At 39.4% G+C, this 283,189-nt stretch overlaps 15 protein-coding genes across 23 annotated transcripts; 8 read left to right on the top strand and 7 right to left on the bottom strand.

Annotated features, from left to right (window-relative positions):
* Positions 1-54,136: 54,136 nt before the first annotated feature.
* LOC146310670 (uncharacterized) lies at positions 54,137-57,472 on the bottom strand. Its single transcript, XM_084743237.1, has 6 exons — positions 57,207-57,472; positions 56,838-56,945; positions 55,290-55,550; positions 55,026-55,189; positions 54,810-54,937; positions 54,137-54,437 (listed from the first exon to the last, which is right to left on the bottom strand). Exons 1-6 carry the CDS (start codon positions 57,322-57,324, stop codon positions 54,281-54,283), a joined length of 936 nt encoding a protein of 311 aa, XP_084599363.1. The 5' UTR covers positions 57,325-57,472; the 3' UTR covers positions 54,137-54,280.
* Positions 57,473-61,016: 3,544 nt separating this feature from the next.
* LOC146310669 (CD209 antigen-like protein D) lies at positions 61,017-63,017 on the bottom strand. Its single transcript, XM_084742648.1, has 6 exons — positions 62,834-63,017; positions 62,550-62,639; positions 61,839-62,117; positions 61,595-61,758; positions 61,344-61,480; positions 61,017-61,259 (listed from the first exon to the last, which is right to left on the bottom strand). Exons 1-6 carry the CDS (start codon positions 62,952-62,954, stop codon positions 61,112-61,114), a joined length of 939 nt encoding a protein of 312 aa, XP_084598774.1. The 5' UTR covers positions 62,955-63,017; the 3' UTR covers positions 61,017-61,111.
* Positions 63,018-64,834: 1,817 nt separating this feature from the next.
* LOC146310668 (uncharacterized) lies at positions 64,835-67,464 on the bottom strand. The gene is made up of 6 exons (XM_084742965.1): positions 67,389-67,464; positions 66,851-66,946; positions 65,850-66,116; positions 65,599-65,765; positions 65,343-65,479; positions 64,835-65,251 (listed from the first exon to the last, which is right to left on the bottom strand). Exons 1-6 carry the CDS (start codon positions 67,462-67,464, stop codon positions 65,098-65,100), a joined length of 897 nt encoding a protein of 298 aa, XP_084599091.1. The 3' UTR covers positions 64,835-65,097.
* A 2,851-nt stretch (positions 67,465-70,315) lies between these two features.
* Positions 70,316-76,021, bottom strand: LOC146310667 (C-type lectin domain family 4 member K-like). Its single transcript, XM_084741970.1, has 6 exons — positions 75,835-76,021; positions 75,617-75,736; positions 74,275-74,538; positions 74,021-74,184; positions 71,805-71,947; positions 70,316-70,767 (listed from the first exon to the last, which is right to left on the bottom strand). Exons 1-6 carry the CDS (start codon positions 75,896-75,898, stop codon positions 70,614-70,616), a joined length of 909 nt encoding a protein of 302 aa, XP_084598096.1. The 5' UTR covers positions 75,899-76,021; the 3' UTR covers positions 70,316-70,613.
* A 761-nt stretch (positions 76,022-76,782) lies between these two features.
* Positions 76,783-87,514, top strand: nek9 (NIMA related kinase 9). Of its 2 annotated transcripts, XM_084741968.1 has the most exons (23): positions 76,808-77,748; positions 78,692-78,869; positions 78,965-79,020; positions 79,105-79,175; positions 79,286-79,391; positions 79,653-79,784; positions 79,898-80,008; positions 80,157-80,221; positions 80,350-80,400; positions 80,946-81,138; positions 81,229-81,373; positions 81,466-81,666; positions 82,421-82,467; positions 82,601-82,762; positions 83,337-83,445; positions 83,537-83,698; positions 83,855-84,022; positions 84,100-84,159; positions 84,285-84,472; positions 85,058-85,216; positions 85,376-85,480; positions 85,571-85,624; positions 85,921-87,514. In XM_084741968.1, the coding sequence occupies exons 1-23, from the start codon at positions 77,560-77,562 to the stop codon at positions 86,098-86,100; spliced, it is 2,892 nt and encodes a 963-aa protein (XP_084598094.1). In that variant the 5' UTR covers positions 76,808-77,559; the 3' UTR covers positions 86,101-87,514. The 2 variants fall into 2 exon arrangements, 1 of the variants encoding a protein (XP_084598094.1); XR_014772269.1 differs by lacking the exon at positions 85,921-87,514 and having other exon boundaries at positions 76,783-77,748; positions 85,058-85,199; positions 85,571-85,605.
* Positions 84,479-90,309, bottom strand: LOC146310665 (uncharacterized). Its single transcript, XM_084741969.1, has 3 exons — positions 88,896-90,309; positions 88,100-88,194; positions 84,479-84,653 (listed from the first exon to the last, which is right to left on the bottom strand). Exons 1-3 carry the CDS (start codon positions 90,225-90,227, stop codon positions 84,503-84,505), a joined length of 1,578 nt encoding a protein of 525 aa, XP_084598095.1. The 5' UTR covers positions 90,228-90,309; the 3' UTR covers positions 84,479-84,502.
* Positions 90,310-91,079: 770 nt separating this feature from the next.
* On the top strand, positions 91,080-93,342 carry acyp1 (acylphosphatase 1, erythrocyte (common) type). The gene is made up of 3 exons (XM_084742409.1): positions 91,080-91,233; positions 91,433-91,520; positions 92,397-93,342. The coding sequence occupies exons 2-3, from the start codon at positions 91,440-91,442 to the stop codon at positions 92,610-92,612; spliced, it is 297 nt and encodes a 98-aa protein (XP_084598535.1). The 5' UTR covers positions 91,080-91,233; positions 91,433-91,439; the 3' UTR covers positions 92,613-93,342.
* A 713-nt stretch (positions 93,343-94,055) lies between these two features.
* mlh3 (mutL homolog 3 (E. coli)) lies at positions 94,056-101,493 on the top strand. Of its 2 annotated transcripts, XM_084742825.1 has the most exons (12): positions 94,056-96,991; positions 97,097-97,198; positions 98,332-98,411; positions 98,588-98,692; positions 98,792-98,876; positions 99,316-99,384; positions 99,510-99,618; positions 99,861-100,020; positions 100,740-100,763; positions 100,870-100,948; positions 101,072-101,223; positions 101,327-101,493. In XM_084742825.1, exons 1-12 carry the CDS (start codon positions 94,414-94,416, stop codon positions 101,396-101,398), a joined length of 3,615 nt encoding a protein of 1,204 aa, XP_084598951.1. In that variant the 5' UTR covers positions 94,056-94,413; the 3' UTR covers positions 101,399-101,493. The 2 variants fall into 2 exon arrangements, with proteins under 2 accessions (XP_084598951.1, XP_084598952.1); XM_084742826.1 differs by lacking the exon at positions 97,097-97,198.
* Positions 101,494-105,168: 3,675 nt separating this feature from the next.
* fosaa (Fos proto-oncogene, AP-1 transcription factor subunit a) lies at positions 105,169-108,791 on the top strand. Of its 2 annotated transcripts, none has more exons than XM_084742992.1 (4): positions 105,169-106,133; positions 106,738-106,965; positions 107,261-107,368; positions 107,469-108,791. In XM_084742992.1, the coding sequence occupies exons 1-4, from the start codon at positions 106,020-106,022 to the stop codon at positions 108,135-108,137; spliced, it is 1,119 nt and encodes a 372-aa protein (XP_084599118.1). In that variant the 5' UTR covers positions 105,169-106,019; the 3' UTR covers positions 108,138-108,791. The 2 variants fall into 2 exon arrangements, with proteins under 2 accessions (XP_084599118.1, XP_084599119.1); XM_084742993.1 differs by lacking the exon at positions 105,169-106,133 and adding an exon at positions 106,425-106,526.
* Positions 108,792-109,730: 939 nt separating this feature from the next.
* LOC146310661 (jun dimerization protein 2-like) lies at positions 109,731-116,511 on the top strand. The gene is made up of 4 exons (XM_084743149.1): positions 109,731-109,933; positions 113,357-113,574; positions 115,515-115,619; positions 115,757-116,511. Exons 1-4 carry the CDS (start codon positions 109,846-109,848, stop codon positions 115,940-115,942), a joined length of 597 nt encoding a protein of 198 aa, XP_084599275.1. The 5' UTR covers positions 109,731-109,845; the 3' UTR covers positions 115,943-116,511.
* A 2,496-nt stretch (positions 116,512-119,007) lies between these two features.
* flvcr2a (FLVCR choline and putative heme transporter 2a) lies at positions 119,008-151,340 on the top strand. 4 transcript variants are annotated; one of them, XM_084742114.1, is made up of 12 exons: positions 122,889-122,980; positions 127,590-128,271; positions 133,575-133,716; positions 136,007-136,147; positions 138,717-138,784; positions 139,140-139,243; positions 142,669-142,779; positions 144,472-144,577; positions 144,667-144,778; positions 145,869-145,933; positions 147,184-147,303; positions 148,349-151,340. In XM_084742114.1, exons 2-11 carry the CDS (start codon positions 127,645-127,647, stop codon positions 147,256-147,258), a joined length of 1,551 nt encoding a protein of 516 aa, XP_084598240.1. In that variant the 5' UTR covers positions 122,889-122,980; positions 127,590-127,644; the 3' UTR covers positions 147,259-147,303; positions 148,349-151,340. The 4 variants fall into 4 exon arrangements, with proteins under 4 accessions (XP_084598243.1, XP_084598240.1, XP_084598242.1 ...); XM_084742117.1 differs by lacking the exons at positions 122,889-122,980; positions 127,590-128,271 and adding an exon at positions 119,008-119,599; XM_084742116.1 differs by lacking the exon at positions 147,184-147,303.
* erg28 (ergosterol biosynthesis 28 homolog) lies at positions 150,999-153,906 on the bottom strand. 2 transcript variants are annotated; one of them, XM_084742118.1, is made up of 5 exons: positions 153,758-153,906; positions 153,366-153,505; positions 152,307-152,397; positions 151,792-151,910; positions 150,999-151,696 (listed from the first exon to the last, which is right to left on the bottom strand). In XM_084742118.1, exons 2-5 carry the CDS (start codon positions 153,496-153,498, stop codon positions 151,608-151,610), a joined length of 432 nt encoding a protein of 143 aa, XP_084598244.1. In that variant the 5' UTR covers positions 153,499-153,505; positions 153,758-153,906; the 3' UTR covers positions 150,999-151,607. The 2 variants fall into 2 exon arrangements, with proteins under 2 accessions (XP_084598244.1, XP_084598246.1); XM_084742120.1 differs by having other exon boundaries at positions 153,366-153,526; positions 153,758-153,892.
* A 1,384-nt stretch (positions 153,907-155,290) lies between these two features.
* ttll5 (tubulin tyrosine ligase-like family, member 5) lies at positions 155,291-221,682 on the top strand. The gene is made up of 31 exons (XM_084742893.1): positions 155,291-155,441; positions 159,161-159,267; positions 159,374-159,456; positions 161,327-161,433; positions 161,725-161,855; positions 161,987-162,069; positions 164,859-164,928; positions 165,640-165,724; positions 168,419-168,520; positions 168,618-168,709; positions 168,906-169,013; positions 176,636-176,717; positions 177,037-177,098; positions 182,302-182,396; positions 183,006-183,047; positions 184,311-184,406; positions 184,988-185,079; positions 185,640-185,702; positions 186,338-186,486; positions 186,738-186,984; positions 189,591-189,708; positions 191,427-191,573; positions 191,673-191,764; positions 191,896-192,029; positions 192,297-192,881; positions 193,923-194,110; positions 196,258-196,397; positions 204,389-204,593; positions 208,236-208,444; positions 216,000-216,082; positions 220,472-221,682. The coding sequence occupies exons 1-31, from the start codon at positions 155,383-155,385 to the stop codon at positions 220,522-220,524; spliced, it is 3,909 nt and encodes a 1,302-aa protein (XP_084599019.1). The 5' UTR covers positions 155,291-155,382; the 3' UTR covers positions 220,525-221,682.
* A 1,854-nt stretch (positions 221,683-223,536) lies between these two features.
* tgfb3 (transforming growth factor, beta 3) lies at positions 223,537-242,219 on the bottom strand. The gene is made up of 7 exons (XM_084742243.1): positions 241,452-242,219; positions 233,557-233,720; positions 230,549-230,678; positions 230,292-230,399; positions 227,013-227,169; positions 225,595-225,748; positions 223,537-224,581 (listed from the first exon to the last, which is right to left on the bottom strand). Exons 1-7 carry the CDS (start codon positions 241,795-241,797, stop codon positions 224,423-224,425), a joined length of 1,218 nt encoding a protein of 405 aa, XP_084598369.1. The 5' UTR covers positions 241,798-242,219; the 3' UTR covers positions 223,537-224,422.
* Positions 242,220-244,332: 2,113 nt separating this feature from the next.
* On the top strand, positions 244,333-262,252 carry ift43 (intraflagellar transport 43 homolog (Chlamydomonas)). 2 transcript variants are annotated; one of them, XM_084743159.1, is made up of 9 exons: positions 244,333-244,529; positions 245,710-245,775; positions 249,972-250,042; positions 253,145-253,180; positions 253,963-254,009; positions 259,462-259,534; positions 261,192-261,267; positions 261,405-261,467; positions 261,716-262,252. In XM_084743159.1, exons 1-9 carry the CDS (start codon positions 244,485-244,487, stop codon positions 261,824-261,826), a joined length of 588 nt encoding a protein of 195 aa, XP_084599285.1. In that variant the 5' UTR covers positions 244,333-244,484; the 3' UTR covers positions 261,827-262,252. The 2 variants fall into 2 exon arrangements, with proteins under 2 accessions (XP_084599285.1, XP_084599284.1); XM_084743158.1 differs by having other exon boundaries at positions 244,377-244,529; positions 245,710-245,811.
* Positions 262,253-283,189: the final 20,937 nt, after the last annotated feature.

Below are 283,189 nucleotides of genomic sequence, written 5' to 3'. Positions count from 1 at the left end.
GAAATCGGTAGAGAGACTGCAGGAGAAGAGAGAGAGAGAAATGCTCTTTGAGTTTGACAGAAAACATGCACAAGAGGGCAGACGTCAGGCAAGAACAGAACTCCAATTAGCTCAGCTTGAAAATTATGAAAAGACCTCTCAAACAAAGACTGATCAATCAGAAGGATTCATGAATCTCCAAACCCCCAAACAGATTCCTCATTGCTATATAACACCTATAAACCAGGAGAAGACCAATCAGTTTGTGAAAGATAGCCAGAGATTCATCAAACATGCTTCTCAAAAAGACAGAATAACTGCACAGGAGGGCAGATGTCAGGCAGCTGAAAAGTGTGCAAACCAAGAGCGGCTAAAAGGAAAGGAAGATGAGCCTTCTTCCAATGAATATCGGGGGAAAGAGAGAACGTTCCAGCAGGAACGCCAAAAATTCCCACCAACTTCCAAAAAAGTTAAAGAGAGCTTCACTGCAAATAAAGCAACAAGAGGGGAATTGAATGCCACTTCCAGTGTGAATGGAAATAGTGAACAGCTGCAGGGTTGCAATAAACTGAAGCTCAACAATAGACAGACCAGGATGGTGGGACAGACCTGCCTCCCCACTGTAAGCATCATTTTCAAACCCCAGCAGGTCACTGCAGAGCCATCACTTACTCGACTCCCGCCTATCTCCAAAAGAGATAATGTCAACTCCACTGTAAAGAATGCAACCAGACAAGAGTTAAGTGTGAGCGGGACAAGTAAACAGCTGCATGCCCGCCCGCCCAAAGCCACCGCCCGCCCACCCAAACCCACCGCCCCTAAACCCCAGCAGTAGACTGCAAAGCTATCACATGTCTGCCTCCCACCTATTTGAAATGCAATCCAGCAGAGGCTCAAAAACATCCAGCCTAGACCAGCTTGACCTACTTTCTCTGACATTCCCCATCCCTTTGTCTGCATTTTTCATGACATCATTTTTTCCTCAGCATGATGAAGGCATGACCTGCACTTCACTGAATCTCAGTGGTTAGTTCTCCTTGCCACTGTTGGTTGGGTTGGTTAGGACAGCACTGTGCTATTTAGCTCAGGTCAGGTTATGCCTTCACCATCCTGTCGAAGAAAATTAAAAAAGCTTTAAGGACGCCATGTAGGCTCAGTGGTTAGCACTGATGCCTCACAGACGGGTTCCTGGTTCAGACCAGACCTTTCTGTGTGGAGAGCTCATGTTCTCCTCATGTGCGTGTGGGTTTTCTCCGTGATGCTACGGTTTCCTCCCACCCATATATCAACAGCAAAATAACTTGACTCATTCTGCATTAATAATGATTGGTTGTGTTTGTTATGTACATGAGGATTGAGATTGGGTTGGGTTAATACTACCTCAGTTTCACTCCTCATGCCAAATCCTAACCACCCCAACCATCATGGGCAACGAGTACTGCGAGTAGAGTCTGCCTGTTGTCCTCATGTGTGCAGGGGTTTAATCCTGATTGCTCAACTTGACAATGATATGTCTGTGATGACATTTTGCCTCTCCTTCAATAAGCTTCATCAGTTCATGCGTGTCAGACTAGTCTGCGTGTGAACTGATGAAGCCCCAAGCATGGCAAAATCATGACCCGCCCAGGTCAGGTTATGCCTCCACCATCCTTTCGAGCAAGAATTCAGAAAAGCTTTAAGGACGCCATGTAGGCTCAGTGGTTAGCACTGATGCCTCACAGACGGGTTCCTGGTTCAGACCAGACCTTTCTGTGTGGAGAGCTCATGTTCTCCTCATGTGCGTGTGGGTTTTCTCCGTGACGCTACGGTTTCCTCCCACCCATATATCAACAGCAAAATAATTTGAATCATTCTGCATTAATAATGATTGGTTGTGTTTGTTAGGCACATGATTGGGTTGAGATTGGGTCAGTGTACCCAAGTCTCACTCCTCATGCCAAATCCTAACCACCCCAACCATCATGGGCAACGAGTACTGCGAGTAGAGTCTGCATGTTGTCCTCATGTGTGCGGGGTTTTAATCCCGATTGCTCGACATTCCACCCAAAGACATATCTACACAGAATGATCATGTTAGGATGACCATTAGCGGCTGGCGTTTGCAGTAAAGATGACAGAGGAGGTCAAGGATACCAAGCATCTGGTGTTTATTTACAAATTTAACAGCATCACTAACAGCATTACAGCAGCCCAAGTGAGGTCTGACCAGCAACACAGATAGATGGGAACTGGCGCCTTAAATACTGCGTCCATGGTAGACCTAGTTGGAAGATACCATCAACAGGTGCTATCCAAATTCCTTTGCTGTTCAAATGCACCTAAACCATATATAAACAATGTCAAAACCCAAAATATATACAAAATCCCATTGAATGCTGTTTACCCCATTAATAAACACCCAAGCATAATTAATATTAATAAATATTTACAAATACAATACATTTCCAAACCCCCCTCCCCTTATCTCCCTCCTTGGTTCCCTCCCGGAACGTTTAATGTGCCCCTTGTAGCCGGGGGGACTCTTTTGGCCGTGCACCCTGGAGCGGACACAAGGAATACAGGTAGAGCAATAAATATGCTACCAAATGTGCAAAATATGCAACGTGCAAATTAAACTATTCTGTGCCAATTCCGCTAATATAGTGCAAATATCGCTGACAAAGTGCCAAGTGCCATTATAATTATGCATAGTTTAATTGTTTGTTAGAAAGTGCATTTAATTCTGACCCACATTGTGCAATATTCCCAAGACCAAAGTCATCTGTCCACAGTAATGAAGTGCCCTTCGTTACAGATCATAATGACTTTATAATTCATTAAAGCAAATAAACGCACAGATTATTCCCTCATAAATTATTACCATCATTTTCTCACATTGCCATTGACAGTTTTTTATATCGTCTCTTTTTGGTCCAATTTTTGGTCCAAAATGTTATAGTTATGGCAAAAAATGTTCATGTTTTAACTGTAACTATTGTAGGCTCCTGAGTGGAGCATAAGGTTAGAAACTAAACCAAACTTAAGAAAACTAAACAAAAAATAAAGAATTAAAAAAAATAATAATAAAACCAAGAAAAAAAAACTTAAAAAAAAAAAAAATCCTAAGTAACTCTGCCAAAGTGTCTCTTTTGGGTCACTTTGCCGGTCCCAAGCCCGGATTAAGGAGGAGGGTTGGATTTTGAGCTAGCAGTTTGATTAAATTTGCTATTCTAACATTTAACAATTCAGGACAAAATTGATTTATGTAATGTAGGTCTAGACAATTACATGCAAATTGCCAATTATGCGAATTAGGCATCATTTAGCGACTTTTAGGACAGCCAACAGCTACTTTACTTACTGAGGAGTTGGCAACACTGAATATTCTGCTGTGGACAGGGTCAGCAGCAACATATATTTTAGATGCCTAAAAAAATCTGTATACTTTAAGTATACGCCATGTCTAGAACATTTTCACCAGTTTATGTTGTTGCTGGATGCAGAAATTCTCATCCATGCTTTTATATCTTGCCGTTTAGACTAGTGGAATTCGCTTTTTACCGGTCTTCCCATAAAGTCATTAAAGAAACTACAGCTAGTGCAAAATGCTGCGGCCAGAGTTTTAACCAAAAACGAAAAAAAAATGATCATATTACTCCACTTCTTAAAACACTTCACTGGCTACCCATTGCTTTTAGAATTAATTAAAAGTAAAATAAAGTTCTTTTACTTGTTTATAAAGTTTTGAATGACCTTGCTCCTCCATACATTCGGGATCTTCTTTCATTTTATGTTCCAGCCAGATCACCGAGGTCCTCCACTGCTTTTCTTTTAAATGTTCCTCATGAGTTCCACAAACATACTGGTGAGAGTGCCTTCTGTTTTTATGCCCGCAAACTGTGGAATTCTTTGCCTTTGGAGATTAGATTGGCAAGCTCTCTTGGAATTTTTAAGAGGAAAGTAAAGACCTATTTTATTTTATTTTTTATATTATTCTTTATCTCGGTGTTCCTTTTACTTGATTCTAATAACTTTAATTTTATTGTTGTATTGTTGTAATTTATTTCTTGCATTTTTTATTAGTCTTGATTTATTTGGATTTTTTTCATTCTTTGCTTGTTTTTATTTGTATCCTGTCTGTTGTTTTAATTTTACTGTATGTTTGTATGAAAGGTGCTATATGAATAAAGCTGAGTTGACCCCAAACACATTCAGACCACCGTCACATAGGGACCAAGCCATTATCAATCACTCAGATTCCAGAAACTTGAGTGACAGAACCTTGACCTTTTCAAAAAAAAAAAGCAATACTCAAACCGATTAATTGCTCCTAAAAACAGTAGCCATCAATTCAACAGTTAACAGCCTATCCAGTATTCATTGCAGCTCTAAGAAAAAAAATAAATAAATAAACAAACAAACAAACTCAAAACAGTTTGCTCCTCCTATTTTAACGGAGGGTAATCGATACTAAATGGAGTTTAAAATGCAATATAAACATTAACATCTATAAACCAGGAGGAGGCCCCATACAACTTATTTGTTGTTTTTTATCCTTATTATTATCTTTTTTTTCTTTTTATTTATTTATTTAGTTCTTCTAATTATGATTTTTTTTAGGATTTGTATACTTGTTCTATTTATTTACCTATCTTCCTTTTGTGGGTGGGTTATGTACCCTCTGAATGTTATCATGGGTGGGGTGGTGGGAGAATTTCTGCTTATGATGATGTGTGTATGTAATGTGCGTGTGTGTATTGTACAGCATTGAAGACGTGATTTTTGTGAAGAATTTACACATACCTGAGAGTATTTGCTGTGCTGTGAATTCCAAATGAAAAACTGATGACTTAAAATATAAGTAGTAGTGTAAAACTTATGTTATATAAATATATATGGTAATAATAACAAAAATAAATAATCGTATAATATATATATTGAATAAGTTTTGTTGATAAAGTTTTGTTGATAAAGTTTAAAATAAGTTTAAAAAAAAATAGGTTTTGAATAGTTCAAGGGCTGTGGAGCCTTTCTTTTAAGCTCATTTTAAACTTTATTAACAAATCAATTTCAATAAAAAATTATTCTGATCTGGCTTATTTAATTGATTTTACTGTGTCATTAAATCCTACTTCATTCTGTCTGCACATGCTCACAACAAAGTGTGCCATTTTTTTTGAATGATTTCAGTTAGAAGCCCCTTGAATGCTGTATGTCCATCCAACCCGTAAATGTATATATTAATAGTTTTGTTGATAAAGTTTAAAGAAGTTTGAAAAAAAAATGCCTGTTCTACTTTGATGATGTCATCAAACACTTTCATACTGAGTATTAAGACCATACAAGTCACGACAGCTTAATCAAAACACAGTTGACAAGTTAACATAGCAGGTAAGAAAACACCATCACATCAGATATACCGGAGCGTGTTAGGGCACTCAACACAAAAATGGAGCATAGACGATTACATATTGAGAATAATTTACAAATTAAAGAAAAGACAAATTATGAAAAGATCTCACAAACAGAGACTGATCAATCAGAAGGATTCATGAATCTCCAAACCCCCAAACAGATTCCTCATTGCTATATAACACCTATAAACCAGGAGAAAACCAATCAGTTTGTGAAAGATAGCCAGAGATTCATCAAACATGCTTCTCTAAAAGAGGCTGATGAAATTGAACGGCGGAGGAAAGAAAGACGGGAGAGGGCTGCAAGTGATTGGGGGCACTATGAATACAATCTCTCCATGGCAGCTGAAAAGCATGCACGCCAAGAGCAGCTAAAAATGGAGGAAGTTGATGAAAGACGTAGGTTTGCCAAAGAGACTTGGGAGATAGAGAACAAGTTGCAGCAGTATGCTCAACAAGAATCCCAAGGAAACCCTATTGCGAAAGTCACTTCAGAGGAGTTAAAAAAGTTAGTCATGGGTGTGATTCCGTCAGAAATAACAGAGCGTGTTAGGGACATCAAGACAAAAATGGACCGTAGACGAATAGAAATTGAGAATAGTGTGCAAGCTAAAGAAAAGAAACGGCTGAAATCAGTAGAGAGACTGCAGGAGAAGAGAGAGAGAGAAATGCTCTTTGAGTTTGACAGAAAACATGCACAAGAGGGCAGACGTCAGGCAAGAACAGAACTCCAATTAGCTCAGCTTGAAAATTATGAAAAGACCTCTCAAACAAAGACTGATCAATCAGAAGGATTCATGAATCTCCAAACCCCCAAACAGATTCCTCATTGCCATATAACACCTATAAACCAGGAGAAAACCAATCAGTTTGTGAAAGATAGCCAGAGATTCATCAAACATGCTTCTCTAAAAGAGGCTGATGAAATTGAACGGCGGAGGAAAGAAAGACGGGAGAGGGCTGCAAGTGATTGGGGGCACTATGAATACAATCTCTCCATGGCAGCTGAAAAGCATGCACGCCAAGAGCAGCTAAAAATGGAGGAAGTTGATGAAAGACGTAGGTTTGCCAAAGAGACTTTGGAGATAGAGAACAAGTTGCAGCAGTATGCTCAACAAGAATCCCAAGGAAACCCTATTGCGAAAGTCACTTCAGAGGAGTTAAAAAAGTTAGTCATGGGTGTGATTCCATCAGAAATAACAGAGCGTGTTAGGAAATTAAAGACAAAAATGGACCGTAGACGAATAGAAATTGAGAATAGTGTGCAAGCTAAAGAAAACAAACGGCTGAAATCGGTAGAGAGACTGCAGGAGAAGAGAGAGAGAGAAATGCTCTTTGAGTTTGACAGAAAACATGCACAAGAGGGCAGACGTCAGGCAAGAACAGAACTCCAATTAGCTCAGCTTGAAAATTATGAAAAGACCTCTCAAACAAAGACTGATCAATCAGAAGGATTCATGAATCTCCAAACCCCCAAACAGATTCCTCATTGCTATATAACACCTATAAACCAGGAGAAGACCAATCAGTTTGTGAAAGATAGCCAGAGATTCATCAAACATGCTTCTCAAAAAGACAGAATAACTGCACAGGAGGGCAGATGTCAGGCAGCTGAAAAGTGTGCAAACCAAGAGCGGCTAAAAGGAAAGGAAGATGAGCCTTCTTCCAATGAATATCGGGGGAAAGAGAGAACGTTCCAGCAGGAACGCCAAAAATTCCCACCAACTTCCAAAAAAGTTAAAGAGAGCTTCACTGCAAATAAAGCAACAAGAGGGGAATTGAATGCCACTTCCAGTGTGAATGGAAATAGTGAACAGCTGCAGGGTTGCAATAAACTGAAGCTCAACAATAGACAGACCAGGATGGTGGGACAGACCTGCCTCCCCACTGTAAGCATCATTTTCAAACCCCAGCAGGTCACTGCAGAGCCATCACTTACTCGACTCCCGCCTATCTCCAAAAGAGATAATGTCAACTCCACTGTAAAGAATGCAACCAGACAAGAGTTAAGTGTGAGCGGGACAAGTAAACAGCTGCATGCCCGCCCGCCCAAAGCCACCGCCCGCCCACCCAAACCCACCGCCCCTAAACCCCAGCAGTAGACTGCAAAGCTATCACATGTCTGCCTCCCACCTATTTGAAATGCAATCCAGCAGAGGCTCAAAAACATCCAGCCTAGACCAGCTTGACCTACTTTCTCTGACATTCCCCATCCCTTTGTCTGCATTTTTCATGACATCATTTTTTCCTCAGCATGATGAAGGCATGACCTGCACTTCACTGAATCTCAGTGGTTAGTTCTCCTTGCCACTGTTGGTTGGGTTGGTTAGGACAGCACTGTGCTATTTAGCTCAGGTCAGGTTATGCCTTCACCATCCTGTCGAAGAAAATTAAAAAAGCTTTAAGGACGCCATGTAGGCTCAGTGGTTAGCACTGATGCCTCACAGACGGGTTCCTGGTTCAGACCAGACCTTTCTGTGTGGAGAGCTCATGTTCTCCTCATGTGCGTGTGGGTTTTCTCCGTGATGCTACGGTTTCCTCCCACCCATATATCAACAGCAAAATAACTTGACTCATTCTGCATTAATAATGATTGGTTGTGTTTGTTATGTACATGAGGATTGAGATTGGGTTGGGTTAATACTACCTCAGTTTCACTCCTCATGCCAAATCCTAACCACCCCAACCATCATGGGCAACGAGTACTGCGAGTAGAGTCTGCCTGTTGTCCTCATGTGTGCAGGGGTTTAATCCTGATTGCTCAACTTGACAATGATATGTCTGTGATGACATTTTGCCTCTCCTTCAATAAGCTTCATCAGTTCATGCGTGTCAGACTAGTCTGCGTGTGAACTGATGAAGCCCCAAGCATGGCAAAATCATGACCCGCCCAGGTCAGGTTATGCCTCCACCATCCTTTCGAGCAAGAATTCAGAAAAGCTTTAAGGACGCCATGTAGGCTCAGTGGTTAGCACTGATGCCTCACAGACGGGTTCCTGGTTCAGACCAGACCTTTCTGTGTGGAGAGCTCATGTTCTCCTCATGTGCGTGTGGGTTTTCTCCGTGACGCTACGGTTTCCTCCCACCCATATATCAACAGCAAAATAATTTGAATCATTCTGCATTAATAATGATTGGTTGTGTTTGTTAGGCACATGATTGGGTTGAGATTGGGTCAGTGTACCCAAGTCTCACTCCTCATGCCAAATCCTAACCACCCCAACCATCATGGGCAACGAGTACTGCGAGTAGAGTCTGCATGTTGTCCTCATGTGTGCGGGGTTTTAATCCCGATTGCTCGACATTCCACCCAAAGACATATCTACACAGAATGATCATGTTAGGATGACCATTAGCGGCTGGCGTTTGCAGTAAAGATGACAGAGGAGGTCAAGGATACCAAGCATCTGGTGTTTATTTACAAATTTAACAGCATCACTAACAGCATTACAGCAGCCCAAGTGAGGTCTGACCAGCAACACAGATAGATGGGAACTGGCGCCTTAAATACTGCGTCCATGGTAGACCTAGTTGGAAGATACCATCAACAGGTGCTATCCAAATTCCTTTGCTGTTCAAATGCACCTAAACCATATATAAACAATGTCAAAACCCAAAATATATACAAAATCCCATTGAATGCTGTTTACCCCATTAATAAACACCCAAGCATAATTAATATTAATAAATATTTACAAATACAATACATTTCCAAACCCCCCTCCCCTTATCTCCCTCCTTGGTTCCCTCCCGGAACGTTTAATGTGCCCCTTGTAGCCGGGGGGACTCTTTTGGCCGTGCACCCTGGAGCGGACACAAGGAATACAGGTAGAGCAATAAATATGCTACCAAATGTGCAAAATATGCAACGTGCAAATTAAACTATTCTGTGCCAATTCCGCTAATATAGTGCAAATATCGCTGACAAAGTGCCAAGTGCCATTATAATTATGCATAGTTTAATTGTTTGTTAGAAAGTGCATTTAATTCTGACCCACATTGTGCAATATTCCCAAGACCAAAGTCATCTGTCCACAGTAATGAAGTGCCCTTCGTTACAGATCATAATGACTTTATAATTCATTAAAGCAAATAAACGCACAGATTATTCCCTCATAAATTATTACCATCATTTTCTCACATTGCCATTGACAGTTTTTTATATCGTCTCTTTTTGGTCCAATTTTTGGTCCAAAATGTTATAGTTATGGCAAAAAATGTTCATGTTTTAACTGTAACTATTGTAGGCTCCTGAGTGGAGCATAAGGTTAGAAACTAAACCAAACTTAAGAAAACTAAACAAAAAATAAAGAATTAAAAAAAATAATAATAAAACCAAGAAAAAAAAACTTAAAAAAAAAAAAAATCCTAAGTAACTCTGCCAAAGTGTCTCTTTTGGGTCACTTTGCCGGTCCCAAGCCCGGATTAAGGAGGAGGGTTGGATTTTGAGCTAGCAGTTTGATTAAATTTGCTATTCTAACATTTAACAATTCAGGACAAAATTGATTTATGTAATGTAGGTCTAGACAATTACATGCAAATTGCCAATTATGCGAATTAGGCATCATTTAGCGACTTTTAGGACAGCCAACAGCTACTTTACTTACTGAGGAGTTGGCAACACTGAATATTCTGCTGTGGACAGGGTCAGCAGCAACATATATTTTAGATGCCTAAAAAAATCTGTATACTTTAAGTATACGCCATGTCTAGAACATTTTCACCAGTTTATGTTGTTGCTGGATGCAGAAATTCTCATCCATGCTTTTATATCTTGCCGTTTAGACTAGTGGAATTCGCTTTTTACCGGTCTTCCCATAAAGTCATTAAAGAAACTACAGCTAGTGCAAAATGCTGCGGCCAGAGTTTTAACCAAAAACGAAAAAAAAATGATCATATTACTCCACTTCTTAAAACACTTCACTGGCTACCCATTGCTTTTAGAATTAATTAAAAGTAAAATAAAGTTCTTTTACTTGTTTATAAAGTTTTGAATGACCTTGCTCCTCCATACATTCGGGATCTTCTTTCATTTTATGTTCCAGCCAGATCACCGAGGTCCTCCACTGCTTTTCTTTTAAATGTTCCTCATGAGTTCCACAAACATACTGGTGAGAGTGCCTTCTGTTTTTATGCCCGCAAACTGTGGAATTCTTTGCCTTTGGAGATTAGATTGGCAAGCTCTCTTGGAATTTTTAAGAGGAAAGTAAAGACCTATTTTATTTTATTTTTTATATTATTCTTTATCTCGGTGTTCCTTTTACTTGATTCTAATAACTTTAATTTTATTGTTGTATTGTTGTAATTTATTTCTTGCATTTTTTATTAGTCTTGATTTATTTGGATTTTTTTCATTCTTTGCTTGTTTTTATTTGTATCCTGTCTGTTGTTTTAATTTTACTGTATGTTTGTATGAAAGGTGCTATATGAATAAAGCTGAGTTGACCCCAAACACATTCAGACCACCGTCACATAGGGACCAAGCCATTATCAATCACTCAGATTCCAGAAACTTGAGTGACAGAACCTTGACCTTTTCAAAAAAAAAAAGCAATACTCAAACCGATTAATTGCTCCTAAAAACAGTAGCCATCAATTCAACAGTTAACAGCCTATCCAGTATTCATTGCAGCTCTAAGAAAAAAAATAAATAAATAAACAAACAAACAAACTCAAAACAGTTTGCTCCTCCTATTTTAACGGAGGGTAATCGATACTAAATGGAGTTTAAAATGCAATATAAACATTAACATCTATAAACCAGGAGGAGGCCCCATACAACTTATTTGTTGTTTTTTATCCTTATTATTATCTTTTTTTTCTTTTTATTTATTTATTTAGTTCTTCTAATTATGATTTTTTTTAGGATTTGTATACTTGTTCTATTTATTTACCTATCTTCCTTTTGTGGGTGGGTTATGTACCCTCTGAATGTTATCATGGGTGGGGTGGTGGGAGAATTTCTGCTTATGATGATGTGTGTATGTAATGTGCGTGTGTGTATTGTACAGCATTGAAGACGTGATTTTTGTGAAGAATTTACACATACCTGAGAGTATTTGCTGTGCTGTGAATTCCAAATGAAAAACTGATGACTTAAAATATAAGTAGTAGTGTAAAACTTATGTTATATAAATATATATGGTAATAATAACAAAAATAAATAATCGTATAATTTATATATTGAATAAGTTTTGTTGATAAAGTTTTGTTGATAAAGTTTAAAATAAGTTTAAAAAAAAATAGGTTTTGAATAGTTCAAGGGCTGTGGAGCCTTTCTTTTAAGCTCATTTTAAACTTTATTAACAAATCAATTTCAATAAAAAATTATTCTGATCTGGCTTATTTAATTGATTTTACTGTGTCATTAAATCCTACTTCATTCTGTCTGCACATGCTCACAACAAAGTGTGCCATTTTTTTTGAATGATTTCAGTTAGAAGCCCCTTGAATGCTGTATGTCCATCCAACCCGTAAATGTATATATTAATAGTTTTGTTGATAAAGTTTAAAGAAGTTTGAAAAAAAAATGCCTGTTCTACTTTGATGATGTCATCAAACACTTTCATACTGAGTATTAAGACCATACAAGTCACGACAGCTTAATCAAAACACAGTTGACAAGTTAACATAGCAGGTAAGAAAACACCATCACATCAGATATACCGGAGCGTGTTAGGGCACTCAGCACAAAAATGGAGCATAGACGATTACATATTGAGAATAATTTACAAATTAAAGAAAAGACAAATTATGAAAAGATCTCACAAACAGAGACTGATCAATCAGAAGGATTCATGAATCTCCAAACCCCCAAACAGATTCCTCATTGCTATATAACACCTATAAACCAGGAGAAAACCAATCAGTTTGTGAAAGATAGCCAGAGATTCATCAAACATGCTTCTCTAAAAGAGGCTGATGAAATTGAACGGCGGAGGAAAGAAAGACGGGAGAGGGCTGCAAGTGATTGGGGGCACTATGAATACAATCTCTCCATGGCAGCTGAAAAGCATGCACGCCAAGAGCAGCTAAAAATGGAGGAAGTTGATGAAAGACGTAGGTTTGCCAAAGAGACTTGGGAGATAGAGAACAAGTTGCAGCAGTATGCTCAACAAGAATCCCAAGGAAACCCTATTGCGAAAGTCACTTCAGAGGAGTTAAAAAAGTTAGTCATGGGTGTGATTCCGTCAGAAATAACAGAGCGTGTTAGGGACATCAAGACAAAAATGGACCGTAGACGAATAGAAATTGAGAATAGTGTGCAAGCTAAAGAAAAGAAACGGCTGAAATCAGTAGAGAGACTGCAGGAGAAGAGAGAGAGAGAAATGCTCTTTGAGTTTGACAGAAAACATGCACAAGAGGGCAGACGTCAGGCAAGAACAGAACTCCAATTAGCTCAGCTTGAAAATTATGAAAAGACCTCTCAAACAAAGACTGATCAATCAGAAGGATTCATGAATCTCCAAACCCCCAAACAGATTCCTCATTGCCATATAACACCTATAAACCAGGAGAAAACCAATCAGTTTGTGAAAGATAGCCAGAGATTCATCAAACATGCTTCTCTAAAAGAGGCTGATGAAATTGAACGGCGGAGGAAAGAAAGACGGGAGAGGGCTGCAAGTGATTGGGGGCACTATGAATACAATCTCTCCATGGCAGCTGAAAAGCATGCACGCCAAGAGCAGCTAAAAATGGAGGAAGTTGATGAAAGACGTAGGTTTGCCAAAGAGACTTTGGAGATAGAGAACAAGTTGCAGCAGTATGCTCAACAAGAATCCCAAGGAAACCCTATTGCGAAAGTCACTTCAGAGGAGTTAAAAAAGTTAGTCATGGGTGTGATTCCATCAGAAATAACAGAGCGTGTTAGGAAATTAAAGACAAAAATGGACCGTAGACGAATAGAAATTGAGAATAGTGTGCAAGCTAAAGAAAACAAACGGCTGAAATCGGTAGAGAGACTGCAGGAGAAGAGAGAGAGAGAAATGCTCTTTGAGTTTGACAGAAAACATGCACAAGAGGGCAGACGTCAGGCAAGAACAGAACTCCAATTAGCTCAGCTTGAAAATTATGAAAAGACCTCTCAAACAAAGACTGATCAATCAGAAGGATTCATGAATCTCCAAACCCCCAAACAGATTCCTCATTGCTATATAACACCTATAAACCAGGAGAAGACCAATCAGTTTGTGAAAGATAGCCAGAGATTCATCAAACATGCTTCTCAAAAAGACAGAATAACTGCACAGGAGGGCAGATGTCAGGCAGCTGAAAAGTGTGCAAACCAAGAGCGGCTAAAAGGAAAGGAAGATGAGCCTTCTTCCAATGAATATCGGGGGAAAGAGAGAACGTTCCAGCAGGAACGCCAAAAATTCCCACCAACTTCCAAAAAAGTTAAAGAGAGCTTCACTGCAAATAAAGCAACAAGAGGGGAATTGAATGCCACTTCCAGTGTGAATGGAAATAGTGAACAGCTGCAGGGTTGCAATAAACTGAAGCTCAACAATAGACAGACCAGGATGGTGGGACAGACCTGCCTCCCCACTGTAAGCATCATTTTCAAACCCCAGCAGGTCACTGCAGAGCCATCACTTACTCGACTCCCGCCTATCTCCAAAAGAGATAATGTCAACTCCACTGTAAAGAATGCAACCAGACAAGAGTTAAGTGTGAGCGGGACAAGTAAACAGCTGCATGCCCGCCCGCCCAAAGCCACCGCCCGCCCACCCAAACCCACCGCCCCTAAACCCCAGCAGTAGACTGCAAAGCTATCACATGTCTGCCTCCCACCTATTTGAAATGCAATCCAGCAGAGGCTCAAAAACATCCAGCCTAGACCAGCTTGACCTACTTTCTCTGACATTCCCCATCCCTTTGTCTGCATTTTTCATGACATCATTTTTTCCTCAGCATGATGAAGGCATGACCTGCACTTCACTGAATCTCAGTGGTTAGTTCTCCTTGCCACTGTTGGTTGGGTTGGTTAGGACAGCACTGTGCTATTTAGCTCAGGTCAGGTTATGCCTTCACCATCCTGTCGAAGAAAATTAAAAAAGCTTTAAGGACGCCATGTAGGCTCAGTGGTTAGCACTGATGCCTCACAGACGGGTTCCTGGTTCAGACCAGACCTTTCTGTGTGGAGAGCTCATGTTCTCCTCATGTGCGTGTGGGTTTTCTCCGTGATGCTACGGTTTCCTCCCACCCATATATCAACAGCAAAATAACTTGACTCATTCTGCATTAATAATGATTGGTTGTGTTTGTTATGTACATGAGGATTGAGATTGGGTTGGGTTAATACTACCTCAGTTTCACTCCTCATGCCAAATCCTAACCACCCCAACCATCATGGGCAACGAGTACTGCGAGTAGAGTCTGCCTGTTGTCCTCATGTGTGCAGGGGTTTAATCCTGATTGCTCAACTTGACAATGATATGTCTGTGATGACATTTTGCCTCTCCTTCAATAAGCTTCATCAGTTCATGCGTGTCAGACTAGTCTGCGTGTGAACTGATGAAGCCCCAAGCATGGCAAAATCATGACCCGCCCAGGTCAGGTTATGCCTCCACCATCCTTTCGAGCAAGAATTCAGAAAAGCTTTAAGGACGCCATGTAGGCTCAGTGGTTAGCACTGATGCCTCACAGACGGGTTCCTGGTTCAGACCAGACCTTTCTGTGTGGAGAGCTCATGTTCTCCTCATGTGCGTGTGGGTTTTCTCCGTGACGCTACGGTTTCCTCCCACCCATATATCAACAGCAAAATAATTTGAATCATTCTGCATTAATAATGATTGGTTGTGTTTGTTAGGCACATGATTGGGTTGAGATTGGGTCAGTGTACCCAAGTCTCACTCCTCATGCCAAATCCTAACCACCCCAACCATCATGGGCAACGAGTACTGCGAGTAGAGTCTGCATGTTGTCCTCATGTGTGCGGGGTTTTAATCCCGATTGCTCGACATTCCACCCAAAGACATATCTACACAGAATGATCATGTTAGGATGACCATTAGCGGCTGGCGTTTGCAGTAAAGATGACAGAGGAGGTCAAGGATACCAAGCATCTGGTGTTTATTTACAAATTTAACAGCATCACTAACAGCATTACAGCAGCCCAAGTGAGGTCTGACCAGCAACACAGATAGATGGGAACTGGCGCCTTAAATACTGCGTCCATGGTAGACCTAGTTGGAAGATACCATCAACAGGTGCTATCCAAATTCCTTTGCTGTTCAAATGCACCTAAACCATATATAAACAATGTCAAAACCCAAAATATATACAAAATCCCATTGAATGCTGTTTACCCCATTAATAAACACCCAAGCATAATTAATATTAATAAATATTTACAAATACAATACATTTCCAAACCCCCCTCCCCTTATCTCCCTCCTTGGTTCCCTCCCGGAACGTTTAATGTGCCCCTTGTAGCCGGGGGGACTCTTTTGGCCGTGCACCCTGGAGCGGACACAAGGAATACAGGTAGAGCAATAAATATGCTACCAAATGTGCAAAATATGCAACGTGCAAATTAAACTATTCTGTGCCAATTCCGCTAATATAGTGCAAATATCGCTGACAAAGTGCCAAGTGCCATTATAATTATGCATAGTTTAATTGTTTGTTAGAAAGTGCATTTAATTCTGACCCACATTGTGCAATATTCCCAAGACCAAAGTCATCTGTCCACAGTAATGAAGTGCCCTTCGTTACAGATCATAATGACTTTATAATTCATTAAAGCAAATAAACGCACAGATTATTCCCTCATAAATTATTACCATCATTTTCTCACATTGCCATTGACAGTTTTTTATATCGTCTCTTTTTGGTCCAATTTTTGGTCCAAAATGTTATAGTTATGGCAAAAAATGTTCATGTTTTAACTGTAACTATTGTAGGCTCCTGAGTGGAGCATAAGGTTAGAAACTAAACCAAACTTAAGAAAACTAAACAAAAAATAAAGAATTAAAAAAAATAATAATAAAACCAAGAAAAAAAAACTTAAAAAAAAAAAAAATCCTAAGTAACTCTGCCAAAGTGTCTCTTTTGGGTCACTTTGCCGGTCCCAAGCCCGGATTAAGGAGGAGGGTTGGATTTTGAGCTAGCAGTTTGATTAAATTTGCTATTCTAACATTTAACAATTCAGGACAAAATTGATTTATGTAATGTAGGTCTAGACAATTACATGCAAATTGCCAATTATGCGAATTAGGCATCATTTAGCGACTTTTAGGACAGCCAACAGCTACTTTACTTACTGAGGAGTTGGCAACACTGAATATTCTGCTGTGGACAGGGTCAGCAGCAACATATATTTTAGATGCCTAAAAAAATCTGTATACTTTAAGTATACGCCATGTCTAGAACATTTTCACCAGTTTATGTTGTTGCTGGATGCAGAAATTCTCATCCATGCTTTTATATCTTGCCGTTTAGACTAGTGGAATTCGCTTTTTACCGGTCTTCCCAAAAAGTCATTAAAGAAACTACAGCTAGTGCAAAATGCTGCGGCCAGAGTTTTAACCAAAAACGAAAAAAAAATGATCATATTACTCCACTTCTTAAAACACTTCACTGGCTACCCATTGCTTTTAGAATTAATTAAAAGTAAAATAAAGTTCTTTTACTTGTTTATAAAGTTTTGAATGACCTTGCTCCTCCATACATTCGGGATCTTCTTTCATTTTATGTTCCAGCCAGATCACCGAGGTCCTCCACTGCTTTTCTTTTAAATGTTCCTCATGAGTTCCACAAACATACTGGTGAGAGTGCCTTCTGTTTTTATGCCCGCAAACTGTGGAATTCTTTGCCTTTGGAGATTAGATTGGCAAGCTCTCTTGGAATTTTTAAGAGGAAAGTAAAGACCTATTTTATTTTATTTTTTATATTATTCTTTATCTCGGTGTTCCTTTTACTTGATTCTAATAACTTTAATTTTATTGTTGTATTGTTGTAATTTATTTCTTGCATTTTTTATTAGTCTTGATTTATTTGGATTTTTTTCATTCTTTGCTTGTTTTTATTTGTATCCTGTCTGTTGTTTTAATTTTACTGTATGTTTGTATGAAAGGTGCTATATGAATAAAGCTGAGTTGACCCCAAACACATTCAGACCACCGTCACATAGGGACCAAGCCATTATCAATCACTCAGATTCCAGAAACTTGAGTGACAGAACCTTGACCTTTTCAAAAAAAAAAAGCAATACTCAAACCGATTAATTGCTCCTAAAAACAGTAGCCATCAATTCAACAGTTAACAGCCTATCCAGTATTCATTGCAGCTCTAAGAAAAAAAATAAATAAATAAACAAACAAACAAACTCAAAACAGTTTGCTCCTCCTATTTTAACGGAGGGTAATCGATACTAAATGGAGTTTAAAATGCAATATAAACATTAACATCTATAAACCAGGAGGAGGCCCCATACAACTTATTTGTTGTTTTTTATCCTTATTATTATCTTTTTTTTCTTTTTATTTATTTATTTAGTTCTTCTAATTATGATTTTTTTTAGGATTTGTATACTTGTTCTATTTATTTACCTATCTTCCTTTTGTGGGTGGGTTATGTACCCTCTGAATGTTATCATGGGTGGGGTGGTGGGAGAATTTCTGCTTATGATGATGTGTGTATGTAATGTGCGTGTGTGTATTGTACAGCATTGAAGACGTGATTTTTGTGAAGAATTTACACATACCTGAGAGTATTTGCTGTGCTGTGAATTCCAAATGAAAAACTGATGACTTAAAATATAAGTAGTAGTGTAAAACTTATGTTATATAAATATATATGGTAATAATAACAAAAATAAATAATCGTATAATATATATATTTAATAAGTTTTGTTGATAAAGTTTTGTTGATAAAGTTTAAAATAAGTTTAAAAAAAAATAGGTTTTGAATAGTTCAAGGGCTGTGGAGCCTTTCTTTTAAGCTCATTTTAAACTTTATTAACAAATCAATTTCAATAAAAAATTATTCTGATCTGGCTTATTTAATTGATTTTACTGTGTCATTAAATCCTACTTCATTCTGTCTGCACATGCTCACAACAAAGTGTGCCATTTTTTTTGAATGATTTCAGTTAGAAGCCCCTTGAATGCTGTATGTCCATCCAACCCGTAAATGTATATATTAATAGTTTTGTTGATAAAGTTTAAAGAAGTTTGAAAAAAAAATGCCTGTTCTACTTTGATGATGTCATCAAACACTTTCATACTGAGTATTAAGACCATACAAGTCACGACAGCTTAATCAAAACACAGTTGACAAGTTAACATAGCAGGTAAGAAAACACCATCACATCAGATATACCGGAGCGTGTTAGGGCACTCAACACAAAAATGGAGCATAGACGATTACATATTGAGAATAATTTACAAATTAAAGAAAAGACAAATTATGAAAAGATCTCACAAACAGAGACTGATCAATCAGAAGGATTCATGAATCTCCAAACCCCCAAACAGATTCCTCATTGCCATATAACACCTATAAACCAGGAGAAAACCAATCAGTTTGTGAAAGATAGCCAGAGATTCATCAAACATGCTTCTCTAAAAGAGGCTGATGAAATTGAACGGCGGAGGAAAGAAAGACGGGAGAGGGCTGCAAGTGATTGGGGGCACTATGAATACAATCTCTCCATGGCAGCTGAAAAGCATGCACGCCAAGAGCAGCTAAAAATGGAGGAAGTTGATGAAAGACGTAGGTTTGCCAAAGAGACTTGGGAGATAGAGAACAAGTTGCAGCAGTATGCTCAACAAGAATCCCAAGGAAACCCTATTGCGAAAGTCACTTCAGAGGAGTTAAAAAAGTTAGTCATGGGTGTGATTCCGTCAGAAATAACAGAGCGTGTTAGGGACATCAAGACAAAAATGGACCGTAGACGAATAGAAATTGAGAATAGTGTGCAAGCTAAAGAAAAGAAACGGCTGAAATCAGTAGAGAGACTGCAGGAGAAGAGAGAGAGAGAAATGCTCTTTGAGTTTGACAGAAAACATGCACAAGAGGGCAGACGTCAGGCAAGAACAGAACTCCAATTAGCTCAGCTTGAAAATTATGAAAAGACCTCTCAAACAAAGACTGATCAATCAGGATTCATGAATCTCCAAACCCCCAAACAGATTCCTCATTGCCATATAACACCTATAAACCAGGAGAAAACCAATCAGTTTGTGAAAGATAGCCAGAGATTCATCAAACATGCTTCTCTAAAAGAGGCTGATGAAATTGAACGGCGGAGGAAAGAAAGACGGGAGAGGGCTGCAAGTGATTGGGGGCACTATGAATACAATCTCTCCATGGCAGCTGAAAAGCATGCACGCCAAGAGCAGCTAAAAATGGAGGAAGTTGATGAAAGACGTAGGTTTGCCAAAGAGACTTTGGAGATAGAGAACAAGTTGCAGCAGTATGCTCAACAAGAATCCCAAGGAAACCCTATTGCGAAAGTCACTTCAGAGGAGTTAAAAAAGTTAGTCATGGGTGTGATTCCATCAGAAATAACAGAGCGTGTTAGGAAATTAAAGACAAAAATGGACCGTAGACGAATAGAAATTGAGAATAGTGTGCAAGCTAAAGAAAAGAAACGGCTGAAATCAGTAGAGAGACTGCAGGAGAAGAGAGAGAGAGAAATGCTCTTTGAGTTTGACAGAAAACATGCACAAGAGGGCAGACGTCAGGCAAGAACAGAACTCCAATTAGCTCAGCTTGAAAATTATGAAAAGACCTCTCAAACAAAGACTGATCAATCAGAAGGATTCATGAATCTCCAAACCCCCAAACAGATTCCTCATTGCTATATAACACCTATAAACCAGGAGAAGACCAATCAGTTTGTGAAAGATAGCCAGAGATTCATCAAACATGCTTCTCAAAAAGACAGAATAACTGCACAGGAGGGCAGATGTCAGGCAGCTGAAAAGTGTGCAAACCAAGAGCGGCTAAAAGGAAAGGAAGATGAGCCTTCTTCCAATGAATATCGGGGGAAAGAGAGAACGTTCCAGCAGGAACGCCAAAAATTCCCACCAACTTCCAAAAAAGTTAAAGAGAGCTTCACTGCAAATAAAGCAACAAGAGGGGAATTGAATGCCACTTCCAGTGTGAATGGAAATAGTGAACAGCTGCAGGGTTGCAATAAACTGAAGCTCAACAATAGACAGACCAGGATGGTGGGACAGACCTGCCTCCCCACTGTAAGCATCATTTTCAAACCCCAGCAGGTCACTGCAGAGCCATCACTTACTCGACTCCCGCCTATCTCCAAAAGAGATAATGTCAACTCCACTGTAAAGAATGCAACCAGACAAGAGTTAAGTGTGAGCGGGACAAGTAAACAGCTGCATGCCCGCCCGCCCAAAGCCACCGCCCGCCCACCCAAACCCACCGCCCCTAAACCCCAGCAGTAGACTGCAAAGCTATCACATGTCTGCCTCCCACCTATTTGAAATGCAATCCAGCAGAGGCTCAAAAACATCCAGCCTAGACCAGCTTGACCTACTTTCTCTGACATTCCCCATCCCTTTGTCTGCATTTTTCATGACATCATTTTTTCCTCAGCATGATGAAGGCATGACCTGCACTTCACTGAATCTCAGTGGTTAGTTCTCCTTGCCACTGTTGGTTGGGTTGGTTAGGACAGCACTGTGCTATTTAGCTCAGGTCAGGTTATGCCTTCACCATCCTGTCGAAGAAAATTAAAAAAGCTTTAAGGACGCCATGTAGGCTCAGTGGTTAGCACTGATGCCTCACAGACGGGTTCCTGGTTCAGACCAGACCTTTCTGTGTGGAGAGCTCATGTTCTCCTCATGTGCGTGTGGGTTTTCTCCGTGATGCTACGGTTTCCTCCCACCCATATATCAACAGCAAAATAACTTGACTCATTCTGCATTAATAATGATTGGTTGTGTTTGTTATGTACATGAGGATTGAGATTGGGTTGGGTTAATACTACCTCAGTTTCACTCCTCATGCCAAATCCTAACCACCCCAACCATCATGGGCAACGAGTACTGCGAGTAGAGTCTGCCTGTTGTCCTCATGTGTGCAGGGGTTTAATCCTGATTGCTCAACTTGACAATGATATGTCTGTGATGACATTTTGCCTCTCCTTCAATAAGCTTCATCAGTTCATGCGTGTCAGACTAGTCTGCGTGTGAACTGATGAAGCCCCAAGCATGGCAAAATCATGACCCGCCCAGGTCAGGTTATGCCTCCACCATCCTTTCGAGCAAGAATTCAGAAAAGCTTTAAGGACGCCATGTAGGCTCAGTGGTTAGCACTGATGCCTCACAGACGGGTTCCTGGTTCAGACCAGACCTTTCTGTGTGGAGAGCTCATGTTCTCCTCATGTGCGTGTGGGTTTTCTCCGTGACGCTACGGTTTCCTCCCACCCATATATCAACAGCAAAATAATTTGAATCATTCTGCATTAATAATGATTGGTTGTGTTTGTTAGGCACATGATTGGGTTGAGATTGGGTCAGTGTACCCAAGTCTCACTCCTCATGCCAAATCCTAACCACCCCAACCATCATGGGCAACGAGTACTGCGAGTAGAGTCTGCATGTTGTCCTCATGTGTGCGGGGTTTTAATCCCGATTGCTCGACATTCCACCCAAAGACATATCTACACAGAATGATCATGTTAGGATGACCATTAGCGGCTGGCGTTTGCAGTAAAGATGACAGAGGAGGTCAAGGATACCAAGCATCTGGTGTTTATTTACAAATTTAACAGCATCACTAACAGCATTACAGCAGCCCAAGTGAGGTCTGACCAGCAACACAGATAGATGGGAACTGGCGCCTTAAATACTGCGTCCATGGTAGACCTAGTTGGAAGATACCATCAACAGGTGCTATCCAAATTCCTTTGCTGTTCAAATGCACCTAAACCATATATAAACAATGTCAAAACCCAAAATATATACAAAATCCCATTGAATGCTGTTTACCCCATTAATAAACACCCAAGCATAATTAATATTAATAAATATTTACAAATACAATACATTTCCAAACCCCCCTCCCCTTATCTCCCTCCTTGGTTCCCTCCCGGAACGTTTAATGTGCCCCTTGTAGCCGGGGGGACTCTTTTGGCCGTGCACCCTGGAGCGGACACAAGGAATACAGGTAGAGCAATAAATATGCTACCAAATGTGCAAAATATGCAACGTGCAAATTAAACTATTCTGTGCCAATTCCGCTAATATAGTGCAAATATCGCTGACAAAGTGCCAAGTGCCATTATAATTATGCATAGTTTAATTGTTTGTTAGAAAGTGCATTTAATTCTGACCCACATTGTGCAATATTCCCAAGACCAAAGTCATCTGTCCACAGTAATGAAGTGCCCTTCGTTACAGATCATAATGACTTTATAATTCATTAAAGCAAATAAACGCACAGATTATTCCCTCATAAATTATTACCATCATTTTCTCACATTGCCATTGACAGTTTTTTATATCGTCTCTTTTTGGTCCAATTTTTGGTCCAAAATGTTATAGTTATGGCAAAAAATGTTCATGTTTTAACTGTAACTATTGTAGGCTCCTGAGTGGAGCATAAGGTTAGAAACTAAACCAAACTTAAGAAAACTAAACAAAAAATAAAGAATTAAAAAAAATAATAATAAAACCAAGAAAAAAAAACTTAAAAAAAAAAAAAATCCTAAGTAACTCTGCCAAAGTGTCTCTTTTGGGTCACTTTGCCGGTCCCAAGCCCGGATTAAGGAGGAGGGTTGGATTTTGAGCTAGCAGTTTGATTAAATTTGCTATTCTAACATTTAACAATTCAGGACAAAATTGATTTATGTAATGTAGGTCTAGACAATTACATGCAAATTGCCAATTATGCGAATTAGGCATCATTTAGCGACTTTTAGGACAGCCAACAGCTACTTTACTTACTGAGGAGTTGGCAACACTGAATATTCTGCTGTGGACAGGGTCAGCAGCAACATATATTTTAGATGCCTAAAAAAATCTGTATACTTTAAGTATACGCCATGTCTAGAACATTTTCACCAGTTTATGTTGTTGCTGGATGCAGAAATTCTCATCCATGCTTTTATATCTTGCCGTTTAGACTAGTGGAATTCGCTTTTTACCGGTCTTCCCATAAAGTCATTAAAGAAACTACAGCTAGTGCAAAATGCTGCGGCCAGAGTTTTAACCAAAAACGAAAAAAAAATGATCATATTACTCCACTTCTTAAAACACTTCACTGGCTACCCATTGCTTTTAGAATTAATTAAAAGTAAAATAAAGTTCTTTTACTTGTTTATAAAGTTTTGAATGACCTTGCTCCTCCATACATTCGGGATCTTCTTTCATTTTATGTTCCAGCCAGATCACCGAGGTCCTCCACTGCTTTTCTTTTAAATGTTCCTCATGAGTTCCACAAACATACTGGTGAGAGTGCCTTCTGTTTTTATGCCCGCAAACTGTGGAATTCTTTGCCTTTGGAGATTAGATTGGCAAGCTCTCTTGGAATTTTTAAGAGGAAAGTAAAGACCTATTTTATTTTATTTTTTATATTATTCTTTATCTCGGTGTTCCTTTTACTTGATTCTAATAACTTTAATTTTATTGTTGTATTGTTGTAATTTATTTCTTGCATTTTTTATTAGTCTTGATTTATTTGGATTTTTTTCATTCTTTGCTTGTTTTTATTTGTATCCTGTCTGTTGTTTTAATTTTACTGTATGTTTGTATGAAAGGTGCTATATGAATAAAGCTGAGTTGACCCCAAACACATTCAGACCACCGTCACATAGGGACCAAGCCATTATCAATCACTCAGATTCCAGAAACTTGAGTGACAGAACCTTGACCTTTTCAAAAAAAAAAAGCAATACTCAAACCGATTAATTGCTCCTAAAAACAGTAGCCATCAATTCAACAGTTAACAGCCTATCCAGTATTCATTGCAGCTCTAAGAAAAAAAATAAATAAATAAACAAACAAACAAACTCAAAACAGTTTGCTCCTCCTATTTTAACGGAGGGTAATCGATACTAAATGGAGTTTAAAATGCAATATAAACATTAACATCTATAAACCAGGAGGAGGCCCCATACAACTTATTTGTTGTTTTTTATCCTTATTATTATCTTTTTTTTCTTTTTATTTATTTATTTAGTTCTTCTAATTATGATTTTTTTTAGGATTTGTATACTTGTTCTATTTATTTACCTATCTTCCTTTTGTGGGTGGGTTATGTACCCTCTGAATGTTATCATGGGTGGGGTGGTGGGAGAATTTCTGCTTATGATGATGTGTGTATGTAATGTGCGTGTGTGTATTGTACAGCATTGAAGACGTGATTTTTGTGAAGAATTTACACATACCTGAGAGTATTTGCTGTGCTGTGAATTCCAAATGAAAAACTGATGACTTAAAATATAAGTAGTAGTGTAAAACTTATGTTATATAAATATATATGGTAATAATAACAAAAATAAATAATCGTATAATTTATATATTGAATAAGTTTTGTTGATAAAGTTTTGTTGATAAAGTTTAAAATAAGTTTAAAAAAAAATAGGTTTTGAATAGTTCAAGGGCTGTGGAGCCTTTCTTTTAAGCTCATTTTAAACTTTATTAACAAATCAATTTCAATAAAAAATTATTCTGATCTGGCTTATTTAATTGATTTTACTGTGTCATTAAATCCTACTTCATTCTGTCTGCACATGCTCACAACAAAGTGTGCCATTTTTTTTGAATGATTTCAGTTAGAAGCCCCTTGAATGCTGTATGTCCATCCAACCCGTAAATGTATATATTAATAGTTTTGTTGATAAAGTTTAAAGAAGTTTGAAAAAAAAATGCCTGTTCTACTTTGATGATGTCATCAAACACTTTCATACTGAGTATTAAGACCATACAAGTCACGACAGCTTAATCAAAACACAGTTGACAAGTTAACATAGCAGGTAAGAAAACACCATCACATCAGATATACCGGAGCGTGTTAGGGCACTCAGCACAAAAATGGAGCATAGACGATTACATATTGAGAATAATTTACAAATTAAAGAAAAGACAAATTATGAAAAGATCTCACAAACAGAGACTGATCAATCAGAAGGATTCATGAATCTCCAAACCCCCAAACAGATTCCTCATTGCTATATAACACCTATAAACCAGGAGAAAACCAATCAGTTTGTGAAAGATAGCCAGAGATTCATCAAACATGCTTCTCTAAAAGAGGCTGATGAAATTGAACGGCGGAGGAAAGAAAGACGGGAGAGGGCTGCAAGTGATTGGGGGCACTATGAATACAATCTCTCCATGGCAGCTGAAAAGCATGCACGCCAAGAGCAGCTAAAAATGGAGGAAGTTGATGAAAGACGTAGGTTTGCCAAAGAGACTTGGGAGATAGAGAACAAGTTGCAGCAGTATGCTCAACAAGAATCCCAAGGAAACCCTATTGCGAAAGTCACTTCAGAGGAGTTAAAAAAGTTAGTCATGGGTGTGATTCCGTCAGAAATAACAGAGCGTGTTAGGGACATCAAGACAAAAATGGACCGTAGACGAATAGAAATTGAGAATAGTGTGCAAGCTAAAGAAAAGAAACGGCTGAAATCAGTAGAGAGACTGCAGGAGAAGAGAGAGAGAGAAATGCTCTTTGAGTTTGACAGAAAACATGCACAAGAGGGCAGACGTCAGGCAAGAACAGAACTCCAATTAGCTCAGCTTGAAAATTATGAAAAGACCTCTCAAACAAAGACTGATCAATCAGAAGGATTCATGAATCTCCAAACCCCCAAACAGATTCCTCATTGCCATATAACACCTATAAACCAGGAGAAAACCAATCAGTTTGTGAAAGATAGCCAGAGATTCATCAAACATGCTTCTCTAAAAGAGGCTGATGAAATTGAACGGCGGAGGAAAGAAAGACGGGAGAGGGCTGCAAGTGATTGGGGGCACTATGAATACAATCTCTCCATGGCAGCTGAAAAGCATGCACGCCAAGAGCAGCTAAAAATGGAGGAAGTTGATGAAAGACGTAGGTTTGCCAAAGAGACTTTGGAGATAGAGAACAAGTTGCAGCAGTATGCTCAACAAGAATCCCAAGGAAACCCTATTGCGAAAGTCACTTCAGAGGAGTTAAAAAAGTTAGTCATGGGTGTGATTCCATCAGAAATAACAGAGCGTGTTAGGAAATTAAAGACAAAAATGGACCGTAGACGAATAGAAATTGAGAATAGTGTGCAAGCTAAAGAAAACAAACGGCTGAAATCGGTAGAGAGACTGCAGGAGAAGAGAGAGAGAGAAATGCTCTTTGAGTTTGACAGAAAACATGCACAAGAGGGCAGACGTCAGGCAAGAACAGAACTCCAATTAGCTCAGCTTGAAAATTATGAAAAGACCTCTCAAACAAAGACTGATCAATCAGAAGGATTCATGAATCTCCAAACCCCCAAACAGATTCCTCATTGCTATATAACACCTATAAACCAGGAGAAGACCAATCAGTTTGTGAAAGATAGCCAGAGATTCATCAAACATGCTTCTCAAAAAGACAGAATAACTGCACAGGAGGGCAGATGTCAGGCAGCTGAAAAGTGTGCAAACCAAGAGCGGCTAAAAGGAAAGGAAGATGAGCCTTCTTCCAATGAATATCGGGGGAAAGAGAGAACGTTCCAGCAGGAACGCCAAAAATTCCCACCAACTTCCAAAAAAGTTAAAGAGAGCTTCACTGCAAATAAAGCAACAAGAGGGGAATTGAATGCCACTTCCAGTGTGAATGGAAATAGTGAACAGCTGCAGGGTTGCAATAAACTGAAGCTCAACAATAGACAGACCAGGATGGTGGGACAGACCTGCCTCCCCACTGTAAGCATCATTTTCAAACCCCAGCAGGTCACTGCAGAGCCATCACTTACTCGACTCCCGCCTATCTCCAAAAGAGATAATGTCAACTCCACTGTAAAGAATGCAACCAGACAAGAGTTAAGTGTGAGCGGGACAAGTAAACAGCTGCATGCCCGCCCGCCCAAAGCCACCGCCCGCCCACCCAAACCCACCGCCCCTAAACCCCAGCAGTAGACTGCAAAGCTATCACATGTCTGCCTCCCACCTATTTGAAATGCAATCCAGCAGAGGCTCAAAAACATCCAGCCTAGACCAGCTTGACCTACTTTCTCTGACATTCCCCATCCCTTTGTCTGCATTTTTCATGACATCATTTTTTCCTCAGCATGATGAAGGCATGACCTGCACTTCACTGAATCTCAGTGGTTAGTTCTCCTTGCCACTGTTGGTTGGGTTGGTTAGGACAGCACTGTGCTATTTAGCTCAGGTCAGGTTATGCCTTCACCATCCTGTCGAAGAAAATTAAAAAAGCTTTAAGGACGCCATGTAGGCTCAGTGGTTAGCACTGATGCCTCACAGACGGGTTCCTGGTTCAGACCAGACCTTTCTGTGTGGAGAGCTCATGTTCTCCTCATGTGCGTGTGGGTTTTCTCCGTGATGCTACGGTTTCCTCCCACCCATATATCAACAGCAAAATAACTTGACTCATTCTGCATTAATAATGATTGGTTGTGTTTGTTATGTACATGAGGATTGAGATTGGGTTGGGTTAATACTACCTCAGTTTCACTCCTCATGCCAAATCCTAACCACCCCAACCATCATGGGCAACGAGTACTGCGAGTAGAGTCTGCCTGTTGTCCTCATGTGTGCAGGGGTTTAATCCTGATTGCTCAACTTGACAATGATATGTCTGTGATGACATTTTGCCTCTCCTTCAATAAGCTTCATCAGTTCATGCGTGTCAGACTAGTCTGCGTGTGAACTGATGAAGCCCCAAGCATGGCAAAATCATGACCCGCCCAGGTCAGGTTATGCCTCCACCATCCTTTCGAGCAAGAATTCAGAAAAGCTTTAAGGACGCCATGTAGGCTCAGTGGTTAGCACTGATGCCTCACAGACGGGTTCCTGGTTCAGACCAGACCTTTCTGTGTGGAGAGCTCATGTTCTCCTCATGTGCGTGTGGGTTTTCTCCGTGACGCTACGGTTTCCTCCCACCCATATATCAACAGCAAAATAATTTGAATCATTCTGCATTAATAATGATTGGTTGTGTTTGTTAGGCACATGATTGGGTTGAGATTGGGTCAGTGTACCCAAGTCTCACTCCTCATGCCAAATCCTAACCACCCCAACCATCATGGGCAACGAGTACTGCGAGTAGAGTCTGCATGTTGTCCTCATGTGTGCGGGGTTTTAATCCCGATTGCTCGACATTCCACCCAAAGACATATCTACACAGAATGATCATGTTAGGATGACCATTAGCGGCTGGCGTTTGCAGTAAAGATGACAGAGGAGGTCAAGGATACCAAGCATCTGGTGTTTATTTACAAATTTAACAGCATCACTAACAGCATTACAGCAGCCCAAGTGAGGTCTGACCAGCAACACAGATAGATGGGAACTGGCGCCTTAAATACTGCGTCCATGGTAGACCTAGTTGGAAGATACCATCAACAGGTGCTATCCAAATTCCTTTGCTGTTCAAATGCACCTAAACCATATATAAACAATGTCAAAACCCAAAATATATACAAAATCCCATTGAATGCTGTTTACCCCATTAATAAACACCCAAGCATAATTAATATTAATAAATATTTACAAATACAATACATTTCCAAACCCCCCTCCCCTTATCTCCCTCCTTGGTTCCCTCCCGGAACGTTTAATGTGCCCCTTGTAGCCGGGGGGACTCTTTTGGCCGTGCACCCTGGAGCGGACACAAGGAATACAGGTAGAGCAATAAATATGCTACCAAATGTGCAAAATATGCAACGTGCAAATTAAACTATTCTGTGCCAATTCCGCTAATATAGTGCAAATATCGCTGACAAAGTGCCAAGTGCCATTATAATTATGCATAGTTTAATTGTTTGTTAGAAAGTGCATTTAATTCTGACCCACATTGTGCAATATTCCCAAGACCAAAGTCATCTGTCCACAGTAATGAAGTGCCCTTCGTTACAGATCATAATGACTTTATAATTCATTAAAGCAAATAAACGCACAGATTATTCCCTCATAAATTATTACCATCATTTTCTCACATTGCCATTGACAGTTTTTTATATCGTCTCTTTTTGGTCCAATTTTTGGTCCAAAATGTTATAGTTATGGCAAAAAATGTTCATGTTTTAACTGTAACTATTGTAGGCTCCTGAGTGGAGCATAAGGTTAGAAACTAAACCAAACTTAAGAAAACTAAACAAAAAATAAAGAATTAAAAAAAATAATAATAAAACCAAGAAAAAAAAACTTAAAAAAAAAAAAAATCCTAAGTAACTCTGCCAAAGTGTCTCTTTTGGGTCACTTTGCCGGTCCCAAGCCCGGATTAAGGAGGAGGGTTGGATTTTGAGCTAGCAGTTTGATTAAATTTGCTATTCTAACATTTAACAATTCAGGACAAAATTGATTTATGTAATGTAGGTCTAGACAATTACATGCAAATTGCCAATTATGCGAATTAGGCATCATTTAGCGACTTTTAGGACAGCCAACAGCTACTTTACTTACTGAGGAGTTGGCAACACTGAATATTCTGCTGTGGACAGGGTCAGCAGCAACATATATTTTAGATGCCTAAAAAAATCTGTATACTTTAAGTATACGCCATGTCTAGAACATTTTCACCAGTTTATGTTGTTGCTGGATGCAGAAATTCTCATCCATGCTTTTATATCTTGCCGTTTAGACTAGTGGAATTCGCTTTTTACCGGTCTTCCCAAAAAGTCATTAAAGAAACTACAGCTAGTGCAAAATGCTGCGGCCAGAGTTTTAACCAAAAACGAAAAAAAAATGATCATATTACTCCACTTCTTAAAACACTTCACTGGCTACCCATTGCTTTTAGAATTAATTAAAAGTAAAATAAAGTTCTTTTACTTGTTTATAAAGTTTTGAATGACCTTGCTCCTCCATACATTCGGGATCTTCTTTCATTTTATGTTCCAGCCAGATCACCGAGGTCCTCCACTGCTTTTCTTTTAAATGTTCCTCATGAGTTCCACAAACATACTGGTGAGAGTGCCTTCTGTTTTTATGCCCGCAAACTGTGGAATTCTTTGCCTTTGGAGATTAGATTGGCAAGCTCTCTTGGAATTTTTAAGAGGAAAGTAAAGACCTATTTTATTTTATTTTTTATATTATTCTTTATCTCGGTGTTCCTTTTACTTGATTCTAATAACTTTAATTTTATTGTTGTATTGTTGTAATTTATTTCTTGCATTTTTTATTAGTCTTGATTTATTTGGATTTTTTTCATTCTTTGCTTGTTTTTATTTGTATCCTGTCTGTTGTTTTAATTTTACTGTATGTTTGTATGAAAGGTGCTATATGAATAAAGCTGAGTTGACCCCAAACACATTCAGACCACCGTCACATAGGGACCAAGCCATTATCAATCACTCAGATTCCAGAAACTTGAGTGACAGAACCTTGACCTTTTCAAAAAAAAAAAGCAATACTCAAACCGATTAATTGCTCCTAAAAACAGTAGCCATCAATTCAACAGTTAACAGCCTATCCAGTATTCATTGCAGCTCTAAGAAAAAAAATAAATAAATAAACAAACAAACAAACTCAAAACAGTTTGCTCCTCCTATTTTAACGGAGGGTAATCGATACTAAATGGAGTTTAAAATGCAATATAAACATTAACATCTATAAACCAGGAGGAGGCCCCATACAACTTATTTGTTGTTTTTTATCCTTATTATTATCTTTTTTTTCTTTTTATTTATTTATTTAGTTCTTCTAATTATGATTTTTTTTAGGATTTGTATACTTGTTCTATTTATTTACCTATCTTCCTTTTGTGGGTGGGTTATGTACCCTCTGAATGTTATCATGGGTGGGGTGGTGGGAGAATTTCTGCTTATGATGATGTGTGTATGTAATGTGCGTGTGTGTATTGTACAGCATTGAAGACGTGATTTTTGTGAAGAATTTACACATACCTGAGAGTATTTGCTGTGCTGTGAATTCCAAATGAAAAACTGATGACTTAAAATATAAGTAGTAGTGTAAAACTTATGTTATATAAATATATATGGTAATAATAACAAAAATAAATAATCGTATAATATATATATTTAATAAGTTTTGTTGATAAAGTTTTGTTGATAAAGTTTAAAATAAGTTTAAAAAAAAATAGGTTTTGAATAGTTCAAGGGCTGTGGAGCCTTTCTTTTAAGCTCATTTTAAACTTTATTAACAAATCAATTTCAATAAAAAATTATTCTGATCTGGCTTATTTAATTGATTTTACTGTGTCATTAAATCCTACTTCATTCTGTCTGCACATGCTCACAACAAAGTGTGCCATTTTTTTTGAATGATTTCAGTTAGAAGCCCCTTGAATGCTGTATGTCCATCCAACCCGTAAATGTATATATTAATAGTTTTGTTGATAAAGTTTAAAGAAGTTTGAAAAAAAAATGCCTGTTCTACTTTGATGATGTCATCAAACACTTTCATACTGAGTATTAAGACCATACAAGTCACGACAGCTTAATCAAAACACAGTTGACAAGTTAACATAGCAGGTAAGAAAACACCATCACATCAGATATACCGGAGCGTGTTAGGGCACTCAACACAAAAATGGAGCATAGACGATTACATATTGAGAATAATTTACAAATTAAAGAAAAGACAAATTATGAAAAGATCTCACAAACAGAGACTGATCAATCAGAAGGATTCATGAATCTCCAAACCCCCAAACAGATTCCTCATTGCCATATAACACCTATAAACCAGGAGAAAACCAATCAGTTTGTGAAAGATAGCCAGAGATTCATCAAACATGCTTCTCTAAAAGAGGCTGATGAAATTGAACGGCGGAGGAAAGAAAGACGGGAGAGGGCTGCAAGTGATTGGGGGCACTATGAATACAATCTCTCCATGGCAGCTGAAAAGCATGCACGCCAAGAGCAGCTAAAAATGGAGGAAGTTGATGAAAGACGTAGGTTTGCCAAAGAGACTTGGGAGATAGAGAACAAGTTGCAGCAGTATGCTCAACAAGAATCCCAAGGAAACCCTATTGCGAAAGTCACTTCAGAGGAGTTAAAAAAGTTAGTCATGGGTGTGATTCCGTCAGAAATAACAGAGCGTGTTAGGGACATCAAGACAAAAATGGACCGTAGACGAATAGAAATTGAGAATAGTGTGCAAGCTAAAGAAAAGAAACGGCTGAAATCAGTAGAGAGACTGCAGGAGAAGAGAGAGAGAGAAATGCTCTTTGAGTTTGACAGAAAACATGCACAAGAGGGCAGACGTCAGGCAAGAACAGAACTCCAATTAGCTCAGCTTGAAAATTATGAAAAGACCTCTCAAACAAAGACTGATCAATCAGGATTCATGAATCTCCAAACCCCCAAACAGATTCCTCATTGCCATATAACACCTATAAACCAGGAGAAAACCAATCAGTTTGTGAAAGATAGCCAGAGATTCATCAAACATGCTTCTCTAAAAGAGGCTGATGAAATTGAACGGCGGAGGAAAGAAAGACGGGAGAGGGCTGCAAGTGATTGGGGGCACTATGAATACAATCTCTCCATGGCAGCTGAAAAGCATGCACGCCAAGAGCAGCTAAAAATGGAGGAAGTTGATGAAAGACGTAGGTTTGCCAAAGAGACTTTGGAGATAGAGAACAAGTTGCAGCAGTATGCTCAACAAGAATCCCAAGGAAACCCTATTGCGAAAGTCACTTCAGAGGAGTTAAAAAAGTTAGTCATGGGTGTGATTCCATCAGAAATAACAGAGCGTGTTAGGAAATTAAAGACAAAAATGGACCGTAGACGAATAGAAATTGAGAATAGTGTGCAAGCTAAAGAAAAGAAACGGCTGAAATCAGTAGAGAGACTGCAGGAGAAGAGAGAGAGAGAAATGCTCTTTGAGTTTGACAGAAAACATGCACAAGAGGGCAGACGTCAGGCAAGAACAGAACTCCAATTAGCTCAGCTTGAAAATTATGAAAAGACCTCTCAAACAAAGACTGATCAATCAGAAGGATTCATGAATCTCCAAACCCCCAAACAGATTCCTCATTGCTATATAACACCTATAAACCAGGAGAAGACCAATCAGTTTGTGAAAGATAGCCAGAGATTCATCAAACATGCTTCTCAAAAAGACAGAATAACTGCACAGGAGGGCAGATGTCAGGCAGCTGAAAAGTGTGCAAACCAAGAGCGGCTAAAAGGAAAGGAAGATGAGCCTTCTTCCAATGAATATCGGGGGAAAGAGAGAACGTTCCAGCAGGAACGCCAAAAATTCCCACCAACTTCCAAAAAAGTTAAAGAGAGCTTCACTGCAAATAAAGCAACAAGAGGGGAATTGAATGCCACTTCCAGTGTGAATGGAAATAGTGAACAGCTGCAGGGTTGCAATAAACTGAAGCTCAACAATAGACAGACCAGGATGGTGGGACAGACCTGCCTCCCCACTGTAAGCATCATTTTCAAACCCCAGCAGGTCACTGCAGAGCCATCACTTACTCGACTCCCGCCTATCTCCAAAAGAGATAATGTCAACTCCACTGTAAAGAATGCAACCAGACAAGAGTTAAGTGTGAGCGGGACAAGTAAACAGCTGCATGCCCGCCCGCCCAAAGCCACCGCCCGCCCACCCAAACCCACCGCCCCTAAACCCCAGCAGTAGACTGCAAAGCTATCACATGTCTGCCTCCCACCTATTTGAAATGCAATCCAGCAGAGGCTCAAAAACATCCAGCCTAGACCAGCTTGACCTACTTTCTCTGACATTCCCCATCCCTTTGTCTGCATTTTTCATGACATCATTTTTTCCTCAGCATGATGAAGGCATGACCTGCACTTCACTGAATCTCAGTGGTTAGTTCTCCTTGCCACTGTTGGTTGGGTTGGTTAGGACAGCACTGTGCTATTTAGCTCAGGTCAGGTTATGCCTTCACCATCCTGTCGAAGAAAATTAAAAAAGCTTTAAGGACGCCATGTAGGCTCAGTGGTTAGCACTGATGCCTCACAGACGGGTTCCTGGTTCAGACCAGACCTTTCTGTGTGGAGAGCTCATGTTCTCCTCATGTGCGTGTGGGTTTTCTCCGTGATGCTACGGTTTCCTCCCACCCATATATCAACAGCAAAATAACTTGACTCATTCTGCATTAATAATGATTGGTTGTGTTTGTTATGTACATGAGGATTGAGATTGGGTTGGGTTAATACTACCTCAGTTTCACTCCTCATGCCAAATCCTAACCACCCCAACCATCATGGGCAACGAGTACTGCGAGTAGAGTCTGCCTGTTGTCCTCATGTGTGCAGGGGTTTAATCCTGATTGCTCAACTTGACAATGATATGTCTGTGATGACATTTTGCCTCTCCTTCAATAAGCTTCATCAGTTCATGCGTGTCAGACTAGTCTGCGTGTGAACTGATGAAGCCCCAAGCATGGCAAAATCATGACCCGCCCAGGTCAGGTTATGCCTCCACCATCCTTTCGAGCAAGAATTCAGAAAAGCTTTAAGGACGCCATGTAGGCTCAGTGGTTAGCACTGATGCCTCACAGACGGGTTCCTGGTTCAGACCAGACCTTTCTGTGTGGAGAGCTCATGTTCTCCTCATGTGCGTGTGGGTTTTCTCCGTGACGCTACGGTTTCCTCCCACCCATATATCAACAGCAAAATAATTTGAATCATTCTGCATTAATAATGATTGGTTGTGTTTGTTAGGCACATGATTGGGTTGAGATTGGGTCAGTGTACCCAAGTCTCACTCCTCATGCCAAATCCTAACCACCCCAACCATCATGGGCAACGAGTACTGCGAGTAGAGTCTGCATGTTGTCCTCATGTGTGCGGGGTTTTAATCCCGATTGCTCGACATTCCACCCAAAGACATATCTACACAGAATGATCATGTTAGGATGACCATTAGCGGCTGGCGTTTGCAGTAAAGATGACAGAGGAGGTCAAGGATACCAAGCATCTGGTGTTTATTTACAAATTTAACAGCATCACTGTAAGCGCCATTTATCATTTAGTGAGTTTATTAACTGTTAAATTGTATTATTTGTTGAGTACAATGACATACTATTTAGATTTAAAGTCAGGCAATAATGCTGAATATTTTGTAGGACTTATTCCTGTTTGTTTGACTTCTGAGTTTTATTTTGCTAGTCTCTGCAGTTTCCGTTGATTTGTGTTGAATTGATAGGAAGTAGAATTTTATTGTGAAAGGTCTGTTCTGTAAATAAATGAGGATGGCGGAGCCACACGGTTGTTTTACCGTTGGCGTTGGCGTTGCCACCGACCCGACTCAACGCGTAAAGCAGTCTCCTGTCGTCAGTGTCATCCAGAAGTGTGGTTACATTTAGAAATAAGTAGACATAAAAGTGAAGAAATGTTTAGACCGAAGATAGCCACTACATTAAGTAAAACAACCTGCTCACGAACAAGACGACTGCATCGCCATGATGTCTCGAGCGCCGAACAATACAGAACAACAAGAGAACTCCAGATACGGGCATAAAGCTAACGTATGCAAAAGAAATAAAGACGAAGGTATTTGAAGACAGTATAGAGACTGATATGCTACAGAACTGTGACAGAAAAATGAAGAAGTGTGCGCCGCTCATCTTTTTGTGAGACAACAAGAAATGTTTTGGTCTGTAGAAGATGACACTTATTATGAAAGCCAGCTGCGCTTTGTGTCATAGACCATTTTTCATGAACACTTGTTGAATTAAGACGCCGTGCATATATCCAATATGGCGGACGACGGTGAGCACGTAAGGCCAAGAGCACAGAGCTGCAGCAGCAGGTCCGGCCACAAGAGGGCAACGAAGTACACCGAAAGAGGACTGGAAGAGCAACTGAGCAGGCATATCAATACCAGACGATCCAAGCTGTCACAGTTAACAGCAAAAACGAATAAAGTGAGTGGACTAATGAAAGACAATGAAAGTCCAGACATTGTTGATGAACATTTAAAAGAATGCTTCAAACTCTTGAAGGAGTTCACTCATGCAAACTATGATGTACTTATGCTGTTACCTGATGATGAAAAGGATGCAGATCAGACATTTTGGTTCAAACCAAAAAAGGAACAGTTCAACAGTTTCATGAGTGAAGCTCAAAGATGGGTATCTACAACAAAGCAACAAAATGAAGAAGTGAGTCCAGATGATAGTATATCTGTAACTGGTACTTCAGCAGAAAATAAATCTGGTCTCTCTGTTGCACGAAGCACAGCTAGTAGCCACTCATCAAGATCATCAAAATCATCCAGATCATCTAGAGCATCATCCATCTCATCTATACGGCAGAAGGAACAAGCAGAACGTGCTGCCTTACTTGCACGTGCAGCATCCCTGAAACAAAAACAGGCATTAGAGCTTGAGGAATGCAAGTTAAAGGCAAAGAAGGATCAGCTTGAGATTGAGACAGCTATTGCTGAATCTACAGCCAAAATAAAAGTGCTGGAAAATTGTGAGTATGAGAACAAACAAAATGTAGCTGGTCATCCTGAGGCAAGCTTTGAGGACAATCAGCAGCCAAGCAGACAGGAGCCAGTAGTAAAACATGAACACACTGGACAGCCACAAGTGACTGTAAATAAAGTGAAACATGAACATGACATACAGCAAAATGATGTCATTAATAATCCCATAGAACTGTGTGAAGTGATGCTGAAACAAAATTACATCACTGAGATGTTAGTCAAACAACAGAGACTATCACATTTACCCCAGAGAGATATACCTGTTTTCACTGGTGATCCCCTTGAGTTTAAGTCCTTCATGAGGGCATTTGACCATACTATTCATGGTAAAGCTGATAGTGACAGTGACAGGTTATACTACCTTGAACAGTTTACCAGAGGTGAGCCCAGAGACTTAGTCAGAAGTTGTCAGCACATGAATCCTCAACAAGGCTACAGTGAAGCAAGAAAATTGCTGACTTATCACTTTGGTGATGAACTGAAAATCTCAACCGCCTATATGAACAGAGCATTCAACTGGCCGCAAGTTAAACCAGATGATGCTAAGGCTCTTCATAGTTATTCCCTGTTTCTAACTGGCTGTAACAATGCAATGCAAGACCTCAATCAGCTCCAAGAAATGGAAAATCCCACTAATCTCAGAATCATTGTCTCCAAGTTACCATACAAGATGAGAGAGATGTGGAGAGTCTCTGCCTTTGACATTCAAGAAACAAGGGGAAGGAGAGCAAGATTTTCAGATCTGGTCAGATTCATAAACAGACAAGCTAAAATAGCTGTAGATCCTTTGTTTGGGAACATTAAGGATGCTGAAGATAAGGGAAAACCTTATGCAAATGCAAGAACTACAAGAGCATTCAGGCCAAAGGGGAGTACATTTGCCACAAGTGTAGCACCAGCTACAAATGAACAGTCACCTGATAACTGTAAAAACTCCTCTCGTCACACCATTAATGCCTTTCAGAAGCCATGTATATACTGTGAAAAACAACATCCACTGGCAGAATGTCACAAAATTAGAAACCAGCCTTACAAAGATAAACTAGAGTTTCTTAAAGAAAAGGGACTGTGTTTTTCATGTTTGACACAAGGACACTTGAGTAAAGACTGTAAGAAAAGAGCTTCATGTGAATACTGCTCTAAAAGACATCCAAGCATGCTTCATTTCGCAAAGGAAGTAGATAATGAAGCAGTTGAGAAAGTTCAGAGAAACGCCACAGAAAGCAATACAACTTGTGAAACAACACACATCTCAGGTGGAACTTGTGGAGCCACCGGGGCCGGAAAAGACAGTCGTGTCTTAGCAATTGTGCCTGTGTGTGTCAAGTCAAAAAAAGGCAGCAAGATTATAGAGACTTATGCATTCATGGATAATGGAAGCCAAGCCACATTCTGCACTGAGAAGCTGATGAGACAGCTTGGCATTGAGGGTAAGAAAACCCAAATACTGCTCCGTACAATGGGCCAAGAAAAACTAGAGCCAAGCTACCGTCTTTCAGGATTAGAGGTGTGTGGTTTGAAAGAGAACATCTACATTGACTTACCTGAGATTTACACTCATAGAGACATTCCAGTGTCCAAAGAGAACATTCCGGTGCAAGATGATTTGAAAAGGTGGCCACATCTTCATGGAATCCAGCTGCCAGAAATAAGTGCAGACATCGGACTGTTAATAGGCTGTAATGTTTACAAGGCTATGGAACCATGGGAAGTCATCCACAGTGAGGATGGTGGTCCATATGCAGTTCAAACAGTTCTTGGTTGGGTCATCAACGGTCCCCTCAGGAGTGACAGTTGCACCTCTCCATCTGAAAGTGAACCAAGTGTCTCTGTAAATCGCATCTCTATCGCTGATGTAGAGAACCTGCTTGTGCAACAGTTTAACCATGATTTTCCAGAGAAAGCCAGCGAGGAGAAACATGAAATGTCACGAGAAGACATCCAGTTTATGGAATCTGTCAATGAAACAGCAAAAAGGGTTGATGGACACTATAGTATAGGCCTTCCCTTGAGAAACAAGGCTGTTAAAATGCCTAACAACAGAAGTGTAGTTGTTCAGAGAGCAGAACACCTAAAAAAGAAACTTGTCAAAAACAAAGACTTTCACAGAGAGTATCAAAGCTTCATGTCTGACCTGTTGAGTAAAGGCTATGCTGTTGAAGTACCAAAAGAAAAGACTGTGTCTGAGAATGAGAGAGTTTGGTACATACCTCATCACGGGGTATATCACCCCCAAAAAGGGAAACTTCGTGTAGTTTTTGACTGTGCAGCATCATATCAGGGCAAGTCACTGAATGGAGAACTTTTGCAGGGCCCAGATTTAACAAACACACTAATAGGGGTGTTAACAAGATTCAGACATGACCACATTGCCTTAATGTCAGACATAGAGGCTATGTATCATCAAGTGAAAGTGCCACCAGGAGACAGTGACCTTCTGCGATTCCTCTGGTGGCCAGATGGAAACTTAAACGAACCACTGCAAGAATACAAGATGGTTGTGCACTTGTTTGGGGCTACGTCTTCCCCCAGCTGTGCCAACTTTGCATTGAAGAAGACAGCTGAGGATGCTAAAGACAAAATGGCACCTGCTGCAGTTAAAGCAGTAATGGACAATTTTTACGTAGATGATTGCCTTTTATCAGTGCCAGATGAAACCAAAGCAGTTGCTATGATCAGGAACTTAACAGCACTCTGTGAGAGTGGAGGATTCCACCTAACAAAGTGGATGAGCAATAGCAGAACCGTCCTAGCCTCCGTTCCTGAATCAGAAAGAGCAAGGGAGGTTAAGGATTTGGACTTCAGTCACGATGCATTACCTGATGAGAGAGTCCTTGGAGTAAACTGGTGTACTGAGTCAGATGTATTTAAGATCAGGATAAGTGCAAAAAACACACCCCAGACAAGACGTGGCATTCTCTCATTTGTAAGTGCCATATATGACCCCTTAGGGTTTTTGTCACCTGTTATCCTTCCAGCAAAAATGATCCTGCAGGAGCTGTGTGGCAGGAAAGTCTCGTGGGACGAGCACATCCCACCTGAACTGGCTCAAAGATCACAAAAGTGGATTTCTGAACTCACAAAGCTTCATGGTTTCACAGTGGACAGATGTCTGAAACCAGTTGGATTTGGAAAAATCACAGCTGCACAAATGCATCATTTTGCAGATGCAAGTGAGAAAGGTTATGGAGTTGTCACCTACCTACGCATAACAAATGAAAGGAGATCAACTCACTGTTCATTCATCATCGGCAAGTCCAGAGTGTCGCCGTTGAAACAGACAACAATTCCGAGACTGGAATTAACAGCAGCTACAGTTGCTGTAAAAATAGACCGCCTCATGAGAAAGGAGCTGCACATGCCACTGGAAGAATCCATGTTTTGGACTGACAGTACCACAGTGTTAAGGTATGTTGCCAGTGAAAATGTTAGATTCAAAACATTTGTAGCAAACAGAGTGTCACTCATCAGAGACAACACCAAGCCCAGTCAGTGGATGTATGTTAACTCTGAGTTAAACCCAGCTGATCATGCATCAAGAGGCATGAGTGCAGATGCATTCACAGAATGTCAAAACTGGATTGGTGGGCCAGATTTTTTGACAAGAGACCAGAAACACTGGCCAGTTTCACCTGACTTGAAAGGAATACAGAAAGACGATGCTGAAATTAAAGGAGTGAATGCTACAAATGTGCATGAGAACCCACTTAACAAGCTCATTTGTCATCATTCAGAGTGGCACAGTTTAAAAAAGTCTGTTTCCTGGATGATCAAATTCAAACAACTGCTTCACAAGCTGAGCACACATCGTAAATATCTCATATCACAAGCAAATGAGAGTTTGAGTCATGAAAAGAAAATTGAAATGGTTGAAAGCCAAATGCAGAAGTTCAGATCAACTATTAAGGGATCCTTGCTCACTGCTGAAGATGTTGCAAGTGGAGAAATTGAGATTATCAAACTATGTCAAAGTCAAAGCTTCAGTGATGAACTTATGACTCTTCAGAAAGGTGACAAGCTTAAAAGGAGCAGTCACATTGTTAAGCTTGATCCTGTCATGCAGGATGGTATTTTAAGAGTAGGAGGAAGATTGCATCAGTCTGCATTACCAGCAGATGCTAAGCATCCTGTGATCCTTCCTAAAAATCACCATGTTTCAACTTTGATCCTCAGACATACTCATCAAGAAACAGGACATAGTGGAAGGAATTATACATTGTCCAGACTGAGAGAGAGATTCTGGATTCCACAAGCAGACTCTGCTCTTAGGAAGATACTGTCAAAGTGTGTGACATGCAGAAAGATCTCAGCAAAGCCTGGTGAACAGAGAATGGCAAATTTGCCACAAGATCGCCTGATACATGACAAACCCCCATTCACTAGTGTGGGAATAGACTATTTTGGGCCCTTTGAGGTCAAATGTGGGCGGAGTACAGTAAAGAGGTATGGCATATTGTTCACATGTCTTACCATAAGAGCAATACACATTGAAGTTGCCCATTCACTTGAGACTGACTCCTGCATTAATGCATTTAGGAGATTCGTTGCAAGAAGAGGCCAAGTGTCAGTCATGAGATCAGATAATGGCACAAATCTTGTTGGAGCAGAGAGGGAAATGCGTGAAGCAATCAAAGGCTGGAATCAGTCAAAAATCTCAGAGATGCTCATGCAGAAAGGTATCACCTGGATATTCAACCCACCAGCGGGTTCACACTTCGGAGGCATCTGGGAGAGACAGATTCGTTCTGTGAGGAAAATTCTTAACCAGATCCTGAAACAGCAGCCTCTTAATGATGAGCGCCTCCACACGCTGTTTTGTGAAGTTGAGGCCATTATTAATGGCAGGCCAATAACAAGAGTGTCAAACGATCCAAACGATATAGAAGCTCTCACACCAAACCACCTACTTCTCCTTAAAAGACAACCAGTACTGCCACCTGGAGTGTTTCAAAGGGAGGATTTGTATGTTAAGAGAAGGTGGAAACAGGTGCAATACTTGTCTGACATCTTCTGGAAGCGTTGGACCAAAGAGTATTTGCCGCTTCTGCAAGAAAGACAGAAGTGGTCAGTAACCAGGAGAAATCTGAAAGCAGGAGATGTCGTCCTCATAGTTGATGACAGTGCACCAAGAAATTCCTGGTTAATGGGAAAGGTTGAAAGGACAGTTTCTGATTCAAAGGGACTTGTCAGACGTGTATTTGTGAAAACTAAAACTAGTGTTTTGGAAAGGCCAATAGATAAGCTATGTCTGTTGCTTGAAATGGATGAGTAAATGAAATGTTTATGTGCCATGTGTATATTTGTGCTTAAAGCATGAGATTTACATTGCATATCAAACTTGTGTAAATATTGAGTTAAACTAAATGTTGATTTAAAAGCACTTTTCAAGTTAAGACATTAACGTAAGATTTATGTAGAAAAATGAGATACAAGAAGTCAGTCATATGTTCTGAGTTTGAGTTTAAATGACGCTTTAATATGTTAAGATGTAATTGTTATGCCTCAGCAGTAACAATTAGGGGCCGGAATGTAAGCGCCATTTATCATTTAGTGAGTTTATTAACTGTTAAATTGTATTATTTGTTGAGTACAATGACATACTATTTAGATTTAAAGTCAGGCAATAATGCTGAATATTTTGTAGGACTTATTCCTGTTTGTTTGACTTCTGAGTTTTATTTTGCTAGTCTCTGCAGTTTCCGTTGATTTGTGTTGAATTGATAGGAAGTAGAATTTTATTGTGAAAGGTCTGTTCTGTAAATAAATGAGGATGGCGGAGCCACACGGTTGTTTTACCGTTGGCGTTGGCGTTGCCACCGACCCGACTCAACGCGTAAAGCAGTCTCCTGTCGTCAGTGTCATCCAGAAGTGTGGTTACATTTAGAAATAAGTAGACATAAAAGTGAAGAAATGTTTAGACCGAAGATAGCCACTACAATCACTAACAGCATTACAGCAGCCCAAGTGAGGTCTGACCAGCAACACAGATAGATGGGAACTGGCGCCTTAAATACTGCGTCCATGGTAGACCTAGTTGGAAGATACCATCAACAGGTGCTATCCAAATTCCTTTGCTGTTCAAATGCACCTAAACCATATATAAACAATGTCAAAACCCAAAATATATACAAAATCCCATTGAATGCTGTTTACCCCATTAATAAACACCCAAGCATAATTAATATTAATAAATATTTACAAATACAATACATTTCCAAACCCCCCTCCCCTTATCTCCCTCCTTGGTTCCCTCCCGGAACGTTTAATGTGCCCCTTGTAGCCGGGGGGACTCTTTTGGCCGTGCACCCTGGAGCGGACACAAGGAATACAGGTAGAGCAATAAATATGCTACCAAATGTGCAAAATATGCAACGTGCAAATTAAACTATTCTGTGCCAATTCCGCTAATATAGTGCAAATATCGCTGACAAAGTGCCAAGTGCCATTATAATTATGCATAGTTTAATTGTTTGTTAGAAAGTGCATTTAATTCTGACCCACATTGTGCAATATTCCCAAGACCAAAGTCATCTGTCCACAGTAATGAAGTGCCCTTCGTTACAGATCATAATGACTTTATAATTCATTAAAGCAAATAAACGCACAGATTATTCCCTCATAAATTATTACCATCATTTTCTCACATTGCCATTGACAGTTTTTTATATCGTCTCTTTTTGGTCCAATTTTTGGTCCAAAATGTTATAGTTATGGCAAAAAATGTTCATGTTTTAACTGTAACTATTGTAGGCTCCTGAGTGGAGCATAAGGTTAGAAACTAAACCAAACTTAAGAAAACTAAACAAAAAATAAAGAATTAAAAAAAATAATAATAAAACCAAGAAAAAAAAACTTAAAAAAAAAAAAAATCCTAAGTAACTCTGCCAAAGTGTCTCTTTTGGGTCACTTTGCCGGTCCCAAGCCCGGATTAAGGAGGAGGGTTGGATTTTGAGCTAGCAGTTTGATTAAATTTGCTATTCTAACATTTAACAATTCAGGACAAAATTGATTTATGTAATGTAGGTCTAGACAATTACATGCAAATTGCCAATTATGCGAATTAGGCATCATTTAGCGACTTTTAGGACAGCCAACAGCTACTTTACTTACTGAGGAGTTGGCAACACTGAATATTCTGCTGTGGACAGGGTCAGCAGCAACATATATTTTAGATGCCTAAAAAAATCTGTATACTTTAAGTATACGCCATGTCTAGAACATTTTCACCAGTTTATGTTGTTGCTGGATGCAGAAATTCTCATCCATGCTTTTATATCTTGCCGTTTAGACTAGTGGAATTCGCTTTTTACCGGTCTTCCCAAAAAGTCATTAAAGAAACTACAGCTAGTGCAAAATGCTGCGGCCAGAGTTTTAACCAAAAACGAAAAAAAAATGATCATATTACTCCACTTCTTAAAACACTTCACTGGCTACCCATTGCTTTTAGAATTAATTAAAAGTAAAATAAAGTTCTTTTACTTGTTTATAAAGTTTTGAATGACCTTGCTCCTCCATACATTCGGGATCTTCTTTCATTTTATGTTCCAGCCAGATCACCGAGGTCCTCCACTGCTTTTCTTTTAAATGTTCCTCATGAGTTCCACAAACATACTGGTGAGAGTGCCTTCTGTTTTTATGCCCGCAAACTGTGGAATTCTTTGCCTTTGGAGATTAGATTGGCAAGCTCTCTTGGAATTTTTAAGAGGAAAGTAAAGACCTATTTTATTTTATTTTTTATATTATTCTTTATCTCGGTGTTCCTTTTACTTGATTCTAATAACTTTAATTTTATTGTTGTATTGTTGTAATTTATTTCTTGCATTTTTTATTAGTCTTGATTTATTTGGATTTTTTTCATTCTTTGCTTGTTTTTATTTGTATCCTGTCTGTTGTTTTAATTTTACTGTATGTTTGTATGAAAGGTGCTATATGAATAAAGCTGAGTTGACCCCAAACACATTCAGACCACCGTCACATAGGGACCAAGCCATTATCAATCACTCAGATTCCAGAAACTTGAGTGACAGAACCTTGACCTTTTCAAAAAAAAAAAGCAATACTCAAACCGATTAATTGCTCCTAAAAACAGTAGCCATCAATTCAACAGTTAACAGCCTATCCAGTATTCATTGCAGCTCTAAGAAAAAAAATAAATAAATAAACAAACAAACAAACTCAAAACAGTTTGCTCCTCCTATTTTAACGGAGGGTAATCGATACTAAATGGAGTTTAAAATGCAATATAAACATTAACATCTATAAACCAGGAGGAGGCCCCATACAACTTATTTGTTGTTTTTTATCCTTATTATTATCTTTTTTTTCTTTTTATTTATTTATTTAGTTCTTCTAATTATGATTTTTTTTAGGATTTGTATACTTGTTCTATTTATTTACCTATCTTCCTTTTGTGGGTGGGTTATGTACCCTCTGAATGTTATCATGGGTGGGGTGGTGGGAGAATTTCTGCTTATGATGATGTGTGTATGTAATGTGCGTGTGTGTATTGTACAGCATTGAAGACGTGATTTTTGTGAAGAATTTACACATACCTGAGAGTATTTGCTGTGCTGTGAATTCCAAATGAAAAACTGATGACTTAAAATATAAGTAGTAGTGTAAAACTTATGTTATATAAATATATATGGTAATAATAACAAAAATAAATAATCGTATAATATATATATTGAATAAGTTTTGTTGATAAAGTTTTGTTGATAAAGTTTAAAATAAGTTTAAAAAAAAATAGGTTTTGAATAGTTCAAGGGCTGTGGAGCCTTTCTTTTAAGCTCATTTTAAACTTTATTAACAAATCAATTTCAATAAAAAATTATTCTGATCTGGCTTATTTAATTGATTTTACTGTGTCATTAAATCCTACTTCATTCTGTCTGCACATGCTCACAACAAAGTGTGCCATTTTTTTTGAATGATTTCAGTTAGAAGCCCCTTGAATGCTGTATGTCCATCCAACCCGTAAATGTATATATTAATAGTTTTGTTGATAAAGTTTAAAGAAGTTTGAAAAAAAAATGCCTGTTCTACTTTGATGATGTCATCAAACACTTTCATACTGAGTATTAAGACCATACAAGTCACGACAGCTTAATCAAAACACAGTTGACAAGTTAACATAGCAGGTAAGAAAACACCATCACATCAGATATACCGGAGCGTGTTAGGGCACTCAACACAAAAATGGAGCATAGACGATTACATATTGAGAATAATTTACAAATTAAAGAAAAGACAAATTATGAAAAGATCTCACAAACAGAGACTGATCAATCAGAAGGATTCATGAATCTCCAAACCCCCAAACAGATTCCTCATTGCCATATAACACCTATAAACCAGGAGAAAACCAATCAGTTTGTGAAAGATAGCCAGAGATTCATCAAACATGCTTCTCTAAAAGAGGCTGATGAAATTGAACGCCGGAGGAAAGAAAGACGGGAGAGGGCTGCAAGTGATTGGGGGCACTATGAATACAATCTCTCCATGGCAGCTGAAAAGCATGCACGCCAAGAGCAGCTAAAAATGGAGGAAGTTGATGAAAGACGTAGGTTTGCCAAAGAGACTTGGGAGATAGAGAACAAGTTGCAGCAGTATGCTCAACAAGAATCCCAAGGAAACCCTATTGCGAAAGTCACTTCAGAGGAGTTAAAAAAGTTAGTCATGGGTGTGATTCCGTCAGAAATAACAGAGCGTGTTAGGGACATCAAGACAAAAATGGACCGTAGACGAATAGAAATTGAGAATAGTGTGCAAGCTAAAGAAAAGAAACGGCTGAAATCAGTAGAGAGACTGCAGGAGAAGAGAGAGAGAGAAATGCTCTTTGAGTTTGACAGAAAACATGCACAAGAGGGCAGACGTCAGGCAAGAACAGAACTCCAATTAGCTCAGCTTGAAAATTATGAAAAGACCTCTCAAACAAAGACTGATCAATCAGAAGGATTCATGAATCTCCAAACCCCCAAACAGATTCCTCATTGCCATATAACACCTATAAACCAGGAGAAAACCAATCAGTTTGTGAAAGATAGCCAGAGATTCATCAAACATGCTTCTCTAAAAGAGGCTGATGAAATTGAACGGCGGAGGAAAGAAAGACGGGAGAGGGCTGCAAGTGATTGGGGGCACTATGAATACAATCTCTCCATGGCAGCTGAAAAGCATGCACGCCAAGAGCAGCTAAAAATGGAGGAAGTTGATGAAAGACGTAGGTTTGCCAAAGAGACTTTGGAGATAGAGAACAAGTTGCAGCAGTATGCTCAACAAGAATCCCAAGGAAACCCTATTGCGAAAGTCACTTCAGAGGAGTTAAAAAAGTTAGTCATGGGTGTGATTCCATCAGAAATAACAGAGCGTGTTAGGAAATTAAAGACAAAAATGGACCGTAGACGAATAGAAATTGAGAATAGTGTGCAAGCTAAAGAAAAGAAACGGCTGAAATCAGTAGAGAGACTGCAGGAGAAGAGAGAGAGAGAAATGCTCTTTGAGTTTGACAGAAAACATGCACAAGAGGGCAGACGTCAGGCAAGAACAGAACTCCAATTAGCTCAGCTTGAAAATTATGAAAAGACCTCTCAAACAAAGACTGATCAATCAGAAGGATTCATGAATCTCCAAACCCCCAAACAGATTCCTCATTGCTATATAACACCTATAAACCAGGAGAAGACCAATCAGTTTGTGAAAGATAGCCAGAGATTCATCAAACATGCTTCTCAAAAAGACAGAATAACTGCACAGGAGGGCAGATGTCAGGCAGCTGAAAAGTGTGCAAACCAAGAGCGGCTAAAAGGAAAGGAAGATGAGCCTTCTTCCAATGAATATCGGGGGAAAGAGAGAACGTTCCAGCAGGAACGCCAAAAATTCCCACCAACTTCCAAAAAAGTTAAAGAGAGCTTCACTGCAAATAAAGCAACAAGAGGGGAATTGAATGCCACTTCCAGTGTGAATGGAAATAGTGAACAGCTGCAGGGTTGCAATAAACTGAAGCTCAACAATAGACAGACCAGGATGGTGGGACAGACCTGCCTCCCCACTGTAAGCATCATTTTCAAACCCCAGCAGGTCACTGCAGAGCCATCACTTACTCGACTCCCGCCTATCTCCAAAAGAGATAATGTCAACTCCACTGTAAAGAATGCAACCAGACAAGAGTTAAGTGTGAGCGGGACAAGTAAACAGCTGCATGCCCGCCCGCCCAAAGCCACCGCCCGCCCACCCAAACCCACCGCCCCTAAACCCCAGCAGTAGACTGCAAAGCTATCACATGTCTGCCTCCCACCTATTTGAAATGCAATCCAGCAGAGGCTCAAAAACATCCAGCCTAGACCAGCTTGACCTACTTTCTCTGACATTCCCCATCCCTTTGTCTGCATTTTTCATGACATCATTTTTTCCTCAGCATGATGAAGGCATGACCTGCACTTCACTGAATCTCAGTGGTTAGTTCTCCTTGCCACTGTTGGTTGGGTTGGTTAGGACAGCACTGTGCTATTTAGCTCAGGTCAGGTTATGCCTTCACCATCCTGTCGAAGAAAATTAAAAAAGCTTTAAGGACGCCATGTAGGCTCAGTGGTTAGCACTGATGCCTCACAGACGGGTTCCTGGTTCAGACCAGACCTTTCTGTGTGGAGAGCTCATGTTCTCCTCATGTGCGTGTGGGTTTTCTCCGTGATGCTACGGTTTCCTCCCACCCATATATCAACAGCAAAATAACTTGACTCATTCTGCATTAATAATGATTGGTTGTGTTTGTTATGTACATGAGGATTGAGATTGGGTTGGGTTAATACTACCTCAGTTTCACTCCTCATGCCAAATCCTAACCACCCCAACCATCATGGGCAACGAGTACTGCGAGTAGAGTCTGCCTGTTGTCCTCATGTGTGCAGGGGTTTAATCCTGATTGCTCAACTTGACAATGATATGTCTGTGATGACATTTTGCCTCTCCTTCAATAAGCTTCATCAGTTCATGCGTGTCAGACTAGTCTGCGTGTGAACTGATGAAGCCCCAAGCATGGCAAAATCATGACCCGCCCAGGTCAGGTTATGCCTCCACCATCCTTTCGAGCAAGAATTCAGAAAAGCTTTAAGGACGCCATGTAGGCTCAGTGGTTAGCACTGATGCCTCACAGACGGGTTCCTGGTTCAGACCAGACCTTTCTGTGTGGAGAGCTCATGTTCTCCTCATGTGCGTGTGGGTTTTCTCCGTGACGCTACGGTTTCCTCCCACCCATATATCAACAGCAAAATAATTTGAATCATTCTGCATTAATAATGATTGGTTGTGTTTGTTAGGCACATGATTGGGTTGAGATTGGGTCAGTGTACCCAAGTCTCACTCCTCATGCCAAATCCTAACCACCCCAACCATCATGGGCAACGAGTACTGCGAGTAGAGTCTGCATGTTGTCCTCATGTGTGCGGGGTTTTAATCCCGATTGCTCGACATTCCACCCAAAGACATATCTACACAGAATGATCATGTTAGGATGACCATTAGCGGCTGGCGTTTGCAGTAAAGATGACAGAGGAGGTCAAGGATACCAAGCATCTGGTGTTTATTTACAAATTTAACAGCATCACTAACAGCATTACAGCAGCCCAAGTGAGGTCTGACCAGCAACACAGATAGATGGGAACTGGCGCCTTAAATACTGCGTCCATGGTAGACCTAGTTGGAAGATACCATCAACAGGTGCTATCCAAATTCCTTTGCTGTTCAAATGCACCTAAACCATATATAAACAATGTCAAAACCCAAAATATATACAAAATCCCATTGAATGCTGTTTACCCCATTAATAAACACCCAAGCATAATTAATATTAATAAATATTTACAAATACAATACATTTCCAAACCCCCCTCCCCTTATCTCCCTCCTTGGTTCCCTCCCGGAACGTTTAATGTGCCCCTTGTAGCCGGGGGGACTCTTTTGGCCGTGCACCCTGGAGCGGACACAAGGAATACAGGTAGAGCAATAAATATGCTACCAAATGTGCAAAATATGCAACGTGCAAATTAAACTATTCTGTGCCAATTCCGCTAATATAGTGCAAATATCGCTGACAAAGTGCCAAGTGCCATTATAATTATGCATAGTTTAATTGTTTGTTAGAAAGTGCATTTAATTCTGACCCACATTGTGCAATATTCCCAAGACCAAAGTCATCTGTCCACAGTAATGAAGTGCCCTTCGTTACAGATCATAATGACTTTATAATTCATTAAAGCAAATAAACGCACAGATTATTCCCTCATAAATTATTACCATCATTTTCTCACATTGCCATTGACAGTTTTTTATATCGTCTCTTTTTGGTCCAATTTTTGGTCCAAAATGTTATAGTTATGGCAAAAAATGTTCATGTTTTAACTGTAACTATTGTAGGCTCCTGAGTGGAGCATAAGGTTAGAAACTAAACCAAACTTAAGAAAACTAAACAAAAAATAAAGAATTTAAAAAAAAAAAAAATAAAACCAAGAAAAAAAAACTTAAAAAAAAAAATCCTAAGTAACTCTGCCAAAGTGTCTCTTTTGGGTCACTTTGCCGGTCCCAAGCCCGGATTAAGGAGGAGGGTTGGATTTTGAGCTAGCAGTTTGATTAAATTTGCTATTCTAACATTTAACAATTCAGGACAAAATTGATTTATGTAATGTAGGTCTAGACAATTACATGCAAATTGCCAATTATGCGAATTAGGAATCATTTAGCGACTTTTAGGACAGCCAACAGCTACTTTACTTACTGAGGAGTTGGCAACACTGAATATTCTGCTGTGGACAGGGTCAGCAGCAACATATATTTTAGATGCCTAAAAAAATCTGTATCCTTTAAGTGTACTCCATGTCTAGAACATTTTCACGAGTTTATGTTGTTGCTGGATGCAGAAATTCTCATCCATGCTTTTATATCTTGCCGTTTAGACTAGTGCAATTCGCTTTTTACCGGTCTTCCCAAAAAGTCATTAAAGAAACTACAGCTAGTGCAAAATGCTGCGGCCAGAGTTTTAACCAAAAACAAAGAAAAATGATCATATTACTCCACTTCTTAAAACACTTCACTGGCTACCCATTTCTGATCATGCTCTTCATACCCTGAAGCTTAATCTGCTTACCACAAAACGTGTCTATAGACCTTGACGACTCAACCCACTGTTCCTTTCAGATAAGAAAAATTCAGATTTTAGTTCATCACAGATTGCTTTATTTCTAGAAAAAAAAACCCAAACATCATCAGTATGGGAAGCACCCTGGACATAACAGATAGTGTGCTCCCTCTGTCTTCCCACTCCAAAGAAGGCCAGCGACCAAGTTACCAAGTTCAAGAACAGGTGCAGTTTTTATTTTACTTCAGGGGGAAAAACAGGCCAAAATAACAAACATAACAATCTTAAGAAAACCCTGAACTTGCCTAACGAAAGTAATAGAAAATAAATGACAAAATACTACCCTGATCTTATCTATCTATCAACTTAGTATAAACAGGAGAAAACAAGGTTCAAAATAAGCACCATGTTCTATGTTTCACGGGCTGGGCTTACCATCCAGTCCTGGAAACGGTTCTTGCTGAAATTGTCTCTAAATCTTGGGTATCTCTGCTTATGGCTCTGACAATTCTTCCGAAGTCTCGCCTCGTCGACTCAAAAAAACAAACAAACAAAAAAAAAAATCCTGACCTATGAATAAGGTCAAGATAAAATTTCATTAATGCTGATTTTATGAACATTCCTAGTCATAAAATAAAGCTAATTAATTCAACTCAGTGCGCTAATTCATTGTCTATTGTACAACATATATAGTTCACTTTAGTTTCGAAATCACAACTTCACTCATAAGCAACCAAAAGAATTGGTTGCATAGCAAAAAAAAAAATTAAACAAATTAGCAAGTATTTAAGTGCATACCTTCGAGAGTCTGACAACTACCACTGCTCTTTTCTCAGGTTTTGCACTGGATCAGACTTGTTTACAGGAAAGAGCATCACTGTCACCTTCACACAACTTCAGGGCTTTCAGAGAAGACCTGGTGCTCATACATGTGGCTGTTACTTGGAGTTGCTAGTCAGTTATGACAGCTACCCCGATTTTTGACATGAAATGAATAAAGTCTTAGAGAGCAACGTGTGGGTAATGGATATTGTCTAAGATAAAAAGATTTCAGCCAACAGGAGCTGGACTCCCACCAGATGTTCATTTGTAGCCTTTGTAGGTTTTCCAGATCTTTGACTTGAATGATGCACAGTGACCTTCTTTAACCTTACTGATTGTCACATCTTTAACAAGTTGTCCAACAAAACAAAGATGGCAAAAACAGCAGAAAATGGTGATCATTGTTTTAAGTTCAGGAACATGTTCTTAAAATACTGTGAATAAGGCATTAATTCAACCCCAAATTTAAAAATAGATATTTCCCCCTGGCCTGTAGTGCTGTTGATCCCCCTTTAGATAGTTTTGGTGTCAGGTGCAGAGTTTAGGAGATATAGGAAATATCGTATTCCATTATATTGGAGAGAAGGCAGACATCTTTGTGGCCGACATCTCCAAAATTCTGCAACTTGCACTAAAGCTATCTAGATGGATAAATAGCACTACCTGGGATAGAGGAGAGGAGGGAGCGGAGATCGAGGTGCAGTGGAGGCCTCCTCTCATCGCTGAGGAAGCCTGGTTTCCTGGTTCTTAGCGGCCGTGAGCACACGGCGGGGGCCGACTGACGTTGAATCTTGCCCTGGGAGCGAACTCTGATGAACACGGCACTTGTTCGGCCAACTCACGATTTGGAAGAGTGCATGCCCGCTGCAGGAGAAACGCTGGTTCACGAATATGGGATAAGAAGCTCAGCCTCGTCTGGAGGCCATCAGAAGAGAGGGAGGAAGTCGGGCTGCAGCCCTCGAGGGAATCGAGGTTGTAGTAGGACTCACTTGAGGCGCACCAGGGAGCAAATGGTGAGTAAAACATGAGCCAGTCGCACGACTGACTGAATGACAACTGATGGAGCAAAGACAGAGGCGATTTAAAGTTTTGGCAGCAGCAAATTGACTGGCTATCGCGACCATGGCAAAATCTGATTGGATAGTAAAGACGGAGGTGAACGCCCACAAACAGCTGATTAGAGGGAATAGGAGGAGAGAGCTGGAGTAAAGGAAAGTTATGAATGAAGGCAGTGTAATAGAGGGTCTTCCTGATTGAACTTATGCTGAGCTTCATTAGTGTTCTGTATTTGTGTGGCCTCTTTAACGTAATTTCTACATCACTCTCAGAATGCAACGTTATTAACAGTATATTACAGTATTCTATGGAAAACGGCAAACCACCCATAAATATTACCCAGAATGCATTGTTTTCTACAGTATAGTACCGTTTTAATAGAAAACAGTATGTTACTGTCAGAATTTGGCTGTTTTCTTACAGCATTTTGTTACAGTGTATTTACGATAACAGGTTGAAGAATGAAATACGGCTTTGCTGGTATGAGCAAACAAAGTCTACCTAACCTTTTTCAGTGTAACTCTCTGCCTGTGTGATGTTTTTGTCTTCTTCATGTCTCACCATGCTTCCCTGCACCTTACCTTCCAACCCATGGGATGTTTTGTCAAAAATTCAATGATCAACTAAGATGTTAATTGTAATTAAATGGTAATTGTATTCAAAATACAATGAATCTAAAAAAAAATACACTTCTGTTAAAATTATAATTTCTATTAATCAACCTTGGAGAAAAATATTCTGAAACTGTCTGAAAAGTTAGAATGAGAATTAACTGTGCAATTAATGTGTACCTTGGATGTTATACAATTTACATACATACAAAGTTCTGGGAAAAAGACACTTTTACTTTAAGATGTTTACCACTCTGACCGAGAGAAGTCGCTGCCTACCCAGGCAGAGATTTCAGCTCACGTTATTGTATGTAATGTTATCATGTTAGCAATATTCACCTCAAATCTAGCAGGAATTTTCCTGTTATTTGCAGACAGTACTGACTCTTAGGTACGAGCCTTAGGTTTGCTGGTTACACTTTAAGGTACCATTTCTAAGCAGAATGCATTGAATAGATGGTTCAGAACACACAATGTAATTGTAAGCAGTTTATTAATGCATTTGTCCACATCTATAACTCCTTCTGCGGACATCCATAATTGGAGGCTCATGTATAAACAGATGATGAATGTAGCGTATTGCTGACAATGTGTGTCTTCAAGTTATGTTTTAATATTGTACTGTTTGTTCTGTACTGTAAATTAAAGTGTATAAACACTGTAAACACAAACATGTTATTACAGCTGTGTGTGTTTCATAATGAGAATGGAGTGGAGAAAAGTAAGTAAGCAGTGTTAACTCATAGAGATTGGTGGTTTTTCACAAATCCATTTGATGGCGGTTTCACATATAACATCTCTCCAAGCCATGAAGAAGTTTTCTTTGCGATACAACGCGGCACAGTCCTCTTGGCCATTGTTGAGATTATTTGGTTCTTTGTCATCCCAGTACCTGGAAGCAAATGATGATGAGTTTACACTGACACACAACTTTCTCTCAGTTCACTTTTTTCCCTCAATAAAATGATTTATTTCAATGGATAAGACATGTAAATAAGTCTGCCACAAAAAAAAAAAAATCTGTGATGAAAATCATCTGTCAGAGGCCCCGTAGTTGTATTGTCGGTTTCACAGATTTGGCTTATTTCATTACATTTTATTTGTAAATATTAATTATTTGATCTGATCATGCAGGAATAAAAAAAAAAAAGGAAATTGAAATCTTGGACACCGTCAGTGCATGAAGTCTGACTGTATGTACTGCAGTGAGCAGCGGGGGCCGACAGTTTCCAACTGCATAACATGTAACATAATTAAGTCTTACCCCTCAACCAGAATTGTTCCATTCGTCCATCTCCAAGTCCCTTCTTCATTGGAATCTTTCAGTCCAATCCAGAAGCCCATGTTGGAGTCTTGCTTTAGATTATTTATCAAGTAATTTACAGTTGAGTTCTGAAAAAAAATAAGAAAATTAGACAGAATTAAAAAACACAAACATGGCTTGTTGAAAATAAATATTTATTTAATGTCGATTATCTACCTCTTTGTCTTTGCTGTCTATGACTGCAAGGTCGCCTCCATACAGCTGGCAGTATTGTCTGGCATTTTTCCATGTTTTATACCCATTAATGTCGGAGAAAGGGAAGTAGTAACACACTGAGTTCATCAGAATCCATCCTGGTGGACAGTGTCTGCAGCCCTCCTCTGTTGCCAAAGACCAACACAAACATATACAACTATAAAAACATGTTATTATTCTTTTTAACATTTTTATGATATGCAATAATAGTAAATCAGGTCTCACTAATCAGTGGGAAGTTCTGTCTCAGTGCTGTAACGTCCTTGGTTATTTTAACCAGCTGCTTTTCATAGTCGGTGCTTCTCCTCATCTGGTGTTCAAACTCCCAGTTGGTTTGTGTCTGACGACTCTTCTCGTTCTCCAGCTCCTTCTTGTGAACGTTCATGGTTTCGACTGCGGTCTTGTAACTCTTCTGGAGTTTGGTCAGCTCATCGCTAACGCTTTCTTTATCATCAAGTGAGAGGTGGGCACCTTTGAGTTTGTTGTCTGTAGGTGTTGAGGACAAACAGTGTTACTGTGGCAAAGTATTTATTCCTTTGATACCTTTTCCCTCTTATTTCCTCTCCTTCCCACCCAGAATACTTTCACACAAAACATACATACTTAGCCTACAGTAGGGATGTAACAACACCAAAAACTCATGGTGCAATAACAGCACAATAAAAAGTCAACAATATGATATTTATCATAGTATTTAAAAAAACAAAAAAAACAATGATGAGCCAATGATAAAATAAAAAATATGACGAATAGTGTATTTTTTTGTTCCTGTAAAATTATTATTTTTTCTTTTAACTTAAAGCTTCTATGATGAATTTTCTCATTGTGTTGATTTTGCTGGACAAAGTGTTTCCACAACCATAATAACAAAATATGACATCAAAAAAAACAATTATCTAAGTAAAAATATCCTCTTGCTTATTTTTAACTGGCTAACATGCAAGTCACTGTACATTTGTCTGGGAAAATATAAACACAGGCTCATTTCATCTGATTTCAAGGGCAATCCAATCCAGTGGCAGCCATTAAGAATAACTATGTAGAAATAACAAATCAAATAAATAAATAAATAAAATAAAAATAAAATAAATAAATAAATAATATTAATAATAATAAAATAAAATAATCAACCATTTTAATACCACGGTAAAAATTGTACATTGAGACATTTTATTTAGCACGAGATTGTGATATCTGATACATTGTTACATCCCAAACATACACACAAGTGACACACATTTATATTTAATCCCTCCCCCGTCCTAATCTAAATGGTAAACTCCCAAATACAAAACCACAAAATTTGCAGTCTATCCCAGAACTACCACAAACTTAATCCACTGAAAATTAATCCACTAATAAGGCAAAAATGGCACATATTCTATGGTTTCTGGATCTCAAATGGGAGAATTTGCTGCTTACATTTTAGATTATTGCATACATTTTACTTACTTCTTATTTCTATTTTTCTTATAATTTGTCTACGAGTCTATACTGTATATTTTTACTCTATAATGGGAGGAACCGTAACAATTTCACCCCTGGGATTAATAAAGCGTTTTGAAATTCTTGTTTGATCAATAAAATGTTAGAAAAAAATGTGAAAAATGTTGATCAGTGTTTCCCAAAGCCACCTTTAAGAAGCTGGAATCAGAGAATTTAGACCATTTTGTCTCAGTAAATTACATAGCCTGATAAACTGATAATTAAAATAGTTGGAGATTAATTTAGTTGATCATTGCAGGTGTGGTATACACAGAAACACAGACTTACAGTGGAGCCCCAGGCTAATATCAACGATTAGTAGAACAGCAGCGAGTAGCACCAGGCTCATCGCAGCTGGTCTGCAGTGTCTCCAAGGTGTCGTAATGTATGTGAACACTAGACAGAGAGATAAATTTAACAATACACTTTTAAGAACAGATGTCATTGTTGATTTTTATCACCAGTAACTGAGTTTGCATGTTTTATTATATAGGCTTCATTCATGATGAAAAAAGTCCTTCACTCTGCACTAACTTGCAGCAGGCGCTTGTTTTTATATTTCAACAGAAGCAGAAAAAGAAGTCAAACAGAATCAGAAACCTGTTTAGGTACAACTGTAAGTGCATTATATAAATGATAACTTAAATCTTACTATACCTCGTTTCATGCCATGGGCAGAGTGAGTGTGAGGACGATTCTCCAGGTTGTTCGAGTCCTCTTCACAAATCAGCAACCTGCCATCCGAATCATAACCTGACATTTCTCTCCTCTCCATTCTGACTGTCAATCATGTAAGAGTGCTGAAATATACCAATTATATATATGTATGTACGTTTATGAGAAATGCTTTGTCAGAGGATTGCCCTGTGTCGAAACCTAAAAGTTACAGTTGCTGAGCTCATCTACAATAAATTCATGATAATCCAGTTCCAGTTAACTGTTTTCTTGTGAGAAAGGAGAAATGAAACTTTTTAATGGATGTTTGTTCCTCAACTGGTTCCACATGCGCAGGATGTCATTTTACTTCCCCTTGTGAAAATAATGCCAGACAAGTAGGGTGAAGGCCAGATTCAGAATAAGTGACAGTCCAGTGAATCACATTTTCACTGTGTCAGTTTGTGTGCAGTAAGATGATTAATAATTTTGTTTGCTGATATTATGATATATGCTTGACTTGAGCACAAGATCAACTGACTTGCTTTCATAAATTATCCTGTGGCCCTGTGTCAAATTCCAGTTTCAAGACCTTTGTTATTTCAGCTGATACTGTGTTTACATGATGCATTTTCATCTTTACTGCTGAAAAACGTATCACCTATGACAGAAATAAACTTAAAGGCATTGGGAAAAGAAGTATTTTTTGTTTTTTTTGTTTTTTTTTATCAAAGAGCAGCAGACCTTGAGATGATCAACAAACGCACAGGGCACCTTTCAACCACTCGGTCAGTCCAAGCACTGCCGCAGGCTGAATGACGAGAATGGTGAGCAAAATGAAATGGACAAAATGAGACTAAACAAGAAATCAGAAACTGCCTTGGTCACGCTCACATCTTCACAGAGAGCTGCTCTATCAAGCACTGGACGGGCGGACCGTATTCTGAGTCGACAGAGTGCAAGACTCTGTCAGGACGAAAGGAGGCAGACTGATGATAAGTGCTAAGGAGCAGTCAACCACATTATCATTACCAACCTCGCGTGCTTCTGCTGTTTACAGCCCCCCCAATACAAATACATTACTGTAAATCTTTCATTTATCTGTACTTTAATTGAGTATTTATTTTTCTGAGAACTTTTCACTTTTACTCTTCACTTTTTTTTAAATATCTGCACTTTCTACTCCTTACATTTTCAAAACAGGCGTGTTACTTTAGTTTTAATGCATTTGAAGGGAATTACTGATTATTTTTTATTTGTATTATTATACGCCAACTTCTCAACAGGCCAAGTTCAGCATAAATGACAAGACAAATGACTCATAAGGTCTAAAAGGATGTAACGAGATGTAAAAACAACGTAAAAGATGTAACAAGATGAAAAAAGGTGACAAGACAAAAACTATGTTCAAGGCTGGGACAAGACAAGGCACAGAAACAGCTGCTAGAAATGTCTTTCAAAGGGTGACTTTTTATTTTTGTACAGAGTACATTTCAGAGCCTGTACTTTTTCACTTTTACTTGAGAAAAGAAGTTTCTACTTCAATAAAGACTGTGCATACTTTTGCCACCTCTGATGTACAGTATATATCTATATACTACATAGCAGTTTATATTGTTTTATTGTACTTTAATTTTATTCTGCTTTATGTTATTCTATTCTAATAATTATCTGTATATGTTCTGAGTGTGTAGCATGAAGGGAGCACAACTTTTCATTGTGCAACTCTGTGTTGTATAATGACTGGAGCTACAGTACACAATTTTGTGGTTTAAATGGGATAATATTTGATAAACATTCTATAACAATGTTTTCAAGGTTTTAGTTCTGAGAGGAAACACTTTTTTTTAACTGCCAACCTGCCAACTGTTCAGATTTATATACTGATTTATGGTAAATGTTGTACTCTCAAGTGCCACCACGATTTCTGCATTTCTGTGGTGGCAGAGTCGAGCTGAACATATTTACACTCAAAGTGAAAGCAGGGACGTTTGAGCGAATAACAGTAGATCATCTGTCTAAATGTGGAACTGATTCAGTCTCGAAACACTGGTTTGAAATTGGTTATACCCACAGCATTTAGGGAAAAAAACATTAACCTAAGATCTCTGCCTGACCTCCACATTCTGGATGTGAAAGTGTTGTGCAGGGCTGTTACAAAGAATTACTTACAAACCTAAGATTTAAACCATCAAACACTTGATGCTTTGCCTTGTAAACGCCAATCACCATCACCATGAGAGTTTAATAATAATGGATATATGAAGACAGGAAAAAATAATTTAATGGAGCAGAGGACTGTGTTCTTTTACTTCCTTTAAAGTCTCAAAACAAAAAAAGTATATATTTTGTAGATTATAACTTTTATTTATATAATTCTCTGAACTAATTCGCACTGTAATTAATAGGTGTCATCACTAATATTGTTGAATAGTAATATTTTTGTGCAGCACTGGTCAAATGTAATAGCATTTGTAATGCACTTGTTACATTTTCCCAAAGAGCCAAGTACAGCAGTCACTGACGTTTGTGAAGTGAATGTGAGCTTATGGTTTGGAAAGTGCTTACAAATTGAATAATCTCATGTGATCTGTGTTCAGTACGGAGGAAACGAAACTACAAGTACAGATACGTGTGTAAAAAAACCAAAAATAAATTCTAATAAAAGTAAGTACTGATTCAACTTACTCAAGTAAAAGTGGACAGGCTCTGAAGTGTACTCAGAGTATAAAAACAAAAAGAAGACCTGTGAAAGATATTTCTACCAGCTAATTCTGTGCAAAGTCTTACATGTCATTTTCATCTTATTACATCTTTACAAGTCTTACAACATTTTTTTCTTGTTACATCTTTTATGTCATTTTGTCTTGTTATGTTGTTTTCGTCTTGTTAACATCTTTCACGTTATTTTTTGTCATGTTATGTTATTTCTCTTTTTATGTCTTTTACGTAATTCTTGTCTTGTTATGTTGTATTCATCTTGTTAACACCTTTCTTGCAGTCTTCATCATGTTACATCATTTACGTCTTATACATCTTTTTTGTTTTATACATCTTTTACTTCTTTTTTGTCTTGTTATGTTTTCTCTAATCATTTCCGTCTGGCTTAATTTTTTCCTCTTGTTGTGTTTTCATGTAGTTTTCATGTTATGTCATTTTTTTCATCTTGTTACTTCTTTTATGTTGCTTTCATCTTGTTACATCATTTTCATCTTGTGATGTCTGTCATGTCCATCGTATGTACTGATGACTACACTAAGGAATCATCTTTTCTGTGTGATGTTGTCCCATCCATTTAGGTTGAAATTGGTCTTGATGTTGAGAAGGCGCCCCACAATGATGCAAAATAAAAAATAACCTGTAATTCCCTTGAAATGGGTTAAAACTTAAGTAATGAGCCTGTTTTGAAAATGTAGGGAGTAGAAAGTACAGATATTTGTGTTACAATGTAGGGAGTAAAAATAAAAAGTTGTCAGAAAAATAAATACTCAAATAAAGAGCAGATATTTGAAAAATCTTCTTAATTACCGTAACAAAGTATTTGCCCTTCATTACTTCCCACCTCTAGTTTTGTGTTTGTACGTGCATGTCCGATTAATATTACCTCCAACAGAGTAACAGTCAGCAGTTGCATAGATGTCTGTTGTTATATCACATAAATATAAAGTGTTAATGTTTATACTACAATATTGATAACTGTTAATAATAAAATATTGAGCTGTATTTTGTTCTGCAAAACTATGAGGACTTGGTGATGACTTTCGGAGCACAGGTACAATCACTGAAGGTGAAAAATGCCAAACAAACATAAGGTCAATCTAAAAGGTGTTTTATTCATTTTTTTAAGTTACAAGTTACAAGTTACAAACATATGACTGTGTTTTCTGCTTGAGAAGCACTTCCTGGTTCTAGCTTGACTTCGTTTCACATATCCAGTGTCTCTTAGTGCGTTGACAATTGGAATCCAAACGGGTCTTCCAGGGATTAGTGGAACTATAACTTGCAGTCGCACAGTCTTCTCCTGGGCCTCTGCTTGGTTCGTCATCCATCCAGTACCTTTGGAAAATCAAATCATTCAAGTAGTCAATAACAATCTGTGTTAATACTACAGCATTAAGAGTATATCAGTGCAGCTCTCACCTTTCTTCCACCTCTGTGACATTATTAATCCAGACCCATGTCCCCTTCGACACTTTGTCAGTGAGACCAATCCAGAATGCATTGCTGATGACACTGTCATCAACTTTCATGTCTTCAAGCTTGTGACTCACAAATGTCTGCGTAAGCAAGAAATTTCCATTTTAAAGGGTTTGATCTCAACATTCAAATGAAATTGATTTATTGCATTATTATTATTCTTGACAGTGTCTTCTTGTTTGTTTTCAACCCACCTGCTCCTGCTGGTTATCGATCACAACCAGGTCGGCTCCACGTCCAATACAGTCTGCTCTGCTGTCTGGCCAGTTCTTTTTGTTAGTAGAGGACTCGATATAAGAAAAGTAATAGCAGGATGAGTTGAAAGGAGTCCAATTTGGGAGGCAACCGCCACAATTTCCTTTTAGGAGAAACAAAAGATTTGATATTATTTTTGTTTGTTTTGTTTTTTAAATGAAAACTGTTAAAACTCTGTCTCACCCAAAGCAGTTATATTGGACTTCAGATTTGTCTTCTCTGTTTGCAGCACCTGAACCCGTCTCTGATAGTTGTCATTGATGGTCTTCTGTAGCTCAATTTTCACCTTTAGTAGTGTATGGTTTTTGAGCGCCATCGCCAACTCATTCTTGGCCTCCTCTGTGGCTTCGGTCAAATCGCTGTAGTAGCTAGGGAGATAGTTCAGCTCATCGATGAGCTGTGTTGCAGCTGAGTGAGAAACCTGGCAGGAACCTGGAGATGTGTGCTCTCTGACTTTGACACCTGAAACCACATTGTCAGAGAGAACAGAGCAAGAGCCGCATCAACTGGATGTTCATAGTTCTGTACTTGTAAAAGAAAAGAAAAGCAAAAGTGTAAAAATTGTGCAAGGAAAGGCAAATAAATGTAGGACTGCAGTCATGTGGTGACACTGTTATACAAAGTTGTGTGTCATCTGCATATATATATATTCCATAATCAGTCCAAGGGGGAGCATGTAGATATGATAGATCTGATAGCTGTCATTGTAACATTATTTGTCATTATTATCGAGTACAGTTATTTTAAATATCATGTCCTATTTTATGCTCTGGAGCAATCTGGCACAAGAATTTATATCTTGTCCTGTACGATCCATACTTTAAGGATCAATTCAGCTTTATCATATAATAAATTCTACAAATGAGCGAACCTCTTATAAACAGTCATACTCACAGTTAATCCCAAGAACAACAGCAACGATCAGCAAAACCACGTTCAACAGAACCAGACAGAGTAAAACCAGTCTGTTAGGTCCATCTCCACCTGTTAATAATGCAAAGATCACATAAAAGTCAAGAGTATATATTAGGTGATAGTATATATTATGTAACTATAGTAATTATGAATTTAAAGCTACAATAATTAAAGCATTTTTTGTAAGGCTTGGCTGAGTAACCTGAAGTATTAAAAGTGAAATAAAGAAATGCCAGACACTGTGGAAGATTTAAAAGTTGTACCTATTCCAAAATTTTGATGGCGAGAGCGAAAACGTCCATCCATGTTGAAGGCAACATGAGACAACTTTGAAGTAAATGATATTTTCGGCACATCATCTTTCCTTCTTTGTGGATTCTCCATTGCGGCACTGCTGCAGCTCTGCCCACTGATGTGTGTGCCTCCTGCTTTTATATCCCTGAGGAGGATGAGTGTGTCTGAATGGGTGATGGCAGTTGGTGATGTTCAGTGCACTGCACGTTTTCGTAAGAGAATCAAGTGTCGTCTGGAGAATACAGGGGAACTATAGGTTGCAACATTGGAGGGCTCTGTGTGTGTTTGAGCTGGAATCATGAGTCACAATAAATGTGTATGGTTCATTACTCTGTGAGGAGGCTGCAACCACACTGGGAGCTCTGGATGGGGACTGGTTCCCAGCAGGAGAGCTTGTCTGAATTTGCTCATGTTGTTCTTGCTGTTTGTTCTTATTTTTGCAGTTATAATAACCCAGCAGACCGCTTTGTGAGTGCTTTTCTGCTGCCCACACACAGATTGGAAGTGTGTATGTTTTATTTTGTGGTTTCGGTCCATTGTGTATGTGTGTGTTTGGGTGTGCATGCGTGTGTGTATGTGCATGTATCATACGTCTTCAGAACTATGGGTGTGTATGCTGGTTTCAGCCTTATCCTGTATTTTTATATTTGAGATATGGCACTGAAACATGAAAAAAATATGGTGTTATTCAAAGAGATGTGCATAATACTGACATAACCATGCCATGACACCTGTCATGACCATCACGGGGTCTTTATGAAGGTTTATGACTGTTGTGTCATTTGGACAATTATGTCATGTCATGCAAAGTTGACATTGTTTGAGATGTCTTTGTTATGACAACTTGACATTAACACATCACATGCAGACATCGTAACCTGTCAGTGTCTTCATCATGTCAACCTGATGTGATCAAACTCAAACAAAAATGTTTATCTTCATGTTTTAACATTGCATTATGCTGTCATATGTGGTTGGTCATTGGCCACTGGCTGTCATGAGACCCTAATAAGTGTGTCATGAATGTTTTCCTTGACCTCAGGCAGTGGTCTTTTGGACTTGTCACAAAGATGTCATTTAGTTTTATTATGCAGTCAAACACTCTTGTAATGGTTGTTGTGAATACTGTGAATGTTGTGAATAATTCCCTTGACTTCAGGTTAAAGTAGGAACATTTGGACTTTAAGTCCAATATGTTCATTTGGACATAAAGATGCATATCCTGTCAAATATAATCTTATCATAGTATGTCTTCACTGGAAAATGAGAGTGTATTATCCGACCAACAATGGGCAAACAATACTTTTGTACATACAATATTCAATACACTGTTTATTAACATTTATGAAGAATTTTATGTTTCTCAACATCACTTTTGTTTATATCCCACAACTGTGTTCTCAATGTTCAGATACGTCAAATGAGGTCATAGAACTACATTCTACATTCTACATCTACAAATCTAGAAATCTAGTTCTCTCTCAGATCACTTGATGTACAATATGCTGAATGTTATTATGGAATTATTATTGTTATTGCCTACCACAGCTGTAAGGTAACAGTGCATTTCCTGCTAGCTCGTTGCTACTACATTAAGGAAAACACAAGTTATGTTGGAAAGGTCAGAGCATGAGGAAAGAAGTTGGTGAACGTGACGAAATGTAACACATAAAATTTGAATATTTCCTTGTCCCTGAACTTGATTTCTGTTGTGTCTTAGTTTGACATGTTAGTATGGTCATATTCGGTACTAGTAGTACACATGAAGTTTATCTGAGGCTGATGGGAATCCAAGGTATTCTACTTTGGATGATTGCCAATAATATTGTATTGAACTGCACTTTATTCTGCAAAAATCTTCATATAAAGACTATGCTGATAGTGAGGGTTTACAGTTAGAATAACTGAAAGAATACTCAGAAATCCAAGACCAATTCTTACAGTGTTTTATTATTTTTTAAGTCCCTGTAAAGGAAAAGGAGAGTTTTTCTTCTACTGACACTGAGACAAAGGAGCGGACATGGCCCCCATGTTTCAAAGCATTTTTTCTCATGCTCATGTTTCAAGATTTTTTCACGAGACCTTATTTTATATAGATAGCAGTTTTTTAACCCTTCAAATTTAGCTGGGTGGTATAACACATGTTCCTGTGATGTAACAAACTCAGAACACACATTTACTGTTGCTTTACAAGATCTTTGAGAGTTTTCTGCTTCAACAGTACTTCCTGACTCTAGCTGGATTTCATTTCACATATCCAATATCTCTGTCTATGGATACAGCTGGAATCATAACGGGTTTTCCAGGGATTATTGAAGCTATAAACTGTAGCCCCACAGTCTTCTCCCAGGTGTCCAGCATTGTTTGGTTCTCCATCCATCCAGTACCTTTGTAAAATTAAATCATTCAAAACAGTTATCAATAACAATCCATGTCATTATTACTACTACACTGAGAGTAGAATAGTGCAGCTCTCACCTTTGTTCCACCTCGGTGACATTATTAATCCAGACCCATATCCCCTCTATCTTTGTGTCAGTGAGCCCGAGCCAGAATGCGTTCTGCCAGATGTCACCGCCACTTGTCATGTTCACAATGGAATTACTCACAAATGTCTGTGTAAGCAAGAAATTGACATTTTTGAAGGATTTAATTAGAAAGTTCAAATGTGTAATTATTTATTTCATTAGTACTGACATATTCTTAACAGTATTTCCATTTGCTTTCAGCCCACCTGCTCCTCCTGGTTATCAATCACAACCAGGTCGGCTCCACGTCTATTACAGTCCTCTCTGCTGTCTGGCCAGTTCTTTTTGTCAAAAGAGGACTCGATGTAAGAAAAGAAATAGCAGGATGAGTTGAAAAGAATCCATCTGGGGAGGCATCTGCCACAAGTTCCCGCTAGAGAAACAAAAGATTCCTTGTCACTTTTGGTGTTTTTAAGTCATCAAATTCAATGCAAACTCTAATACAAGTCTGTCTCACCCAAAGCTGTTATATTGGACTTCAGATTTGTCTTCTCTGTTTGCAGCATCCCAGCCTGTCTCTGATAGTTGTCATTGATGGTCTTCTGTAACTCAATTTTCCTCTTTAGATGTGCATGATTTTTGAGCGCCATCGCCAACTCGTTCTTGGCCTCCTCTGTGGCTTCGATCAAATCGCTGTAGTTGCTACGGAGATAGTTCAGCTCATCGATGAGCTGTGTTACAGCCGGGTCGGGAACCTGCAGGGAACGCTCTCTGATTTTGGCACCTGAAGAGATGAAGACATATTGTCACAATTAGAGCAAGAACGGTGTCAAAACTGTGAATAGTAATGGGTATGTTATTAAAATACATGTTTTTCTTATAGTCTCCAGGATTCAGCAGGCAGTCTTTGGGATTGTTGCAGCCTAAAACCCCTGATTTCACTGCAGCAGCTTTTCTAAAAAATTGCAGTGCATGTTGTGATGTTTTTAGGGTTTTTGTTTGTTTGTTTTTTGCGGGAGCAAGTGAAAATTGCAAATGAAAGTTGCAATTTCTTTGTCTAATTCATTCAAATCAAAGGTAACACATATAAAACTGCTCACTATTTCATTTTAGTGTAAATGTAGAATCAGTAGGATTTATCCAAGCTGTGCATAAATGCACCAGAAAGATAGCTGATTGTTGAGTCTTATTTCCAGGATGCCAAATACAGAGGTTTTGGGTTTTATTTGGGTTTTATTTATTTTATTTTTTATATTATATGTTGGGTGAAATATGATTGAAATATGATTTCTCCATGGATTTCCATTGCAAAACTGCACAAGAATTGCTCGCTAAAAAGAGATACAATTCATAAATCATTAAAACATGCTTCATTATCTTCTTCTACAGTGAATGTACCCTACAACATTTTCTAAGATCTTGCAGAGTTTGTACTTGAGAAAAGTGTCCATTCAGCCATTTGTTAGGTGAAATTACACAAAAGAGGGAAATGAAAGTTTGGTCAATAGTCATACTCACAGTTATTCCCAATTACAACAGCAGTAATCAACAAAATAATGTTAAACAGTCCCAAACACAGTAAGACCAGCCGGTTGTTTGCAAAAGTGGATCCACCTGCAATTATAGGCAATAAAAATATTCGACAATCAACAATTTCAGCAACCACAGAAAATATTGTTTCCCTATGTTTTCCAGTTTACCCTGTAATGTTATCTGGTCGTGTCAATAAAATGGAGATTAGATTAGTTGTTTGTAGTCATTACTTAAAAAAATGTTGTTACTCATTATAATCCACAGAAAATCAGAGTTTTCTGACTAATCTGAACTTTCAGACATACCACTACTAACACAGTGATTTTTACATCAGAACAAGCTACAGATATATGACTTTAAAAGCTGCAATCACCGAGGCTTGGTTTTACACGTAGCTCCACATTCACTACCATTTTAATAATGATAAAAATGAATCACAGGGTCAGAAAAAGATCATGAGGAGAGAAAACTAGATGAAAAAGTAAAAAATGTGTCACGCTGCAGAAAATTTCAAACACTATACCTTGTCCAAATATTTCAAAACATGCACGGAAAGGTCCACTTTTGTCGTGATTTGCTCTTCTCAGTGGATTCTCCATGACTGCAGTGTCGAAGATACAAACTAGTGAAGTGTTTGCCTCCTCTTTTAAGACCAGAAAAGGCAATGTGAAAGTGGGTGCTTCTTCTTAGTGGGCAATTGTCTTCCCAGTCTTTTGAGTGTTTCTGATGTAATAACGCTCAAACTAAACATGAAAATATTGATTTGCAACAGTATTGTTGGACAAAAACACCACCAGTTATTATTCACCACTCTTACTTCAAACATCACCTCATGCTTCGTCGAGGGCATGAAGTGTTGCTTTGAGTGAACAACAGTTTTTAATCTTGCCAGTAATCAGTTGGCTTGCTGATTAGGCAACTCTAGGAGATTAGCGTAATTTTTCATTTCTGTAAAACACTGGCTGACGTTTGGGGTCTTCCTAATAATTCTTGCTTATGTTCATGTTACCCAATTCTTTCTGTGTCCAGGAAGCGTCGTGGTGCTGGCACTGCAAGGCTTGGTGTTGATTAAGGTCTGTTTTTGCTGATGCCCATACATTAAGACTTACACAATGTTTTGCCTAACAAAAAAACTGCCAAGAGGTGATGTGAGTTCTTTTAAACAGTATCGTTACTGATGAAACAACACTTGCTTTGTGCTTCATCATTGGCAATTGCCTTAGGCCCTAAGCTAACAAGGGCTGATTAATTATGTCTCTCCAAAAAGTCATATGGTAAAATAGCACCAGAAAGCTTAATTTGTGAGTGTCTCAGGGCCTCCCCATTAACTTGGACTAGCATGATCTTACTGTACATCTGCGTAAGACAGTAGCCAAATTGTGTAAACAGATGGCGCTGCATGGTGTACAGACTATCGAAAAATGAAGTGAAGCTGCTCCAGTGGTGCTAATAAAGGAGGGAGGATGCAAAAAGACAATATCCACCCCACCAATAGCATCTTCACCTTATTGTTGTCTGCCAAGAGATGCATAGGTATGCGCTGCTGCACGGCCAGATTTCAGAAAAGTTTCTTTTCTGAGGCAAATCAGAGGTCAATTCAACCTCTTCATACTACCATGAATTCTATTTAATTTTATGACAATTTTTTTCAAAGATTGAGAAGGGGGGAGAACTAGGAATGTGGAGGGCCCTATCACTGTTTTTTTTTTCAAAGGACAGCTTGGTCTTTATGTTACTGTAACCTGAGAGGATATCCCTCAGGAATCCTCTTAAATGCTCATTTATTACTTATTGGTACTTTCAGGTGACTTGTAGTAGATTTGTTTGAAATGTACCATGTGTCCTGTGTTTATGCTGGACCTTCCAGATACAGGTGCATGGACCTAAAATCACTCACACAATGCCTTAATATTCATAGACATAGTCACCACTAACTTTACGGTATGATTTCTAAATATATCTGGCTGCACCAGTGGCGATTTTGGGCAGGATGTTCTTACAACATTCGTGTCAGGTCAAATTTTATTTAGTTTGCCAAATTTCACAAATTACAGTTTTGGGGCTTTACAATCTGTATAGTGTGTGACATCCTGTGTCCTTTAGCCTATATCGATTCATGTAAAAAGAAACTCCCCTAAACAAACCCTTTTAACAGGCATAAAATGGAAGAAACCTGATGTTGTTATTTATAAGTTATTATACAGTGGTTTAACTAGTCTGCTCCACTTGATATCAGATTGGGCTGTATGTGAACCATGAACTAAAATGATCTTAACACCCCTGTCTTGGGTGTTTCTAGCAAACAGCCATTACAAAGCCATTACTAGTATGTTCATATAAGGAAGGCCTATAGATTTAATAAGTTAATTTAATGAACTTTACACGCTAGACAAATGGAACATTTAACAAAGCCTGATGCACAATGTGTAGTTTGGCACTCACACGGGGAAAATATTCAAACAAATAGGTTGTGTCCTGTACATCTTGAAGTATGAGTTGTGGAAGATTCTGAATGGGCATGCAGGGATCACAAATAACATTTAATGTGCCACAGTGTAGATGGTATAGCTAACCTATTTGCACCCCCTGCTGTCAAAAAAAATAAATGTTACTTTGAAAGAGGGATTCTTAATTTGTTGTTCAAGTTCTCTTCTTCAGTGAACAGTTTCACCATCATAACATCATTGGGATTCGTGTAACGCTGCACTGAAGTAGAGCAGTCACAAAAGTGTTATTCATTCACTCAACCTTTATTAACACTCAGAAAGAACACATTCAGGAATCAAATGCTCACATGGCACATACAATGACAATGCTAACGTGCTGATGCTTAACAGCTATAATGTTTACAATGTTCACCATCTTAGTTTAGCATGCAATTAGCACAAAATGCAATGTTCAACAGAGGGTGATGGGAATGTCATTAGTTTGCAGTTACTGGACAAATGGATTTTTTGACTTGACGATGGTGTCAACCTCTGACATACGTTCAGCGGCATGGCTAAAAATAAATCAACTTTAAAACTGTTATAACTAAGCGGTAACAAAAGATGGTATGTAAGAATAAAAACATTAATTTAATTAATTGCTGGTAAAACACACACAACTAATGTATGATTAATAATGCCCTTAAAGGCATTATAAATCTATAAAAATACATGTTTTCCCCTGGCCTATTTTGCTATTTATCCACCTAGATTTTTTTGGTGTGAGCTGCAGAGTTTTGGAGTCATTGTGATGTCTGCCTTCCCTCCAATATAATGGGACTAAATGGCACTCTGCTTGTGGTACAGAAATCACCCAAAAAGTACATTTGAGAAATTCAAAAACATTGTCTGTTCCTCAAAACGAGGGCCTAGTTGCTCAAGATAATCCACACACCTTATTACAGGCAGTTTCATGCAGGAACATGGTCTGTGGATCATTTTGAAGAACTGGGTCATGATTTCTGCTGAGTTTTTCAGTTCCATTATATTGGAGAAAAGGCAGACATCTCTGTGGCCAGTTTCTCCAAAACTAGACAATTCACACTAAACAGTATAGATGGATAAATGACACTATGGACCAGTGGAAAAATATGTGTTTGTGATTTTGGGATGAATTGTCCCTGTAATGAGGTCTCTAAAAAATCCAGGAATACCAGAGTGTTGAGCTGCAGAATATGTTTGGTAATAAATCTTGAGGTGGAGATTTCTTTGTTGAGGAGACTAAAAGTCAGGCTGGATATGGACCACCGGACTCTCCGCAACTAGTTGGGTTCCATTTCACATAACCATTCCTTTTTGTCAAGGCAGTTTGCGTCAAACCACGTTTCCTGAGGGTTTTTCATGTTGATAATCGCTGCACAGTCCTCACCCTGTTGTCCTTTTCTGTAGTTGTTGGGCTCCCCTGGTATCCAGTACCTATAGCAAGTACCAAGATATAATATCTTTATCTTTAGATGTATCTGTTTGTTTTTGTTTTTTCAGATGAAAGGATGTGAATCTGTCAACAGACTGAGAGTGTAGGCAAGTGTCACTGACATGTCACCATTTAAGAATTTGATTTGTCCACTTTAAGACAGCAGAACTAACAAAAAATATCAAACATTTCCAGCTTCTTAAATGTGAAGATTTGCTGTTTTTCTTTGTCATTTATGATGGTAAATGAAGAGTAATTGGGTTTTGGATTGTTGGTTGGACAAAGTAAGCAATTTGATAATGTAACTTTGGGCTCTGGGGAATTATGATGAGCTTTTTTCACAGTTTGGCATATTTTAGACTAAACTATCAATTGATTAATCTTTAAAGTAATTAATAATTAATTAAGTAATAATTAATAAAAGATTAATAATAATGATAGTAATAATTAGATCCACCTAATTTTACAATTATTCAGACAAAAGTTTGCAAGGTTCATGTTTATTCTTGGTTATTAAGTTTACATCAATTGGCCTAGTAGTTGCAGGATTACGCTTATTTGCATTTCTGCTGAGAGCTAATGAGAAGATCAGTACCACACTCATTGCCAGCTAAATATGAAGCTACAGTCAGCAGGTAAATACTCTGGCTTAGCTTAGCATAAATCCTGTTAGCGGGAGAATAGCTCGGCTGGCTCTGTGCAAATATTTAAAATATTTAGCCTGCCAGCACTTCTTAAAACCACTAATTAACACCTAACATGTAGTTTTTGGTACACAAAATAAGGGTTTAAAAAAACAAAACAAAAAACTTTACCAAGAAGTCACTTATTGTGACTATCTAGCCATGACAGAGCCAGGCCTTCCAGTCTTAATGCTAAGCTAGGCTAATCATCTGCTGGCTCCAGTTACCAGACATGAGACGGGAGAGTGATATCAATGTTCTCACCCGGTTCTCAACAACAAAGTGAATAACCACATTTCCCAAAGTGTCAAATGATTCTTTTAATGAAGCAACGCTGTATGTTTTAATGCTCTTACCCTCCGTGCTGCGTCACATTGTTTAACCACACCCAGTTGCCCTCTGAGTGAATATCTGAAAGACCTATCCAGATTCCTCCGGGCCTGCTCCACCATGGTCGAATGCTTGGATCCAGTTTTGGCAGGAACTCAAAAAGATTTAGCTATAACAGAGGTTAAACAACATCATAATTTGTTACTTGTTGCCATTTTTTTAGTGGTACCAGCTTAGCAAGCAACTGATGAGATGCTGAGGGAAGTATGTCACCTCTTCAGGCAAGTTGTGACTTTAAAAAAAAAAAAGAGAGAGAGAGAGAAAGAAACATTATCCAACCTAATCTTATCTTTGGATCTGTCCTTTAGCAGATCATTTCACATGTCAGGAAAAGCAAGCAAAGTGATATTGTGCATTCTGGAACACAGCCATGTTATGTCATGTTATTACACCTGTGCTTTACATCTGTTGTGAATAAGACCTTTACTCTCGGTCAATGAGACCTGAAATCAGTTGTGTTTACTTAGAATGGGCAGCTCGATGTGCAACAAATATAAAATGTAAGGGCAATTGTACCAATTTTTTCATGCAACATCACAATTCTATCATATTTCTGTAAAAGATTGCAACTCAACCAAAACATTTAATTCATGCAAGTTATTGTGTCAGTAAATTGGCCAGTGTCACCAAATTTTACAATGGTTTTGTCATCTCTATACAAGAATGTCAGTTTTGTCTGATGTCAGAATTCAACAGGAGGTAAAGGTTCACTGGGAAAAATCAATTCTGTACAATAGTACACAGACTGTAAACAGAAAAGTAATCTTTTACCTTTCATCTGAAGTCACATTCAGTGAACAGGAAATTTGCCAAAAAGCGACTTCCTTGTCAACCCTCACCACCCCACACCCCCCTCCCCCTATATATACATATATATACATATATTTCATATGGAATATACATGTATGTCTAGCAGATTCTGATAATTGAATGGTTAGAAGTTGTGACGAGTTGGGATTGTAAGGACTTGGCTTGGGGATCGGAAGACAGCTGGTTCAAGTCCAGCTTGGACCAAAATTTATGGAATGGACTGGTAGCTGCAGAGGTGCCAGATCACCTCCTGGCCACTGTCGAGGTGCCCGTGAGCAAGGCACTGAACCCCCAACTGTTCACGTCACCTGTTTCTGGGCAGCATCCATCACTCTATCACCTCTCCCACACAATTTCATGTGCATGTGTATACAAGTCTCTGTGTGTGTAAAATAATCAACAGTGGAGTGAAGAAAAAATAAAGTTCTCCCTTTGGGGAGTAATAAAGGATGCAGAACAAAATTTTGTTCCTGCGTACTCTGTATGTGGAAAATGACAAATAAACAGCTTGAAATTTTTGTGCAACTTGTAGACAATTGTATTTACTCTTTTATACACGTGCCAAAACACATTTGTTTGAATTAATGAGAAATGGCTTACTGGAAAGGTACTGCTGCTTTAAATGTAATGGGACCTTAATTAGAATCATTGGTAACACCTGTGTTTACCCTTCTGATTCATATCAATATAGCTGCCCTGAAAAGATCTATTGCCATCACGTTTCTACTGCAACGGCAACTGTTGACTGTGTTGCAGGCATTGCATTTTTTTTTTACTTCTACCACTGCTACAACTACTATTGTTATTTTGTCATGTCATCCATTTAGACTGCAATCAGTCTTGATATTGGGAAGGCAGCGTGCAATGATGCAAAATAAAATAATCAGTAATTCCCCTCAAATGCATTAAAAATAAAGTAATAAGCCCCTTTTGAAAATGTAAGGAGTCGACAATGCAAATATTTGTTTTAAAATGTAGGGTGTACAAGTGAAAAATAAACACTCAAATGAAGAACAGATACCTTAAAAATCTACTAAAGTACAGTAACAAAGTATTTGTACTTCCCACCTCTGCAGGTCATATTAATATGAAATAGTAGGGTAAACACAGGTGTTACTGATAAAGGTCCTGTTCTATTTAGAGTAGCAGAGCCTTTCCAGTCGCCCAACGTGAAGCAACATCCTGACTCTGTTTGACCTGAATGGAATAGAACTCTAATTAGTATCATTGGTAACACCTGTGTTGACTCTGATATTTCATATCAAATGTGAAAAAGGTCTGATGTCAATGCTTTGCTGATGATTAAAACGTCAAGAATAACTCTACCCAGTCATTTGTCTCTTGTTTTCCACCTACAGCATACTGGACTCACCTGCTCCTCCAAGGTATTTATCACAGTCAGATTGGCCCCACGGCTGATACAGTCCGCCCTGCTGTCTTGCCAGTTCTTGGGAAAATCAGATCCTGATATAGAATGATAGTAGCACGTTGTGTTGAATAAATGCCATCCAGGCAGACATCGTCCACAACTTTCTCCTGTTAAAGAAGAAAATCAGGTTAAGTCACGACAAGAACAAAATGTTTGATTCCAAAATACATGAATAAATTAATGGAACAGCCTCTCACTGATATCAGTTGAACTGGACTTCAGTGTTGCTCTCTTCACTACTAGTGTCTCAAACTGCCTCTGAAGGTCGTCACTGAGGGTCGAGTTCTGCTCTAACTGCAGTTTCAGTTGCTCGTGGTTCCCAAGCTCTATCTTTAATGCTTGTTGGGCCTCTTTTTCAGCTTGGATCGCATTGGTCTGCATTAACTGAAGTTCCTTCACCTCTGCGAAGAGTGCTTGGGTTGTCATTTGGTGGTGAGCGGGTACTTCACTAACATTACCACCTGTGGTTAGCAGAAATCAGAGGGTCACATTTTTATTCATCATTGAGGTGGTACGCAGAAAATGAGTTACTCTTTTTATTAAGCTATGCATTTACCAATTCTCTACTTTTTACAACTCCTCTTCTTCCCCTCAATGCCACAGTAACATTACCTTCACCTACGAACTTAGTGATTTGTTTTTATCTCGAAGTTAGTTACATCATTTTTTTTTGTTAGCTTTATACATATTGTTAATATTTTTGTTTCTTTTGTATGTTTTTGAGCATTATTTGTAATGTGAGCTAGCTAGCATCATCATTTCCATTCAAACTTAACAGAAAAAAATTAAAAATCACCCAAAACATCTTGGTTTATCTTTCCACTGTTTCAACAACTACCAACTATAGTTTGGTTGAAATTAATGTTTAATTCATAGAGTTAGATGAGAAAATATTCTGGCACTGCATGCTGTTTCACCCTGCTGTTTTTCTGATTTCCAGCCTCCTTCTCGTTCCTCTCCCGGTGGTATTTTCACACCCAGCACAGTGAATTAAGGGTTTATTTCAACCAAACAAGAGCTGCTGATTGTTGTAGCAGTAGAAAGACAAGCAAATATGTTTTAGTGAGTTTTATTTTTGTTTCAGTGAGTTTTATTTTTGTTTCAGTCGAATTTGAATGAAGCTCACGATGCTGGCTAGCTAATGCTGCTAATGGTTATCTAAGATACTGAGGTAATTATAAATGAAAATGCTGAAAAACACTGACAAACAGTAAATACTATTAATAATATGTACCAAGCTAACTTTGAAAAGTGAAGTAACTAACCTTTAGATGGAAAATCACTCAGTTTGTAGAAAAAGGTAATGTTACTACAGAGCTGACAGGAAGCAAACAGATGTGCAACACTATATGTCACACTATATTGAACATGTAGAGAATTATAGCAATGGGTAAAGAAATTGTTAATATAGTTAATTATCTAAGCTTAGTTAATATGTCCATAGCTTAGTTAATGAATTGTTTAATACAGTGTTCTAAAAATGGACTCTAAATAAGTGAAGTAGAGATACAGCACCTTCCTTAGATCAGTTGTACTCACAGTAAATCCCAACAGCAATAGCAGTTAACATTAGAATAATGTTTAGCAGTCCTAAACACACGATAACCAACGGATACAGTGGAAGACTTCTGGACCCAACTCTGACTGTGTACACAGATCCTGAACAAACAGGCACTGATGTGAGCTCAAGGTGAACAACAAATAATAATGCAGTATTTTAATCCATTAAGAGGGCAGTTTAAATAACACAACCCTACCTTTGCTTCCTGTGTTATGGTGTAATGATTTTCCAGCATTGCTGCTGTCTTCATTTGAAATCATGTCTGGATATTCCTCTGGTCTTCAGATTTTTACTTAGAAATCCCCCAGCATGTCACTTTTATCTGTGTGAGGCGGCTGCTCTGTCAATATTACAAAACTGCATGTGCATGCCCCTTTACCCTCTCTCACTCATTGAAAATGTCTCCTGAGAATCTTCTTCTTCTTCTTCTTCTTTTTTTTTTTTTAATCTCTGTTATTGAAATTACGCTTAAATTAATGAGCAGGACAGCTTTATGACATGTTCAGACTGAGATGATTTTTGTATCAATGTTGGATCAGCCAAAAACAGACATTCCTGACTGGTTATCTTATCCAGTAACGTCTTTCAGTTGATTTTTGAGAAAATGTATGCATATCAATATCTAAATGTGAAACTTTCTCAGAATAATGGCTAAGTATCTCAAAAAAATTATATGGTATAATGACCTAGTTAGTAATTTTGTCATTATTTTAATTTGTTATTTTGAGATAGCTTACTAAATCATCACTACCAGGAGTTTAGTCAATGTAATGACCTACATGATCTATTTTTTTGCCATCACATTGGCCGAATTGGTCTTCCATATACACTGCACGACATTAGTCTTGAAACTTTGGTATGAAATCAAAATTTTGAACTGAAACTTTAAAATATGCGTGTTCACCTCTGTGTATATGATACTTAAATTTAATCTACTGCTTGTGTAACGTCCTTTAGTTTGATTTCGTGACGGCAAAGTAGAAACAAAAAATGCATGAAATTTAAAAGATCTTAAAATCTCCTAACCAAAGAGATATACGTTTAATTTGACAGTTTCCGGGTTTGAGCCCAAAGAAAGGGTTGTGTCTAGAAAGGAACCCCAGATCCACGGAAGCTCTCGCGAGAGTGATCATTTCAAGGCAAACCACGACCTTTTTCTAACTTCTAACGAAGTTTCTGTCTCTGAACGTACCCAGATTTTAAGCACATTGTTGTTACATTTAAAACATGACTAATTTGTGCAAAAATGCACAGTGAAGAGACTACTCGTACAAATCTCGCGAGATTTTTGTGGATCAAGAGTTCCCTTCTAGACATGACACGAGGAAAGGATGGACTAGTTTTCGGTTTGTTGTTGTTCTTTTAGTCAAGTGTCGGACGAGACCGATAAGTTTCAGACATTCGTATTTTTTTGTTACGCAGACTTGCTTATCCTCTTTCAGTGTGGTAACATTTCCATGACAATTAACGATTTTACTGCGCCATATATGCGGTACACTTTCCTGACTGGCTAACTTAACCGTTAGCCAAGTCAAGCTAAATAGGCTGAACCGCTACCGGAAAGGCACTGCGATACCTTTCATCGTAAAACACACCTCATCACTCATGAGGAAAAGGCTTTTATTCTGAAACTTCCAAAAGTTGGCTGAACTTCTTAATTTTTGTTGTGTCATGCTTGACACTGGCGCGACTACTATAGTTGCACGTATTTTGCTACGTTGTATTTTTCTTACATTGTGTATTTGGAGTGACTTTGTGGCACTTAGTAGTACTGTTGCTTTGACAGGCTCGCTTGGTTGCTGACACGGGTAACATGTTAGACGTGTGCGCGGTTTTGTAGGAGTCTTTCAGAAAGAGTTGTGGTAAGGCCTGTTCGGGTTATTTCCATCACTGCCTCTGGCTAACAAGTCCCTAAACAGAAATGTCACTGGAGGACTATGAAAGACATTTCGACTCGCTAAATTCAGAATTGGGCGGCGGGTCTGTGGTGAGTGAGCGATCAGCGTCGACGAGCACGTTTAATGGCGAAGAGGAGAAGTTGCATTACATTCCTATCCGGATCCTCGGGAGGGGGGCGTTTGGTGAAGCTACTCTGTACAGAAGAACAGAGGTAAGTCTGTGGTTAAAAGGCACAGATCACACATTACACAGTGCAACAATCGGTTTCCTTCGTGAAGACTGTTGTTGAAAGTGTACATTAAAGTAGAGCTGTTTACCATCACTGTCAAAACAAGAGGAACAAGAAGCAACATGTCCTCTGCAACTTTAAAAGGTGCTCACAACTTTTCCTCTGCCATGCATGGGGTTTTGCATTCAAAAAGGACAGCCACTGGTTACCCTGAAACAAACTGACTTATATATACATGTATCAAAAATGTCTTGTCCATACCGCTACGTCTTGTTTTGATATATTATTATGATGAACTGCACAGGATGTGCCTGGCTAACTGAATTGCTCATTGTTCCTCTGTTTCCATACCCCTGTGAGAAATTCTTGAGTGAAAACAAGATAAATCACTTCCCCATGCCCTTGCTTCCTTATCATTTATTACAAGTAGGGGCACGTATTGCAGTATATTGGTTTGTAGACCCTTTCATGCAACTCATCCTTCCAAAAAGTAATTTTCTTGCCATTCTTAATTTAAAGGATAGTCGAGGTAATTTCACCAACAACAAAGAAATAGCCTCACAGTTACAGAGAGCATTACGAGTCTACAACATATGAACTATATGGCTTAAAACCCTTACCTCCTTATCATCCCTTTTCTTAAAGCAGTATGCATTTTGTAAAATCGACAGTAACTATTTTATACTCTTAAAGAAGGATATATCATAACAGATCATCATTACCATGACACGGGAGAATCCAGTAAATTATCAAAGTTTTAAAACAAACAATTGGTGAAGAGACCAGGCAACCTCTTCTTAGACTGAAGGGGAAAAAGGTGGGAAAACATAACAACAATGGATCTATTAATTTCTTAACTGCATAAAGTGTGGTTCAAGTTTTGACACAAGTTTTCTTTAATGAGATGTCCCTCTGGGTTCCCTAGGACAACTCCTTGGTGGTATGGAAGGAGGTGGACCTGAACTCGCTCTCCGAAAAGGAGCGCAGAGATGTCATGAACGAGATAAGCATCCTCTCCATTCTAGAGCACAACAACATCATAGCTTACTTCAATCACTTCATGGATAAAAACTCCCTTTTCATTGAGTTGGAGTACTGCAATGGTAAGAAATGCCAGTCTCCACTCTGCAGTTGTGACTGAGATGTGATTGAATGCTGTTCATGCGTGACAGAATGCTAAACAGCCTTCTCATCACAGGAGGAAATCTCTATGATAAAATCAACCAACAGAAGGGGAAACTATTCAGTGAGGAGGTATGAGTGCAACATAGCAGGTCATTTATTTTTTCCAAATGGACTGTTTTCTATTACATCTTCACCTTTAACATGTTTATTTAGGTGGTCATATGGTACCTGTACCAAATTGCCTCAGCAGTGTCCCACATTCACAAGGCTGGGATCTTACACAGGTAAGATGTTCAGCCTGTTTTCATGCCCTTATCGAAGGCATCTTATTATTTTGTTTCTAATGTTATAAGTTTTTTTTTTAAGTAATTGAGCTGTTCTTTCTTTCTCGCAGAGACATCAAAACTCTTAATATTTTCCTGACCAAGACTGACCTCATTAAGCTGGGCGACTATGGTCTTGCAAAGAAGCTAGACTCTGAGTTTTCGATGGCAGAGACTGTAAGTTGCAATTACCTTCCTCTTAGCATCTTTAACCAGACAGGATATAACTGAATGTAATGCAGATCTTGCAGAGATTTAATATCAATGAGGTGTATAATATGAATAACATATCCAGATGCAGATCCCATTGTAATACCAGGTGTTTACAGGGAATGAGGTACAGAAATTGTTTGCTGTCACCTGGGAAGCTCAGCACCTGCTTGAGATACATGTTTGAGTAATCTCCTTTTTGCACCTTTTCTTTCTCTGTAAATCCAGTGTGTGGGAACTCCATATTACATGTCACCAGAGTTGTGCCAGGGAGCAAAGTACAACTTCAAATCAGACATCTGGGCCATGGGTTGTGTACTGTATGAAGTCTTAACTCTTACAAGAACCTTTGATGCAACGGTAGGCTCGCTAATTTGCTGGAAATAGTTGCAACTCTTTGCATTAATCAGAAATTTTGATCTGTTTTTTCCCCTACCAGAATTAATTCATTTTACTTTGTTTGTGCCCATCAGAACCCTCTGAACCTCTGTGTGAAAATAGTCCAGGGCAACTGGACGATGGAAGTGAACTCGGATGTGTATTCATCAGCACTGATCAAACTGGTGTATGAATGCCTCGATCAAGTGAGTGAAGAGTATCACAGAACAGTGTTGTTTCAGATTGTTATGAAACAAATGGAGTGATGCCTGTGATAACACTGTGTGCTAAACAAAACCTTGCTATCTGTGAGGGATTTCACTGTAAAGTTCGTGTGATCTTTTTGTGTCACAGGATCCTGCAAACAGGCCCGCAGCTGATCAGATTCTGGACCAGCCGTTCATCTCCTGCTATAGACAGTAAGTTAACTGAAAGAAAAATGAGTGAATTCTTTGTTTCCTTAATAAGAACATATTTTAGATTCTGTTGGATGCAATGATGATAAAATACCCATGACCAACTCCCTGACAACTTCATTCTCTGCTAGGGAACTTGAAGAGCGAGTTGCCCTGCTGAATTCGGCAATGAAAAAACCAAAGTAAGTTAGCACTTCTCTTCATTTTAAAATCCTTTCTGTGGTTTCTTGAAGGGATAATTTGTATTATTTGAAGAGTGGTTGTATGATGGACTTATCCATAGTCAGTGGATTATCTACAGTAGATGCTGGTTGGCACGCCCCCAGTTTGGAGAGGCCACATAAAAAAGCCCCCATGAAACAGTTTACGTGTATGCTATATTTAGAATATTTTCACCACTTTACTGTACTGTCAAACAAAGAGATTGAAGTAGTGATGGAACTCTGTGAGGTAAAATGACTGTTTTTGACTTTTGAATCTGGTTACTTTAGAGAGAGAGAGCAATATGTGGCTTTTCTAATGCCAGTTTCCCCATCAGAAAAGGCTGTCTGACAGCACTTGAAATGATATTGATTTGATATTGTTTTGTTGCTGGCCGTGTCCACAGCAATACATTGCTTAGCGTCTGTGCTGGTACCTCATACAACCCCACTTCATATATTTGGAACTATCCCTTTAAATTGATTCTGTAGTATATAACTGACTTGTTGCTGTGGTTGCACCATAGGCTTAGTACAGTGACTGACACCCCAGTCGCTGTGGTGACCACACGCTCAAGGGAGGTGTACTTCTGGGGTGGAGGGAAATTCACCCCGCAGAAAATGGACACGTTTAAAGGAGGCAGCAGTGCACAACATGTGTGTGCAGGCGAGAGTCACTTTGCAGTGGTGACCGTGGAAAAGGAGCTGTATACATGGGCTGTGAGTATAGATCCATCTCTGCAGGAGGGATACATCACATCAAGTTGTTCCTCTGCTTTTCTATGAAAGACTTCTCAACTTTCTCTCCAGAATGTCCAAGGCGGAGCCAAGATGGTGGGCCAGCTGGGGCACGGAGACCAGGCCTCATACCGACAGCCAAAGAAGGTGGAGAAGCTGCAGGGGAAGGCCATCCGACAGGTGGCGTGTGGGGCCGACTTCACTGCCTGTGTCACCGGTGAGTGAGGAAAAGTTCAGGGAACTCGAGGGGAAAAAGGTTATCTGTAATCACACTTCTTGAACCCTCTGCTGCTGCTGCTGCTTTTGCAGATGAGGACCAGATGTACATGTTTGGGTCGGACTACTATGGCTGCATTGGAGTGGAGGGTGAGCTCGGCATGGAGATTCTGGAGCCAGTGCTTTTGGAGTTTTTTGAGGAACGGCCTGTCCATCAGGTTTCATGTGGAGACAATCACGTCGTGGTCCTGACTCAGAGCGGGGAAATCTATTCCTGGGGCTGCGGAGAATATGGTACATAGGTTTCTGTATTCACTGTTGTTTTGGGCTGATGTCAACAAAGGGATGGTTCAGATTATTATATGATGGGTACTTATTAATAGTTATTGTATTACCTACAGTTGATGCTGGTTGGAACACCCCCAGTTTGGGGATGCAGCAGTGGAGTTGCTGGTCTACCGTTTCTTCGATCTGTCAGATTGTTTGTGTTATTTATGTGACTTGGGTGAATCCGAGCTGTCCTTTTAAAACACCACAAAAATCACAAATCACACAATAACACACACACCCAAAAACGAAAACAAAACAAAACAAACAGTGGTAGACCAGCAACTACTGGGTTCTGTGCAGTATAGATCGGTGTGGAGATCGGTTGGTTTGGAGAGAGTGGTATTAGATCTATTTAACTGTGGTCTCCTGTCAGAAAAGACTTACTTAATTTTTAATGTGGACCTATTTTTTAGGTGGCTAAAATGTGTATTGCTGCTGACCCTCTCCACAGCAATACATTTCTCAGCTTCTGTGCTGGTATTCCTCTCTGCTTGTCCAAACTGAGGATGCTTGGCCTGGCATCGACTGTAGCTAATACACCGACTTTCGATTATTACCTAATATAACCCCACTTAAAATAATCAGAACTGTCCCCTTAAGCCTCTGCCAGGTTGTTTTTGCTGTTAGAATTGTAGCCACCAGGTGGAGACAGTGGCCCTTTTCATGTACAGTCACACAAAGTGTTCTCAGTCTGAACTGCTCTGTTTTCCTGCTTTAGGGCGGCTCGGCCTGGAATGTGAAGATGACTTCTCTTCTCCGATGCAAGTAAGATTTTGTTTCCTCTTCTGGCATCTTCTTGACTGTCTGTCAAGTGTTGTAAGCAATGTGATATATATGTAAAGTTTTAGTCATTTGTAGCTATTTATTTCAAAAGTACTCTGTTTTCTGGTTTTCACAGGTGGAGATCCCTAAAGGTGCCACCATCTCCTCAGTGTCATGTGGCAGTGATGGAACCTTCTTTTTGACAGAAGCTGGAAAAGTCCTCGCCTGTGGAAACAATGAATTCAACAAGCTTGGTTTGAACCAGGGGATCTCTGGCCTTAAAAACCACCCTGGGGAGGTACGGGGTTGTACTTAAAGGAAAAGTTCACCCCGTAATAAAAAATACAGATTTTTCCGCTAGCCTGTATTGCTGTTTATCCATCTACATAGTTTTCGTGTGAGTTGCCAGGTTTTGGAGATATCGACCATAGAAATGTTTACTTTTTCTCCAATATAATGGAAGTAAATGGCACTCAGCTTGTGGTGCATAAAGCACCAAAAAATATTATAGATAAATTCAAAACCAACCAAACCAGAAATCATGATCTGGTTACTCAAGATAATCCACAGACCTTGCTGTGATCAGCTTCATGTCAGAACTACTTTATTTTTGCAGTAGAATCTTTTGGAACTAGTTCCTTTCTACTAGAAAGAAAGAAAAATCCTACATTAATACTGTCCATACTGGACAGAAGACAGGAACCTCTATGGCCAATATCTCTAAAACTGAGCGATTCACACCAAACTATATGGATAAACAGCGAGTAAGAGGAGAAATATGTATTTTTGATTTTGGGTCAATTGTAATTTTGATTTTGACTTTGGGTGATGCAGCTATGCTTACACTTTTTTTCTTCTGTACAACTCACTAGTGTTATCAGGGAATCCCATATATCACCACGCTGACCTTAGCAAAGCAGCTGTCGCGGTTCAAGATCCATGCCATAGCTCCAGGGAAAACCCACACAGCTGCCATTGATGGTACTGCAAAAACAGGCCAACATTTCTCTTAAGTGAAAAAATTGTCACCATTTCAAAGAAGCATTATTTCACTTGATTTCTGTCTTTGCAGAACGTGGTCGTCTGATCACCTTTGGCTGCAACAAGTATGGACAGCAGGGTGTGAAGGACTTTAAAAAACACCAGGGTGTTCAAGTCCTTGTTGGACCCTTTGGAGGGAAAACAGTGACCAAAGTGTCTTGTGGAGACGGCTTCACCATTGCAGCCACTGAGGGTGAGAACGTGAACAGTCCTGTGGTGCATCTATGGCAGTAATGTGTATATTCTTCTGATTTTATGTCAACAGTTGTGTCAGTTTGATTTCTTCCCAGGAGCCACTGCTACAAATTCTTGGTCCCAAAGTTATATCATCTGTTTTTGTTTCTCGCAGACAATCAAATCTTTGCGTGGGGAAACGCAGGAAATGGGCGACTTGGGATGCCTGCTGATAAGGGATTTGGTTCAGAGGTTTGTCCCGCCATGCCAAGGCCCATCTTTGGTTCTCTCCACCATGTACCGGATCTCTCTTGCCGTGGTTGGCACACCATTATCATAATGGGTTAGTAATCAGAAGGAGACACTTGGACAGAGCACTTGTAGAAGCAGCCAACTGTCTAATACCTTTTTCCTTTGCAGAGAAAGTGCTGAACTCCAAGACTATTCGCTCTAACAGCAGTGGACTATCAGTTGGCAGTGGTAAATACTTTCCTTCAGTCAGTAATTTGTTTATTGATTTTATTTTATTTGCTTGAGGAAGAAGTTATATTTACATCTACAATTGTACATCGTTTGTGTGTGTCACAATATATGTGTTTCTGTAGGACTGGGTCAGGAGGCTTCTACATCCTCTGTGGAGCTGGACATAGAACCTGGTTCAGAGACAGAGTGTCGTGACAGGGGTCTTGGGGGGACGATGGAGGACAATACAGACGGATGCTTCATGGAGACCCCAATGATGTCAGCAGCAAATCAGACTGGGGACAGCTCCTGTCCTCTCTGGCTTAGAAAGGTTTGTTTCCATGAAAGCACCAAGGAAACTTTACTTTGACTCAGACATCCTGTTGTCATTCATCAGATCTTGCCTCTTCCTAAGTTGTTTAGCATCCTCCAGTCTTCTTTCTTGCATCACCATTTCTCTGCCTCTCACTGGTTCTCTCCTCTGGTGCTCAGACATCCTGCCTTGGGTTGCACTAAAAAAAGAGTTTAAAAAAAAGTTAGTAAAATTTTGGATTGTTTGTTAACTTGTTAGAATTTTAACAAAACTTACTAACTATATTGTTGTCTATCTAACTAAAAAATGAACAGAAAGTTACATTTTTTGCCAGATAGCTACAAAGCCAAGTTAGCCTACTTTTGATGATGTAAGCTTAAAGTTAATATAGGATCACAATTTAAAAGTTTTGGTGTAACAGAATTCAATTTAATCCAGGCAAACTGTAAACTGAGGTTTAGAGAAAGGATTAAATTTCATCTTTATTTTAAGACATTCTAAAAGTTTGGTGCAACATAATTTAAAGTTAAATCATGATTTAAATAGGTTTAAAATTTACTCTTTGTCACAGTGTTCTAATTCGGCAAGGTTCTCATTCAACAGGAGCTTGAGGATGCAGAGTACATCCCGATGCCAGAAGACTCTGATCTACCCACCCCTGACCAGCTCTCTTCTTTCTCTGAGAGCGTCACTCTACCTTATGAGGAGCTGAAAGAGTTAAAGGCAGCAGCAGCAGCAGTCAGCAGTAAGAAAGGCCTATCGGTAATGCCAAAATAGATGTCCTTTGCACTAATGTACATATGAATTATATACTTATGAAAAAATAAATAAGTAAATAAAATTGCACAATACTACTCTTCATGCTGCCTAATACTGCATTTTTAAACACACCCTCTTAAGTCCCCTCTCATTTTTCCACAGACTAAACGAATGAGTTGTGGTAAAGTTAATGGACTGGAGGAGACGGACGTCTGCAGAAAAGGAGAAACGGGCACATGCTGCAAAGCAAGTAGTGAGGTCACACAGGTATCTGATCTGCACACTCAACAACACAGATTGTGATCTAATCAGGACATCCAATTGCAGCAATTTTTAACAGAAGGCCTTATTTTGCAGTTGCGAGAGACGGTCGCTCGTCAGGAGATGAGGATCCAGATGCTCGAGAAACAGGTGAGACATATTTCCCAAAAGCCACCTGCCTGCCCTGGTGCTGATTTTGATCCTATTGCTCATATTACACAAACTTCTTACGGTTATTGCATTCACTATGTGGCTCAGCAGTACAGTTTTCCAGTTATTTTGGCTGTTATTGTTATGCATTGAATATGATATGAAATATCCTTAAAACATATGACTTAGTCCGGTGTTGTCGGTTTACTTTATGATAGAAAAGGTTCCTTCAACAAAAAAGTTGGAAACTACTGTCCTAGTGCATGACTAACAACACGTACTCCTGCTGTCTCCAGGTCAGTGAGCAGCAGAAGGAGAATGAAAGGCTCTGGGCAGCAATCAATCGTTCAATGCTACGGGAAGCAGGATGTGACAATAACGGAAACCATCACTCCGATCGTATGCCCGGGGACGGAGGAGGAAGAGGAGGTGGATTCACAAAACATGGAGGCAGATCTGCAGGGGCCAGTGTGTGAGATTTAACCGTCCTGATTGTGGGAGGCGTGTCAAAACTCTTATGCACCTTTTGAATTTAACAAGCTGGTCAGATGGTGAATGGAGGCTCGTGCCCATTCACAATTGTTACATTACAATTTACACGTTTGACAGGGCGTTGCATGATGACGTTTTATTACATATGTAATACTGTACAACACCTTGCACACTCATATGCACATTTGTGTACACCTGGGTGCAGATATCTAGCTAGTTTCTCCACAGACTGAAATGTTGGCTGGATTCAACATGAAGCATTGGACCTGCGAGAGACAATCGTCATAGCAATCAGAGTGTTACTCTGAAATGTGAACATTAGTCCATGTCCATGTTTTTGGTGGGATTGTTGACTTAAACGATGTCAGCATTAAGGCTTCAGTCCTTAGTGCCTCAGATATTAGTATTTATCAAAGATAAGACCATTATGTTGTGCAGATTGATCGTGACTCATGTTAGCGCCATCTTTCAATGTGAAACCATAACTTTCTTATGTGTCACTTTATTATTTTCATTTCATTTGATATTCTTAAAAAGTGCCAAATACAAAAGCCTCTCAAAGCCTCTTATCTGTATTTATCAGACATATTAGCTATTACAAACATATTCTAATTATCATGCAAATATATATATTTAAAGTTTGCATGTTTTATTGTCATATAAAAACATTTGTGTGAAACATAAAACTACTGATTCATTTTTTAAACAACTACTTTTGGTTACTTTTTCTTTTTACCTTCTTTGACTCTTGAATTCTTGTTGGTGCAGCACATGTTGGTCTCTCTTCTTTGTGACATATATGAACACTTGAACAGTTTTCTTTGAACATGGAAAACGTGGTCTTTAAAGCATTTATAATCTAGCTGACCTTGCAGCTATACTGTTATTGTTTTCTTATTGCATTTTTTTTAACCGTTTTAACTGTCTTTGGTACTTAATGAAATGTTGTTTTACCGTATTTTGCATCATTCGTGAAAGCAAATATGTAAATGCTTTTTGATTGTTGTTTGATCTCCGTTGGTTTTGTTTGAGTGTGTTATTACATATATATGTATATATACATACAGTATGTGTGTAAAACAGCTTACAGTCTGTTGATCCGTGGTCAGTGAACTGTCACGTGTCAGCAGTTCAACACTGGCAGCATTTTCACACAGTCAAATGTTAAATACAGTGCCTTAACAAGCTATTGAAACCAAATTTAGTGCAAATATAATAATGCTGTGCTTTAGGCAATTTTTTTATACGGTGTGTTCACAGCATTTAAAAATGTGTTTTGTCAAAGTTTAACCAAATATTGTGGTGTTGTAACAGTTGGATAAACACTCCCTTTCTCCCAGTCACACTGCTGCTTCATGTTATGTGTAAAAACATAAATAAAACTAACAGCTATCTTTTGTTACGTGTGCATAGTCAATATTTCTCAATGTGAGCTACACTATAGTGTTACTCTTTCTATTAATTCATATTAACGCGTGCTGTACTTGTAAACAGTCAAAACTATAGTCGGCAGTTCTGTTTATGAATTTCCAGTCAGTGTGTAAGATTTAGGGGGACCTATTGGCAGAATATGCCAGAAATGTAATACAAGTGTATTTTCCCTGCTGTGGGCACAGATCCTCTTCTACAGAGGCCACCATGTTTCAGTTTCAGTAGCCCAGAACAGACAAACCAAACACTGGCTCTAGGGCAGGCCTCTTGTGTTTTTTTGCAAGTTTCATGGTCCTTGTAGGTTCTCCTACAAGCTTGGAAGGGGAGGGTGAGATTGGCTGCAATCTACATGCTCACCACTAGATGCCACTAAATCCCACACACCGGTCCATTAATAGGGAGTATATGTGAACAATGTGGATAAGAAATCTGCAACAAAATTCTAATAAGGGGTTCAAATCAAACAATACGGAGACTTCAATGACAATAACCAGATGAGGACACCTGAGGATCTCAGGACTGAAGTCTCTGGGTCAGTTTGGGTCTGCTCACCTGGACCGTTCTGAGGTTCCAGCTGGGAGTTGACCCTCATGCAGATTTCTTGTGTTTGCCTTGTGGTTCTGTTGTAGCTTCTTTTTCTCTACAAGCTGAATAAAGAGATATCAAATACCAATTAAAAGCAGTAACTACTCATAAAATAATCAATTTAGTATTAAATCCCCATTATGTTGGAAAATGATGAACAAAATTAGAAAAAAAAAAAAAAACTTTTAATCCTCAGTATGGGTTAAGCCCAAAAACCAAAATCCTGCTCTTCCCCATAATGCAACCAAGAGCATTTTTTCATTAGACCTATGTCTTTCAAATCTTATATCCCTAGTGTGTAATAAAACACAGGATCCAAGGTTGTAAAAGGAGGCATCCTTTTTGGCTACCCACACTCATATATACAAAAATTATGTACAGTAGATTGGTTGAATAAATAAGTCATAGAAAACAATAAAACAAACTATTTTGCAAGATGGAGTGCTGAGGATGAATGACACAGTCTCAGGCTGATGGATGAAGCTGTTCTGTGGTCTGGTGGTACAGAGCAGACACTTCTGTATCTCTTGCCAGAAGGCAGCAGGATGTAACATGGGTTCTATTAAATATTTGTAGGCTCCAAACTGAAAATAACTCTGATGACATCATTACCCATCACTACAAAGTCATCAAGGTATTAGACTTTGTCAAGTACCTGCGGAGGTTTTTTAAACAAAGAAAGTTATATGGGAGTCACTCTAGTTGGTAAGGGGAAAACTGGCAGGGTGGCCCATTAAAATAGGCAGAAATGTTACTGTCATACCTCTGGGGTCTTGGTTCTGGTGTGGGTTTTGAAGTACTCCTCTATGACAGATCCCTTGGTCCTATTAAGGTAGGAGTTGAAGACTTGACGATGTGATTGTTTCACTTTTTTACAGATTTGGACATGCTTCTCCAGTCTTTCACTTGCAAACTTTCTTTTGCAGATCCTGCAAGGAAGAAGCTGAGGGCCGGTGTTTGTGTTGTCTCTAAGCTCCCCCTGCTCTGGTATATTGGACTGAGAAGGACTAGAAACTGGTGGAAGCAGTGGTTCCCCTGACAGTTTTCTTGCGGCATCTCTGTGGTTTTTTGTTGCAAATCTATGAGATGTTTTCTGTTGACTCATTTGAAGAACGTGTCGTTCATCATCTGAGATGTACATCTCCTTACATGTCTTTTCTCTATATGTCTTGTCTCTTGTCCAACCTTTATCAACCATAGAGATTGTATTTTGTTCTCTGTCTTTTGCGTTCTCTGTTCCATCCACCCTATTATCTCTTTCATCCAATCCTTTTCCTCTGGTATGCTTTTTGACATTTTCCCACCTTGATTTATTCAGCTCTCCACTCACTTCTTGCCTGTGAACTTTGATCTCATGAGTTCCGTTACCACCTTTTCTTTGCAACTGCTGAATCTGCGTAACTTCTCTTTCCCTTCTTCCCCATCTGGCTCTTTCTTCTTCATGTGTTTTCCTCATCCTGTCGTCATTCATCAGATCTTGCCTCTTCCTAAGTTGTTTAGCATCCTCCTGTCTTCTTTCTTGCATCATCATTTCTCTGCCTCTCACTGGTTCTCTCCTCTGGTGCTCAGACATCCTGCCTTTTGTCAGAACATTTCCCCCATGGTGCCTCTGCTCCTCATTCTTTTTTTCATTACCTGTGGCAGTGTCAATATGATCTCTCTGGACTTTTTCTCTTATTTTTTCCTCAACCTTCCACAGCTTCTCCTGCAGCATGAGCTTTTTTGCATGAATTGCTTTGTCCATCTGTAGTTCTCCTTTGGGCAATCCCTGGGGGTCTTTCCTTGGATGTTGGGGTGCAGTGGTCTGTTTAATGCCATTTGAAGGATGTTCTGAAGGGCCTCTTGATTGTTTTGTAATAGAGATTTTTTCAAAATCATATAGATCAACTGAGTCTTGTGTCCTAGGGTTGAGAGGCCTTCTGTGGGCAACAGGTTTGTTTGGAAATGGCTGGTCCACTCCATCTGGTCTCCTACCAGGTACAACACCATGTTGTGCTTGACTCTCATGTCTTTTTCCTGTGATGTTGGACTGTCCTTGAGGACCGTGTCTTCTTTTTGTGTATGTATTCATTACTGCATCAGTTATCTTGGACATTATATTATTGTTCTGCAGATATTTGCAAAAGATGCCTGAGTTTTCCACATCAGCCACTGAGGGTTTTCTTTCCTGTATAATTTATAAGCAAAAATAATTAGAAACATATGGTTAAAAGATAAAATGTTGGGGGAAACAAAGTTAACATCTGCAGTGCATGACAGCTTTCCCTGAGTAGTCTCAAGTTAAACCACAACTTCCATGCAATTAGTTTCTAGACTAAGAGTAAAAGAAAATTCAAATCAATACATAATTCGATAAGATAAAAACTATGATTTTCTGTCAAGTCTACAGGTTTTTCACTCTATAAATGCCACAAATAACAAGAGGGAGGAGCTAAAAAACCTTTTCAATATAATAAAAAAAATACTGATATGACATTTCTTGTTTTTCTTGGGTATCATTTGATAGTCAAACGATAGAGGTCAATGTCAGAAAAAATGCAGCGAGCTTCCATCTACTCAGTATTCCATCTGCAGTTCCCCCAAAACCTCGTTTAAAATTTGAATGACTTACTTGCTTTTTTGTCGTCTGAATGAAATGTAACGATAACTTGCTTTATTTACACATACAGCGACATAACTGCTGCGAATCCGTCTCCCAATGTTTACATCGGTTGCTTCGATACCGAGCGTCTCAAGTTTTTCTCTGATTGGTCCATTGAACATCACTTACTGAAGCTAAGGGTCGTGTTCTGAAGGGAATCCTAGGTTTTTAAACTCTCGCGAGATTCGTAAGCGTTGCTTGATCATTTTGCACATTGTACAATATAATTATGTTTAATAATCTGAATACGCCGTGGTTACGTTCAAATGTAGGTTTAATGACATAAAACACTTGGGTAGGCTTAGGTATGGATCGTGGATTTGGTTTAAATGACCATTCTCGCGAGATCTTTCGCGGGTCCGGGGTTCCCTTCTAAACATTACTGAAACGAAGTACCATACTTTGAATCGAGATCCTTCGACGCTGTATGGTCGTCCCGCGGCTGTCTGACGATATTCAGGTGATTTACATTACAGTTAGCGAACCATTACGTATTAAGGCAGTATAAACATGAAGCTAACTATCCAGTTTTCAAATCGTTAGAGCATGAATTGGGTTAGCATAGCTTGTAGTAGCTGAAACGTAGCCGTTGTGATGCATGATGGGTCCCAAAAATACACAACACAGCACAGATGGACTGTTTTATTTCTTCTTTCTAGGTCAACTATGTCCACGGAAGACCTAATTTCAGTGGATTATGAAATTTTTGGCAGAGTACAAGGTGTATTTTTTCGGAAATACACTCAAGTGAGTTGGGTAGTAATATAACTTTTGCCAAATGTTAAACGGTGGGGCCCTCAAGGTTCACTCAACCGCAGCTCACAGTATATTAAAGTAGATGGCGTTTATTCAGTTAATATTATCGATGATGATGATGAAAACTGATGAAAGCAGAGATATGTAATTAGAAGCTCATCAGAAGCTTGTAAAGTGACCTTGATTCAAGATTCCTTTTGTATAGCTTAACAGAAATTAGGTTTCATTTATTTGATATGGAAAATTGCAAGCAGCCTTTCACCCATGCAAAATACTTAGAGAACTAATTCTAATCAGTGTTCAAAGCCCATCTAACTCATCTAAATTATAAAACTAATATCCCTTCCCTTCTTGGTATCCATCACATTCATTTATTTCTGTTAATTATTTACTTTTTTGTGAATTTCTTTGTATAGGTTTAAGAACAGAGTCGAGGCACATGTGTTTCATTGCATTTGAATCAGGGCTGCAAACTTAATCAAAATAATACTGAATATGACAAAGTCAATATTCAAATTGCAGAAGCTGCAATTTTGTGATAAAGGAAAAATGTCTGACAAAACAACATTGTAATGAAGTACTGAAGTGCTGCATAGATGCCCTGGCCTTGCCTAGAAATATTTTTCTCTGTGTGTTATTGTGATTTTAATTATTTCTATAGTGAAAATGAAAATTGTGATGCAAATTAACCATTCCCACAAATTGTGAACCATCATCACAATTGCAATATCTGTCAATTTTGCAATAAGAGTTTTTGAAACAGGATTCCCGCCCTGATTTTAATGTACACGGTCCTTTTAAGTGTATATGACAATAAACATGAACTTGAACCTGCTATCTGTTAATTCTCAGTGTTTCGTTTTCCAGGCAGAAGGGAAGAAGCTTGGCCTGGTTGGATGGGTCCAAAACACCAGCGCAGGAACTGTTCAGGGGCAGCTCCAAGGCCCAGGCAGCAAGGTGAAAGAAATGCAAGAATGGCTGAAATCAACCGGGAGCCCCAAGTCACACATAATCAAGGCAGAGTTCAGGAATGAGAAAACAGTCGATAACCTAGAACACTCCTCTTTTAACATAGTAAAATAAAACAACCTATAAATTGTGCCTGTATTATTATTAACTTTGAAGCAGATCTTTTATTTATTTAGTCTTTTTTTATTGGTTGTATTGCAACTCAGACAGTAAATCCAAAAGATGTGTCTATGTCAGGTCTCCTTGGAATAATATTAATAAATGAAAAAAAAATCCTTTCAGGCTTCACATTGTTTGAATTTTATTGCACTGACAACAATAAGGTAATATTTGATGAACTTGGGGGTCTGGGGATCAAGACCAGAATATTTAGAGGAACATTATTAAGTGTTTTTCAGAGATGACCATGTTATGTAACTGAGACTGTTAACAGACTTCAAGTCTGTTTGAATGGGACATTTGCAAACAAATCAGACTCCAACAAACATTCTGCTGAGCAATGGTATGACCTTGAAATCTGCCACAGCCGTCTTTATCGGCGAAGACTGACTGAAGGAGTATGAGGGGAGCCTGATGAATGAGTGAACACACGTCAGAATGCTGCTGCCCTCCTTTGGCAAGGACTGAACTCTGCAAGCGGTTGTGGAGAAATACTGACAAAATAGCCAAAGACTCAGTTGGTATTCATTTTATTACTCAGAGAAATACTTGTGAAGAATGTCACAGATGATGTGGCAGACGTGAAAAACTAAACTTGTCACAAGGTTGGAGGAGGGAGAAGGAAAAGGGGGGATAGTCACCAGCCCAGGACTGGCATTCAGAAATAAAATATGTACACTTTTAATGGCTATTTTTTATTGCAAAAAATGTGATGTAAATGGGTATAATAATGGGTATAAAAGTAGTTCATTTTACTTAAGTAAAAGTACAGATGTTTTAGCATCAAAATATTCTTAAAACATAAAATGTAAAAGTTATCATGCAGAGTAGTCAATTTAAGAATAATGTACATCACATTGTTAGATTATAGTCATTGATAGATTATTGTACCCTTATCACTACATTTGTATCATTTTAATGTTGAAGCTGGTAAAGGTGGGGCTAATTTAAATTACTTTACATTAATGCATAATATATCACATTTTATTTGTTGATAATATTTTGTATAACAGAATATGCAAAGGACCTAGTAACAAAATTTCAATAATAAAAAGCAAATAAATACGGTAGTGTAAAAAATACAATGTTTCCCAGCAGAATTTTTCAAGTGAAGTACAAGTAGAAAACCTGTGTGTAAGTACAGTACTTGTGTAAAATGTACTTCGTTACTTTCCACCACTGGTGGATTTTTTTCTAAGCTCTGAATTAGTGTTAGGTGAGAGTTAACTTGCATTTAATTAATTTAACAAATCATAACTTGAAAATACGACGATAATACAATGATTTATGTTTTAAGTAGATGCCTGGATAAATAACACACTCCGTACAGTAGGCGGCGGTATGCACATCAACAGCTGGTTGCGCTATGACATCGACCAGAAGAAGAAGAAGACGACCGGAGACAACGTAGGTCCTTCACACCAGACGATGGCACTGTCGGCTGTTAGCTGTTAAGATAATCTCTTCTTGTTTCACGTTGGGTGTAAACAGAAGTTACAGTTAATTTTAGCGTGTAGTCCGGTGGTTAATTGTCCAGTTTTACGAGCTGAGTTAACCTGGCTTTTTTAAAAATGCCGCGGTCAAAAAGTCAACATCAGAACTTATGGGACTAGCTAGCGCTAAGCTAATGTTGCTAACGTTGCTGGACTTTAGTTAATAACGGCTCAATTGCTCTCTTCATAATGCAGCCAAGTCAGGTAAGAGACTGAAATGGGGTGGACATACTAAGAGGACTGAATTTAAAACAACCCCCACCATGATCAAGTGTTTGCCAGAAGAGGTTCAGGGGAAACTTCGCTCCGGTGTCGCCATTCCCTCCCTTCAGCAGTGCGTGGAGGAGCTAATCCTAAACAGCATCGATGCCGAAGCGACCTGTGTGGGAGTCAGGATGGACATAGAAGCGTTCAAAGTTCAAGTAATCGACAACGGCACTGGGATGAATGCTGAGGACATGGAGTGCGTGGGAAACAGATACTACACAAGCAAGTGCAGCTCTGTTAAAGACCTGGACAACCTCAGGTGGTATGGTTTCAGAGGAGAAGCCTTGGCAAGTGTAGTTTCTTTAGCCACACTTGTTGAAATCTCATCTCGTACCAGATCATCAGTGAAAACTCATTCCAAAATCTTCAAGGATGGCAAAGGGATGGATGTATTTGAAGCAGAGACTTCACGACCTTCAGCAGGGACAACTGTAATCATTTGTAACTTTTTCCACAACATGCCAGTCCGGAGGAAGAGGATGGATACTGTCCTGGAGGGTGAGAGGATCAGATACAGAATAGAGGCTATTTCTCTGATGCATCCTTCAGTGTCTTTCACCCTGAAGAATGACTGCACAGGAGCCATGATGGTGCAGCTTCCTAAAGCTAGAAACACCTATCACAGGTTTGTTCAGATACACAGCCTCAGTCGAGCACAGAAGCTTAGAGAAATCAGCCACACACATGGACTGTTTGAAGTGACTGGTTACATTGGCAGAGAAGGCCACTACAACAACAGCTTACAGTTTCTGTACATAAATGATCGACTGCTCCTGAAAACACGCATACACAAGCTGCTGAACTTTCTCCTACGCAGGGTGAGCTCTTTCAATCAGAAACACGACAGTCCAGAGGGGCAGCTTGCCATCAGGAGTCCAAAGCACAAACGAAGCCAAGATCTGCATGGAGTGTACATCATAAATATCAAATGCTCTTACTCAGAGTACGACATATGTCTCGAGCCAGCCAAAACTCTAATAGAGTTCAAAGATTGGGATGGAATTTTGCTCTGTGTAGAGGAGGCAGTGAAAGCGTTCATGAGCAGGGAGAAGTTGGTGGCTGTGATTTCTCAAGATGACTTGGATCATGTATCCTCTAAATTCTTTAGCACTCACAGTGCAGACCAAGAGGGGGGCAACAATGACAGTGAAGGCCAAGGAACTAACAGTGGTACCGCGCTAGAATGCAGTATTGGAATGAAACTGGCATCTGAACCTGTTCATCGGAAGCGCAACGATAACTGTGAGGGCAGCATTTGCCAGGAGTCTGCTTTGATAGAGTGTAAAGAGGAGATTGAACCATCAGGAAAGAAAGCAATAACTTCAGATGAGTTGGAAAAGATAAAAAGTGAAGGAATCATAAATGAAGAATGTAGAGATGAGCAGCTGGAGCCAATGTTTGATAATAATATGATGGAAAAAGAGAAGCCAACATTAAGTGAAGCTGATGTTGTTTCTCAAATTTTATGTTTGTCAAGTTCAGTCAGACAACTAGAGAGTGATAAACTGGAACTTTCAAAAGAGAAGATGAGATTAAGTAATAATATCTCAACCAGTAACGCTCAACAAATTCAGCCTGATTTAAATAGTAATGAGCAAATACTACCTGACTGCCAGGGTACACGAGAACATGGACAGACTTTAGTAAGTAACAGAAAGATCAGTCTGTCTGATCCATACATTCATGAAAGTCTGCAGCCTCAGGACCCATCCCAAATCAACAAGTCAGTATTACAGCAGAAAATTTTAGCACAAAAATGTGAGGAGAGATCCTTTGGGTCAAAGCGCAAAATCTCTCTGGATGCAGGCCATGACAGAGCTTGTCAGAAACTATGCAAAGACTTTGCTCCTATCTTTCCGTTAAAGATTCCCAGAATTGTAACAGGTCAAAAGCTGTCTTTAAGTAAGGCGTCTGGATCTCTTGAGAAGTTTAGAAGAGAATATGGTAAATCTGATGAACTGAAATTATCCTCTCAAGAGATGCATCAAGAGAATTCTGCTAGTGTCCCTCAGACAGACAGATTTGTTTTGAATACCCAGAATTTGTTGGTTTGCCAGAAAGATCATCCAGATTGTGATGTTAGAGAAAAAGATGAGACACAGGGCAGACTCCAAAGCCCACCAGCCCTCTCACTTTTTACCCAGTTAAAACCAGTCTCAGCACAGAATAGAAGCAAAACATCTTTGGCAGCTAAACTCTGCCATTTGAAACAGCACAGGACAGACAATTCAAAAGTATTACCACAGCTGTCCAGGACTGTCTCACAGGGCAGTACTTGTCTCAGTAGAGGCAGTAATGTCATCCAAGACGGCAATAACAATGGGAATGACTGTGACACTGCACTGAATCCTGAGCCAGTCCCAGGTTGCAGTAGAAATCCTCAGCTGGCTGAGAGGGAAGAGGCTTCAGCATCAGGGAACTGGTTTCATCACTACGACACATCTGTAGGAAAGACGGTGTATGTCAACAAAATGACTGGGCTCAGCCGATATGAGGAACCACCTACTGAAGACACACAAGTGCGCTGTACGTCTGATGTCACCAATATGGCAGTTAGTGTCATCTCTGAAATGGGTGAGTTATTTTGAGCCCTTCTGTGCTCATCAACAGTTTATGTTGGCATGATAGTAACCAAGGATACCTTCACTGTCCCTGTTGTTCCTCTTCCTTAAACTGTAGGGATGGAATACAGATGTTACCCATTTCAGGTGAATCTAGTGTTGCCTTTCCTACCCAAATCCAGGACAGACAGAGTGATTAGCTCAGGGCTTGAAGAAGGAGGTACCTCACAGACAGATCAGACTGTAGACATCAGTGCAGGGACACTCAACTTGCTTTGCCTGAGTGGGACTTTTGCAAAATAACAGGAGGTTATTAACAGCTAATAAACAAGCCGCAATAATATTTATCATATAAACATTAAAAAGCCCGTCTTTGAAATTCTTTATTGTTAAATTTACTCACTTACTAACTAAATTAACTTGGTACAAGGATTGACACTAGACCTATATGACAGATAAATCAGGTATTTTACTGCATTTAATAGCTGCAACTGAAATTTAGTTGTAAATGCATTGGTTACATTTAATAATTTATATGCATTTAACATACATTAAACATAGCTGGGACCTCTCCCATCATGCAGTCAGATCCTGGAATAATTTCTAAACATGAGCTATAAACATGAACTGCTCATAACAGGGACAGAATTAGGCTAATATGCAACAGCCAAAGGACCTTATTGTACATTTACTAATTGGTATAAATTGGGATGCATGTTATGGATTTTTTCAGCTGATACCAATAATTACCTGCTTCATGTGGCCAACGCCAATAATAATTTCACATTTTTGTATTTTAAAAAGAAGTTAATATAGCCTGCAGTTTATGCATGCCTGAGGTTTTGAAAGGCTAAGATTAAATGATCAAAGACGGGTGACTTAATATTCAGTGGCCTAACTGACATCATTATAACAACAAAAACAAAGACCAGTTTTGGCTCCTCAAATATTTGTGTAGTTTTTCTAGTCCATCAAAAACTTAACAAATATATTCTAGCTTTTAGAGTATATTTGTGAAGAGCATAGACATTTTGTCTAAGGATTAGGCAAAATAACGTATGATAATAAATTGTTAATAATAACAATGCCATAATCTGTCAAATCTGATATTAATATAGCCAATATTATCGGCCTTGATATTTATCGTGCTTGGGTATAAACAAACAAAAAAAATCCAAATATGAATCAGTTTATTTTCATTGTGAATTAGAAATTGGTCGGCGGGCTTCCGGGAACCCTATCATGCCACAAGTTGAGTATCACTGCTATAAACTGTAGGGTGCTTAGCACACAAAATATACACAATAAATCCTGGCTTGTTTGTGTTCATGTAAGATCTTGTCTGTCTTTCAGATGACAATGGGAAGACCTCCAACTCACTTACCTCATTGTACTCAAAATGGAATAACCCTGTGTTTGTCCGACCTCCTATGGTAAACACTTGTTTGTTAACTTTGTCTTTGTCTTGTAACATTGCAAATATTTACGTGTTTACTACTTGCTTTTTTCTGTTCTATAGTTTAAGGTCTTAATACAAATACAACTTTAAATTTCAGTTGGATTCTTATGCTGTTTTAATGATGTATTATGAACTCTTGTGTGCCGACAGGTAGGTGTGGACATATCACGAGGGCAAGCTGATGGACTGGTTGTTAAGATTCACAACATCCTGTTTCCATACCGTTTTTCTAAAGCCATGATTCACTCAATGAAGGTAAATTTCTTTTTTGGTTTTGTTTGAATGTTCCTGCAAAACGTAACTCTATAATGCTTCAACCATTTATTTTATTATCACTTCTTAATTATCGTATAGGTTATTCATCAAGTGGATAAGAAGTTCCTTGCGTGCCTTATCAATACAAGAGATGAAGAGCCTGCATCACTTACTGAAACTGAAGGTATAGTAGAGCTGCAATGATTAGTCAACTAATGGATTAATTGTCAGCTTTTAAAATGATACCCAACTGTTTTTTTTTTTTGTTTGTTTGTTTTTCTTAATCTTTTTTTTTTTTTAAGAAAAAATGTTCAAAATCTCTGATTTCAGCTTCTCAATTGTGCGTATTTTCTGGATGCTTTTCTAGTCTGTGACAGTAAACTGAACATCTTTGTGTTCTTGTGGATTAAACAAGACATTTTAGGACCTGGCCTTGGCTTTGGGAAACAGCGGTTTTCACAGTTTTCACATATTTTATGGACTAAACAACCACTTCAGAAAATTGTTGACAGATTAATTGATAATGAAAATACTGGTTAGTTGTAGCCCTAATTGACAGGGATGTCACCATTTTGTCACTTGTTGTTTTATCGGCATCTCATGATTTTATATTGAAATCCTAGGAAACCTTCTGGTGCTGGTGGATCAGCATGCTGCACACGAGAGAGTTCGACTTGAAAATCTAGTTGCAGGTAAAAAAAAAACAAAAACACACACAATGCATTGTATTACTATTGCGAATTAAATGTAAAATTAATAGTACTGTTGTTGGGACATTCATGTGATACTGCACTGATAACTGTATGTCCTATCATAGATTCCTATGAGGATGACCCAGATGTACCAGGGAAGAGACGTCTATGCTCGTCAAACATTGTGCCGCCGCTTCAGATCAGTATAACAGAAGAAGAGCTACGGCTGCTCAGGTGTGTTTTTCCATATGAGCATGGTTTACAAAACATGAATGGTCCTTGTGGTAAAGATAGAAATGATTTTTTAGGAGAGAAAAAATGCATATATAGTAAATTGTTTGGCGATGTCTGATGCTGATATGTCAGTGAAGGTGTTATGAAGGATATACTAGTGTTTTTTACTTTTGTGTGATGACATTACATTATTACATTGGCATTATTGTTGAACAGTGTTTTCTGACCCTTCCTCTTTCCAGGTCTTGCCAGTCACATTTGCGGAGTTTGGGTTTGGAAGTGAAGTTCTCACAGGCAGAGGAGCCACAAGTCTTTGTAGGAAAAGTACCACTGTGCTTTGTGGAAAAGGAGAATAATGAGCTCAGGCGGGGAAGACCATCTGTTATCAAGCCTGTTGTTGAGGTAAGACCTCTTAAACCTCCATATGAGGACCATGTGTTGTATTTGTTTAATTGATCTATTTATGTATACACTATGTACACAAAGACTAAAAGAATTAATGATATTATCGCATTATCTGTTGAAAAACTGAAACAAGAGAATAATCTTAATACTGTTATTCAAATTCATCTTTGACTTTGTTTATTGTCTCTTTTGTGTCCTTTTGGCAAATCAAATACTCTCAGAATACGAGTTTAGGGAGGTAGAGAGAACATCTATAAACATAACTGTACAAAAGTGCACAAAAAGTGGCATTATACTTAATGGATAGTAAAAAGGCAACCCGATAAATTGATAAACAAAAGCTCCAGAAGGTCTAACAATGCTATCATATGTGTATTATTAACATGATATCAATATTTCATTATTAAACATCTCAGTTATCATCAGTATTGGTATGTCGCCATATTGGTATAACACTCCAAGTATACACCTGTTTTTTAATTTATTGTGGACATAACAGTTTTGTCTGCTCTCTAACTTTATTTGTTCAGCCTTGTTGTCCTTGTTCTTAGCTGTTATGTCTATTCTGTTCCTTTGTAAGTACACTGAGAGCAATGGAAAAACTGCTGTCAAATTCCTTGTATATGTAGACATACTTCACCAGTAAAGACGATTTTGCTGACAGTTTTATCCCCTCATGTCTAAAATTTTGCCTTTTCTCTGTAATCACACATTAGGAGTATCTCCGAGAGCAGATTGAGGTAAGCTCCAAACTGTCTTTCTAACCTCTAAACAGTTTTGTTGGGAGAAAGTATCTTATTACATAATAAAGGGTTAACATGTAGTGTTTCTTATTTTTTGTCTTAGTTACTCCGCTCAACTGGTACAGTGAGAGGAACTCTACCTCTCACTGTGCTGAAGGTGTTAGCCTCCCTGGCATGCCATGGTAAGGTTAAATTACTTCTGTCCATCCTTTAGTCCTTTAGTCTTTTTTCAGTACTTCAATAAATTACAGTTTCATACTGAAAACTTAATACAAATCACATGCACACATGTATGCAATAAACAGGTGCCGTCAAATTCAATGACAGCCTGAGTAGAGACGAATGCCACAGCTTGGTGGCGTGCTTGTCCTCCTGCCAGCTGCCCTTCCAGTGTGCCCATGGCCGTCCATCCATTGCTCCCCTCGTAGACATCCTCCATTTGGACAAAGACCAGGAGGTACCAGACTGGAGTAGCACATCTGACTTTGCATTAAACATTGAATTCAAGACATTTTACAGTGCAGCATTCTGATGGTGACTAAGCATTCTTGTCTTTTCAGGAATTACAGAAACCCAACCTCCGAAAGCTGAGAAGAATGTATAAAGCGTGGGAACTATATGGAAATAGATAAGAGGGCGTGTATTTATTTTTGTGTACTTCTTAACTTTATGTATCTTCATGTAACTTATAAGAATTCCCTTATTAAATGGCTCAAATTGCCTCAAAGCCCTGTGGCTGAAACATTTTGTTTTATACTAATACAATAGTACATTTATAGGAAGACACATCTCAGAGACATGTAGTTTTGTAAGAAAGAGAAAAAGTGAAGAAAGAAGAGGAAATAATAAAACAAACAAAAATGTTTGAAATACAATGCATCAAAAAAAAAAAAAGCAAAAGGCACATTGTAGCGAGTATGTAAATGCTCCCAAACATGCAGTCCACTGGATGATTCTTTGTCTTGAAGAATTGTCTCAAATAGAAAACGTTCATCATGGCCAGTGCACTCAGAAGATGATGCTGAAGACCAGCATTTGTATTGGTAGAAACTGTTTAAGATGGGGAATAGCAGGTAAATGTATCTTTTACACTTTGGTCAACTTGATAGTTTCAGACACACTGCTGCCTTGATTGGTTAGTTTGTTAGTGTTGCTGTGTAACTAAAGTGAATCTGGACTAACTCCCAAGTCACAGAATAACACAAACAAACTAACAGATTGAGCTTGGAATCAACCAGCAGCTCCCATGTTCTGCGAAGTAAAATGTTTTTGCCAAAGGAGTCATGTTGCTTTGGAGAGAGTGATATTTGGCTTATATAACAGTGATTTCTTAACTGAAAAGACTGCCTGACAGATGATAGTACTCCTGCTGCTTCTCCGAACTAGGCACATGCCAACTGCCATCTACTGTGGGTAATACACTGACTATGACTAAGTACCTCATACAAACCTACTTCAAAAAAATCCAAACTGTCCCTTTAAAGGCAAAACATCTGCTATGACATCATACATAGGGATGTGGCCAAAAGAGAAAAATGCTGGAAAATTTAAATGGCATAGCTGCAATTTTCTCTAAGTGGTGATTTACATACACACTGAAGATATTGCTCTAATCATTTACTATTTGTGTATCCCATCCCTTGCCCCCATCTCTTCAAGTAGTCAAAATCATCTGCAATGGACTTGGAGAGGTGCTCAACATGTCTCAGTTTCAACTCAAGGGGGGTCAGTTTGTCTGCTTTTTTAATCTGACAAAGGGGTTTAAAGAGTAATATTTATCAAACATGCTTAGATGCTGTGATCTCTGCATCACCCTTCTTACTGCTGTCACAAAGTTCATCATGCGTGTACTCGCTAGTTGGGGATCTGCAGTAGATGCAAACTTCAGACTGGTCCTTATTTTCTTTTTTTTCCTATTGTGGTTATCTCCTTGGTGTACAACATATGGCCAAAAGAATCTGAGGAAAAGTTAACAGAGGGGTGTGGAGCTATTTTTGCCTGATATCAGACTGAATTGTCAACTCCATTTCCATATTCCAGAGAAATCAACTCAGTGGAGTGGGTGGTTTGATCAGGAACCAGGCAAGAACTTTCTCTCATTTATCAACTCATTGTATTCAAAGTGGGGCACTGGGCCCATTAAGTCCTTTGGAGTAAAGCAGGTGGATGATAAATCAATATTATACTAATATCTTGATTTGAGACCAGGCAAGATGTGGGGCGGCATATTGCATTAGACTGTTCTATCAGAATGAAGGAATTAAAAAAAAAATAAAACAACTGTTTTTGTATTTAATTTCTGACAGTTACCCACACCCCCAATTCTCAAATTACGAAAAGAGAGATACTTCATGCTTTATTGCCCCACTCTATCAAATGCCCCCTGCAAAATTAAAGCTTGATTTCACCCTTTTTCCCCAGTAAACAAATCGGACCATTTACATAAATGTGGTGGTAGAATGTAATTAATTGTATTTACTCACGTACTGCACTTAAGTACAAATTTGAGGTATTTACACTTGAGTATTTCTATTTTGTGTAACTTCATACTTTGACTCCACTGAATCTCAGATACTTTTTACTCCACCCCATTTATTTTGGCAGCTTTAGTTACTAGTTACTTTTCAGATTACAATTTATCATACCCTTCCTGTCCAGTGAAAAGCCCGTATCTCCAAACATGTTGATTTCTAATGTTTGTAATAAACTTCTTAAGGTGTAGAAAAAAAAAACTCTTTAAAAAGCCTCACAGACTTCCTGGAAAGTACATTGTCACAAAGCTGGAAACAGGGCAGTTTTTGTGAGCTCTTGAAAAGTTTACTTTTTAGAGATGCGTGTTTCTCACAGGACACAGACACCACAAACATATGATGATCTTATAGAACTCAATTTCATCTTGGGCCACATCAGCATTATGGCTGTGAATATAAAACTGTAAAAATATATCTACTTGTTAACAATTTGCAAAATTGCTTATGTATAAGATTATCATTGTTTTTAGTAATAAAGCATAAGAAAGCATAAGTCTAGGGAAAAAATAGCCAGGCAGACTTAAAAGTTTACAACAATGATTATTTAAAAAGTTACAAAAGGTGGCATATCGGCTTGACTCGATTAAGCACAAACGTATTCATTTTCCCAACTTTCATTAAATTGTCTTCCCACTTTCCTTTTCTTGGACATAGTGTATATTGATATCTAGCAGCTACATGCCTTCATTGTTCAAAACTGCAGATAACCAAATTAGGATATAGGTATAATGTCATGTTAAGTTTATGGACATTGTACTTTCATAATACAGCAATACAATTATATTCTTTGGAAGCTCTTAAACACATAAAATGAGGTGTCAGGCTAGATTCAGCTCTCAGGCCGTTAGTTTGACATGTGTTATAGAATATAATGCATAGCTGTAGATTAAAGTATCCAACAGTATATAAAGTAGTTAAAATTAGTTCAACCTTAAACATCTATAGCAGCAATATGCAACATACACGTTAATTTAGCAACAATATTAATCAAATGACACCAGATATAATAGTACAACACTGACAAGGAACATTAACCTGCACAATTAGTACTTTTACTTTTGATATTTTAAAGTTTTATGATAATACTTGCATACTTTTATTTAAGTAGGGTTTTGAATACAGGACTTTTACTTGTAGTGGATTATTTTTAGAGTGATATTAGTAGGGGAGACCAGGCTTAATTGTAACACACTCAGTTCCTTCAATCAGAAACAAGCTTTAGTGATGATCTGCACATGCTCAGCAGGATTCTCTGTCTGCCTATTGAATGGCACATGCGGCATTTGGCAGTTATAACGCTGCTATTGCCCCCAAGCCACATGGCCCAATGTAAGCACCTTGTTTATCTCTGTTGACATATTTCATTTGAATGTAAAATTACTTTGAACTCAAATTAAGTAATTATTACTACAATAGTTGGCCAGTCTTCTCCAAAAATATAAACTGACATTTGTATTGAATGTCTACAATGCCTCACATCTAAAAGAATTTAAACCTTAGACAAAAAAAAACTTAAGCAACACTGTCAGATACTACAGTAATAAGTAGTTTTTTTTTTTGTTTTTTTTTTTTACATGATGTAGAATTAAATAGCAGACATAAAGTCTTAATGACAGGTATCAGCAAGGAAACGACAAAGTCTAGACATGCAACCCACCAGTCCCTTGTTGTGATGGGAGTGAAGAGGGATGATGCTGCTCCTGACAAGTGCAGCCCCCGCCCTCCTCCCCTTCGTTCGCCTCATCTCCACCCTCCAGTTCCGGGTCGAGTCACGTGACTTCTCCGCCCCCCCACATGTGCGGCCTCTCCTCCTCACCCCCACCAACACCACCACCACCACCTCCTCCCCAAGTAAACAATTCAGCATCATTTCATTATGTCTGCTAACAGCTCTCGATTCTTATCTGTGGAAAAGGCAGTCCCAGAGTGCTGCGCTTACCCAGAGGTCTGTCACACGGTTAAATTAGAAAATATAAAGCATGTCTCATTGGATATAAAAGACGAGATTATATTAATTTTTTAGTGAGTGGAGTAAAATTGTAAGCTGTAGTCGACATATTTTTGAAATTATCGTGCAAAATGCGTTGGTCGACACTGCAATAAATTGTCTTTTGCGTTATTATTAAACAAAAACACAGGGTATTTTCGGCTATTTATATATTCTTAATGGCCTGAGTGCCTTTTTACCCTTGATTAAATGAATGCACCAGAACATCAAGTTTCCATCGCTCATGAAATGGTTACATATGTGTATTTATAAATAGGCTCACGTTTTTCACCCCACATCGCCTTCATATGAAGCCGATATTTGTGAATGGAAGTGAAAATTGCTCTTTGGTTCTCTCGCGTGTTTGTGTAGGCTTTGTTTTGACCCACTATAACAAAAAAAATGCATAGATGTTATTAACGGAGGAAATATACAAGCTGAGAAATGTCAAAATAATGCTGTTTTTCCCCGAAATGTAGGCCTTTGTGGCCGTCAGTCTGTCCCCCCTCCCCCCTTTGGCGGATGGTACAGTCTTAGTTCATTCATAAAATTCTAGCGGAGCATAAAAGGAGGGGCTTGCATTCTAGTCGTCCAGTTACCAGGTATATACCTGGAGAAAAGACCCGAGCCGCTCTGCCCGGCGGAAGGCCAAGGAGTCACATTTGTCATTGATCAGGACTCTTGTTTTGTTTTTTTTCTTCTTCGTGATATTTTATAACAACCTGACGGCCTGACATGGATCCAGTCTCTCCCACCTGCCGGACTGAGTCTCCTGTCGGGACACTCTGCCAGAAGACGCCAGAAGAGGAGGCGAGCTCTCCAGTTTCCTCCTCAGAGAGCAATGCAAAGGTATGAACGGCTTTGTTGATGATCTTATATTTAGCATGCAGCCCTGCAGGCACTCAAGCAGATTAAACACCTCTTTTTTATTAGACTGAGAGTACTGATGCCTTTTTATCTTCACGGTGGGGGGAGGGGGAGGTTATTGATAAGATTTTAATTAACTGGCTGCGCTTAATTTGTTTTAATCATAATTTTCGCTGCATTTGATGAATATTCAGACCAAAGATTAAATCAGATGGAAATGAGAGAAAATAGCAGTGTTGTTCGCCTTGTTATGATTCCGACGTCCTGGGACCAAATGCGAGCGTGTCGATGCAGCGGTTCATTGAGAAAAATAAATCCATTCAGGAGACTCCACAGCATCTCTGCGTCAGTGTTGACGTCAGAAACAATGATAAAGTCAAATATTGATCCAGAGAAGGCTATTTCTGGTCGGGTATATTTCAAGAAAACCTATCACATGCATGCTATCCTCTGTTTGACACTCAAAAAATATGATTTGTAGGTTTAATTGATGCTTGTCATCACAGTGACCTGACACTACTAATGTATTTATTTTAAAAACATATCTCATTGAAGTCCTCATTGTCGATTATTTCCATTTTTTCAGGAGCTCTGCGAAGACATGAGCGTTCAAGACACTCCGTTTGTTCCAACAGTCACTGCAATTTCCTCTACCCCAGATTTCCAGTGGATGGTCCAGCCTACGATTATTACATCTGTCTCCCCGTCTCTGGGTAGCAAGCAAGCCAATGAACCACAAAGCTCTCACCAGGCAACACCCAAAGAGGGCGGGAATAAGGGAAAAAATGCTGTCAGAAAGGGGAAAACAGAGCAGGTAGGCTTGCTCAAGTAAATTAAATTTACATATGCCAGTCTGAATTCCTTGTGTGCAACAGTGCTATTGTGCATGCTCCTCTGGTGCTGTGTGCTGGCAGTGTGCCTTCCTTAGGCAGTCAATTTATATTCAGGTCACAGCAAGTCTGCAACAATGGTCTATTTTTAGACGCATTGCAGCGAAACATGCTTTTGCCATTCTTCAGAGGGTGAATTGGCAACGGATGTAGCGGATTAGGGGATGAAATGGCTGGATTCGTCAAGGCAATAACTGAATTATTTCTTTTGCGTCCCAGCTGTCTCCAGAGGAGGAAGAGAAGAAGAGGATAAGGAGGGAGAGGAATAAAATGGCCGCAGCAAAGTGTCGCAACAGACGGAGGGAACTCACGGACACACTGCAAGCTGTAAGTAAACAGTGATGCATTTACTCAGCTGTCATTTGCACCCACTGTTTGTGTGTGTGTGTTCCAATGTGGATGATTCTGGATGTCGATCTATCTGAAGGAGACAGACAAGCTGGAGGAGGAGAAAGCAGCCCTGGAGACGGAGATAGCCAACCTCCTCAAAGAGAAAGAACGGCTTGAATTCATCCTTGCCACACATAAACCAGTGTGCCAGCTGTCAGAAGAGCTGGAGTCTATTTTCCAGGGGCCCACGGGGTCCCCAGAGCTGCCGCCCAGTCCAGACGAGGACAGGCTTCCAGAGGATGGCACCCAGGAAGCTCCCTCGCTCCAGGACATGGACATCCCCAGTGATCCGTCCACAGCCATCTCTGGGAACTCCAATATCTTGCTCTGTGCCAGCGCTGAAATCAACATCTGCGATCTCGAGCCCTCTCTGGACATTAAGGATGGGCTACTGGAGAATATGCTACCCAGCTTGGAGGAGAAAACCCCCATGGAGACGGCTCGATCAGTGCCAGACATAGATCTGAGCAGTTCTCTTGGGGTCTCGGACTGGGAGACCCTGTACAAGTCCGTCTCCAGCGACCTGGAGCCTCTCAGCACTCCCGTGGTGACCTCCACCCCCACCTGCAGCAGCTACCTGTCTGTGTTCACATTTTCGTGTCCCGAGCTGGACTCTCTCACAGAGGGACTAGACGGCCATAAAGGTGGAGGGGGCAAAGCCGAATCAGTTGACATCCTCAATTCTCCAACTCTCCTCGCCTTATAATGTACAGATGGAAGTGATCTGTCTGATCTCTCTGGTCTTTTCTGTCCTGCAGGTTCCTGACTTTGAAATGATACCAACAACATATGCCACAGTATGCTGTAACACTTCAAGGAACACATTCATGAAATGTCTTGTGTGTGACTAAACAAACATATAAACCTTCTCCAGATACATAGCCAACAGAGTGATGTAGCTAAAAGCATGGCTTTTACTTTAACAGGAGGGTATGAACTGAAGTACAGTTTTGATTTTAAAAACGCATGCTGAGAAATTCCAAATACTTTTCAAAAGCTTCTATATATCTGATCTGTTACTAGATCTAAGATGTAATGTGGAATTTAATGTTACAGTATGGTTTTGTGTTTTGTTGTTAATAGTGTTATTGATTGCTGTAAATGTTGTATTTACATATTCATCCATGTTAAGTACCTGCATACCTCAATGTCATCGACTGTGGTTTGACCTCATTGAAAGTTTTCCATGAAAACATCCAGTGCTATATTACAGTACTATATATCTTATCAAGATGTAACTTATGATTTATTTTTTTACCTTTCAGATTTTGACTTATTTGTTAAATTTAAAAATAAGTGAAATGAGCATTGATTGCTTATCTATGCTGCTGAATAATTACAATAAATTCATTCAGAGTGGTGTTCTGGCTGTTGTTTGCAATCTGTTTATCTACTGAAATGTATTTCTTACAGAAGTGTTTTGCTTTCACTTCAGAGAATGAATTTTGCCCCATTGTTTTGAATTAGCTTTGTTTTTACATGAAAAAAAGTAATTAATTCAAAAAAGCAGCAGATTTTTTGTGAAAAATGTTCTTGTTAATTCAGAAAAAACAGTGCCATCTTTTTTTTCTTGAATTAATGTGAAGCCCTTTATTAATATCTTAATCAGTATGAAAACATTTCATTTTTGGCTTGGATGTTACTTTCGCTGTGTCTGAAATTACGTACTCTGCACTTCATACACAGAAAATGTATGTCAACATACCTTTGTATAAGTAAAAAGGAGTATGTATCTTTTTTGGATGTGCTGAGCTAAGTGAAACCTTTCTTAGATTTAAATTGAAGTGCCAGTGCTGACTTGATTGCAGTCTAACTTTGTCCATTATGTTATTGTTGTTGTTGTCGTCACTACTGCATTGCATTGTGGGATATTTATGGCAGCATATTTATGGGTCACTGCTTGTATACAGAAATAGTATGCATCTTGCATACAATAGGTTTCATACTAAGTTTCTGGACATACTAAAAAAATTACATACTTTTTTGCCTACTATTTAGCATGTTCATACGGAATTTTAGACACACTGTTTATATATTATTTCCATAAATTTAAATGATAAGGTTATAAATCTAGAAAGTAAGGCAAACTGTTTTCTTTTTATTTTCATGGAATTCCTTCATTCCTTTTTTTTTCATAAGCACAAATTCAAATATTTGAGACTTTTTTGTTGGGGGGTTCACTGTAAATGGCGGTGGTTGTGGTTGTGTTGTATTTCCAGTGCAGGCCTCCATCTGAGCCACAGTGTCGTTGCAGTATGCAGCCACAGTGTTTCTTTATGGGAGGAGCGGTGCGACTTCCCCACTTCTGCCCCCACTATGTACTTTTTTATATCCCTGCTTACGTTTGGCTGGCATAGCCTAAGTTCCGCATTCCCAAATCCTCCCAGATTGGGATCACGTTTAAAGTCGGGCTGATGCAACGATTTCCACTTTTTAAAATCTACTCTCGACCCTCGGCTGACCAGAAGAAAGGACATTTGTTGCACCTGGGATCAAAGTCAGGTCGGTACACAAAACTTCATAAGTCGAGGACTGGATCATTTTTTACATACTAAACAGCTTTATTGGCGCGCCACGCATAGGTCATAACGAGCATAGTTTGTGAGCAGGCAGTTAGCAGGACAGTGATGTTTTAGCTTTTATTCAATGCAGACTCTGAGTTTTCTTGTTTTTATGGTGTTCAAAGTAGAGCTGACATCTTATGGAGCATGCTGCAGAAAGATCATTTTCTTTGTTTGCATGCTCCTCTTACATGGAAGCACCTCGGCGTGCACAATTCAGAACAAAATGTTCTTCTTTAGTGCTGTCTATCCTTCACATTGTGCATGGATTCCTAAAACGCAGGTTTATCAAAAGCGAAACCCGTTGCGAGCGAAAAGCCGTAACATTTTATCACTGCAGCTCTCTGATGGCAAGACAAAGTTACGTAAGATAAATGCCGCACTGAAGAAAAACTTCCGCTTTCAAGTTGACCAATGGCTTCAGTATGCATGCTGCAACATAGTGTAGTTCTTTTAAGAGCACGACACACATACTCCTCAACTGTATATGCATCATAAACTAAACTGGAGTTTTGTCATGTAAAAGTCATGATATAACCCAGTGTAATCAGTGGAAAATAATTGTTTTCTTGTTTTTTGTTTTTTTGGATGTTCAGTTGTATAGAAAGTTACCATTATAAGAGGGTGTTTAACAACTGTTTTAATCACACCTACACTGTGGACCATAATACATTTAAGTGGATACATATTGTATGCTTGTATTAAGGTAGGTTTTTCTTGTGCTTTGCTTAGTGTTTTTGTGAAAATTTCCAGCCAGATTTCTAATGCTGTAATAACAGATTACTTCAGTTTTACCAGTTTGGTCAATGGTGGAATGTAAACTATGTCAACTTACTCATGTAGGGGAGACCGGGGGCAATTGTAACAGAAGGCCTTTTACCACACTAAATTCCTCTGATCAAAATCAGGCTGGAGTGTTGGCATGTACTCTGCACATGCACTGGAGGCGTCTCTCACTATAAGGAGCAGGGTCATTTCACCTCGACAGAAACTTTCAACAAAAACTGAAAGTTACTTTTTGAATGTCCTGTAGTTTTCCTCTGCTGTCTAGTTTAGATGGCTGTGAATTTATATTTGCATTTTTTGTAAGTCTATTTTGTCTGTTTCTTATTGGATACAAATTAACAGGAACAAACTATTATAATACAGGTGTTGCTCGCTGGCATACAAGATTTAATCATGGCTGCAAGATCAGGGGCAATTGTAACAATTGTACACTTGCCCCCAAGCCTGGTTCAATGTACGCACTTTATTTATCTGTAATGACAAACTTTTCTGTTTTTAAATGAGCATATTGAACTAAATTTAAATGTAATATTACTTTACCTTAATTCAAACAATTAAAATCCTCTAAAGTAGTTGTCTAATCTTCTGCAAAAACAGACTAATGCTTTGAAAGCATATGATGCCTGACATCTAAAAGAATTTAAACCATATACTAAAAAATAACATTAGATATTACAGCAGGAATGTGATTACTTTTAGTTGTGCTTTCATATGTGATGCAGTGGGTTAAAATGACTTTTTTTTCAGTGTTGCAATTGCCCCCATCAGGTCTTAGTCTTATCCTCATTAGTGAAAATATATAAATTGTATTATTAATTAGTGCACATACACGTTTCTTATATCAAAAGGTGAGTAGTGTATTTCAAATAGTCTGTGAGTTATAAATGAAAATGTAAAAACATGTTATATTTGCCCCTGGTCTCCACTACTGTACAGTTTTGAGGTACTTGAATATATCTATTCTGGGGGTACTTTATACTTGTACTCCACTACATTTCAGAGGGATATATTGTACTTTTTACCCCACTATATTCATCTTAGTAGTAAAAAAAATATGATGCGGTACTAACTACCACTCTACTTAGTAGTATAGGAAGTGTCTGAAATTGGTTCCACCTTGACGCACTACAACACTAAAGTGTTGTTACGTGTGTTGTCAGTGATGAAAATAGAATATGATAATCTGTGATTATATAACAATTTGAAAGGTGCCATTCTTCATTACGAGTAGTTTTGACACTTTAGTTACATATTGCTGACTTACTTCTGTAATTTTACATAAATAAATATTTGAATTTAGGACTTTCACTGTGGCATTTATACTGTAACTGTTATTAAAAGGATCTGAGTACTTCTGCCACAACTGCAGTTTTTAAGAAGAATTTTTCACATGGCTATCATGTGGTAAATCCTACCCTGCAGAGTTCCACTTTTTCTGACCTGTAGTTTGGGGAAGTGTAAAAATTGAAAGTTACCCTCGTGTTCTTTTCTCATGTCACCTTTAACTTCATGTTCTCTACATAGCTAGTTATTGTTTGCATAATTAGCATACGTAAACTCTTCCCTTCAAATTCTCGTAGAGCAGTCTTCTCACATGATAAGAAGCATGGTGGCTTTTTCCTACCGTGACATTTACATCAGATTATTGCCCGTTTATTCCTGGAGTGTGGGCTAAAGGCCTCTGAGTAGTTGACCTCAGATAGTATAGTTTTTGGCTGCATCATGTGGCTTGGAAATTTGCTGAGTTGTTGTAGTAATTTCCTGTGTCTTTGGCTGGCTTCGCTCACACACCTCTCTCATTATCTTCGATATATTTAAATGTTCATGTTCAGCATCTTTTCAAATTAGGCCATTTGCTGGTGCTAGACAAAACATACTGTAATGAAAATCTGCATTAGAAGTAAATAATGTCATCTTTATCTTCATATTTTTCATTTGGCTAAACAAAAGAAAACAAGTTAAATTTGGGGTCAAACTTGACCACATTATGCAGAATCTTTGGCAGCCACGTTCTACTCCCCTGACAGTAAGTGGACATAAGGAGGAAACCACAGTTAACGGATATTTCTTGGCAATGGCTGCACTCAGCTTTCCTTGAAATAAAGGAGGAATTTGTCTGAGTCTGCTTTGTGCACTCTTGTACATCTTTCTTTTGGCCTCTGGGGATTAAATGTGGTAAATTTATGCCAAGATCTTTGCAAATGGTAGTGTACTCATTCCAGCAAAAGAAGCAAAATAATAAAATACCCTAATGAGAGCAGCCTCAGCATCCGGCTCCTACAACAGACCAGCAATTCATCATAGTTTGGCTAGTCTGGCTGCTAGAGAGGAACAGTGCACCTCAGGCAAACGCCTTCTTGAAGCCCTGTAACAGACTGTAGGTCAAATGAAGCACTCACATACAGTATATGTTTGCTTTCTAATCTGTTAATGTAAATGACTTTTCTACCCTCATACCATTAAGTAAGGCCCGGCATGTGCTATAACAGGCAGAGCAGACAGAGTTTTATGTGTTTTTCATTGATCCGGTTTAGTTGTAGTCTGAGCATGTCTGCCGTTTTCTCCCTCTGCCTCCTAGCTGTGGTCACGACCGAGTCTGACACGATGCCAGGACAAATCCCAGATCCCTCTGTGACAGCAGGCTCCCTGCCCAGTCTGGGCCCACTGGCTGGGATCTCTGCCACCACGCTGACTGACAAGCTCAAATTTGGTGACTTCCAGGAGTTCGGCACAATGCTGTCACCTCTGCACTTCCTGGACAGCCTGGGGAAGAGGCCCCTGGTGATCAAAACAGAGGTAAAACACTGAATTTTACACTGACCATGTAACTGTAAGAAGTACATTTTTGAGTTTTTACATGCCTTTTTCTAAACTGCTGAATGGGAAATTACTCATAGTGAAAAGTACATATGCAACGATCCAAATACTGTATTTCAAATTTATCACATGGATTCAAGTGTAACTACTGTAAAATGTGCTTCATATACTGTAAACAGATTTGCTTGAAACAAAAGCACCTTTGCAATTACAGCTTTGTGTCATATCTTAATCAACAGGTCCACCTAGTGGACATAGCGGAACAAATTACTGTTGTTGAATACAGTATGCTGCTGAGTCTTTCCACTATAAATGTCAAGGGAAAAACATGATCAGTGTGACAAGTATTACTCATTGAGACAAATCTTCAGCTCTCTTGAGCTACTGGTCGTAGTGATACTAGCAGCACTACAAATGATCGTTTGGTTTGGACTTCAATGAGTGAGTCATCACAAAGAAAGGATAAATGTTAGACAGGAAATGACTAATGGACTGGAATAGTGCTACCGTAGTACAGGACTTCATATAAAGTTATGTATGGGATAATGTACAGAGAGCAGGTCATTATGGCAAAATAAACCCCGACAAGGTGATACAGGGCCTGAATATAAAGCGGGGTCTCAATTGACCCTCGGGATTTAATTCGCAATAATGACTGGCTCACTGTACATTTTCACATTATTATCATTACACGGCTACTTACTTAAATCAATAATCTGACCCAAAATATAATTTAAAAATGATTTTATTGATTTAAAATGGATTTTATTGCTCCCCCAGGATTTATGATAAGAAATGTGTCCATAGCAACAGGCTGTTATTCATAACAACCCCCTGTTTTTCAGAAAAACAGACCTTAGAAGGTTGTAATTGATTCAGAATCAAATATTTAACAAAACCATGTAATCGTATTATTTATATGACCTTCTCTGCTACACTAGAATTATGTAAGAGATGTGTGTCTTATCCACTATCACTATCAACAAGCAAAAAGCTCAACAAAATGCTTGTATCTATGTTGAGAATGGGAATGCTGGGAATAAAATGTAAAATAAGTAACGTTTCATTTTACAAATTGATTTTACCATCAGAGATAGCTGTCCTCATGGTATAAAAATTGATGTGTGTTTCTGAAAAGTGTAAATTGTAAAATGATAATATGAAAAAATGCCTTTATTGACAGGACATGGTCATGTTTGACCTTAAAACAAACAAACTGACACATTTTGGCATCAAGCCTTTGTCAGGGAGTCAAAACTCTTTGGTTTCTTGATGCTGAAACATGTCAAGGTTTGTCTTAAGGCCCAACATGACCATGTTGTGACAACAAAAGAATTTTAATTGTGGCCTTTTTTGGTGATTTGTGCTCCTATCCAAACATCTTTTGTACAGGCTCCGTTATGTCTTACTAAAGTTAAACACTGCATCACTTGTGGAATAAAACGTTTTCAGACCATTAGAGAACACACACAGATGTTTTTATTGCATTAGTAGTTGTATATCATGTGGACAGCCACGACTCTGTACTTGCAGTTTAACTTTAAAAAACGTCTCAGGTTTAATTGAGAGGATTTCACGTTTGCTTCATTAAATTCACAGCTAACCATTAAAAAATACATCAAGCAAGCAGTCAGATGCAAACAGACAAAGAAATGCAAGTAGCCAGACAAGAATAAACTTAATGAGTCACTAAGAGTTAGACTGAAAGAGACAGATTAACATGCATGCAAAGTTTGTCGAAAAATAAAAGAACACTGCTTGTTATTTATTTAGCTCAGCATTAATTTTATGCATAATGATAATGAGGCAGTACATGACAGCAGTATGGCCAAAGCATGCTGCCAATATGGTCAGATGACAGTGTCCAACAAACTCCATCACAACTTAACCTCAAGCCTTTTTCTTCGGCTGTTGTTTAGAGAGATGAAGAGGAAGAGAGGAGGAAACGAAGGCGAGAGAAAAACAAAGTGGCTGCAGCTCGATGTCGAAACAAAAAGAAAGAGAGGACAGATTATCTACAAAAGGTGAGACACACCTTCGTCATCACTTTGTCTTCAGTTCAAACTCTCACATTTATCTTATTTATTGTAAAAACATCATCAGTGCTTCGTGTTAGTCCCCTCCGCTTTAAAACGTCCTTTTCCCTCCATCCTCTTGACAGGAATCAGAGAGACTAGAGATGTTAAACTCTGACCTTAAAGCCCAGATCGAGGAGCTGAAGCTCGAACGACAGCAGCTGATCCTCATGCTCAACCGCCATCGCCCCACATGTATCGTCAGGACAGATAGCGTCAAAACTCCGGAGAGCGAGGTGAACCCCCTGCTGCAGCAGCTGGAGGCCAAGTGAAGGTGTGGCGTCTTTCTGCAGTTTACAGTTGAGAAGAAGCAGCATCCAACCAGCAGCACTTAGCTTTGGGCCTTGGTCATGGAGGAGAACCAGCCGCTGAGTCCTCTGACCTTATGTCACAGAGCGTTACAACACAATGGACTCAATAAGATTGGACAGTTAAATCAAACTTTTCTGTGTTCCTGTCTCTTGTTTTTTTGGTTATTTTGGTCACCAGAGCTCCAGCCACCATACGTACGAGGATAAACAAAGCTTTTGGTAAATTACCTTACATCCCATTCATTCACTTTGTTTTTTTTAAAATTGAATTTGTACTGTATGTGTTCATAGCTTTAACCATCAGCTGACATGACCGTGCTTTAACACTGGTTAATGTCAGCTCAGTAATTTCAGTAATTTGGTGATCAAATGAATACGTTTATGTAAAAAGTCCAAACTAAACCAAGCTGCATTTCAACTAAACGGCTGTCTACACTGTATAAAAAAGGGGAGAAAAAGTGATAAAGCTCACAATTTCAAGGCAGCTGGCTTCACTATTTTTTTTTTTTAGTTTTGAATCAAACTCCTAGGTTTTGTCTATTGTTAAGATAACTTACTATTATTGTTAGAAAACGTGGAGTCTTTGAGTTTTAGAAACAAAAAAATATAGTTTTAAAATTGTTGAATAAGCGAATAGAAATTAAATGATTAATGGTTAAAAATTTAATATTTTCAGAGGCAACCATTTCATTTTCAAGCACCCAAATAATTAAGTGTAAATAAGTTGGGTTCACAGCTCACTCTGAATTTTTAAATACAGATTATTTGTGTCTCTGAAACTCAAAGTAATAAAAGATTGTAGGTTGGGATACGTTTGTTTATTTCAAAGCCCTTGGAGTTTGAGTCTAATTCAAAACTGAACTGTTTAGTGAAGACAGTTGCCTTAAGCTTATGTTTTTTTCTAAACTTTTTACATAACTTTTTTTTTACAGTGTATGTCTGTATTTCACCAAGTTTCGGCAGCATTTCAATAACTGTTTCCATGTGAGACAGGGGTTAGATGTGACCAGGCTACAAATAGACATCTTGTTTTAATGAGGGGTTGCGACACTCCTTGGCCCAAAATTACATGGACTGTCTTGCCTTTGGTAAAATGCATTCTGGGAATCATAGGAACTTTAACTGAACTACAACTATAAGATTGTAGTTTAAATGTGCCACATTAATAGAAACATTGGTAAAGTGTAAAAAATAACTCCTGGATTGCTTAGCTATCACACACTGATGATATGTGGTGGTAGGAAGAACCCACACACAGTCAAAAGCCTTTCTACTACATAATAACCTTCATGTTTGTTTTTTTCATACATTTGGTGGCAGAGCAATTGATTATTTTTAAAATTTTTCTTTATTCCTATGTTTTGGCGCAGGCGTCATGTATGCACATATATATATGAACTGTTTACATTGTACTTTATTTTCTGTTACCATATTGTTACTACCAATTATGTTTTTTATACTTTTGTATATGATGTTATATAAGCATATAAGCTATCACAAAATCCCATTTTGTATTTCCATAAGAAATAAATGTTTAGTTTCTTTTTCTCTGGAATTTCTTTGAGTCCTACAGAATTGAAAACATGTAGTCATGAACATTTGAAGTAAAAGACTCTTAAGACTTTTTCTGTGGACACAAAAGGTTTATTTCTCACAAATTTTACTCACAAATTTGTTAAAATGCATATTAGTGAGCCCTTGGGTGGATTATTTTGGCAAAGGAGAAGTGCTTACCAACAGATTTTTAAATAAATTTGTGAATCAAAGTTGATAGAAATAAACCTTTTGTGTGCACAGAGGAAGTCTTAGATTTTTTTACTTTAACTTATGAAAAATGGAAGCAAAAACGAAAGTGTTGTGTTAATATTTTTGGTTTTCATTTTGTTTTGGGTACAACTTTCATGAACTAAATGTGTGGTAAATGTTGCCATCTGGTGGTCAGTAGCAGCACAATCTGATTAACACTGAACACCCACATTTTGTTATTATTTTCCAGACATTTGTTATATTTTTATGCAGAAACCTTTACACGATTCAAAACTTGACTATTATTCATAATGGCGTGTTTACTTTCTCAAGGTTTGGTTAATTTTTATGTTTTCTGGGATCACAAAAGGGATCCTGCAGAGAGAAAGCTTTGTTTCAGCAGAGGGTGATTCCACACAAATTATAACAGTGGAAAATCTAGTAAAACTGATTGTATGTCTCTTTAAAGTAAAATATTTTTCAAGTTTAACTCCCTCACTTCATGTGTGCATTGTCTTAAAACTCTCCACCTGCCTTTTCTTTTGTATTCTTTTTTTTTTTTTAATTTCCAATAGTGCTAAGTAGGCACATTTTTGTTGAGTTCAGACTTGAAATTTAATCCACATTTAATCTAACATGAAAACATATAAGTATATAAGAATAGAAGTTCACAGCATGCACTCACTAATAGCAAGCACAAAGGCACTCGTTGTTAGGGGGAAGGATTTAACTTGCAGATTAGCAAGACATGACTGAGGCAAGAGAAAGTAAAAGTAGAAAGGTAGCAGCAAATTTATAGTAAATTAGAATAATATCGTTGAAAAGAATACTGTTGTGGCATACTGATAATCTGAAATGCTGCAGTGGGAGATGAAGTTAAACAGGCAGTAAGAAGGACCTCAGGTGTGTCTTTTCTTTGAGCGTGTCTGTGGGCTGTGGTCTGGCTCTGCTGACTGACTGGAGGTGTATCCCGCTTCACGGTCACTGTCATGTCTTGTCTCTGCAGCGGGGTGGAGTAAAAGTCGGACCAGCTCGTACCCGGTGTCTGTAATAAAGGGGATTTCTCACACAGCTCAAGTATTCAATGAACTTAAGTGGAGCAGGTCAGTCACTGACTGGTCTGAAGAGCTTTGGTGAAGGCAAAGAAAACCAACGTTCCTGAGCTGAATGATCCCTTGAAGTGATATTTATTAAGGTTTTAGACATTTTTGTCAGATTATATAGACATTTTGAGTAGGTTGGTGCAAATACTGTGGTGGAAGACTTCTCTGTCCCAGCTGACTGAGAATGGGAGAGGATCAGCGGACCTCAGAGGACGGGAGCGCACAGGATGTGAGGGATAAAGGTCCACATTTGGAAGCAGCAGGTCCAGATGCTCCGAACCAAATTGAGTGCGGCAACATCCCAAACGGTGCCAGCAGCCCCGCAGCCGCCACGCGTCTATACAAGAAGCGCTGGGCGATCGTGTTCCTGTTCAGCTCGTACTCCCTGAGCAACGCGTACCAATGGATCCAGTACGGCATCATCAGCAACATCATGATGAAGTTTTACAACGTGGACGCCTTCGCTGTGGACTGGCTGTCCATGGTCTACATGCTCACCTACATCCCCTTCATCTTCCCGGTCACCTGGCTGCTGGATAAGAAAGGGCTGCGGGTCACCGCGTTGCTCGCCAACGCGCTCAACTGCGCCGGGACGTGGATCAAGGTGGCCAGCGTCAAACCAGAGCTGTTCCTGGTGACCATGCTCGGACAGTTTGCCAGTTCCCTTTCCCAGGTGTTCATCCTCGGGATGCCCTCCCGCCTCGCGTCCGTGTGGTTCGGCGCGGATGAGGTTTCCACCGCCTGCTCCATTGGAGTTTTTGGGAATCAGGTAAATTGATCTCTCATGTCCTCACTGTCACAGACCTCTGTGTTCTGTTTAATGTGGTTTTGACCCGAAAACCTAAGAAATATTATTTAATTGGCTGTTTAATTACATTAGACGTAAACCCGTGGCTGGATTAAGGGGGGCTCAGGCAGATATTGATCATTAACTGGATTTCAATGTTGATTTCTAGTTGAAAACTGGTCGATATTTGGTCTGACCTTCTCAGATCCGTTTTCACCCACTTGTCAACTGTCTAAAGTGATGTTACACCGTCCTGTTACAAAACAAAACTTAATCATTTTCATAATTTGATCAATTGTAGGTTGAAAAAGAGATAACGTGTACTTAGTACTTAGGTGTGTTAGTTACAGGACTGGTCAGCAACTTTTCCAATCAAAATAGCCATTTTTGGCCAAAAAGTAACAATAAATCTATCTGGAGCTGTATTTCGTTTTCTTTTTTCCTTGTGGACTTTTCATTTTTGGATGTGACATCCATAGCTAGTCAAGAGAGACTCAATACTAACAGCTGGCAAAATTTAGGGGAAAAGGTGCTGAGTTGTAAGCATAGGCTATAATGTATATTTTAGATAATAAAATATTTTAAAAAATTGTTTAATTCAGTGTATAGGCCACACATTTTTACAGTTTGAGAATGAGGATGAAAAATCACTTAAGGTCTATAACAATGATAACTGAAAATTAAAATGTTACTTAAAAGAACAGTTGTTTTATTTCTATGTAATTTTTTGTCAAACCCAGAGGGAGCTCCTGGAGTGGGGCAAAAGAGCTGCAAGTGGCTCCGGAGCCAAAGGTTGTGGACCCCTGGGTTACAGCTTTGACTCTCCCCTGGTTATGTGCATTGGGATGTAGTATAACAACTGACAAAGATGTACAGTGAGGGGGAAGTAGTGGTGGGTGAAATCATATCTGTTTCTTTCTGTTCTTGCCGTGTCCCCTTTGTTGAAATTGTACATTATTGCTATAAACTCACATAAAATCAAAAACCAAAAAGAAATGATATGCAGTGAGCCTGGGGATTTTGTGGGTCCCTGAGGGTCTGTAGGATGTGGTCAGTTGCCTGATTAGCCCTGAAGGCAATCCTGACAATCGTTCGCTTCTCATGTGGACGACAAACTATTAGTGAAATTCCTTAGTTTGCATGGTTACCCAAGGGTTACATGTAAAAGAACTCTGGAGGTCACTGGACCCTTACTTCAGGAAAAAGTATTTCAGTTTAGCCAACTAAGCAGTGACAGAAAACATCCCGATAAAGATCCTGGACATAAGTGTGAGTGGTGGTCTACCCAATGCGAGCCCTTTTCATCTCTAATATTCAACTATAGCCATCATATTTACTTTGACATGCAGCAAATCCACCTGTGTGTCTTTGGCTGTGTCACCTTTCATCAAGTTACTGAATACATGTGCTTGTTTGCAATCATGTGCAGTAAGCACACAGGATGTTAGAAAAGATATCCTGCTAAAAATCACCTGCAGTTTGTGTAAATTTCTTGTGAACAGATACTTTGACTTCTTCCTCGTTTAGCCTGAGGAGACAGACAACACCTGTGTGTGCGTTTGTGTGTGTGCTGACGTGTTGAAGCTTATCTGCATATTCATGGTGCTGGTTTGCCTTGAAAAATCTTATCAGGTTTCATGTTTTGTTAATTTGTTGGCCTGTTTGGAGTGGGTGTGTTGAAGCATGGTGTTTTCTTCATGCTTGGTCTATGAGCAAACAGTCTTCAGTGTTGAAAGAAGTACTCAGATCTTTTACTCAAATGAAAATAGCCTCGCTAAACTTTTAAAAACAATCCATTGCAAGTACAAGTCCTGATTTTAAAGTAAAAACACATTAGTATAAACAGCAAAATGTACGTAAAGTATCACAAATAAATGCTCTGCAGAAAAATGGTCCTTGCTATTGATATACTGTATATTGCATTACTGCATTCATGCACTGGAATAGTTATGCACCAGTGTTAATAGCATTTTATTGTTGTAGTTGATCCACGTTGAACTTCTTTTATATATTGGTTAGGTAATTTAGTCCAGTGGTTCCCATCCTAAGGGTGGGACCCCACCAAACAGTCACAAGATAAATCTGAGGGGCAGATGATTACAAAAGAGGGAAAAACAAAGTTATGCACACATTTTTTTTTACTTTTCTCTGATTAGATTAGATGGGATTTATTTGGTGGAGCTGCTAATGACATTTGAAATATAAAGGGCCCCAAATGGACACTGATTTTCTGGGGAGTCACAGGCCAAAATGGTGAGAACCACGTTTTTTTTCTTCAACAAAGTATTACATTTTATGCACTCATATGTTTTTGTGTACACTTTAATTTGAAAAGTATCTAGTAAATATAGTTAGCTTACAGATAAGATAAATGAAGTAAAAAAAGTAGGGAAGACCAGGGCATCTTGTCACACTTTTTGCTTTTGCTTCAGTTTCTCTGTCTGTATATCACAATCACTCATTTAGCATAATTACAGAATTAATATTTAATTAAACACTGAATTCATCCGCACAAATGTGTAATCCTTAGTTTGTGCATTTGTGCAAAGTTGTCCCTCCACAGAAAGCTAGTGGGATTATTCCACTGGATTTGAAATTAATGCAGAAAATACACTCTTTAGCAAACAAAAGTTTATGACACTTAAACGGGGTATTTACTTCATGTAATCATGAAAATCTCTTAAGCTTGTGTTCACAGCTGACGGACCTTATTTCAGGCATCTCATCAAAAACCACTGATTTCAAGACAAGGGGACCAGTTAGGACTCATTCTCGCAGCACCCTATACTGCATGTGAAGAGCAAAATGACTTCAGAAGAATGAGCTGCACATGCAACCGTTTTTTTTTTTTTTTTAGATAGCACCCTCTGGAGTGGGAGGTATAACCAGTGTGACAATATGCCCTACTCTCCCCTACAATATGTATCACTGAAGTGAAGTGGAAGTAAAATCTAGGATAAATTGAAATACAACATCAAGCCTAAAGTATTTCAAAACAGCATTTAAGTACAGTATTTTTAGTACGTGTACTCATCTACTTTACACCGCTGATTCTGTCAAACTTTGTAGTTTTCAAGTCTAACTTTTTCCAGTGACATTTTCTATGTTGTCCTGTGACAGCCACTATGCCATACAGACTAATTACACGTGTATTTCTAATAACTTTTCATAAACTACCCTGAAATTATTTATCGTTCATGTCGTCAAAGTAATCCCTGCTCCTAAAAGTTATTTGTTTTGAGGGTGGAAACCACACTAAATGGGAGGAGACGTGCACAATTTCGCCATCTTCTGCTTGTAGCCTACAGTGTATTGAGTGAATGTAGTGTAGTAGGCTAGTAGGCTATCAATGCTGCCGTCCAGGTATGTTCAACTGACAGCTTTTTCACATTTTTTGTATGTTTTTGTGCGAGTATTTCTTCCCAGAACTGCTTTGAGTCTGCAGGGAGTTCGTGTATTCGTATCTCATACCTTCATGTATGGTCACGTTGAGGAAGCGTAATGTGGTCGTGAGCCACTTTATCGCTTTCATTATACCGAAAGTGTTTAAGATAAGGAGTAATACGAGTCTGAAATTAATTTACGGTCGGTTTATCTGCGGTGGTTAAGCGTTTTATTGCGCCGCATTTATGGAAATAAGACGAATACGCTGCCAACAAAGCAATCTCTGTTTGCAAACACAGTGCCTTTCAGTGGAGTATTCGTGGTCTGATTTCGTATTTATTCACCAGGGTGTTTTCCTTAAAATGCAGCCTGAGAACAGACAACGCGAGGTGCGTTTGGGGTCGCAGTTTCAGTATGATGAGAGAGGTTTTGTTTCTCCTTTTCTTCCCTTCACGCCTTCTTCCATTCATGGATCTGCTCCGTGTTCACAGAGCAGACGGACAGACAGAGGTGTAGGTGGAGGCTGCAGACAGCAGAGGCGCTACTGTGCTGCCAGCGGAAATTTCCAGTCTTTAAAGTCTGATAAAGAAGACAGACACAACAGAGGACACCGTGGAATTTAAAGGCAGGTTTAGCTCCTATTTAGTTCATCGTGAGTGATGGAAAAGAGCCGCAGTGGTGCTCTGAGACATTTGTTTTTAAAATATGAAAACTAATATAGTGTTATTTTTCCAGTTATTTTATATAATTTAAATAGAGCCTCATATAACATTCCCTATGACACTGGCTCAAGTATTTTTATATTTATATTTTGGATCGCCATTATCAATTAATCTTCTAATAGTTTTCTTTGTTAATTGATTACTTATTTTGTGTATCAGATGTAATCAAATAGCAAAAAATGTCTATCACAAATTTCTAGAGCCCAAAGTCACATCATTAAATGTTTGTTTTTGTCCCTGACAAGTCTAAAGTTAGAAATTTTGTGCATTTTCCACACATTAATAAATTATCAGTTAATCACAAATAATTATTGATACAAAAAGCACGCCTTTTTCTCAGTTTAAATTTTATTTAAACAATTCTGTAGGCACAGTAGTCATTCATGAAGCACAAAGAATTTAAATGAACAGAATAATAAAACAAGGCTCTGGATCAAACAGCTGCTCTTTACTGTTTGTTCTCATTCAACAAAGGGCTCTGCCAAACAAAGCAACACCAAAAGTTATGCAGTTACTGCCATTTGTAGACCAACAAGGCAGTACAAACCAAATTGTGAGAAAAACCTTTGAGCTCTGGAGGAATGGTACACAAAACATACATTGTCTGTTAAATTCTTAACTGATTAATCAATCATTGATTAATCGTTAACATCCCTAGCAAATAGCAAATTGCCCATCACATTCTCAGAGGTGATGTCATAAAATGTCTTTTTTTTTGTCAGACCAACAATACAAAACTATCCTAGCAGACTAATACCAAACAAACCAGTCAGTTTTTGACATTTATGATTAAAATATGTTTGAAATTATTCATCAGTTATGAATCTCAGCGGCAGAACAGAGTTAGAGTCAGACCTCATCACTCCCTGCAGATATGTTTACATAGAGCTACACAGCTCCACTGTTGAATACATCTCTGAGTAAAAAGAGTGACAACATGCCCCAGATTCCATAATGATTGATTACAAAAACTTACCATTTCATATTAGAACTACCACACAATTATATTTCAGCCTCAAACCCTGCACTTCAGCACTTGTTGGCTATTCAGTACGTCATGTTACATGAATCACTTCTCTTTCAAGGCGGGGATGCTTATAACAGTTGAGGCCTACGTACGTCATTCGGTTCAGACATGAATAGCAAAGTGTATCACACATCAGCACATGTGAGTCTAAACTGACAAAAAAATTTGGAAGGAAAAGAGGCCAAATAATTGAATTACTCAGCACCAACCACCTCTGCGCACCCACTGAACTCTTCTAGTCTGATACACCCATCATAGTCACTTCCTAAGTAAATGCTTCATGTGTCTTCATGTGTTGTTGAAAAGAGTTTAAATATGGGAAAATAACTGGATCTTTGAGTGAGTCAACTGAATAATGTGTGTGTACTGATACGGATTCTCACTTGGCAGTAAGCAAAGCAGAGCAGCTTTGAAGCTCGGGCAAACACTTGAATGTATAATTAATCCTTTATCAGCTGATGATTAAGTAGGTATTGGTTATGTCTGATTATATCAATATTATTTTATATGTCAGTGAATATAATAATACTCAACTTAAGTCTAGTTTGGACACATCCTCTCATTCTGTGTTTTTTTATTATTATTTTTTTTTCCTACATTGTATGTTAATACTGGGGACATCAAATTATGTGGAATTATGTCATAAGCAAAAAATGTGAAAACAAGGAAAAGCATGTTTAATATTTTAGATTCTTAACAAGCAAAAAGACATACACGCTGTCCTCTGCAATTGCAATTTAATTTTATCAAATCCTCGATTGCAAGTGCAGAAGACAGTATGTGAGTCTTTTTGCTTTTTTTGCTTTTTATTGTCAACCCATAGTCTTCTCCTCCTCACCTGGCAGTGAGTGTGCAAAGGTAAAGCTTTACACATTGTTAGTCTAATCTGAACCATTCCTCATAAAAGATAAAGAAAAAAACAGTGAATGAGAAGTGTGTCCTAACTTTTGAGTGGTAGTGTATACGGATCTCAGGCAGAAAAGCCAGTGATAGGGATATTAATTTCATTGTTGTGACTGATGATGGCTGCAGGTCTGGCAGAGCATCACCTGGTAAATGTACAAAGTGTCCTGCAATGGTGATGACTGTTATTTTTACTTATTTGTATAATCACTTGCTTTTTTCCCCTGAAATTGGAGGACTGTGTATAAAAACGCTACAGTTACTACTCTGATCGTCTAATATGCAAATTAAACCTGAAAGTCAGCCTCGCCGTTTCATTTAAAACCCAGTGTTTCTGAGTGCACAAGCACTGTGCATTGATTAGAAATCCAACAGAGCAAAGTGCTAATACTTTCTGACTGCACTCTACCAATTTTTTTAAATCAGCCAGCTTCAGGTCTGCCAGTATATTAGCGCCCAAGACAGATGATGTAATACAAAGTGATTGGGCATTAGCAAATCCAATTTATGAACCACAAACACTTTAATAACCGATGTTCCAACAGTGGGATACTGTCGTCTTGTGTTTGAGCACAGAGGTGTACTTCCTCCTCACAGTCACAGCATGAGTTCATGTTAGAGCCATTTTTTGTGTTGATTGCAAATTGCAAAATGCAAATCCATGAATGAGCATCACCCCCATGAAATGACTCATTTCACCATCAGAATTTGATCCGTTTCGACCCAGTAACATTTGGAAAGTCTAGAAGAGCTGCACAGTTAAATTATTTTGTCCTATTAGCTTGTTAGCTGAGGGCTAAACTGGAAGGTGGGGTCTGTAAATGACCGACTTAGCAAATTGAATGACTTGATAACCTGACACTTTTTAGTGCGTGACTAGTGCAAATTCTGGTTAGTAAAAAGAGCTAAACCTCCCATGTCTACTCTCTAGAGCCAGAGTTTGGTTTGTCTGTGGATGAGGACCTGGACCCTCTGTAGACAGAAACACCTCATTCTAAGGCAACAAAAACACACGGATTGTAATTTTCAAACTAATAAAAGCATTCTTGTGACTATTATGTTTCATTTTTGTCAGACTTTACCAATAAAATCATACACACTAGAACATTTAGGTGAGAATAAATCAGTCATAAGGAGGCAACAGAATTTGCAGCTGCAGTGTTGTGATTTCAGGTTCAGGTCAGTTTATTTGTAGATTTGGTCTGATTTGGAGTGTTTGTGTTAGTCAAGACACTGAGCCCTGTTAAGGTGGAAGTTCAACAACAAGCAATGAGAGCACACAATCGGTGAACTTGTTTTATAGTGTAGCACAAGAGGTATTCCCCAAAGTAATCTGCTGTTTAAAAAGGGCCTACTTTGCTGCAAATATAGGTCTGTATTTACACTTATTTAACTTATTTAGCATTTGTCATGTCTTTTCAGTTTAAGAGTTTGTCCGTATTCTGATGAAGCAGCTGTTTTTGTTTAGCATCATCCTCAGTGGACTTTAGCTCCCAATGTACTTGTATAACTTGAGCAATAAAATCCAGTTCTCTCTTCGACCGTCCTACCTTAATTCTCACTCAGTGCCTCCCATGAAATGCTAGTTGATGCTATGAGATAAGCTGGAAGGAGGAGTTTGAAATGTGAAGTAAAAGAAACCTCTCACATGACTAAAGAGGTGTTAACCACCAGAGTCAGCCAGGTATGTAACTGCTGGCTGTGATCCGAGCTTCCCAACATAGCTCATTACATTCAAACTGCACCCCAGATCCACCTCTGCTGAATCAGAAGGAGTAATAAGCAGTAATCTTCACTTTAGGCACAGCAGGCGAGCTCATTTGTGATCAGCATGTAGGAAATACCTGCTGGGTGGGAGGGGCGAGTCAGGTAAACTGCCACAGTGTTAAGAGGATGTACTGTACACACAAGGAGAAATATTTGCTCTTCCCTCCAGCTGTTGAGTGCTGCAGAAGCCTGACGGAAAAGGGAAGTGTTTCAGTGGGAGCAACATGGGTTCTCAGGATGAACTCTCTCACGAGTGGATCGACACCCCTGGCAATAACAGAAACAATGACTGGTCTCCAGCAAGGAAAGAGAGAACCAGTTTTGGAGAATACCAAAACCACTTGCCTCTGGGAGACAGCAGCGACACTGACACGTCAGTGCGAGACACGGCACAGCTCTTTCCACTGATGGAGACCAGGCTGTACAAGCGACGATGGGCCATGCTGTTCATCTTCTTCATCTACTCCATGAGCAACGCCTTCATGTGGCTGCAGTATAGCATCATCAGCAACATCTTCATGCGCTTCTACGGCATCAGCAGCCTGCTCATTGACTGGCTCTCCATGATCTACTTCCTCACCTACATACCCCTCATCGGGCCCGTCACGTGGCTGCTCGACAACCGGGGCATGAGGGACGTGGTGGTGGTGGGCTCGGCATTCAACTGCATTGGGGCTTGGATCAAGACGAGCACGGCCGACCCCGACATGTTTGCCATGACCTTCTTCGGCCAGTTCGTGTGCTCGGTGGCCACTGTATATATCCTGGGCATCCCATCCAGACTTGCCTCCGTGTGGTTTGGGCAGCAGGAGGTGTCCACCGCCTGTTCCATTGGCGTTCTGGGAAACCAGGTGTGTCTCTGTTTACCTGTCGGCCTCAAAATATTTCAACAGTGTGTGTAGGGTGATATATACTTCTCAAACAGGTGTTGAGAGAACTGTATGGGTCTGTTTATTTGGTGAAAGAGAGCTCTATCGTCTTTAACATTCTTTTAGGGTAATATCTTGAATGAATATTGTGTTATGTCATGTCAGCATGTGCCGTCTTGAATGTGTGAGTCTGTCTGGTCCTGTGAATTCTCTTTCCAACTTTCTTCTTGAGTCAGCAGGTTTAACAAAGTGAATCACTGTGTCTGCTGGTGGAGAAAAGTTACAGCCGGTGTGCGCTTCAGCTTCGAACGAGCAAAAAGGATCTTAGAGAAGCCGCGGTGCACGTTCGCTTGCAGAACCAAACTTGTGCTTGCGTGCTTACATAGTTAGATTCACTTCTGTTAAAATGACCCTAAAGTGTACCACATGCCTACGGTAAAGCATGTGCCATTTGAGAAGTTGAGAAATAATGTGGATTTTTTTTTTGTCAGCTGTGAAAGTATTAGTGCAGAGATTACTTTTAGGTTATTTTCCATTTTTCCCTTTGTGTTTCAGTAGGGTTAGGGGTTTATTAATTTTTTGTGGGATAGCCTAGTTGCTTTCTCACATACTCAGAACCTAGAGTTACAAGATATATATTATTCAGTTATAAACGGAATTATAATAAACTAAATTTGAGCAGAAATCAGAAAGAAAATTGTTATAAAAATGTGAGATTTGTGATCAGTCAAATCAAGCTCATAGATTACAAAAAGTCTACTACTTGTGATTAATTTCCTTCTCACACTCATAATGGACAGAAGCAACAGGTGTGTGATAAACAGTTCCGCAAACTGGGGGGATGTTGGAGGCAGGGGAAGCAGATATCTCACTAAACAGAAGGGAGCTGTGGTTTCTCATGTGATTGTTCAAGGTGATTTCCTCTGTGTGTGTGTGTGTGTGTGTGTGTGTGTGTGTGTGTGTGTGGTTTGTTCCTCTTAGCTATGAGAGATTGCAGAGGATTGTGCGTGATTTTCATTGCTTGAACCGTCTGCGTCTGAGCAAGATCACAGACTTTGGGTAAATTAACTGTTCAGTGAGATTATATTGAGAGCGCTGTGTCCATGGCAAGCTAGTGAGGGCTGCTTGGGAGGCTGTGACGTTTGTCCTTCACTCTCACACTGAAAGTACAAGAAAATGTGTTAAACATGCTTAGTCATCTGAAGCTTGAGATGAATACAATGGTTTAGGGTTGTACCAAATACTTGGAAGCGTCAAAGTTTCATTTATAAAGTTAACATTCAAATTCTAAATCAACATTTGAAAGCTGCACAGCTTTTTTTATGCCTCGGTTCCAGCGACAGCCACCGCCGGAGGTGTTATATTTTCATGTTGCCCATCTGACTGTCCATCTATCTATCCTGTTCTAGTCAACATGATATCTCAAGAATGTCTTGAGGGAATTTCTTAAACATCCATTTGAACCCAAGAATGAACAGATTACATTTTGGTAGTCAAAGGTCAAGGTCGCTGTAACCTCAGAAAATACATTCTGCACCATAATTTAAGAATTCATACACTAATATTGACAAAATTTCACGCAAATATCAAATAGGATAAATGATGAGGTGATGACATTTTATGTCCAAAAGGTTTCAATCAGTCCTTTGTGAAAAATAGTATGTAATTGAAGTCTGAATCACACATCAATAGAGTGAGGACTTCCATTTTGTCAAAAAATACACTTAATACCTTTTAAAATAATTCCCTCAAAATCTTCATAATGTACATTATATGAGTCTGGACAGATATGGATATGAACTGCAACTTGAGTGGTTTTCGGAGGCATACAGCCACCTGAATTAGGTTACAGTGGTGGCTGGATAGCAGTGTTTACAATCATAGACAGTAGGATAAGTGGACAGAACCACCGTGACATACTGTAATTTGGGTGATGCTTGGTTTTGGCTCATCCGTTTAGTAGGAAGTAAATGGTGGCCTTTCTTCTTTCTTCTTTTCCTACCCCTAAACAAGTGTCTTTTGTCCCTAAACCTACACCTACCCCAACAACAGCGTTATTACATTATAAAACATTATCGGTTTTGTGAAGTGAAGAAACAACTTGTTCAAATCTTGCAAGACTTTTGCAAATCAAGAGTTCCCTTCTAGACACAACCTGGTTGCAATCCTTCTCACATTACAGCTAAGCAGTGCACAAAATAATGAATTTTGATCCATATTCGATCAACACTGTCTAGTTTGACAGTTTGATCAGAGTTTTGTGAGCCCTGTGTGTTGCACTGGATGGACACATTGAGAACGACCTGCCAATCCAGTTTGTAGCCCCTTGCTAAAGCAAACCCTTCTTTATGTTCTATTTTACTCCAATTGGGACATTAATTTATAGAATGAACATCATGCTTTATAGAAGAAGACTTCAGACTAGTGATTGAGATTATAAACTCATTAGGAAAGTGTTTACTGACGTAATAAATCAATCAACTGCTGACTACTCTGTCAAAGGAAGTTTCATGCAAAAACCTCAACAGAAACTTTGAAGGTAAAAAATAGACATTCGGTGCAGCCCTACCATGGATCATGTCTCCATCAAGACCAAAACACTTTTGTTATAGAAATAATAAATTGAGTAGTTTTGCAGTAGAGAGACATAATGATAAACGGTAAAATTTTACATCAGTTCCAAAGGGGATAATCTAGCCTCATAATTCAGTTTAGCTCCCAATTACTCTGTCTGTCCAAGCTGATTAAACAGTCAGTGGATACTGCACAGTTCTTATATACAACATATTTAAAGTTGTGTATAAAAACCTTGTGATTGTACATAATGTTTTACACTGTATATAAACATATACCATCAAAAGATGCCCGACCCCTCTGATGCTCTTCGACCTCTGTAGCCAAACTGTTTTTCCTTCAATTGAAGTTTGTCCTCTCTCATCTGCATTATACCAAACATCACATGCCGGTCATTGTCACCAGTGTTCTTGTTTTGTGCTTAAGTCCCGCTCCCTGCCGCTGAAGACAAAAGGACACATTGTTGTTGATGTTGACTTTCTCACCACGACTTAATTCTTTTGGCTCGGGTTCCTAAACCTGATACTTCCAAGTTTTCAGGCTGAAGTAGTTTACATTTCCCTTTGGACATTTAGAAATAGTTCACATGAACAAGAACTAGGTAGGATTTCCATAAAGGCCTGTGATGCTTTGAAGACCAAACAGATAAACAGTTTCTGTGCCAAAAGTAGCTTCATACGAGGATATCCTTGATTTGTACCAACTGAGAATAAGCTTGTTTTGCATTTTTGACAACTTCTCATGAGTTGCTCTACTTTTCCAAAAATGCACAAAAACAGAGACACAGAGTCTTTTCTTTGCCTTTGAAATAACAGTGATTAAATAGAAATGACTCTCCAGTTACTGTGTTGTAGGGATCTTTTATAGGCTCCTGCGAATATCTCTTAAAGTCGTCTCTAGCCAAACACCACAAGGTAAGTTAATGATTGCACACGTAGCTCATGTTAGATACAGGATATAAAATCAATATAGCAACATTTGTAGTGTGTCTGTATGCTGCAGAGGGTAACAGGTGCAGATCTATAAATCCTGCTGGCTGTAACATTGCCAGAGACGACTGAAGGGGTCTGATGTATTTTTGTGCTTGCACGCCTCAGACACTGTTCACAGGTTTGTTCCTCCTTCAGGAACATGTGGCGTCACTTTTTGCCCTTTTCCTTCTCTCACCTTTCCCCTAGAGCGGAGGGACCTCGGCTGGTGTCCCCTCTGGATTTCTCTTGAGGCTGTAGGAAGCTGAGGAAGTGGGCACTACTCATGTGGTATTCAAATTTGGAAAGTTTAGTACCCCCTCATGTGTCCCAGATGCACTAGGTCCTGGGGGTGGGGGGTAGGGAGGGTTGTTAGAATCTAAAAATAGACAGACGTTGTATCCTCATGTCAAGCACATGTCCAACAAAATATGACCCTATCCCTTACCCGTAGCTATAGTTTGACATTTTTGTGAAATATGCTTGTTCACTCTCTGTCGGAGAGTTTGATGAATACCACTCTTATACTGTCCATCATATAAAGTTACAGCCAGCAGCTGGTTAGCTTAGTTTAGGATAAAGACTGGAAAAAGGCGGGGAGAGCTAACCTGTCTTGGTCCAACAATCATATAATCTGCCTACCAGCGTTGGGTAGCACTAACAAGGACTGATTTTTAAACCTGATTAAATCTTAGTTTAACTGGTGTGTCAGGCTAATTTTAGTTCATGGGCCACATATTCCCCAATTCAGTCTCAGGTGGCACCTCCAGATTATTCAGTTTTCATTGTAAAGAGGTGCAAGTATCTTCTGAAAATGTTCGCAGTCAATGAACCATCCATTTAAAAAAGAGATGATGAACAGCCAGATGTTTTAAGGAAACTAAATTCAGTTTCAACAATGTCTCAGTTCTTTCACAGTCAGTCAGTCTACTGTCAAATCATGTGCATTACAATATACAGATCATGATGGAACACATTGGAACTGAATAACAATTAATAATAATAATAATAATAATAATAATAATAATAATAATAATAATCTTTGGTTCAATTAACCTTTGTTTGTGCATCCCAGTTTAAAGGTAGCAAATGGTGGTTGCCTGGCGACTGCTTGTTGCAAAGAAACGGTGCGGGACGTAAACCTCCATAAAACAGCAAACTGGTGTTTTTACATTTTATTTTTGTATGGATCAAACAAGCAATATACAGCTTTAGCTTCTGAAGTGCAGTTTTTGAAGTGCAGCTGTTTCCCCTGTTTTACAGTCTTTATGCCAAGCTTAGCTACGATAACTGGCTGTAGCTTGATATGTGAGTGTGGTATTTTCTCAGCCTAGTCAGCAAGAAAGTGAATAAGCACATTTGCCAAAATGTCAGACTTTCCCTTTAACACCCCCTCTTTGACGTGTTGAATGTAGTCACTTCGTACAGTGAATAAGCATGTATTACTGACATGTTCACAGCGGGTAACCATCACTCACACAAATGTCAAACAATCAAATGCCAGTCAGATGTGAACCTTTGTTTTCTTTTTCTTTTTCTTTTTTAAAGTACTTTACTTTTTCTGTGAGCTTTTTTCTTTTCTGTTTTTTTTTATTTCAACCTTTTACCACTTTTATAATGATGCTTCCCCCTTTAATGATGTGTACCGATTATAGTTGTGTGTGTGTGTGTGTGTGTGTGTGTGTGTGTGTGTGTTGTTCCCAGCTAGAGGCGCATTTTTAAATTTGTACCTCTCACCTACAGATGGGCATTGCCATTGGGTTTTTGATCCCACCCATCCTTGTGCCTAATGTGGATGATAAGACAGAGCTGGCGTACCACATCAGAATCATGTTCTACATCAGCGCAGGAGTGGCCACCGTCATCTTCGTGCTCGTCGTCATCGGTAAGATGATTATTCACATCCACAGGCTCACAGAGTGGGTAGGGGCTGTCAGGGCTGTGTGCTCACTCATGCAATAACAGCCCACTGCAAGCCCCTTTCAATGTCGTATAACTCCCACAGTCATAGTTGTGAAAATATATTAAAGCGAGTCATCGTGACAGTTTGTGCTTTCCAGTGGTAGGGAGCGTGACAAAGCCTCGCCTCCTTTGCCCTTCACAGTAATGCCACTGGGATTGATGTTTTTATTTGGCATTGTAATGATATTTTTAGAAGAGAACACAAATTATTCTCTAGAAGGATTTTTGCAACATTAGGATTCACTGTTTGACACATAGTTTCATTCATGTTTATACGGTGGAGCTTATTATCTGGTTGCTGGGCTCCTCAGGCAGCACTGTTGGAAAGCTGAGTCTCCCTCAGATGTGCTCTCTACCGAAAACTCAACAGCACTGCACTTCACTAGAAGAGCAGCTGCAGTAATTGCTGTAATTGTTCACCTTTTGATGAGATGTGTTCGGACACAATGTGAAACACAAGCAGGGAGACGTGGAAGTGTTTTATGAAATCATCCTCCCCCCTCAGCTCTGTTAATTCCTCCTTTCACCTCCGCGAAAACTCACTGGCAGTCAGAGGAACATGGTGAAGCTTCAACACAGGTCACTTTGTCTTTCAGGGAGATGTAAAGTGGCACAAAGAAAGATCTGTGGTTGAGGACCAGAAATTGTCAAAGGTTGTTGGGTTCAGCTTTCTCTTTATGGATGAGAGCAGTCATACGTCACGTACCTGTCTTGAGAATGACCACACGCCCCTTTAGGGGAAAACAAGTGCTGTAAAAGTGTCTGGTCAGTGTGTTTCTCTGTGTCAAACACTTGATCACAGGTTAGTTAGTTTTAGTCATGAAAATATGACTTTACTATAAAAAACTGCTTTTAGTTTGGAGTGTAGTTCAACAGCACCAAACCATCAAAAATAAAGTGTCATGAAATATTAGAGTGAACACAGATGTTACCAATGATACTCATTAAGGCTATGCACTATTGTGCACCAACAGCTATGATAACAGTAGTCCCACCCAAACAAATGTGACAAAACCACTAAAACTGTCAATGAAAGTGCATTTTTTTATACTCATGCTGTCCAGGGAAGAGGTCTAAGTGGGCAACACAAATGAAAACACCTGTTTGGATGGGGTATATGTGTGCAGGGACATTTTACATTTCAATTTGTGCCCAACACCAGAATTAAATGAAAAAAATGTTATTACATACTTGTGCTTACATATTTGGCCACCCTACAGTAACTATCCAGAATTCAGAGTGTTTGAAAATATACAAGTAGAGTAGTTACTTCTCCCAAACTTCCCCCCAAATAATAAAACCTAATAATACAGTGGTGCTATGTTAACGTGAAAAAATATTAGTACAATAATTACCACTATTATACTGATACAACACATGCTGCTTTAACATTATGGTTATTTTTTAGCTGCAAGTTTGTCTTTGTATTTCAGAAACTATAAATACTTTATGCAGTTCACAGACATAAAACTTTACAAAAGACCAGAATAATACATATTAAAAAGATGATTGTCTAAAGTATATATCCACTAGACAAAGGATAAAGATTTATTACATTTACTCATTCACATCTTGTTCAGTGTGGAAGATTTTGGGCTAAGTGATAGTGTGGTCACTCGAATGTCATACTGAGTTTCTGTGTCAATTGTGTGGAAATAAAATTGATTCTATGTGAAAGGCTGTGCATTTAACCAGTTAAACTCAATCAATTAGATTTATTTATGTAATTGATTTATATTGACAAGTCTTGAATACAGTGCTAACAAAGTTAAGGTAAGGAAAGACAAACAGAACATAATTGATGATGAGTGTTAGCTAACTCTTCCTGTTGGCTTATTGACAACAGGTGTGTCACACACACACGATAATTGCAGTAGCTTGCTGAAAAACAGCTCGGTACAAGAGTACAAATATTTTGGAGACTGAATTATCTTATCCTCAGAGGTATTTCCAGCCCTGGTTTTCTGCTGTGCACAAGCACATGTGCGTGCATGTGCATGTACACACACACACACACGTTTATTTTGCTTCCAGTTTTAGTCCTCCTGCGGTCAGTCTGACCTCCAGCATCACACTGGGCTTTTACCCCCTGTCAACGTCTGTACTGGCTGATCAGAGAACAGACAATACATGGTTTTCTCTCTCAGATTATAAAGGTCTTATATGCTGAACACACAAGTAACCTCCTGAACTTTTGTGCGTTTGTTTTCCAGTGTTTCAGGAGAAGCCGGTGATCCCTCCTACCCAGGCCCAGGCTCAGGCCAGGAACATCCCCCCTGATGAGTACTCGTACACGGCTTCTATCAAGAGGCTGCTGTGCAACAAGCCCTTCATGCTCCTGGTGGTCAGCTATGGTGGGTCCCCTCTTGCTGCCTCTGATTTTTTTCTACAAACAAACTGTCGCACCAGGACACTTTCATGTAATGACACCTTGTCCGGAGGAACAGACCCTTAGGTGTTTTATTTACACTTAAACCCAAACTTGGTTATGTAAAGGACCCTTACAATAGATACACATTAGACCACGGACCCCCGTTTTGGGAGGATTTTGTCTTAATCCCCTGCTCAGTAAAATAATAATAATTAGTGAATAATCAGTGAAATGAGAATAATTTTAAGCCGAGTTAAAACAACCAACCCCGTTTCTTCCCTTGCTCTTCCAACTTTCAAAAAGTATGATGAAAGTTAAAATATTCTATTCCTTTTTTGCTTTGGACCCCCTACAAACCACTGAAGGACACCTGTTGGTCCCCAGTTTGAAAACTGACTGAAACCATTTGGCCACTAATGCCACTAATTATTAATCTAGTGTTTATTCTTTTGTTTAATCATTTAGGATAGAGGGACTCAATTTTTCTCAGCCAAGCCCCTTATATGATAGACAGTATACTGGGGACCCCCCATTTTTTTTTTTAAATGTATATTATTTTTGGGCTTTTGCCTGTTTTTTGATAGTAACAGCTGAAGATATGACAGGAACGGGGGTAGAGAAAGGGGATGACAGGCAGCAGTTGGGCCACAGCTGGGAATTGCACCAGCAGCCTCAATACATGGGGCGCACACTCTACCAACTGAGCTATAGGGGGGCCTCCTGGGGACCCCTTCTTGTATGTCCCTAGGATTAGACAGAGCCAGTTTCCACCATTAATTGGTGACATGTGCTTGAATGATGGGAGAAAGATTTATATTTTCATTTATTAAGAGTTTTCATTTTAGATTCATAAATTTTCTTTTATCTATGAAGCATTTTGTGAGAAAAATATATAAATATGTGTGCTTATATCATAATAATTAAAATGAATGAATCTGAAAACGTTTCATGGACCCCCTGGCAGAGTGCCACAGACCTCCGATTTGAGAACCACTGGTCTAGGTTTTGTAATGTCAAAAAAAACAGTGAGAGAGCCTACAATGGTGTTTTTAAACTGCTTGTTTTGTCTGACCAACAATCCCAAACCCAGAGATATTTAAGTCACAATAAAAACCTCACGTTAGAGGAGTTAGAACTAGAAAATGTTTGACATTTTTTCCTTAATTAGGATAAATAGTGATTAATCATCAAATTATTCTTAATTGATTTTCTGTCAGTCACCAAGCTGATAATTTCAGCACTGCTTTTATTTATGATTACAATCATTACCAGGATTAAAACAATATTTAGAGGAATGCCTGTGAATATTCTCATTCATCCAGGTCATAGTTATCTTCCATCTTCCATTCTGTTCTAACGATGGTCATTGGAGGCACCTGGAGCCAGGTGTGGCTGGACTGTGTTGTTGGTTTTAGAGGCTAAATTGTTGAATCTTTTGGGAAGGGATGAAAGGACAGCATTGTAAGTTGGGGATAGGTGGTTGGGGATAAGTATGCGCATGGCACAACACAGACGGGCTAACGCTTCAGGTCAAGACTCTGCTGTTTACCTACACCTCAAAGAGACAACACACTCTTTTGAAGATAATAATGTACATATTCTTGACAGAGAAGACAGATGGTTTGAAAGAGGAGTAAGGGAAGCCATCTATGTCAAAGTTGAGAAGCCATCCCTGAACAGAGGGGGAGGCTTACGACACCACCTATCCCCAACTTACGTCTTCTAAGACAATTTTACCAGTCCAGTTGCGATCGATTTAATGCCCTAAGATAATATTTAGAGGACTGTAGCAGGTAAAACTCTGATGTCACACACCTTTTAGCATGCTTTAGGTTCATAGGAGGGTCACATTATGTTATCACATGATGTCACACAGATATCACAGGGGGAATTCTGAATCAGATATGTGACATAATGGTGTCTTGATCAGATCATTGTGACCTGCAGGTCATCCCACACCCCAACATCTCACTTTTATCAGCTGTCCAGGCTGGGATGTTGTTGCAGTATTGAGGTTAAAGGTGACAAAGTTATAAAGTCCTCTAATTAGATGTCTGCAGGTAATGCTGCCTCAGTCATATTAGTGGACACCCCCCAGACTTTATCTGCTGGAGTGAAGATAGGAGGATGTGTCATCATATTTTAACACACTGACACATGGACAGTGCACTGTGTTGACCAATGATCTAAAGGTCTTTTGAAATGTCACAGTTTTGCTCAGAGGTCACAGTTTAATCAAGACAATGTTAATGATCGACAGTATGAAGAATATTAAAATGTGTTAGTCTGTAAATGTGTATCCTTAACATGTCTGATTAAGGGGATTTTAAGGTCCTTTAGGTAAAGTCCTGAGGTACTGATTGACATGTGCTTCCATGTATAAACTTAAATGCTTTTAGTCAAATAATGACTAAAGTCTAAAGGCTATTATGAACTTGATGTGTGAGGTTGTGTGCAGTGTTTTTAGGGGTAAGCATAAGGTCCCATCTGGACCTTTTCCTTTCCCCTATAGGTCCTCTCAGAATAGATCATTTTCTGTTTGTTGTCTGCAGGATTGAATGTCGGCTGCTTCTATGCTGTTTCCACATTGTTGAACCGGATGGTCATTGAACACTATCCTGTAAGTCCCACCTTGTCCACTCTAAAACATGCTTTTGTTCAACTTTTACTTAAATTTCTTTTTTTGTTTTTGTTTTCAGTTCCTTCCTTCCTCCCTTTCTTACCTCCTCTACCAGTCTTTCCTGCCATATACTCAGTGTCAGTATGCTCAGCATGTAGACATTTGTGTGGTTGTCTTTGACCCTGATGACTATAAAGCTACCGTGGGGTTGACCCTGACACAGATAACTGGGGTCTGGGACTGGGATTGTTATGGCCTAGAGCTTCTAAGACAAGATAACTGCAGGGTATGAAGTGTTACAGATGTCTTGTGTCAGTCTGTAAAACCAGACATGTCAATGTTTTCTTCCTCTCAGGGTGAAGAGGTGAATGCTGGGAGAATTGGTCTGACTATTGTCATTGCTGGCATGGTGGGGTCCCTCATATGTGGCATTTGGCTGGACAAGACCAAAACCTACAAGTAAGCTACCAAACCAAAACTCAGCTAAACTCTCCCTGCAGTTAAAGACAGAAAAAGACAAAAATGTCATATAACATGTTTAACTCATGCAAGAAGGATGAAAGCATAAACCTGGACATGGTATAATCATAACAGTATAAATAATAGGTCAAATAAAATCTGACACATAGGAATGCTATGAATTTTTCAGACAAAAAAGTCTGACCTTCCTCTGCCGTATGGGCAAGAAAATTATTCCAAATTGATTATTTTTATTTCCTTTCATCAGAGTAGTCCTGAAGGTTCAACATGTTGAAGGTATTTTCACATATTTTGGGGTCTAAATGACTAATAGATACAGAAAGTTTTGAACTGGTCCTGCTGATCACCTCAGCTGGCAGCTGCAAAGCAGACTGGACTAATTCTAGGTGTCTGACAACATTTTGGAAAGGATCACTACAGAGATGGATCTTTTCAGACAGCCCCTTCTGACTGGGAACTGAACTCATTATATTGCTCTGTTAAAAGCAACCGCACTCAAAAACAGTAATTTTTCCTCAGAAAACACAGAGGTTCCTGATCTCCCACTGCCTTGATTGGGTTGTTTGTGTTAATGTGTGACTTTGGTGTTTCCAAACTAACACTTTAAAACACCAGAGTCACACACTAACACAAACTAACTAACTTCCTGTGTTTTGCGAGATAAAATGACAAAGGAGTAAACAGTTTCAGTCCCTCATGCGTTCATGGACATACTTTGATGGGTTTGTTTGCCCCCTTCAAAACACGGCAGCCATTGCAGCCCATTTCTCAGCTGCTGGCTGAGGAGATCTACTGAACCAATTTCCATTCTAATACCTATTAGTCACTTAGACCCGTGTAAACCAAAGTAACAAATTTAATTTTGACCTTTTGATTTTGAAGACCATGGACATCTGTATCAGATTTCATGGCAATCCATAAATATGATACAGTACAATTTTACAGTGAGTAAAAACTGAGATACAAAATGAATTTCAGTGTTTACTGGCAGTAAAGTTGTATTGTACCATATCGTATTGTATCTTGTGTGAACTTGGTGGTGGAAAAGTCAGGGGTTTCCCAATATTATGATTCATCCACTGGGGACCATGAAAGTCTGTATAAGATTTCATAGCAACCCATTTCATTCAGTCTGGACAAGAGTAGACTATTGGACTGTCAGACTGATGTTGCCATCCCTTTACTCACACTGCTAGCATGTCCAAAAAAAGAAGTGCTCCAATGTAATTTTCAGTCTTTAGGGTCAGCAGTCACTCTTGTTTGCTGTGCTTTAAAACATGGGCTCCTTGCATGGATGTCTTTTGAATCATCCACTCACAGGGAGATGTCCAAGTGAATTAAAGCTTTCGTTCAAAGTGGGCACGAATGAGAATCCAGCGGAACTGAGTTTTACATCTGATGTCCCTTTCTGCTTATCTGAGCTGACAGGCTCTACTCTGCTAGTCCTCCCAGGTCGCATCTCAGGCCTTGTGCCACTGCATTAAACATGGGAAATACTAATAATTCAATCTTAAAAGTGAAGATATCCGATTAGTATCTGATTATTGATTTTGTTGTTTTCATCTTGATCAAACATTTTCAGTACTTTCATATGATAACCACTTATTTCTAGTGGTCTTCTGAATGTTAGATGTTTGGCACACTGCCTTCAGAAATCTGGCTCGCAAACTATTATGACTGGAAAAAAAATCCTCGGTCCTCAGATTCCGTACATGCCATTAGGATGCTTCACTGTCAAAGCAGTCAGGCCCCAAGTTCTGTTGTTGAGCTTCACACTCCTATTGTCCCATGTGGGAGAGTGTCAGGGGACGACGTTATATTAACAAAAAATGTTTTGCAGTAATATTTTACGCGTGGTTGTACGAGAGACAGTCTCACCAGAGTAAGCCTGTTTGTGTAGATGGCCTGGGTCCTGACGAGGGGTCGTCTGCGATTCAGGAATATTGTTTAAGCTGTGGAATCAAGTGAGGAATTTCAATTCAAGAGAGACATCCATTTGGAAAAAGATGTATGCTGGGAAAAATATTAAAATATTAAAAAGAACAAAAGTGTTACTCTTTGAAGATGCAATATATAAGAATATAGTTAGTTTAAACTAAAATAACCACCTTGCAGTCACCAGCAAATCAGGTTGGAGTTTACATCCGTCTCTGTCCAGACTCATGAAACATACGTAATGAAGATTTTGAAGGAATATAATAAATATTAAAAAGTGTTTTCTCACTATATTGACATGTATGATCCCAGTGAATAATTTCCAGTGAGAAACATGCTGTCTTCACTTATTGCAGAGAAATAGAGAGGAGTGATAGAGAGCTGAACATTATGATGTCACAGTGAAGTTTAGCTTTTGATAAAAAGTCATTACCTCTTTTGTTATTTTATTTTTTCCGAGTGACCTTCACCCTTGATTTCCAAATTCTAATCAGTTTATCTCCGAGTCCAGGTGGATGTTTTTATTAAGTCTGAAAAAAGTTTGCCACTGTGTCACTGAGCTATCACATTCAAAAGAGTGGGATGGACGTGAAGTCACAGTGACCCTGACCTTTGACCTTCAAATTCTAATCAGCACATCCTTGAGTCCGAGTGGACATTTGAACCAATTCTGAAGAAATTCCATCAAGGCACTCTTGAGAAAATCGCAAATCGCAAATACCAAAACTGAGCTAACTAGCTAACAACTACAGTTGGTACCAGTTAGCGGTTACTCTGGTGATATGCTGCCCCTTATTTGATTGGAGTTTGAATTCAACAGGTTTGAAATTCTTACATATTGCACCTTTAACATTATTATAAAAGTACCATTTTGTCCTTTAATTCATGGATATGAAACTGTGCATGTTCAGTGCTGAGAAGAAGAGATATTGGCTTGTTAGATTGTCCCGTTGCTACCCAGGTTTTCTTGCAAATGTAACTTTGAAATATAAACAGTATGCAATATGTAGAGGCAGTGTGCATCAGATGACCACCAGTCCTCACAGCAATAAAGTTGAGTCTATGTTGGCTGACATACCTTTGCCTATAAAGATAATTTAATTTATGAGAGATGCAGATCGGGTCAATTTTGACCCCTGAGTAATGAAATGTTTTTTATTAAGTGTATTTGTGTGTATACATAAAAACCTTTCTTTTGAATGAAGTTGGAGGATTTCTTTGCTCTGATCAGCTCTGGCAAGCATGTAGCAAACGTGAGCCTTGTCACAAGATTCAGATTCTTGCACATTATTGTAAAGTCAAATCAGATTAAATTGGATTTCTGAGACGTCTTTAATCTTTTAGAATAGTCTTTTAGTGTAAGCCTACAAACAGAGTGGGCTGTGCGTAAATGCATATATGATGTTTGATCACATAGATTAATGTGCTTTTAAAACTATATGACAGATATTCGTGTCCTGTTTCCTCAGGCAAACCACACTGGCCGTGTATCTCCTCTCTCTGATCGGGATGCTGGTCTTCGCCTTCACCCTCAATCTGGGTCACCTGTGGTTGGTGTTTATCACAGCAGGAATTTTAGGGTAGGTAACCATTATAGACCAAAGGGCACAGAGGTCATAAAGATCACAACAAGATTTTGAAATTACGCCCCCAAGCCCATAAAATGTGAGTAAAAACCAACTGTTGCAGTTAATGTATACCTGATCAGTAAATATGTGGAAATGGCTGCAGTTTCTAATCATTCGGTTTATTTCAAGAAAACCGTTGTGGTTAGTCAAAGTTCAGAGTGGCTGGTGCCTTTAAAATCATTTTGCCATTTTGATTCGTGATCCAAACAGCTGTAATAAAACCATCTTAAATCTCTTGTGAAGTATTTTGTTACAAGGTGTGTCAGCTATTTCTGTATGAAGAGTAGGTTCTTGCAGGCCTGAAATCTTTACATTTGATATTCTGAGAATCTTATATTTGTAATGGCAGCTATAGAAGAGCCGTCCAGACATCTCTGTGTTTTTACCAAGACTTTTAATCAAGAGGAAAAGCCTCCTGTAGAAGAAAAACTAAGATATAACTATTCAAAATGATTATAAATAAATCAGATATTCAGCTGAGACTGGGATAGTATGACAGTGAATTAGGGCCACCGTAAGTAAAAATTAAAATATGGATCTGGGTGAGGGGTTAATATTCTGAGAAAGTGAGAAACTGAGAACTCTATTGCTGAGATTAAGGTGTTAAATTTACAAGTTTTCTGTCTTCTGTAGTGTAAAACACCCAACTGTTCAGTTCAATAGTTGAAAATTGTTAGTAACTATTACTAGGTATAAGTTATCCTGGCCCTGCCAAAAAACTATATTAAAAAACTATTTCTTTTTCTCACAAATTTATGATTTAATCTCAGAGAATATCCATTTTTCTCTTGTAAATTTACCACTTAAGTCTCAGAGAATGTGAGTGTTTTTCTTGTAGATTTGTGATTTTTTTTCTCGTAAATTCATCATATCTCAGAGAATATTTGACTTTTTTTCCTCATTAATTTGTGAGGCTTTTCTTGAAGATTCACAGCTTAAATCTATCTATAATATCTGAGTTTTTTCTAGTAAATTTGTGAGTTTTTTTCTCATACATTAACACAAATTACCCTTTTCCCCAGGTCCATATTTTTGAATCTACACTGGTTGTCATCAGGATAAACATTTAAGCTATAATCCTAACAATATCTGGACAAACTTAAGTGGCAGTCATAGCTAGTAGCTCTTACAGTTCATGGGGTTTCATTTTGTGTGTTAAGTTAGACTTACTTAAAATATAGTGTCTGAAAAGAAGATTTATTATGAGTGATGACACCATCTTCAGTCTCATTTTCACTCTTAGGTTCTGATAAAATTTGTCTGTCACATCTGATGTCCACACGTCTCAGGTCTTACCAAAATATGCTTTCAGATATTCTGCTGAAGCTGCATGCAGTTCATGTTTCTTTGCACTTCTGTTATGTGGCATTAGACCGGCTTTGTCAAAGCAAAATTTGCCAGGCCACGTGTTTTGTCCTTACAATTATTGCTATTTATGGTAAGCTGATTATGCCCATAGCTGGTTTCCATAGCAATTCCTGAAACCCAGACAGGATGTCTTATACAGCAATTTACACTTGCCCTACTTCAAAATTGTACAGCTGCTTTTCTCTTTGTCGTTGGGAAGGAAACTACTGCATATCGCACATTTATATTCTTGCCTTTAATTTGACCTTCAGTGTCTGTCTGTCTGTCTGTCTGTAGCTTCTTCATGACAGGATATCTACCTCTGGGCTTTGAGTTTGCAGTTGAGCTCACCTATCCCGAATCAGAGGGGACGTCATCTGGACTGCTTAACTGTTCAGCTCAGGTCAGTAAATGTTAGGTTAACGCCGGAGATGCTAAACATATAAAATAGAGTGCAACAGATGTGTGTGTTTTTTTAAAATCTCATTTCAGATCTTTGGAATAATTTTCACCATCTGCCAAGGGAAGATCATTGATAAATGGGGCACTTTAGTGGGAAACATCTTCTTGAGTATCTTCCTGTTGGTAGGAACAGTAATGACAGGTAAGATATTTACCTCAGTTGATTTCCTCTGTTTCCTCAGCACACCTCTCCTGAAAAACAGCAGCGAACATTGAACTTTATTGTGTATGCATGCACGTGATTTTTTCACATTGTGTCATAGAGGTCATGAGTGTTTAAACTGTGCACTGTGGTTAAATCCTTAAGTCGCTCATACAGTCATGTCTTTCACAGATTTAGGTTGCCCCCTAGTGGCAGAATGAAGAATCTGTATATGTAAGATCCCTGTATAAGAATCCCCATTATTTATCAAAGGCATAATTTTATCTTAATTTAATTTAATTTTTTTTGTTATTCTCTAAAATGAAACATCAAGCCCAGTTGCCTATGATGACCTGTAGTGAACAACATGACCTGGATGACTGAGAATCCTCACAGACATGAATCATGAAACTGTATTTCTATGTAATTTAAGTTTTTATTTCAATATACACAGAAATGTGTAACATCAGGTCGTGGCATGAAACTGCCGTTGTCATTTTGTAGGGAAAGAGGGAACTTAACTTGTTTTAAAGATCCTGAAATTGTGACAGGACTGTGGCGGTAACACTGACATACAGCAGGGTTACATACAGCTGTACAGGAGAGAGGACTGGTGGATATGTGCACTGAGCATCTCTCTACATTTTGTGCTTCACTTGGTCTTAGTTTGAGTTTAAGGCTGTCCATTGAATGCATTTTTGTAAATGCAGGTAAAATATTTCCAGATCATAAAGATGAAACTGATATCCACACATATTTTGGGATTCATGTCGCTTTGTGGGAGTTTTTGCAACGCCGCTGCACCGTAGAATACTTCTTTCCTGAAAATCTCCTTCCCCACCATTTTGGTCTGCCTGCTAAAAGCCTTGACAAACATCTTCTGTGTTGTCCTTGTTTTTGTATTTCAATCTTAGATATATTGAAGTAAGTCAACACTGATATCCTATTTTCTTTGGAACACAATGCTCCACATTTTGCTATTTCTCTTGCCAACATAATACAGCATCCAGCTCTAATTTCAAACTGAAAGCCCACCAAGACCATGACTTCAGTAAGCTAAACTTTTCCCTCTCCTCTGTGTTTATTGCAGGATTCATCAAGTCTGACCTCCGGCGGCAGAAGGCCAACCTACAGAACGAGGTGCAGACAGTGAGTGTAAGTACATCTGTGTGTGCTACATGCAGTCAGAGGAGGCATCTTCACATCTTCACATAAGGGATGTGTGAGATGCCGCCCAGGCTCTGGGCTGAACGCACTGTCCTTCTCACACTGCTGCAGGCATGCAGGGATTTCACGGCTGCAACGGTGGAAACTTTCGCCCTAAACTCGCTAAAAACATCCTCTACGCTCAAGTGCTGTTTGCAGAAAGCTCAGTTCTGCTTTGTCTGACAGCTCTCCAACTGCCTCTAACAGCATGTTGACCATCTTTTGCTACAAAATCCTCATTTTGTTTCAACTTTAACAAAGACTTTGTTACACTTTCATATGGGTGCAGTTGACGGCTGTCAAACAGACACCCCAAAATCAAAAATACATATTTCTCTTACCCGTAGTGCTATTTATACATCTAAAACAATCTAGCAGGATAAATAATACTCCAGGTGTGAGGAAAATATGTATTTTTCAGGTGAACTGTCCCTGCAATTAAATCAGGTTTAATTCAATTACTTAATCTAGGAAATCAAAAGCAGGGCCATCTTTTTGCTCAATTATGCACATGTATGTAACATATCACACATTAAACAAAAGTCAGTGGCCTACAGCTGCTCAAAATCACCTGTGAATTTTTAACAGTCAGTGTCATTTTAAACAAACTGTCACTGCACGTTGCGTTTCTTCTGCTGCTCACTCGTTGCCTTGTTTAAGGCAGGCTTGGGACCACTTTTGCTGTCTTTCCTCGTCCTTTCTAATATTCCAATTCTAACAATTGAAATGCTGCTAAAATGCAAAGCTCCAGTAATCCTGCAAACTAACTTAAATAAGAAACACAGGACAGACCACCACCACCACCTCTATTGTTTTATTAATGAAGCCAGTTCTGATAAATTGTTAGAGATAAGAAGACCACCGGTGAAATAAGTAAAGGCACAGTTGAACAGCTGAATAAACAACACTGAATACATGTTAGATAAACCTAAATAAATACTCTAGATAGTATTTTTAATTAAAGTTACATCATATTTTAGTATGATTTACTACAAAATGACTATGAACTGCACACCATATCTCCTCATTAAAGGCAGTGGTAAGTGTGGTTAATGGGCCAGAACACAGGTAGCATTAGCTGGGTGTGCAGGGTTTGATGGGGGGCAGTCTGGTGGTGGTGGTGGTGGTGGTGGTGGTGGTATGGAAAAAGTGGCCCCTCTGGGCCCTTCAGAGGTGTGACGCCCAAGCTATCATTCCAGCCTACAGGCTCCCTGTCATCGGTGCAGGACTACGGGGCCACATCGTGCAGTGGCCACTGGCAGCGGCAGTCTTGACATAAACCCACAACCTCACTAAAACCAAAACGCACACCTTTAAAGGTAGGGGCACACACTCTGTGAAGCTGTAACCAGTAATACCGTACAACACACACACACACACACACACACACACACACACACACACACACACACACACACACACAAAATGAATGTATGAAACTAAACAAACTTTATCTTCAATGTAAAATTGCTACTGAATCTGTTGCCATGGCCAAATGGTTAAAAATCACATTGTGTTTCAGTCTATAGAAACAGAGGGTTTAATTCACGCTTTACAGATGTAGGACTGGTGTTTTGTAAGTAGACGTTTTTCACAACAGTCATTTTGACATGAAACACTGGAGTCAACACAGGTTTTACCAGTGATACTCATTAAAGTTCAGTTCCATTCAGGTCAGACAGGGTCAGGGTGCTGTTGTGCACGTTGGCTCACTGGAAGGTAGGGCTACACGATTTTTTATAAAAAAATAACGAATTATTATCATCGGTCAGTTCCACAGTTAAAGTATTGTATGTAGCTTACTGTGGACTCACTGCTGCATCACTTTGGCTTGTTTTTGGTAGGCTGTCATACGTTTTGAAGAGACTTATGTATGTTTTTAAATGAGAGAAGATGACTTTCAAGGTGCATACAGCATATAGCAAATAGATGCATTACTGCGAGGCAAAGTATCATGGGAGTACAGTAAAAAAAAGTAGTAATTGAAATTGTTTTCCATTTTTGTCATGCTTGAAAAGACTCAAAAACAACACTAATTATTTCAGCAGCATTTGTATTGAAATGAAACTGAAAACATTTTGATCCATATAAGCATTTGATCACTGTATCTGTGATCAATATAAGCTGTTTGCAAAGTTTATTGATTTGATGCAAGAGGTGAAAGACACGTTTTGAGATGTGTAATGCAAAAGTAATGGAATGAATAATTTCAATGTTGATGTTAATGTTCTGTTGTCTCTCTGAAGGATGTGATGAATTCAGAATTTGTATCTTTTCATCCCAAAAAAAAACTACCACTATGACCAATTTGTTGGAAAAAGTGATTGTATTGATTGTGTTTTCTCTGTCGTCATCCCTTTACAGAAAATGACAGCTGATCTGGAAGGAGGAGTCTCTGCACCTGAAATCCTGAAAGAGAGGAAGTTATGAGGAGGACAGACGCTCCCTCTGTCAGAGACAGTGTACAGATAAAAAACAAAATACTGACACGTCGACATGCATAAACATGCACACATGGCCATGGAGGAAAAAAAAAAAGAAAAAGCTGCCATGAAGACTGAGTCACACACTGAGCAGCCCTCTGTGAGCCTCTCTGATTGGAGTAAGAACCAGCAGACCTGCTGTATATTTGATGTACTGCGTGGATGAGAATCACACTAATGACCCAAGTGCAACTAAGCTCATCCCAAAGCAAGCACAAGTCAATCAGCACAAGGGAACACACTTGGAACCTCAATGGTTTTTACATTTATAGACAGGAACATTCATTTTATCCATTGTAGGCATTTTACATGTCCTGTCAGTGCAATGCAGCTGCCTCTTTAGTGACTCCAACATGACTACACTCTTTAACTCAAATCAACTTTTAACTTTTCCTGATCTTTTACCGTCCCCCTCTGATGATTAGTGTTAACGTCTGTAATCTAATGAGCAATATTTAAACTGTCAGTGTTTTTCCTTGTATTGGACCAGTGTTTTGTGTAACTGAGCTCAGTCTTTTTGTGGCTGAGGGGTTTCACTTTTAATGGTTCTGTTTTTAGAATAAGGATGTTAAAGGCAGACTGTGACGTGGTTTCCTGTCGTGATGGTCAGGACACCCAGCGGCTCCACAGGGCCTTCATATAATCTCTGGATCACATGGAGCGTCTGAATACTGCTGATTATATAAATATGATTGATGCTGTGCATCTGAGTACACTTTGGAAAGTCGGTTTTGTCCATGTTTTACTGTAATACAAGATGTTTAGGGATAAATATCGGGATCAACATATGAGAGCAGCAGAAAAGCACAAAGCATGATGGAAGAATGAGGCAGGTCGATTTACTGCGGTTGTCATTTTGCACAAGAATTTTTTTTTCTTTCATGTGTAATACTCTTAACTTTACATTTGTTATTGAGAAATGTAGTTTGTACAGTTTGTGATCAACATGTTTTACTTGATGTGTTGTGGCTAGTTGTTCAGTTGTCTGGTGATTTTGTTATTTTAAAACGATTCTGTGATTTTAAGAGGTGCTAGTTCTTCTTTCAGTGGCATTTGTAAGACATTTTACAGTGCTGTGAAAATGTTTCTACACACCTAGAGGACTTTTTCTAACTTGTAATCTATAAAAAAAATCTTTTTATTTGATTTAACCTTTATGATTTTATGATTTAAAATCTTTTTTTCATGAGCAGCACAGATAACAGGAGTGCAGACAAAACAAAAAACATACATCAAAACAAATAACAGATTAAAGAATTTTAACATATTAAAACATTCAAAACATGTTCAATCAGATGTACCTTTTTCCAAGTCATTTAAAATCACTTTAAAAGTGTCCAGTGAGACCAGGCCCCCAAACATATTGGTGATTTTGCAGCATATTTAAATCCGTGAGGACTTACTTTCAGGAGAGTTGGTAGAAATAAGTCCTGAGAGCAAAGACAATAACTTTGCATACTTTTTGTCAGATGTAGATCAGTTGGTAAGAAGGAAGCAGCCCAAGAACAGCCTCACAGAGAAGAATGTGCCAATGATGGACTCTACGAGTGGACAAGTCCAAACATCCAACCTGATTCTGAATCTACTTCACGTTAGTCTCTAGACTATAGATGGAAACACTAAACAGAGTTTTCTATAACACTAAGGTAATAGAAAAAACATTAAATACATAAAGGAGAAGACTCAGTTGAATTTGTTTTATCATCTAATCTATCTGAATCCTGAAGAAAAAGTGTCACTATGTATATTTTGATGTAATAATAAGGGGAGAATGTATTTTTCAGCGCGCTCACGTGTTCTGGATTTGAACCCATCCGAAATCACAAAGTCCACAGACCTAAAAAGCCAAAATTTGCAGAAAAAAAATAGCGAAAGCTCTCGTTTCAAACAAAATATGAGGTCTGAACAGCACAGATTATTGAATGTTTATCAAAAATTACGTATTGCAACTAGCAGAGGTCACTCAGTAGAGTGCAGATCTCTGACAGGTGACCCCAAAATTATATTTGGATGTATCACCTTTATAATCACCAGTATTTTGATTAGTAACTGTAATTTAATGATATATTTTTTTCTTAGTAACTAGTGGATTACATTTACATTTATTTTCTAATTTAATTACATGTAAGTTACATATAAGTAGCCACTCTTTTGTGTGTCACAAATGAGCGTATGAATTCTGAAGTTAAGGCCAAAGCTGACCTTCGATGACCGAAATCTAAGCAGTTCGTCACTGAGTCCAAGTGGACATTTGTACCAAATTTGAAGAACTTCTCTCCAAGTGTTCCTGAGGTATTGTGTTCATTACATTGGGATGAATGTGAGATGACAGTGACCTTCATCTTTAACCATCAAAATTAATCAGTTCATCCTTGAGTCTAATTGGCTTACGGCTAGTGGAGATTATATAAAAAGTAATGAAAAAAACAAAACTACACCCTCAGAAAGAAGATGTCTGATGTTTGTAGTTTATACAAGTTAATTGTTTGCTTATTACTTTTGTGAAAAATGTCAAAAATCATTTCATCAAATCATTTTTAAATGTTTTATAGGAGTTATTGTGCATAAAATCAAACTGTGTACAAACTTTTCACAGCACAGAAAAAACATCATGAACAATTTCTGTTATACTTGTTTGTGATACTTTGTAATGAAGAGCATAGTTTTATACGGTATAGTCATCTGAGTTCTTTGGTAAATCATGAATTTAACAAAACATAGGAAGTGGAGGTCTGGTGAAATAAAACAGTCAACATTGTGAAAAAAATCTACACTGAATTATTTCTGTAATCATTCATTCTGTAATCACCACTGTCATAACCACGTTTAAAAGTTTAAAAATAAACAAAAAACTTTATTTATGAGCATAGACACACATGAATGAGTGTCATTCATTCAGAGCGGACATCTTTCAGCTCATAACTTTAACGTTTCATGTAAAGTATCTGTTTAAAAACATTAAATAGAGCCCAGATAGAGATGTATACCGTCTATGGGAAGTGTTACAGTAGGAAAGTTATTTTAATTCCAGATCTCATGTTCTTCAAGGCAAGGCGCAGCACACTGGGACCAGTTCAAGTGTCTGGTGGTCACTGTGGAGGCGGATTCAATGGACCGCAGGAAAATCAAACTGCCAGGATTCAGTTACGTTTCTTTTGTCGTGCTCCGACTTCTTCTTGTGACTCTGGAAAACACTGGAATCCAATCAGCATTCCTATGATAGAGAAACCTAGAAAACAAATGAATGTGCCATTAGGATTTTTAAAACCTAAAATGTAATGTGAATATATTCCCCATCGCTCATCAGTAGTCGTCCACACTCACTTGCCACAATGAGAGGTGCCATGACGCCAATAGTCAGAGGTGCAGTTTTGTAGATGAAAGCTTCAGACAGGAAGTGTCCCAGTGCCAGTACAAATGTCCATAAAGTGATGTGATACAGCCTGCAGGATCCAATAGAAAGCAATATCAGTGTAAAACAAAGGATGGCACACTGTAAGACCTCATATCATCACAATACAAGAATTTTAAACTTTTATACAATACTAGTGTAGACAAAAAAAAAAAAACACTCAATATGTGATAACTCTATTGAAAAAGTCACTCCACACTGTTTTTTCTGTCGGGCCAAATTTCAGACAGGACAACAAAGACTGAAGTGAACTGAGGTTTTGGATGAGCACTTAGATATTTTAATGTTTTTAATACTTTTTAGTGAATGTATGATTAATGTAGATTGTGTCAGTTTCAAGATGTGGTATCAAAAAAGTGTCCATACTTTTGACAACCTTAGTACAAACATGTTAAGACAGACACAGAGAGGAGAGGAGCCGTCTTACGTTCTGTTCTGGATATCGATGGCACAGGCGCAGCGAATGATCGATGACAGCAACGTCCAAATACCAAAAGTTCGAGCTTGGAGACCGTTCACTACGGAAATGAGAAGAAGAAAAATATCATGATACAGCCATCTGTGTGTCCCCTGTGTGATATTATCGTCTGTGCAAATTAGCTTATGACAGTCACCCATGTCCTACCAAACAAAAACTTTAAAAACTGTTAATACCAACACAAATGTATTCCTTAAGGATTTATATACATAAAATATATGAAATGTATTATATGTTTTGTTTGGCTTTAATTTTCTTAATTTCTAAACTTGCCCTGTGCCAGAAAACACCCTTGTCTCAGACAAGAATTCACAACTTCAAAGAATTCATTTTTTTAAAGCCTCAAAATATAAAACTAACAATACTATTGATAACATAGGTGTAAAATTTGATATTATAGTATTATAGTTTTTTTTTAATGAAAATGTTGGACCTTTTAAGTTGTGTCAAAGATTTCCAGCAACTCCTTCAGATTTTTACAAAAACATGATTTTTATCAGCTATAAAAAGGTTTAGCTATACACTAAGGACCCCTGTCTCGCTTTATGGTTTATAGAAGGTGGGAATACTGATCAAGCACTTGTAAACTTTCTATTTTTTGACAAATTCATTAACAATATTGCTATTAGATGTGTGTCAGCCATAACATGTCAGCCCCATAGCCCTTCTAAATCACAAATCAAAGCTAAAGAAGAATTTTGGTCTAAAAATGTGTATTTTAATTAGCATATAGAGAACTCTGAGCATCTTTGGAAAATACTTGTCACTTCACACATAGTAGAAATGAGTGGTGAAAGATTTAAAATCCCCAAATGGCTTTTCTATTAGAAAGATAAGAATACAAATCTAAAACTGTACCTGATATGCCAACTCAGTGCTTAGTTAAAATGAGCTGATCAACTGTATCAAAAACTATCGCCAACACTTGACAGCACTAACATCATGCTCAGCTGAGTGAAGGAAGTGGTGACATGACATTTAATGTTTTAAGTCCAGTAAGTTGCTCACCAAACTCTGGTGTGCCTGTGTAGAGCTTCTCTGACAAAAAGCTGTGATCTCTGAAACTCTGCACGGTGTTTCCCATCGCGATGACGGACACCATCACCAGCCAGCTCCGCAGGACGTTCAGAAAGCGACTCATCTTTTACCTGCGAGGGAAACAGACGCACCTGTCAGAGAGGAAAAGTCAGTCTGCAAACATTCAGGGTGCAGCTGTCTGTTGCAGACGGAATAACAGACACGTTACCTGACAACAATTCACAGGGAGACTGTCTACCAGCTAGCAAGTGATGTTCAGCGATAACTAACGTCACATAACAGGCTAGCGCTGCTGTAACCTGGTTAATAAAATAAACGCACCTTTTTAGTATAAAAACAACATGAAAAGTGCGTATATTTACCTGTAAGCGTCTATCAAACTATAGTGTAAACATGCTCCTGTGAAAAAATAGACATGAATAGATATAAAACAATAAAGTGGGACTCTGGCCAAACGAGTATGGTGTTATATTTACAAAGGTAAGCCTTTCAATCTTGGACCGTGGGGTTGACCAATAACATAGCTTAAGAAATGGCTCCATCTAATCGTACCATTCATTTGATTGGTACACACGAACGCCCAGGTTCCGCCCACTTTCTCTGTAAACCAAACGAAATCGAGGGATTTGGTCAGCTGTACACTGTGTGTTAGGCTGCGTTCAAACAAAGAGTAGACGTGGATTGAGAGTATACACTGTGATAATTAGTGTCTTCGTTAAATCGGTTTCGATTTTTTCAGTGAAATCCACAACTCTCGAAATCCATACAGAGTTCAAAGTAATCACACTTTTTAGTGATTTTGACCGACCATTGACAACTTTTAAAGTTTTTCAGTTAACCATTGTTATTTTTGTTGTTTTAGTTCAATAACTGGATTACTTTTTGTTATATGTTCTTCTTTAACATGGAGTCATAGTAGTGTCATAAAAAGAATAAATCTGTAAAAGAATAAGAAAATAGATGAAAGAATAAATCTATGTTTAAAATGTGGAAATTCAGAGAAATAATTAAATAAACAATGAAGAAATGTAGAGAAAACATCAAAATATAAAAGGGAGAGGGAGGGCAAATTAATTGCATGTTCTATTTGAGATCAAGTACCATGGGTCGTGCCTACAAGGGAACCTCAGACTCGCGAAAGATCTCGCGAGAGTGATCCTTTTAATTACAGCGTTGTCATATTGTAAAGCATAATTCATTCGTACAATGTGCCCAATTAACATACAAATCTCGCGAGAATTTGAAAAGTCAAGGACGTGGGCTGTCTTTTCGTTTGACGGTTACCGCGCTGTCTCACCAGTGGTTGGGTGAAGTACAAAATTTGGTCAGGTGGACAAATAAATATTGTCCGCGACTGCGCATGCTCCGTGCTCTGTTGCTACTCAGTTGTTGTAGTTACCAGGAAGATTAACCGCGATGATCAACTGCCCCTGGCGATAAGAGCTAGCAGCCAGCTAGCAGTTAGCAGGCTCTCAGGCAAAAAGGCAAGTTGACGTTCCTGTGTATTTGTATGGCATCATAAAAACGCCCATCTAAGCGGTCTGAGATGAAGCAGACTTTCTCGGGTTAGCTTCCCATACCTAAAGTAACATGTCAGCTCCCAAGTCTTTGTTAGCTAACGTTTGTTTGGCTGTCTGTCTGGGTTTAGTCAGTCTTAACGTCTCTGTAATGTAACGTTAGGTAACGACAGGTGGTGTTAATTTCACTTCAGGTAGCAGCTGTTCGTGGCTAACTTTATGCTTAATGTGCAGTACTGCTTCAGAACAAATGTTACATTCTGTGTTAGCGAGTCCCAGTAGGGTGGTTATTAATATGTTATAGCGTTAGTGCATGAATGGACTGTCATTGATTTGAGTTCAGCTGAGGTATTGTATGACTAATGTTTTTGCAGTTGGAGGTGGTAGCTTGTTAGATGCCATGGTAAAACCTCCAGACACTTGATCCCTGGAAGATTTCACCGGGCAGCTCGTCCCCTCTTACTGTGAAGATGCCAGCTGTGATCCGGGATAAGGAGGACTCTGAATCCTCCTCAGAGGACGAGCAAGAGTAAGTTCAGGAAAGTCCTGTCTGTCTACTGTAGGATCACCCTATAGTGACTGTGGTCTAATGCAGCCATCCTCTAGTTACTTTAATATAACTATTGCCCCCTAATCTTGAGGTTAAATAAAGAATGTCCCATCTCTGAGCTCATTTTATTTTTCTTTTGTCATGTCTGTTGACCTGTGGACAAGTCAAGTCAGTTATCACAAATCACATATTTGTCCCAAATTGGTCTACTTGATATGATGAAAGATAATTTTTGCATCACAATTTTTATTTGAACTAAAAAAAAAAAATCACTATGATGTGACAATTGTTAGCGTGAACATGATTTATCGGCCAGGGCATCTCCGCACCACTACAGTATATTGTAAGGCTTTTTTGTCGCACATTTGTCCTTTATCAAAAAATTCCAGCTTCTTTGATTTAAATCTTGGCCATATCACAATTTTGACAATATTTTGGGTAATTGTGCAGCCCTAGTCACAAGTGGCTTTACAGTCTGTGAATGTTGTTTCATTTAATCACACATGCTGTCTCTGCAGCTTGTGGACGAAGCTGAATTACACAGCTCTCCTTTAGTGTCAGGTTATTATACCACTGATCCTCCTGGAGGTTTTCCTCTGAATACAATGTGACAATGTTAATGTGACACCATGCTGACCAAAAGCGTTATTATTTCTTTTTTTTTTTGCTTTACCAAAGTCATTGTCTTTGCAACTGCTTGTAGTTTATTGAATGTGTAATGTAATCTATGCAGGATTACAGAAGATGTCCTGAGCCCTGTTTAATAATTTATGCCAAGATACATTTAGACAAAGTGAAGGCCTTCAGCTAGCTTTCATTTTGCATAATTGATGAAAGTTTAACTGACAGAGAGAAGGACATCTAGCTGTAGATCATAGCTGCAACAGTTGGTCTATGTTATCTTGTCTCTGCCAACTAATTCCCTCTTAAGCTATACTTAGTCATACGTTACTGAGAGCCACTGTGCCACCTGCTTTTAGACTAATTTCCAACTCCTGAATTAGTTAGGATTGCTCAGTATTAGGGTTGAACCTCCAGATGACCAGTGCTGTTATCACTTTATTTATTAGGGACAGTTAGGGTTAGTTGACAGTTAGTTGACATTAACATGACGCAAAGGTTTATGTCAACCCTAAATAATGCAAAGGATAATTAATGATAGTATTGCAGATAAATACAGGAGGCACATAGTACACACACGTGTTCAATATGAAGCATGTATGGAAACCAAGGGAATGCACACAAGACTTAATTTTTTTTGTAGCATAGAGACTTGAGAATGCCTTTTGATACTTTTTTAAACTCACCTTTTTATTCTGTTTGATGAACAAAAAAGAACAGAAGTGTAAGAGAAAATGTGTGATAATTAACATTATACCAATCACAAATTAGTGATTTTATTTAGGCTTACCAGACATTCAAGGATGAAGGAGAATAGTTTTGGTACTGTTGTCTGTCCATTAAACAGACTTTTAAATTTCTAGCAAAAGCAACATGTTACGTGTGTGAGAGCTGCAGAAAGATTTTTACACACACGCACGCACGCACGCACGCACGCACACACGCACGCACGCACACACACACACACACACACACAGCAGATGGAAGATTAGGGCTGAATGATTTTGAAGAAATATCTTAATTGTGTTTATTTGGAATGATATTGCAATTGAGATAGGATTTGCGATATTAGAAGGAATGATAATTTTTACTTTATTCTCATTTTCATTAAAACATATTCAAATGGATTTGGTGTGATTTTTGCAGGGATATGTATCGAACGAAGATGTTTTCTGCAGGAGGACAGTATTTTCATTGTTGAATAATCTGTATATTACTGTCCTGATTAATCAATTAGTTGTTTGGTCCATAAAATGTCAGAAAATGTTTAAAAAAAGAGAGAGATGAAATCCTCATGAAAGAACTTATGAGGATATCATCTAATCAGAAATTATTTTCATTTGAGAAGCTGGAATCAAAAAATTTAGACTTTTGTTCCTTAAAAAATACTCAAACCGATTAATCTATTATCAAAATAGTTGGCAGTTGATTTAATATTTGATTAAGCAATTAATAGTTGCAGCTCTAAATTGTTCGGCCTTACTGCAAACTACTTCGGCTGTATGGGCTCAAAAGTTGCCTTTCTGCGGAGGTGTGAGCGTGTTTAACAGCATTTCATTTCTGATTCATTACTTTGTTCTCACTGACATCGTTCGCTCTCTTAAGTCACTCTCTATGCTTCTCTCCCTCTCTTGCATTTGTTGAGCCAGGGAGGAGGAGCCAAATTTGAATGGTGCATTAATTAACAATACTGCAAATTCTACCTTTAAATATTTGCAACTTCAGTGGTCATACTTTGCTGAACTATCATAATTAATATACTGTATATATATAGTACGTATAAAATGTCCATGACCTTTTCCATCTTGTGCTCATGGTATGTCATGGTATGTGTGGATGGTGGTTTATCTTGAAAATAAACAAGTGATAAATATTGCTAAAATCCCTTGTTTGAGGTTGTGCAACAAAGCCCCCACAGTGGAAGACGATATCTTGTCTGACATATTTAAGCTAGGGGCAGCAATTGTTTACATGCCTCTCCCCCTTTATCAAGAGCATCCATGCCTGATTGAGTTCTACTCCATCTTCATGCTACCTTATCTTATTTTTAGCCCCCGATAAGCAGGCTGTGTCTGGTACTATCAGATAGTCTGCAGTTTTACAAGCATGTTTGTTAGTACAGAACACGGGTTTGTTATTGTCCAGCACCTCCTGAGACTGTGTGTGGTTTTGTCTCTATTTGCCTGACTGAAGCAAACACAATGTCAGGATACATTCCCTTTGCATTAGGTAAAGTACACACAGAGTCTAGTTCACAGCCCAGTTCATCAACTGAGAGATTTTCGCTCCAGAGGGCATCTCTATGATATTGTTACTTGGAAGTTTTTTATTTGGAATTTGACTCCTCTGTCGATCCCAGACTTTGACATAGAGCGGCATCGATTAGGCTGCAACTAACATTTTCTTTCCATTGTTGGTTAAGCTGTCAATCATTTTTTCAATTAATCAATTAGTTGTTTGGTTCTTAAAATATCAGGATATGGTGAAAAATGTTCATGATCACTGTTTCCCAAAGCCTAAGATGACATCTTCAAATGTTTTTTTAACAACCCAAAGATATTCTGTTTATTGTTATAGAGGACTGAAGAAACCAGAAAATATTCACATTTGAGAAACTGAAATCAGAGATTATAGACAATTTTTCTTAAAAAATTACTTGAAATGATTCATCAGCAAGGCCTATCACAATACTTTATTTAATAGTTGACAACTAATCTATTAATCAAATATCTGTTGCAGTTCTAATTTTTAAGAAAAAATGTCAGATGTCATTCTCTTTTACTCTTTTTTTTTTCTTTTTTCAGCTTCTCAAATGTTAATATTTTCTATTTTCCTTAGTCCTCTATGATAATAAAGTGACTTTCCTGGGTTACTATATTTTGGAGACGTCACCTTGGGCTTTGGGAAGCAGTGACTAACGTTTTTCACCATTTTTGACATTTTATTGGCCAAACAACTGATTATTTGACAGATGAATGACTAATAAAAATAATTGTTAGCTGCAGCCCTACTACATTTAGAGTATTGGCTTCTAACTGTGTATCTAACTTAGTATCATTTCATTGTTTGTCCACTAGAGACCATCCCTGCGTTGCCTGGAGTGGGATTAGCAAGACGATCCCAGTTCTCTTGTTTTTCCCTGAAGCTGTCGTGTCAAAAGATGGCAATATCTGCTCTACTGGAGGTACACTACAATCTGCCAAAGATACATATTTAATTTATGATACTACAATTAAAATTTGCAGTCTTTGATAACATATTTTGTTGTCTCACGTGTTTCACTTGCTCAGAGCGATATCACATGGCCTTCAAGATTGTGCGCACAGAGAGCCGCCTGGTACGAGGAATACTCACCAATCATGGATTCCATGAGGTAATGTTCTCCACTAAATCAGGCAAATTTAAAAGATTAGCCTAAATCTTGTAAAAACGCGTTGTTTTTAAGCTGCACAAGCTATTAATATACCTCTCTGCTGTGTAGGATAAGGGATAGTAGGGCTGTTTTTATTTCCTCTGACTGATAATGCCAATGTCGAAGCCCGGGAATGCACCCATGGAAAAAAAACCAAATGACCTCAAGAGCATTAATCCATGTTTCACGAGGGCACACAATCCCCATTATTGCTCTTTCCAAGCAGTTACAATTAATTCCCTTTTTATTTCATTTCAATGCTTCTTGACTCCCGCTAACCCATCATCAAAGGCAGACGAGTGTCTACCACAGCTGCGACAGAGCCAAACTTTAATAAGGCTTTATTACAAACATCTGGCTCTCCCCTAGACACCAAGCGACCATGTGAACTCTGCCTCCTAATGAACTGTTGGAATAAAAGAAAACAAAACAGATAAAATAATATGTGGGTGATGAAAATCTATGTTGGCCTTCCTTTTGAGATAATTTCTAAAGAGCACGCAGTATTTCTCCAGGTTAGTGGTAGAGTGTATGATCTGCTTCTTAGATTGAATTTAACCGAGCTGTCATGTGTGATGGACATCAGAATATAATACTGCTGTTGGTGACTGGAAACTCTACAGAGTGTATTCAGTATGAACAGCAATAGCTATACTTAAGCTTTGTTTAATGATCCCTTTGCAAAGGTCATTTGCTCTTTGTGTACTGAATCTATGAACCCTAATCCAAAAAAGTTGGGACATTGTGTAAAATGTAAATAAAAACAGAATGCAATGATTTGCAAATCATTTTTGACTTGTATTCAAATACAGAGTTATGATATTAAATATTCAAACGCATAAACTTCATAGTTTTTTGTAAATATACCCTCATTCTGAATTTGAAGATTGCAACATGTTTTAGAAAAGTTGGAACAGGGAAACAAAAGACTGAGAAAGTTGTGGAGTGCTAAAAAAAAACACCTTTTGAAAGATTCCAGAGGTAAACAGGTGATAGTATCATTATTGTGTATGAATGGGGGATCCTTGAAATTTGTTCACAATAAATGAAAATGAATAATTATAATTATAATAATAATCAATAACTAGATAGTCCAGCAGTGTAAGAACAACATTTCTCAGCACACAACTGCAAGGAATTTACGGATTTCACCATCTACAATCCATAATATCATTAAAAGATTTAGAGGATCCAGAGAAATCTCTGTGTGTAAGGGGCAACTATGGTCAGCTAGTGATGGCATGCGGGTGTATTGGTACCTGTGGTTTGTGAAGGCCCCATTGATGCTGCAGGGTACATACAGGTTTTGTATGACAGACAGTGTCTTTTTCAGATGCAAGATAGCAAGACAATGCAAAGACACATTCTGCAAGTGTTATAGCAGTGTGGCTTCGTAGTAAAAAAGTTCAGGTTCTAGACTGACCTGCTTCAAGTCCAGCCCACTGAAAATGTGTGATGCATTATGATGTACAAAATACAACAATGAAGACCTTGGACTATGGAGTAACTGAAGTTGTATATTAAGCAAGAATTTGAAGGAATTTCACTTTCAAAACTTCCCAAATGCTCTCTCAGTGTTAAAAGAAGAGCTGATCTATCACAGTGGTAAGTGTTGGAACATGCTGTAGGCATCAAATTCAGAACAAGTGTATATTCGCAAAAAACAATACAGTTGATCAGTTTTAACATTAAATAGCTTGTCTCGTACTGTATTCAATTGAATTTGCAAATCATTGCATTCTGTTTTTATTTACGTTTTATACAGTGTCCTAAATCTTTTGGAACTTGATCCATCCTTTCAAAGAAGCCAATCATTCTGTCTGTTTTTTAGGTTCACCCAAATAGTAATGACTTCAACCTCATGTGGACTGGATCTCACCTCAAGCCTTACATACTACGCAGCCTTCAAGACTTCCAGAAGGTCAACCACTTTCCCAGGTATATGAGACTGCTCAAATGCATAAGTGTATGGCCACTGTTTTCCGTGTTATAAATATCACCACTGAGCCGGTCTAAGCCTGTCAGTTCAGGCAGTGTGTTTGTTGGCTTCCACTGCAAAGCATTTAGTTTGGAGCGGTGCCTCTCTGAAGAAACATGAAATGAATCATACTGTCAGGCAGAGGGCAATCTATCGCTGTTATGTATGTATTTATTTTGGTTCTGACAGCATCAGAGCTATGGAGCGGAGTGCTGGAGTATTTTAAAACTGGAGGCTCTGCTCATTTCCAGGTCATATGAATTGACGCGTAAAGACCGCCTGTATAAAAACATCCAGCGAATGCAGCAGACTCAAGGCTTCAAAAACTTCCATATCGTTCCTCAGACCTTCGTGCTTCCCTCTGAGTACCAGGAATTCTGCAGTAAGACACCTGATCCTGTCAAAGTTGACCTCTCTTTATATCTTTACAGTTATTCTAAACATATACTGTACATAATATTCTTTTTTTCTTCCTGTCTGAATCTCTTCTCGTCTGTCCTGCCTCAATCTCAGATTGTTTTGCCAAGGACAAGGGCCCATGGATTATTAAACCAGTAGCATCTTCAAGAGGGCGAGGCATCTATTTGGTCAGCAATGTGAGTGATTTTGCCCAGTACTGTTCAACATTTCTGTGCAGAGTTCTCTCATATTTTTGCCTTTTTTTCTTGTGCTGTGTTGCCATTTCCAAGGTTAAGAATGAAAATTAAAGCACATAAATAATACGTGCACAATGTCGTGCAACAGAAATGTTTTTCCCTTTTCTGTCTTATCTCTTAATTCAGGGGGTCAAGTTGGGAACCACTGCTCTGTTACCCCTTTCAGAAAAAGGTTGCAAATTCTAAGCACTTTCCTTAATTGATAATTCATAACACTAATGGTAAATCAGTTAATTAATCATAATAAATTGAAAAATATAACAATTTGTCCTTATACTAAACAATACCAAATGCATTTTCCCTCAATCAGAGCTCGTTTTCCACAGCAGTATATAGTATACTCTCTGACAGCCTCGCATAGCCGATGAAACCTTAAGATGTAAAGGCCTACTTATTAAACAAATATTAAAAAAACATCAGATAACATGTGAAGTGTGCTCATAAAAATGATATCTGCTATATTTCAGAACTTTATCTGATAGTAGATCAGTTAGTTGAGTGATCAGTCAAATTCTTAATGGTCGGTTAATTGATCGTTGATTAATTGTTATCATCCCGATATCAGACTGATGAAATAACCTAAAACAATCCTGTGTTTGAGGTTGCCGTGAATGGACTGATGTGTATTTGTATAAATGGAGAAATTGGGTCACTTAAAGTCATGTGTTTATCGCTGGTAAAACCCCATTATTCTGCCAATATTTTGTATGTGTTATCTGTATTAGTAAAGCTGTGCGTTGAAGGAATAGTTTGACATTTTGGGAAATAAGCTTATTCGCTTTCTTGCTGCGAGTGAGGTGAATATATTGATACCACTCACACATCTGCAGAATAACTTTGAAGCTACAGCCAGCAGATGTTAGCTTAGGTTAGCACAGACAGAGGGAAACAGCTAATCACCTTTTTTGTTTGTGTGTGAAAAGTTCCCTCTGATTCATGTGTTAGCACAGATTCACATTAATGTCAAACCTAGTGGGAGTTAACCTTAAGCATACTGACTTAAAAAATATTGTGTTAACTGTAACAGCCAGTTGGCCAGATCTTATTTTTGTGTGTGTGGAGGGGGTGTACAGATACAGCTGTCTTTGAAATAAGTATCAACCAGCGTTTCAGACATTAAGTGTGGAGTAAATCACACTCTTCCTAGACTTTTGGAGCAGCTCAACAAGGTTCTCACTCTTGGAAAACACATGCACGATTCTTCTTCTTCTCAGGCATTTTTATGAAACAGTGGAAAGAATGTCAGAGCGATATTTGGAGAGAAGAAAGAAATACGTTCATTTTTTTAGTTCAGGTTTTCTCTGAACTGTAGCCAGCACTGAGGTTACCCCGTACCCTCCTCCCCTCCCCCATCCCATCTCTTCTCAACTTCGCCACCTGCAACACATTTCAGCCTCATAAATGACCCATCTCCCACCACCAGATTGAGTTTTTATAAGCTGTTATTTAACGTTGACCTGATACAGTATGGCCAGTGTCATTACAATCTCCAACTTTTCTTCATCTGATGACTGTTTGATGTTAATGGTTAACAGCAGTGTCACATCATCTACTTGGAATTCAGTATTTAATGCTGTTATATATGAATGAATGTATGGTTGAGTGCTGTGAAACACTAGAAACTGTATTCTATTCAAGTTCATACTGAGAAATGCTGATCAAGTTTGTTATTTTGCACTTGTCCCGTTGACAACATAATTGACCCTTCCTAAGTCCCGCCCTCTTTTGCTATGTGCTCCAGTAGAATGCTGCAGGCATGGCGTGTTTTGGGAGACCAACATGGAAATTAGCATCACTCTTGTTCCCTCCACAAAAAGCCAATGGGATTTTTCTTTCCATTTTGGATTAGTGTAGAAAATAAGCTCTGTGGTGAGCAAAAGTTTATGATATTGACACGTTTTGTTTAACAAGATAATCTTAACAAATGAACACCACTTTTTAATGATTTGCAATCGCCAGAGGTAAAAAGCTAATGTAAGACTCAACGTCACTCCCACTAAGTGACCAGTGTTTAGTGTGATGATGTTTAATGTCTGTGTTAACCACTATTTTTTTTTAAGACATAAAAGCTTCAAAATTCACAAGTGGGGTATTTGCTGACATGTGACATTGCCGTGGAACAAAACTTGAAAATCTCAATTGCTTGTGTTAAGCATAGACCTTATTTCAAGCATTTAGCCAAAAACCCACTCAAAAAACCCACTGACTTTATGACAAGGGAAACAGATGTGCTAACAGGGTTACTCATTTCCAGGTATTAGGATTTATTCCTAGCTAGCTAGTTAGCAAATGTTTTGCTTACATGAGTGAATTTAAGATGTAATTTGTAGCTATTACAGATCACCTAGCAACAATTTTTAACCATCTCCAAAATTGGATTTTCTTTTTAACACAGAGGAGGCCAGCACACAGCAGATCTAAATGCAAGAAAGTTGACAGAAGTTCCAAGCTTGCAAAACTGTTATTGGAGCACAGAACAAAAAGGGGCAGGGTTTAGGAAGGGTCAGTTTAACTTCACTGTAGTAAATAATCTACAATATTAGTTCTTATGTTAACAATTAATCAATCAATAACATTTTCTCTTGTTGTCTTTGCCGTAGTTTGAACATTTAACAGTTTGCGGATTGTAGCTTTGAACTTGTTAAGATGAATCTGACAAATCCTGCCTTACATCTTCCTCATTGTGTTAATTATACTGTTTTGTCTTTGTTTATGTGTGTCATCTGCAGCCAAATCAGATTTCAATGGATGAAAACATCTTAGTGTCTCGCTACATTAATAACCCACTATTGATTGATGGTGAGTTCAGCTACAAGGATCTTTGATATTGTGTTGATTTTTGGAGGTCCCTGTGGACAAAAGGTGCTGTTTTCATAACCACAATATATAATGTCAAAATTAAATTATCAAAAGTAAAATCTCCTGCCTTCTTTGAGGTACAACTCAATGTTACTCAGAAAATATAAACATAGGCTCTTCAGTTTTGCATGTCATAAATTGTTTCATCTGATTTCGAAGACAATCTGATCTGGTGGTAGACATTAAGAGTAACTATATAGAAGTAGTCAGTCTTCTCAGTGATGGTCTTATTTGTTTATGTAGGTCATATAGAGGCATCGGTATTAAATTGAGACTGTTTTGTAACTGTTAAAAAGTCCTTGTGGTACATTTAATGGCTACAAATAGGGCTTAAGATAGATAGATTCTTTATTGTCCTCATCCAAGGAAATTCGTTGCCACAGTCTGTACAGCTCCTCAGATCACCACATTGATACATAAATACACAACATAGCCCAACATAATTACACAGTGGACATCAGCCATAGACAGTACTGGACAGGCTAACCGTTAACTGGACAATACTTGACAAATCAGCATGATAGCGAGAGGCAGACAGCATGGTGGTGGACACAGACGGCAGAAAGGCATACAGCAGAGTGTTATTTATTTATTTTTTGCATTCTGAGTAATCTGTGTGAATCATCCCAAATTTTGTGTTTTTGTTCACAGAGTTCAAGTTTGATATGCGGTTGTACGTGTTGGTAACATCATACGATCCACTCCTCATCTATGTGTATGAGGAAGGCCTGGCGAGGTGAGCTGTGTATTATTTAAGTAATGAAGTCTGTGTGCTTTGATAAGTGGTTAAATTTAACCTAACTGTTGAACATAGGCTGAAAATTCAGTTAGTGAAAAAGTGTCAAAGTGAGCTCAGAAGTATGATATCAAGTGATATTTATAAACATTGATCGATGGATTTCATTTTATTGTTGGGTCATGCACACACACACAGAGTGCCCAAACCCATGAGTTCCTTACCTTCCTTAACGCAAAACTACATTTTATGACTCAGACTTATATTCTGTATTCTAATATTCTGCCTCCTTTCCCAAGCTTGAAAAATAAAATCTGCTACAAAAAAAGGTCCCCTTTCTAAAGCACAACTCAAGTTTCTCATACTCATCCAGCCAAAAGAAGTGAACATAAATAGAGGACATTTTAGTAAAAAAGTACATCCCGTAAGTCCTCATAGGCAGGACAGGAAAACAAAAAATGAACCTCACTCTGTTTCACTGAACTCACACAACAGGCAGAGTCTGTCCTCCTCTGGACTGGCATTAAACCTGCTGGTCTCCAAGGCCAATGATGATGTTCCTGAACGTAACTATGCACAAAACGATCTTTGTCTTTTGTTTAAGTTATACTTCACTTAAGGTTTCACATCATAGCAAATTCTTTATGGAACAGTAAGGTTGTAATTTTGGTTTAAACCATATATCAACGGGTCATTTTTCTCTAAACAAGAGCTGGAACTGGAAAAGTATCTGTTGTATGAAGACCAAAAGCACAGGCAGCCTGTGTGTAGTTTTAGAGTCACAGGGTTCACACAAAGAATTCTGAAGGTCACTAGAAGATATAAAGGTCTGGATAGAAACCGGAGGATTTATAACCCCTAACATATTTTGTTTGAATATAAGACCGTAAATATAATTCATTAAAGAGAAAGCTAATTGTCAAAGTATCATCTATGTTTAAATGAATTTTCTTATTATCTTTGGTATCACAATCAGATGAGCCAAAAGTTATTTGTAAACTGCTGGTGCCTTTTTGAAGAATGCTCTTCCCTTCTTTAAGTGACACTTGTACTTGCTTTTATTATTTTGTTATTAATGTATAGGGCTGCAACTAACAATTATTTTCATTATGGATTAAACTGTTGATTATTTTCTTGATTAATTGATAAGTTGTTTGGTCCCTAAAATGTCAGAAAATCCTGAAAAATTTCCATCAGTGTCAAAAAACTACATTTAGTTTACCCTTGACATATTTAGGCTATGCCACAATATACAATATATATACAATATATATCTTGGTATACACATTTTCTCTAAAATAACATATTGTAAATTCTCAAATAATGCAAAAATATGATAATATTTATTTAAATATCATCAAGGTTGAGCAATTCACACAAAACCAAATAAGATATTTATCGTTATCGATATTGTATTAATATAATAGAGGTGACAACTGGTGCTTTCACAAAACATTAACACAGTGAGATTTTTGATAAATAGTCAGCAGTAATGTTGATATAGTGACTAAATGTATAAAGGCAAATAAGAGAACAGTCTGGTAACTTAAGAAAATTCTATCACTTTACTGTCATGCAGCCTTTAAAACCAGGAAAAAATAACACTTGTGCCATATCATGATATAGAGATGTCAGAAATAGAGGAATAAAGAAACCATAAAAAGAAACCATAAAATATTCACATTTAAGAAGGTGAAAGCAGAGAATTAAGACATTTTTCCTTAAAAAATGGTGCGAAGCAATTAATTTGTTATCACTATAGTTAGTGATTAATTTAATAGTTGACAAGTAATTGATTTATTGACTATAGGTTGCAGCTTTATTGTTTGTCTCATTTGTGCTCTATACTATGTAACAATGGGCTTAAAATATATATAATAAATAAGAAACACATTCACCAATTGTCTCAATATGCTTTTTAGACATGTACTGTTTGCATAGTTATATGGAAATATACCCTTATTTATTATGAGTAATTAAACTGTCTGTCTTTAAGGTGACTTGTTAGAGTTTTTCAGAGGTCTGGCTTTTAACACTACCAGACATGTACACACGAGGAACCTCCACTGGTGCTCACTCAGTGCCCAGAAGAGGGCAGCCTTATCTTTTCAGACCAACTGCTGTGTAGTGGTGACTTTGAAACAAAGCGCTCTATTGTTCCAGGCAGTTGCAGGATGTGCTCATCAAATGCTGCTGATTGTGTCTTTGAGTAATTACACTATATTTATTGGATGCTGGTATTTAGAGCAAGAATAATTTATTAATCCAAGAAGAGGCTAATGCGAGGCACAGGTAGGTCAGGAGAGGGTAGATGATTTATGGAACGACTGGCTCTTTGGTTTGCTCAGACAGAGGTACGTGCTGAAAACAGAGTGCCACCGCCCTCTTGTTTGCTGGCTTGATTATCAATGTGAGCAATAAATCATGGACAAATTCTGAATCCCACTTTTATCTCTTAACATTCCTTCAGGTTGTGTTGGTATTCAGGTACACAGAGCGTGCCAAGGAATTCTCATTATTGCACATGTGGCATCCACTCCTCTCAAACGCTGCCAGAAGCTAATCTCTCTCCCAAGTGCCCCTATCATGCAGTCAAGTGTCAGCTGCATGAATGTGGTCATTAGGGTAGATAGATATGATGTGAAATGAGTTACATTTTTATTTCTTGTACAAATAAACGCTGTCTGTCCACAGATTTGCTACAGTCAAGTATGACCAGACTTCAAAGAACATTAAGAACACATTCATGCATCTCACCAACTACAGCGTGAACAAAAAGAGCAGCGATTATGTCAGGTAAACATACGTTGTATGTGGAGCTGTTATGGGAAGCTGGATTGACTCATCCATTTATTGTAACACAAGCGTTTGAAGTGCATTTCTTCCTTTTCAGCTGCGATGACCCTGAAGTTGAGGATTATGGGAACAAGTGGAGTATGAGTGCAGTGTTGAGGTATTTGAAGCAGGAGGGGAAGGACACCACATGTGAGTCAAACCTTCATTTTCTTCCCTTTCTCGTCCTTTTCATCTTTTCCCTTTTTTCACATCAATGCATGGATGATCAAGTAAAATTGATCCAGTTTGCAGTTGCATTTCTTTCTTTCAGATTGTAACAAAAAGTGATCTCAATAGAATTCTTAAATGCTACAAAAAATCATGTCTTAATTTGTGTGTATTGCAGTGCTGATGGGACAGGTGGAGGACCTCATCATCAAAGCGTTACTGAGTGCTGAACTACAGATCGCCACCGCCTGCAAGATGTTTGTTCCTCACAAGACAAACTGCTTTGGTAATCATGTCATATTCCTCTTAAAATGTGTTTGACTGTACAGGAAGTAAACCTAAAGGGTTATACCTAGAACCATCTATAAAAGGTTTCTACAAGAACCCCCCCTTTCCACCTTCTCAGGGCGCTAACAAGCAGCTACCCAGGGTGTTCTATGGAGAACCATTTTATATTCCATGGGTTTCATCAAGAACCCACCAAGGGTGTTCTACTGAAAACTATTTTATATTCAAACAGTTTCATTTAGAACCCACCCAGGGCCCCTACTATGATTTTTTTTTTTACCCGAGAACCCACCCAAAGTGTTCTACGAAGAGCCTTCTTATATTCCAAGGGTTTCATCTACAACCCATCCAGGTAGTTTTAAAGAGAACCGCTTTATATTCCACAGTTTTCATGCAGGGGGGTTCTACGAAGAACACTTTCGTATTCTCTGGAGGAATTTAACAGTCCTCGAAGAGCTCTTTCTTCAAAAAAGGGTTCTTCAGAAGCAAATGGTTCTGAGTAGAATCTCAGTCCTTTTTTAGAGTCCTTATTTCTATGAGTGTGGCATCAATAGTAAAGCAAATTGTCCAGGACAACAAAATGTTTCTGAATAAAATCTGGACAAATTAACTTTTTTTGCTCACAGTGCAGATACTCTCACAGATAAGTAGTCATACACACACTTGCTGCCACACCCCTCACATTTCCTTACTGTTTCATATTCATTGTCAAGCAGTTCCTCTATACGATCTCTCCACTGAGCCGTGCTGAGGTTGTAGACAGTCATTCCTCATTGTGGAGCCTTCCTGCCTGTTGCTGTCCTCTGCCCAGCCGCCGGGTCGTGGAGAGCCTATTGACTGAAGCAGGAATTTGCTTCCTCCTCTCTGTTGCCATTCAGGTCTGCCTGATTTAGGCTGACTGTTTTCTTGGCTGCTCCTGGCTAGCAGCGGGCTCGTGTGAACTCCATTTTGGAGCCATTACCCATGTTAGTGTTGGCACTAATTGTCTGCGCTCTCTCTCTCTGTCTGGCAGTCTCTCTGAGATTTGGGGTTTTGAAAGAGAGCGCATCGGCCAAGCCTCCCTCAGCACCACTGTCTCTTTTTCACTCTCTTTTTTCCTCTTCTCTCGCTGTTTCTGTTTGTTTATAATTCTCCCTGTCCTGCTCACACTCTCTTTCACCTCTTGTATGTTAGAAAAATAAAAGGCTTTGCAGTTGTGACAGGCTTCTGTAGACATAACAGCCCTCCTGATCAGTGGTTGTTTGGGCGCGTAGCGGCATGGACTCACACCATCAGACAGTCGCCTGCATGAAGATGCTATCTGCACCCTGAGCATCACTGCTAAGTTGAAAAACCACATTAGCCCAGGGTGTGAACGGTGACCATGCAGGTATTTACAGGGAAATGTGGCTTACCAAGCCACAACCTGGCTCTCATACACACTTGACAGACATGTGTAAACAACCAGGTGACACATACCTTTGGTGTGAGAGTGAAAGGCAGGAATGGAAAGACAAGTTTGCTCTTATTCTCACTCATTGACTCATTCAGCCAAGTCTATAATGTTTATTTCTACAAATCTACATGATACCATGTAAATTTGCATATGGCATTGCACTGTACTTGCATTTACATTCCTTTGCACATATAAAGAGAACTATGCTTCTGCATGAACAGAATCAAAATGTAGAATGGAAAGTGTGAGAATATGAAATTAAACTCTAAAGCCCACTTCTTCTTCTTCCTCCTCTTCTTCTCAGAAACTAAGAACAATTTAAAATTATTATTATTATTTCAAAAATTCTTGAAGAACTCTTTCTTTTAATTCAGAACCCTTCTATCATGTAATGGTTCCTCCCAGAACCCTCACTGGGGGTTCCATCAAGAACCTTTCCACCTTCCAACTTCTAAGGGTGTTATGAAGTACCCACCCAGGGTCTTCTATCAAGAACCCTTTTATATTCCAAGGGTTTTACCAAGAACCCAACAACGGTGTTCAACTGAGAACCCCTTTATATTCCAACAGTTTTATCTATAACTCACTCAGGGTGTTCTAATGAGAACCTATCATTTTGTTTATTTCACTATTTGCTGACTTTCGGTTCAGCACCTTCCCTTATTTGGTTTGGATATGTGTGTATACTCTTATTTGTTTAGGCTTGAAAAACGGACTTAATTACTGTAATTTGAGTTGGAATTCATGACTTTCACCCCTGATAATGATTTTTAGCTTCAAGAGTGTTTGAGGGAGTTTATATGCGTGCTGGCTGAACAATGTTGAAACCTTATACATAAGCCTATAGAGAATGGTATAGACATAGATACTGGATCAGTGTCATTGTGTGGTACAAAAGCAATTAGGTTCTACACCTTTTGCCATGATACATAATACACTGTGGTCTGCTGTGAACATGCCTATTACCCTACTTCAATCATATCAGTTTACAATTGAATTTAGTGTAATTTTGTTGTCTTCGGATGGCCCCAAGCAAGTTAATTACAGCATTCATAGTCTGTCTACAGGATTAAGTTTCCAAAGAGAGACAGTGACGGTTCCAGAGGACCACCCTCATCCTCCTCTCTCTGTTGATCTGTCTGGCATGGTGTGGTCGTGTTGCATGCAAACTATGGACAGTATGAATACAGAGACATGTCGGAACCGGTGTAAAGCACGTGTGTTACAAACACACAGGTCTGCCATAGCTCTAGGGAGTACAGTCTTGTATCTTTTTCTTGTCTCTTAAATAAATCCCACCCAAACTGCTGGGGAGTCATGTTCAGTCAGCTGTTCAGTCATCTTCAGCTCCCTTTCTCCTTTTCCTTACTTCCCTCCCACTCCTCCTGCAACCTTCAATATACTCCTGCATTCATCTTGAGCCTCGGCAGCTGCCTGTAATAGTAAACAGGTAACGCATCAGAATGCAGGGAAGAAAATACATGCATGTTAGGGCAGTGAATGTGCTGATAAAAGGAGCCATTGTTTAGAGTTGTTCTATGCTCTCTGGCTCGTCTGGAAGGAAGCCACACAAGATCATAAAGCACATTATAATCTTAATTTACTGCAAATTGTTCCCTGCCTTTTTAATGTCTATTAATGGCTTTAATACAATGTTTATTGTTTTCAAATGGGATTTCTTCCCTTCATCAAATTGCACATCCGTATCTAAATGGGCATACTGTAACAAAATCTTTTTATAGCTCCATAATGTCTCATGTGGGAAGAAATAAAAACAACAGATTTTTTGCGTTTTTCGTTGGTAAGAAGTGTGTGTGCGAGTGTGTGTGTGTCTGGGGAGAGAATGCCACCCATGCAGCTCCTTACCGCTGCCGTGTGATTAATGGACAGGCTTTTTTGCTGAGGGATGCTGATTACGAGATGTTTTGACTAAGATCTGATTAGCCAAGCCAAAGGCCTATTTTATTACACACAAAACATTCCACTTACTGGTCCTGTGTTCCACTGAACGTCCCTCATTAAGTGCTGAGTGTGGTTGGATCCCCCGTCTGTGAACCACTCTCCCTGTTTTACATTTGTCAGACTCCCACACTTTGCTGCAGCACAGTGTCGATATGCCTATGATGACAGTGTGGCTGCTGTGTGACTCCAAATCTTTTTAAGAGTGATTAATGGGTTGGGCTGTGCTATCATAATAAGGCTATAGAGTGTTAACTGTGACTTTAATTTGTTGTCCTCGAAGTGTTTTCACGATTGTGGCTCCGGTCTGCTCCCTGCAACAGCAGTGAAACAGTTCAGCAGCAATAAGTCATCTCTGAATGATGCAAGAGTAATTCAATTGTCCTCGCCTATGGAGAAAACACACATAAAGGAAATACTTTATGTTGCTGCTGTTGTTGTTGTGGGCCAGCAGGCTGCGTGGCCAGGGTGGGGAGATCATTGTTTTTGGGCGTTTGTCTCTTGTGGTGAAGTTTCCAGCAGCGCCCATCCAATAATTAAAAAAAAAAAAATGCTCTTCATCATCCCTTTTCTCTGTCACATTTTTTTCTCTCCCTCCCTCTTTAATGGGTGTGATGTGGATGTTCGCTGCCTCTCCTCTCCTTGTCTGTGATGCTTGTTGTGGGCTCTCTGCGGGCACATTTAACAGCACTCCCCCCTCCGGCAGCGGTCGAGCCATAGAACAAACGTGTCTAGCAGCGTGCGGCTCGGCAGGCTCATGAGGCAGGAGCGGCGTCTGCTCCTAATTGGGGGAAAATGCGCGGCACATGGAGTCAGCTTGTCGGAGGCTGGTGAGGTGGTGTAACACCTCCCCATTTTCCCCTGTTGTTGTGGTGCCACTGGTGAGGCGCAGCAGGCTCAAGCCCATTTATTCCAGCACTCTGTTCCCCGAGACTGCACTCTTAGAAATAAAGGTGCTAAATAAGACCATAAAGGGTTCTTTGGCTTCTCCTCATAGGAGAACCCTTTTTGGTTCCAGGTCCACTTGGAATCCTTTCAGAGAGTTCAACCCAGAACCATCTGTGAAAGGTTTTACCCAGAACTCGCTATGAGAGGTTCTAAGGGAGAATCCTACTATGGGGTAATGGTTCCACTCAGAACCCACTCAGGGGGTTCTATCCAGGACCTTTGCACATTCTAAAAGCTCTAATAAGATCCCACCCAGGGGGTTCATTCAGGAACCTTTTTTTTATTCCAAGGATTTTATCTACAGCCCACCCAGAGGTCTATTGAGAGCAGTTTTATGTAGAAACCTCCCAGATTTTTTTTTCACTGAGAACCATTTTGTATTCCAAGGATTTTATCTAGAACCTGCTCAGGGGGTTCTCCAGAGATCCCTTTTGTATTCCAAGGGTTTTACCTAGAACTCACCCAGGGGCCCAAGGGGTTCTACCAGGGACCCTTTTGTATTATGATCCAAATAACTCTTTACAAAAGAGTTATCCAAGGTTTTCAACGAGCCTTGAAGAAGCCTCTTTCTTTCAAATGGGGTTCTTTGGATGAAAATGTTCTTAATGGAACTTGTAGTCTTACAAAGAATTCCTTGATGAACCTTTACTTCAAAAAAGGGTTCTTCGGAAGGGTAGAATCCCCAGCCCTTCAGGAAGAACCATTTTGGAACCATTTTTTCTAAGAGTCTTATGCATAATGTTTTATGACACATACACACTCTCTCTCTCCATCTCTCCTTTACTCTCGATCTGTGTGTGTGTGTTTTTATACCAAAGTGGATAGAATGGGATAAGCCGGCAAGTGGAAAATAAAATCTTAGTGCTCTGCTTAAGTGAGCACTCTTTAGCAGTGGGGGTCCAGTCCATCCTCAGAAGTTAAAGAAGTTAAAGATGGCAGTCGCAGCTTTAGTTGCATGTCTTGGCTCAGGGATGTATGGCTGACTTTGTTCAGTTCCATCATGAAAATACAGTTTGCAGTTATACCAATTTGGACCTCATGATGCTTGCATATTTTGAGCTTCTGAATCGTGTAATATAGCCCAATGAACAAAATGTAGTGTGTATTTACTCTGTCTCAAATAATGAAAAGATTAGAGAAAAAACATTCAATTAATGTCTTTGGGAAAAGCTTAAAAGGGCACAACTCCACTGATTTTGTATTACAATTCCCACAAGACCCACAAGAGACAAATTAAAAAAAGAACAGAAGCAGCCTGGAAAATCCCTGGATCCTACATTTGCTTTGATGCAATTCGATATCACCTTCCGTTAGAGTCTCTCCGCCTGGTAAATGCCCATGTCTTTCAAACTCAGTGTCCCCATTTTGTAACTCAGGCTCTGTTTTAGATTTGTAGTTCTCACACTGAGATAACCCTGGTGACTTCATCAGGTAGCTGTTTTCTCAGGCTGAGTAATATTCCTCCTCATCTTGTTTAGTAAAATCAGTGTTCCTTTAATAGAAAGATTAAATGCATATGACCTGGGACTCTGGATAGCACATTCTGTACTAACACTTACTCACACTGAATTGCCTAAGTATCCATCTGCTATCTGCTGATAATCTGTGTTGCACTCAAGATGCAATTTTTAAAGGAGGAATATGTAATATATTTACTATACTAAACCATCAACTATCAACTTCAACATGTCTGGATAGTGTGTTTTGTATTCCGTCTATGTTCACGTGAAGGAATTCAAGACAATACAGTGGGAGTAATTGATATACAAATCATGTTGGGGAAGAAGTGCTCCTTGAGGTTAGTTAGCATGCAATAATAGAACCAACTCAGCTGAGAGCTGCCCCAAGTTTTTTGCATTATTGATTGTTTTTGCAACCTGCAACGAGAAAGTATAGAAAGTAGTTAACTACTGATAAAGCTACTGAGATGTGCATGTTGTTACGCTACCACCCAACTACTGCAAATGCTCATTAAACTATTAATTTAAGTACATGTAGTTAACTACTGCCCTGTATATATGCCAAAGTTAGACAAAAAATCCACACTCTGCTAGCAGCTTCTAAGAGATTAATTTGAATAAAGCCAATTTTTTTGATCCAGCAGAGTTAGGCCAGGGTGAAGATTTGTCTAACTGCACTAAGTAATGTTCAGCCTAATAAATTTAACTCATCCTTTTAAACTAGAATTCCCCAACCTTCCATTAGTCAACCAAGTGCACTATCAAGCCGTTGCTCGCTGTCACGCTGGCTTTTGTATGCTTAACACTGGCACTGACCTGAGATGCCTGAACAAACAGTGCTGGTTATGGCAGCTTTGAAACCCCCAACCCCCCTGGCCTATTCTCAACACAGTCTTTTCTTTTGAAGTGCCATTAGAAGGATTTTTTCCTCCAGCTCTATGGCTGGGCTTTGCCCTATCCCTGTAAAATACTGCGGTTTCCCTGCACGCTGTTGCTGGGGCCTGGCGGGTCGTTGGCTTATAGGGTGACACTCCCCAGAGCAGTGTGGGGGCTTTTATCGGGCAGGCAGGCCAACTCTGTTGCGCATTGAGCCCTATATCAGTCAGAAAGACGGGAGGAAAATTGGGATAGAATGGATGAATTTTTACACAGGAACTTCCTGACCACTTGGTAAAAGGCTTTTATTGTGCCACTCAGTGTTAAGCTATTACTGGAGTGAAATATATACAAAATTTAGCTTAAGGCTTTCTAATTCCCCAGGTCTCTGACACTTGGGACATGCTGTCATATTTCCAGCTTTCTGGAGTTCATACTTTATTGCCCTAGTTGGACAAGATACTAACTTTATGATGGGGGTGAAGCTTTTTCTGGTAACCATTAGAGGGCCGTCCTTCTTGTTAATCTATAGTGACAATATGGAGACTGCTTAACCTTCCCTGTCATGAGAAAATTATTGCCTCTATGTACGAAAATATTCACAGCCACGGCGTGTTTTTGATCTGCCGTCTTACGTAAGCAACTTCATGACAGATGAAATGTGTATGTACTTAGTTAATGTAATTGAGCCAATCCCTCAGTAGCAGGCTTTGGTGAATGTTTCTCCCTTGAGTGATTGGGTACATAACATGCGTGTAATCAGTAGCAGAAATGCACAGGACATGTTGCCAAATGCCACATAATGGAGCTATGATAAAACTCTTTTGACTTTGATACCCTTCATCCTTTATTTTCAGTGGGCAGATCTAATTCTGTCTCTCTCTGCTGACTTCCCAGGCTGTGGTGAAAGCCTTTTGATTCGTTTTGTGTTTCCCTCTGTAGAGCTGTACGGTTTTGATGTGCTCATTGACTCCAACCTCAAACCCTGGTTGTTGGAGGTGAACCTTTCTCCATCCCTGGCCTGGTGAGTGACACTTTCTTAATCGTTTGATTCTTTATTTTATGATTTCAGGAGGCTCTCTGACTGAAACTATTTCTTTTGCCTTAGCAACTAAAAAATAGGCTAATAAAAATGGCACTTGTATTAAGTTTGTGAGAAACATCAGCTTGGGTTCGAGATGTGGCTCAAATGTTTTTCTCCTACAGAGATGCTTAGCAGTTTAGTCAATGTCAAATAAAAAATCTGTATCTTCTTATGACAGTTGACTCATCTGGTAATTTTTATTTATTTTTTTTTTTTTTCCTTCCTTTTTTTTTTTTTTTTTAAATCGACTTATTTACAGTGATGCACCCTTGGATCTGAAGATAAAGGCCAGCATGATTGCAGACATGTTTTCGCTTGTGGGTGAGTGAATGCCGAAACAATGACTAAATGCAACTTCTGTTTGATTCCATTGTTTTGCAGGTGTGATTTCACTTTATAGATATTCAGTTCATGTAAGTTCACTGCTTATAGCTGGATGTTGAAATCCATTACACTTGGAAATGATATGCTAGTGAAATAAAGTACATCAAATAAATAGAAAAAGAAAACTAGAAGCTGTGCACTTACACATTTGAAGTTCTATTATTAGCCACCACATAATTGACAGAGGAGGAAAAACCTTAGATCAAAATAGCACATTAAAAGTCATATAAGGTATGCAGATTTGTATTGTATAAGAAGAACGCATGCATTTTAAATAATCCATCAACAAATATTCAGAATGCTGAATTAAGCTGGAACATCTGGATTTCAATGAGTCAGTAATTTTAAATAACATCTCATTAGTCATATTCAGAACTAATTTACACTGATTATCAAGATGTTCTTAGATACTTAAAGCAAAAAATTTGGATTACTCATACAAAATATTTGAATGGGAACACAAAATAAATAATAAGTATAATATATATTACTTCGCTTGAGGTACAATTCAGAGATTATTCATTACAAAATTATATACAATTGCGATTAAGATGTTGATTTTGGAAAAGCTAATATAAAATGAAAAGTGCTGTAATTATGCTTTATTTTCTTTGCTCACTCCAAACACGTAGATGCTAGTTGGCCTTTCCTGTAACCAGCAGGTTTCAAACAGGTGGAGACAGTCATCTATTGTTTAATGCTTAATGTTTTCCAACATTCCACTCGCTGCAGAAAATAGCTGCATGGCTTAATAATGGGAGCTCCAGTGTTGAGAGAATAAACCGCAGCCTTCATTAATTAACAGTAAATGACTTGCGGACAAAATTGTCAACAGAGGCCTCAGTTGCTTTATAGTCATTAAGCTTTCTTAAGAAACTGGATCTGACATGTCAAAATAAAGCAATCTTTATCATGAAGAAATAAAAAATGCTTGGCCCAAGGCAGAGATAAACACTGTTTATACAGCAGTGTTTGCAGCAGGCAATGAGATGTGTCTCCGTTATGTCTCCTCCAGTCTTAATTATTGAATTCAGAGGAATACAGAAGACTGAATAGCTTTAAATATTTTGTGATATGTGATATTCAAACCAAGGAGAGTCTCATACCCTGACCACTGCCACATACAGTCTGAGAGCTACTCCTTATCCATGTAGACATCTAACCATAAAAGAAAGAATATGTTTGTCTGTATATTTGTCTGTGTGTATGACTGTCCTTTATATCTCAAGAACTGGTCATCCCATCAACTTTACACTTGGCAAGGTTATTGCTGAGGACCCAAGGGAGTGCAGTGTTGAATTTGGTGCCATTTGGTCAGATGGTGGCACTATAACAACAAACTTAAGTTTTGGCCTGTAACTTTAAAGCAGTAAGTCTCAGAAGCATTCTGTGGGTCTCCATATAAGCCACTCCCATTAGCATCTTTTTCTTTAGCATCGATTTTGTTTAACTTTGTTCAAACTATTTTTTTCTATACACCTCCTGCAACTTTTGAACATTTATCACCAACTTTGGTATAGAACATCTCTGGACCAAGCTGGTCTTTTCATGGCTTTATTGTTAGGACAGCTGCAAAGGGCCGCAGGCAGAAGTTGAACCTAGAGCGGCTGGAGAGGACTGACGGTCTCAGTATACAAGGTGCATGCTTTACCAACTGCATTACCTGGCTGCCCCAGGAAAAGTTTCTTTTTTGGATTATTGATATTCCATACAATTTTGCTGCAGGTGGCCCTCAAAGTTTGCTCAAATGCTGTGGGTATGGTTCATTAGTTTGGTCATGTTACATGAATCCATGTAGAGGTTATGAACCTTTTTTGTTTCAGGTCACTCCCATTGCCACGCTTTCTTTTTTACCAGTTGGCATGAACAGTTAATTAGTTATCATTTGGCTCATGACCAATCTGTCCACAAATACTTGTGTGAGTCTGTGCAAGCAAATGTCAGTCTCCTAGGGCAAAAACTGTGCCGCCAAAAGGTGGGAGCTGCTGGTCACAGTTAAAAATGTCTGAGTAGTGCAGTGTAGAATATGAATTTGAGTAGATGAGCAGTTCTCAAGAACATTGCAAGCAGCCATACTGCGGTTCTCAGCAATGCTGCAGGCAGCACTTCAGAAAGCCAAGTGATCGGTCTGCTCCAAACAGGTATGAGTTCTGAACAGCCACATGCTCCGAATGGGCACGCATTCTGAGCTGGCACGTTCCCTGACGCGACTGCAAGCAGCAGTACTGGGAGCCAAGTAATCAGCTCACTCTGAATGGGCATGTCCCCTGTTAACGCAGCAAGTAGCACTTCTAGCCAAGTAATCGTTCTGTTCCAAATGGGCACGCATTCGGAATGGGCATACCCCTGACAGGCACAGCTTTAGTCTGAAACAAAAGAGACAAATACTAACCAAAGTTTCACATCTCTTGATTATTTAACTTCAGTTAATCTTCTGATTTATCCTTACCATTCACAGGATACATGGAGCCCACTGATTAGCAGGCATCCATCTAAACTGGCACTGAACCATTAAGTCTATCTGTGGTCTCAGCCTAATGATATTAAAGGAATGATGGCTAGTGTGAGAGTGTGTGTTAGTGTGAGTGTGTGTGTGTGTGTGTGTGTGTGTGTGTGTGTGTGTGTGTGTGTGTGTGTGTGTGTGTGTGTGTGTGTGTGTCTCAGCCTAGGCCATGCTGTGGCTTGAAACCCTCCCCTCCGGCTCATTAAATGAAAGAGTAGAGTCATAAATTGCCAGTTATCTTTGGACTGAGACGTTACTGCGGATCTGGGGAAAATGAGCAGTGGCATGTAAAACATAGCACATCTATTATGTACCAAACAAACTAAGACGCTTTTGGCTGATAACACTTGGGCCTCATCCCAGACCTGTAAATAATGACAGCATTCCATTAGCATTCATTTTCTGCCTGTGTGTAGCTGTCAGCTCTGTGTCGCCCATATTTGTAATAATTGCTGTGTTTAGGCAAGAGCATGGCAGGGGCCTGATTCTTACCTGACGGCTTGGATGAGGTAGTACAAATAGCCCAGAGCTCCAAGCTGTCAATAGACTTAATTCAACTTAAGTGTGACTGCGAGATACAACATAAACATATTTCTTTAACATTTCACTTTTACTGCAACTTAGCTTTGAGGGAGTGTGGGAATTAATGAACAGAAGATCATAGATTTGATTCTTATTGACTGGGTGGGAACATATTAGTGGGGAATGTGAATTGCAAACAGTTTTCCACACCCTTATCAACTACCACTGAGATGCATTAAAATGTAAATGTGTGGACTTGTGTAATCCTTTAGCTTCTTAGTCAGAGAAACAAGTTCTTTTTTTTTCCTGTTGTGATAATCTACATTGTAAATCCAAAGTCTTCTTTCTTTGGCTAAAATGTTAAAGAAATATTATGACATATTGGTAAATATGCATTTGCTTTCTAGCCCAGCATTAGATGAGTATAAGAGTGGAAGCAAGAGGAAACAGCTAGCCTGGCTCTGTCCGACAGTAATAAAATCCACCTGCGGGTATCTTTAAAGGTCTCTAATTAACATGTTTTCTCTATGTTTTTATAATATGTGCAAAAATCAAAGTAAAACAAAATTCTGTTTCATTGCTGCTCAGAGACAAAACATAGACTGTCACATAACATCCTCATAAAACATTGAATTGCTGTTTTTACACTTCAGTTTTTGGATGAACGAATCAAACAAAATAGTATGGGCTAATTAGTGAGCCTTATAGGTTGCGGTAACATAATTTTGTTACCTTTGGACTAGGGCCGTTGCAGTGACAGATTTTCCCCTGTGGTTATTTAGGTTGGCTTAATAGCACAGTATGTGGTATTAGTGCCTATTGTTTTATTTGTTTTTGTAAATTACTTCATTTGTCATAAATGAACTTCATTTATGATAAATGACATAATTTCGTGCATAACGCAAAGTGTGACCTCACTACCCAGAGCTCAACTTTTTGATCTGAACAAGCTAATTCCTGGGCGCTGGTCAGTTACAGCACATTGCAAATTAATTCCTGTAGTTTGACCATTTCTTTTTCATGCATAGCTATATTGTTACCTGCAGGGCATGTCTATCAATACATTTACATGTAACAGCAACACAAACACAAACGCACACCCAGGTTAGAGGGTCATAAAGCAGAACTGGTCAGCTTCCAACAACAACAAAACTAATAAAGCTCACGCTAAGAACAAAACTTTCATTAACAGCAGCACGAAAAAACACTTACCAACATCAGACCTACTTCTTTTGTTATTTAGTTTACTTAAAACGAGGCTTAACGTTGACACGTTCTCTTGAGTGTCCCTGAATTTTTCAACATTAGTCCAACATCACCTCAGCCTTTCAAAATAGCCAATATTAGCTGAGTAGTGTGATTAAACCGAATTAGCTGAGTAGTGTGATGAAACAGAATTCAACAGGTTAACATACAAAATAAACACTAACAGCATAAAACATGGCAAAACTTCTTTCAAGTTCGAAGGCCCTCATATTGCTTGTCAAAGCACTGATTCATTAATTTAACACCTATTGAGATGTAAAATAAGAGGAGATAAAGGAAAAAAATATGAAAGCAGCCATTTTCACGGTTCTTTGCCTCTGTGGTTGGCTTGTCAGTAGTGCTGTGTTTCAAAATTGCAATAAGTGTGACAGCCCTGCTTTGGACACAGCCAGGCTGGCTGTTTCACCTTGTTTCCTGTGTTTATGCTAAGCTAACCAGCTGCTGGTTGCTTTATATATAACAGAAATATGATCATATCATATCAATCTTCTCATTAAACTCTTGGCTATAGAACAAATAAGCTTATTCCCAAAATACTGAAGCATTCCTTTATGCGGGGTCGGTGGTTAACATCAGAGTGATGTGGCAGCACTGCATCACTGTATCAATGTCTTCCTTTTCTAACCAAAAAGTTTTGAAAGCAAATATAATGACTTTGATTTAGCATGATATTGTTAAAGATATTGTTGATTTCCATGCAATTTATTGCCTCCTTGTCCCTGCCTGCTCTACTTCTTGCACTAACATTGAAGATCTGATGCAATATATGCAGGTCATGGGAATGAGGAACATGTTTAAGATCTGATGTCATTGATATACCCCTTTTATGGCTCTTCTGTGTCCCCACAGGCTTTGTATGTCAGGACCCCCTGTCGAGACAACCACGCTCTGACCGAGTCACTCTGGACCCCAGCCTCAAACACCCAGCACCCCAAAGAACACAGGTACCAGATACACACACACACACACACACACACACACACACACACACACACACACACACACACACACACAGCAGGGAAATAAGCCAAGAGTTGCACTCATTCACCCTTCCTTGTGAAACATTCCCATTCTTGTCTTCATCTCTGTTGCTTACAGTACATTCCTGCCACTGCCATTGAGCTCTTCTGTTACCCTCATGGAAACTTCACTGTAATGCAAAACAACTGCTAATGTAATTACAGTGTTTGAGTGACATCAGTTTGTAAGCACTGCACTCTGTGGCTTATTGTTTTATCATTTCTAATCAAGTGACTAATGCTCTCTCTAGGCCTTGTTGCCTAATGATGCCACAACAGCTAATGTACTTGGCTCCCTCTGTTCGACTACTGCACCCAGATTTGGCGCAGGACCTGCTGGAGGGAGATTACTAAATCAGACAGATTTCTGCTCCACCTTATATTGTGTAAAGGGTCTGTTTAGACATACACTAACAATTTTTCATTGTTGCATGCTGATATAGCATGTTTTCTGTCTGCATGTGGCGTCGTAAAGGTTAAACAGTAATGCTGATGCTCACCCACAACTCACTGTCTTCATCCATTGCCTCGTAGAAACCCCATTCTGCACCAACAGCCACTGCACACAGCAGAGTGGTGATTTTTCCTCCGACTCAGACATATTAATCTTCTTTTGTCCCTTTTTTGCAATTCCCTGATGCCTGTTACATTACCGGTAAGAAATTGCCCACTGCTCTTTGCTTATTTGATTATGTGGCTTTACAATTTTTCATTGTGACAGACAGATTGCTTGTATTGATCCCTAATGCTATATTTAATAGAATTCTCATTACATTAGCAAAGTGGCTCTAGTAAGCAAGTGCTTTAATTGCTGCAATGCACCACACAACCCAAAACACAAAAACTTTGTTGTACAGAGTCTCAGACCCTAAACCAGAGCTGTCACAGAGAACCCGTCCTCTCCCTTTACTCTGATTAGGGGCAACAGTTGAGTCTTTTTCTGAAGGATTAGGCCTTGTCACTTTTTGGCTGCCTATGTATCCCCCCAGCCGCGTCAGACAAATTAAATGTAATCCCCCTGCTATTTAGATGACAAATTCTGCATGTGATCCTGCGGGGTTGTGCCCTGCTGTCTGGCCCAAGTTCCAACGTGCATGCCAGAGTTGTCAATCACATCCTGGTAGTGCATACAGCGGGGACGTAGCCAGGAATGCCAATACAAAACAAAAATGCTCCACTTATGTGACAGGGAGAAGAGAGGAGAGGGGATCTTTGGTTGCACAAGGTGTAATTTGCACATTTACCTTTTTATAAATGACAGTTATGTTTCAGGTCTGTAGGTTGTTTGTCAGTAACAGAAGACTAATTTGGCACAAATTTAAGAAGCTATACTTGAGAATACTTAAAGATATCCTCCAGATATGCATTTCAGGACCAGTGTGTAGATATATGAGTGTTTATTGGCAGAATATGACAGAAGGAGAATATAATATTTGCATTACCTTAAAATGAGCTTTTTATATCTGTAGAGGTGTGTCCTCTACCATGCAGTCTGCCATGTTTCACAGCCATGTTTCTTGAGTAGGCCAGAAGACACGTACCAAACACTGGCCCTTGCTATGGCCTTTTGCATATTGTCCAAGTTTGGTGACCATCATAGGTTCTCCTACATGCTTGGAAGGGAAGAGTAAGGCAAGGTGTTTGCAGTCTGCAAGCCACTTAATCCTACACTCTGGTCCTTTTAGACACAAAACAGATTTTGAGTTTGTGAGGGGCTTTAAATTAATAATAAACTTAATTCTAATTAACATTTAACATTATTTATGTTAGAAAGAGTAACAGAAGTAAATGGTTGGTGTTAGTTTAAAATGATTTAGTCTCTACTCTTCTCCCCTGCAGTGGCAGAGGCCCACGTTAGCCAGTAACTCAGAAACAGACAAGCAAGGACCTAAACAAGGCCAAGAAGACAGCACTCTGAGCTTGACAGCTGAGGAGGTAAGGCCTTAAAGGGATAGTTTACATGAAATTGTATTACTGTGTATTACTTACAGTAGATAGTGGCCGGCACACCTCCAATTTGGAGAAGTAGAGAGGAGCACCAGCATGGAAGCTGAGCAATATACAGCTGTGGACAGGGTCAGCAGCAAAATATACTTTATTCACCTAAAAGATCAGTTTAAGTGTAAGGTTGGTTGGTTTGGAGAGAGCGATATTGTGGTGAAATAGCGATGAAAGTATTTTAAATATTACATACAGTTACTTACTTACACTTAAATATTACACACTTTTTTAGATGGGTCTTTTTTAGGTGGCTAAAATACATTGTTGCTGACTCTGCCCATGGGAGTACACTGCTCAGCTTCCATGCTGGCACTCTTTGCTCCTCCAAACTCGACCACCATCTACTTAAAATCATATGCTAACTCCACTTCACACAATCCAAACTACCCCTCTGACAGAGGTGTGACATCACATATGTGATTTTGTTGATTAAAGACAGTATGTGAACCTGAAAGTGCATCAACTCTTTAAAATGTGTCTTTTTCAGAAAATGTCTTATTTTTTCACTAATGCAGATCAAAGTGCTGAGGAGGGTTAAGGAGGAGTATGAGAGACGAGGAGGCTTCATTAGGATCTTCCCCACCACAGAAACATGGGAGCTGTATGGGTAAGCTGAGCCAAGAAGAAACAGACAGATCACTTGTAATTCCCAACGGGTGTTTGTCTGTAATGTTACTCATTATTAATACTGTCAAATGAAGCTACATTAATGCAATCAGTGCCTTAAGCCAGACAATACGACTCCTCTTGACTGTCACTAATTGAACCAGCAGACTAAGGTGTAGTTACAGAGTCTGTGTTTGTTGAACTCTGTGTATTATGTTCCAAGAATGCCTTATATCCCACCGTGACTTTATGTCATGGCATTGAAGCCCCTATTAGAGAGGAAATCCGTTTTTGTGCTTACAACTCATATTCCTATATGAGGATTTGTTGCTTGATTAGATCCATGGGTCTCTTAGCTGCAGGGATTTTGTGGCATTTTTAAAAGCATATTATTGAGCAGTCTGGGAAATGATTAGTGCGTTTAATAGTAGCTGCTTCCAGAGTAGCTATATCACAGAAGCCTCATTTTAACACATTCGCCGCAAATAATGAGGTCGAGGCTCGTTTGGGGCTCCCTGCCTTTATGATTATTGTAATTTGCTTATTATCTTCTTCTCTCAGTGGATATCTGGAGTCCAAGACATCAATGAACTACATGTTGGCAAACAGACTTTTCCATGGAAGGTAAGCATTTCCATTGTGGTCGGGATTGGGGGAATAAATCTCTCCATCAGTTTGTGGAAACGGTTGGATTCTAACGTGGCGTTTGTTTGGTCTTTCGATTGGATAGGTGAGAGGAACAGCTGAAAGGATGTTTCATAGTCAACTTTTCCAGCGTGCGTCCAATGTCTATGTGGCATTGCAGCGTTGATTTTGAAGGCAGGAGGGGAAAGACAGTTATAGATGAACTGTGCCTGTTTATTGAACCACATTTTTGTTATTGTAATACACCATGCATTTATGTTATTTGAATCAGTCAAGATTTAACCGCAGCTTTGACTGTTGCACAATATCGTCTGGAGATTTGGCCCCCAACTAAGCCAATTTATGATTTTTCCATATTAGTTAGGTAGCCAGATTAGGGACGCTTGTTGCTGCAAGACTTCAGTTATTATTTGCCATTTATCCTTTCCCTTTTGGCCCATCAGCGTCTGTCAGCATCAACGTCTGGACAAGCTTCTCAACCAAACTAATCTTTCTCAAAGCTGGCTTCAGTTAAAATTTATAACTGCTGCTTTGTAATTGTTGATGATACACACATAAATCATTGTAGTTGTTGTTATTACAATTGTGTTGACATGTCTTGTTCTGTCTCGCAGGAATGTGAACGGGAATGTGCAGCTGCAGGTGGACACCGTCCACGGCTGTCACGTTGTCCAGTACGAGAGGAAGCTGCTGTCTCTGGAGGCACGTAAGAGTAGACAGCACCACCTGACTCATCGCTCTGCTGCAGGGAAGAAGAAATCGGGTAGGAAACGGCTTTTTTTCTAAAACTGAGGGGAGTGTAGCTAAGTCAGACAACATCACACACTAATGCACTTTTGTTTCCAATAAATAACTCCCCTGTGTCACGGTGAGGTTGGCCAAATATGACTCTGAATGAGTTCATTTCACTGCAGCAACAATAAAAGCCCTATTTCGAGTGTATGTTTGTATTTTATCCAAAATGCCAGTGATGCAACTGACATTTGTCTTTCCTTGCAATGCTGCATACCGCAGGGAAGGAATCCAAGGCCTCCCCGACTGCGAACGGCAGCAAGGAGTGTGCTCAGGACGAAAAAGAGGAGGTGAAGCAAGTTCTCGAGCCAGCCTCACACAGGGCTTTGGTAGCAGAGCTAAGAAAACAAGTGGCCACACCACTGGAGAGCTGCCACGGCGAGGCTCTGTCCAGCTCAGAGGCAGCCGCGCACAATGCCAGGCCCCGAGTCAACCTGCTCAACATCCTTCAGCAGGGGTGGGAGCTCAGGTCAGTCTGTCGTCTGGGCTGCTGCTCAGGCTGGCTGCTGCTCTCGTCTTCCTCCCTTACTATATTTTCTTCTCCCTCACTCTTTTCCCATGTTTCCTTATTGAATAAGGAGAAATATGATTTTTTTTTAAACTTTATTTGAAGTATATAAAACAAGACAGGGATTGTTCACACAACAATTCAACATAAGAAGTGTCAATGGTGGAAATTATATTACAATTTTGTATAATGACATAATAACATTGGATTAAGTAAAACATAGATAAATGAAATTGGTAAATAAGATAAAACTTAAAAAATAAATGAATAAATAAAAAAGGGTACATTCTGGCCCTTTAACAACCTCAATCTGGCCCTTTGATCATGTGTAAATCTGTAAAAAGGATATCATTTTGATTTTCTAAAACCTGCTGACATTCTTAGTTAGGCATTTACATAGTTTATTAGAAGATCATCATTTTATTAGTAGGCTAATTAGTCCATTCATTTGTATGTCTGTTGTACAGAGCACAAGCTCAGAGACACTTAATATTTTAAAAGTTTCAACTCAGGCTGTTCAAGCAAAGGGATTTTCAATGCAACATTGTGTTTACAACAACCACAAGCTACTTCTTATCTAGGATTACATATTTTTTCTTTTCTGATTATAAAAACTATGAAAAGAGGAGAAAAAAGGAACATTGTTTCAAACATTTATCATTCATCTAGCCTCATGGTACTTTAGTAGCCTTAGAGAGCAGATAACCTGCTCCATCACATAAATAGCCCAGATCCCACAAATTGTGCCTGGGTGGTTCAGACTTCAACCAACTAATTGTAATATATTTCATTACTGTGGTTAGTAAGATCTGCAGTAACTAATTTGCAGCTTGTCCCTCTTTGCCTTCAGATTTTACCCTTAACAAGGTGATCTGTGGGTTTGAGGGATGTCAGTGTTGAGTACCTTTCTAAAAGAGCTTGATATGCCTCTTCCTAGAATGTCTTAGTTTAGAGCATGACCAGAATATGTGGGAATGATTATCTCTCTGTGGACACAATTTCTCCAACGTTTGTTAGCGTGTGCTGGGCCCATCTTTGCCATTATCTGTGTTTGAAAATCTCTGGCAATAACTTTGTATTTGAATCCCCTCCATGAATTTGAGCTTGTTACAGACTGTGCTTCAAGGCAAATTAGCATCCAGTGTTGAGACCCTCTTTTAATAGGTTATGTGTTGATCCATTTTTTAATATTATGCCTGTGCACCTATATCACTGCATGGAAAAACAGGGGTCAATATAAAGGTATTTCTTTATGTTTCAATACTGTTTCAAGCTATAAGCCTGGTGGCGGCTCAGTCTAAAGGGACTGATGGCTTGGGTAGTTTTGAGCAAGATTAGATAAAAGAACCGTTACAAGAGCTTTGTCAGAACTGCTGGTTCATTCTGGATCTGCAATAAATAAATAATAATTTCTAATCTATTTTGTGGTAGCTACAACTTGGCTTTTAACTGAGTGAGGAGTGAAGGGAGTTGTGATAAGATGATATAAACATACATGATGCTTTCCAAATTGGATGAGTATAAAAACATCTTCACTTGTCATATATTATTCAGTTTAAAGAAAGTGTCAAACACAGGCTGTACACACCGCTATACATAAATGCAACAAAGTCTGTGGTCTGATGTTGATTTTAAAAGTGTGTCTGAAAATATAATTTAAGGAGGAATTACAATAACAAGTCTGACTTTGTAGAAATTCCTCAGTGCTTGCCAGGACTGCATGAAGCTGGGAAATTATAGTACAGCACATCATTGTTTGGTTTGACAGCTTTTTCCAAAACATTTTAGTACTCTTTCCAGGTTCACCTGGGCCACAAAGACAGTTTATCATTCTGATCGCGGTGCAAGACAAGATACACAGTGTTTCAACAACTTTTGGCTGAAAGTGATACATACCTGTTTTTGCTGTCTCTGTTTTTCTGGATTATACCTCAGCAAATGGAATGAGGATAACTGTTTGTTCTATCTGTTGCAACAGATTTATCACAGATTCCAATCCAACTAAATAGTATTTACTGTAAGTTTCAAGCTAACTAGCAGAAAACCTGGTGGATAATGTTTATTATCAACTGTGATTTTACTAATGGATTATCAGACACAGAAACAACAAACAACAAGGATAACATGTGAATGTGGAAACACTTATTTCTCTCACTGTCCTAATATGTTAGAGGGCAAAGGAAACACAAGCACAAAACAGTCAAGATAAACACAAAACCACACAATCCTGAAATCCATAGGCACATCAATACAATTTAAGAAATAAACATAACTCCCACATCAAAAAACAAGGATAGCTAATGTTACAGTGTTGCTGCACTGACTTCTGACTGACCTAAGATGACTTCGGTAAGCCCCTCTTGTATTTAAGAGCTTGGTGTGTCGGAGAAGGCTGTTCCACATGGCCCCAGTGTAAAAAAAAAAAAAAGTTGAACTTCTGGCTACATTATTCAGTCGAGGCACTTAACATGAAGGCACATTGGACCAGTATAATAGTTACGTTGTGGCTGCTGTCCTTTTCTATTGTTTTACCTTTGCAGTTCCTGATCATTTTCCTCTCTCTCCAGTAAAGTGCAGGCCCGGATGGCCTTTTCCGTGTACCTGCAGCGAGTCCAGCAAAGACTGTTGGCAGAGAGCAGGGCCAACACAATCCCAGCTTGGCCAGACAAGGACAACGACCAAATGGTACAATGATAACCATTTTTTAATCTGCTTTTCCTTTGACAGGGTTTGTACAAAGTTGAAGTTTGGAAAATGCTTTAACTGTTATGCTTTCGAGGTTAGGAATATACTTAGATTTAATATACTCCTTGAAAAACCTTGATTTCCAGTATAATTTTCAGCTGTTCAGTCATTCATGTAAACCAAATATCTTTTAATATTCAAAATGAATTGATCCCTCTGATGTTTTCTTCTGATAATAACCTCCTCAGGAAATTAGCAAGGTTTAAATAATCATGATCAAAACATACAATCAAAGTTAAATGGATAGTTTGGATTGTCTGAATTAAGGTTGCATGAGGTGCTTATCAATACACAGGGTAATAGCTATAAATCCAACAGCTTTCAATGACCTGCTGTAGACAAGATCAACAACAAAAAGGTTTTTTAGCTGCTTAAAAAAAGTTCACCAAAAACAAAATGAAACTGCTGTTATATAAGCCATACATCGTTCTGTCCCGTCCAAGCAAGATCCATAGTACAGTAATATCAGTAACAGAACGTGGGAGTTGCTGGTTTACTGCTGCCTTGATCTGTTAGTTTGTTTGTGTTACTGTGTGACTTTGGTGAACCTGAACTATCCTTTTAAAACATAGAAGTCACACAATAGCACAATAGAGTAACAGATTAGGTTAGAGGTAGATCAGTAACTCCCGTGTACTGCAAGGTGAAATTACTGATTTCACCTATGGAGTTTGGTTGGTTTGGAGATAGTGATAATTGGCTTATGTAACGGTTGTTTCCCATTGGAAAAGCTTGTTTTACAGCAAGGTAGAGCTGTGAAAATATTCTAAAAAAAAAAAAAATGCATGCACTTAAATTTTTTGTTGTTGGTGGTGGGTTTTTTTCTTTTTTCCTTTTTTTTTGATGGACCATTTTGAAGTGGCTAAAATACCTTTTGTTGCTGAGCCTGTCTATGGTAGTTAATTAATTAAGCCCCTCTCTGCTTCATTGAACCAGGGGTGTGTTGACTGGCATCTACTGAAGGTAACACACTGACTGTTGATAAGTACCTCATACAAACCCACATCAAATAATGCGAACTATTCCTTTAATATGAGCAAGTGGTCAAATAAATAAAGTGACAATATACACTGATTGTTGCGGATTTAAAGGAATTTGCAATTGCATTTATATTAACAACTTGGTGTGATGGCTTCAGAGTCTGGAATTTTTTGCTTTAGGTACCTTGAAAGAGCTTGAAAAGTAATTTAATTTTACTCTTAAAAAGCTGTATGAACCCTGTGAATAAATGGATATGAGTGGAATACCATGGGGCATTGTTTCCCTCATATGTACGGTATATATATGCCAGATTTCCCCTTATTATTATTCTGTGTTACTCATATGTACCCTGGCTGTAGCAAAAATGTGTATGCGGCATTTGTGGCCACATAGAAGGAAAACGTGGTCTCTCTAAAAGTTAGCCTGATTGGAAAGTCTGCATTGTAATAGCATACATCATCATCATCATCATCAGTGACCTCAAACCTTTGGGGAAAATCAGTGTGAATTTGTGGACTTGATCTCCAGGCCGTTCACTTCAACGGTCTGAGTGTTTTAAATGGCGCTGAACCCTGAAAGGAGAACACAGAGGCAGCTTAAGTGAATGCAGCAGGGTGAATCAGTGATTCGGGGCAGTGATAATCAAAGATTTCTCATAAATGTTTTTCGCTGTGCAGGATCTGGTGATTCGCTTCCTGAGACGAGCAGCCAGTAACCTTCAACAAGACATAAAGTTGGTCTTGCCCAGTCGCCAGCTTCCACTCCAAGACCGCAGACGCATCCTGTCCCAACAGCTAGGGGAGTTTATTCACTGTTATAACAAGGTATTCCCAGACTTTGTCTTTACCGCAGAATGATGCAAACATTGGAAACATTCTACATGTTGAGTGTACCTGCTGTCTTATTCTTTCCTATCTTCTCAGGAAACTGAACATATGGTGAAGAAACAGGAAACTAGCAAAGAGGAGCATTGTGTCAACCCCAGTGTGTTTGAGGAGTATATCACTGCAGCAAGGTTAGTGACTTGGCAAGCCCACTTACTATTGTTCAGTGCTCGGCTCCTTACTGTTATATATGCTTCTGTCTGAAGGGGGATCTCAATCTGCCATACACATTTATCTTCTGTCTTTTTTCCTTTTTCAACAGTGAAAATGATCTGGAGGAAGTACTGACATTCTACACGCAGAAAAATAAATCAGCCACCGTCTTCCTAGGAACAAAAATCAGGAGTGTTAAGAAAGACGTTCCTGAAGTAAACACCTCAGGAGATTCAGGCAACTGTGAGAAAAAGCTTTTTTCCCCTCATATTCTTGTTACTGTAGGTCTGGTTTATGTTTAATATGTTATCATCCAAGCACAGTAAACAGGAATTGTTTAGATTTGTGAACCCAAAAACAAGTAAAGGGGAAAAGATTGAGTCATCCGGGGTGAAGGAAGGGTCAGCTTCAAACGATTAGCACTCATCGGGGGAAAACAAATGTGTGTCAGAGCCGAGGAATGGCTAACTGATGATAAAGGAGCTCTGGCTTCTTTCCTCCTTTGAACAGCTCTGCCTGTGGCCAAAAAGGATTCCAGCGCCTCAGAGTCCTCGCTCTCCACGGGGAAAGTCAGCAGTGTCCCAGACATCAAGGCCGCAGAGAGTCAGCCTTCTGTCCGCGCTTCGCCTGAAGACCCACAGGCAGCGGTTAGAGCTGCTAAAACCCAGCTGGAGATCCAAGCCTCCCAGCACAGCTCCAGCTTCCCTGTGACTCTAGACTGCACAAATATTCATCTGCAGCACTGCTCTCCCGCCTTGAAGTCCCCGCCTCTCCATTGTCCGCCGCCGCCGCCACCGCCACCTCCTCAGCCACCGTCCTACGCGCAGTCCTTGGCAAAATCTCAGTTCTGCCAGCCAGAGACCTTTCCTGACCCTCCTGCATACACCTCTGCTGTTGTAGTCACGCAGCCGCCAAAAGCAATGTGGACTGTTTCTTCTGGCTCTAAAACAATTGCTATAGGACGACCAAGCCAGGGGCTCAGGAGGATTCAGTCCTTTACCTCATCGACGCCCAGCTCTGGAGCGCCCTCTTCCATCCCGAGTGCCACACACATCTATAGCCAGAAGCTCTCTAGACCTACCTCTGCAGGACAAGGTAAACCACTGGTAATTTTGACAAGGATTTTAAATTTAGTTTGAGTCTTAATCATTTACTGAAAATTGTTGTAGTTAAAGGAGAAGTATGAAGCCTTGATATGTCAACAGAGATTAAGGAATCATGGTAATAATAATAATGCTACTAATAGCTTGTTCTCCTTTGAAATTTACATTCCAATCCAGAACGTTTGTTTTTGTTTGTTTTAGTAGGTTTTTGTGATGGTGAAATTAAGCAATATGTTAGTGGAGTCTGGCAGACAGTGAGACAGGCAGTCACTGAACTCCAATTCCAGAGTGTGTACTTTCAGAGCAATGGGCTTGTGTTTGTGTTTTTGCTTAAGTTTACATTGACAGACCACTGACAGTTATAAACAGCTGATCAACTTAGAGAGTAAGACTTGTTGTCAGTTCTCATCATAAAAATATAATGTTGCACTCATCTTGCGCTCGTAGATTCAGTGTCCCTGCAGCCAGCAGGCAACATACCTGAGCTTGGAGTCTGGGGAAGAAGGTGGAGGGAAACAACTCGCTTCAATCATAGATGTTAAATAGGGATTCAACCTATTTAATATACTGTTTATAGCTCCAATTCACCATTTGGACTGCAGTATTTATTTATTTATTATTTTAGTCTTTTTGTTTTAGTAAAAATTTAGTCAGAGGAACTCAATTTATTTTAGTCCATTGTCATCAGTTTTTTAGTCATAATTTTAGTTATTTTATTCATAATTTTCTCAGACACTCTTTTATGATACTGTAATGGATCTGATGGATACATGTTTAGTCATCCAGGCTGAAAATATGTTAAACAAGCCAGCTGTCACAGAAATCATTAAATGGTGAAAAGAAGCATGCCAAATACAGAACCCTGTGGAATACCCTTGCAAACAGCCAGAACATGAGAGCAACGATAATCATATTTGACACAATGAGACTTAACAGTTGTAGTTGGAAAACCAACCAAGTGCCGGCCCTTGCTGTTGTTTATCAAATTCACGCCCATGTTCTCACATTTGTCTTTTGTTATTCTTTATGTCAGTGATCAGGAGGAGTAGCTCCAGTAAGCTGAAGTCAAACTCAGTGGGAACATTCAAGGAGTTAAACTCACTGTCTGCTCAAGCCCAGTCCAACCAGCAGGCCTTCACCTCAGCCTTGCAGAAGCTGGCGGACAAGCAGGTTGCACGCCACTATGCCAGCTCCTGTCACATCAACCTGCTGACACAACATGTGAGTTCATTATGTTCTTCACCCCTACAGCCCACTGAGCCACCAGCTGCTCCCACCTGGAGCAGGAAGCTTCACTGTGCTTGATTAAGAAGAGGCTTTGCTGAGTTATTAAGCAACTGTAAACTGATCTGCGCAGTGTTTCATGTAAGGAAGAAGAATCTGGCCCCTCCGCAGTAGTCTCTTGCTGTGAGGTCTCTGATATTTCTCTTTGTTGATGTGTAAACCTGGCTCTGACCCCATGCTGATTGGCGGCATCTCGCTGCTCATTCATTCAGCAGACCTGTTGGAGCCGGAGGGTCTGCTGCCTCCTCGTACAGTGCACCTTCCTCCGTCAGCCCTCGGCTCGCCTGCAGTCTGTGGGCTGGGGTTGGTGCGGGGGTGGGTCTGGAACCGGGGTTTGAAGCTGGCTGGCCTAAACAGTGGTGAGCCGCATCAAGCCTCAGCTCTGTGTGAGGTCTCATTATCAGATGCACCATGGGGGAGTGATTTCTGTTGATACTTAACAAGCAGCCACTTTTTTGTGGTAATTGATGCTTATAAATAGAGGAATGTGGCAAATTGGCACTGAGCGGGGGAGCGGCAGCTCCATTGGCTCCATCATCACCTTCTCCTATATTCCCCAAAGGTTTGTCATTTTGCGTGGGGAGCCCCTCAACCTTTTCCTCCCTCCTACTCCTCCTCCTCTACCTCACTGGATTTTTTCTGTCAAAGTTTTTTGTGATGGCACGAGACCACACAGACTGCAGATTTTATGGCTTCCTTTAGACTCTGGATTATTCTGTCTATCTGAAAGGTGTTTGCTGTACCTTATGAATAGTTAATCCTGAGCTTGGCAGCAGTTTATCTTGCAGAGTAAAATAGTCCAGTGTTTTGCACTTAAAGGCTCAAAGTACAATTTGTTTTTTTTAAGGGCTCAGATTTGAAGTCATTAAATCACTTGCTGAACTAAATGGAGAACTTTGTAAACATGAACAACACCCTGTTGCTCTAGTGACCTCTGAGGTTTAAGTAATTACTCACTCTCATACCACATGTATACACAAACAGAAACTGAAATTGAGTAAAGCCAGGCACAGTCACCTTCAATGAAGTGGATATACTCCTGCGCTGTGATTAATAGATATGACAGTGAATCCCTCCAGTATGTGTATGTTTATGTCCAATACATTATTATAACACATCCTTGTAACACTGTGCATTGATTAGACAAGCCAGTCCATATACAGGATGGTATCAGCGTAGCAGTGCCTTATGGGGAAAGAACTGTACACTATAACTATAATTAATTAATTATATAACTAACTACACACACACACACACATATATATATATATACACACACACACACACACACACACACACAAAATGATATTGAAAAAGTGTGTGCATCTTGAGTATGTATGTGTGTGTGTGTGCGTATCAATATATCAGCTGATATAATATAAAAATATAGGATTTATTGATAGCAGATTTTGCATAGGCCCCAAAATTCCAGTATTGGTCGAGGTCTATATGACATTTCATCCAAAAGCTCAGCAATATTGGCACCCAAATGTGTTTTCATTTCCTCAATTTATATCAAACGGTTTGGATGAATGCAGTCAGTATACCTTAATAAGTTACTCAGAGCTATAGCTGTGTAACACCATGCTGACACATTTTTCACGTTCTACAAGGCTTGGCAGCATTTCAGTTTTCCTATTGGACATCGAGTGCACAGGGGGGAAATAAAGTAAATAAAACGCCACAGCAGCATAATTGATTCTGCCATTAGATTTCTCTGAACAGAACTCCCAGGGCAGCACAGAACAGTGCAGAGGTGCAGTTTTTACAGTAGTCCTGATGTGGTTGTAAACACATTTGAGCTGTTGAGTCATGATAGCTGATTCTGCTATAGATGGAGAAGAAGGGGGAGAGGACCACCTGGATTTAGTGCTGAGTGGAGACTAGCTCTGCCATGTGCTGTGTGTACTTTTCACATAACCCCCAGATACAAGAGAGTGAGGCGGTTGATGTGGGAGGAACACATGTGCTTATTCATCAAACATTTACATTGCTTTAGACTTTGGGATGACTAGTAGTGAGATGTTATGTTGAAGTGACTTTTAAGTTTGAGTTGAATCATCTGTTTTCTCATCTACCTACAGTTGACCAACATGAACCTGGCCAACAAGATGCTGGGCAGAGAAAGTTTCACACTGAACCCCAAAGTACAGCATTCTTCTGCTACAACCCAAGGGCCAATGAAAGCTGTTCACTCTGGAATGGATCTATGTAGCAGCACTAGGTGAGTCCAAAGACATATAGCATATGCAGTGAATATTTTGGTCTGATTTAAACAAATCTGTAATACATAACTCTGGATGAAAATGGCTTTTCAAAAATGCTTTTTCTGCCATACAACTAGGAATGCTGCAATCTGATATGACTGATTGGCATTGATTCTTATGCTGTCTTTATTAATCAGAGTGGGTATGATGGCTCTCCCTCGCAAAGTCACTATAAAATTCAGTGTTTCCACTATAAGTTATGTTCATTCAGTCACATTGGGCTGCTCACTAGGTTTTTAGTGCCACACCACTCACTGGCCTCATGTTATTTTAGATAAAAAATGGTTTCAGTGGGGTTTGGCGCAGTGTATTATATAGCTTTTTTTTTTTTTGCCTTTATTGGATAGCAGAGGCAAGTGGGAAACGGGGAAAAAAGAAAAGTATGACATGCAACAAAGGCCCCTGGCTGGAGCTGAATCAGTGATGTTGTGGTGGCCACACAGCATGAACTATAGCCATTTGGCTATCAATGTGTTCTTGTCTATAGATCTGTAAGCTGGGAAAGTGAGAGTACTGTTATCAGATTCACACTTGATATCAGCAGAATCCCTGAGTTGAAGTATTGGAATTTGTAGCAGGTAGGGCTAAACGATTAATTAAATAAGGAATAAGGCTGCCAGCTGCTGTCAATCGAACAGACACTTGACATGGCCCTTTACCCAGTTGAGATGAAAATGAGAATTTCTGATATTTCCACCATGACCTTTTTTCTTACTTTTGATTCAAAAAAATGATAATGATAAATTCAAAGAGCACTTATTATTTTTGACAACAAAGAGGTATGACTAAATGTGATGTCAGTTGGTCTTTGATATATTTTCATTCTGTGGAAATTGTTACAGTTCCTTACCCATTACTCTACACCTCAACCCCCCTTATAAGTGCTCCAGTGCTCTTTTTGGTCAAATTTCACCATTGTGCTCACGTGTACTATTTATTTGCCCTCCCCTGAGGCAGTAGAGCAGAAATAGTGCGTTACAGTCTCAATGGGGTTCACTGCCAAGGTAAACAGCATATCTCTCCTCTGAGAGCCTTGAGTTTGAGATGCTGTGCTGATGTACACCCACACAGATATTGTAGTTAGTATTCACAACCATTATTGTTTCTCAGAATCTGTGATAAGGATTAAAAAGTTAAGATACTGAAGTTGAGTATGTAACATTCGTGAAACTGCTTTTTTCATTCTTGATCTGATGTATTTGTGCACGTATAAAGTATTATTCACTCTGGCCAAATTAATGTCCTGAGATTTTTTATGTAATCAGCTTTACACAAGTTTTTACTATAGACATTAGATTGTGGTAGCCTATTTGGTCACACTCAATAGAATCTGAAGGCTTTTTTAATGGTCTCTGACGACTTTTCAGATTGAAGATTGTTAGTCTTTGGAAAAGGATTGCGGAGCGCCAACACTCCTTTGGGCAGGCTAGTTCAATATGTGTCTGGAAATGGGCATTTTGTTCCCTTTTTAATTGTGCTTTGTGGAGGTAACTAACAGTGGAATTGGCTGCTGAGTGCTGCTGGGAGTGTGTGAAGTATGCTGGCAGCTTAAAACATTGCGTTGGAGGGGTGGAGGCGGTGGTGAAGGGGGCAATGTCAACACCCACATAGTCTGTCTGCTCCAGGATCTCGCCTCTGCAACCATTGAAATCTCCCCTTCCTCACCCCGTACTTCACCCCACTCACATTGCGCTGAGAAGAGAGAGAAGGAAACAGAAGGACGCAGTACACTCTTAGAAAAAAAGGGTTCTTCCAGAAGGGCTGAGGTTCTACTCAGAAACATTTGCTGCTGAATTGAGGACTCATTAAGGGTTACCCCCTTTAAAAGAAAGACTTCTTCAAGGGTTGTTGGAATGCTTAAAGAACTCTTTCATCAAGGGTTCTTTGTACCACAATATAGAGGAGATCTTGGTAGAACCCTCTAGGAGGGTTCAGGTAAAACCCTTGTTAAAATAAAGGGGTTCTTTGTAGAACCTCTTTGGTGGCTTCTAGATAAATCCCTTAAAAAATTAAAGGGTTCTTGGTAACCCACCAAAGGGTCTACTCAGTAGAGTCTTAGGGTCTAATTAAGCAACATTGGTTCTAAGTACAACCCTTTACTATGAAAAGGTGAAACCCATGGACTATTAAAAGGTTTTTTGGTTGAACCCTCTGTATGGGTTCTCTGTAAAACCCTTGGGCTTTAAAAAGGTTCTTCTGTCAGAACCTAAAAAGTTGATTCCCAGCTGGAACCAAAGAACAGCAGGTTAATCTTGAGAACCAAAGTGGGCCTGTCATAGTCTACAGGTTTTTGTATATTGTGGAACGCCGTCTGTTGATGACATACTTGATTACAATAGTTCCTCTCAAAAGTGGTGGAAATGCCGGCTGGTTCATTAGATAGCACGAGATCCAGATCCAGTGGAACCTTTTTTAAAATGTTATGCCAGCAACCAGAAAGGGTTCTTTTATGGGGAGAAGCCAAAGAACACTTTATGGTTCTAGTTAGAACCTTTATTTCTCAGAGGGTATGATCACACGGTACCAGTCCAGGAAAATAAACCTATCAACTATTGAGTGTAATTCATTGAGGGTTTAGCGTCTATGATCGCTGGCCTTTTATTTTTGTCTTGATATGTGAGTGACAGTGTCTCAGACAGCTTGGCCTTGATCTTGGACTCTGTTTTTCCAGTCCAGCCCTTTCTTATGTATCGAGCTGTCAGGGAATTCCAGGAATGTCTGGCCTTTTCTCTTTTTAAAAACGTTTTTATTCCACAAACCAAGAAGAGAGATTTAATAGAATTTACAATTTTACAGATAGCTTCACGTAGCTTTTATGTGATACTGAGGAAACAGAAGTCCCCTTTTGATCTCCTGTTTAAGTGTAGAGCTCTGGTACTTTGATTGAGCATACATTTATCCTCCAAATGTAGTAATTTCCTTTATATATTTCTATCTTTCGATATTTTGTTTTGGCACTTAATCAAAAAATACATTTTAGTGCAGCTTTACATTTCAAGTGTTCACATTTCAGGTTAATGGTTCAAAGAAGGAGGCATATACAGTAGCCTTTGTTGGAAAGCTTATTCCAGAAAACACACAGCCCCCTTTATCTACCCATTTGTCACTGGCTTGTAGTACAAAAAGCTCTCTTGTACTACGGTCCTCCCAGCCCTTTGGTTTGGCGTTCACCTCTTAGTGCAGTGAAATGTCTTTAATAAGATATTAGGATAAATTGCCTTGATTTCACCTCGGCGCTGTTTCTTATAACACAGAATTTCCTGAGTCCCCCCCCCCTCAGCCCCCCTCTACACTCAGGCTGATGGTTTGTGCCAAACATACTGAAACTGTTAAGCACACTGGCTCTTTAAGCAACCACAGGGGTGAAGTATGATGGGTTTCAAAGAGTAGCACGGTTCTTTGAAGTGCCGCTGCCAGGATATACCAGGTATGCTGCATCAGCACTCTGAGAGCTGCTGCCTCACTGCATGTCTTCATATACCTACAGTTAACTTTGTGACCATTTCCGGTGTTGGATGTTGATTTGTTTATTATTATTTCCATTCTATGTACTTTTGATGTAATGTGAGCAGTTTAAAGCACACATACAATCAGACATTCAGGCTACAGTCAAGAAAACAACCTTAGTAACAACAACCAGTATGTTACCTCTATAAATTTTTAGGCCAACAAGTTATCTAATTTGTAAACATATTCATTTTGTAAATTTACAGAAGTTGCATCTTACTCTTTGGCTGACTCATCATACTTTTAACTGATTCGGTTTGCCTCTACATTTGTGGTTTGAGTTTGTGATGGAGCTCCAAGTCTGTCTTGTATTTGTTATGTGAACACTCATTAATGTGTCTTGAGCTGTGTTAGCACCCTGGCCACAAAAACTGCCTCCCCATTTTCTTCTCTGTACATACAAATGACCAGAAACTATTATCTCTGCAGTGTTATGTTCACTTCAGCACGGCTATAACTGAGAAATACCACAACTCTGTTTATGCAAAGTATTTTTAGTTCTGTTCAATACTTTGGTAGATTGATGTTTGACTTGGTTGAATTGTAAGGACACACCATTCCAGAGGATTTTATGACAGCCCATTTGCTGAACCAACAACCCAACTAATCAGAAAAACTCTGTGAAAATTTAAAACTTCTTTGATGAGGGGACATAGTCCCCACAAAATTGGTTTGATGTCTTTCTTCCTTTGAATTTAAAAGAAGAGAAGATTTTATTCACATTGATTGGAGCCAGATGTGGTAATGGAAGGAGAACCCTTAAGGTAAGAACAAGTGAAATTTCAGTGAATGGATTTTGGCTATTCAGAGGATACATGCACCTTTACTGCGGTACATGTCCCACAGTGTGCAATATTAGTGTGTCACATGTGTGACATTCAGGTTGTTGATGGATCAGGACTGAGTTGCACCAGCCATTACTAAGTTTTTCACCCACTGGCTTGAAGAGAGAACTAGCTTGCAGTGGCGCTATAGTGAAAAAAGGAGTTAATATTAACTTCTGCAAAGGAGGTTGTGCTTTCGGTTAGATTTGTTTGTTTATTTGTTTGAAAGAAAAACTATTGGCCTAATTTTCTTAATACTTTATGGAAGAGTGTAACATGGGCCAAGGAAGAACCCATTAAATTTTGGGATTTGAATCTATTGTAACACTGGCGTTTATAGCAAAACTGAGTTCATCACGCGTGCATAGACCTGTCATAATTGAAGTGACAGATGTGCTGTGACTAGACACAAGAAAACATCACAGCCATTTCAAACATCGCTGTGGAAACAAATGCAGCAGGTATTGAAGAAATGAGAAATGTCTAAATCATCCCTTTTGTTTTTCTTACAATTCAATATAACCAAAATAAGACTATATACATATATATCCAGACATATACAGTGGTTGAGCTACTAGATTTTCATCATCCCTGTACTCACTTAACCTCTACTGTGATTGACAGATTGCATACATTTCTTATTGCCATTATTTCGTATGCATCTCACCTCACCTATCAGGTGCCTTTGCCTAATATCCTGGGCTCCTTGAACTGTTTTTTTTTTTTTTTTTTAACATCAATCCATATTCCAGATATCAGGTTATGCGGTGTTTTACTCTGTAAAGTTATTCAGATAACTCAGTAAACTTGTTTCGTGAAACAGACGTCTGCGGTCTCAAGTTCCATATTGCTCATCACTGTGCTAATGAGAGCATCACCATCCTCGACAAGACTCTCCCACAACAAATTCCTAGATACTAGTCATTTTCCGTATTTTAAGGACAGGCCCACTGAGTGTCATGTTGTTGCAATAAAACACAGTAAACAAACAACTGACTAATGGCTGGAAATACCCTCACACTCTCGAGGCGGCTGATGTTTACACTGACCAGGCAGGGACTCGAGATACTGTGGCATGATGTCATCTCAGACTGTCCGTTTTCCCACATTCACACTGAGTTAGATTGATGCCGCACATGTGCTGAACTTGCACTGCTGTGTTGTTATTCTACAGTAAGTCATATCAGCATATTAAAGGATGGCGAGCGCAGCAGGGAGTAAGCTGACACCCATGAGCAGGAAGGGAAGTCCCAGATAGTTGGAGCTCCACACATGTGCTGGTCTAGTGATGAGAAACTCAGATGTAAAAACTGGTCTTCTCTTTCAGTTCTTTTTCCTTTTTTTTCATTGGTCACTGTGTTGGACAGAGAACTCTTGCTGTTTTTAAATTCATGGTGATCCGTAGTATTTTTTTGTGCGGTGTTGTGTTGACAAGCCTTGTCTGAAAAGACTTCTCCTTGGAGTCCTACTGCGACATTGAACTCACGGAAAGCATATGCTCTTAACCCAGAGAAACAATCAGGTTTAGACCGTGCGCTAATAAAATGGTAGCACTGAAGGTCCCTGTGGTCCAGTGTGCAAACTACAGCCAAGCTAAGGGAAATGACTGCTGTAAACAAAGAACGAGTTCTTGTTTTGTCTCCTGGCGTTGTAGATTCTCTGGCCTTGCGAGGTTCACAGACAAGCCTTTGTTTCCAGGAGCTAAAAAAATTGAATTGGCCTGTGGTCACACCAGTTGTTTTTGCAATATATATGCCATTATGTGAACTGAGAAATGCATGGGCGGATAGCATGTTCACATGAGCTTAAGATCCCTTGTGTCTTTGTTTGGCCACCCAGGACAGGAATCATTTTTTCACTTAAGCGACTCAAGATTATTATCCCACAGTATGTATTGTTGTTCGAGATTAATTGAATTCTAATTTTAGAGCTTATCATAGTTTGCTTCTAAAAATAAAGCAGCTATTGTGATTTTTAAGTCTGCAGTGTTTTCTTTTACTCTAGACCAATGGACAAATGTTATTGCATGTAATGGGAGGAATTTCCAAGAACTTTTTTGTCATTATGACCCCCAGGGATCCCATTTCTCCAGCTGTACTTGCATCTCTTTTTTTTTCTCTTTCATATTTTTCTTCGTAGCTCCCAATAGTGCTCTTTATGGCATTATTTTTGGCTGAGGTGGTACATATACAGCAGTGCACCAGACTCCACATAGACTCAATTTAAGCGTGTCTGAAGGGGGAGGCTGGTCACCTCATTGCTTTAACAGAGGCCAAAAAGAAAAAAAAAGAGGCTGAAACAGGCTTAGTTCTAATGACAGATAATCCAGTTACAAACTCGTGGAGCTCGTCAAAAGGTTTGCTTTCCAGGTTGTGGCTTTGTGATGTGAATGGAACGTGAAGCTTGGGGAGCACTGAGGCAAAGAGGAAAGGTTTTTAGTTCAGCCTGTGTTTGCCACTGGCTTGCCCTCTGCTTTGACTCTGATTTGCACACTCTGACTTGAGGCTTCTGTGGACCCTGACTGAGACGCTGTGAGCTGTCTTGTCTTTTTTGCTTTTAGAGGAGTTAATTATCGACTGCCACATCTCTGCCCTAGTTGGGTGGTATAACAACTGACAAGGAAAAGGTAGTAGAGAATCCTGTGCTTTTATGGCTCACTGTTGAGCCACTGAAGATTGCACAATCCTGCAATATTCCAGGTAGTTATTAGCTATTAAGACGAGTCAGTAGTGGCTTAATTTGAGAGTACAGAGATTTAAGGAGAGGAGAGCACAAATCTCATCCCACTCACTGATTCATTACTCAATGACAATATTAGAATGAAAGACTTTGATGTGCAGTTATTTCAACATTAAGCTAGCACTCCTGCCTCTCAGTTTAGGCTGTAATGCTATTTTGTCACACCTCTTCCTACTTTGCCTCCTACGCTTTATGTCAGTACAGTAGGATTAATCCTCAACAAATGTATTAAACTGCTAGTGCATCAATATTAACAAAGAGTGCTTTAGGGGTACAGTAGAATACTCACATCTCAGCTTCACTCAACGTTAAAGGAATAGTTTGACATTTTGAGAAATGCATTTATTAGCTTTCTTGCTGAGAATTGGATAAAAAATTCTCAAAATGAAGTTACAACCAGCTGCTGGCTACCTTGGCTTAGCATAAATACTGGAAACAAGGGGAAATGGTCAACCTGGCCATGGCACCCCCAGAGCTATGCTAGCTGTTCTCCCATTTCCAATCCTTAAGCTAAACAGCAGCTGACTGTAGCTTCACATTGAATAGAGGGAAATTAAAGTGGTATTGATCTTCTCAGCAAGATAGCAAATAAGCCCAAATTTCACAGAAATATTCTTTATAGGATCATGGCCTCTGTTTTTGGAGCAGCAGCATTACTGCATGCATTGAAATGTTTAAAATGACTGAAAGCAGCCTCTCTAATCATTAAACCGTATTTTTTTTTTCTTTTTGAAAAATTCACATTGACATATGAACATGGGTGACACTAACTGCGAGGCAACACAGTTTATGGGGTTCAGAAGAGAAAGTATGCATGTGTTTTTGTTGATTTTAATTTTCTCACCTTCACTGACCTCTCTTCATTTCTGCTCTCCAAGCCACAGGCCACCGAAGGATGAGGGGGGTCTTCTTTGGGATGGGAAGATGCAGAATGCCTATAGCTTGGTGACAGGGGTGAACCCCCAGCAGCGCTACCGGCCCACCCAAGGAAGCTACCAGCTTCAGTTTGCCATCCAGAAACTGCAACAACAACAAAGACTTCAGTCCAGACAATATCTGGACCAGGGACATTGCCAACATCAGGTACCTTATATACATGATTTTGGTTTCTTTATCCCTATTATATATATATATGTATATGTATATATATATTTTTTTTTTAATATGATACTTTAATGACTATATTCTTGATTGTTTAAGTGGAATACAAGTGTCCTGTCCACAGAGCACAGTGAGCTGGTGATGACCAACTTTCATAGTATACAATAGCTGGGTAGTTAGTCTCAAACAAATGAACTAACTAGCTGAAACTAGCTCTCCTCCTCACTACTGCCCTGTTTAGAAGCTGTGAATCTCGACAACATCATGGAACAGAGATGTGTTGTTGATACCATTTGAATGAGGCATTTGAATTCCTAAGATTTATTTCTTAAAAACACTTAGACCATTTTTGTTTTGTTCAGTTAGAATTTAGTAAAAGAGTTAAAAGAAAGGTGTTATTATGCTTCTTTTGCCTTCATTTGATGCCTTACTTTAATATCAACACCACATGGATGAAAACTGAACAACGTGTATGAGAACTATTGAGCAGGAAAACCCTCATATTTGTGTCTGTACAGAATATTCCCTTACCTAAGCACAGTGCCATTCAAAATAGAACAAAATACACCCACATCAAGGGAAAAGCTTTCATGTTAGCATTTACAAAGCTATTCTGAGAATCTCTTTCCAAACCACTTAACGAAATGGACTTTGGTGAGAATATCTCTCTCAACAGAAGCTCATTCCTGGAGAGCCAAACATGACTTCTCACCCCAAGATTACATTGTTTGGCTGAGTGACTCGGCTAGGTTTATATTGGAAGGTGAGTAATCAAGGAATGCTGCCCATGAGGGCACTAGAGAGGCCCCAGTACATTATAAGTCCATTGTAAGTTTGAAGTCTAACCATTACAGCTCATATCAGATTTGAGCTCCATTTGTGTTCCCATTGCAACACAAATAAAATTTTGGGATATGATTTTCTCAGCAGTAGTAATGTAGCGACAAAAAACCTTTTAGTCATGCCTGACTAGCCATGACAGATGTGATTTGGCTGTTTTCAGAGGGAGATTAGAAAGGTAGAGGTTTTGGTCATTTGGCACAGCGTAATTATAATATTTAGAGAAAAAAGATAGGCCCTTGGTCTTTTGGTACCACTGCTTTGAAAGAGGATCTTAACAGGATGAGTGTATTTCTTCATTTTCCTGAGGATTTTGTGGAGTCCATCTATGGATGGAGAGAAATAGAGACAGGAGAGTGCCATGGGACAGCTTACAGGGTGGAATGATTGGATGCACCCGCTTTTTTCCGATCTGTCCTGAGTAATGCAGTTGCTCTCACGTCATTGTTTTTTCATCATCTTGCTTGGGCCTTAATTAATGCAATTGAGGTGATATTTGTCTTGGCTTGGTCCAGCAGCCTTACGCAAGGCTCTTTATGAAAGTGATCCTTTGCTTTTCCTCTGTTCCATTCCCTTTCTCGTATCGTCTCATTGCCTGAACACAGATGACCAGGTTTCTTTTGTTATTGACATGTCCTGTCATACATACAGACATATCCAGGGGTGTAGTGTTAAATACAGAGGTGGATGAACTGAGTTTATTCACGTTTACCCCCTACTACAATCTTGAAGATAAATTGTATAGTCTGAAAGGGTTTGTGTCATTGAGGACTGCATGTGGACTCAAATCAGACCTTCCTCCCTAAAATCCCTGCTATCCCTCCCCGTTTGTTCCATCCACATGAGTCTCTCTGCCAGTGTGACCTAAAAATGCCTATCTTTACTCAATTTATTGAGGTCTTCCATCCTGCAACCACTGTATGTATTTCTATTACACACGTTTTTTGACTCGAGATACAATTTTCTAAATCTTTCTTGGCAGCACATGCACCTTGATTGGTCCAGGAATTAGTCAGTGACTTGACCTGACTCATCATGTGTAGAAGAGAACACTAGATTTGCGAGCTTTGTGAAACTCTTGAGAGATTTGTACATGCTGATTCTTTAGTGCGTGCCTTTAATCAGACTGTAGCAGCATCTCAAGACTCTTTCTGCACTCCAGTATTAAAATAGATTACTTTTCCCTGAACTTACCTAGCTGTTTTTTCTGGCCTCATGGGAAAACAATCAATCCTAAAGGTACAAAAGGAAGTGTCTCATCTAGTGTGAGTGCTCAACTACACATGTGTCTATCTATGACTGTGAGAGAGAAAGAGACAGGGGGCTGTTCCGGCGCTCCAGTCCACGTTCCAGTTACTGGGTGCAGACTGCGAGGCTCCTCCGCAGGCTTGGCCCTGGGCCACCTGGCAGCCAAAGAAAGGTGCCCTTCCTGGTCCCGCTCAAACTGAATTCAGGCCATAGGCCTTGCAACCTGGAAACTCAGCTTCTCATTTATCAACACACAAATTACATCAGATATTCCCTGTCACACTGCCGGCCCTTTGAACGGCCGTGCTGTGGAGCTGGAAAACCATTAGCTTGTTAGATAGCCGTATAAAGCTGCAGAGAAAATAGCATGGGCATGAGATGTGGAAGGAATGTATGCAAAGCATTCCCCAGCACTGCAAGGACAGGCTGAAATGTGTCTCTAAAATATGTCAGAAAGAAAACGGTATTTTCCCCCATCCTAAGCCTTTGAAGAGATCTTGTACTAACAAATAAATAATGTGAAGAATTTGCTTCTCAGTGGAGCCAACAGCAAAAAATGTTGTTTTGATACCGGATGGCATTTCATTAATATCTGCACAAATTCATGTCAAGCCCTTTGATATTTCATCTTAATGACCAGGGACCACATTTTTTTCCCAATGATAAACACATCCCAAATGTGACTCTACTTCCTTATTCCTCTTGTGGAATTTGGTTTGATGTTAAGTTGTCCTAAGAGTCCTGATTCCAGGAAAAAAAATATCTATGAAATATCTATGATCTAATTTTGATTATATATGTATTTTGTCGCTTGACCATTTAAAATATTCAACATACAGTATGCCTTGCTGCCAAATACTTAGCCATGTTAACAATATTTAACTTTTTTAATGTTTTTAATTAATTTGTTTATAAGGTTCAAAACTTTCTTCGAAATGAAACACAGCCTTTGAGAATGCTTTGGGAGGCCATAGTTACTAATGTTATATCCACTTAAATTTTGGATGGATTGAATCATGGCTGTGCATTGTATATTCTTACATCTCACAGCTTACTTTTAATCAAGACTCCATTACAAGTAAAAAGTTTGGTATGAGCAAGTTTGCTATTTGAAGCAGATAGAATATACTGTATTTGGTCTTACATAGATTTAATGAAAGTCAGCTAGTCATATGTTCAATTTTAACATTTCAGGACCAAGTATATTTCAGAGTATTTATAAGACATATCATCAGCATACAGAACAGCTTACAATAAACCACAGATTTCTCATTATCTCTATATATTGGAACGAGTAACGGCAGTTTCAGCATGTACATGTGTTGTTGGATTGAAATAACAGGATCATGAATGGTTGATGAAGGAATGGTTATCATTAGTAGCTGCTCTTACAAGGCTGATAGCCGTATAGTGCCTGTCCATAAAAGTTAAACTATAGCCACTGTCATTGTAAACTAAGTTGATGAAAGTGTCAGAAGTAGTTAAATTGTCCTAATGATATTGAGCTTAATTAACAGCTGTCGTTCTTGTTTTTAGGCTCAATTTCCAGACCAGACAAGTACTCCACATGCCCAGGCTCCAGCAAACTCATCCAGCTGCCCTCCATCCAGCTTTCATGTCCGACCCAATCACAGCCATGGCCACAGCCACGTCCAAACCTGTGTTAGTCCTGCTCGCACTCCAAAGCCACCCAGTGGCGCCAGAGAGGGACAGACCAGGAAAACAGCAACAAAGCGCCTCATCAAGTAAGACCAGCCTTGAAACTGAATGACTCCTGATTTACTTGTTTCTGATGCCACTTAAATCCAGTATCGTTGAGAGTTTAGCAAAGTCACCATGTAACTAATAGCACATTAAGTGATTGCAGTGGGGGTGGGGGGGTGTTATTGGCTGACGATTGTGGATGGAGACAAAGTGCATGGGGTTGGTGAGTTCAAGAGGACACGGCTAATGCTAATGAGAGTTAGACTGTGTGTGCAGTGGAGTGCTCCCAGTCTTTTGGCCGCAGGGTGTATCTGCCTGTTCAGTAAACAACCTCATCACAGGCCTGATTTCTGCCTGAACCGTAAACAGAACGTGGTTCAGTGGAAGGGCCCGGGCTCCAAGCGCCGTTTAAATCCTGTTTGGTTTGGAGATAAGCTGAAGAGCACAGAAGGGAAAATAAAAGGAAAGGAGTGAAACAGGCCTGAACTGCCAGCTATTTCCCTCAATTACTTTATGACTTTATTACAGCAACATCTGGCCAAATTACACAACAACAGCAAGCCTTTGTGATCAGGGCTGATTGTTTGTTTAAAGCACGCTGTTGCAGTGATGAAGGGCTCTTCACAGTCTTTCACCGGTGTAAGAGGGAAGGATACAAATGGATATGAACACAGACTGTTTTTATCGTATGTGAGTTAAGTCCAGACTGTATGAGTTGTCAATTGTCTGAATTTCCATTTCTCTGTCTTACTTTTACTGCAACATTGTAGGGCTGCTTGACACTCTAAAGCATCCCTCACACACTGTAAATCCAACAAGAAGACATTTTGGCCCTTATGGGGATTGAGCTTGCAACCTTGCCATTATTAGCACTATGCTCTAACCAACTGAGCTAACAAGCCACAAGAATACTACTTGGGACAACTGGCCATAAGAAAGTCTTATTGCGATGTCCTCAACACTGCAACCAAAGAGACTGATTAAAAAGTTTAATTCATTGTTTACTAATTTGCTGTTTTTACTTCAAAGAATCAGTGGTGGTTGAAACATTAACACAAAATCTTATCTAGGTAGTGTCTGGTTTGTTTCTGGTTCATTGTGAGGTAACAAAAACACAACAATTTTTATTTGTACGTGATTATAATTAAAACATTCTTATGAATGTTATTTTCCATTTCTGCCATATTCTGCTGATAAATCCCCATAAATCTCACACACTTAGGTCTTGTTAGATCTGACTCAAACTATATGTTAAAAATTGTAACACACTTAAAACCTTATTTTTAATAAATGAAAATTTAACAACCTAGATTAAATGTTAGTGTAAATGGAAAGTGTAAAGTGATAATCACTAAAACAGTTCTTTAGATTTATCTGTATCTTGTTTTTGCAACCCTCTAATCAGTTATTACATGAACCCATGGGTCTCTCAGAGTAACTGCAAACTTTCACTGACACAGTGTGGAATATAACTATACAGCCTGTGACAGATAGATGTAGAAGTTGTATTGGCCCATACAGGGATCGAACTCACAACGTTGGGGTCATTTGCACCACACTCTAACCAACTAAGCTAGCATACCATAGGAATACTGGTCGGTACATCATCATAAGTGCAAAAGACACCTAAGACACCAACAACCCAACTCAGAACCAATACCTCACCGCCACCAGTGCTTAGAGAGTATCTCAGTAATCAAAAAGAGTATCTAAATAATCAGAAATCACTGATTTCCAAACTGTGGGTCACAGTCCACTGGTGGGGCATGAAGGCCCTGCAGGTAGGCCATGGGAGGTCATGAAAAATAAATTTTTACATTTTTAAGCCATATTAGGTGATCTGTCACATTAACATTGGAACCTATCTCATATCTCATCATTGGTGTGAATAGTCTTGTGTGTTGATCAGAGTTGTGACGGGCACAGTTAATTAAAAGAGGATCGTTTCACTTGACACACTTCGTCCTTTTCTTTTGTGTATAAAACATTGCATCTTGAGGTGTAGACCGAGGTCTGGATGCAGACCAAATGGCAAATCAATCCAGACCCAGCCCACACCTCTTGTTAAGAATACAGCATGCTATGAAGTGTAATTTTTTATATTTTGATATCAATTTTCTGTGGATCAATACATCACGGAATATACAGATAGCTAGAGATCATTCAGTGATCCTATCCCAGGATGTGGCTTAATTTCCTTATTGCTGACATCATTTTCATGGAAACGTTGACTGAGCGTTGAGAGAGCGTTGTGTGTTGCTGTTGCCACGCATTAACTACACCGGAGAATTCGCTATCAGCTCCTAAATCACGTCTTCTCCCACTAGACTCTGATGTATTTTGATATCTTGACTTTTTTTTTTTAACTTGAACATATGTGACCTTGAATAAAAATCAGATATGGACCTTTGAGTAATTAGTTTGAGAACCCCTGCTCTAAACAGTAGAGTTTGAGAGCAGCAGGGAGCACCGAGCGAAGCCTTTCCTCTGCTGACGTGTTACATTCTGTCATCCTACTTCTGAACAAACCAAGTCTGGCAAGTGAAGAGTTAAGAGGGCCAGTGGAGCAGCGCAGGGGTTGTAGAATAGGTTAGGGCAGCCGGGTAGGTGCTGTGTTTGCTCCTGTGTGTGTGTCTTCCTGGCAGTGGCTGTGTTTACCCTCTGCATGTGGAATTCCAGAGCCCCCTCACACTCTCCTCTGCCCTGCATTTTTGTGGTCGACCAGTGTGACAGGGGAGAGTGTGGGAAAAACGGAAGCTTCAGGACCAAAAATGCACTGATGGAAACAATGAAAAGAAAGAATAAAGAGAGGGGAAAAGAAAGAATGACAGAGAAAAGTAAACTCTGTCCAGGAGAAAGGAGATGATTGTTTGCAGAGAATGGTGGGATAATAAGTTGCTTCCCTTTATTTCCAGCCCTCATTTTAGGGGCAACTCAATACCTCTGTTATTGAGGCACATCTGAAATGCATCCCAGAGTAGGCCTAAGCCCCTCCAATTTATAATAGAATCACTGTGCTGGATGTATTCAAACAGTTCAAGGTTATCCAGCCCTCCAAACACCTTCCTCTAGCCAGCTGTTGAACTGTAAAACTGTTGTCTGATACAAATTTACCATTGTTGGCCTCGGCTGGTGCTCCCATGAGTAATCCAGCACTGATGATCATTGACAGTTCTTAGTGGAATCTGTTTATCAGAGTGACATTTGGTTTTTGGTCTTGTTTAGGAAAGGAAATGAAGTGAAGATTTCTGTTGATGCAGCCAAATGATTTCCTCTGTTTTGAGGCCTGCAAGACAAAATCCTACATGAGTGCTAGCCAATCAGCTTTGTCTAAAACTGCTGACATATGTCCAGTGATTGGACTAAGTGACTTGTCAGCATTCAGTTTTAATTGAAGATTAAAAGGAGCTGAATAGACCTTGGCAATGTTTCTTAATGACAGTACCTTTGATTTTTAAAGGGATAGTTGGGATTTTTTTAAGTGGGGTTGTGTGAGGTACTTATCGATAGTCAGTGTATTAGCTACAGTAGATGCTGGTGTACACTATATTTCGAATATTTTAATTGCTTTATTTTGCTGTCAGACAGCCTGTTCTGGTGGTAAATTGCTCTCATATAAGCCAAATATCATTCTCTCCAATCCAACCAAACTCCATGGGCAAAATCAATATTTTTGCTTCGCAGAACACGGGAGTTGCTGCTTTGATCTGTTATTTCTTTTCTCTGTGTGTCTCACTGTTTTTTGGTGGGCTGTTGCCTTTATTCAGACAGTGACGGCTGAAGATATGACAGGAAGCAGAGTAGAGAGAAAGGGGATGACACGCAGCAAATGGGACGCAGGCGTGAGGTGAACCGCTGCAGAGGACTAATAGTGTGCTCTGCCAACTGAGCTGTGGCGGTGCCCCATGTTTCAGTGTTTTAAAAAGATAGTTCAGATTCACCAGTCACACAATCATGCAAAGAAACTAACAGATTGAGGCAATGGTAGACTGACAACTCCTGTGTTCTGTGAGGTAAAATTACTTCTCTTGTGGAGTTTGGTTGATTTGGAGGGAGCGATGTTTATCTAACGGCAATTTCCCAACAGAAAAGGCTGTCTGACAGTAAGGTTAAGCAGTGAAAATATTCTAAACACAGCATACAGTTAAACTGATATTGACTGGTTTAGATGGAACTTTTAAGTGGCTAAAATACCTTTTGTTGCTCAGCCCGTCCACAGCAGTACATTGATTAGCTTCTGCGCTGGTACTCCTCTCTGCTTCTCCAAACTGAGGGCACACAAACCACCAGCTATTGCAACTAAAACACTGACAATTGTTTCGTACCTCATACAACCCTACTTCAAATAATTCAAATGATGCCTTTCAGCTCAGCTAACATGTGGTACCCTTGCTTGAAGCAAATGTGCTTCATGTTGGTATCGGCTCAGCAGGGCAGGGCTCTCTGGTCTATCAGCATACCACAGCTGCCAACCCGAGGGACTGCAACGACTCAAAGTGGTATGACTTCAGTGAAGGCTTTGAAAGGACCAATTTGTAACACAAATAAATGAGCCTGTTTGGTATTTTGTTTGCAAGGTTTGGCGAGAAGCAGCTGTAACTACGGAAACCCAGGCTGTCGTGTGGCATTACTAATAGGGTGACAATTACAGCAGCACCATTAATGTCAGCCTCGCTGCTGCTTTCACTCCCTATTAATCAGCCACAACAGTAGTTATTTTCACAGTATACTGTATACACACAGAAGCTGCCAAACGTATGTTTATGGTTAAACTTTATCCCCTTTGGTCAGTCTGAATAACATTAAGACATACTAGGTACCTGAATGCACTGAAAAGTAAAGCTGCACATCAACTATATTTACATATAGCTCTCTCTAAAAGTAGTGTGAAATTTTCAACTTTGGGCTTATATGTCATCTGGATATAATGCAAGCTCAGCAGATGTGGCAATAGTACACACATTTTTTTACTCAAGTAGAAGTACAGATACTTGTGTAAAACAAAGACTGGTAAAAGTAGAAGCACTGATTCTACTTTTTTACTCAAGTAAAAAAAAAGTAAAGTGAAAAAGTGGCCCTCTAAAGGACATTACTAGATGTTTCTCTCCAAAGCTAACTGAACCTCATCTTTTCTCCACAATTGAGTCTCTGTTTTGTCTTCTTAGTCTTTTTTATCTTGTTATGCCTTTTATGTCATTTTCATTTTATTACATCATTTTATTTCATATTTGTTGTGTTGTTATGCCATTTTTGTCTTCATAATTTTTGTCTTGTTTGTTATCTTTGTCTTGTTACATCATTTTTGTCTTATTCGATCTTGTTACATTGTTTTTGTCTTGTATGTATTTTATGTTGTTTTCCTCTTGCTGCATCTTGTTTGTCGTTTCTGTCTTGTTACGTCTTGTTCCATCATGTTCATCTTGTTTTTATTTTGTTATGACATTTTCATCTTATGCAGTTTTTGTCTTGCTACACTTCGCGTTCATCATTATGGCTTGTAATATAATAACTCCCCACGAATGTGTTAAAATCAAAAGTAACAAGCCTGTTTTGAAAAGACAGGGAGCAGAAAGTACAGATGTTTGTGTTAAAATGTAGGGAATAAAAGTAACATTTTGTCAGAAAAATTGATACTGTTGTATTGAAGTATTTGTCCGCACTTAATTCCCACCTCTGAAGCTCAGATTTTGCTCTCACCTCCGGTGTTTCTGACTCTTGAAGTGACAAGAGTGAGAGACTGTTGACAAAGAAAGTGATGTGAAGAACCCAGAGGTCAAGTTTTTTTCCCCCCTCTTTCAATATGAAAGGAGTCGCTTCCTGTCGAGGTATGCCACGCTTAAAGTGGGCCAGTTCTATTTGTGGTTGTGTAATGGTATGAAAGAACAACTGTGCAGCCCCTTACAAGGAGGCAGTGTGTACCCTCATTACCTTGTTAATGCTCCTTTGGCAAGCTGCTGTTATGGGGCGAGAGGTTAATGCCAGCTAAGCTTTATTTATTGTTCCCCCTAAAAAATGCTTAACAGATTTAATGTATAAGGTTACAGACGTGTCTGCTCCTGCTCTACGCTTCACTAGTTCTTATAATGGTTTACTCTGTAAAACACTGTATCTGCTGTCTGATTATGTGAAAAAGGCTATGTGATTTCTTGTCTAGGATCTCCAGACTTCTCCATAAAGCCCTGTGAGATAAACATACAAAGCACATACTACTGCACTGACTTTTCACCCCATAAGAACAACTATGTGTGTGCCTTTTCTGTTTGTAGCCAATGCCCACAGGTCCACGTAGTTAGTAATCACCACAGTAATCTTGCCAATGTGAAAATCACATCACCCAGGACAAGAAGCAGGAATTTGCCCCCTGCGTGTCACAATAGCTCATGAGAGGCACTCAGCAAACACTTAATCCCCACCAGCCTCCTCTGACTGCACTCATAGAGAGACTGTTTGAAATTGACTCCACTTTTCTACTGTCAGAAAATAACTCATCGGACATGCACACATAAACGCAAACAATCACAAGTTATCAAAAACAATTCTCTTTGCATTTAAATGTTCAGCTCTAATTACAGTACACTCAGCGTTTTCTCAACCAGCCCCAATCTTATTGGGTCATCAATTGATACACTAAGATGAGGACTGTATTTCCTTAAATATTGACAGGCATCGTGGAATGAGACAGAAATTGGCTCTCAGTGATGTCAACCCTCTAATGTCATTCAACACAGAGGATGAGGGCATTTAAATGTAACAGCCATGTCACTAATGTTAAGAAATATAAACCAGCACAAAAATGACAATTAGGCTACCAGCATAAACCACAGACACTAACAAAAAGTATCATTTGCATTTTGGAACATAAAACAGCAATATTAATAAACTGTGCTGTCCAGGCATGATGAGAAATGTGGGTAGTGGCCACAGTTTTTTAGTATGAAACCTTGTTTTGATCTTCTCCTGTTTTCTGTGGTAAAGTTACTGAATTAGCCTGCGGTCACACATGCACATATTTGTGCCTTCGCTTTTTGTGGAGTTCAGCTTTGGAGAACTTTGTGTAGAGAAATCACAGCCTCAACCAATAGCAAAGATGTGTGCGTGCGTGTCGTTCTCCTCAGCAGGCGGTGGCCACTCCCACCACGACCATGCTGTTACACTTAATACAGATTCAAAACTTCCTGTATCCATTTCACATCAAAAGCCTTCTAGTGTTTCAGTGGACAGTGCAACTTCATTGTGAGGTGGTGAGAAACGCTACACTCAGCAAATTTAATTATTACTGTAATGTACTTTCATAATGACATCAATCATATACATTTTAATTATATGTTTTGTTGTGTTTTTTATCAGTACTTTATAAATGTAAATGTTAAGGCAATTCATGATGAATTTGTTAAGCTTGTGTCTCAGGGAGACACTGAATTTCTCTTGTTGTTCTCGAGCTTAAAAAGTTTGGCAAACCCTGCACTAGGATAAATCCATAGCAAAGTGTTTTAACACCATGACTGTAGAGATATGTGTTGCTTTCTGTATGCAGGTTGTTACAATAACTTGATCTTTTTGGTCTTCACTGACGCTTTTCTTGTGTCTGATTAACAGGCAGACATCCGCAGAGAGTTCAGCCAGTGGAAGTGTGTCCAGCGGCCAGCAGGCGGTCTACGAAGCCATCTGTGGTAAAACAGGTGGGTTTGATGCTGCAGTACTGTGTTGTAACTTGGCCCGTTGGTGCCGTACTCTTCAGGGAGGGAGGGGGTGGAGTTGTACCCTCTATATGCCAGTGTCAGTGATTACAGCCAGGCATACTGGACATTCCCCATGGAGAGCTGATAAACACCACTGGATATTTTTAGCCTGGTCCTGCATGCTCAGTGGTGTGCGGGATGTGTAAATGTATTTTGCACACTGTAAAAGATAACTACATTGTCATAATAATTAACAGTGTACAAACGTTAATTACAACCTTGGAAGAAAAGTACAAGTGATATTTCATTGCTTATTTTATTACAGTGTATTTCAGTATTTATTTTATTCATGCATTTTGCACTATAAAACAGAGCTGCAGAAATAGGCTTCTAAAGGGCAAATATATTGTTATTTAAAATATATTTTAAAAAGTTAACAACAAACAATTCTGGTAATACAGATTTCAAAATTTGCAGATGATGCCAGCGGATTTGGGCATTTTATTGCAAACGAACTGACTATGATTCTCCCAGCTTAGATTTTCATCAATCAGGACCGTAATTGGGTTATTTCTAATGGAGAAAAAGAGTTGGATTTACTTTATTATTATAAGTACAGAGAAATTAGTATGTGAGAGAAATAAATTGATTTTATTGGCAAAAAATACTGGGAGCAAGAAGGATGATGCTGCAGCCAGGTCATTAATTTAAATGAGGAATATAAGTGGTCCTAAAATAGATCCCTGTGGGAGCCCACATGTATAATGGTCCTATCAGATGTTCACCCATTTGTGTTTAGAAACTGTTGACAATTATGAATATAATTATAAAACATTTTATAAGTGATTTCAGTAAAACCATATTGTAACACTTTTTGGAGTAAGATCTCATGATTAACAGTCAAAAGCTTTAGAAAAGTCAAGAAATATCCCTAAGAAATATTTGTTTTTACTTAAGGCTTGTGTTCATAAAGGATGTTCCACTCTTGCAGGTCTTTCATCATTCTAATGTAAACAAATCCAAAATCTGAAAAGGACTGAAATACAGCAGTAACAGTTAAATGAACTTAGTTGTCCAGATTAAAACACAGGAACTGTTTTAGCAATTTTAAGGTCATTTGGGATTATTCCAGTTTTGTGGGATTTGGCAAATATAGAGTTAAAGAAGCCAGGTCTAAATGGCCATAAACAAATTGTCCAGTGTGGTAATTTTCTCTTTGATCATGTTGTCTGTATGTGTCCAAGGCTAGAGGTCAGATTACTGTTGAAGGATAAAGAGGCATAACTGTGATGATGACATCTTTCTTCTGTAATGAGATCCAGTGATGGGAGCAGTCCGGGCATTCCCATCTGTTGGTCATTCCTACGCAGTTGTAAATTCTGTCCATCCGCCAAAAGGGCTGTCCAGTCGTACCCCAGAAATCACGCTGAAAGAATGAAAAATGTAGCTCAGTCTTTGCTCAGTTTATTATTGGCAATGCACTCCAACTGTGGGTGCGTGCACTCACGTGCGCCCTGTCATCCTGCCCTATTTCCACAACTCTTTCCATCCTGAGCGAAGTGTCGAGCTTATTGCAGTAACAGTGATATTAAGCAGTTTGCGCTGATGCACACATGTTTGCCTGATCAAGGCCTTTTTTCCACAGACCTACTATACATTAGCATTAGCAAATCATACCATTCATCACATCACGTGAGTGTCACAGTCGAGCCGTCCCAGAGATCAGCTTGTTGGAAAAACACGGTAGCTGTGCACCACCCACCCACACACACACACACACACACACACACACACTCTCACTCTGTGACCAGAACATTTCTTTTCATTCTCTCTCTTTCCCCCCAAACTATGAAGGCTGGCTTAGGTTAACAAACATCTTATAAACTCATCAATTACTGTAACTGGATCCGTTGGGAGAAGCTTCTGAATTTCATGAATGCATTTTTTCCGTCGTTCAGGGCGCAAAGGGTGGGGGGGACGCTTCACTCTTGACTTAAAAAAATGTCTCAACCAAAGAAAAAAAATACCAAAACCAGTTAGCAAGGCTGGTTTAACCATGAATGAGACTGGGAGTTTAACAGAGACTCAGTGTAGTGTTGTGGAGGGAGGCAGGGAGGGAGGAGGGTGTTATTAGAAGGGGCACAGCCTTTGTGGAGCTTAGGAGTGCGTCAGGTCTTTCTGCCTGCCCAGTGTACCTTTGTAGCGAGATGACTGAGTTCCCCTGATTGACTCTGACAGGGAGTTAGAACCAGGTCCAAATGGAGAGCATTCTCTATGATCAGCTGTCAACCATCATTAATCACACTCTCCCTTTATCTCTCTCTTGTGCACTCTCTTAATCTCTTCCTCTCTTTGCTCGTACAACTCTGCCTTTATCCTCTGAAAACTTTCCCTGCTCACTCACCCCATTTCCCCCTTTTCCTTCCCTACTTCTTCACTCTATGTTTGCTTTTGACACGAGATGGGGGGGGGGGGGGTTTGATGAGGACCTATCAAAGCTTACAAACCCAGATTATATCGACCACATGTGTTTTACAATGCTTCCCTTGAAGCTTTCTTGAAGTTCTCAGGGCTCCACAGCTGGTGACTGAGAGGATTTATGGCTTTCAGTTTGAGGAGGAAATGAATGCTGCACTTGTGCCATTTTAATGGGAGTCTGATCATGTCAGGACGGATAGCTTAGGCCTCAGTCTATCAAAATAAGACTCTGTGGTGCCTTGTTGGGAAAGGAAGGTAGTTGTTGGCTGTCATCCCCGCTTCAGATCTATTATGTAAGTTATTGGATGTTTGATTCAAAGCAGTCACTGATACACCTTTTTTCTTGGTGAATCACATTCCTTTAAAGGTTCAGTGTGTAGGATTTACAGTAATTTACTGGCAGAATATGGCATAAATGGAATATAGTGCATACATTAGTATGTTTTTATTGTAATTAGACCCCCTGAAAGAATCACTCTCAGAGATAGCATTTTTTTTCCTTTCTGATACTAATTATAATACCTAAAGTTTGCATGTCAACAGATGAGCAGATTACTGAGGAGTGATCCAATATTAGTGCATTTACAAATTTATATACATATATATGTATGTATATTGATACATAGACTTGCTGAAGTGTTTTCCAATATTGGTGTCTGTATTGTAATAAACATAATCGCTATGTGTTTGTCAAAATGATAATTTTTATGTTTTATATCTACAGAGGGAACAGGTCCTCCCCCGCTGAGGCTATCATGTTGCACTGCCATGTTTTTACAGTAACCTAGAACAGACAAACCAAACTCTGGCTCCAGAGAGTTTCACAGCCACCGTAGGTTCTCCTACACACTTGGAAGGGTGAAAGAAGGTCTGATCTGTAAACTCACTGCTAGATGCCACTAAATTCTACACACTGGTCCTTTAAGGATGTATTTCATTACATTACTGGTAAATAAGGCCAACAATGTGGAATTTTACATTGTTTACATTTTCACTTGCCTAGTCGGCTGATCAGGGTCTGAAATTATTTTGATATGACAAATGACTTAAACCATTAATCAATTATCAAAATTGTTTAATAGTTTAAGCTTTTTGCACCACTTTGTCAGTCTGCAAGTAAGTTGTGAGTTTTTCTAGCCCAACATGGCATTTTACTTGCCCCTAGCAAGCGGGCAGTCCTTATCGTTGAGCCCTGCATTGTATTTGAGCATAAATTGCAAAGATCCTAAAATATCTGAGTGTGCTGTTATTCTGTACCACTTGTTAGACTTACAGGGTTAAATTACCATTGAACAAACTGTTGACATCATTTCTTCCATCATTACTAATTCTAAATGTCATTTGGAGTGGGACACGTTAGAGAGAATATTGTCCCTTTATCTTTTTTTTTTTTTTTTTTGCTGAGCTAGAGGAAGCTGCTTCCAGCGGTCATGTCATCGGATTGGAAGTCAGCGAGATGTTTTCGTTCTCCAGCTCAGTCAGGCCCCACGGTGTAAAAGAGCACCAAAATAAACAGAGTGTGCGGAGAGGGAATGAAAGGGAATACTGTTTGGGAGCACAAACACGGCAGCTCTAACTGTACTTGGAATGCCTTTTTCTACTGGATGGCTGGCCGCATGCCAGCCGATAGAATGAGGAGTGAAGGGGGCTGAGGACAAGGGAGACAGCCGGACAAAAGGCTAAGCACTGAGATGACTGAGGAGATCAGCTGGGGATGACCTTCACCATGAATGATTAAAAACATCAACAAGACATTCACCAGGGGGGCTTTAGTGTACTTTTTTGAGCAGAGTAAAACTCTTTCAGGTTTGACCTAAACCTTTCTGTTTGTACACTCACAGGCGCTGTGGGAAAACCCTTGAGCTGCCCTTCCACCTCTTTGTATTAATGTTACTTTCTGTTGCTTCTCAGGTCTTTCTGTGTACCACAAGCTTTTCCAGGGCCAGGAGCACGGTCACAGATGACATGAAAGCGACCAGAGGCACGTCCTGCCCCTCTGCCGGCATGACAGGTGTCTCTGCATGTAACCACATCCTCACATAGGTGTATTCTGGGAAAGGACAACAGCAGCAGATGAAAGCATGCCAGACATCGAACAGGGCCCTATTAACTTCTCTGTGATACAGCCACAGACATGCGAGAGGATGGTCTTTGAGGCCAGGAATGCCCAGCTTTGACGCAGGTTAGGATTTTGTTGCGCAGCTCAACATCAGTTGGCCTTTTCAGCTCCCTACCCCCTGCCCCCCTTCCCCTCATCCCTCTTGGCTACACTCAGTCTATGTACCGACAGTTGTCCACCCTCATTCTCTCCATGCTACTGATGCCACAGAAAGATTTCCCTGACAGATAGCCTTCAGCAGATGGTTCTTCAAGCCCCAGTGGCATCTTACATACGGGATTTATTCTTTACTCATGCGTGAATGGCATGTGCCTCGCATACCCATTCATACAGAATACTAATAAAAAGTTTCGACAAGTATTGTAGAGCCTGAACAGATTCTCATCTTACTTGCATGCAGAGAAGTTGCTTTCAAATCTGACATTAGACACTCCAAATCCCAGTCCTTGTGGAAATCGAGTTTCTGCCAAATCACACTCTATGGCCATTGCCTAAGGATGTGTTGCAGTATAGCATCCTTGGCTTATACACTTAAAAAGGAATACTTGATTGCTTAAAGGGATAGTTCGAATCATTTGAAGTGGGGCTGTGGTATCGATAGTCAGTGTATTACCTGCAGTAGACGGCGGTCCGCAGCAGAGAGAAGTACCAGCACGGCAGCTGAGCAGTATATTGCTGTGGACAGGGTCAGCAGCAAAATGAATTTTAGCCACTTAAATTAAGGCCCAACTAAAAAAATCAGTTTAAGTGTACAGTATATTTAGAATACTTTCAGTGCAGTGAATATTGCACTTTCTTGGTCAACCAGACTCCCTTGGCAATACCAATAATTTTACTGTACAGAACACAGGAGTTGCCTGTCTACCACTGCCTCAATCTATTTGTTAGTTTGTGTTATTGTTTGATTTTGGTCAATCCAAACCAGTCTTTTAAAACACAGAAGTCACCTAATAACACAAGCAAACTAATCGATTGAGGCAGTGGCAGACCAGAAACTTCCCTGTTCTGCTGTGTGACAAAGAGCGATATTTGGCTCATATAATTATAGTTTCCTGTCACAAAAGGCTGTCGGGAGGCAAAGTAAAGTGGTGAAAATATTTTAGATATAGCGTACACTTACACTGATACTAATTCTTTTCTTTTGTTTGTTTTTTTGGGGGTTTTTCTTAGGTGGGTCTATTTTTTTGTTGTTGCTGACCCTGTCAACAGCAGTGCATTTCTTAGCTCCCAACACTTCAGAAAATCTGAACTACCCCATCAAATAGGATTGGTTGCTGCCTTGTTCCGTTTTTACAAGGACAATGTAACGCTGTTGTGGGGATGTTTTATATCAAGAATACAGTTGACTTGTGATTGTTCCTGTAAACTGTTGAGATGTTGATGTTGTTTTCCTTGGATGGACCAAATGTAATATTAATACTGTATTAAGTAAATTATTGTTATTGCATCAATATTTATTTACTGTACATTGTCTACCAAAAGGCCTTTTTGGCCGTTTCTGTAGCTCAAAGCATAACACAGAGGAATTATGGTTATGCACAGCCTTGCCTACAATGAGGGTTAATGCTGCACCAGCAGACCAATATCCTTGCAAATATTCTGTTGCTTGGGACCATATAGTGTGTTCACTCAGGGTGTGTTAATAGAATAATACATATCTGTTAAATATCAAGAGATTCAGCATATGTTTATGACGTCTTTGTCAAAAATACTTGAATTTCAAGCATGTCTTCGTCATATCAACTGATGATAATCATCAGAGTGATTTTGCACAGATTGTAGTTTCAAATGCAGTACAACAGAACTGGTTTTAATATACTTGATGGTATTTTTTGTAGTGATTGATGTAAAACTTCATGTTGTGGATTTACTGCTGTTAAAGCCAGTGCATGCTGTGTTACAAGAATCCAACAGTAGAATCCAAACCAATGTGTATATTCTCCTGTGGTGATACAAAGTTGTTTACAGTCAGTCATTGAGTCTGTTTTGTTGCTGATTGTTTACAACACACATGCATGGGAATGTAATATTTTTTGGAATTGTCTTGGCAGTCTGTATCAACCAACACTGAAATGAATACCTAGAAAACATGAAAACATGCCGATCACATCAGTAAATGTATTTAAACACACATGCTGTACACTGGAAGTTTCAATCACTGGATGATTTTTTTTTTTTCACTTTGGTCATCTGAATGTACCCTATTACCCTTTAAAATAAAGTGCTCTAAAATACTTAAAGGAGAAATATGTAAGTGTAAATAGTGAATTGGAGCCATAAACAATATATTAAATAGGCTGAAGCCCCATTTCATATTTTCATGTTTTCCCCTGCCCCCTCCTCCCCAGACTTGAAGCTGAGACAGGTTGCCCGCAGGCTGCAGGGACTTCAAACACAAGGTTAGTCGATGTAAAGTTAACCCCATTATTCTGAAAACAAAAGCCCACTGCTCCAAAAATACACTAATCTGGAGTTTGAGTTCAGTGACTGCCTGTCTCACTGCCTGCCAGACTCCATTAACATATTGCTCAGTTTAACTGTTGTAAACATCTGTTCCCTCTAAAAGATTATTAATGATTCCTAAGGACTCGTAAACAGACACTTACTCATTCGGTGAACATTCAGCATTAATTTGACCTCTAACATGAGACAGGCAAACAAAAACAGTTGTCCCGGCCTGGAATGGAAATTTCAATGGAGAACATGCTGTAGTGCTGTTGTGAGAGTAGCAAGTATTTCAACTTAATCCCTTAGTCTGATGACATATGGTCATTTTATGATTTAGTTAACAGTAAATATATTACATATTTCTCCTTTAACAAAGACAGAAAAACTCAGAAAAATGAAAGTAGAACAATTCTATCCAACTGTCCATTTTTTTAATTAAAAAAAGGTGTTTCCAAGAGTAATAAGAAAAAACATTTACAGTTTGTGATCTAGTTAAGTGTTCACTTAGTGACATACATCGTCTCATACAACAGAAAGGATTCACTTTAAAACAACAACAACAAAAAAAAAAAAAAAAAAAAACGATCCCTGGAATCACCATCCTGTTGTATTACAGAGGTAAACATAACCATGGAAATACTACTTTGAAATAAAGGTTGGTTTTCCAGCATGTTGTCTTTTTTTCATTTTTATTCAACAGCATTTAATCCTAAACAAACAGTGTAGGGAGCTGCGGCGTGCACAGCGTCAGTTTCCAGCTCGGACGTTTGAAGGTGTCCGGGGTATGTGTTTGCTCTCAACAAACAATTATTTTATTCCTATCATGCTGAGTTCAGTCTGCATTCCCCCGTCATTGACTGCAATTATTTGATGTCTTTAAGAATGCAGTGGTCATTGAAAGACAATTATTGTTCTGTTCCTCTTTCATTGGGCTTTGAATGCCAACGTTATGTAACACTGAGGTACAGGCTCTTCAAAATGCTGGAATATGAAAGAAACATGAGAAACAAGGCGATTGTTGATGCTGAAGAGGTCTGATGGGTTCAAGAGCGTTAGTAAAGTGGTGTTTGAAGAGTCTTCTGGGTAAATGCTGCCAATGATTTTAGAGGAGAGTGGTGAACTGCATCTTTAATTTTCTAGAGAGACAGCTCGGGCAAGGCTGAAGCAGGGGTTGGAGGTACTCATAGAGGACAAACTGTACCGTGCCCGCCTCTAACCCCTCATACCCGCTCCTGAGTATAGTGCTGGGAGCCATCACATCCCACGTCTCTCGCCGGGCCCTGAAGCCCTGAAGCCTAGCTGCACTTGCAGGACTTAACCACCATGTTGGAGAGCTGCTCGACTTTAGGGGAGCGTCCCACGTAGTAGAGGATGGTGAGGGGCTCCAAGTCCTGAGGAACACAGCAGGGTGAGGCGGATGCTTCGGGGTTCAAGGTGTTGTACAGGCTCAGCAGCTTTGGAAGAAAGAGCAAAGAGAGACTGAGATCAACAACAACCACATTTCCCAAACAGATTCATGAGTTTCTTAGAAGTGAGGTTGTATGGGGCACGTATCCATTCTCAGTGTATAACCTACATTACATGCCCCCCTGTTTGGACAAGCAACAGAACACCAGCATGTAGGATAAGCAATGTACTGCTGTAGATGAGAGCCAGCAGCAAAATATATTTTAGCCATGTGAAGAAAGGCCCATCTAAAAAAATTAATATCATTTTAAGTGCACACTGTATTTAAAATATTTTCATTGCTTTACTTTGTGGTCAGACAGCCTTTTCTTACAGGAAACTTCCTTTATATAAGCCAAACGTCGCTCTTTCCAAACCAAACAAGCTCCACTGGGTGAATCAGTCATTTTACCTCCCAGCTCACGGGAGTTGCTGATCTACCACTGTCTTGACTGGTTAGTTAGTTTGTGTAACGTCTGTGTTTTAAACGGTTAGTTTGAATTAAACAAAGTCACACAATAACATAAACAAACTAACAGATCGAGGCAGCGATAGACCAGCAACTCCTGTGCTTGGTGAGGTAAAACTACTGATTTTGCAAATGGAGTCTGGTAGAGCGAGAGAGCAATATTTAGCGTACATGATGTCTGACAATGTAAAATAAAGAAAATATTCTAAATATAGTGGTCACATAAACTGATTATTGCAATTCTAAACTGAAAATCTATCTAAATGAACTAAATTAACAGTAAGTGAGTCAAAATGGCAAGAATAAAACAAAACTTCTAAGACGTCATAGCTTATGAATGAGAATTGTGACACCCCTTAAACTAATATAGATTTGTTATGTGGAGCTTTATTAGGAAACTTAAATACATTTTGCTACCAGTACTCCTGCTGCTTCTCCAAACTGGGGGTGTGCTGACCACCATCCAATGGACGCAATACACTGATACCTCATACAATCCCACTTCAGATAATCCAAACTATCCCTTTAAGGTGTTGTGGCACTTTGTCTCACCGAACTGTGGGTGGTGTCTGCACTGCGTAGGTAAGGACAGGGACCAGAGCAGAAGTTAGCATAGTACCCCTCAGGCTGATGAATCCACCTCCAGCCCAGATCCTGCCGGAAATTAATATATAGTGGTCGCACACAGCAGTTCTCCTCATAATTGCTGCAGACAAGAGAGGACAGAGATGATTACACACTTCATTTTGCAGATAACACACAATTTTAAGAGTTGTATACATTCTTGTCCCTATGGCCTCACAGCCAGAGATGAGAGAGAGGTTTAGAAATTCCACTGTTAGGTGTGCCCTTATTTTCCCTCTTGGAGTCAGCCCAGGTGTCTTTGGTGCTGCCTGTCAGCCTGACAGAGGAAATCCAGAGCTGAGGAGACGGTGTGTAAGAGGAGGTAACATTTTCTAGTACCGGGGCAGATCCTGACTTGTATCAGCCAATACCTCTGTCATGCTCATCCAGGTGATTAACAAGCTTATTCTATGTATTCTGTGCCCACGTACTGTTCTTCAGTGCCATCTGTTTGAGACATGACAACTGATATTTTCCATGGCTGGTGTACTACTTGACAATATACCCCCTGCCTGCATTACAGTGATCGTGACATTTTATTTGCAATATATTAAAGGCGCAGTAGGCAATTTGATCATATGGTGTGTTCAACTGGGGTCATATTTAGGAGATGAGTCCACATGAACGCCCCCCTCATGTCATATTTACTGTAATGTGAACTGGAAGTTTTCTGCAAGCTCTGAGTTTGTGACATTGTGCACACAACTTCTGTGTTGTAATTACAATTTAACAAGTTCCATTTGAATACAGCAGTACACAATGCAAAACCCCCTGCTTCTCTGTCTGCTGCCTCATATCACTTTTCAAAGTTCCCCATTATTACAGGAAGCAACAACAACGCCTGAGCTAGCACCTGGAACACTGATGGTACGAACACAAATCAGCGAGCAGCTGTTACCTTTTCTTCTACAGTGATATTTGAATGATTTCTGGGCTCAGCACCACCCAAGATGATTGCTATTAAATTAGAGCAATTCCAACAAGCCAGAGCATTTTTTCCATAAAGCACAATGAAAATGTGTGGAGCCAGACCTGGCCATCTCTACCACTGGCTATGTGACACTTAGTGCTAACTAACCTTGATTGACACTGACATTTTTAAAGGAAACCTTGAATTAAAGATTGTGAGTGACAGGCAATAGTCAAAATGAGTTATTTCAACAACACTTATAATGAAACAATATTGACTACTGCAGCTGTAACTACCTCAGTGTTGAAATAGCTTAGCTAGCTTAGTGTGTCCAAAACTGGCAGTAGGTGCAGCCAGAGAAATTATTTTACAAAGTTAAACACAATGAACAACAGGCCAACCATTACATTTTCCAGGACAAGGTAATGTGCCTTACTTGAAGCAGTAATTAGTGTCAAGTGCCCGCTTGCGCCTGCGGGAGGAGGGTTGGGCATCCAGCCTGTGGGAGGGAAGCATCATCAGGATGAGGTGAGGGTAGAGCTGCTCCTTTTGTTTTTTCCCACGGCTCTGATCATCATAGTCCGCTTCCATACCTGCAGGAGTGTGTGAATCAGTTAGTCTGGAGGATACCAAGAAAAACTGCACAAAAATGCTTACGATTTGTCTTTTTCACAGCAGCCATTTTGATGTGAAATAGTAATGTAAGGTGTTACCAATCATACTTATCAAGGTGCGTTCCATTCAGGTCGAACAGAGTCAGAGTGCTGCACTATATGGAACAGGACCTAAATGAGTATCACTGGTAATACCTGTGTTTACCATACTATTTCATATACACATGGCTGCCATGAAAAAGGTCTGTTGTAAAGATGTCTGTGCTTCAGACAGCTGACTTCAGTGCACTTCACTCTAATCAGTGAAGTCGTCAACTGTAACTTTAACAGAAGAATACTGTAATATCCAGGCAGGGCTTCACTCATTTTTGGCTCACTTTTCATCCTTATTCAACACCGGTCCCTAACTTCCTTCTTTCCTCCGTTCTCCCCCCTGGGCCTGTGTCTGCTCATCCAATCTGCCCCTGATAGTTAAAGCAGTGGATATCTCAGGAGAGATGCTGCTGGTGGATATGTACGCCTCTCTTTAATTCAGGGCCAAGCGTCTGAGCGCCGTGGCAGCACATTCCTTGTGGCCAAGCCAGTCGGGAGTGTTCCCAGGACCGAGGGCCCGGGGGCCCCAGTGCTAAGTGAGATACCAGATCAATTGTATTCCCATGCTCAGTGTCTCTCTCTTCCTCTTAGAAAGGAAACCCATTATCTTACCAAAAAGACTTCAATAGGTACTGCTGGAGGAACATGTTGATGACTGGATTATAGGGGACCTTTTTTAGACCAGTCACATAATAATGAGAGTATTGTGAATGTTGTTGTACAATATCCAGATTCTTATTCATCCTAGGAAACATTGCAATAGAACATTCCCTGCACAATGAGAGACTAAGAGAAAACCGACCCCTTAGGTGTCTTTCGTTTGGCAGCGATTGCATTGAAACAAAAGAACCTTTTATGCAAATCAAGAAAAAACAAATTAAAGCCAAATTAGGGTTTAATCGGAAATATTTGGATGTCCATCAAATCATCTGACATTTGTAGAAGTAACAAAGAGAGTCCACTCTGCCAACATGGCGACACCAGATGCCCCGTCCTACAGAGAACTGTATGAAGAGTTTTATAGGCCCATGTTTAACATGAACAGGGGCCGTATTACAAAAACTTCCTAATTTGCTGATCCTATCTCAACTGTTTGGTATCCATGGTAATTAGGACTAACCTGACACGCCAGATGGTTTGTTACACAAAACCATCTGGAAGTCGTCCTTAGAAACTGTTTGGCAAAGGGCAGGCACTTTCAAAAAAACACATGGCAGGTGATTGGATGAACCAATCATATCTAACATGGGCTAACTTTAACCAATCAGATCAAGCTCTTGAGAAGAACAAAACCATCTTTTCCACTGAGAAAAGCCTTCAGTGCTGTTCTTTGCTCTTCTTTCGATGAAGAAATGCTCTCCAGTTCTGATATAAGTGATGCTATCACAGAATCTACATAGCCTCTTCAGGAGCCACCAGTGTTTGTTCGAGAGAAGTCGGATGCTTCACGCTGCTGTCACACCTAAAACAATGCCCACAACTTCTAGGTGGTCCCTGCTAGGATGCTGATTGGCTGCACCACTCTATAAAAATTTTTTTTTGGTGCTGACACAAACAGATAACTTGAAGCCTGGCAAGCTGGGTTCTCGCATGGCTGCATGATCTCACGAATCAAGCTGCCTTTCACTGTAAAATCAGGACCTTAATTAGGAAAAAAGCCAGTACAGAACAGTCAATTCTTCTATCCTAAGATAAAATAGGATTCCTTAAGTTAGTCAGGTTTGCTTCTTTCCTAGACCCTTCCTAAAGACTTGAAGAAGTTTCTGTAATATGGACCCAGAAGAACTCCAACCAATGCATGCCAGTATCCACTGATAATATACTTAGATAATAACTAATGATTCAAAAATAGTCATGAAATTTTTGGAAACACCAGAAACAGTCACTATAAACTAAAACTGGAACCAAAAACAAACTCTGAGTATAACAGTTTATACTACATTCTGAGACCCACTAATGCAAATCATCCTAAAACCAGCACTGCCTCAATAGCGCTAATCAGAACAAACCAAATTTTTCAACAAACACGAGATGCCTATCTGGAACATTAGACAAGTCAAACAGACATAAATGTTATCTGGCTCTTGATCATAAATACAAGCTGGCAGAACATCTCTTCTCTGTGAAAGATCAAAAGCAGTGACCAGTACGGACTTAGCAGCCGACCACAGTCTGGCCAGGGAGACAGGACGACACAAGAAATGCTGGAAACCTGCACAACGGGTGAGATTGTGACTGAGATGTCCTCTTAAAATGAGACAAATTTAATCAGAGTAGAATTCTTGAAGACACTGGAGTTATTGATTCCCCAGTTTTACAAAACCTGGTAAAAAAAAAACAAAAAAACATTAGATTAATCTAGGAAAGAAAGGAATAGTTTGCCATTTGAGGGAATGTGGTTATTGGCTTTCTTACTGTGCATTAGATGAGAACATTGATACCACTTTCATGTCTGTTATGAATGATTGGCAAGGAAATGTATTTCCCAAAATATCAAATTAGTAGACACCAAATGTACCAAATGTTTTTTTTCTCTCAATCAAAGCTGTATTTCTAAAGCAACATATTGCTTATTTTCTGACATATTCTGCATACCCTATGAAACATATAGACATGCAGGCCTGAAAAAATGTTTTCCTGTGACCTGACATAGGTTTCTGAATGATGGCATTGATACATATAACCCCACTGGGTTTAGGAAGGGGAAGCCATGTCTGCACTGCATGGCACGGCTCAGATCGACTAGACTTTGTTTTGTGCAACATGGGATGTGTGACACGGCAATAAATCTGAAATAAATAGCCAAGCAACCTACATCACTGATTTTTGCTATCGGCTGAGTGGATGTTTCCATTTGAAAACCCTGTAAGAAATGCAAATTGAGTTGCCCTTACTAATTTTAATTGATTAAGGCAGGTAAATAACAAGCAATCAACAAAGTTTGCTGATACAAACCCAAACCATCTCAATTTTCTATCTCAACACTGAGGTATGAACTGCAGTCTCACCCTTGAACTTGACCTCCAGCACCTCATTGGCGTTCTCGATGATGTCACCATTAGGCCTGAAAGTGTGGCAGGGACAATGCACACTGATCTCCAGGCCAAGATTGGTCTCTGAGGGGGAAACAAGAGCAGAGGGATGTAAGGAGCTGACATTTTTTATCCCTGAGGCCATTATCCTTCATTTCAAAATGAACCAGTGCTCTTTGGCAGGATATGTAATAAGGTGTGATGCAAGGAAAACTTGAAGTGTCCCCACTCACGTCGGTACATCAGCCACTCCCTCACTGTCTCTGTGACATCAAAGGAGACCCACTCAGGCGTCCCCTTGGTTAGGACGTTCTTGCCCCCAATGTAGCGCTGTTTAGCTTTGGGGTCGTCTTTCTGGAGGATCTACGAGGAAAGATGAAAATGTGACCCAGCTGCATAAACTCTCTTTCTTTTACACACACACACACACACACACACACACACACACACACACACACACACACCCACACACACACACACACACACACACACACACACAGAACCAGAGCTGTCTGTCTGAGCCAGACTCTCCAGGATGCCTTGGGCCAAATGTCTACTCCTCATGGAAAAAGTGACTCCCTGTGTTGATATCCCCATTTTGCAAGTTAATGCCTGCGTGTTACCCTCCTGCCAATGAGAACCTGGCTGTCCTTCACATCAGCAGTTCAAACTTTGACTTTAGCCGGGCCCCCAGACGCAGTGTCAGGCAGTTCAGGATAAAAAGCAGGGTTGCGGGTAGGGTTGGGCAATTCCAAATACGAATCAATTCCAAAATTTCGATTCCAAAGGAATCATGTGGAAATTTTATTTTCGATTCTGCTTACTGATTCCTACACAAATTTCACTCGCGCTAGTTTTAAATTGAACCGTGAATTGCAAAAAACCTACTGTACTGGCTATCCATTTGCTTTTATAGAAAGGTGGATCTGGTGGATGACCACGGGAATGTACGTTGCGGTCAATAGTGAGAGACAAATCATTTTTGGATCCCCTCTGAATTGTGCCACAAATTACACATACAGTGTTTGTCAGTTTAAAAGATAATTTTACAAGTCACAGTTTGTCGTAAAACTGTTGAAGTATAAAACTGTGAAGATACGGAATCAGAGACACACCCACAAGTTGCATAACATCATGACTTTCTCCCTTCAAAGGCTAAAGTTAGCTGCTGAGGCTACAATTTTTGTGCATTTTTGTACTGGAATGAAGTTCTCAAGCAACAGGTCTTGCTTGTTCTTATACTTCGCAACTCATGGAAGTACCAGAAATTCCTGGATAAAACACTTCAGGTAAGGTAACTTTACAAAGGGTGAAATGTTGGTGTTAATGATGTATTATGTGCAAGACTGACATGTAGTTCACTGAGCAGTTTCATACAAAACTAAAAGTTAACTAACGACAAACCTACATCAAACTTTTCTTGGCTTATAAAATTATGTTGTTAATTGACAAACATTATATGTGTAATTTGTGGCACAATGCAAACAGGAACTAAAAATGATTTGTCTCTCGCCATTGCCTACTCTTTATATTTTTTCCTAAGTAAGTTCCCATGGGGCAAGCAGGAAGGAGAGGGACTCTGCCACTCTATAGGCATACAAGTTGAATACATTCATGTCTTCTCATCTCCTAATGCATTAGTCTTAGTAAATTGTAAATCTTGCATTATTCCCCATTATTAACCTACTCAGATGTTATTAAGCTGCTTGACTAGATGGCAAATTGCACAAATTGTTTGAGTCCTGTAGCAGTCACCTCAATTTACAAGTGCTACAAAGCACTTTATAAGAATGGGATATTTCTCTGTCATTACAGTAAAGTAGGTCTAGTAAACCACAAATATTCAAAAAAACAGAAAAGACCATTGTCAGTATGCTGACGCTCTAGCTAACGTTTGCTAATCTCAGTGTTTCTGCTGGCAACATTTATTCACAGTAATTAGCGTTCACTCAACTCTGCTGTGAAGAATTCAGGAGGACACCCAAAGAATCGGAACTGAGAACTGTTAAGAAAAGAAATTGATGAAGAAGAGTCTCAGAGAGGATTTCCAATTTGGTATTACAGAAGCAAGCCCCAACTAACTTTAGGAATCCTGTCTTATCTTACCTCAACATCACTTATCAACTTTTGTGTCTCACAACCGAGCAACTAACACTACTGTTCTCATCTTGCCAAGCTAAACAACTTTGTAACACTTAACATTGTAGCATTTAACTTAACACAGATGAGTTACAGGTTCTGGTAAAAATTTGTTTTGAAATCTGTTATCAAGTCGAGACCCCAAATATATAAAACTGCTGATAGACTAAAAAAAAATGCAACAGTGTGGGTCAGACATTCCTGTCTCAATCAGCACCTCTCTGAACAAAGGTGTTTATCTGTAATGAGAAATGTGTGTGTTTGGGTGGTGGGTATGAGCACTTAGCCCCGCAGCACCGCTATGGATAACCAGGTTCCTGAACATTGTCAGGATCTAATCTGTCTTCCTGTGGGAACGAGGGGCCACAGGACTGCCAGCGTCAGCCCTCTGCCAATCAGCTCCAGCCTGAAAAAGTGTGGGGGCGAGCAAACAGCTCCATTTACTCCCCCGGTGGGTGACCCTGCCTCTATCTCCTCCTAGGCCCCTGGAAACAATCTGAGGGCCTGACAGTCTGTATTCAGCGCTGGCCAGAGCCTTGCCTCAGAGGCGGTATGCAGTCCGGAGACGCTTGTCTCCCTGGCAGGAAATGTTGGAACCTGATCATTACTCCTAGTCTCTCACGGGAGATTAATGAGGAAACCGAGCAAAAAAAAAAAAATCCATCCTTTAGTTGCCACCCCACACATACAGACATCTAACAGATGCATGCTTAAATGCACTTGCAGAAAAAAAATGCTCATAAACACACACATGCAGGTGGGGATCTATAAACCTCCTGTTGAAAGCACCTTCCTTGATCTAACAAGGATGGACAACTGCTTTGAGATTGACAGCTAAGAAAGAAGAAACTGCCGAATGGTAATCTAGGGTTACTCAAAGACGGCTGTGCAAGCTCTTAAATTTGTCCTAATGCAGAATCCATTTGACTGTAAGCACATGGAAGAATGATCAGCACATGAAAAAGAGGAGAGAGGGAGTTGGACACCCTAATATAAATGTTTTCATCTTTCTCACTGACCTACACGAGCCTTCTGAGAGAAATCGAGCACATTACCCCCCTGCGCTCTGCTAACAGTGGAAATGAACGGTCAGTTCACACACCTGGTAGAGCTCAATCCTCTGCTCGTTTCTCTTGGCGCTGTGGTTGGGGATCCGGAGGGCTCGGAACTCAGCGCGGAACAAGTTGGTGGAGTTCTTCTCCATGGTGGAGACGTTGAAGCGGAACACCTTGGAGGTGATACCCTTGGGGCAGTAGGGAAGGTCATCTGCAGGTAAAGTGGAAACGATGTTATTAAATATCTAATTTTAAAAAAAGATCAGATTGAAACACACATTGTTTCTTTTTTTCAGAATCCTTTTAAAGGGACAGTTCACTCCAAAATCAAAAATACATATTTTCCCTCTTAGCTGTTGACCTTTTTATCCATTTGATAGTTTTGGTGTAAGTTGCTGAATTTTGAAGATATCGTTCATAGAAATGTCTGCCTTTTCTTGAATATAATGGAATTAAATGGCACTCTTGTGGTGCTCAAAGCGCCAACAAAAATCCATTTGAAAAACTCAAAGGCAACACGTCTGTTAAACTGATGTGGAGATGTTATACTGAGGTGATGTATTGTAGTGGCTAGCACGTGCAACAAAAGGTCTCTCTGCTGGAGGACAAAGCAGCACAGTTGAGCTAAGAAACATGGTGTCTGTAGGATAAAGTTATAGGACAAACAAGTAAAAAAGAGAAATGTCTCTGCCTCCGTTTGGAAGTATCTTGGATTTAGTCCTAATAAAGATAAACCTGCAAAAACTGCAGACCACTAACTTGTCAGGGTAGTGTTGCATGCTGTGTGCAATTTTATTTGAACAAGCGCGAGACACAGCAAGTAGCAGACTAATTGTTATATTGTCTATGGTGGCAAAAAGTGATGCTGAGCTCAGTGGCGCTGAGCAGAGGGGAAGGTGAGCAGTGAAGTTGTTGATCTGGTAGTAAATGTACATTTTAGATTTGAGTTTGTCAGTAAATAAAGAATGCAGCTTCTCAAGACCAAATCAAAGCTCACTGTGTGTAGTTTCCCAACTGTGGGAATCGCATTGCTTTGAGCTCTGCCTACATTGAGGGAGTACTATCTGCACAAGTTTTACACAAATACTGTCTTAATACTGCATTCCCCAGTAAATTCTCAGGAAGGTATGAAGGAAAATTCAGAAACCACTTAACCCTGGTCATTAGTAACCAGGTCATGCTTTGCTTTTGTGTTTTTCAAATGCATTTTTTGGTGCTTTGAGCACTGCAAGCTGAGTGCCATTTGGTTTCATTATATTCAAGAGAAGGCCAATATCTCTACAGCCAATATCTCCAGAACTCGGTAACTCACACCAAAACAAGCTAGATAAATAGCACAACAGGTGGGAGGGAAAAAAGCACTTTTGATTTTGAACTTTCCCTTTAAAACACTCATCCATCTGTTACCTCATTGTGTACACGTAACAAACCCTGTTTTCCACTGACATCCACAGGGGTGGACATGTTTACCTTTTGATTATTGATAAGCTTTTTGCAGAGGATTTCCCTCGACAAGTTTCGAGATAAAAACAAACCCCCTTTTTTTTAATTTTTTTTTTACTATTTCTAGTCCATTCCTCTGAGACGTGGGCCATTACCGCGAACCATCTGCTTATGCTTTGTGCGGTCCGAGTTAGCAACAAGTTGAAGTCATGAAATGAAAACCAAATGTCCCATGTGTGGTGGTGGAGCAGGCTGCAGTGGGACGGCAGTGCACTGCTCCTCCGCCCACAAGCTCTGGAGCCCAACAGGTGCTCTGAGGGCTCGGACAGCAGCCAAGTATTCCCTGGAACCAGGCAGAACATGTGGGCTCACGTGCTGGAGCAGAACAATACCTGAAAAAGTGACAAGGGGGAGGAGGACGACTCCATCGTGACAGTAACATCAGCCACTAAGTGCATGCTCGACAAGCAATAACATGCTGTATACATCATGTGGAGTTGTGCGCATGTGATAATGCATTGCCTTAAGCACAGCCAGCTAAATAGATGGCCACATTGTGATTCTATCTGAAAAGCTTCCTGTTCTTCCTTCTTATACCATAATACCATTGAAGAGTTTATTAATTTAACAGGCCAAGCACATGCAGTGTTGAGCAAAACAAGCACATAGCAAACGTTTTATGGGCCAAGTGGAAACAGTCATTTACAGCCAAGCCATGGCTAATTTATTACCCCAAGCTTAAGCTTTATTACCAAGCCTCAGACCAGATTTGCTGGTGGTTGAAAGGGGCACTGCACCTTTAGCTGATTTGCACCTCGAGCTGTTTCGGGACAAAATGGAAACTTCAGAAGTTCAGTTGTTTCTGTGTCATGCAAAAGGAACTCGCACATCTCCGAGTATCTGTACTTCATTTGACCCATAATCCTATTTCAGTGTCCTCCCAGTCATTATCTGATATTTCCACAAAGTTTTTTTCATCTTTCCCTATTTATAGGTGACCTTTTTCAGCATTCATCCCCAGCCAGATATCTGTCCAGTGTTTCCACACAATCTATAAGGAGGAAACCTCAGTAGCCTTTTCCTCCCCTCACTCACTGCTCTGTCTCCCCCCACTCTCTGCCTCCCCCACAGAAGGTGGAAAGCCCCACTTCGAGGGGAGATTTGAAATTCTAATCAAGTCTTTGGTTTCCTTTTGGATGACCTCATTTTTCCCATTGCAATGGTTTTAGGTGGATTTCACATTATGGCTTATTTTTGCCAAGGGTCTGAAAGGTAATTTGTTCCATGTTGGTAAGTGGAGGGGATTGCTTGCATAATTAAAATGAAATACATTCACAAATTTTCTGACCCTCACCATTTTTAGATGATGGATCTTGAGGCTGAGTCTCAGAATGGTGAAATAAGTTTGACCTGTAAACTATTTGAAGCAGCCCAGGTTAAGGTCAGTAAGCTTCTTCAGGGGCCGTATTACAGAAATTTCTTGAGTTTAAGTCTTAAATTAAGATAGGAAAAAGAAGAGTCTAAGATATGGTTTTACAGAGGCAAATAAATTAAATCCTAACTAACTTTAAGAATCCTATCTTATCTTACTGCATCCTGTCTTATCTCAGGTTAGGTTAGGTTAGGTCTCAGGTTATTAGATCCGACATCGCTATCCAACATCAACTTTTATATCTGTTACCTAACTACTGTGAAATAAATTACAATCACAGTGCCAATACCAATACCCTTAAAGTACTGATACCAGTGTAGTACTTTATTTGATACCTTTCTTCAAAGGTTCTCCTTCATGAAGAATGCTTGCGGTGATTGTCTGCAAGCAAAACCATATAAATAGTCATTTTTTTCTACATCTGGGTACCAGAAGGATTGAATTCAGGTACTGTTTGACTGAAGAAGTTACAACATTACTTGGTACTAGGTTACTTCAGTCGATACCTTAAAGCAGGCATGTCCATACCATTCCACAAAGGGTCGAGTTGCTTTCAAGTTTTTGCTCTAACCAATGACCAGCACACCTGACTACCTAATCACCTGTTTGAAGACTGGAACCAGCTGATGAGATGAGTCGAGCCTGGTGTGCTCCAGCTTGGTAGGAACAAAAACATACCGTTAGCTAACACCACTGTTAGATAACACTATTGTTAACTACTGTTACGTAACATTAGTGTAGTTTTGTTTTTAACAAAAACTACTGGTTGCTAACACTGCCGTTAGCTAATGTTGGCAAACACTTCCATTTGCTAATTAGTTAGAGAGTTTATTTAAGGTCTTGGGAAGTTAGGATACTTGTGCAATACACATTTCTTATCTTAAGGTAGGATAAGAACATTGATTTAGGAAATATTCATCTGTAATGGCTTTTTTCCTGAATCAGGTCCTAACCCTTATTACTATGGTTACCAAACAGTTAAGATAGGGAGTTTCTATCATACGGCCAATGGGTCTTATTTCTACTGAGAAATTCACTCGGCAATGAAATATTTAAACGTTTTGGTGTTAAATATATGTTTAAAAATTATATTCTGAAGTATGGAAGTTAACAACTTAGAGCTGCTATTACGACTACTGATTTAGTGAAATTACACACTGTTGTTAGATCAGATCCCAATTAAAGAATTTAGTTTTACTACAGGAAATTCTCATTAACATGCTTGCAAAAGTGTATTTATAGTCACGTATAAAAGCCTGTTGATCTCATTCTCATATTAACACTCAGTTGATGGGTTTCAAATGAGGGAATTAAAGGTGAAATTGTTCAGGAAGGCCCGGGGACAGAGGTTTTGAGTGGCTGTGTTGTAAAGCTTCATATAAAGCGCCTCGCCCAGACGCTATCGACCACACCTCACAACCCTGACACATGCTCAGTCTCCTCCTGTGCCTGGGCTCGTCTCCTCTCATGATGACACACAAACTCCCTGATAAAAACTTGCAGGAATCACCTCTATTTGCCCCTTTGCCCCGGAGGATTGTCCGTGATGTCAGTCTCTCCAGAGCTTTGTGGAGGTAAACAAAGGAAATAGGAAGCATAAGGCAGCAGGTGCTAGCCAGCTGCTGAGGTGTCTAGGTCTCACAAAGGACAACAGGCATTTCTATGAAAATGTGGTAGTTTGAATGCTCTGTTTTGTAGTTAAATGCTAGTATCTGAAATTAGAATTTGTTTGGTTAGATTTTCACTTATGCATGACCCAGATATTAGTTTTAATAGAATCTTATTTCTCTTTTTCCTTCTGTGGCAGACACTGACTGTAGCAGGTCACTCTAGTTGATGAGATAATCTGATGCAGCTCTGTTCTAAAGAAAAACATCTTTTTTCCGACTTGATTAAGGATGAGGAAGCAAAAATGGCAACGGCGTGGGAGTTCGATGGGAGAGAGATGCTGTTTCTTTGGGAACAGTCCAAAGACCTCTGTCTCTGTTTGTTCAGATGACATCATCTTTCTACTATCCTGAACATCAGATACCCTGCTGTCCTCAGCGCTAGTCTTCACTTCTTACTGACCCAACACTGAGTCAATGATTGGCTTGAAATTTCACTGAAACTGCATGCTTCACTGCTAGGAATGATCTTTCTAATTTAAAGGGACAGCTCACCCCCAAAATACAAAATACAAACTTTTCTTTTTCTCTGGCCTGTACAGCTATTAATCCATCTAGATTGTTTAAGCGTGAGTTGTCGAGTTTTGGAGATATCAGCCGAAATGATGTTTACCTTCTCGTGAATATAATGGAAAGAGATGGCACTTGGCTTGTGGAGTTAAATAGAATAGGCATACGGCAGCTCTGTGGCTATTCACACCCAATCTCCTTAGTTTAGCTATTAAAAACAACAAATTTCCTTCATATGAGAGGGTGTGGTGGATAACTGGGTTAAGCACAGGACAGAAGAGTGGGGTTTGAGGCCTGTCTAGGGAGACTAGGATATGAATCTCATGTGAAATTAGAAAATGATGTTAATTTAACTTCAGCTGGGAATCAGCTCACTTATAATTTCCATTTTATTATTATTATTTTGATTTTTCAGTCACAGTTTGGTTATGTTTAAGCAACAAAACTACTTGGTCAGGTTGAGGAGAAGATCATGGTTTGTCTCTGCCATGCAAGGCTATACATGCAGGTCTAAATAGACACATTAGCTATTCCACTCCAAGTGCAAGTAGCATCTGCCATAATTGGTTATTCCACCCTGGGTGCAAATAGCATATACCATAATTGCCTGTGTCAACCCGGATGCAAATTTCCACATTGCCTATTCCACCCTGGGTGCAAATAGCATCTGCAATAATTAGCTATTCCATCCCAGGTGCAAATAGCTTCTGCCAAAACAATAACAACAGCAACAACAACAACAACAACAAAAACAACAACAACAACAACAACAAATACATTTAGTATGAAACTGCTCATAACAAGGCCTGTGGATTATCTTGAGTAACTGCATCATGGTTTCTGGAAAGAGACATTGCTGTTGAGTCTCTTTCAGTTGCTAAAAGGTACTGTATGCATCTGTATGAGTCACTAAGGGACAGCGATACAATGTCTGTGTTTGACAAGTTGGGAATGAGACCGGACTGTTGAAAAGCATTGATCAATAGCTAACTGTTTCGTTTTTCAAACATATTTTTTTGTGCTTTGAGTACCACAAGCCCGTGTGCTGTCTAGTGCCATTATATTCGAGAAAAGGCAGACATCTCTATGGCTGATATCTTCAAACTCTACAACTCACACCAAAACAATCTAGATGGATAAATAGTGCTTCAGGCAAGAGGTAAAATATGTATTTTTGATTTGGGGGTGAACTGTCCCTTTAAATGTCAGTGGATTCTTACATTGTTATTGTGCCAAAGGTCAACCTTCAGTCCAATTATGTCTTTATCTCCTTTCTTCAGCAGTATTTGGTTTGTGATGATAAAACGAGCCACGCTGACCTCCTGATGCACCAGAAAAGGAAGATCTATTGCTGCCCAGTCTCAGTTATGCTTCATCTGGCCATAAATGCCAAATGCCTTGATTTGCATCTGTAGTAATGTCTAGCAAAGTAGTCTGGAGCAAGTGGCGCATTCAAGTATGAGAGAAAAGTTTCTGTTTAACTTTTTAACTGGGCATGAAAAAAAGCAAAAACTTGACTTTGGTCCCAAACACTCCCACCTTCCAAAAACGGTGGATGTGAAACTCATTATATCCAGCAGGAATGAAAATGAACAACGCTGCAAAATTATCAAGGTGACAGACATTATGTTCCTACATACTGCAACATGCCCTGCTCTCTTTAAGATTACATAATGGAAAGGGTGAGAAAAGTGTTAATTAATGTATGTTGGCACCTTCTGTTGATTTTGTTAATATCCTCCTTGGGTAAGCTGTTTAGTGCAGAGAGTGCTGCCAGAAGTAAGTCAAGCTCACGTCTTGTATTATCACCTACAGTATGGCCTACTACAGTATGAGACCATGCAGTGTGATGTGTCCCGGGCACATGGCCATCACTGATCCCACTCCTTAGACCTCTTGTTTGTTTTGGGAGCTCTGGCTACCTCTGACCAGTGGATAAACCCCGAGCTGTGTATTTTTGAGTGTCAGAAGCACTTTGTGGGACCTGTGAAATGGATTTGATTCAGGGCTAATGCTGGAGCAGGCAGAGGCTCTGCTTAGTGTCACAGCACAGCATAAACACCTGTTGATTTCAGAATGGCAACACCATGCACTAACCGGCCTCTGACCCGTGGCAACAGGCACCGATCCAACTCCTCCACTTAAAACCTGACTTTCTCTGGAGAATCTGTTGCGCACTGAGCTTCTGTTTCTGATTTCTGGAACAATCAATGGACCATAGTTTATACAGGAAATACCAATATGGATGAACAAGGGAATTAGATCATAACACAGAGCTACTTTGCTTCTCTAGTAGAAAGACGTAGTGGGGGGAAATAGAAGTGAGAGTGGATGAAAAATATTGGGGAACTCACGGCCAGAAAATGGAAATGAGGTATTGGAGTTGGCAATAAATACTAGACTTAACTGCCTGAGAATTTTCCCCGCTTAGGAATGTGTCAGACTTAAGGCTGGAGTTCCCATGGCTTTGGTGTGAGGTATGTATGAGGAATGGTGCTCATTCCAATTAGACTGTTTACTTTGCCCTCTCCTTTGCGCGCCGCGCTCCACTGCTCACAGGCGCGTCTGTGCGTAAAAGCTGCACAGACACGAGCTGGAAAAATCTGATCCCTGTTTTTGACATTGTTAACTCACCTATAATATTTTTGCATCCAGGCCAGATAGAGGTTTTTAGTTTTATGAGCATAAAAGTGAGTTTATAAAGGCATTTGGATCAGGTTTGAGTAAAAATGTTGCATGGCTGCATGGCGCACAGGCAAAATAAAATATCCTGCCAAAAACAAATAACTACTCCACCCTATATATTTTAATCATCTAGAATATAAAAGATTTGTAGTTTATTGGGTGAGTATGGGAAGTTGCAAAAGAAACACTTGAATAATGCACTTACTATTCTCCTGAGGACCATTGATCATGTTGAACTTGTAAATCTCTTTGGCATAATACTCAGTCTCCGTGTTATCCTGTCCGCAGCTCTGCTGCCTGTCTCTGCCAAGCTCCTCTATGAGCTCCTTGGTGCTGTTATAAAGCGCCAGGACCTGAAACGGCACTTGACTCGGACCTGTTGTCTGAGGCGGACTGGTGAGCCGGAGCTTACTGAGGATCTGTCCCCGCACCGCCTCCACTCTCTTCTTCTTTATGTGGTCGATGTCCACAGTGGTGCAAGTGGATAGCGACAAAGTCATTGTCACACAATTAGAGAGGAGGAAAAACAGAAGCGCTTTTCCCAGATTCATATTTCACTCACAAACCGAGCCTTGTCAAGTAAAAAGAAGACAAAACAAGAAACTAAATTCCGATTTGAGTAGAATCCCTTTTTCTCTTTTCATTCAGGTCGTGAGTGAGTTCTGTTCCTGGAGGATTCCCATGGTTTTCGCAAGTGCTATGTCATCTTTGCAAAGTGCGCATTTGCATGGGAGCAAATCCGTGCCATTTTTGGAAAAGCAACCTCAACTCTTCATTAAAACTCTTTATCCTACTCTTCATTCCCTCTTGTCTCATGCAAGCACCTTTTCTCTCCTTCCTGAGTTCACAGGGCACCCGTCTGTGCACCGTCGCTCACTTTCTCCATTGCATTGGGCTCTTTCCATCCACTTGTGCTCATGGAGTCAGTGCGCCTCTCTCTCTCTCTATGCTATCTCCCTGCCGTCCAGCCTCAAACACACTCAGGCTGCTCTCCACTCTCACTCTCACTTTATAGTCACAAGCTGTGACGTTTAGGAGGGAGGGGCAGTAAGTTTGAGCCTCTGCTCGGACAATGAAATCTGTCCTGTGCTACGATGCATTTAATCAGACTTCAAATTTTGTTTTGTCAAAGCTGTTTTTCAGTCAAACAATTAAATACAAACACGCTCGATATTGAGCAATGTGTGATTTCGCAAGAGTTCCCGAATGAAAAAGGAAACCCCACTGATCTGTCAAGGGAATATTTTTGTTTTCTGTCTTTTCTACGGATGGAGAAGACAAACACGGGGCTGCAACTAACAATTATATTCATTATAGATTTGTTTTTTGCTTGGTTGCTGGTGAAAAATGTTTTCCGCTGTATTCCAATTAAAGTACTATGAATATCTTTGGATTGTGGGAAAAACAAGACATTTGAGGATGTCATGTTGGATTTTGGGAAAAACTGATGAACATTTTCTAACATTTTATGGAGCAAGCAACAAATCCACAAATCTAGAAACTGATAAACAGATTGAAAGAACAGTTGCTTGGTCCATAAATTGTTAGAAAATGGTGGTAAATGTTGATCGTTGATCAAAGCCCAAGATGACGTTCTCACATGTCTTATTTTGTCCACAACCTAAAGATACTCAGTTTACTTCCATATATGAGTATAAAAAATAAAATAGTTGAGAAGCTGAAATGAGAGAATTTGGACATTTTCTCATTAAAAATGACTCAAAACAATTGATTGAATATAAAAAAGTTGGTGATTTCATTAACAGTTGACAGCTACTCGATTAATCGACTAATCATTACAGCTCTAAATGTTTTGCTGTACACTTCCAGCACTTGAGGGCCCTTAGCCTGACTGAGGGGTCATTAAGTAGACTTTTATAACGCACAAATCTTTGGACAATATTGGCTACATCCAAAATAAAGTTTTAGAAGAAAAACAAACGCAGATGGAGAGCCAAAGTTAACAAAAGGGATCTTGAATGTGAACAGGGAGCCCACAGCAGCTGTGAGAGCCACTCCACGCTGCTACCGTTCAGCTTCTCCCAGTATCATAAAACACGCGCAACAGCGACATCTAGCGAGCGTCAGGGGGAATTTCAGGTCCCATTTTTTCTTCTGCTCCCACTATGGCTGCAACATGTGGATATTAGCAGTTGCAGGCCACCACTGAGCAAGATGACATAATGTGATGGGGCTCTACTTGATTAAGGGTGAGGAGGGGGAAATGATAATGGCGTGGGAGTTGTGGGAAAGATGCTGTTTGTTTGGTTAAAGGCAATCTCTGACTCTGATTGTTTATATGACATCATTTTTCTACTATCTACATTTTCTACTGACCCAACACTGAGGCAATGATTGGCCAGGCCTCTCATTGCAACAGCATGTTTCAATGTGCAAGAAGTCACTTTATTATTAAATGTTATCATGTTGAGGGAGGGTCATCAGCTAAAATAGTTTGTCCATGGCTTATTTCTTCAGCAGTGTCTCTGATGCTGAGCATTGCAGTCTGGTGACATCATGGGCCACTGTGGCCCTCTGATGCACCAGAGACGCATCTAAATTAGTGTTGCCTCCTGGGTTAAAAACCCTGCAGTGAGGAAGAAGAAAATACAGAAAGAGAAATAATAAATAAATAAACAAACAAACAAACAAACATAATAGAGAGCTTCTGTCAGACAAGGTATGCAAGATTTTTAGAGGTATTTGTAATAATATTATTAATCATCATCATTATCAACATCATCATACTCTGCAACAACAGGAGTTATTTTTTGTTTTTTTTTGTTTTTTTTATTCCGTTTTTTATTTTGTATTTTCAGTTCAGTTTAGTTTCAGTTACTTTCAAGGGTGGGTTTGATCATTTATTTTCGTTTTGGTTGTTTAAATAGGCTTTATTTAGTTTTTTTGTTTAGTTTTTCATAAGTTAGTTATCCTAGTCCAAATAAATATACCAAATGACCAAACTGACAAAGACTAAACTACAGACATTTTCTGTACATTGTAACTTATATTTTAGCTATTTTTTAAGTACACCATACCACCACACCATTTTTTTCTTTTTTTTAGTTTAGTGTAAGTTAACAAGCCTTGAACAGCAGCAGCAATATATAGACTTCACAGTGGTTGACCGGCACGCGTTCTGTGTCGCTGGCTGGCGTTACCATGGAGAATGTTGCTATGTGAAGCTTGATATCCAGGAAGACGCTGCTCTGTGGTAGCAGCAAGCACGACGAGAGAAATGGACGATAACTTTCAGGTCGGAGAAGCTGGATTGGTAAAAAATGTGAGTGAGTCGTTTGAATGTCAGAGAATGCAGTCAGGGGGCGAGATTAGAGGTAACATTCATTTTGTGTGTTTTAAATGGAGTTAAGAACATACTGTAACGGTGCAGCGAGGCTATTGCTAGTTAGCTACTTAGCTCTGAAGCCAACGTAAACGTCAGTAGTAGCCTGTCAATGAATGTGTTAGCCATTTACCCTACCTGTTACCAAAAAGAGACACTATCATCGGTCGCTTTCTGAGCTTTTCTAAATATATAACTTAGGTAAGGTTAATTAAGTGGTTAGCCTCATAGAAACGTTAGCCCCGTTAGCCGAAATTTCCCGACATTCATAGTTCAATGCTTTGCTGAATACGGTGTTTATTTCTCCTCTCTAATCTGGTTGAACGTCTGTAATCGAAGAACTTACTCAAAACCAGGGGCGTAGCGGGGGATAAACCCAAGTAAACTCAATTTATCCACCTCTTTGAAGTGAGGCTGAGAGTTGTTATGTTACCTATGTTTGAATCCACTGTATCAGTGTGAGTGAGGTGAAACTAAAGTTTACTCATCTCTGTATTTACCACTATACCCCTGCACAAAACGTCCATGGTTTGGTTTACATATACTGTAATTGCCACCACATCCCATCCATAACAGTCAGTTTTCCTGTGTTTGAACTAATCCCCTCACTCTAACTCAATGCTGCAAAATTTGTTGAAACTAGTTTAGGATACTTTGACGGTACATTCATCTTTCTGTTTGTTGGTGCTTGGGGTGTGAATATGCTATCAATCAAAAATAATTTTACCAATATGTTGTTATCTGGTTAAAGCACATTAAAATAATTCAGCACCCTATTTTGAAAGTGGAATGACAGTCCCTCAGTATTCATGAAATTATGTTCATTTGTTGAGTAATACTCCTCTCAAAAAAGGAAAATGTAATTGCCACATCTGCTCATTGTGACTTCAGATAATTGAAATTTGAAAATTACTAAGAAAAAGCATACAAAGCACCAAGCTTGGTTGTTTCATGCAAGTGGAATGATCTGATCTCCTGTGTTTTGAAGAACATTTGTTTGGCTCATTAGGTGACACAGTTAAGCTAAGCAAAACCACAAAGTCTTTTGTAGCCACTGGAAGTGCCAGCTTCTGGCTTCATGATATCAAAATCTGTTTTCCATTTTAAAATTATTCCCCAGGTTGCAAAGTCTGGACGAAGAGCTCGCCTCACAGCAGACCAGTCATCGTTTGAAGATTCCCGTTACGTAAGGAAGTCCTCCACCTCCGCTTCAGTGGGAGAAGTAAGAGATTAGGTGATAATAGGCAGTTAGTTGCGTGTTATAATTTCACCTCATAATAAGCTTCATCAATATGCATTTTGGTTTTGTCTCATACATGAATTACAGGATGAGGACGAGGTAGGTAGCATGAAAAAAGCAGTGTGTTTGCATGGCTTCTGCTGCTAATGCTCTAGACATCAACTTTATACCATTGACAGTAGTCTTAGACCAGGTTGCACCAACAAAGATAATCAAAGATAAATTTTAATCAGAGTTTACCAAAAAAAAAAAAGTAAGCTCTGGTGCATAATGAAACAGACCTTGAAAATATCAGTTTGGTAAAGTTTTTGATGTAAACGAAAAATTGAATAGTTTTGGTTTTTTTTTGCTAGCTGGCTAAAAATATATAAAACATCTCATTGTTTGTTAGTTAGTTAAAAAGTAAAATAAAAAAGTTATATTCTTTTCTAGTTAGCTAAAAAGTTAACAAGATGTTGCATTGTTTGGCAGCTAGCTAAAAAATTAACAAAACATGTTGTTTACTAGAGCTAGCTAGCTAAAAAGTCACCCTAGTTAGCCTACTCATGATTCTTCTCTGCAAATAGGCTCTAATTTTGGGATTTGAGAAAAAGTTTTTGGCTGAATTAACTGGAGTGAAAGAAAGAAGAGATACGTAAGACTCAGTTGGGTTGGGTTTAATTTTAGGCTGTTTTAAAGGTTTCATGCAACATAATTTAAGGTTAAAGGATGATGTAATCAAGTTTAAAAAATAAACTTTGTTGGTGCAACTCAGCCCTAGTTTCATAAACACTGGTCTGTTAACATAAGTTACTACAATTGTTTGCTTCAATTCAGGAGGTTGTATTTGATTTCTTGGCCTGTTGAGATTCACCACCTCTTGTATGATGGCACACAGTAACACCATCTTGACACATATGGTATAAAGTTTTAATGGAGTGCTCATTTATGCAGAGACGTTTTAGGTGCTATATTCCTACTTCAGCTGGTTTTAATGCATATACAGTTGTAAACTGTAGCTGCTCTTCATTTATTGTCCTGTGTGTAATGGATCTCATGTGCTTGCATGAAATGTTTTGAAGTGTTACTTCATACAAGCTCTAAAACTCCTTTAAACTTTAGAGTCAAAAGCACTGTAATTGTCCTGTAAATTGTCTAATTGAAAAACAAGCAGATTACATCACTAGAGCCCCATAAATCTACCAACAATTTTCATAAATCCTCCTCATATATTGCCTGGTGTGAATCTCTTTAAGAAGCATAAATGTTGTTGTAAAGTTTTCTCAGTGATCTCCGGCTCATAAAACTTGCTGGAGTTAACGTTGCTAAAATTAGGCTGAATATAGAGCAAAAATATACGAGAAAAATCAAATCAGAAGTGACAGTTGCAATATAACAAACAATTTCACTTTGCTGTCGTTGGCATTTATGGAATCAGTCATGTCTCCTGGATTGGCAAACTGTATACCAGCCAACATTCCCAAAGCAGAAAAAAAAAAATAAATTCCAGCAATGCTTTTGCTTTAGGCAAATCTTCCCAAATTAGGCCAACTTCCCTAATGTATGAACCAGTATTCTCGCGCCCTCTCTGACCTGTGTGCACATGCAATACATTTTTCCAGAGTGTCGTGCGACTGGGGTGGGTTTATTTGCAGTCTTCGTTTATCAACCCTGGCCTCTTCTGCCTAAAATACCCAACTGATTGGTTGCATTCCTTACATCCTTTTAAACAAAGACTCATTTGCTTTTATGGGCTCACAGGGTTTGGTCACCATAAGTTCCTTGCCCCAGAGACCATCAGAGAACCCTAAATTAGAAACCACGAGGGCTAAGCTAATTGCCTTAACAGCCATAACTATTTTACTACAACTGTGAGGTTCATATTTGGTCATGAAAGAATTGGAAGCCCAGATTTGTTTTGTTTCTCAGGACACTTATGGTCCTCTCCATTTTTGTCGAGTGAAATAACTGTCAGAGGATGAATTTATTACACTGAGAGACACTTGACCATATTATCTTGTCTCTCATGAAGAATGTTCATTGTCAGAGAGACCAAACATTAAACATCAGAGAGACTTCACATCACTTGAAGGATTTTTTGCTTAAAATGACTCAATTGTCATCATTGTAAGCCCTTTTGTTCTTAACAAAGAGACAGTTACTAATTACACAAAGTTGAGGGAGCTTGTTCAGCCTCAGCTCTCTCGATTAATGGTAAAATACGGCGGAGCAGAGTGGCTCCCCCTCCCTCTGCCCTGCTTAATGGTGACATTCAGATTTATAAATGGCTTTGGTGAAGGAACCAGCCATGAAAGATTATTTCCTCTTTCATCATAAACGAAAGAAATTCTTCACGAGCACTTTGTCCTCTGCAGACCCAATTTAGTAATGAGAAATGTTGTGCCTTTTTTTGTCTAATTCATTTGTCTAGTGCCCACCCTTGTGCGCTCTGAGGAATTCATTCATTCAAGTGCTGCTCTCATGGTCCCGGTCTCAGGATCGAGATGCATACTCGGTTTACTATTTTCAGAATCAAAGAATGAGAGGCAGAGGGTCATTTTTTTCCTGTGGATCTATTTTAGGGTCAGACTTACAGGGCTTGGCAGTTCCCACACTCTGCTCCATACGTTGTGGTGCCGACAGTATGGACAGTATTGAAAACTATAATTAACAAAACAATGGAGTGCATATAGACAAATGTGCTGCACATATTGTATATTGTTTACTGTACAGGAGCTTACTAAAGTGAAGGTGAACTTTATATGGTCCCCACTCCTTTAGCAGGACATTAAACTTTTTTGTGCCCTTTTACATTTATGTTAAAGGGACAGTTCACCCAGAAATCAAAAATCCACATTTTTCTCTGGCCTGTAGTAATATTTAACTTTAATTTAGGTTGTTTTGGTGTGGCTTGCCAATTTTTGTAGATACTGGATGTAGAGATTTCTGCCTTCTCTCAAATATAACTTAACTGTACATGTTCAAATTAGAAAAATATGAGGTGAGACTGACATAAATTCCATGCTACGTCACATGTGTGCACATTTGTAAGTTTCCATCATCGAATACCAATCAGAAACAGGCTTGCATTTGCATTGCAGTTTGTAGGGATACATTTATTAACCAGAGTTAGAAATACACAAGAAAGAGTAATTCAAAGAACCGAATATGTACTAAATATTTTATTCAGATGTAACTGGAGGGAACAACTAGCAGAACCCTTATGGTGAATCAGAGTGAGTCAATGAAGTGAGGTGAGTTACTGAAAAAAGTTATAGTAAAATGGTAGAATAAAAAAAGAGGATTTTATCTAGGACAGTGGTCGTTAAGCCTTTAACAATTGAAAGTAGAATTTGGGACAGTTGTGGGAAACTGAGAAAAAAGTTTATTTCGAGGCTGGGGCCGTGTTTGTGACAGTGCAGGATGTAAACATAGATGCCATCCTTCAAGGCTGAGCTCGAACCTCTCCTCCACGATCAGATTCAGTCGTCGGATTCAGATTCGTCTGCGCAATGATAAGGTTGACGGATGTAGTTCACTAGGACAAAAATAGTTCCTACATGAAACTGCTCACAACAAGGTCTGTGGATTATCTTGAGTAATCAGGTACTGATTTCTAGACAGAGAAACTGCTGTCGAGTTTTTCAGATGTAATATACCACAAGCCGAGTGCCATCTAGTTCCATTATACTGGAGAGAAGGCAAACATCTCTATGGCCCATATCTCTAAAACTCTGCAAATCACAGCAAACAATCTAGATTAGATATTTTTGTTTTTTGGGTGAACTGTCCAAATAAGTTGAGGGGTTTATTTTTTTCTGTTGAGATCTTTATTTTCTAGTGTTGTAGACAAGAGGGCCACCTACTGGCACATTTCCACTTTTAAAACTCATGGTGACATGGTTTTTATCGGTCTTTTGTTCATGGATTTTGTACTTTGTACCATTCACCACTATGTAAGATAGGTATTGATGTAACACTGTAACCTTATAAATGACAGAGCTTTAAACTCTCGCTTACAGAAACATGATATTTCAGTGCTTTATTTTCCAAGATTAACCTCTAATAACAATCAAAATGCCTCCAATGATTTATTTATCTTCTATGTGACTGAGTAAACATTTGATGAGACTGTTTCCTATTAAACTTCTCTCTTCCTCCAGGGCCCTCCTCCTAAACCTGCCCGGCGGCAGGGCGGCTGGGCAGAAGAAAGCTCTGCGTCTGGTTCTGCCAAGTACGTATCTTCACCTTCTCCTCCATCTCTCGTGGCCACGCTAAAGGCGGCGGGTGACTGTGAGCTGTTGGTCCTGGGTTATGTGTTATTAATGAACTCTCATGCTGTTGAATGAGCTTATTTATCAGTGCATATTTGGCACTCAGGCTGTGAATCAACAAGGTTAGAGTGAGCCTGTCTGAGCAGCCAACTCTCCATTCGTCTTCATCTGTGAGCAAGGCGGTAATTGACATGGTTAATGCATCAGCCACAGGAGGGCACTGTTAGTCAGCTAGCCACTTCATCACAGGGGTTCAAGCCACTTAATCACCCCTCACCACTGCAGTCTGCTCTTTACACGGGGAGCACAACATGGAGAATTCATGAAATATTTGGAACAGATGGAAGGTGTTTGCCAAAAGCTTTCCCCCTACAAATTACAGATCTAAATCTAAATATTGTCCATGAATGAATCAACATGAGACATTTCATTGTACTGTGGAACCACCTCGCTTGTTTTCTCCTCCACCTGCCACTCTGCTTCTGTTTTTTTCAGTCTCAGTGGAGGTGAGAGCATAGGAGATGCATTGAAGTGAACAGGCTGAGTCAATTGTGCTTATTTGCGTAGTTTACTGCACCGTTAGTGCAAGCAGGGAAAACAGCAAACTCAATAGATCTTTCCTTTCTCACAGAAGGTCAGCGTGTCGCTTCTCTGCTTTTTTGCGTAACCCAGCTTGATTCCCAGTCCTCAAAGCGATTGAAATACAGGAGGTGTAAAAGGGGTTTGCACGCGCATTGATCCTCTCTGAAACAAAGTAAGTAATGGTCCCCCCTGGAACCGGCAAGGACTTTTCCCTTCAATGTCACCCCTCATGCTCAATCACCGCCGCCCTCCTCCCACTAATCCCAGCGCAGAAATCCCAGGATTTGTCGATCTATCACTTCTAATTGACACTAAATGATCTGTCAGTTTATTGATGAACCTTTGAAACCAGGTTGTCACAATATATTTTATCCCTAACAACTTTTTCCAGACAGTTTTACCATGTCTATCGCTTTGCCTTACATGAGTCTTAATCAAGGGGCCTGTAATGTGTCTTAAGTGTCGCCACCCCCGCCCCCCCAGACAGGACATAGTCCAAGGGCAGGCAGGTAGGCTCCCTCAGCTCCTCTCTGCCCTGCCTGGTTGGACTCCAGTACTGCCAAGGCTGTATAGCATAGATAAGACAGGCAAAACAGGAATAAACATTTTAGCTTGGAATTGGTTAGCTACCTGTGTTTGATGTCATTCTTTCCTTTTATTTTTGAAAAAAATGATTGACATGACAGGTGATTTGTAGTATAAATGGAAGCATTCAGATTTATCTGTCTACTCAAAGATGCATTATTGTGCAGAGTTCAGTGTTAATGTCTTTGTGTTTTTTTTCCCAGCTCCTGGTCAAACAAGTGTGTCAGAAACCTACACACACAAAGTCAATTTTTACTTGCCCCTGTACAAATTGTTTTATTTAGTAGTTATTAAATAACAAGACTAAAGTGAATTGTCATGTTAAAGCTTAAGCTGCAACATCTATAAAATGACTGAAAATAGTGACAAATGTCCATCCCAGTTTTTCCAGGGTGATGTCTTTAAATGTGACATTATGTCAGTCTAAAGCCCAAAAATAATAAGTTTAATATAATAATAAGTGAAGAAAAGGGACAAATCTCCATATTTGAGAGGCTGAAAATAGTAATTCTGCCATTTTGCAAGAAAAATTCCATTCCAACAGCTACTACTATATGACTTTAACAATTAATCAATTATCAAAATAACTGAATAGGTTGATTCTTTTTTACCACTTGCTCGGTCAAACAAGGGAGTTACAAGATTTACTAGCCCAACATGGCATTTTACTTGCCCCGAGCATGCGGCAACTTGAATGAAAATTGTTGAAACCTGTTGTGTTTCTGGATTTTTGTGTAAACCTTTTTGTTTGTTTGTTTGTTTGTTTGTTTTCCTGACCTGAACTGTTCTGAGCGTGCCGTCAGTTTAATCTCTCTAGCCCAGATTCCCAAATCAAATTTGTCTAAAGGGTTTTACAGTCTGCACAGCAAATATTTCAGCAAACTCCCCCCAGGAAAAAACACTTTAATGGAAAAAATGGGGATCCCTCTTATGGTTAACTAAAAGTAGGGATTGCAGAAGCTGTTCTAGGTGCTACTTTGGATAGAGAAGCTTTAATTCATTTTTCAGGGGGGGGGCTTGCCATTGTAGTGATTTCTAGTGAGACTTTGCTGCTCCATTGATTTAGGAGCCAAGTGCGTGATGATTTGAATCCCAGTATTGGTACTTATGTATCACAATATGCACCACATATATTGCCTTTTTTAGATAAATGTGTATTTATTTAAAAGTATGAATGTCTTTAATATTATTAATGCTACTGGTCTGCAATCTTGATGAAAAAGATGAAAATGACAGCAAGGAAAAGACAGTTGCAATACTGGATGTATTGCTTTTAAAACCAGTAGGGGGCACTACTCAACCAGGAGAACTAGCAAAACCGTTTTGTATCATGAGCAAAGATTAAAACCTCTTACACACATTTTTAGGCAACTAATTAAAAGATTCTAAACTTACTCTGCTTTGATTCCTCATTCATATTATAATATGATTGATAAGTTTAAATACTTATTATGTGATAATAATGTGGTAAAATGATTTTTTCTCTGTGTTGTGATTGCCACCTTTCTTAAAACAGATAGTGAATGCTAAAAATACTGTACTGAGGCAGAGAAGTGTCAAAACACAGTATTTTGGTGTCTGGCATGCTCTGATCAAGCTGAGCCGCGTAAATGGAGAGAAGTCTGAAAATAGCTGCACACATCCAGCAGGAGACAAGAGGAGAAGACACGATTATTGTAGACCCCACTGTGTGTGATACAGCAGAATTACTATCATTAGATACAGATGAAGAAGATGCATCCGTCAGACATATCTAAGGACTGTGTAGGAATACAGAAACCACACACATATATATACTGTATATAACAAAGATTTGTGCTTGAAGGAAGGAAAATATAATCTAACAAGTGTGGTATTTAATTTGTCTAACAGTTGTTTCTTCTGCTGCTGTACAGATCATCAAGAAGACCTGCAGCGGAAGACCTGGAAGAGTAAGTTCACCCAGCCACCACAGCCCATATTTCACTGTACTCCTGCAGCTGTTGATTGAATTCAGTCACAATTTTGTGTGTTTGGATAAAAAAATAGTTCAGTTTAAATGTTTATTCCCTTTGCAGTAAAGTGGAAATAGCGTTGTACTTCCAGATTGTCCTTGGTTGCAGCTAATCCTTGCCTTCCAAGAACAATCACTTAACATGATTAAAAAACAGCGTGACTGAGTTGTCATCACTTTTATTGCTGTTAGGAGCCAAGTTTTCCTGTTATTCTAGTTTTTCCCCTTGTCCTCCCTCCCTCCCATCATTCTGTGACTAGAATAGACATCATGAGGAGAGGCAGGTAGAGGACGCAGTCGTCTGTGTTTTACTCATCATTGCCGTCGGAGCCCACCCGGTGTTTGCCTGGCTGTAGTGAAACAGAGGCTTTGTGTGTAAAGTTGTTACTCTGCAGAAAAATCCCTTCTGTTGTGCTCCTGTCGCAACTGTCTTGTCTTAGTAATACTTATTCAGACTGCTGCTCCAGCTGGGTTTGCTTTAAAAAAAAAAAAAAATTCTGGCGGTGATCTTGTCTTAAGGCTGCCAGGGTGACAGCACAACAGAGGTCCAGTCAGACTGTAACACACTGAGCAAGTGTCCTAATACCACAAGAGAACGACAGGACACAAAACAGGCCCATCATCAAAGCAAACTCACTCAACTGCCTGTGATGACCTCACTGTTGCGCTGCATTTTAAAGCATTAAATAATTCATACTCTCACACTTCCTGTTTCTACAGCCGCCGCCTGCGACCACAAACTCCCCAGGGATCAGATGATGAAGGAGGTAAGAGCACCCTCGCCACCACCTCCCAACTCAGTGTCTCTCCTCACAGGCAAAGAAGAGCCCTCCAGTGCCTCCCCTCTCGGCACATTCATCCTCTGGAAGTAGAGCAGATAAGCAGGCGGTCAGATCATTGCTTTTCACTGATGCTCACGCCATATTTCTCCTTGAGTCCTGCGTAGATTCACATGTTAGAACTCTGCCTTTGACTAGTGTTCCTCCTTTGGACCAGTGTGTGACTCTATATAATTATGGCCCTTTTGATGAAAATGACAAGGGATTATGCTCATTAAGTAAAGTTAGATCTATGGCTGCGATGATTGGTCAGTTAATCAATTTTCAAGCATAAAACATTTGCTGGTTCCATCTTCTTAAATGTAATGATTTACAACTTTTCTTCATCATTTATGATAGTAAATAAGGAATCTTTGGGTTTTGGACAGTTGGTTGGACAAAAGGAACAATTTCAAAACATCACTTTGGGCTCTGGGAAATTGTGATGAGCATTTTTCACTTTTTTTGGTCATTTTATAGACTCAACAATTGAGGAAATAATTGGCAGATGAATTGATAATGAAAATGATCTTTAGTTGCAGTCCTAGTTAGATCTATAGTTGGTGGAGAATATCATTGCAGAATTTAAGCGTTCTCCTCACCACCCAGCACGACACAGTTAGTCACACACATGCACACACACATAGTGTCAGGCAGGTGCTGTTGAATACAGATCTAGCAGTAGGTAGTGGAGTAACCCGAGGGCCCGACTCTGCACACCACAAACAATGTCACAACTGAAGGGGGAAATTTCAGCTAAACCCTGCCTGGAATAATTGTTCTGTTTTGTGGCACAAGGCAGCTTGGGAAATAGGGTCAAATTGCCTCAGTCAGGACAGGTTAGAACCATAAAATGCTCAGCTGACAACACTGAAGGACTTCTACACATCTGTACCTCAGATAGTATTGAGTAATGCCTTTCATGAACTAAAAAACAAATTACATATTTATTATAACACTTGTATCAACAGTCAGCTTTTCTGACTGTTTAAAGACATCCATCTTCATGTTTCAAAAATCAGAATATAAATAATGAAAAGTCAGAATAGGAAGAGGAATAAAAACCAAAATACAAATACAAAAAATTGTGTTCATCCCATTGCGTCAACTTTTTATCATTCATTTCCTCATGAGAACAGTGCACAATGATAAAGAGACTGTAACATTATTGTTATATGTAGATATGGTAAACAGTATTTAATGATCACTCAGCCCTAATGTAAATGTTGCTCTGTTTACCTGCATTTTTGTATTTTATTTACATTCCAGTCTTACTTGTGTTTTTTGTTTAGAAATAAAAAATTGAAAAAATACAATTTAAAAAGTATAATTGGATAATTAGTTTGAATTGCCCACCTGAACTACAGGGTTTGATGTAATCTAAAATTCTTACGTTACTGCAGATTTCTATTACAGGGGTCGACAGACTTTAGAGTAACACAAATTCCAACACAAAACTTGGTTGAAATTCCTTGAAGCTGACGGTATGTTTACTTAAAAAAAGCATTATCTTAAAACGAAGAAGAAGTGCAGGGAGCTGTCACAGCAGAATTTCTTAAAATTAACTGTAAATTTAAAAAAAATAGCGCCCTTAAGTTTTTTAACGTAATTTAAATAAACAAAATAAGTAGAACTTTAAGAGGTGAGAGTACCTGCTGTGTCAGAGTCAAATTGGTGCATTTTTAATTGAATTTATTAGAGTCTGAATAAAACATGATTTTTGGGGCTGATGCTGATAACTTATATTAGTAAAAAAAAAAAAATTCAATATTGATATATCAACTGATATTCTTTGTACAGGAAGTGATGTAGAATATGGAATATAAAGACACATTTTTTTTGCAGTGATCCCTCAAATTTTGTTATCAAACATTTATGACAACGTAATGTGACAGAGGCAGGATATTTTACAGTTTAACAATAAACATTATTGTCCAAAATGACATCAAACAGTAAACTTTCACCGTTATTTTTAATAATTATATGTAATTAGAAATTAAAAAAAACACAAATAGAGCTATATATGTAATAAACTTATTTGAGAAAGAAAAAGATCAAATATACATAACATACTGCCCACAAAGCTTAAAATTAAAAACCTGCGTTATGTTCCACAGAAATAAACAGCATATATGTAGATACTGATATAGGCCAATATAGCTGTGATAGGCCAATATCGACCCAATATTGTGTTAGTTGGGCTCTAGAATTAATCTTCTTATCGGCAACTGGTTGAAAAAAAACAATGATTCCAGTGATCTTAAAAATGCTGAATATCGGATCTGATAATCAGCCAGGTCGATAATCAGTCGACACCTACTGTACTACATTTAAGTTCACAAACATACACATTTGTCTGTCACTGTGTAGCGTGCACTGACTCAAACGGCCAGTTGAATGAAGAGTCCAGAGGTTTGGTTCTCTTGCAGTTAATGCCGCCGGAAAGATTATTACTCTGTGGAGGGAGACCTCTTAATACAGAGCCGGAGGCAGGGGCATTGGAAATTACAGTGCTGAGGGTTAGTGAGATAGCCCCTGCCATCTTGATTATGTCCCCTACCCTTATCCCTTATGTCCACTGGCTACAAGCACAGAGAGAGAAAGAGAGGGAGAGTCCCCTGCTCCCATCTTCCCCATCAGCTGCCCCCACAGCCTCCTGCTGGTCACTTAAAATAGCACCAGTATCGCAAACACTCACGCTCATCTGTCTCACGTCTCACTGTTGTGCTGAATATTGTCCCATAAGCCTTTCAAATGGATTCTGTGCCAAGGTAATCATTTGACTGGACCCCCCTGCGTAGATTATAGGAGCCCGAGTGATGTGGAGTAGACGTCCTGTTCTCCAAAGTCGCTGACTGGCGTGTACCTGCCGGGAGCCCGTGTGTCTACACTCACAGCAAATTATCCCCTTTTGATATTTACATGCTTCAGCGAGGAAGCCGGACTCGGCTGTGTAATAAGGATACGCGTGGCCCTCGCTTGCTCGCCAGACAAAAGCCACCTTGATGCATGTCCAGCTGAGGAAAGAAACGTCTCCTCCTGATGGAGCTGCCCTTTGCGTCAGAAGAAAATACTGGCTTGTATGCAGCTGCTTGACCTCCAGTAATGGATTGAATTTGAAGCTCATTTAAAACTGTTGTTCCTTTTTTCACTTACTAATAGACTTTGCATATAGACAACATATGCCTGTGCTTCACATTGAACTCACATGGACTGTGTTGAAATGAAAAAGAGGGAGAGTGTGCGTGTGTGCGTGTGGACAGATAGACAACCCAGGAAGCTGTTTGCAAAGAGCCGGACGGCAAGGCTTTTTGATGTCATTGCACTAAGACCATTAAATTTGATTGGGGGTCCAGGGGGGACGGATTCTGCTGAACGCTGTGCTTTGTAAATGAGAGGACAAAGTGTCACCGGGGCCCTCATGAATATGAAATACCCGCGCCTGCATTTATTTGGATATCAGAAACACAGATGAATCTTGTCAGCGGCTAAACGAGCGTGGCATTTTTAATTTGGTTTAATTAAAAAGAGAAAGAAATAAGTTATCAACAGAGGGTGAGCTTTTGTTATCTGCTGAAAGTTGACGGGTTAGGTTTTGAACAAGTTGGCTTCAGAATCAAAATCATTTCTCTTCATGTCAACAGTCCATAACTTTTGGGCCAAGCTGAAATTTAGTGACGTTTCCTCAACTCTGGTTTATTTTCCAGAGTTATTTTGAAGGAATGGTGACACAGATGCCAAGATATTTCCTCACATCAGATGCAGACTTCCATCTCTTCACCTCTATTTAGCTCCTCTATTGACTTTCCCCTCAGGGTGCAGTACTGTGGTTAGAGATTACTGACAACCCTCTTCATGCAGTCCAGCTCTCTCTTTTTCTCCCACTATCTGTCTGTTCCTCTCTCTCACTGTCAACACTCAGCTGTAGAGCTAATAAGGACGTGCAGTCTGCTGCTTCCTGCAGAAAATATTGTTCAGGAACACCACATCACAACCAAAGTTAAGACATATTTTATAAGAGCAGATGGGAAACCAGTTAAAGTTTTGGAAACTGTCTGCTGCTACTACATAAAAATGTTTACTGTTGACTGGATGAAACTTAGACCCTCTTTTTTAGTCTGTTATCTTTTGCATGCTGACTCGGTAGCAGGCATCGAGAATAACTTTATAGAAATAGCTGATCTTCTCACTGATGGTGTTGTTTGCTAATGTCAGTCATATAGAGGCATAAATATTAAACCGAGACTCTTAATAACTGGTTAAAAACTCCTTATGTTGTATGTTTACTACCTTTTACAGCTTGCGCTTTTCTGTGACTGCAGCAATTTGCTGGCACTTGGAGAAGCTCAGTTCCAACAATAAACCCTCTAGTCTATGTCACATGAGGGCTCAGGTTACCCACAAGGCAACCTTCCCTTAAGGGGGGCCATTTGCTTTTTTGCAGGTGAAAATTTGATAGGCTAACAATGGAATAGTCATAAGTGTTGAAAAACATGTTTTGATGGAAAATCAAATCATGAATTGAAAGTCAAATTGAATTGTGGATTTGGAGAATCATGACACCCCCTATTAGTTATGCAGTAACCTTTTATTGATAAATGTCATCACACAATAAGGTACTTAATATGAAAGTCTTTGAACACATTTCAGTGAGTCTCTGTATTCATTATTAACCATTCAGCTTATTTTCCTCCAGTCTTTCTGTAACCCTTATCATGCCTCTCTTCTTTCCCTGCTCCAACAAATGTCCATCTGAAAAATGCTGTGAAAGTTTGCCCTGTCCTTCTTGGGAGTGGAGCCATCCTCTGTCCTGTTGCGCTTTGCCAATTAAAGTGGGTTCCCACTGTTTGAGCAGCGGGTTGGCGGCTCCTGGCACCGCAGCCCCTGCCAGGCCGCACTGTGACTTCCGACCCCACACAGATGGGCCCGCAAGCAAATACTCTTGCACATGGCTGGATGCCGCCCCAGTCGGAGTGGCAGAGTGGACATGGAGGTCGGCCTACCGGCCACCGCGGGTCCTGGGGGTGGGCGGCGCTGACAGGGCCCAAATGCTAAGGTAGCAGGGGGTGCTTTCTGGGGAGCCCCTGGCCAGCGCCCCTCTCACAGCGGGAAGAGCTGCCGCCTCGCCTCCTGAATATTCATGGCCGCATGGCTATTGTGACAGGGCAGCTCTTATGAGGATGTAGCTGCAGAGAGGGAGGGGAGGAAGTGCCACACAGACACGCTCACACATACACATACTCACACAAAAATATGTGCAGCCGTACACAGGGGATTTACTGTATTTTTCATAAATGATAATGACATTCGGCTACCAATCAGATTTTCTAACATTTTCACACTTTTAACTGTAATCAGACTGTCTTGAAAATGCCGTTGTCTGTGTTTCTTTGGTTTTCAGATATTCCAGTGATTCCAGACCTTGAAGAAGTACAGGAAGAAGCTCTCACCATGCAAGTTGCAGCTCCACCAAGGTATAGTAGTGCAGTGGTTTTCACACTGAGGTCTGAGGACCAACAGGGATCCCTGAGTGGGTTGTGTGGGGTCCTCAGCAAAAGGAAGAATGGAATATTTTAACTTTTATCACATTTTTTGGAAGTTGGACCACCAAGGGAAGAAATAGGGTTGGTTGATTTGATTGATTTCTAATTTATACTGATCTTAGTTTGATCATTAATTTGCTATGAAAACTATTCTCTTCAAACCTAAAAATAAAAAAAATACTCAGAGGGGATTCCTTAAGACACAGTTCTCTCAAATTGGGGGTTTGTGGTCATATATGTATTTATTGTTGTGGTCCTTCACATAAAAAAGATTGGAAAAACCTGTAGTAGTGAATGCCTTAAGCTCGTAAAAGTTCATCCCTATCACTCACACACACAGTGTCCCCAGACCCATGTATGACAGTTAACCTCTGTCCATGCACAGGACACTAGATCAGTAGCCTGCTCTTGTGACTTTGATGGTTACCTGTCCTCCACTCGTGCCATCGCAGAGTGTCTTGCTTTATCGGGCTGAAATGGAGGAATAACAGTTGGGTGTGATTTATGCAACTCTGTTACCAGGGTCCCGACTAACCGGGCCCTTTGATTTACAGGGCAGTGAGAGACACGCCGACATGTGTCGAATATGTAGCAAGGCTATGACAGCGGTGGAGGTTATTAGGCTGGGGCTTGCTCTCTGTGCGAGATAATATCCACATTGAACTCATTGCGGGGGCAATGTAGCGTGTAATGTGCAGTAAGTAGGACTGGCATGCACTGCTAGGCCCCGGCCACTTTGAGAGCCCCCCCACTTAATTCCAACCCGCAGATAAGCAGCTGGGTTTCAATTTGAAGCGTTTACCACTTGGCAACCATCTCCTGCTCTCTGTGGTCTTTGCTTGAAGTCTTCGAGCTTCATTGTGCACAAACTTCAAACTTCTACAAAGCCACTTCTCAATCTCGGTTTGCATGCGGTATGAAAGCACTGCAGTCAGGGTGGCTGCTATTTTTCTCATTGCATTACAAGTCTGTTGGACAGGGTTACACCAACAAAGATTAACTTCATCTTAGATTACTTCTATTTAGGATTTAGAAAGAATAGGTGTAAAATGAGTAAATCCATATTTAAAATATGCTCTGTTGCCCAATTAAAAACTAATCTCTGTTTAGTAAATCCTACTTTAGTGATTTATACTGCGATTAGAGTTTCATCAATATGGAGATGCTTTGTTACTCAAATCATAATACATAAAAAATAAATTTGAGTGCTGTTTTGCATTGTTTGCTTGCTAGCTAAAAAGTACAAAAAACATCCCAGCCCAATGTCATATTGGTTGCAAGCTAGCTAGAAAAGTTTACAAAATGTGTCACTGCTTGCTGTTGAGCAAAAAAAAAAAAAAAAGTTTTATTCTTCACTAGTTTGCTAAAATTTCGTTTGCCTAGTTAGCCTAGTCAGCAGAGAACTGAATTAAGGTTTAAAGAAAGGTTTACCCTGAATTGTTTATTAATTTTAAGCTAGTTTTAAAGTTTGGTGCAGCATAATATAAAGTTAAACCATGATTTAATCAGATTTAAAAATGAATCCTTGTTGGTGCAACCCAACCTTAGTGTATCTGATGCCTATTCTGACTTACTGTTCGCCTGTTAGTGTCCAGGTGAACCGGGTAATGACCTACAGAGATCTGGACAATGATCTGAAGAATTACGCTGCGTTCCAGACCTTAGTAAGTCAAAGCCATTTATTTTTATATCTCTTTGATATTCCTGCCTCTCTTCTCGTCAAGGTGGTCCATTTAATTTTGTAACCAACATCACCTCTGTTTGTGCAAGCTCAGTGAATTTTACTGCGGTCTTTCTTCAGGACGGAGAGATTGACTTGAAGCTCCTCACCAAGGTTTTAGCGCCCGAGCAGGAGGTGAAAGAGGTGAGTGAGTTTTTAGTAAATATAGCTTGTGAGCTCCCAGCAAGGCCCTGTCCAGCTGTTTCTAGAGCACCAAGGGAGGTTGCCATTCTGTCTCGCAGGTAATCAAGATTTATGATGTGTACATTAACACCCTCTGCTCTCCTTTCCCATTCTCCTCTCTTTGCTCCCCCTATTCCCCATGCTCTCTTTCTTGGTATGTCTCCCCCTGCCTCTCTAATTCTTCTTCTGTGTCTCCTTTTGCTCTGCAGGATGATGTGAGCTGGGACTGGGATCATCTGTTTACAGAGGTGTCCTCAGAGCTGCGGATGGAATGGGATCAAGGAGAGAGTGAGGACCAGGCCGCGATGCCTCTAACGTGAGGAGGAGGTTTGGACTGGGACTTTAAATGGTTCCAGTGGGAACTGGGTGAATGTCCATAACACAGAAGGGCCAGTGACTTTGATTGTAGTAACTTTAATTACTGTTTGTTATCCAGAATTTATATTTTGTAAAGTGTTTATACAGTATTTCTTGGATTTTATAAAGTTCGCTGTGCAGTGAACAGTGCAGTGTTGTCTTACCCTGTCTTTGTTCAGGTTTGTTAGTTTTTAACTAAAACAGCCAAAAGGCACACTGATTTTGTTTGAAAAGCTCCTCTGAAAAAAAGCTGTCACAGATAAAAATGCCCTCCCTGTACTGCCAGCATTATCAACACCCTCATACAAGTCCAAGGTTGATAATCAGCTAAGCTGAAATCCAGTTGATTGTGTTCAAATTAACATTCCTCATTAAAGCCTACAACCTTATTGTTATTGACTGTGCCATTGACTTTATCTTCCAGGTCTTCGATAGGAGCAACCCCTTCTTCACTATTATCTCAAATGCATTGAACAGAGTTCCTATTGACACCTGGGGGATTAGCATACATTATACCTTTTACTGGATAAAGAGGAATGCATGCAAGTCAGAAGCAAAACGGCAGTTCATGTCAGGTGTGTGCATTTAAAAATGAAAGAAGACAAATTCTTCACAATAGTGCAATACCATTGATTTCACTGTGTTTTGTCAAGAATCTGGTGATATGATACGTATCACGATACATAGGTGACAATTCAGTGTGGTGTGTTTTTACAGCACGTCATCAATCCAAAGGTCGGCCATGTTGGATGTACTGAACGTCAACAATACAACCAAACTTGCAACTGTTCATGATTTTCATTGCAGAAAATGTCCAATTTTGGTCAACCAAATATGAGCTTGTAAGAATAAGCTAGTTTTTCATCAGCTGACTTTACTGAATTGGTGAAAGAAATCTTTTAATTATGGCTCCGCACTGACAAAAGCTGTGGTCGGAGGCATTATGTTTTCAGGTTGTCCGTTTGTCCATCTGTCCAATTCTTGTGTACACAGTATCTCAGGAACTTCTTGATATGTCTTTTTCCTTGAACTTGGTACAAACATACACTTAGATTCAAGGATGATCTGATAAGAATTTGGTGGTCACTGTGACCACACTAAACGTGCTATAACTCAAGAACTCATGCTAATTATGACAAGGTTTCACACAAACATCTAATAAACTGATGAAGTAATTCTGCAAAACACTTAAAACTCTATCAGTCCTCTAAATGAAGACAGCATGTTTCTCACTGAAAATTATTCACTGAAATCCTAAATTTTAATATACTATAACTTCCATTTTGCATTCAAAGTCTTCACTACGTGTATAAGTCTGGACATATAGGGATGTGACTGCAACTTGGCTGGTTGGCGGAGGCATGCAACCAGGAAGTGGTTTTGTTTATGACAGCAGCATTTTAATCCAAAAAATTGTACTATTTGACTATTAGACACAAAATCCTAAAAAAATTAAGGTCCTCAGCTCTGTTTGGGCTTGGCAAAAAATACAATGTTGTTTACTATGTTGGCATGGGAAATAGAAGGCACAATTGTTAGTTAGATTCTCAAAATGTAGTGTTCTTTCCTGCTGACCAAGTCGCTTTTCTATGAGTTTTAGTGGCCTCCACACATGTACCTGACTTTTTCTGTGGTTTAGACATCTTAAAGTCAGTTTAAATGGAATATTCAGCATGTAATCCATTTTATTGTTTACATCCCAGTACCTCCAACATGGCTGCGCATCCGGATTACTGACCAAACTGTGATATTGGTGGAAACACTTTATTGGTGGGAACATATATTGCAATACTGTAAACAGAGCGATATATTGCAATTTTTAAAATCTAATTTTGGGAAAACTGACATAAAGAAAGCACTACCTTTTGCTTATAATCTCAATAAAAAAGGCTCTTTGTAATGCAAAAGGAAGTGTAGGGTCTGCATTTATATTTATCACAGTCCCTGTAATATCTACCATCATAGCACTACTTTCTTTGCAATCTGAGCAAAGGAAAGATAAGTGCTTCTTCCTATCTCAGTTTATATTGTTACAAGTCAAATGGCTGAGGATAGATTACAATACTGCTATGAATCTTTTAATACAGTGTTTTTGTGAATTGATACAGTATCATATAATATCAAGATATCATAATAGCGATATCTTCTTACACCCTTAAACATGATATATATGTATATATAGTAGTGCAGACAGAGCAGGCCTCGGGACAGGATTTGTTGGACATTGTCTCTGACACGTTTGCAGAGAAGTTGATATAATTTATGAAATGCGTTGTATACCGTGGCTTCCACACATGCTGGTCGCATGTATCAGCATTCAGTTTTGTCTTTGGTTCATGTGTGTGAATATAGATGCAGGCCTCCAAAGTCAGGCCAGATCTATTAGGGAAACAGCTGTAACATTTACAGATTGTGATTAGGTTTATTTCTGCAGCAGACAGCGGTCTCATGACATTTGGAGATGCACAGCAAAGTCCTCAAGGACACATAATCTATGCATCTAACAGCTCAATCACTGCCCATCACAAATAGATCCAGATTTTTTCATTTGGTGGGCCTCCTTGAATCAACTTCATCAAGTGTAATACCTCAGGACGAGGCTATCACATGGGATATTTGTGCTTGGAATAACTGTGTGTGGCAGAATATTTGAGTGCAGTGAGTGATCTCTGTTTGTTTCTCTATCAAACATACAAACGCACTCTTTTTTACCGCCTCCACAATTGGCTTATTTAGCCAGACTTAATGAATTCTGCCCATATGCCCTGAGCAGCTGCTATGTTGCCCCTTCCTCCCGCCCCCGCCGAGCTGCGAAGTGCCCATCCATGTAGAGACAACCTCTAGCTGTCTCTCTGGAGAAGGCTAAGCCTGCCACTCCTCTGCTGGCAGCCGGCCGGTGCTGTCTGAGGTGGACTGCGGACGGGCCGAGGACTCAGATTAGGGCCCAGTGATCACGGGTTGCGGCCGGCCTCAAATGATTGGCCCAGGCGTCGGTGGATCAGAGAGGGGATTAGAGAAAGAGAGATCCAGAGACGCTGTTTGGCATGTGCTCGCATCCAGCTTCTCAAAGTGACCTCTCTCTACTGCCTCATCCTGCCGCTCTCTCTTCCTTTATTCTCTCTGTGTCTCTCGGTGTATACAGTATATCCTGATGCTGCAGCGAGGCTCGCATTGACCTCTCTCTGTCTGGGTGCAGTGAATTCAATCACGTCAAAACAGCTGCAATATATACACAGTGAAGAAGACAGTTGTGTTCTTCAGAGAGCTCTTTGGTTATGGCGGCAGCTTTCACATGAACACAGTGTCACTGTGAGGTGAGCCGAGTCTGAGGCCACATTGATGCTGCTGTGTATATCAGATCAGATGATACAGGCCGCACATGGGCTTAGGGTGTGATTTGTTTTCCCCTGACATTTTTCTATTAAAATAATGGAGCCATTACTGCTGTAAGAATCCACACTGGCCCAATGCATGCGCCTGTAATCCGATATTTCACTCAAAATGTTCCAGTGATGACACACTTTCGATTCGATGGGACACACGCAACAGCACAGCACACCAATTCTCTGAGTTTATGATGGAAAATAAGTTTTTTGTGTGACTCTACGCTGTTTATTTTTAAAGCAGCAGCAGTTTGTTACCGAAGACCCACCGTGAAACCTTCAGGCCAGTACACTCTTAAAGTTACAAGTTCTGATTAGAACCATAAAGGGTTATTTGACTTGTCCTCATCGGAGATCCCTTTTTGATTCCTGGTAGAAGCTTCTATAAATGTTCCTCTTTTAGAGGGATCTACCTACAAACCAACATAAAGGAAACCTAGAACCATCTGTGAAAGGTTTCACACAGAGCCCCCTGTAAGAGGTTCTAAAGGAGAACCCTTCTATGGTGTAATGGTTCCACCCAAAACCCTCTCTGGGATTCTGTGCAGAATCTATCCACTTTCCAAAGGTGCTAACAAAATCAACGCAGGGGGTTCCACCAAGAACCCTTTTATATCCCAATCATCTTATCCAGAACCCACCAGGCGGGTTCTCCCCAGAACCATTTTATTGATTCAACAAACTTCTCTGGGGTTCTGTCCAGAATCTTTCCACCTTCAAAGGATGCTAACAAGAACCCACCCAGGGAGTTCTTCCGAGAACTCTTCTATCTTCCAAGTGTTTTATCTGGAACCCACCCAGGGGGTTCTACTGAGAACCCTTTTATATTATGGTATAAAAAAAACCTTGATGGAAGAACCCACCCAGGGCATTCTCCTGAGAACCCTTCTATATGTCAAATGTTTTATCTGGAATCCACCTAGGGGGTTCTACCAAGAACCCTTTTTTATATTCCAAGGGCTTTATCTAGAACCCACCCATGGCATTCTACCGAGAGCCCATTCATATTGTGTTACAAAGAACCCTTAACAAAACTCTTTCTTCCAAAACGGGTTTTGGGGTGAAAAGGGTTCTTAATGGAACCCTTAGTCTTACAAAGAACACTTGGTGAACCCCTTCTTCAAAATAGTGTTCTTCACAAACAAAAAGTTCTGAGTAGAACCTCAGCCCTTCAAGAAGGACTCTTTTGGGACCCTTATTCCTATGAGTGTATGGACCAAGTGAGCACAGCTGAGTTCTCAGGCCATTGGGTTTAAATGGGTAATTTATCTGTGTTTTTATTGGGTCCCTCGGTGGAAATGACTTTTCATTTTGTGGCAAAGAAAACAAACGCAAGGAAGTAATACAATTTTAATAAAAAAAACGGACGAAGGCCCCCATTAATGTAATGTTTTTTCATGCTGCTCGTCGACAGGCTTGTCTTAATGTATTTTGATATTGGGCGCTAATTGGAAGGATAGAATTGAGATAATGTGCTTCCAGCTCAAGCTAATATACTGTGGTGTTGACAGAAGTTTATACATCTTATCTGGTCTCAATATCTGCCTTCCATATGGCCCTAAAGCAATATGCTGAGGTGTAATTAAAGAAAATGGGGAGATGTGGAGATAGCTGGGGCCCAATGCTGGGGCCCCGCAGACACAGAGTGAGGGGTGAGGACAGACACGCTAAAGCTCGAGGAATATTAGGACCAGTTCATTCCACTAGCAGGGGCCGCGTGCCTGTCACAGGTTCCCTGTCGCTGACCCGGCCGTCACCGCATCAGTCAGGTGCCATGAAGCAGCCATGAGGGGATTATTAGCGGTTTAAAAAAGCAAGAAAATAAAGACATCCCCCTTTTTAAGCAGTATGACATCTTTTTTTACACATTAATTTATAACATAACTATCTCAACTATATTCAAATGGATCCCATACCCTTTGAAACGAGCCTCAAAAAGCAGCCGCAGTATTGATTTGCCACAAAGACTCCATGATATTTCAAGTTTAAAGGAGAAATCCTCGCCACACAACTAAGGCAGTCAGATCAATATCATTTTTTGATCAAAAGGGGATTTGCTTTTGAAATAGCTAGATTAAACAGATGTTTTATTTTTCATTAGATATACTGCACCTTTAAAAACCCGCAGGGGGTTTGCGGGAGAGGAGGGGGAATTACTCCACAAAAGAGACAATGAAAGAGGTATTTTTTAAGACCTAAAGTTTGACGGGTTGAAAAGTATTTTCAGTTTTGTCAGTGCTATTTTTCCCCTCTCTTCTTTAGTTAATATTCTATCGCTCTAAGTCCTTTTTTGTTTACCCCAGGTGGGCTCGGACATGAAATGGCTGGGACAGTGGCAGCTTGGAATGCCCCTGGGCATCTTACGGCCGTCATGTTGTCAAAGTACCCAGGAGGGGGAGTGAGAGGGCTGGGAGTTTTTTTTTTTTCAAGTATAAGCCATGAGGTAGGGAAAAAAAGCTTCTGTTCTTTTTGTAACAGTGAGATTGGCTGAATTCATTATTATTATTTCCCGCTTTCCCCTCATATGTTTTTAGAGCAGCCGAGGGTTGGACGGGGAGAGACGGGGGTTTGAACATGAAATACAGTCCAGCTCTACATTTGTCATGTATTTTATTATTTCCCTTCTTCACCTCTCAGTCCTGTACGCGAGGTCCTTCATTTTTCACATGACTGGTTTTCTTATCATTGTGGGCCCTCTCCGCTGGCCTATGAGTGACTTAAAGGCAATAAAACACAAAACATTCTGTAAAACACGGATGCCTCTCTGCTCGCGGAGGCCCTGCAATGCCTCTCCGGGAAATTATGATAATAACTCAGTGGCGGTTGGAGTGGCCAGGTCGCTCGTGTGGGGCTGGGGGCAATGGGACGGGGTTCACCAAGGTCCTCTGAGCAGGGACGGGTCAAGGTGGCTTGTTGGGCCCTCGCCACCCACCCCCTTCTGTCATAAACTCTTTCCATCATGCAGGATGCCGTCCGCAGCCAGGTATACAGCAGAGCCTCTTTGTCTTGTAGCCACTGGCGATAAAGCAAAGGCTGATGGGAGAGTGGTTGTGTTGGCCCCCTGGTATTGGTGAGGTCAGCCGAGGAGCTTATCATGGCCAGCAGAGGAAAACGCCTGAGTCAACACTACTCCACTGTTTGCCCTCAGAGGGTCACAAACACACACGTCTGCCACTGTACTTCTAACTTGTTACTCTGGTTTGCACCAACAAACATAAATTTAATCTAAAATAAGATCTAATCAGAGATTAGCAAAACTAGGTTTAAAATATAAATCCAGATTCAAAATGTACTGGATTTATATTTGGCAGCTGTCTGACTGAATCAGTTCTGCTTAGATTTTGGACATACCCAAAAAATCTCACTGTTTTAGCGTACAAATTAGCATGTTGGTATGGAATTTCAGACACAAACAAAATCGTACATTGTTTGCTAGCTAGCTAAAAAGTTAAAGCATGACATTATTTGCTAGTGAGCCAAAACGGTTAATGTTTTTTTTTTTTTTTTTGCTTACATTGTTTGCTAATTAGTTAAAAAGTTACCCTAGTTAGCCTTCTCCTGGTGGCTCGTCAAACACCTTTGAGAAAAAATTGTTGGCCAAATAACATAAGATTTAAAAACAGACAGCAGCACAGTGAGGAAAAAAGAGATGGCCTGGCACCAACTGGCAGACTGTTTTACTGGATAAACTGGAGAGAAAGAAAGAAGAGACATTTTTGCTCAATCCTCAGAAAGGCAGCCATTTTAAAAGTTAAACCTACTCAAGTGTAAGCTTAAAGTTAATACACAGTTTATACTGGAGTTTAAAGTTTTGGTGCAACAGAATGAAGTTAAATCTATGTTGGAGAAAAACTATACTGAGGTCTTAAGAGAGACTTCACTTTAACCTTTCTGAATTTTCAGATAGTTTTAAAGTTCAGTGTAACATAATTTAAAGTTTAAACCATGATTTAATCGGTTTTAAAGATGAATGATTGTTAGTGCAACCCAGCCTTAATGTTCGTCCCTTTTGAGGTTAAGGCACAAGATAGCAAGAGAACTGTGTCTGATCAGGATTTTTGGTGTCTGGATTTGCTGCTGGGTGGAGGGAGGGGCTGCATGTAGCCCCACAACACCTCTTGAGTGTGTGAATGAGAAGGAGTGAGGACAGGAAGAGAGCGCGGGCTCCACCACTGAGGTGCTGACAGAGGGGATCGAGGGGCTGAGATTGCACCTGTTCCGGCCCAGCACCCTCCCAGCAGGGCCTCGCCAGAGTCTCAGCCTTCTCCTGGCATCTGTGATGGGGGCCAGGGCCAGTCCCACCTCCAGCGCTCGCTCCACCTCTTCTTTGCTTGTGGAAAAGAGACGGGGAACGCTGGAGGCTCCATCTGCCGAGGGCTCGCCGCGGTCTCTGCGGCTCGCCTGGGGAAGGGGGTTGCTGGGCCTCCACGACTCTGCCACGGGGGTCTCACAGTGGTAGACCACAGCGCGGCACATCACACGTCACATGCCAGCTGGCCAGGTTCTCTGCACTGTAAACAGAGACTAATGACCACTCAACACACCCTCACCAAACACGTAGCCCTTGGTAGAGTGGAGGAGGGGGAGACAGTGGTTTGGTTTGGACAAAGGAAAGCAGCATCCTGAGGTGACTTCACAGGAGCTGCTGCTGTAGGAGAAGCTGTTTGAGCCTGGACAGAGAGCTCACCGTCACAGTGGGACGCTGCTAAAGCTACTCTTTGGGTCTCACTCTGAGTCCAGTACATCACAGCCCACTGGTATCCTGCATGCGCGCAACATCACAGGCCTCCCAGTGCTCCGCAAGCCCCCGGGCTCAAGCCGGTCCACCCGCTGAGTCTGTAAAGCTCTCATGTTGGATCTCAGTCCTGAGGAGTTGTGTGTAGCTATGAATTCTGGGAAGGAATATTGCAGCGGACCCTTCTGAAAAATAATGATGCTGTATTCCAAATCTTTTTTTAAGTACATACTGCAGCTGCCTTTACAAAGTATGTACACTGTGTAAAAAAAATCATATAGGAATTCAGTGGAATCTAAACTTGTCTCAGAACTTTAATGAACTTTTATTTATTAAAGTGAATCAAACTTAATTTTTTTTATTATTAATTTTCAGAACACTTCAGAACTTACAAACATAACTTCTTCTAATGTCTATCAGTTCAATTTAATGTCTGAAGCTTAGTTTTTTTCTCAAGTTCAATTGAATTATTATTATTATTGAAGTTTATTCGACTAGAAAAGTTTATTTCTTTTGAATCACTGCAAAATTATCCCAACTTGTGTTTTCAAACTCAGTCAACTTGAAAGTTTAAGTCAGCCTGAACACTAGCACAGTTTTTTATATGTTAAAATACTTTATTTTTACACTGTACTGTTGTACACAGTGTTCATACAACAGGAACATACTACTTACACCACTTCGTCATAACATTTTGCTTTTACTTTCTCATGCATCTGTCGCAGTCTGTGTTATGAAATTTGATGTAAAAAGATCGATGTGACGTATCTTCCGCTGATTGTGGGTCAGAACAGCCAGAAAAGAATGCTGGCTTACATACTGCAAAATGTGAGAGTAGGAAATCCTGGCATTTGTGGTATATATTTGACATGCTATGTATTGGGACATACCGCTATACTAAATAGTATGGTAGTAGGCAGTGTGTGAAATAGTATGCATTAGTAATATGGTCCACAACAATATGTTTCTGTATTCATCCCTGTGAATAAATGTTTTGCTATTTGAATAATGAATACTGGACATAGTAAGCATTTAATGATATGCATAATGCATAATGATATTTAAGTGACAAATGCAATTGACAAATAATTCTTTAAAGATTTTTTGAGAAACTCCCCCAAACCTTTGCTGTTGAGGCTTTCAGAGGGGTTTGTTGTCTCAATAACGTTGTCTCAGACATCCAAAGACCCCTTATATCTCACACCATGATGGTCTAGGTATCGGAACTTTTTGAAGGCCCTTTACACTTGTGGGACCCTGAAATTGTTAGAACATTAGCAATTACTAATGTGAATTCTGAAGATTTTTCCTGAAAGAATTCAAAACACGGAGTGTAAATGAACTGTACTATTGTCTGTCCCTTTACTTAAACCATATAATACATTTAGTTTGTGTCGGAGCATCCTTGAGTTTTGTGTCTCCAGACTGAAGGACATCTGTGTCTCTGTTTCCTGTCCCGTCTCACTCAGGATCTCCTTGTCTGTGTCTCCAAAGCTTCGTTTTCTCAAGAATCTCCCCTCCTTCAATCAAATTACAATTATTTTTAGCATCCCCCAACCAGATAATTTCATATATGTCCGACCTGCTATCTCATTTGACGTTTTGCCCTGATGTCCCCAACACATGCATTTATGGATATAAATATATATATATAGGGATATAAATAAATATATCAAATGCAGAGGATAGTTGTAATGTGACATTGACTGTTATTCCCCAGTTAGGCAGGCAGAGGTAGGGAGGTCACTCGGCTACACTGAGCCACTGGCAGCCTGGGCCCCGCTGGTCCACTGGAGTGACTTGGCTTCATCTACAAACTCGCAATAAATATCTGGCCATCATTTATTTTAATTCACTCCTTTCTTGCTCAGATGGAATGGATTCTTAACCTTGTAGGACAAGGACACCCGCATGCTGCCTGCCTTGCCTTAGCTGCTAAATTATTCTTCATTCTTCAGGGGGAATAAAAAAAGAAAAAAAAAAGAAAAAGGGAGTCCGGCGTTGCTCAAACTGTCAGCTCCAATGAAAAGCACGCCTGAAAACGTTGTCACTGAACCCCTGGACAAGGAAAAGAAGGGGAGTGGGCAGTGAAAGACAGGGTGAGAGAGAAAAGGGGGGGAAGGGTGGTGGGTGGGTGGGGGAGTCAGCAGCCTCCAGAGTGATTTATTTGCCAAATCAGGACACAATGAGTCGATTATGAGTCCTCTAATAAGAGAGAGTGTTTGGGGACCCACTAATTGGGCATGATTGAGTTGCAGTCTGGGAGCCGGGCGAAAAGGGAACCTGGTCGGCGGCTGTCATGCAATCATCAGCTAATCAGAGCTTTGAAATTAAAACTGCGTGTTTAGGGTAGAGGACGGGATAATGGCAGGGACCTGTCTGAGCTCGGAGGCTGCCTGAGGAGGCCGTGATGCTGTGTGTGTGTGTGTTTGTCCATGTGTTTATTTGTGTTTATAAGTACAGTATATGTGTGTGTTTGTATGTGTGTGTGTGTGCAGTGGATAGAGCAGATTACTGTATGCACTGTGTGTGTGTGTGTGTGTGTGTGTGTTTGGGGCCTCTTGTCTCTGACTGTGGTCTGCGCTGGTCTTGATGAGGACAGTGAAGGAGCTGTAATCAGTCCAGCCCCTTGTACTAAGACTTGTATGATGTGTGTGTGTGCATCTTTGTATGTTCAGGTTTATGTCAAACCCATATATGTGTTTGTGATTTTATATCAACATGTAGAGTCAGAGATGAGAAATCTAATGTAATATTACATCATATTTTGTACAGAGAAATCCAAATAATATGCATTTTAAAAAAATAGTCACAAAGGCTTGTGATTAGGGCTGCTGCTAATAATTATTTTTGGTTAATATCCTGCATATTGCCATGATTAATTGTTTAGTCTATAAACTGTCAAAAAAAAGAGGTAAAAAAAAAAATAATACTCTTTACACTTTCTCAGAGCCCAATGTGACGTCTTCAGATTACTTCTTTTGTCTAATCAACAGTCCAAAACCCAAAGACTCTTCATTTACCATCATAAATGACAACAAAGATAACATAACAAAGAAAGGCAGCAAATCCTCACATTTAAGAAGCTGGAACCAGCAAATGTTTGCAATTTTTGCTTGAAAAAATGATTGAAACGATTAAAAATTATCAAAAGAGTTGGCAACTAATTTTCTGTTGGTTAACAGATTGATTAATAGACAAATTGTTGCAGCTTTACATGGGATAATTAATATATAAACAGATTTTTTTTAGTTATGTAAAATATGATACTAAAAAAACATATTGTGCACATGGTTAAACATGATGAAAAACAGAATAACAAATTATTGCTGATTAAAAGAGAAATAAAAGTTTTTTTTTTTCCTATTATACCAACGTTATAAATAAATCCCACAGCGCCACAAAATTGAAGTTAATTTATAAAATCATAAGAGCGACAGGCTTGAGAGCTTTATCTTTAAAACAGGGATTATATTTGAGTTTGAACAGCTGTGTCCCCGTGTCGTCACTAGGGGGCAGTGTTTATCTGCAATGCGTCGCCAGGGTAAACAGACGGGGCTAATTGATGTCAGGTGCTTTCTGAGGCTGTGTGGGTAAAAGTGAGCTGCAAAGCACAATATTACAGCAAGAATTCAATACAATTAGAACTTCTGTATCACAGGTAAGATGGAAACACTTTTCAAAACAGTAAGTCATGTTTTTGAAACTTTTTTTTTACAGGTATTACAGGCTTGTGTTGACTTCCTGGACATGTTTTAAAGCCACTTTGATGCAGCAAACTCTGCACTTGCTCTAAGCTAAACGGCTACTAACACAAACTAAAGACTCTTTTCACGGTCGGCATATCGATATGAAAAGGTGGCGTGAACACAGGTGTTACCAATGACACTAATTAAGGCACCGTTACATTTAGTGCAGCAGAGCCTTTCTAGTGAGCCAACATGCACAACAGCAGCATCCTGACTCTGACCTGAATGGAACGGAACCTTAATTAATGTCATTGATTACACCTGTGTTTACCTACTATTTCATGTCAAAATGGCTGCAGTGAAAAATATCTTATAATTTAAATGTTTTTTTTTTTTTTTAAGCTGGAATACATTTTTTTTTGCTAAAGAATAAAAAGCTTTGACTTGTCCAAAGAGACAGTTAATGTCAGACAACTGACAACAGTTTTATTAATTGTATATACTTTGTTTGTTTTTTTTTGTTTTTTACCCTGAAGACTTAATCATTAATTCTAAGCATATTAGTTTTAAAACATGATTGCTCTATCAAATAAATCCCCATGATATCTCTTCTAATGTTCTATAATATCACTATGGGTTAAAGCTTTGACAGTATAAAGTTTATAGTGATGTTAATATAGGTTAGTGTTGTGGCTTATGATTTAGAAATTTTAGTATGACATTTTAGAACAATTGCACAGATAACCATACAATATCATTCTGAAACACACAATAGTATTCATTTATAAAGGATATTTTAGAGCTGCAACGATTAGTCAATTACTTCTCACCTATTAAATTAATCGCCAACCATTTGGATAATTGATTAGTTGATTTAAATATGTTTTTTTAGAGAAATAAAAATCCAAATTCTCTGACTCCCGCTTCTGAAATGTGAATATTTTGTAGTTTCATCAGTCCTCTATGACAGTAACCTGAATATTTTTTGGTTGTGGACAAAACAAGGCATTTGGGGATGTCAACCTGGACTTGGAGAAACATTTTCCACTACTTTCTGACATATACAACTAATTAATTAATCAAGAAAATCATCAACAGATTAATCAACAATGAAAGTAGTTGTTAGTTGGAGCCCTAGAGTTTGTAGTGTTGATAATGTAGGTTAGTATTGTTTTAGATATAGAATTTTCAGTGTGATATTTAATAAAAAACATTGTAGGGATAACTGTACAATACCACTCTAAAAAACATTGCATTGTTAATTTAGAAAGGATGTTTTACAGTTTGATGTTGTTTATTTTCACATTACAGAAAACAAACTCTGGTGAACTGTATACTGTGTGTGACTTGGGACCACAGTAAGTGTCTGTAATGTCCACTGTCTTGTTATTGGTAATGGATCTAGAAAACAGAAGTATTTTCATAATGTTATATAATAATGTATTGATAATAATAATTGGTAATAAAAAATTAGCCTCTATGCTAATTTTGGCTGCTGTTCATGTATTCAGATCAAATTACCATTTAAGATTTTAGTAGCATTATAGTTGATATTTACATTTTCTCATTCAGTAATTAATCTGTTTGTTGTTGTCCGTACTGTAATATTGAAATGCAGGGATCATTTAGACACTATCTCGTCCAGATGTGTTTCAATGATGAGCGATTTTTGAGAGCTCAGTTTCAGTATTTAATTTTTTTCTCCCTGAGCTTTCCTGTGTCCTGCCTGTGTCTCCAAATTACCCACCAAACAAACCGACACACACAGTATTTCTTTCAATCCTCCTAAGGCCTTGTCTAATTGTGAATGCGTCTTACATCTAAAGAGGGCCTCACTATAAAAATCTGAAGTGGGTTTAGGCATAAATGGGATTAATTCCCAAAGAATGTCCTTTGCTCTTCCTCCCATAATTTCATTTGCAGGGTCCACAGGATGAATAGCCAAGCAGGCAGTGATGTGGAACTGGAGGACAGGCCTTGCGGGGCCTGTGCTGCTGTTACACCGCAGCCTTCAGGTTATGTTACCTTGATAATGTCACAGCTGCAGGAACCACACCGCCCACCGTACAGGACACACGAAATCCAATTATCCGCCTTCTAATGTGTGGGAATTTTACGCTCTCATTTCTTAGACTTTGGCTCCAGCTCTGCCCGAGGGCAAACCTACCTGAGGAAGATTCCTGGGATTGTTTATTTATTTATTTATTTATTTATTTATTTATTTACCAGGAAAAATGTACACTGGCTTTATAAGTGGAATCAATATTATAAGAAAGATAGTAGTGGACCCCAAAAGAAAATAGTTTTTCTTGACAGTTGATTTAGATTTGAGCTGCAACGATTAGCTGAATAAGACAAAATGTCCAAATTCTCTAATTTCTGATCTCTAGTTTCCTTAGTGCTTTATGACAGTAAACTGAATATCTTTGGGTTGTGGACATTTTGGGCTTTGGGAAATGGTGATCAGCGTTTTTTACCATATTATAGACCAAACAACTAATCAATAAACTAAGAAAAGGATTGACAAAAGTAATCAACAATGAAAATAATAGTTAGTTAATTGCAGCCCTTGTTAGTTGTGAAGCCCATAAGAAGACAAAACAACTTTAGATTAGAGCTGCAATAATTTGACAATTCACTGATTAGTTGTCATCTATGACATTAATCACCAACTATTTTGATAATTAATTGTTTTGAGTCTTCCACCCTGATTTAAGCTTCTGAAATGTGAATATATGCATTTTTTTTACAATTTTCTGGCATTTTATGGACCAAACAACTAATCAGTGAATTTTGATTATTTAACTTCATCCTTATTGTGCTTGAAATTTACATTTAGTATCAGTTTTATACATACATTAACTTAACAACACATTTACACAGAGAAAGACATACAGGAGCGACCCTGATTCATCCCGGAGTCAGCGAGGTGTTTGTGATGGCTGTACATGGGAGCAGGTCCCCCACCTGCCCGGACCCCCGACTGTTTTTTGATTTAATTAAAAGGAAGAGGAGGGTGCATCAATTTCAAGCGCGTGGCGGGGAGATGACAGTACACAAATTGAAAGTAAGCATCTCAGTGGAGCAGGGAGGGGGCCGGTCCATCATTAACATGGGAGACAATTCTGTGTGCAATGTAACAAGATTAGAAACATTATTATCATTCCACCGCAAGACATAAAGCTCTGCCATGGAAGGGATAAAAAAAAAAAAAAAAAAACAATCTGAAGAAGCCTCTTTACTCAGGACAGAGCCAGACAGGCTTGAAAGAAACAAAACAAAACATGGTTGTTATGATATTATTGAGCTGAATCACATACCTGCATTGTGTTTTTATTCTGCCCCTTAGGGAGGTCTCATATTTTCTGATACTTTGCCCCACGCAGCAGTGATTATGTATCTCAGAAGTGATTATATATCCCCCTCCCTGCTGCATCTCCTCCAGTGTTTCAGTGATGGGGTTTGCTTTCGGTCCGATCCGAAGGAATGTGAATGGGCTCCCGAGCTCGAGGAGGAGCCCTGTTAATGAACAGTAAAGACAGATGAGTCTCTCTCTTGCCAAGCAGGTTGCCTCAATTGGATTAGTGAAGCCGAGATTGGGATGGATAGCTGTCTATGTGCCAAGTGGCCATTAGCTGGGCCAATATGCCAATATGACGGTACACAAAAACACAGCTCAGGATTCCCCTCCGTGATCTCAACACTGAGGATTTCTGAAGCATTAAAACTGTACACTGGACATGTTAATGAGCAATGAACATTCATTAGCTGTGATAATACGAAGGTTAAAGGGATAGTTCGGATTATTTAATGTGGGGCTGTATGAGGTACTTATCAATAGTTGGTGTATTGCCTGCAGTAGATGGTGGTTGGCATTCCCCCAGATTGGAGAGGCAGAGAAGAGCACCAGCATGGAAGCTAAACAGTGTAAAGCTGTGGACAGGGTCAGCAGCAAAATGTATTTTAGCTACTTAAAAAAGATCCATCTAAGAAAATCAATATCAGTTTAAATGTACGCTATATTTAGTGTTTTCACTGCATTACTTTGCCGCCGACATATAAGCCAACCACTTGCAAATAGCAGGGGGTAATTTACAAAGCTAGTTATTTCTGTATCTGTGTGTGCTCAAACATTCAGATATAATCAATTTGATTATTAGATCACCATGGCAGTCGTGACGCATTATCAGGTAGAGACAAACATGTTTTGCCTCAGATGCAGTGACACAAAATGGATCAGTTTTTGAGAAAAACCTGCACCAGTAAAAGCTTGAGAAGTGTGTGGTGAGAATATATGAATATATAAATTTTGATTAATTAAAGCATAATTATGTTTTTGGTGACGACCCCTGATATAAGCCAGAGTCTCTTCAAATCAACCAAACTCCACTGGTGAAATCATTCATTTTACTTTATAGACCATGAGAGTTGCTGGTCTACTGCTACCTTGATCTGTTATTTTGTTTGTGTTATTGTGTGAAGTCAGTGAAACTTAACTGTTTATGTCTGAATCTGTTTAAAACATCAAAGTCACACAATTACAGAAACAATTGATCAAGGCAGCATTAGACCAGCGATGTTCTGTGAGGTATGGAGTTGGGTTGTTTTGGAGAGAGAGCGATATTTGGCTTATTCAGCAGTGATTTTCCATTGGAAAAGGTTGTCTAACAACAAGATAAAGCTGTGAAAATATTCTCAATGTGGTGTACATGATGATGTTATTTTTTTAGGTAGACCTTTTTTACGTGGCTAAAATACCTTTTTTTGCTGACTCCGTCCACAGCAGCTTAGTTTCCATGTTGGTGCCCTTTTCTGCTGCTCCAAACTTGGGGTGTGTTGACCATCATCTACTGTAGCTAATACACGGACTGCTGATAAGTACCTTATACACCCCACATTATATAATCTGATCTATCCCTTTATATAGTTCATTGAATAGCAGACGTATTAATTTCAAGTGTCACCTGTATCAATATCAAATATCAGAATGTGGTACAAGTGATCTGTCAGTGGCTGTCACACTGTACTTTATGAATGAAAAGCTGCCTGTTTCTTGGCACGTACCAGAACGGGTTACCGTGTTTGTGAGGCTGATGTCATGTCCTCCGCCAGGCGATGATGGGCATCGTAGATGTCAGTGGACACCAGGGGCCCCTTCTCCAACCAACTATACAAATGGGCATGAGTGTGAAGAGCTGGGGAAATGTTATCAATCACTTGGCGTCCCAGCGGAGGAGCTTCTGGCGTTTGTGTGGAGAGTCCCACTCATACTGATCCATATAAAAGGCTGTGTGATGTATTATAGCAGATGAGCAGGGGCCGCCTCTGACACATGACTGACAGCTCATTTGACAGCCCCGGGAAAGTGTGCAGGGAAGTTTCAATCTAATCTAACGCTGCTGAAGGAATGAAATTGTGGCGCGAGATTATGTTTTCATGTTATACCCCCTTTAGGACAACACAGACTGAATGGGATGAATATGATGTGGATGGCCCCCCTGGTCGAGAGGGCACCTATGGAGCCAGACGCCGCAGTCGACTCTCAGATGAGACCTCCTGACCCGTGACTCTCCCCTCAATCCACTTCAGTCCAGTGAATCAGGTTTCCGAAGAAAAAACAACAAGAAACTGAAACCCGGCTCAAAGCCATATCTGTGGGTAAACAAAAACATTTTTGTGTCATGCATTATCAATCAGCTGTCTCGCGGGGCTTTCCAAACAGGTAATCTCTGTCATTCAATCGCTCCGCCGCAAGAGCTGGGTCCTCCTGAAACGGGATAGCCACAAAACAGACATTAATATTAAGTGCAAGAGAGATCAGCTTCTCTTGCGCTGCTCTCCCTTCTCCTTGTTTCATAAGTGCAGAATATCTGCGTACCTGCCACATCTTGAAATCAATATTCTGTATTCTCTAACACTTTATAGTAAGGGTACATAAATTATCATGAATTCATACTCGACTTCACCTTAAATGAATCGCTGTTAATTTTGATATTTGATAAACCAGTTTGAGAAGATTTTTTTAAAGAAAAAAAAAATTCTCTGATTCCATCTTCTTATGTTTTAATATTTTCTGGGGTTATCCTAAACTGGGTATCTGTGTCGTGGGCAAAACAAGACATTTGAGGATGCCATCTTGGGCTTTGGGAAACACTGATCAATATTTTTTTCACAATTTTCTTTTATAGAAATACAAATACAGTTGAAACGGATATACATATAGTGATCACGTCTGTCCCAGTCAGTTCCATCAATATGAACAGATGATTATTCTAACCACAGACAGCATTTGTATTGGAATGATTATGTGCCAAACTTTTTGATCCATATAAGTGGTTGATCTCTGTAACTGTAATTACTATAAGCGATTTCCACTGTACAATGACTAAATATACAGCAGGGCTGACTTTATTTGCAGGGCCTCAAACATGCTGTGAAGCTGTGAAGAAATGATATTTAGTTAATCGTGATAACGACACTTCAGCAGAACACAGAGGACTGCTGTGACTTTTCAGTTTTTTGCCCTGTAAACTTACCCATGAAGAAATTAAGAAGACATAAACATCATTAATAACTAAAATTAACTAATACATAACTAATAAAGGTCCTGTTCTAGCATAAAGTCATGCATGAGACACTGATAATTCTTGTAATTCCTTATAGTTCAGGAAATACTACATGAATGCATGCTTTTCATGTATAAATTCACAATTCATTAAAATTCCTGCACCCTTACCATGACGTGTTACCCCTTACTCTGTAGTACAGGTTTCCACTAGTATGTTTAATGTTCAGCTACATTTTTTAATAATACATGTCATATTTATCGAGACAACATTAAATGAGCCCCCGTTGACTTGTAAAAATATTTCCACTTACCTCACTCAAAGGTCACAGAGGTCACAGAACGTTTCTTAATTACACGAGAAATGTAAAATTATTTTACCAGAAAACTATTAAAGCCCAGGAGACTCAAACCTCCCAATGCGTGCTCCCACAATGATCAATCATAGAGGGCTAATTAGCCATTTTACAGCTATTAAAAAAAAGACACTCAGCCCTTTTCATTATGCCCCATCTATTTTCCCACTATTATGGCCTTTTCTCTTTTTTCCAACTTTTGAAAGTTATTAGAAACTTCTGCTGTGCTGAGGAATAAAGCATCGATTTTCCATATTAGACTCGCAGGGCTTTCTTCCCCTCCGTCCAGTGCGTTTTATTCGCAGAATGAGGTCAGCAGTTGGCCTGCAAGCATTGAGTGTCAGCTGCTGTTTTTCCATTGAAGCAGACTATACTCGGGTGTTTAGCCCTCTGACAGGCCTGACGTTGGCCTCTCAGCAGCCCAGTGACCACAGAACCTGATCCCACACAATCTAGCGGCCGCGTTTGCCCCTGTCTAAACTCACCTTCCTCCAAACATGTCACACAAATATCTCCTCCCTCCTCTTCCTCCTCTCCTTTTACCTTTCTCCTCTCTGTCTGCCTCCATGCTTCGGCTTGTCTGCGTTGCGGTGTCCATATTTCCCCACTAATGTCGCAGAAGCCCTGTGAACATTCGTATTGTCTAAGTGATCATTAAAATTTATGGCAAGCTGACTTCATCCAGCTTGCAAGGCCGCACTGGCATAAGTCATAATTATGTGATGACACTGTAAGACGGGAGCGTCCACGCTGGCCCCCTCTCCCGGGCAAGTTAAATGATATAATTAGCCCAGTAAGAGGTGAACGCTCCAGATTGGATAAGTTATTAAATGTTTGGATGAACCTGAGCTCCATTTCCCTAACTATCGCTGTCTTCTTCCTTTCGCTCCCGCTCCCGCTCCCTCCCTCCTGCCTCCATTAGCCCATTAGCAGTTATGTGATACTATATGCTGATGGGGCAGTGGACAGAGAAAGTGGGTAAATTAAGCCTGACCACTGGTTGTGTTATGGACTGCTCTTATAAGGTGCCGCTGAAGGACACGGCAAGACTCAAGAGAACAGCACATCACTGAGGGACACGCAACTACAACAGACCTGATTGCACAGTAATGTGAGCTCAGCTGAGTTTGTGAACTTAAAAAAGTCACTCTGACCTTCGTTATGATCCGAGACCATGCATTATGTTGATTGCATTCATTAAAGGGATAGTTTGGATTATTTAATGTGGGGTTGTGTTAGGTACTAATAGTCAGTGTATTAACTACAGTAGATGCTGGTCAACATACCCACAGTTTGGGAAAGCAGAAAAGAATACCAGCAAGAAAGATAAACAATGTGCTGTTGTGGACATAAACCAAATTTCACCCTCTTCAAACTACCAACCTCCGTGTGCGAAATCAGTAATTTCACCTCACTGCCTCAATCCAGTGTGTCCTTTTAAAGCTATAATATGTACCATCTCTGCATTAAGATGTCTTAAAAACACTAGACATACATATTTTGTTGAGTTGTGTACTTACTTTATTCCAAATGTTTTCCAGCAATTTCAAATGTAGAGATGCATGATGCATTTCCTTCTAGCCGTTGCTAGCTAGTTGTTATAACATCTGGGAGAGCACTGGATTCATTAGATACATCAGACAGTGATGAAGGAAGTACATGCCTAAACATAAAGTCAAAAAACTTTAGTATTTCCTCATCTATGAACAAATAGAATTACAATAGAATAGAATATTTTCACTGCTTTACCTTTCAGTCAGACAGCCTCTTTTGACAGGATATCATGTTATATAAGCCAAATATCATTCTCTCCAACCCAACCAGACGCCATAAGTGAAAACAGTAATTTTACCTCGCAGAACACAGGAGTTGCTGGTGTACTGCTGCCTCGATGTGTAAGTTTTCAGTAAATCCAAAACTGTCCTTTTAAAAGACCAAAGTCACAAAATAACACAAACAAACTAACAGATCGAGGTGGCGATATACCAGCATCACCTGTGTTCTGCGAGGTAAAAGTGGCTAAAATCTGTTTTACTGCTGACCCTGTTCATAGCACTACATTGCTTTGATTCCATGCTGGCACTCCTCTCTGCTCCTCCAAACTGGGGGTTTCTACTGCAGGTAATGAATTGAGTATGAATAAGTACCTCATACAACCTTCAACTTCAAAACATCTGAATGATCCATTTAAAAACTAATACATGTTCCGTGGCTCTCCGTTTTCACCCCACACAAGTGTGGAAAAGCGATACTGTACAACAAACACAGGTCAGACGGCCAAACATGTCAAATTTAACCCATCAGATTGCTCAATTTGTCCCCAGTTAAGCTGTAATGGAAGGCAGTGCACTGAGGTTGACAGCATGCCTACCACTGGGCCCTTGAGCCTCAGTGTGTGCGCTGTTTTGTGTGAGTGTGTGTGTTGCGCTCCACCAGAGGGTCTCACCAAGCATGACTGCGTGTTATTCACACTGACGAGTTCCACTGTTCACTGTCACCTCTCATTGTGAGGGGAAATAAGCCTGTGGAGAGGGCTGCGGACAGGGAGGGTGGAGGACAGAGGAGAGCCCCCCGCGTACAACCGCAGCCTAAGGACTA

This window comes from Lutjanus erythropterus, chromosome 18 (assembly GCF_056507025.1).
Source record: "Lutjanus erythropterus isolate fLutEry1 chromosome 18, fLutEry1.hap2, whole genome shotgun sequence".
NCBI lineage: Eukaryota > Metazoa > Chordata > Actinopteri > Lutjaniformes > Lutjanidae > Lutjanus > Lutjanus erythropterus.
The sequence above is the reverse complement of the archived record's forward strand: the minus strand, read 5'-3'. Positions and strand labels throughout refer to the sequence as shown.

Excerpts from the sequence above, each read along its gene's own strand:
- LOC146310670 (XM_084743237.1), bottom strand. The coding sequence starts at position 57,324 with ATGGAGAGGAGAGAAATGTCAGGTTATGATTCGGATGGCAGGTTGCTG. Across the intron at positions 55,190-55,289 it reads ACAGAACTTCCCACTGATTA|AGGAGGGCTGCAGACACTGT; the intron begins GTGAGACCTGAT and ends CTTTGGCAACAG. Across the intron at positions 54,938-55,025 it reads TAGACAGCAAAGACAAAGAG|AACTCAACTGTAAATTACTT; the intron begins GTAGATAATCGA and ends ATTTTTTTTCAG.
- LOC146310665 (XM_084741969.1), bottom strand. The coding sequence starts at position 90,227 with ATGTCCAAGATAACTGATGCAGTAATGAATACATACACAAAAAGAAGA. Across the intron at positions 88,195-88,895 it reads CCAGAACCAAGACCCCAGAG|CTTGTAGAGAAAAAGAAGCT; the intron begins GTATGACAGTAA and ends CTCTTTATTCAG. Across the intron at positions 84,654-88,099 it reads GGAACCTCAGAACGGTCCAG|TGCAACCCAAGGCAGGATGT; the intron begins GTGAGCAGACCC and ends CTCTTTTTTTAG.
- ift43 (XM_084743158.1), top strand. The coding sequence starts at position 244,485 with ATGGACGATAACTTTCAGGTCGGAGAAGCTGGATTGGTAAAAAAT. Across the intron at positions 244,530-245,709 it reads AAGCTGGATTGGTAAAAAAT|GTTGCAAAGTCTGGACGAAG; the intron begins GTGAGTGAGTCG and ends ATTATTCCCCAG. Across the intron at positions 254,010-259,461 it reads GGGATCAGATGATGAAGGAG|ATATTCCAGTGATTCCAGAC; the intron begins GTAAGAGCACCC and ends TTTGGTTTTCAG.
- ttll5 (XM_084742893.1), top strand. The coding sequence starts at position 155,383 with ATGCCAGCTGTGATCCGGGATAAGGAGGACTCTGAATCCTCCTCAGAG. Across the intron at positions 159,268-159,373 it reads CAATATCTGCTCTACTGGAG|AGCGATATCACATGGCCTTC; the intron begins GTACACTACAAT and ends TCACTTGCTCAG. Across the intron at positions 159,457-161,326 it reads CCAATCATGGATTCCATGAG|GTTCACCCAAATAGTAATGA; the intron begins GTAATGTTCTCC and ends TCTGTTTTTTAG.
- tgfb3 (XM_084742243.1), bottom strand. The coding sequence starts at position 241,797 with ATGAATCTGGGAAAAGCGCTTCTGTTTTTCCTCCTCTCTAATTGTGTG. Across the intron at positions 227,170-230,291 it reads GCTGGAGGTCAAGTTCAAGG|GTATGGAAGCGGACTATGAT; the intron begins GTGAGACTGCAG and ends ACACTCCTGCAG. Across the intron at positions 225,749-227,012 it reads GACACTAATTACTGCTTCAA|CAATTATGAGGAGAACTGCT; the intron begins GTAAGGCACATT and ends TCTTGTCTGCAG.
- LOC146310669 (XM_084742648.1), bottom strand. The coding sequence starts at position 62,954 with ATGGAGAATCCACAAAGAAGGAAAGATGATGTGCCGAAAATATCATTT. Across the intron at positions 62,640-62,833 it reads CCATCAAAATTTTGGAATAG|GTGGAGATGGACCTAACAGA; the intron begins GTACAACTTTTA and ends CATTATTAACAG. Across the intron at positions 61,260-61,343 it reads GTCACAGAGGTGGAAGAAAG|GTACTGGATGGATGACGAAC; the intron begins GTGAGAGCTGCA and ends GATTTTCCAAAG.
- LOC146310667 (XM_084741970.1), bottom strand. The coding sequence starts at position 75,898 with ATGATTTCAAATGAAGACAGCAGCAATGCTGGAAAATCATTACACCAT. Across the intron at positions 74,539-75,616 it reads TATTGCTGTTGGGATTTACT|GTGGTAATGTTAGTGAAGTA; the intron begins GTGAGTACAACT and ends TGCTAACCACAG. Across the intron at positions 70,768-71,804 it reads AATGTGACGCAGCACGGAGG|GTACTGGATACCAGGGGAGC; the intron begins GTAAGAGCATTA and ends TACTTGCTATAG.
- nek9 (XM_084741968.1), top strand. The coding sequence starts at position 77,560 with ATGTCACTGGAGGACTATGAAAGACATTTCGACTCGCTAAATTCAGAA. Across the intron at positions 77,749-78,691 it reads CTCTGTACAGAAGAACAGAG|GACAACTCCTTGGTGGTATG; the intron begins GTAAGTCTGTGG and ends TGGGTTCCCTAG. Across the intron at positions 79,176-79,285 it reads AAGGCTGGGATCTTACACAG|AGACATCAAAACTCTTAATA; the intron begins GTAAGATGTTCA and ends TCTTTCTCGCAG.
- LOC146310668 (XM_084742965.1), bottom strand. The coding sequence starts at position 67,464 with ATGGAGAATCCACTGAGAAGAGCAAATCACGACAAAAGTGGACCTTTC. Across the intron at positions 66,117-66,850 it reads TGTTGTAATTGGGAATAACT|GTGCCAAAATCAGAGAGCGT; the intron begins GTGAGTATGACT and ends TCATCTCTTCAG. Across the intron at positions 65,766-65,849 it reads GTCCAATATAACAGCTTTGG|CGGGAACTTGTGGCAGATGC; the intron begins GTGAGACAGACT and ends TTGTTTCTCTAG.
- flvcr2a (XM_084742114.1), top strand. The coding sequence starts at position 127,645 with ATGGGTTCTCAGGATGAACTCTCTCACGAGTGGATCGACACCCCTGGC. Across the intron at positions 133,717-136,006 it reads CTTCGTGCTCGTCGTCATCG|TGTTTCAGGAGAAGCCGGTG; the intron begins GTAAGATGATTA and ends TTTGTTTTCCAG. Across the intron at positions 144,578-144,666 it reads TGCTTAACTGTTCAGCTCAG|ATCTTTGGAATAATTTTCAC; the intron begins GTCAGTAAATGT and ends ATCTCATTTCAG.
- fosaa (XM_084742992.1), top strand. The coding sequence starts at position 106,020 with ATGGATCCAGTCTCTCCCACCTGCCGGACTGAGTCTCCTGTCGGGACA. Across the intron at positions 106,134-106,737 it reads CCTCAGAGAGCAATGCAAAG|GAGCTCTGCGAAGACATGAG; the intron begins GTATGAACGGCT and ends CCATTTTTTCAG. Across the intron at positions 106,966-107,260 it reads GAAAGGGGAAAACAGAGCAG|CTGTCTCCAGAGGAGGAAGA; the intron begins GTAGGCTTGCTC and ends TTTGCGTCCCAG.
- LOC146310661 (XM_084743149.1), top strand. The coding sequence starts at position 109,846 with ATGCAACGATTTCCACTTTTTAAAATCTACTCTCGACCCTCGGCTGAC. Across the intron at positions 109,934-113,356 it reads GCACCTGGGATCAAAGTCAG|CTGTGGTCACGACCGAGTCT; the intron begins GTCGGTACACAA and ends TCTGCCTCCTAG. Across the intron at positions 115,620-115,756 it reads GGACAGATTATCTACAAAAG|GAATCAGAGAGACTAGAGAT; the intron begins GTGAGACACACC and ends TCCTCTTGACAG.
- erg28 (XM_084742118.1), bottom strand. The coding sequence starts at position 153,498 with ATGAGTCGCTTTCTGAACGTCCTGCGGAGCTGGCTGGTGATGGTGTCC. Across the intron at positions 152,398-153,365 it reads CACAGGCACACCAGAGTTTG|TGAACGGTCTCCAAGCTCGA; the intron begins GTGAGCAACTTA and ends TCATTTCCGTAG. Across the intron at positions 151,697-151,791 it reads GGCACCTCTCATTGTGGCAA|GTTTCTCTATCATAGGAATG; the intron begins GTGAGTGTGGAC and ends TTTGTTTTCTAG.
- acyp1 (XM_084742409.1), top strand. The coding sequence starts at position 91,440 with ATGTCCACGGAAGACCTAATTTCAGTGGATTATGAAATTTTTGGCAGA. Across the intron at positions 91,521-92,396 it reads TTTTTCGGAAATACACTCAA|GCAGAAGGGAAGAAGCTTGG; the intron begins GTGAGTTGGGTA and ends TTCGTTTTCCAG.
- mlh3 (XM_084742825.1), top strand. The coding sequence starts at position 94,414 with ATGATCAAGTGTTTGCCAGAAGAGGTTCAGGGGAAACTTCGCTCCGGT. Across the intron at positions 98,412-98,587 it reads TGTTTGTCCGACCTCCTATG|GTAGGTGTGGACATATCACG; the intron begins GTAAACACTTGT and ends GTGTGCCGACAG. Across the intron at positions 99,385-99,509 it reads ACTTGAAAATCTAGTTGCAG|ATTCCTATGAGGATGACCCA; the intron begins GTAAAAAAAAAA and ends GTCCTATCATAG.